General features: G+C 43.0%; 1 protein-coding gene and 1 non-coding gene across 3 annotated transcripts; one reads left to right on the top strand and one right to left on the bottom strand.

Moving 5' to 3' along the window:
* Positions 1-29,892: 29,892 nt before the first annotated feature.
* plod2 (procollagen-lysine, 2-oxoglutarate 5-dioxygenase 2) lies at positions 29,893-201,240 on the top strand. Of its 2 annotated transcripts, XM_072572006.1 has the most exons (20): positions 29,893-30,045; positions 93,946-94,037; positions 99,267-99,403; positions 119,031-119,194; positions 123,350-123,462; positions 123,644-123,707; positions 128,285-128,382; positions 131,578-131,679; positions 151,573-151,698; positions 154,558-154,676; positions 156,916-157,020; positions 167,853-167,978; positions 171,586-171,727; positions 173,478-173,540; positions 178,562-178,675; positions 185,556-185,621; positions 187,579-187,683; positions 188,202-188,348; positions 190,743-190,868; positions 199,378-201,240. In XM_072572006.1, exons 1-20 carry the CDS (start codon positions 29,940-29,942, stop codon positions 199,531-199,533), a joined length of 2,271 nt encoding a protein of 756 aa, XP_072428107.1. In that variant the 5' UTR covers positions 29,893-29,939; the 3' UTR covers positions 199,534-201,240. The 2 variants fall into 2 exon arrangements, with proteins under 2 accessions (XP_072428107.1, XP_072428108.1); XM_072572007.1 differs by lacking the exon at positions 173,478-173,540 and having other exon boundaries at positions 29,894-30,045.
* On the bottom strand, positions 188,673-188,746 carry trnat-agu (transfer RNA threonine (anticodon AGU)). Its single transcript has one exon. It is a non-coding gene; the product is annotated as a tRNA-Thr (tRNA).
* Positions 201,241-272,018: the final 70,778 nt, after the last annotated feature.

Raw genomic sequence — 272,018 nt, 5'->3', positions numbered from 1 at the left:
CTGTGTTCTGACACATCTTTGAAAGTGCAAACCAAGCTGAGAAACTGGGATTGTTCTCCATGGAGCAAAGAAGTGAGATTTGATGGCAGTGTCCAGGATTATGAGGTTTCTGTGATAGAATAAATAATGACAAAATGTTTGCACTAGAGTTGAGGGGATATGCTTTCTCACGCTAATCCCCACTCCCAGATGGTGCAAATTGCAGAACTAATACTTTGGAGTTGCATTTAACTTAAAAAATGTCCTGGTATATTTTACCTGAAATTGTGACAAAAGAACTAGGAAGAGATTTGAAGGTCAAGGGTTTTTGTGTGTTGGGAAGCTCTAGAATGTATTGCCTGAAGGGTTGGGCAGTAGATTCGATAGTGACTCTCCAAAAAATAGACAATGCATACTACAATACCAAATATACTTTTTGGTTGTGGAGTAGATATGTTTAATCAACCTGCTCAGAGATGTTTTTGCATTCTTCTGTAGAAGGTGGGACTTGAACCAGGACTTCTTAGCTCAGAGGTAGGGACATTACCACTGCGCTACATTCATTTCACAATATAACCACCCTGATAACAATATTGTTGGACACTTACAGGCATTGGATTTCATCTCATACTTTTAGCACATATCCCGAATATTTTGATATCTGTGAAACATGCTTTGTTTTTCAAAAGAAGAACTATTTCTCCTCTGCTGATATTATCTTTGAATATAAAACCCACTCTCAGTAATCCAATATATAGCTGATCTGTGTGCGATACCATTCCCTTTACAGTCATTTCAGAAACTGCCTTTAGCTCCATGAAAGCTGTTGCCTCAAAGTTCTCCATGAAATCTGGCGATCAATGACTGTCACTTTTGAAATTCTTGCTGTCTGCTTCCAACTATTTTCCCTTTCTTTAGACTTTTACAGAGGAAATAAAACTCTGCTGCAAATCGACCTCAGAGGCTTCCAGACATGGGATTCAAATTACATGTTGAGCAGAAAATGTCAACGGCTGGTGTGGTGTGGGTGTAGGTGGTTGCCATTTTGAAACGTGGAAAAGAAATACTAGTCAATGTGGCACATTTTAAAGAATGAATTAATGTATATTGAAGAAAATCAATGTGTTTTAAAATGGTCAAGTTCACTATAAAGGGCTCTGCAATGGTGAAGCATGAGCATTTCCACTTGTTGGAAGTGTCATATGTGTTTATATATACATATTCAGCCTAAACATTCAAACCTTGCTTTCGTCATGAATTCGAGGGGAGCTCAGAAACTTATGGCTTCCTACTTCTGTCTCCTTGGCATGCCTTAGCCAATCAATGTCGGTTTACCAACTAATCAGCACCCTTTGCTGCCGCAGTATAAATTTTATGAACATTTGAAATTTGGCTTTCATGCATTAATCCTGGTGAATGCAAGACACAAAATTTGTTGATGTCTCTGTTTTCAGAAATATTCAGGTTCTGTACTGCAAAGTGTTTGATTAATTAATAAATTTAATTAATGAATAAATCTGGAATTGAAAGCTAGTCTCAGTACTGATGATTATGAAACTAACACTGAGTGTTTTTAAAAATCCATCTGGTTCACTAATGTCCTTCAGTGAAGGTACTCTTTCATCCTTACCTGATCTAACCTGAACATAATTCCAAGCCCATGATAATGTGCTGCTCTTAACTATCCTCTGAAATATTCTAGCATGCTACCCACTGTGTCAGTCATGGATGGCCAACAAATGCTGGCCTTGTTGGTTACTGACCATGCTCACACCCCATGGAAGAATATTACAAAGTAGACATGAATTTATAGGATTACCGAGGTGCAGTGCAATTATATGTGATAAACCTTTGTTCAAGAGGCACAGGATGGATATAAAGACATTGCCAATTTCAAATTATACTATTTAAGAAAATTAAAGTGGTGTTCAAGCCAAAATTAGTTGGCTCACATTCAAATAAGTAAAGAAGTTAATTTTCACTACATTATTACGTAACAGGACTGATAACTGAAGTCACATTTCAGAGTCACAATGCAAGGTCAGGAACCTATTAGAGAAAACAAAACTTCCCGTTTATCAGATTAGATTTATCAGTGTTCATAAAAATGTTAGACCTGAGGATGTTATGTCAGTCTGGACACTATCAACCCAGCCACACTCACATACTTAGTTGATATATTTGAAGATAAATAAAGTTTAAAAGCTTCAAATCACTATCACAATAATTAAAGTTAATTTTCTTTTGGGAGGCTTTATTTTGTCTCCAAATTACAGTATTTAAATTCGGAGACATCCAGCTATTATAAGAGTGAAACCTACAATTTGTAACGACCAGAAACCTGAGACATAAAGAAATTATTCTCATTCTTCAGGGGCAATTACAATCAGAAGAATTCCTTCACAGAACTTGACTTCTTGCAAAATGTTTTGTGCAGAGAAATTGTACATTACCCAACTACTTTCTGTCATAACATGCAACAGTGAAAGAAAATACATCAGTTCATGAGCTAGATGACAATAAATCTGACTTTGTTGTCAATTATATAAAACTAGTAACAGCCAGGATTTAGCAATTGCAAATGACAACAGAATGGTCTTCACCATTACTTCTTGTCTGTAACCAATGGAAATATCTGCATATATGTGACTATTTTGTGCACTCACCATACGCGATGGATCATGTCCTTTTTGAGATTTTAACGTCGCTTGTCGACGAATGAATACCCCTATCTAGCAAAACCACAGCCAGATGATCTTAAGGGGATGGTATAAAACAACGTGAATCAGAATTTCAGTGAAGCGAGGGATGAGCTGGGTTTTTCAACCGTTAGACTATGTTACCGCTCATCACCTGTCGTGTGTAGCGTGTACTTTAATTATTTATCACCACTACTACCCATCACCATGACTATATTATTATTAAAGTATATAATATTTAAAATACTAGTTAAAATCAAACCTGTTTAAAATGACTAATTAAAATTGTTAAAATATTTAAAATTTAACGCTAAAAAGTTATTACATTTTGTCAATAGAGAATATTAAGAGTCCATAAAGATCCGTGGCAACTCGAGAGTCAAAAATAAAACAAGATTTGTGATATTCTGAGCGAAAGATTTAAATTTCGTGATACCGAGGTCTTTCATTAATTCAGTGTTCTTTTCGAGCCACTTCCCTCGGGATCCTATCACAAAACCGTAAAAAGATATATTTCCTCCTCCAGTGAGATCCATTATCTCTTTTTCTAGATGTTTATATTTGCCTTTCTTTTCTTCCCAAGCCGACTCAAGAGAGTTGATCTGTAGGCCCGTTCTAATGGTAACGTCCACCACGACAATCTGATGGTCTTTCTTAAAAATTAAATCCAGTATCCAAAGTTTTCCGGTAGCATCTTTGATTCGCGGTTCTATATATATAATCCACCCATTCTTCCGAACAAACTTGACTAATTCCTCTACTATCCTATTATGTCTTTTAATTCTCATGTTTTTGATGTATGGGCACCATCCAGAAATATGCGCAAACGTCTCCGAAGTACCATTCCACCTCCTGCAATTCTTGATATTGAATGGCCTTCCGTACGACAACGACGCCCGTGGAATTTGTTCTTAACAAAATTGAATTAATAACTTTGGACGTCTTCATAAATTGCAATTTTGTCAACCAATTGTTAGATATATTATCGTTTTTATAATAATGGACACTGGCCCCTTGACAGGGGAGGGCCATCCACCTGTGTAATTCAATGGATCTCCAATTTGCATAGTTTGTACTGCTAAATTCTTCCATCTCATCCTCACTATCTTCTACAATAATACTGTCTTCACCCAACTGCCGATTTAAATTTGGTTCCAGATCTTTTCCAGCACTTTTAATTTACTAAATTTATACATTTTCACAGCCACACTATCACCCTCGAACCGAAATGAGGCATGCAAAATTTCGTCCTCGGATTTATGTAGCGTTCCATACTTCCTCAAAATCGAAATTGGGATGAAGGTGGACAATCTGTTTAATGCAAGGCCACCATCATGGGACATAACATATAACACTCCATCCATGATGGATTACGGGAGGTGTAAAACTTCTTTAACTGTGCTTTTAATTATGTTGTCTAGTTTATTAAGATAATTAATTGAAACTTCTGGTAAAATTAGATAATAATACAGCCTATGAATAAAATACGTTTTTAGAAGTTCTAATTTTTGCACAGGTTTTAACGGGGTTCTTTTTAAATTTCCTATCCATATGTCTAATTGACTTTCCCAGTCTGATTGGCTTACGCCAATCTATCTTAGCTCCTAAGTATTTATCCATGTTTCCCGGGTCTATAAACTGTATATTCCCTTCATTTAGCTTCCAATTTGCTTTATCATTATATATGAATGTCTTATTCTTATAAGTAAAGTAGAATCCTTCTGTTTTATTTATATTAACCTCCATTCCTGTATTGTTACAAAAGTTTTCCACAAGTTTTAGATTGTAAACCATACCATCATACGATTGACTAATTAGAGCTATATCATCTGTGAACGCTAATGGTGCGCAGTGATAACTATCCCTATCTAATCCTAAAAATATTCCTTTCTTCATCTCTTCGATGGTACTTATCAAGGGGTCCATTATTATATTAAAAAGAATTGGTGACAGTGCATCCCCTTGCTTGACACCTCTTAAAATTTTAATTTTACCAGTTTATCATATAAGTTTGTAATCAATTTAATAAATATTAAGGGGAGCTGGAGTCTTTTAAGGGCAGTTATAATTAGTTTATGGCCGACTCTAACAAAGGCTTTTGCTAAATCCACAAAAACCACCGCTAAATCTCTTTTATTCTTTTTAGCCCCATTAATAATATTTTCCAGGATTTTAATGTTTTCCTCACATCCTGCTACACCAGCCATAAAACCTTTCTGTCTTTTGTTTAAATTTATCACTTTACTTAATCTATTCGCTATAATTTTTGTGAATAACCGAAGCATAATTGGACCTATCATAATTGGCCTCCAATTATTAATGTCTCTTAATCCTTCTTCCTCACTGACTTTAGGAATCAATACTGTCCTACTCATCTTCATTTGATCTGGGATTTTGCCTGTTTTTATCCAAATAGTATATAATCTAGGAAATAACGTGTTATCTTTATTGAATATCTTAATTATCTCTTTCAGCGTTATCCTATCTGGTCCTGCAGCGGTTTTCATGTCCATCGCCTTTACGGCTTGATTCACGTCCTCCACCGTTACAGGACCGGTCAGAATTCCACCTACTGATCCCTCACCTTGACTTTTATATTTAGCAAAATCTCTCAAGTTATTTTTATCATTAGGGTTAGATAATCTCTCTTTGTAATAATCCTCTAACTCTTCCTTACTAAGGGGGCATTCGCACTTGGCTGGGGCCCCCATTAGGGTTCTCACTAGGTATTGCCTCTTAGTTTTGTATAAAACCTGTATTTCTTTAAATTTGCCCTTCTTTCTACTATGTCTTCTTTTAGCTTTATTTTCCTTCCTATTTCTTCTTTGTCCACTATCCTTTTGCTTAAAACCTACTCGTTTAACATAGTTCACTTTCTTAGACTTATCATCTTCACTATTCTTTTTTAATTTACCCATTATCCTACCTATGATATTGTCGTAGTCCTTCATAGTACCTTTATTCCTCCCCATGTCACCTTCTATTATTTTAACTAATTCTGTTAGTGACCTACTATTATAACCTAACTTTTCAGTAGTATTATTATTATCCTGATGACTCTTCTCATCTGTTCCTCTTTGCTCCACCAACCTATCTACCTCCTGGTAACTAGCCTTCATTTCATTATTATCACTAATATTAAGGACCACTTCTTGATCTATACCCTTGTCATTATCGCGATTTTTACTCTTTTTGTTTAGTAACCTCCTTTTCTCAGAGATTTGTTCAGCTGTTTTAGTTCCTATTTTCTCTACAATGACTTTATTAATATTTTTACAGCTACTAAGTTCTAATTCTAATTGTTGCAACTTTTCAATTTCATCACTAGACCATATTCCTCTCTTATTTCTTTCTCCAATTTCCAGCTTATCCCTACTCTCTATTTTCCCTCTTTTCCTCTTCTCATTCCTTAAATTGGGATGTGCATGCCTCTCATGTTGCCCCAATCCTCTGGCTGTCATAAATTTTAATGGGCATATTTCACACTGGTGTGATTTTTCAACCTCCCCTTCTTCATTATTATTATTGTTACCGTTTTTAGTACACTTAGGATAGTGGCACGCTACTGCATGATAATTCCCTTCCCATTCACAGTTACTACATCTAATTCTCACTGATTTAATCCCCTTGCATACCTTTAAATGCTTCCTAAACATCCCCGTGGTGTTGTAAATATTATTACAATAATTACATTTAAAATTTTCTATCGGGTATTTTATTATTATCTCTAATTTATCCGTTTCCCTAATTACCGGGTGAATAATCCTACCTTCATGCCTCTCCTCATTGCTCTCTGATTCTCCATATTGACTAAAATCAAAAGGCCCCTTAAAATTCGAATGAAAAATCGTCCGGCTGTTAAATGAACCCGACTGTAGAGGGACCTTCTCTACTCGTCTTTCTATTCGAATTATGTCCTGATTACTCTGGATAATATTAACGACTTCCTCGTGCCTGCCAGAGGACAACCTTGCCAGAGTAATTCTTAAGGTCTCATCCGTCTGTGTCGAGATGGACTGTCCAGTCCGTTTTTGGCCATACGCTTAGCGCAAGGTGCTGCCGTTAACAGCTGTGCGGGGCAGTTATTTTCCCGGTCTCCCACCCAACCGGAAATTTTGGAATTGGCCATAATCACCGCTGCCAAGTTTGGTTTCTACTTTTGACCGAACGGTCACCAGCCGTCTCGTATCTTTTCTGAGGTCGTATTCGCCGGCCTGGTTCAGGTACTGCTCAAACAACGGATGAGAACAATAAAATTGCCAGTGGCCCATAACACCGGCCAAAACCAAGGTAAAACCAAAGATAAAATCAATGATAAAACCAATGATAAAATCGGACTAATACAACTTCTAAACAACTTAAAATTGCCTCTCCGTTTAAAGCTTCCTCTTCCAGGCCGTTACCGGGGGGAACCACGAGGAGGTTCGACCTTACCTTGTAATCGATAAAATACGTACAAGCGATCACAAAGGTGACTACGCAGGCACCGGTCGGAGACCAACAACCTTAAAAACACTGTAGTCACACTCCCCCCCACCCCCCCCCACCCCCCCAAAGTGTAATAGTTAGTCTCAGGTAAAGAGATAAGTTTTAGTCAAAAATCCAAACTCTTTTCTCCTCACCATTTTCTCTCCACTGATGACAAAATCATACTGGTGCCTAGAATCATAAAATAAATAAATTGCCCCAGTCCCAGAGAACCTCTGTGCTCTCTCATTGGAGAGAGGTGACTGGAAATGAGTTTAAACCTGAGAGATGGAGGCTGTCAGATGGAGAGATGACAGTTCCTCTTGTCTGATCGAGTCAACAAGTGATGTCAAGGTTACCAACTCATTGTATGTGCTGTGTTCCTGTCAATTCTGCCATCTATAACGATAATATGGAATCAAAGAAGAAGCTGCAGATGTACAGCCCAGTTCTATCTGAAATTCCATAATATCCCAAAGTGTGTAGACTGCCTTCTTAAACTGCTGAAGTCCATAAGGTGTATGCACACATTCAATGCTCTTAGGAAGGGAATTCCAAGATTGTGAACCAACAGTTAAATGAAAATGGTGATGTATAAGAACCTAAGAACTAGGCTCAGAAGTAGGCCGTCCGGCCCTTCGAGCCTGCTCCACCACTCATGGCTGATCTTTTCGTGGTCTCAGCTCCACTCACCATAACCCTTAATTCCTTTACTATTCAAAAATCAATCTATTTTTGCCCTAAAAATATTCAATGAGATAGCATCAACTGCTTCACTGGACAAGGGATTCCACAGATTCACAATCCTCTGGGTGACAAAATTCTTCTTCAACTCAGTCCTAAATCTATTCTCCCTTATTTTGAGGCTATGCCCTCTTGTCCTAGTTTCACCCGCCAGTGAAAACATCTTCTCTACTCCTATCTTATCCATTCCCTTCATAATGTTATATTTCTGGAAGATTTCCCCCCCCCCACTTCATTCTTCTAAATTCCAGTGAGTATAATCCTAGTCTATTCTATCTCTCCTCATAAACCAATGCTATCAATTCCGGAATCAACAGAGTGAACCTTCTCTGCACCTCCTCCAGTGTCAGTACATCCTTTCTCAAGTAAGGAGACCAAACCTATACACAGTACTCCAGGTGTGGCCTCACCAGTAGCCTATGCAGCTACAGCATAGCCTCCCTATTTTTAAACCCCACCTCTCTAGCAATTAATGACAACATTCTATTTGCTTTCTTAATTGCCTGCTATAACCAACTTTTTATGATTCATTCACAAGGATACCCAGGCCCCTCTGCACAGCAGCATTTTGCAATTTTTCACCATTTAAATAATGGGCGGCACGGTGGCACAGTGGTTAGCACTGCTGCCTCACAGCGCCAGAAACCCGGGTTCAATTCCCACCTCAGGCGACTGACTGTGTGGAGTTTGCACATTCTCCCCGTGTCTGCGTGGGTTTCCTCCGGGTGCTTCGGTTTCCTCCCACAGTCCAAAGATGTGCAGGTCAGGTGAATTGGCCATGCTAAATTGCCCGTAGTGTTAGGTAGGGGTAGATGTAGGGGTATGGGTGGGTTGCGCTTCGGCGGGGCGGTGTGGACTTGTTGGGCCGAAGGGCCTTTTTGCACACTGTAAGTAATCTAATAGTCCATGTTGCTGTTATTCCTACTAAAATGGGTGACCTCATGTTTACCAACACTTGTGAATTGAATTCAAACATCACCATCTGCCATGGTGCAATTTGAACCCACTCCATAAGGTTGGTGGATTATTTGCTCAGTGACATTATCACTACGCCATTATCTCCCTTAGAAAAAAGGAAGCAAGTTGAATTGTGGGTTTGCCAACCTTTCCCCCCCCACCCCCCCACCCCCCCATAATGTTAAAAACCTAAAGGCAAAGCTGCCCTGGACTTAGCAGACCATAGGGTTGCTCTCTTACTAGAGAATGATGTCTGAGGTTGGTTTAATTTGAGTGCCACTATGCCTCAGATAAGGAGAGATGTTGAGAAGGAGAATCTTTCATGGTAACCTCAGCTAGCGTGGGAATTGTATCCACACTGTTGGCCTCACTCAGTGTTGCAAAGTGAACTGAGCTAGCTGTTCCCTTTAGTATCATAGAAGCCCTACAGTGTAGAGTCAGGCCCTTTGGCCCAACAAGTCCACACCGGCCCTCTGAATAGTAACCCACCCAGACCCATTCCCCTACCCTATTACTCTACATATTCCCCAGATTAATGCACCTAACCTACACATCCCTGAACATCATGGGCAATTTAGCACCTCCAATTCACCTGACCTGCACATGTTTGGACTGTGGGAGGAAACCGGAGCACCCAGAGGAAACCTCACGCAGACAAGGGGAGAATGTGCAAACTACACACAGTCAGTCGCCCAAGGCAAGAGTCGAACTTGGTCCTTGGCACTGTGAGGCAACAGTACTAACCTTTCGACTTTTTTTTTTAATAGCCATTCACAGGATGTGGATGTCATTGGGTGGCAAGCATTTATTACTCATCTGTAATTGCCCGGAGGACAATGTATTTCTGAATGAAGATGGTGCCTAACCTGAAGGTGTGGGATCTCTTGTATCCACTGCCTTTGTTTCTCTAGATGATGGTTGTCACAGGTTTGGATAGAGCTGGTCAAGCTGTTATGTGAATCTCTGAAGTACATCAGCAGCCATATTGCACCTATGGTACAGGGAGTGAGTCTTCAGGATGATGAGGAAGGTGATGTTCAATGGTGTGCCTTGTTCTAGATGGTGCTCAGCTTCTTATGTGTTGTTGAATCTGCACTCACCCAGGAAATGAAGAATGGAATTGTGAGAATGATAGCATCAATAAAGAAGGGGCATGAGGCGATTGTAAAGGCAGCTGTTGCAATAATTATTGGAAATGCAAGTAATGACAAGAAATTGATCATAGCAAGAGAAGGTTGGTGGGGAAAGCAGCGGCAGGGAGAGCAGAACACCGAAGGCTACAGACAGTAATTCGGAGAAAGTGAGGACAGCAGATGCTGGAGATCAGAGTCGAGAGTGTGGTGCTGCAACCGAGGAACAGGAGAATCGACTTTTCGGGCATAAACCCTGGTGAAGGGATTATGCCCGAAACGTTGATTCCCCTGCTCCTTGGATGCTGCCTGACTGACTGTGCTTTTCCAATACTGACTGTAATTCAGCATGAATGAGCAAAGTCATTGAGGAAGTTGATACATAGTGAAGGCTGTGAAACTCAAGAGTGACTTCTGTAAATCTGTGGTAGCCATCTTAATTTGGATTGACATATAATCCATTGACTACAACTTTGAATCTAAAAACTGTTGTTCTGTAGAGAGTCTGGATAGTGGCTGGAAACATTCCAAAATGGTCAGCAATCTTGCAACCTGTTCTGCAGGATTTGTAACAAGTAGATTAGTGACTCTGTTAAAATAGCAAGAGAGGGTGTTTAGTCCAATGCATGTCAATATAATCAGAACTTGCATGATTATTTCTCACTTAGATGTTGTACTGCATATTTCTGCACTTGATTGCTTATTTATAATTTGGATTGGGGATTAAGAGGATAAGAGTAATTTGTAAATGAAAATGAAAGAGTTAAAAATCACACAACACCAGGTTATGGTCCAACAGGTTTACTTGGAAGCACTGGCTTTCAAAGCGCTGCTCCTTCATCAGGTGGTTGTGTGATTTTTAACTTTGTACACCCCAGTCCAACACCGGCATCCCCAAATCATGAAAATAAAATAAGCCATGACTCAAGAAGATGGATACCATGAAGTCAAGGCTGCCTCCTTAACTTGTACCCCATTCATTCCCTTTGGTACTGACGGACAATGGCAGTTGTGTGTACCATCTGCAAGATTCATTACAGCAACCCATTAAGATTCCTTTGACAGCATCTTTCAAACCTGACGCATCTACCACCCAGGAGGATAAGGGCAGAAGATACAGGTGAACACCATCACCAACAGGTCAGGCAGCATCCAAGGAACAGGAGAATCGACGTTTCGGGCATAAGCCCTTCTTCAGGAAGGGCTTATGCCCGAAACGTCGATTCTCCTGTTCCTTGGATGCTGCCTGACCTGCTGCACTTTTCCAGCAACACATTTTTCAGCTCTGATCTCCAGCATCTGCAGTCCTCACTTTCTCCTCCAACACCATCACCAATGCAAGCCATACTCCAACACCATCACCAATGCAAGCCATACTCCAAGCCATACTCCATCCTGGTTTGGGACTGGATCACTGTTCCGACAATGGCACTGGGTTAAAGTCGTGGAACACCCTCCCCAACAGCGCTTCACCATAAGGACTGCAGTGGTTTAACGGCACTCACCACCTACTTGTGGGCTGGCCAGGATGGAGAATAAAGGCAATGACATCACATCCCATGAAAGAACAAAGGAAAGTGAAATATAATGGCTGGGGTCAGAAAAAGATGGGAATAAAACAAAGAAATCAGTGGCATATAGAGCCTCTGAATTCAGATTGTCAGAGACGGATAATCATTATCTTTTTCACTGCCAACTCCGTAAAAGTGTTGGGCTGATTTGTGTTCTGTTGGCAATCGATGCTTAATTCTGTCTCGAATTTCATCCTGTTCCCATTCTATTTCAAAACAAAGCAAATAGGCATCAAGAAAAGCACCAAATGCAAGAGAGGGCCGCATGTTTGCTCTGCAGCAAAAAGTATAAAAATGAACTCTATTATCCTAATAAATAAGCATGCATATATTTGTGCTGTTTTAGTAATGTGCATTCAAATATAAATGCAGAATGCTGGTTACTAGTCGCTGACTCTACAAGCAATATTCATTGACCAAAACTGCAGGCAAAATATTCAACAATATATGAATCGCAGTGAAATCGGCTTTATTTTTGACTTAATGTCCTATGACACAGTGCATCATTGCCACTCAGGCAAGCTCAGTTCACACAGTGCATTTGCTCATTTCTGTATTAAATATGTTTAACACTGGGCCGCTCACCAAGAGGATGCTGTATTGATGCCAGAATTGCCCCATAAAAATAACACAAGTGCTGATAAATTGAAAACGAAAGGAAAAGATGGCTTCAGGCTTAGTTTTGTTTTGGTGGTAAGTGATTATTATTATGGATGAGGAGTGTGGGGTGGGGGGGCTGGTATCAGTAGGAATCATAGATTCCCTTGTGTTTGGAAGCAGGCCATTCAGCCCATTGTGTCCTCACCAACCTTCTGAAGAGCATCCCACCCAGGCTCACACCCGTAGCCAATCCTTGTAACCTTGCATTTACCATGGTGTGTATATCCCTGGGCACTATGGGCAGTTTAGCATAGCCAATCCACCTAAACTGACATCTTTGGTCAAAAGGTCTCTTGCCTTCCATAGTTTATTGCAAACATATCAGACAAATACATTTTTTTTATTGACTCACAGGACAGTGTCATCACTGGTTTGACCATCATTATTGCTCAATCATAATTACCCAGAGAACAGTTAAGAGTCAACCATATTGCTGTGGGTTTGAAGTCACATGTAGTCCAGGATAATAGTTACCTTATAAACCGACATTTTCCCAGCTAGCCTCAATTCTGAGGGTCACTGAACCTGAAACATTAACTCTGATTTTTTTCCTCAAGTGCTGTCAAACTTGCTGAACTATTTTCAGTAATCTCCATCTTTGTTTCTGATAGACAGTATCTGCAGTTCTTTCTGTTTTTATTATAGTTACCCTCCCTAGAGGTCATTAATGCTTTTTTTGAACAATAATTAATCGTGACTTCATGGTCAGTATTAGACTCTCAATTACCAATCGTGAGTTTCATGCTTATTATTAGACTCCTTGTTCACTGTTCACTCTAGGTTAGTATTGAATTCAAATATTACTGTTTACCAAAGTGGGATTTCACTCCAGAGCAATAGCTGGGTTTTTGGATTGCTAGTCTGGTATTAGGAGAAAGTGAGGACTGCAGATGCTGGTGATCAGAGCTGAAACTGTGTTGCTGGAAAAGCGCAGCAGGTCAGGCAGCATCCAAGGAGCAGGAGAATCGATATTTCGGACATGAGCCCTTCTTCAGGAAGAAGGCATTCCTGAAGAAGGGCTGATGCCTGAAACGTCGATTCTCCTGCTCCTTGATGCTGTCTAGTCTGGTATTAGTACCACTTTGCTTTCATTTATACAATATTACCAAATGCTAATGTTCACTCCATGGAAAATGACCTACTGCAGCATAATGGTTCAGTGTTTAACACCGCTGCCTCACAGTGCTAGAGAGTGGGCTCATATTCCAGCCTCGGGCGACTCTCTGTGTGGAGTTTGTGCATTCTCCCCGTGTCTGCGTGGGCTTCCTCCGGGTGCTCCGGTTTCCTCACACAGTTCAAAGATGTGCAGGTTAGTGAATTGGCCATGCCACACTATCCATAATGTTCAGGGGTATGCAGGCTGGGTGTGCCAGCCAGGGGAAATGCAGGGTTACAGGGATGCGGTTGGGCCTTCAAAGAGTCAGGGTGGGCTTGATAGGCTGAGTGGCCTGTTTCCACACTGTAGGGATTCTATCTATTGCCTCAAGGCTAAAGGTTTGTCTACTTTACTCAAAAGTCTTTGGTTTTTATATTTGTGTTTATCTTGAATGTATGCCTTTATTCATAAAAGCAATTCCTAGAATAAAGGCACATCTTCAAGATAAGCACAAAAACTAAATCTAAAAGGGCTGCAGCAGATTGATGGTGAGAAAGTGTGATTTAATGCAGTAGGCGGCTATACAAATAAACCAGAGTTCCAGCATTTGGAAGCTCTCTGCCCCAGCCCCTACATGCACTGTCATTATAAAACAAAAAGCAGGTGCTGTCTTTCCTCAGTGGGGAGACAGAAAGACTATTTGGGTGTGTGCATGAGAGAGTGAGAGTATGCGTGAGAAAGTGTGTGAGAGAGAGAGCGTGAGTGTGTGTGAGAGTCTGTGAGAGAGTATACGTGTGAGAGAGTGTCTGAGAGAGAGTGGGTGTCCATGAGCGAGAGAGTGTGTCTGTGTGAGAGACTGAGAGAGAGACTGTGTCTGTAAGAGAGAGTGTGTGTGTAAGAGAGATTGCCTGTGTGAGATAGAGAGTATCTGTGAGAGACAGAGAGTGTCTTTGTGATAGAGGAAGAGAGATAGTGTGAGAGAGAGTGTGCATGTGAGAGAGAGAGAGAGACAGACAGACAGACAGTGAGTGTGTGAGAGAGAAAGAGTGTGAGAGGGTGTGTGTGTGAGAGAGATTATGTCTGTGATAGAGAGAGAAATTGAGTATATCTGTGTGTACGTTTGTGAGAGACAGAGTGTGTCTGTATGTCTGTGAGAGGTTGAGCATGTATGTCTGTGAGAGAGATTGATGTGTCGATGTGTATGTCTGTGTGAGAGGGAGATTATGTGTCTATATGTACGTCTGTGAGAGAGAGGGATTGAGTGTGTCTGTGTATGTCTGTGAGAAAGATTAAGTGTGTCTATGTGCATGTCTGTGTGAGAGAGATATTGAGTGTGTCTGTGTGTATGTCTGAGAGTGGGTTTGAGTCTGTCTGTGTATGTCTGTGAGAGAGAGATTGAGTGTGTCCATGTTTATGTCTGTGTGAGAGAGAAATTGAGTGTGTCTGTGTAAGAGAGGGATTGAGTGTGTCTGTCTCTGACAGAGAGATTGAGTGTGTCTATGTGTATGTCTATGTGAGAGAGGGATTGAGTGTGTCTGTGTGTATGTCTGTGAGAGAGGGATTGAGTCTGTCTGTGTATGTTTGCTAGAGTGAGATTGAGTGTGTCTGTGTGTATGTCTGTGTGAGAGAGGGATTGAGTGTGTCATCTCTGAGAGAGGGATTGAGTCTGCCTGTGAGAGAGAGATTGTGTGTGTATGTGTGTATGTCTGTTGGAGTGAGATTCAGTGTGTCTATGTTTATGTCTGTGTAAGAGAGAAATTGAGTGTGACTATGTGTATGTCTGTGAGAGAGAGATTGTGTGTGTATGTGTGTGAGAGAGGGATTGAGTGTGTCTGTGAGAGAGAGATTGAGTGTGGCTGTGTATGTCTGTGAGAGAGAGGTTGAGTGTGTCTATGTGTATGTCTGTGGGAGAGAGATTGAGTGTGTCTGCATGTATGTCTGTGTGAGAGAGGGATTCAGTTTGTCTGTGAGAGAGAGATTGAGTGTGTCTGTGTGTATGTCTGTGTGAGAGTGAGATTGAGAGTGTCCACATTCATGTCTGTGTGAGAGGGGGATTGAATGTGTCTATGTGTATGTCGGTAAGAGAGGGATAGAGTGTGTCTGTGTATGTCTGTGAGAGAGAGATTGAGTGTGTGTATGTTTATGTCTGTGTGAGAGGGATTGAGTGTCTTTGTGTATATGTCTGTGTGAGAGAGGGATTGAGTATGTCTGTGCATATGTCTGTGTGAGTGAGAGATTGAGTGTGTCTATGTGTATGTCTGTGTGGGAGAGGGATTGAGTGTGTGTGTATGTCTGTGTGAAAGAGGGATTGAGTGTGTCTGTCTCTGAGAGAGAGATTGAGCGTGTCTATGTGTATGTCTGTGAGAGAGAGATTGAGTGTGTCTGTGTATCTCTGACAGAGAGAGATTGAGTGTGTATGTGTGTATGTCTGTGTGAGAGAGGGATTGAGTGTGTCTGTGTGTATTCCTGTGTGGGAGAGAGATTGAGTGTGTCTGGCTGTGAGAGAGAGATTGAGTGTGTCAAAGTGTATGTCTGTGTGAGGGAGGGATAGAGTATGTCTGTGTGTATGTCTGTGTGAGAAAGGGATTGAGTGTGACTGTCTCTGAGAGAGAGATTTAGTGTGTCTGTGTATGTCTGTGAGAGAGAGATTGAGTGTGTCTGTGTGTATGTCTGTGTGAGAGGAGATTGAGTGTGTCTGTGTGTATGTCTGTGTGAGAGGAGATTGAGAGTGTCTACGTTCATGACTGTGTGAGAGACGGATTGAGTGCGTCTGTGTGTATGTCGGTAGGAGAGAGATTCAGTGTGTCTATGTTTATATCTGTGTAAGAGAGAAAATGAGTGTGTCTATGTGTATGTCTGAGAGAGAGATTATGTGTGTCTGTGTGGGAGAGGGTATGAGTGTGTCTGTGTATGTCTGTGAGAGAGAGATTGAGTGTGTCTGTGTGTATGTCTGTGTGGGAGAGAGAATGAGTGTGTGTATGTGTATGTCATTGTGAGAGGGATTGAGTGTCTCTGTGTATATGTCTGTGTGAGAGAGATTGATTGTGTCTGTGTGTATGTCTTTTGGAGAGAGATTCAGTGTATCTATGTTTATGTCTGTGTGAGAGAGAAATTGAGTGTGTCTGTGTGATTGTCTGTGTGAGAGAGAGAGATTGAATGTGTCTATGTGTATGTCTGTGTGAGAAAGGGATTGAGTGTGTCTGTGTGATTGTCTGTGTGAGAGAGAGAGATTGAATGTGTCTATGTGTATGTCTGTGTGAGAGAGGGATTGAGTGTGTCTGTGTGTATGTCTGTGTGAGAGAGAGTTTGAGTGTGTCTTTGTGTATGTCTGTGTGAGAGAGAGATTGAGTGTGTCTGTGTGTATGTCTGTTGGAGAGAGATTGAGTGTGTCTATGTGTATGTCTGTGAGAGAGAAATTGAGTGTGTCTATGTGAATGCCATTGTGAGAGAGGGATTGAGTGTGTCTGTGTGTATGTCTGTTAGAGAGACATTGATTGTGTCTATGTGTGTGTGTCTGTGTGGGAGAAGGATTGAGTGTGCCTGCGAGTATGTGTGTTAGAGAGATTGAGTGTGTCTGTGTGTATGTCTGTGTGGGAGAGATTGAGTGCGTCTGTGTGTATGTCTGTGAGAGAGGGATTGAGTGTGTTTGTTTGTAAGTCTGTGTGAGAGAGAGTGTGTGTCTGTATGTAATGTGTGAGAGAGAGATTGAGTGTGTCTGTATATTTCTGTGTGAGAGAGGGATTGAGTGTGTCTATGTATGTCTGTGTGAGAGACGGATTAAGTGTGTCTGTGTGTATGTTTGTTAGAGGGAGAGAGATTGAGTGTATCTGCGTATGTCTGTGTGAGAGAGAGAGATTGAGTGTGTCTGTGTATGTCTGTGTGAGAGAGAGAGATTGAGTGTGTCTGTGTATGTCTGTGTGTGAGGGAAAGATTGAGTGTTTCTGTGTGTATGTCTATTAGAGAGAGAGATTGAGTGTGTCTGTGTATGTCTGTGTGAGATCGGGATTTAGTGTGCCTGTGTGTATGTCTGCGTGAGAGAGATTGAGTGTCTGTGTGTAAGTCTGTGAGAGAGAGATGGAGTGTGTCTGTGTGAGAGAGAGATTGAGCTTGTCTGTGTGTACATCTGAGAGAGTGATTGAGTGGGTCTGTGTGTGTCTGTGTGAGAGTGGGATTGAGTGTGTCTGTGTATGTCTGTGGGAGAGTGATTGAGTGTGCCTGTGTGTGTCTGTGTGAGAGAGAGATTGAGTGTGTCTGTGTGTGTCTGTGAGAGTGGGATTGAGTTTTTGTGTGTGTATGTCAGTGTGTGAGAGGGATTGAGTGTGTCTGTGTGATTGTCTGTGTGAGAGAGAGAGATTGAGTGTGTCTGTGTGTATGTCTGTGAGAGAGGGATTGAGTGTGTCTGTGTATGTCTGTGGGAGAGTGATTGAGTGTGCCTGTGTGTGTCTGTGTGAGAGAGAGAGATTGAGTGTGTCTGTGTGTATGTCTGTGAGAGAGGGATTGAGTGTGTCTGTGTGTATATCTGTGATCGAGAGATTGAGTTTGTCTGTGTGTATGTCTGTGTGAGAGAGAGAATGAGTGAGTCTGTGCGTATATCTATGTGAGAGAGGGATTGAGTGTGTCTGTCTCTGAGAGAGAGATTGAGTGTGTCTGTGTACATCTGTGAGAGAGGGATTGACTGTGTCTATGTATGTCTGTGAGAGAGAGATTGAGTGTGTCTGTGTGTATGTCTGAGTGAGTGATTGTGTCTGTGTATGTCTGTGTGAGAGAGGGATTGAGTGTGTCTGTGTGTATTTCTGAGAGAGAGATTGAGTGTGTCTGTGTGTATGTCTGTGTGAGAGAGGGATTGAGTGTGTCTGTGTGTGTCTGTGGGAGAGAGAATGAGTGTGTCTGTGTGTATGTCTGTGAGAGTGGGATTGAGTTTTTCTGTGTGTATGTCTGTTAGAGAGAGATTGAGTGTGTCTATGTTTATATCTGTGTGAGAGAGAAATTGAGTGTGTCTATGTGTATGTCTGTGAGAGAGGGATTGAGTGTGTCTGTGTGTGTGTGTCTGTGTGGGAGAAGGATTAAGTGTGCCTGCGTGTATGTGTGTTAGAGAGATTGAGTGTGTCTGTGTGCATGTCTGTGTGGGAGAGATTGAGTGCGTCTGTTTGTACGTCTGTGAGAGAGGGATTGAGTATGTTTGTTTGTAAGTCTGTGTGAGAGAGAGTGTGTGTCTGTATGTAATGTGTGAGAGAGAGATTGAGTGTGTCTGTGTATGTCTGTGTGAGATCGGGATTTAGTGTGCCTGTGTGTATGTCTGCGTGAGAGAGAAATTGAGTGTATCTGTGTGTATATCTGTCAGAGAGAGATTGAGTGTGTCTGTGTGTAAGTCTGAGTGCGAGAGATTGAGTGTCTGTGTGTAAGTCTGTGAGAGAGAGATGGAGTGTGTCTGTATGAGAGAGAGATTGAGCATGTCTGTGTGTACGTCTGAGAGAGTGATTGAGTGGGTCTGTGTGTGTCTGTGTGAGAGAGGGATTGAGTGTGTCTGTGTATGTCTGTGGGAGAGTGATTGAGTGTGCCTGTGTGTGTCTGTGTGAGAGAGAGATTGAGTGTGTCTGTGTGTGTCTGTGAGAGTGGGATTGAGTTTTTGTGCGTGTATGTCAGTGTGTGAGAGAGGGATTGAGTGTGTCTGTGTATGTCTGTGGGAGAGTGATTGAGTGTGCCTGTGTGTGTCTGTGTGAGAGAGAGATTGAGTGTGTCTGTGTGTGTCTGTGAGAGTGGGATTGAGTTTTTGTGTGTGTATGTCAGTGTGTGAGAGGGATTGAGTGTGTCTGTGTGATTGTCTGTGTGAGAGAGAGAGATTGAGTGTGTCTGAGTGTATGTCTGTGAGAGAGGGATTGAGTGTGTCTGTGTATGTCTGTGGGAGAGTGATTGAGTGTGCCTGTGTGTGTCTGTGTGAGAGAGAGAGATTGAGTGTGTCTGTGTGTATGTCTGTGAGAGAGGGATTGAGTGTGTCTGTGTGTATATCTGTGATCGAGAGATTGAGTTTGTCTGTGTGTATGTCTGTGTGAGAGAGAGAATGAGTGAGTCTGTGCGTATATCTATGTGAGAGAGGGATTGAGTGTGTCTGTCTCTGAGAGAGAGATTGAGTGTGTCTGTGTACATCTGTGAGAGAGGGATTGACTGTGTCTATGTATGTCTGTGAGAGAGAGATTGAGTGTGTCTGTGTGTATGTCTGAGTGAGTGATTGTGTCTGTGTATGTCTGTGTGAGAGAGGGATTGAGTGTGTCTGTGTGTATTTCTGAGAGAGAGATTGAGTGTGTCTGTGTGTATGTCTGTGTGAGAGAGGGATTGAGTGTGTCTGTGTGTGTCTGTGGGAGAGAGAATGAGTGTGTCTGTGTGTATGTCTGTGAGAGTGGGATTGAGTTTTTCTGTGTGTATGTCTGTTAGAGAGAGATTGAGTGTGTCTATGTTTATATCTGTGTGAGAGAGAAATTGAGTGTGTCTATGTGTATGTCTGTGAGAGAGGGATTGAGTGTGTCTATGTGAATGCCTGTGTGAGAGAGGGATTGAGTGTGTCTGTGTGTATGTCTGTTAGAGAGACATTGATTGTGTCTGTGTGTGTGTGTCTGTGTGGGAGAAGGATTAAGTGTGCCTGCGTGTATGTGTGTTAGAGAGATTGAGTGTGTCTGTGTGTATGTCTGTGTGGGAGAGATTGAGTGCGTCTGTGTGTACGTCTGTGAGAGAGGGATTGAGTGTGTTTGTTTGTAAGTCTGTGTGAGAGAGAGTGTGTGTCTGTATGTAATGTGTGAGAGAGAGATTGAGTGTGTCTGTATATTTCTGTGTGAGAGAGAGATTGAGTGTGTCTATGTATGTCTGTGTGAGAGACGGATTAAGTTTGTCTGTGTGTATGTTTGTTAGAGGGAGAGAGATTGAGGGTGTCTGTGTATGTCTGTGTGAGAGAGGGATTGAGTGTGTCTGTGTATGTCTGTGTGTGAGAGAGAGATTGAGTGTTTCTGTGTGTATGTCGATTAGAGAGAGAGATTGAGTGTGTCTGTGTATGTCTGTGTGAGATCGGGATTTAGTGTGCCTGTGTGTATGTCTGCGTGAGAGAGAAATTGAGTGTATCTGTGTGTATATCTGTCGGAGAGAGATTGAGTGTGTCTGTGTATGTCTGTGGGAGAGTGATTGAGTGTGCCTGTGTGTGTCTGTGTGAGAGAGGGATTGAGTGTTTCTTTCTCTGAGAGAGAGATTGAGTGTGTCTATGTGTAACTCTGTGTGAGAGAGGGATTGAGTGTGTCTGTCTCTGAGAGAGAGATTGAGTGTGTCTGTGTACATCTGTGAGAGAGGGATTGACTGTGTCTATGTATGTCTGTGAGAGAGAGATTGAGTGTATCTGTGTGTATGTCTGAGTGAGTGATTGTGTCTGTGTATGTCTGTGTGAGAGAGGGATTGAGTGTGTCTGTGTGTATGTCTGAGAGAGAGATTGAGTGTGTCTGTGTGTATGTCTGTGTGAGAGAGGGATTGAGTGTGTCTGTGTGTGTCTGTGGGAGAGAGAATAAGTGTATCTGTGTGTATGTCTGTGAGAGTGGGATTGAGTTTTTCTGTGTGTATGTCTGTTAGAGAGGGATTGAGTGTGTCTATGTGAATGCCTGTGTGAGAGAGGGATTGAGTGTGTCTGTGTGTATGTCTGTGAGAGAGGGATTGAGTGTGTCTGTGTGTGTGTGTCTGTGTGGGAGAAGGATTAAGTGTGCCTGCGTGTATGTGTGTTAGAGAGATTGAGTGTGTCTGTGTGCATGTCTGTGTGGGAGAGATTGAGTGCGTCTGTTTGTACGTCTGTGAGAGAGGGATTGAGTATGTTTGTTTGTAAGTCTGTGTGAGAGAGAGTGTGTGTCTGTATGTAATGTGTGAGAGAGAGATTGAGTGTGTCTGTATATTTCTGTGTGAGAGAGAGATTGAGTGTGTCTATGTATGTCTGTGTGAGAGACGGATTAAGTGTGTCTGTGTGTATGTTTGTTAGAGGGAGAGAGATTGAGTGTGTCTGTGTATGTCTGTGTGAGAGAGGGATTGAGTGTGTCTGTGTATGTCTGTGTGTGAGAGAGAGATTGAGTGTTTCTGTGTGTATGTCTATTAGAGAGAGAGATTGAGTGTGTCTGTGTATGTCTGTGTGAGATCGGGATTTAGTGTGCCTGTGTGTATGTCTGCGTGAGAGAGAAATTGAGTGTATCTGTGTGTATATCTGTCAGAGAGAGATTGAGTGTGTCTGTGTGTAAGTCTGAGTGCGAGAGATTGAGTGTCTGTGTGTAAGTCTGTGAGAGAGAGATGGAGTGTGTCTGTATGAGAGAGAGATTGAGCATGTCTGTGTGTACGTCTGAGAGAGTGATTGAGTGGGTCTGTGTGTGTCTGTGTGAGAGAGGGATTGAGTGTGTCTGTGTATGTCTGTGGGAGAGTGATTGAGTGTGCCTGTGTGTGTCTGTGTGAGAGAGAGATTGAGTGTGTCTGTGTGTGTCTGTGAGAGTGGGATTGAGTTTTTGTGCGTGTATGTCAGTGTGTGAGAGAGGGATTGAGTGTGTCTGTGTATGTCTGTGGGAGAGTGATTGAGTGTGCCTGTGTGTGTCTGTGTGAGAGAGAGATTGAGTGTGTCTGTGTGTGTCTGTGAGAGTGGGATTGAGTTTTTGTGCGTGTATGTCAGTGTGTGAGAGAGGGATTGAGTGTGTCTGTGTATGTCTGTGGGAGAGTGATTGAGTGTGCCTGTGTGTGTCTGTGTGAGAGAGAGATTGAGTGTGTCTGTGTGTGTCTGTGAGAGTGGGATTGAGTTTTTGTGTGTGTATGTCAGTGTGTGAGAGGGATTGAGTGTGTCTGTGTGATTGTCTGTGTGAGAGAGAGAGATTGAGTGTGTCTGAGTGTATGTCTGTGAGAGAGGGATTGAGTGTGTCTGTGTATGTCTGTGGGAGAGTGATTGAGTGTGCCTGTGTGTGTCTGTGTGAGAGAGAGAGATTGAGTGTGTCTGTGTGTATGTCTGTGAGAGAGGGATTGAGTGTGTCTGTGTGTATATCTGTGATCGAGAGATTGAGTTTGTCTGTGTGTATGTCTGTGTGAGAGAGAGAATGAGTGAGTCTGTGCGTATATCTATGTGAGAGAGGGATTGAGTGTGTCTGTCTCTGAGAGAGAGATTGAGTGTGTCTGTGTACATCTGTGAGAGAGGGATTGACTGTGTCTATGTATGTCTGTGAGAGAGAGATTGAGTGTGTCTGTGTGTATGTCTGAGTGAGTGATTGTGTCTGTGTATGTCTGTGTGAGAGAGGGATTGAGTGTGTCTGTGTGTATTTCTGAGAGAGAGATTGAGTGTGTCTGTGTGTATGTCTGTGTGAGAGAGGGATTGAGTGTGTCTGTGTGTGTCTGTGGGAGAGAGAATGAGTGTGTCTGTGTGTATGTCTGTGAGAGTGGGATTGAGTTTTTCTGTGTGTATGTCTGTTAGAGAGAGATTGAGTGTGTCTATGTTTATATCTGTGTGAGAGAGAAATTGAGTGTGTCTATGTGTATGTCTGTGAGAGAGGGATTGAGTGTGTCTATGTGAATGCCTGTGTGAGAGAGGGATTGAGTGTGTCTGTGTGTATGTCTGTTAGAGAGACATTGATTGTGTCTGTGTGTGTGTGTCTGTGTGGGAGAAGGATTAAGTGTGCCTGCGTGTATGTGTGTTAGAGAGATTGAGTGTGTCTGTGTGTATGTCTGTGTGGGAGAGATTGAGTGCGTCTGTGTGTACGTCTGTGAGAGAGGGATTGAGTGTGTTTGTTTGTAAGTCTGTGTGAGAGAGAGTGTGTGTCTGTATGTAATGTGTGAGAGAGAGATTGAGTGTGTCTGTATATTTCTGTGTGAGAGAGAGATTGAGTGTGTCTATGTATGTCTGTGTGAGAGACGGATTAAGTTTGTCTGTGTGTATGTTTGTTAGAGGGAGAGAGATTGAGGGTGTCTGTGTATGTCTGTGTGAGAGAGGGATTGAGTGTGTCTGTGTATGTCTGTGTGTGAGAGAGAGATTGAGTGTTTCTGTGTGTATGTCGATTAGAGAGAGAGATTGAGTGTGTCTGTGTATGTCTGTGTGAGATCGGGATTTAGTGTGCCTGTGTGTATGTCTGCGTGAGAGAGAAATTGAGTGTATCTGTGTGTATATCTGTCGGAGAGAGATTGAGTGTGTCTGTGTATGTCTGTGGGAGAGTGATTGAGTGTGCCTGTGTGTGTCTGTGTGAGAGAGGGATTGAGTGTTTCTTTCTCTGAGAGAGAGATTGAGTGTGTCTATGTGTAACTCTGTGTGAGAGAGGGATTGAGTGTGTCTGTCTCTGAGAGAGAGATTGAGTGTGTCTGTGTACATCTGTGAGAGAGGGATTGACTGTGTCTATGTATGTCTGTGAGAGAGAGATTGAGTGTATCTGTGTGTATGTCTGAGTGAGTGATTGTGTCTGTGTATGTCTGTGTGAGAGAGGGATTGAGTGTGTCTGTGTGTATGTCTGAGAGAGAGATTGAGTGTGTCTGTGTGTATGTCTGTGTGAGAGAGGGATTGAGTGTGTCTGTGTGTGTCTGTGGGAGAGAGAATAAGTGTATCTGTGTGTATGTCTGTGAGAGTGGGATTGAGTTTTTCTGTGTGTATGTCTGTTAGAGAGGGATTGAGTGTGTCTATGTGAATGCCTGTGTGAGAGAGGGATTGAGTGTGTCTGTGTGTATGTCTGTGAGAGAGGGATTGAGTGTGTCTGTGTGTGTGTGTCTGTGTGGGAGAAGGATTAAGTGTGCCTGCGTGTATGTGTGTTAGAGAGATTGAGTGTGTCTGTGTGCATGTCTGTGTGGGAGAGATTGAGTGCGTCTGTTTGTACGTCTGTGAGAGAGGGATTGAGTATGTTTGTTTGTAAGTCTGTGTGAGAGAGAGTGTGTGTCTGTATGTAATGTGTGAGAGAGAGATTGAGTGTGTCTGTATATTTCTGTGTGAGAGAGAGATTGAGTGTGTCTATGTATGTCTGTGTGAGAGACGGATTAAGTGTGTCTGTGTGTATGTTTGTTAGAGGGAGAGAGATTGAGTGTGTCTGTGTATGTCTGTGTGAGAGAGGGATTGAGTGTGTCTGTGTATGTCTGTGTGTGAGAGAGAGATTGAGTGTTTCTGTGTGTATGTCTATTAGAGAGAGAGATTGAGTGTGTCTGTGTATGTCTGTGTGAGATCGGGATTTAGTGTGCCTGTGTGTATGTCTGCGTGAGAGAGAAATTGAGTGTATCTGTGTGTATATCTGTCAGAGAGAGATTGAGTGTGTCTGTGTGTAAGTCTGAGTGCGAGAGATTGAGTGTCTGTGTGTAAGTCTGTGAGAGAGAGATGGAGTGTGTCTGTATGAGAGAGAGATTGAGCATGTCTGTGTGTACGTCTGAGAGAGTGATTGAGTGGGTCTGTGTGTGTCTGTGTGAGAGAGGGATTGAGTGTGTCTGTGTATGTCTGTGGGAGAGTGATTGAGTGTGCCTGTGTGTGTCTGTGTGAGAGAGAGATTGAGTGTGTCTGTGTGTGTCTGTGAGAGTGGGATTGAGTTTTTGTGCGTGTATGTCAGTGTGTGAGAGAGGGATTGAGTGTGTCTGTGTATGTCTGTGGGAGAGTGATTGAGTGTGCCTGTGTGTGTCTGTGTGAGAGAGAGATTGAGTGTGTCTGTGTGTGTCTGTGAGAGTGGGATTGAGTTTTTGTGTGTGTATGTCAGTGTGTGAGAGGGATTGAGTGTGTCTGTGTGATTGTCTGTGTGAGAGAGAGAGATTGAGTGTGTCTGAGTGTATGTCTGTGAGAGAGGGATTGAGTGTGTCTGTGTATGTCTGTGGGAGAGTGATTGAGTGTGCCTGTGTGTGTCTGTGTGAGAGAGAGAGATTGAGTGTGTCTGTGTGTATGTCTGTGAGAGAGGGATTGAGTGTGTCTGTGTGTATATCTGTGATCGAGAGATTGAGTTTGTCTGTGTGTATGTCTGTGTGAGAGAGAGAATGAGTGAGTCTGTGCGTATATCTATGTGAGAGAGGGATTGAGTGTGTCTGTCTCTGAGAGAGAGATTGAGTGTGTCTGTGTGTAAGTCTGAGTGCGAGAGATTGAGTGTCTGTGTGCAAGTCTGTGAGAGAGAGATGGAGTGTGTCTGTATGAGAGAGAGATTGAGCATGTCTGTGTGTACGTCTGAGAGAGTGATTGAGTGGGTCTGTGTGTGTCTGTGTGAGAGAGGGATTGAGTGTGTCTGTGTATGTCTGTGGGAGAGTGATTGAGTGTGCCTGTGTGTGTCTGTGTGAGAGAGAGATTGAGTGTGTCTGTGTGTGTCTGTGAGAGTGGGATTGAGTTTTTGTGCGTGTATGTCAGTGTGTGAGAGAGGGATTGAGTGTGTCTGTGTATGTCTGTGGGAGAGTGATTGAGTGTGCCTGTGTGTGTCTGTGTGAGAGAGAGATTGAGTGTGTCTGTGTGTGTCTGTGAGAGTGGGATTGAGTTTTTGTGCGTGTATGTCAGTGTGTGAGAGAGATTGAGTGTGTCTGTGTGATTGTCTGTGTGGGAGAGGGATTGAGTGTGTCTGTGCGTATGTCTGTGTGAGAGAGTGATTGACTGTATCTGTGTATGTCTGTGAGAGAGAGATTGTGTGTGTCTGTCTGTGAGAGAGAGATTGAGTGTGTCAAAGTGTATGTCTGTGTGAGAGAGGGATAGAGTATGTCTGTGTGGGAGAGGGATTGAGTGTGTCTGTGTGTATGTCTGTGTGGGAGAGGGATTGAGTGTGTCTGTGTGTCTGTCTGTTGGAGAGAGATTGAGTGTGTCTATGTTTATGTCTGTGTGAGAGAGAAATTGAGTGTGTCTATGTGGTTGTCTCTGAGAGAGCGATTGAGTGTGTCTGTGTGTACATCTGTGTGTGAGAGATTGAGTGTCTGTGCGTAAGTCTGTGAGAGAGAGAGATGGAGTGTGTCTGTGCGTATATCTATGTGAGAGAGGGATTGAGTGTTTCTTTCTCTGAGAGAGAGATTGAGTGTGTCTATGTGTAACTCTGTATGAGAGAGGGATTGAGTGTGTCTGTCTCTGAGAGAGAGATTGAGTGTGTCTGTGTACATCTGTGAGAGAGGGATTGACTGTGTCTATGTATGTCTGTGAGAGAGAGATTGAGTGTGTCTGTGTGTATGTCTGAGTGAGTGATTGTGTCTGTGTATGTCTGTGTGAGAGAGGGATTGAGTGTGTCTGTGTGTATGTCTGAGAGAGAGATTGAGTGTGTCTGTGTGTATGTCTGTGTGAGAGAGGGATTGAGTGTGTCTGTGTGTGTCTGTGGGAGAGAGAATAAGTGTATCTGTGTGTGTGTCTGTGAGAGTGGGATTGAGTTTTTCTGTGTGTATGTCTGTTAGAGAGGGATTGAGTGTGTCTATGTACATCTGTGAGAGAGGGATTGACTGTGTCTATGTATGTCTGTGAGAGAGAGATTGAGTGTGTCTGTGTGTATGTCTGAGTGAGTGATTGTGTCTGTGTATGTCTGTGTGAGAGAGGGATTGAGTGTGTCTGTGTGTATGTCTGAGAGAGAGATTGAGTGTGTCTGTGTGTATGTCTGTGTGAGAGAGGGATTGAGTGTGTCTGTGTGTGTCTGTGGGAGAGAGAATAAGTGTATCTGTGTGTATGTCTGTGAGAGTGGGATTGAGTTTTTCTGTGTGTATGTCTGTTAGAGAGGGATTGAGTGTGTCTATGTGAATGCCTGTGTGAGAGAGGGATTGAGTGTGTCTGTGTGTATGTCTGTTAGAGAGACATTGATTGTGTCTGTGTGTGTGTGTCTGTGTGGGAGAAGGATTAAGTGTGCCTGCGTGTATGTGTGTTAGAGAGATTGAGTGTGTCTGTGTGCATGTCTGTGTGGGAGAGATTGAGTGCGTCTGTTTGTACGTCTGTGAGAGAGGGATTGAGTATGTTTGTTTGTAAGTCTGTGTGAGAGAGAGTGTGTGTCTGTATGTAATGTGTGAGAGAGAGATTGAGTGTGTCTGTATATTTCTGTGTGAGAGAGAGATTGAGTGTGTCTATGTATGTCTGTGTGAGAGACGGATTAAGTGTGTCTGTGTGTATGTTTGTTAGAGGGAGAGAGATTGAGTGTGTCTGTGTATGTCTGTGTGAGAGAGGGATTGAGTGTGTCTGTGTATGTCTGTGTGTGAGAGAGAGATTGAGTGTTTCTGTGTGTATGTCTATTAGAGAGAGAGATTGAGTGTGTCTGTGTATGTCTGTGTGAGATCGGGATTTAGTGTGCCTGTGTGTATGTCTGCGTGAGAGAGAAATTGAGTGTATCTGTGTGTATATCTGTCAGAGAGAGATTGAGTGTGTCTGTGTGTAAGTCTGAGTGCGAGAGATTGAGTGTCTGTGTGTAAGTCTGTGAGAGAGAGATGGAGTGTGTCTGTATGAGAGAGAGATTGAGCATGTCTGTGTGTACGTCTGAGAGAGTGATTGAGTGGGTCTGTGTGTGTCTGTGTGAGAGAGGGATTGAGTGTGTCTGTGTATGTCTGTGAGAGTGGGATTGAGTTTTTGTGCGTGTATGTCAGTGTGTGAGAGAGGGATTGAGTGTGTCTGTGTATGTCTGTGGGAGAGTGATTGAGTGTGCCTGTGTGTGTCTGTGTGAGAGAGAGATTGAGTGTGTCTGTGTGTGTCTGTGAGAGTGGGATTGAGTTTTTGTGTGTGTATGTCAGTGTGTGAGAGGGATTGAGTGTGTCTGTGTGATTGTCTGTGTGAGAGAGAGAGATTGAGTGTGTCTGAGTGTATGTCTGTGAGAGAGGGATTGAGTGTGTCTGTGTATGTCTGTGGGAGAGTGATTGAGTGTGCCTGTGTGTGTCTGTGTGAGAGAGAGAGATTGAGTGTGTCTGTGTGTATGTCTGTGAGAGAGGGATTGAGTGTGTCTGTGTGTATATCTGTGATCGAGAGATTGAGTTTGTCTGTGTGTATGTCTGTGTGAGAGAGAGAATGAGTGAGTCTGTGCGTATATCTATGTGAGAGAGGGATTGAGTGTGTCTGTCTCTGAGAGAGAGATTGAGTGTGTCTGTGTGTAAGTCTGAGTGCGAGAGATTGAGTGTCTGTGTGTAAGTCTGTGAGAGAGAGATGGAGTGTGTCTGTATGAGAGAGAGATTGAGCATGTCTGTGTGTACGTCTGAGAGAGTGATTGAGTGGGTCTGTGTGTGTCTGTGTGAGAGAGGGATTGAGTGTGTCTGTGTATGTCTGTGGGAGAGTGATTGAGTGTGCCTGTGTGTGTCTGTGTGAGAGAGAGATTGAGTGTGTCTGTGTGTGTCTGTGAGAGTGGGATTGAGTTTTTGTGCGTGTATGTCAGTGTGTGAGAGAGATTGAGTGTGTCTGTGTGATTGTCTGTGTGGGAGAGGGATTGAGTGTGTCTGTGCGTATGTCTGTGTGAGAGAGTGATTGACTGTATCTGTGTATGTCTGTGAGAGAGAGATTGTGTGTGTCTGTCTGTGAGAGAGAGATTGAGTGTGTCAAAGTGTATGTCTGTGTGAGAGAGGGATAGAGTATGTCTGTGTGTATGTCTGTGTGGGAGAGGGATTGAGTGTGTCTGTGTGTATGTCTGTGTGGGAGAGGGATTGAGTGTGTCTGTGTGTCTGTCTGTTGGAGAGAGATTGAGTGTGTCTATGTTTATGTCTGTGTGAGAGAGAAATTGAGTGTGTCTATGTGGTTGTCTCTGAGAGAGGGATTGAGTGTGTCTGTGTGTACATCTGTGTGTGAGAGATTGAGTGTCTGTGCGTAAGTCTGTGAGAGAGAGATGGAGTGTGTCTGTGTGAGAGAGAGATTGAGTGTGTCCTTGTGTATGTCTGTGTGAGAGAGAGATTGAGTGTGTCTGTGTGAGAGAGAGTTTGTGCCTCTGTATGTCTGTGAGAGAGAGATTGAATGTGTCTGTGTGTATGTCTGAGAGAGTGAATGAGTGTGTCTGTGTATGTCTGTGCAAGAGAGGGATTGAGTGTGTCTGTGTATGTCTGTGAGAGAAAGATTGTGTCTGTGTATGTATCTGAGAGATTGAGTGTGTCTGTGTATGTCTGTGTGAGAGAGGGATTGAGTGTGTCTGTGTATGTCTGTCAGAGAGAGATTGAGTGTGTCTGTCTGTATGTGTGTAAATCTGTGTATGTCTGTGTGTATGAATCTGAGAGATTGAGTGTGTCTGTGTATGTGTGTGAGAGAGGGATTGAGTGTGTCTGTGTGTAAGTCTGTGTGCGAGAGATTGAGTGTCTGTGTGTAAATCTGTGAGAGATTGAGTGTGTCTGTGTGAGAGAGAGATTGTGTGTCTGTGTGAGAGGGATTGAGTGTGTCTGTGTATGTCTCTGAGAGAGAGATTTTGTGTGTCTGTAAGAGTGTGTGTGTATATATATGTATGTGTTGGGGCGGGGGGAGGGCTGTGTGGCCAGTTGAGGAGATGGACCTCTCCAGTCACTGTCACACCCCTTCCCCTCCCTCATGGTCCTGCGAAGACCCTGGAGCATTGACACTGGCAGTTACACAAACTTCTCGCGTCCCGGGAAACTTACTTCTCTCCGTTTCGGTCTCTCTCTCTCTCTGTGGGGGGTGGGGACGGGCGCGCGTGCCCGTGGCCTCTCGCGAGAGCGCGCGCCGCTCGGGCTGAGCCGCGGGTCTCGCCCTCGGGAGGTCACTGAGTCGCTGGAGCTGGTGGAGATGGCAGTGCGGCGCTTTCCTGTCTCTTTGCCCACTGTGCTGTTGCTCCTGGCCAGCCTGACTCTCCTCATCTCCTCAGCCTCAGAGCAGCAGCCCATTCCTAACGGTGAGCTACACTCTCTTGCTCGGTAAAAGGCAAGACTAAAAACTTTCTCTTTTTGGTTCTTCCGCCCTCCTCTCTAAAGTTGAAATGTTCCTGTGTATTGGAGTTACTTAATTTCTCTATGCAAGGATTTTTCTTTATATAAGTAATGCTCCACAATAAATTATTAATTTCCTTAAGTCATAGTATTAATTCTAATTTTCTGAAGTTTTCATTGCCAAAATTGATTTGAGAGTTTTAAAAGTTTTGATTGCAGTGTTATTTATTAGCTTCTCTTGTCAGTACGAAGTTTAAATGTAGCTGTTATTGCCAAAGTTTTATTTTGATTCGTTAAAGGGGTTCCACTCCCTTCTGTTCTTCACTAACTTCAGTTACTGTCCATCTGTTGAAAATCAGAAAATAAAATTGTTCATTTAAAGACTCGGCTTTCTCACTGCTGGGGGTCAAGTAACGCTGTACTGGAAATCCCTCTGACATACCTGAAACAAATGTTTCTTGTGGGCAGTGGCAAAATCTGCACTGCTCATTAATCCTCATCAAGAGTGTCTGTTTTGTTTGGACCCAAATAACTGTCCTGGCTTCCTCATGATCATTAGCGCTGTCTGCGTGCAGACCAGCATGTAGTTCATCCACGTAAATGATTTTAGGGGAATCTGTAAATGTTCGTTTGTGTATCATCTATACAAACTATGCTCGTAGTTTATTTACTGTAATATCAGTCTAGCAAGTTTTCCTGTTTTGTGAAAAACGCATCTTTAAATGTGCCCAGCCAACTTGTTGACTTAAATGTAATCCTTCGACTGGCAATCTCAAACCTCCCAAGGATGTCCTTTGCAGTTGTTTGCTTGGGTAAAAATGTCGTCGTTGTGTTTACATTGTGTGTATATTTTAGAACATTACCTAAACTGTTACTTGTAACCTAGTCTTTTCAATTGCTTTCACCACCATGACTTTAAAAGATCTGTAGTACATCATCCAGCACCCTGAAACCGAAATGGATGTGATACCTTCCTTATCCAAAGTGATGTATTTATTTGATGGATAATAGGAGGTGGATTTATGTCCACCATTTCTTGCATATATTTGACCCATTGCCTTGGGATAGATGATGAACAAAAGTGCACTCTTCTGTTGCTTTTGTAGTTGTCCTCACGTCTTTTTTTTTACGCTGTGAAAATGCATTACAGTCACAGATTTAGTGGTTGCTTTTGACCCTCTATCTACAATATGTCATTGTTGTAAGTGATTTCAAGCATAATTTGCTTTTATTGATATGAATAAATAAAACTTTTATATGGGCCTTTTATATCCTCCATTCAGCTGTTTGAGCAGTCACCCGGCAAAGCAGCATACAATTACGCTCTTAATTGTCAAATATTTATTTTAAATCTATTTTGAAAACCTTTTGCTGTCTTTAATTGTACCAATAAAACAATGCTTTCTGCTCTTTTAGCAAGAGCTTAAGTCTCTTTAAGTATATGTAATAGAATTTCATTGTGACTAATGGTATATTTGAAACTGTAGTTAGTTTTAATTAAGACAAATATCATAGGTGATTTGTGTACAGTACAATAGGGAGTTGGTGGTGTAATGTCACCAGACTATTAATCCAGCACCCAAGACTAATGTTCTGGGGACATTAATTTGAATCCCACTGAATTCCACAAAAATATGGAATTAAAGCTAATTTGGTTGTGATGAGGTAACCACTTGTCGATTGCTATAAAAACCCATCTGATTCATTAATGTCCTTTAAGGGAAGTGTATGATTGGAACAAGGGCAGAGTGGGTCACATTCACTGAGATCCTTATTTGGGGCTGCTAACTTGGGCCAGCCAGGGACCCCTGGTTGACAGGTATAAACAGGAGTGTCAGAAGTTATCCTAACTGTAGGGCCGGGCTCTGAGCTGGCTGGTCAGGGTCCATGTACTGTGCACATGTAAATGAAGGGTGATTGGTGACAGAATACCAACCTCTGTGCAGTTATTCCAGCAAGGAAATCTGCCACCTTGACCTGGTTTGACCCACATTTCAACTCAGACCCACAGTAATGTGATTGACTCTTACCAGCCCTCTGAAATGGTGAAGTAAGCCACTCAGTTCAAGGGCAGATTTGGCGATTCTATGAACAAATAAAAAGCAAGGGCATACAAGTAGAATTTTTGAAATTTTGTTTGATGGTTATCTGTGAATTGGAATGTAATGAGTATCTGAAAGCTGAAGGAAGGGGTGAAGAGACAGGGATATGGATGCTGATGAAGGGGTTTTGTGCAGATATTCATTAGAAGGGTTGATGAGGAAAAGGTTACCATCAGCAGCTGAAGAGCAAGTGGTGTGGAACCAGAAGGAAAGTGTCCTGTTTTTCTCTTGTACTCATCATCTAATAAATCCTACTCTTGTCTTCAGAGCTTTCTTCATGTCTTCTTAAGTTCAAGTCTTGTTTTTGGTCTGGTTGAGTTGTCCACAATGTTCCACTAGATCAGAGTGGTGCTGGAAAAGCACAGCAGGTCAGGCAGCATCCGAGGAGCAGGAAAGTCGACGTTTCGGGCAAAAGCCCTTCATCAGGAATTCACCATTCCTGATGAAGGGCTTTTGCCCGAAATGTTGATTTCCCTGCTCCTCGGATGCTGCCTGACCTGCTGTGCTTTTCCAGCACCACTCTGTTCTAGACTCTGATCTCCAGCATCTGCAGTCCTCACTTTCGCCATAATGTTCCACTGTTCAGGATGGACACTAAAGAGTGCAGTGTCTTGTTTTTGTTCTGCTTCAAAGCAGTAATTTGCTATTTAGGCAAGCTGTATAAATAGCTGAGAGTTTGAACATTGTTACGATTTTATATTTAGTCCAGGATAACAGGATGGATATATTTATGTTTATACTTGCAAACCAACGTCCGTATCTTTCATGTATAAAGAACTGAGGGTGCTGGCGATACTCCACAGGTCAGGACTCATCTGTGGAGAGAGAAACAGATTTAATGTTTAAAGTTCTATATCGGAATCCTTGTCGTCTATCTTGAGCCATCTAGCCCTTGTTTCAGAGGTAAGGATGATACCACTGAACTACATGAGCCTCAGCTCATTGGGGTGGTATTGAATTCTTGGTTGGAAGTCAATAGGATTGACCAGGTGGAGATTGAACTAATGACCTTGGCATTATTAAACCAAGTTCTAACCACAATCAGTACATCAGGGTATGTCTGATTCCTAAAATCTCCAGATGCTCCATCAATGACATTCCTTTTCACCTTAAGATCGGAAATTGTGTAAACAACAACAGATATCACCATGTTCTGCACTGTTCGTAATTTCTCAGATACTGAAGCAGTCCCTGTCCACACGCAACAAGACCTGGTATAGCATCCAGGCCTGGATTGATGAGCTGCAAGCAACATTTGTCTGACACAAGTGTTAGGAAATGACCATCTCCAATAAGAAGGAATCCTGCCACATCCCGTTGACATTCAGTGACATTAGCATTGCTATCAACATCCTGGGGATTACCATTGATCAGAAACTGAAATTGACCAGCCATTTAAATACTATGGCTACAAGATGTGAGCACTTTTGTAGCTAGTAACTCACCTCCTGTCTTTAGTACCTGTTCGCCATCTTTTAGACACAAATCAGGAGTAGGATGGAACACCCTACAACTTGCTTGGATGAGTGCAACTCCACCAACACTGGAGACACTCAACACCATTCTGCACAAAAATGCTTATTTGATCGGCGCCTAATTAACCACTTGCAGTATTCACTCTCTTCATTATCAATGCAAAAAGGCAACCGTGTGTACCATCTACAAGATCTATGTCAGCAGTTTACAAAGGGACCTCGAGCAGCATCTTCCACATCTGCAACCTCTACCACAGAGAAGGAAAAGAGAGAGAGAGAGTAACTTTTATTTGTCATTTCTACCAAATACAACTGATACAGTGAAAAACAGAGACAGCAACAGGTACATGGGAATACCACGCCGACATGTTCCCCTCTAAGCCACCCGCTTCCTGATTTAGAAATATACCATTACCCCTTTATTACCACTGAGCTAAAATCCTGGAACTCACTCCCTAACAATATTGTGGATCTAATATAGGATGTCCACTGTAGCAGTTCAAGAAAGCAACTCACCACCACATTCTTGAGGGCAGCTAGAGATAAGTGATTAATGTTGGACTGGCCAGTGCTGCCCTCGTCCCACAAGCGGATTTAAAAAAAAATTTCCCTGGGCTTATAGCCTGGAGGGTAGTGGCAATTGCATTCAAGTGGGGTAAATTATTCAGGGTGATATAAAGCTTATCAAAGGCTTGTCCAAAGATGTGGGAATTAGGTGAATTGGCAATGCTAAATTGCCCATAGTGTTCATAGGTGTGTAGGTTAGGTGCCTGAGTCAGGTGAACTGTAGAGTGATAGGGTAAGGGAATGGGTCTTGGTGGGTTACTCTTCGGAGGGTTGGTGTGGACTTGATGGGCCTAATGGTGTGTTTCCGCATTGGTAGTCAGGTGGTTGTCCTGATGAAGGAGCAGCGCTCCAAACGCTAGTGCTTCCAAATAAACCTGTTGGTCTATAAACTTCATATTTTGTGATTTTTAATTCTGTTTCCACACTGTCGGGATACTGTGAAGATTTGTGAAAGGAGGAGAGAATGGGTAGGCGTTGAGTCTTGATCAATCGGGGAATCGAGGGCTTCAGGGAAAGGGCAGGAAAGTGAATGTGAAGAATGTTGAATGGCAGAGCAGACTCAAGGAGGCGAGTGGCCTACTCCTGTTCCTATTTCCTGTGGCCTTAGAGATGTAGAAAGAGAACTCCACAAGCTGCATTTCCCCTAGCTGATATCCTAGCTACTAATGGTGCGTTCTCTTCCAAGAGAAGCAGGAGTTGGAGTGGAGAGTTTTGGGAACTGTCAGACTGGAGGGAGATGACCATGACTGGAATTAAACATCAGGATTTTAAATTTGAGTTGTGGAATTGGGAGACAATTTAGATTGCAAACAAGACGCGTGGGATTTTGGCAGATACTTCAGAGAATGTCAGCAGAGGCCCAAAGTATACGTGTTGACTTTATTCAAGGAGGAGTGCAGTCTGGGGTTTTGGCAGAGAGGGTAGGAAGATGGGAGTAATGATGACCAGTAGACAACACTTTCCATCTTGTGTGCCAGTCAGTAATGCACTGTCAGTTGCTGGTTTGTTTATTACCTGTAATTCGGTTCCTCAGTTCAACCTCGTTCCTACTGAAGCAAAACAGTAACAAGTCTAGGAATGTTGTTCACAAAAGTGCAGCTGATGTGTAATTTAATCCACAATCCACATTTAACACTGATGGAGCTGTTAATGGAAATCAGGTCATAAAAGAAGCAGAGTTTTATTCCAGACTCTCTCTCTTGCAGTTAACAGAGCTAAACAAAACATAACATAGTCCAATACAACATGTGTCGCTGTGCAGTGAATAGAAAGTGGGGAAAGCCCACTCATTTGTTTCATGTAATGCAGTCAGGACAAATGAGGTCACAGCTCTTGTGTTTTACCGATTTATGGGATTCAGATGTGAAGTCTACCAGATGTGTCTGCGCTAAAATATAGATGGGGGTGTGAGGTGAGTCAGATGACATCACTGTAGAAGCATGAAGACAGGAAACAAAATCTTGTGGCAGACAACTGGGTAACAAGTTGAAGCAGTGACTGCGGTTACATTACAGTTTTACATTAGGTAGATGTATTATTCCTTTGTCATTGCAAAAAACCTTCCAGAAACAGTACCTCTTATTATCACTAGATTTACATGGTACTCTTAAAAGGAGCATTTATGTGGGTTAGCCACGTTACTTTGGATGGTATGCCATTCGGGGAAACTTAAATTTGACATGTCTAACTGTTTCACTGTTGCATTTTGAAAAGTAAGTCTTCATTTATTCAGCAAACTATAAACCTGAAGTGAGATCAATGCACAAAGTTAACAGCATGGTGGCTCAATGGTTAGCACTGCTGCTTTTCAGGGCCAGGGACCTGGGCTTGATATCACTCTCAGGCAATTGTCTGTGTGGCGTTTGCATATTCTTTCCGTGTCTGCATGGACTTTCCCCAGGTGCTCTGGTTTCCTCTCTCAGTCCAAAGATGTGCAGATCAGTAGGGTAAAGGAAGCGATTGGATGGGATGCTGTTTGGAGGGGGTGGTATGGACTCGATGGACTGAATGGCCTGCTTCTGTACTCTCAGGATTCTATGAATATTGATATATTTTTTAAACCCACAAACTTTTTTAAAAATAATTTAAAACAACAGTCATAGCAATTGTTAGGAAGGATGGACATACAAACCATGGTAAATATTCAGCCTGGAGCCCAGTTACAAGTGGAGTTCCACAGGGTTCAGTTCTGGGTCCTCTGCTGTTTGTAATTTTTATTAATGACTTCGATGAGGGAGTCGAAGGGTGGGTCAGTAAATTTGCAGATGATACGAAGATAGGTGGAGTTGTGGACAGTGAGGAGGGCTGTTGTCGGCTGCAGAGGGACTTAGATATGATGCAGAGCTGGGCTGAGGAGTGGCAGATGGAGTTAAACCCTGCCAAGTGTGAAGTTGTCCATTTTGGAAGAACAAATAAGAATGCGGAATACAGGGTTAATGGTAGGGTTCTTAGTCAGGTGGAGGAACAGAGGGATCTTGGGGTCTATGTACATAGATCTTTGAAGGTTGCCACTCAGGTGGATAGAGTTTGTAAGAAGGCCTATGGAGTATTATCGTTCATTAGCAGAGGGATTGAATTCAAGAGTCGTGAAGTGATGTTGCAGCTGTACAGGACTTTGGTTAGGCCACAGTTGGAGTACTGTGTGCAGTTCTGGTCGCCTTACTTTAGGAAAGATGTGGAAGCTTTGGAGAGGGTGCAGAGAAGATTTACCAGGATGTTGTCTGGAATGGAGAGTAGGTCGTAGGAGGATAGGTTGAGAGTTCTCGGCCTTTTCTCGTTGGAACGGCGAAGGATGAGGGGTGACTTGATAGAGGTTTATAAGATGATCAGAGGAATAGATAGAGTAGACAGTCAGAAACTTTTTCCCCGGGTACATCAGAGTGTTACAAGGGGACATAAATTTAAGGTGAAGGGTGGAAGGTATAGGGGAGATGTCAGGGGTGGGTTCTTTACCCAGAGAGTGGTGGGGGCATGGAATGCGCTGCCCGTGGGAGTGGTAGAGTCAGAATCATTGGCGACCTTTAAGCGGCATTTGGATAGGTACATGGATGGGTGCTTAATCTCGGTTAGAAGTTCGGCACAACATCGTGGGCCGAAGGGCCTGTTCTGTGCTGTATTGTTCTATGTTCTATGTTCTAAACACAGGCCATTCATCCACATGGGTCTGTTCTGCCACTTATTAAGTTTATGGCTGATCTGATCTGAACCTTAAATCCACAGTCATGCCAATCCCTGACCATCTTTCCCTCTTTTCTTCCCAATGATCTCTCCAGTTCTGCCTCAAAAATATTCAAAGACTCTGCTCAGACCGCCTTTTTCAGGAAAACTCATGACCCTCTCTAAAACAAACATTACCTCATCTCTGATTCAAATGGGCGATCCCTTATTTTTAAACAGTGACCCCTAGTTCTAGATTCTGCCTTATTAGGGAACATCTCTCCATGCCTACCTTGTTAGGATGCATCAGGACCTTTTACAGAAATCTTCTAATCAGCCAGTGCAGGGAAATTATTACACAAGGCAATGTTTTCATGTGGTGCGTGTATGGAATGAGCTGCTAGAGGAAGTGGTGGAGGCTGGTACAATTACAACATTTAAAAGGCATTTGGATGGGTTTATGAATAGGAAGGGTTTGGAGGGATATGGGCCGGGTGCTGGCAGGTGGGACTAGATTGGGTTGGGGTATCTGGTCGGCATGGATGAGTTGGACCGAAGGGTCTGTTTCCGTGCTGTACATCTCTATGACTCTATGACCTCTGGAGGTGATGGGACTTGAACCCAGGCCTCATACCTCAGAGGTAAGAAGCCGACCACTGTGCCAATGAAGTCTTCAGGATCTTGTATGTTTCAATCTGTTAAAAGTAAGCAAGAATATGTGTCGTAAATAATTTTGAGCACTATAATTGTGTTTTTTTTGTGGTAATTCAAGATTTAAATGTTAAATGCCCTTTGTGACTTTAGATACACCTCTTGTGAGTGAGCCATTACCTTTGATTACCGACAGCAGAGAAAAGAGTAAGAATGATATTTACAGGTAAAGGTGATAAGTTGGGTATGACTGTGTGGAGTAGCTCAACATTTTTACATAAATGTAGCCTTTGCTATCTTTGCTGAGTGCTTGAAATCCCCCATTTCTGGCTGTGAGAAGAGTCTAACTGCAGCAATCTTTTTTGAGGTACCTGAAGGAATTTTACTGGAATTGTAGTCTACAAAGCAGAAATGAACGATTCACTATCTGAAGAACAGAAGCCAATGTTCATTTCCCTGGACTCTCAAACCCATGATTACCCAACAGTACTTGTGTATGATTGCAGGTTTCCAAATTGGTAGACTTCGATATAAAGACCAGGAAAACTGTCTTTTAGATTTGCTTTGGCTCCATTGCCCATTATATTGAATAAAAGAAAGAGAAGGTTCCTGCATTTTAGTGCAGTATAATCTTGCTCATGTCCAGGATGCCCTAAGTCAGATAATTTGCTGACCGAGGTGACATCATACCAAATGCCAGCCCAATTTGGGAAAACAATCTGATCATTTCCTTTCCCAGACACTTGGATGATTGGAATTAGCTCTAAAGTCTAACTACGCTGAAGTTGATTTTCGTATGAGAGAATCTTATTCCTGGTGCAAGATTATCTCTGGCTCATCCATAAACTGATCCAGCTGTCACCAAACTGCGAGTCACCTTTCACCACGTGAGTCTATAAACTGTTCACTCAATCCAGTATTCTTTGGGGATTTAAAACAAAAAATCCCACCTCACACCCATACTATAGAGCTATAGAGATGTACAGCACAGAAACAGACCCTTCAGTCCATCTCATCGATGCTGACCAGATATCCTAAATTAATCTAGTCCCATTTGCCAGCATTTGGCCCATATTCCTCTAAACCCTTCCTATTTTTACACCCATCCAGATGCCGTTTAAATGTTGTAATTGTACCAGCCTCCACCACTTCCTCTGGTAGTTCATTCTGTACATGCAGCACCCTCTGTGTGAAAAAGTTGCCCCTCAGCTCGCTTTTAAATCTTTCCCCTCTTACCTGAAACCTAAACCCTCTAGTCCTGGACTCCCATACTCTGGGGAAGAAGACCTTGTCTATTTAACCAATCTATGCCCCTCATGATTTAATCAACCTCTAGATGGTCACCCCTCAGCCTCGACACTCCAGGGAAAACAGTTGGGACTGTCTATATCATTCATGTGCCATATCCTGCTTGTCACTTTCCCACTGAATTCCACATGTTTGAAGTGTCTGTGTCTTTGTGACTTATAAAAGATGTCGGCTGACTTTATTTTCTTCTTGCATTGCCTTAGGGAATTCTTACACATCTGTGTTTGTACAGGACCTCAGCATGTCCTTGTAGGGGAATCCAAAGAGTCTTACAACCAGTAGATTGCTTTTGATGCATCGTGTAACAACTGACAGCCAGCTTGTTGTGGAGGTGATGGTGTTGGACTGGGATGGGCAAATTTAAAAATCACACAACACCAGGTTATAGTCCAACAGGTTTGTTTGGAAACACTAGCTTTTGGAGCTAGCTACCTGATGAAGGAGCAGCGCTCCGAAAGCTTGTATTTCCAAGTAAACCTGTTGGATCATAACCTGGTGTTGTGAGATTTTTAACTTTAGGCAACTTGTTCACAGCAAGGGCTGGTGAACATTAATTAAATGACACCCTTGTTACTATGATTTGGAGGTGCCGGTGTTAGACTGGGATGTACAAAGTATGAAGGAGCAGTGTTTTGAAAGTTAGTGCTTCCAAATAAACCTGTTGGACTATAACCTGGTGTTGTGTGATTTTTAACTTGACACTATGGGAGTTTTCTCAGTGATTTTGACAGAAAAATGTCAGCCAGGATATCGGGAAACCGTCCGTTCTTCTGATTGTGCCTGGAATATTTTATGTGAATGTGAGAACTGCAGATGCTGGAGCTCAGAGTCAAGATTAGAGGGGTGATGGAAAAGCACAGCAGATCAGGCAGCATCTATGTTCACAAATTAACCTGGATCATATGCTAAGCATTAATCTTTCCTTTCCCTATCTGTGGACTCTCCCTAAGATATTTGTGAATTTTTGTCTCCCCCTACCTTTTTGACCATTTGTGCATTTTGGATTTCCTTCACCCCATCGTTGGTGACTGCACTGTTAGTTGTCCAAACTTCATGCATTGGAGTTCCCTCCCTAAATCTCTCCAGCATTGTATTTCTCTTTGCACTGACAACACGTATAGAGTTGTAGAATCATGGAGTCATACACCACGGAAACAGACCCTTCGGTCCAACTCTTCGACACCGACCAGACAATCTAGTCCCATTTGTCAACACTTGGCCCATATCCCTCTAAACTCTTCCTATTCATGTACCCAACCAGATGTCTTTCAAATTGAACCCACCTGCACCACTACTTCTGGCATGCACACACCACCATCTGCGAGAAAAAAATACCCTTGGGTCCCTTTTAAATCTTTCCCCTCTCACCTTAACCCTGTGTCCTCTAGTTTTGGAGTCCCCTACTCTGGGGAAAAGATCTTGGCTATTCACCCTAACCATGCTTCTCCTTATAAACCTCTATAAGGTCACCCCTCAGCCTCTGACACTCTAGGGGGAAAAAAGGAACCAGCTTACTCAGCCTCTCTTTAAAACTCAAACCTGAAGTCCTGGGAACATGCTTGTAAATGTTTTCTGCGCATTCTCAAGTTTAGCAACCTCTTTCCGGTAGAAGGGTGACTAGATTCTTAAAGTATCTCAAAAGTGGCCTCACTAATGTCCTGTATAGCTCAACATGCCATCCCAACTCCTATAAACATTGTTCTGACCAGTGAAAGGAAGCATATCAAACACCTCCCTCACCATCCTGTCTACCTGCGGTTCCACTTTCAAGGAACTACTAACCTGTACTCTAAGCCTCTTTGTTTGGCAGGACCTTACCATGATAGCGTCTCCAGTATATGCATCCAAATAATTTATATAAATAACGAACATTTGTGGACCCAGCACTGGTCCTTGTGGCACAGTGCTAGGCACAGGCTTTTTAAAAATGTTTCTCTTTGACCAAGCATGTGGACATCTTTTACACATCTTTTACATGGCTCTTGGTTTAAGGTTGTTTGATAACAGTCCCGTGAAGCATCAGATGGTGCATTGTAAATGGAAGCTGTTTTTAGGACTAATTATGGTGCAGATTGAAAGCTTAGAGACCTAATCCTAAAAACAAGTTTTCACTTTATAGAAAAAGAAAAGAATGGATGATGAAAATCAGAGGTTTAAAAAAAACACAGGAATTGGTGGAAGAGATGCTGGACCCGAAAAATTAACTCTACTTTCTCTCTTCACAGATGCTGCCAGACTTGCTGAGCTTCTGCAGCAATTTCTGTTTTTGTTTTGCCACTATAGATTGGATTTGTTAGAATAATGTCAGAAATGTGTTGAGATAATGGGAAAGCTTTCACTACCGTAGAGAAGATTAGGAAGAAACGTAATTGTTTTGAAAGTCCAGAATGCTGTTGATAGAATGTTTTGGGAATAAAATTATCTTCTCTGCTAAAGCGTATCTACAGTTATGTCTCCATGAGCTTAATTTTAGGTTGCTATAGCAAACAGCTGGTGGCCTTTAATGCTGTAACTATCAATGGACATATGGTCTGGCATGGAACTTGAACTCCTAGCATGCTTAGTGATGCTGTTAAAACAAAAGACTGAATTTGTTCTGGCAACTGAGGGCAGCATGGTGGTTCAGTGGTTAGCACCGCTGTCTCACAGTGACAGGGAGTTGGGTTCAATTCCAGCCTCGGGTGACTATGTGTGGAGTTTGCACATTCTCCCCAAGTCTGCGTGAGTTTCCTCTGGGTGCTCTGGTTTCCTCCCACAGCCCGAGGATTTGCTGGTTAAGGTGTATTAGCCATGCTAAATTGCCTACAGCATCCAGGAATACAGAGGGAAAGTGAATTAGTTATAGGGGATGGGGACAGGGAATGATGCTATTCAGAGGGTCAATGCAAACTTGATGAGCTGAATGACCTCTATCTGCACTTTAGGAACTCTATGACTTTGACAATTTAAATTCCAGTGTCCTTTTGAAAAACTGACTCTGTAATGGATGTATTTTTAGCATGGTCAAGAGCATCCTGAACATAGGAATGTTTAATGATCAAAAATATCTTGATTTAAATGTCAGTATGGAAGAATATTGAACTGGTGTCTAATTAATCCTCTTCTCAGATTTGGAAATACTATAGACTCTGACAGCAGATCATGAAATCCTTTATACCATTTTTGCTTCTTGCACAAATTGACAGTATGTTCCTCAGCAGTGAAAGGAGTTAAGTGAAAGTGTATGTGTCCCCAGAACAAGGCTCTCCCATACCTTAGCTGCTGTAAACCTCCAACTCCTGACTCACATTCTTGGTGATTATAGAAAATGCTGTGCGCAGTGCTAAGGAACTGAGGTCACAGTATTCCAAAGTATTTCTTCTCTCTTTCCACTCCCCCCAACCAGCCACAATAAAAGATATTTGCTTGGCTCACTTGCCATGACCCTTCTATGGCTGACCAATCTTTACACTGGGTTTGTGTATTTATATTACAAGTAAAACATTTGTTTAAACGTTTGATACAATTGCTGAATACTTGGTATTCATGAGTGTTTAAACAGAGCTTTCTGTTGTGTTGATCCTTGAGTTGATTTGTCAAATTGCTCTGAGTTTCAGAAAATAGTCAATGTTTTCAAAACCTTTAACAAAACAGAAACTGTGAGTGAATTCCACAGATCTGAGACATTGTTAGTAAGTTTGCAGATGGCACCAAAATTGATGGTGAAGAAAGTCATCCAAGATTACAAAGAGATCTTAATCAATTGGGTCAGTGGTCCGAGAATTGGCAGATGGAGATAAATTTGGAAAAAATAGGAGGTATTGCATTGTGGTAAAACAACAAGGGCAGTCCTCATACAGTTACCGGTAGGGTCCTGGATAGTGTTGTATAATGGGGAGACCCAAGGGTTCAAAGAACAATCCAGCACAGGAACAGGCTCTTCGGCCCTCCAAGTCTGCGCTGCCACATTTTGCCCTTCCGTACTAAAACTGTCTTCACTTATAGGATCCATATCCCTCTATTCCCTTTCTATTCACGTATTCGTCCAGGTGAGTCTTCAATGCTGCTGTTGTGTCTGCTTCCACCACCTCCATTGGCAGCACATTCCAGGCACTCACCACCCTTTGTGTGAAAAACCTGCCTTGCACATCTCTTTTAAACTTACCATCACCCCTGCACTTTGAACTTGTGAACCTTGTAAATGACCCCTCCACCTTGGGAGAAAGCATCGTTCTTTTCACTCAATCCATGCCATTCGCAATCTTACGAACTTCTATCAGGTCACCCATCAATCTCCTGCATTCCAGTGAAAACAAGTCCAGTCTATCCAGCCTTTCTTCATAGCTTAAATCCTCCATACCAGGCAACATCCTGGTAAACGTTTTCTGTACCCTCTCCAATGCATCTACATCCTTCTGGTAGTATGGGGACCAGAACCCTGTGCAGTATTCCAATTGTGGCCTAACTAAAGCTCTATAAAGCTGCAGCACAACTTATTTATCCTCATACTCAATGTCCCTTCCAATGATGGTGCAAGCTTATCTCCCTGTGCTGCCAACTTCAGTGATCTGTGGAACTGCACACCCAGATACCTCTGCATATCAATACTCTGAAGGTTACTGCCACTCACTGTATAATTTCCACCTTTACTTGACCTTCCAAAATGCATCACCCCATATTTGTCCAGATTAAACTCCATCTGCCATTTTTCTGCCCATGCCTCCAACTGATCTATATCATGCTGTATTCTCTGACAATCCTCCTCACTATCTACAACTCCAACAATCCTGCAAACTTATTAATTAGACCGGCCACGTGTTCCTCCAAATCATTTATGAAGATCACAAACAGCAGAGGTCCCAGCACTGATCCCTGCAGAACACCACTAGTCACAGCCCTCCATTCTGAAAAGCATCTGTCCACCTCTACCCTCTGTCTGCTATGACTAAGCCTGTTCTGTACCCATCTTGCCAGCTCACTCCTGATACCATGTGACTTCACCTCTTGTACCAGTCTGCCATGAGGGATCTTGTCAAAGGCTTTACTGAAGTCCATGTAGAGAACATCACCCGCTTTTCCCTCATCACTCATCTTCTTCACCTCATAGAATCAAAGAGATGTACGGCACTGAAACAGGCCCTTCGGTCCAACCCGTCCATGTCGACCAGATATCCCAACCCAATCCAGTCTCACCTGCCAGCACCCGGTCCATATCCCTCCAAGCTCTTCCTATTCATATGCCCATCCAAATGCCTTTTACATGTTGCAATTGGCAGTTCATTCCATACACATACCGCCCTCTGCGTGAAACTATGAAGTTAGTGAGGCACAAAACCATGCTATGTATTGTGAATAAGTCCATTTGCTTCTAAATCTGTATAGATCTCTTCCCTGAGAATCTTTTCTGATAATATCCATACCACCGACATGAAACACTGAGGCCTGTAATTTCCAGGATGATTCCTGCTATCTTTCTTAAACAATAGGATAACGCTGGCTATTCTCCAGTCCTCTGGGACCTCACCTGTGGCCAAAGAGGATACAAAGATGTCTGTCAATGCTCAAGCAATTTTTTACTCTTGCCTCCCTCAATATTCTGGGATAGATCCCAACAGGACCCGAGGATATATCTACCTTAATACTCCTGGTCCATAATTCTTTGAAATTTGTGTTCACGTGTAGGCAGGATGTTAAAGAAGGTGTTTGCCTTCATTGCTCAGACTTTTTCTGTATAGAAGTTGGGACATCATGCTGAGGTCATACATGACATTGGTGAGGCCTCTTTTGGAGTACTGAAGGAAAGATATTATTAAACTGGAGAGGGTTCAGAAATGGTTTAAGATATAAAAATAGGCTGGAAAGGCTGGGACTTCTTCCAGTGGAACATAGGAGGCTGAGGGGTGACCTTATTGAGATTTTAGAATCATAAGGGGCATGGATACGCTAAATTGCAAAGGTTTTAGCTCAAAGTTCAAAACTACAGGGCATATTTTTAAGGTGGGAGGAAGAACATTTGAAAAGGATCCAAGGGACATCTTCTTTACACAGAGTGTGGTTCATGTGTGGAATGAACTGCCAGTGGTGGATACAGGTACAGTTACAACATTTAAAAGATATTTGGATAAGTTCATGAATAAGAAAGATTTGGAGTGATATGGGCCAAATGAAGGCAGGTGGGACTAGTTTGGTTTGGGATTATGTTCAGCATGGACTGAAGTTTTCATGCAGTGTGACTCTGACTCCATGTCTGTGGCAGCATCTGTGGAATGGAATCAAAGTTAACGTTTCAAGTCTGATGACTTCATCAAACTGATCAGAACAGAGTCTGATGAAGAGTCACTGGACTCAAAACATTAACTCTGCTTACTTCCTCCAGACCTGATGAACTTCTCCAGCAACTTCAGTTTTAGTTTCAGATCTCCATCGGCTGTAGTTTGGTAATTCTGGTTTCCAGCATCTGCAGTCATTGTTTTTACCTAGTTGATTTTAACCTTACTGCGAATCCTCTCGCAAGGATGCCTGCCTTGAAGAAGTTTTCCTCCTCTCTCTACAAGAATCTCAGGGAGTCCCTCTCCCACTGTAACTCCCAGGTCATTTCCTCTGCCCTGAAGCTCTTCAACCATGTCCTGAAACAGACTCAACTCTATGCTACTTTCTCCCCAACCCCACCCTCCTCTCATTTATCTTTCCACCCTTCAGGCACTCTGCCTGTATTCCTAATGAAGGGCGTTTGCCCGAAACGTCGATTTTACTGCTTTATGAACTGCAGTGCTTTTCCAGCACCACTCTACTCCAGAATTGTTTAGTTTCAAAGCCTTCACCTTGGTGGACCAGAGTATTTCCTCTCCTGTAGTGTCATTTTGATAAAGATACGTATCTTTCAACTATTGTTAAGTGCAATGCTTTCAATTTCAGTCTGTTAGAAACTAAGTCAAAGGAATCCATTTATTTTTGCAATATTTTCTCTCAATCTCCCAATCCATACACCATCCCAGACTAAGGAGATGCAGAGTGTGAATTGAAATTCATCAGAGGAGTGCAAATTATGCAGTGCGTTCCAGGGGTAATATCCTCTAAGTTCTTTTTCCACTTTGGCGGTGTTGTAACTGCTATTATGGGGATTGGTTAGCTCAGTTAACTGGACAGCTGGTTTGAGATGCAGGGTGATGACAGCAGTGTGGGTTCAGTTTCTGCACTGGCTAAGGTGAAACCTGAAGGACCCTCATTCTCAACCTCTCCTTTCGCCTGAGGCATTGTGCAGCCTGTAATCTGCTGAAACTGTGGCAATCTTACCTTCATCCTGATGCTCTAATGCAGAAGAGGGACTAATTGTTTGGCTGTACTGCTCAGTCAAGTGCCTTTCCATTGTCCCTATGATTGTTTGGGGTGTTGTACCTTATTGCCCTTGTTAGCAAAGTTTGGAAAAGTTACAGCCGTAAAGTGTTATTCTCCTTTTAGCAACAGGTTAAGTGACTGTGAGATTTGAGACAATAATTAGTTCCATTCTGGTCCTGGGATCTGTTTTAATTTGGATCCTAGAGGGCTGGCAGAAAGTCAGAAGGCATAGTGTGTGCACATTAATTTTGGGTGGTTCATTGTTCAAATAGTGAAGGCTGGAATATTTGCAATTCAAACTTGTCTTGCTTAATAAGCATGAACCGGATTATTCTTTGGCTTTTCATAGAGAGTAGTTCTCTCCAGTCCGTGCACAACCTAATGAGGTGGAAATCTGTAATGGAATATAATGGAATTACTTATTCTTCTTTTAAACATATATTTACCTTCGGAGCCCAAAGGAAATGGTATCTGTTCACAAGAGGTGCTGTTGTTGATGTTAGTACATTAACACGTGATGCAGTACTTTTGGAGTGCTGCACTACCAAAGCAAAGCCAGCAACAATTTAACTCCTTGCATGTGGTATTCAATTTGGTTCCCATAACCCACAACTGGGATACTGGTGTATCTATTATCATTTCCATTGCCAAGTGTCAGACTCCAGTTTTGAACATTTCGTAAAAGGTCATGTACACCAGTTCGGAGATATGTGAACTTAGTCTCCTAAACAACATTTATCCCTAACACAGCCCCATTTGAAAACAGGATGTCAACTCATGTCATTTTTTTTGTTATTAGATTAGTTTAGATTCTCTACAGTGTGGAAACAGGCCCTTCGGCCCAACCAGTCTGCACCGACCCTCCAAAGACCAATCCACTCATACCCATTTCCCTCTGATTAATGCACCTAACACTATGGGCAATTTAGCATGGCCAATTCACCTGACCTGCACATCTTTAGACTGTGCGAGGAAACCGGAGCACCCGGAGGAAACCCACGCAGACACGGGGAGAATGTGCAAACTCCACACAGACAGTTGCCCGAGGCTGGAATCGAACCCGGGACCCTGGTGCTGTGAGGCAGCAGTGCTAACCACTGAGCCACCATGCCACCCCTTGGGCACACATTGTCTGAAGAAGTGCAGGATCGGCTGGATTGACCAGACTAATTTGTCATGATGACTAGGTACGTGTGCAGGCTAGGTCGATTAGCTATGGTAAGTGTGGGGTTACGGGAATAGGGTAGGGGATTGAGTCTGGATAGGATGGTCTTGGAGTCAAAAGGTGTGGTGCTGGAAAAGCACAGCCAGACAGGCAGTATCCAAGGAGCAGGAGAGTCGATGTTTTGATCATAAGCTTGATTGGTAGAGATTTGAATGTCCTCTTTCTGCACTGTAGGGATTCTATGGGGTCACTATTTCATTTCTATCCATGTAACAGTAATAGTTGCTCTTCCAAAAGAGTTATTACAAAATGACTTAAAGACAAACCCAGGAAGCATTGAGTAAGGCTGGTTTTTGGGTACTGGAATATCCAAAGTTGGAGGTCTTGTTTTTAACCAGATTTTCCCTGGCTTCCAGCCTGAACAAATGTCAGCAAGTTTATTAATGGGTTGAAAATAGCTTTGTAAAACCCACATGTCTAGCAGGACTTTGCACAATCTAAATGCTGCCCTGATAATATAATTACCAAACAGTAACTCATTTTATTCAGTTGGAAGAATCTTGGTGCATGATCACAGAATGCAGTTAGTGTTCAGTCAGAGGGAAAAGTGATTAGACTTTGTGGAAGTTATAAAGGATTTCCGAATTTTACTCGAGTGGGTCTTTTTTTCTTGAAATGGCGTGGCTCTGAAGGAAATGGCCTGATTACACAAAGATGTCACTGTGATGATTGGAATTTGGTGTAACTTTCTCTTAGCCATAAATAGTGCATCCGTCAACTTGAACTGAGGAATGTTGTAGATTATTGACTAGAATGTAAAACTATTTTGACAGTGAAGTTTGCATATTTGAGTCCTTTTAAAATATTTTTACTGGTAGCTTCAAACAGTGCCACTTGAAAAGCAATTTTTAATCAATGTGATACTTTTACTTAAAAAAAAAGGTTTCAAATCCAAAATACCCCTGTCAATATTTCATCATGAAAAGTAATATATCAACATATACTCTAGAACAGCAGTTGGTCAGCTGCTCCTCAAGCCTGTTCCAACATTCAATGAGATCATGGCTGATCTGATCGCAACCTCAAATCGATATTCACTCCCCTAGCTTAAAAAGAGTCTGCCTGAAAAATGTTGCAGGTTGAGTCCGTGATTAAGAAAGCGAATGCAATGTTGTCAATTATCTCAAGAGGGTTGGAATATAAAAGCACCTGGTGTGCTACTGAGACTTTATAAAGCTCTGGTTAGGCCCCATTTGGAGTACTGTGTCCAGTTTTGGTCCCCACACCTCAGGAAGGACATACTGGCACTGGAGCGTGTCCAGCGGAGATTCACATGGATGATCCCTGGAATGGTAGGTCTAACGTATGGGGAATGGCTGAGGATCCTGGGATTGTATTCATTGGAGTTTAGAAGATTAAGGGGAGATCTAATAGAAACTTGCAAGATAATACATGGCTTGGAGAGGGTGGACGCTAGGAAATTGTTTCCGTTAGGCGAGGAGACTAGGACCCGTGGACACAGCCTTAGAATTAGAGAGGGCAAATTCAGAACAGAAATACGGAAACATTTCTTCAGCCAGAGAGTGGTGGGCTTGTGGAATTCATTGCCGCAGAGTGCAGTGGAGGCTGGGACACTAAATGTCTTCAAGGCAGAAATTGATAAATTCTTGATGTCACAAGGAATTAAGGGCTACGGGGAGAATGCGGGTAAGTGGAGTTGAAATGCCCATCAGCCATAATTGAATGGCGGAGTGGACTCGATGGGCCGAATGGCCTTACTTCCACTCCTATGTTTTATGTCTTATGTTCAAAGATTCTACATTGACCGTCTTTTCAGAAAGACGGTTCCAAAGACTCGTGCACTTAGACAGCAAGGATTTCACTTTCTCCACATGTCCCTGTCAAGGTTTTGTGTTTCAGTCAAGTTGTATCTTACTCCTGTAAGCTTTAATGAATACAAACCTGACCTGTCCAACTCTTTCAGCATAGAGTAACCCACTCAGTTCTGGTAAACTTTCTCTGAACTTGTTTTTCATTCATTCACAGGATGATGGTGTCACTGGCCAGCATTTATTGCCCATCTGTGTGTGGAGTTTGCACATTCTCCCCCAGTCTGCTCTGGGTGCTGGTTTCCTCCCACAATCCAAAGGTGTGCAGGTTAGGTGAATTGGCCATATTAAATAGCCCATAGTGTTAGGTGCATTAGTCAGGGGTAAATGTAGGGTAGGGGAATGGATAGGGGTGGGTTACTCTTCTGCAGGTCGGTTTGGATGTGTTGGGCCAAAGGCACTGTTTCCACACTGTAGGGAATCTAATCTAATTGGGCAAAAGTGAGGACTACAGATGCTGGAGATCAGAGTCTAGATTAGAGTGGTGCTGGAAAAGCACAGCAGGTCAGGCAGCATCCGAGGAGCAGGAAAATCAACGTTTCTGGCAAAAGCCCTTACTGATGAAGAATGAATTCATTCCTGATGAAGGGCTTTTGCCAGAAACGTTGATTTTCCTGCTCCTCGGATGCTGCTTGACCTGTTGTGCTTTTCCAGCACCATTCTGATCTAATCACCCAGAGTGGGGGCTTAAGAGAGTCTGGAGTCGCATGTAGGCCAGACCAGGTAAGGATGGCAGCTTCTGTCCCTAAAGGGCATTATTGATGGTATTTCCAACAATTGATTCATGGTTATTATCAGACTCTTAATTCTAGATATTTATTGAATTCAAATTCCACCATCTGCCACAGTGGGATTCGAACCCAAGTCCCCAAAGCATTACCTGGGTCTCTGGATTCACAGTCCAGTGATGATTCCATTAGGCCATTGCCTCATTTACACCTTTAAGGTGACCAATGCTCTGCATAATACCCCAGAAGTGGCTCAAACAGTGTCCAGTATAACTGAGCATAACCTCCCCACATTTGTATTCAGTTCCTCTTGTGATAAAAGATAACATTATGGTAGCATTCCTAGTTACTTTGTGTCTACATGCTAACATTTCACAACTCATGTACTTGGAAACCCAGATCCATCTGTATCTCAGATCACTGAAACATGTCAGCATTCAGATAATATGATTGTTAATTATTCTTGTCTGAAAATGGGCAGATCCATGTTTTCCCAACTATATTCTGTTTTGCCTGCAGTTTAACCTATTGATATATTTTTGTAACCTCTCTATATCCTCTTCATAACCTACTTTCCTGCCTATCATCATGTAAGCATGTTTTGCACCCGTTCCTTCTGTTCCTTCATCTAGGTCATTTTTGTAGGTTGCAAACGATAGTGGTTCCCAACACTGGTCCCTGTGGCACACCACTCATTACATCCTCCCAACCTGAAATAGACACATTTCCACTGACTTCCTGTTTGACAGCTAATTGTCATCTATCCATGCCAATGTGCTATACCCAGTACCATGAGCTTTTATATTTGCAATACCCTTTTGAGCCACTTTCTCAAATGCCTTCTGGAACTCAAAGTACAGTACATCAGTTGGTTCCCCTCACTTTCCCACTCCTTGGATGCTGTCTGACCTGCTGTGCTTTTCCAGCTTCACATCTATTGATTCTGGTTTCCCTTTATCCACAGCACATGCTATTTGATTAAAGAACTTAATAGATTGTTTAAATATGACTTCCTTTCCACAAAGGAGAAAGTGAGGACTGCAGATGCTGGAGACCAGAGTTGAAAAATGTGATGCTGGAAAAACACAGCAGGCCAAGCAGCATCCGAGGAGCAGGAGAATCGAAGTTTCGGGCATAAGCCCTTCTTCAGGATAAGTTCAAAGTAATTAGGCAGAGAGTCAATATGGTTTAAGAGTCATAGAAATGTACAGTACAGAAACAGACCCTTTGGTCCAACTCGCCCTGAAGAAGGGCTTATGCCCGAAACGTCGATTCTCCTGCTTCTCAGATGCTGCCTGGCCTGCTGTGTTTTTCCAGCATCACATTTTTCAATTCCTTTCCACAAAATCATACATCTCTTAGGGCAGCACAGTGACTCATTGGTTCGCATGATTGCTTCACAGCGCCAGGGACCTGGGTTCAGTTCTGTACTCTGGTGGCATGGAAGGATAAGTAGACAAAGTTTTTTTCCCCTGGGGTGGGGGAGTCCAGAACTAGAGGGCATAAGTTTAGGGTAGGAGGGGCAAGATATAAAAGAGACCTAAGGGGCAACCTTTTCACTCAGGGTGGTATGTGTATGGAATGGGTTGCCAGAGGAAGTGGAGGCTGGTACAATTGCAATATTTTAGGTTAGATTCCCTACAGTGTGGAAACAAGCCCTTCAGCCTAACCTGTCCGCCGACCCTCCGAAGAGTAACCCCCACCCAGACCCACTGACTAATGCGCCTATTGCTATGGGCAATTTTAGCATGGCCAATTCACCTAACCGTCACATCTTTGGACTGTGGGAGGAAACCCACACAGACACTGGGAGAAACTGAACTGAAAATGTGTTGCTGGAAAAGCGCAGCAGGTCAGGCAGCATCATCGACGTTTCGGGCATGAGCCCTTTGCCCGAAACATCAATTCTCCTGCTCCTTGGATGTTTCAGCTCTGATCTCCAGCATCTGCAGTCCTCATTTTCTACTAGGAGAATGTGCAGACTCCACACAGACAGTTGTCCGAGGCTGGAATTGAACCTGGGACCCTGGTGCTGTGTGGCAGCAGTGCTAACCACTGACCCAACGTGCTCAGGCATTTGGATGGGTATATGAATAGGAAGGGTTTGGAAGGATATGGGCTGGGTGCTGGCAGGTGGGACTAGATTGGGTTGGGATATCTGGCTGGTATGGGCGAGTTGGACCGAAGGGTCTGTTTCTGTACTGTACGTTTCTATGACTCTTGAACTATATTGATACTCTGCCTAATTACTTTGAACTTATCCAAGTGCCCTGTTACAATTTCTTTCATAATTGCTTCCAAAATTTTCCCTGTGACAGGTAATAACTTAACTGGCCTGTTGTTTCCTGTTTTCTGTCTGTCTCCCTTTTTGAATAAAGGGGTTATATTTTCTATCTTCCAATCTGACTGAATCTGACTTCGGGGGGGGTTTGGAAAATTAAAAACGATGTAAGAGCAACTGATTGGACACTGGAATCTGTACTGAAAACAAAGACTGCTGGAAATTACAATGGGTCAAGCAACATCCTCCATGCAGAGAAAACAAGCTAATGGTTCAAGCTCTGCTGAAAAGTAATCTAGACTCAAAATGTTAGCTTGCTGTCTCTCCACGGATACTGCCTGATCCGCTGTGATCTCCAGCAATTTTTCTTTTCAGCAAAACGAGCTCAACAGTGTGCATATTTGGTGGGCTGTGTGAGGATTTACTTGTGAAACTTTGCTGACCAAGCATTATTGTTGTAAAGTGCCTGCCACGTTTATTGAAATAAATCATTGTACTGTAAAAGTAATTGATTGTATGATGTGGTTTCGATTAGGTAACATGATGATGTGTGAAAGTCAGTACTAGAATTCTATTTTACCTTTTGAAATGTTGTAGTAGAAGGAAGCAATGTAACAAATTTGTACATTATGTGTGAGTGGCAAATAGACCAGTTAATTAGATTTTACCAGTTGAGGCAGGATGTTAGTCTGGACACCGCGTGAACTCCTTGTTCTCCACCAAATTGTGGTTTGGCAGAGTTTGTAATAACCTAACATCTTGCCTGCCCTTCCACGTGGAACGTTTGAGCAGACAGTTCCAGCAATGTCACACCCCTCTGTTCATTACCTTCCAGGGTGATGGAAGACCCTTTGTGAAGATGAAGGAATGATTTGTTTTGAGAGAGACCATCAATTCTGGAAAGGCGATGCTGCCATTTCTTACACATGTTTTCACATGTTAGCACCTTCTGTGGTCAAGCCAACCAGGAGAAAGTGTACACTTTAATTTGTCACTTTGGTCTCTCCATAAAATCAAAATGTTTGACTGTTGTGTCTGAGGACTTAAAAAATTGCAAATGTTGCATCTTTTTTTGAAAAGTGTAAACATCAGCCCTTGGAGATCAGTTAGCTCAGTTGGCTGGAAGTCTGGTTTATGATGCAGAATGACACTAACCGTGTGGGTTCAATTCCTGCACCAGCTGAGGTTACCATTAAGCACCTCTTCTCAACCTCATCCCCCTTCACTCACTCACCTTCTCTGTAATGCAAGAGCAGCCCCATAGTCTGGTGAGACAATTTTACTAAAGATCTGCTCAGCAAACATGGAGCTGTCAGTGGTGGGAATCCTTTTGAGAAGTTATAATTCTTGACAAAATTAATAGTTGCTTGGCAAATGCAGGTTAAGTAATGCTTTGTTAACTAATTTGTTTCAGTTTTGTGAGGTAACGTGGACAGTCCTGTGCGAAAGGTTTGAGTTCATGCAGTAAAAGGGACTGTGGCAGTGTGAATAAGAGATTAGCCGAGTGATAGGAAATTAGTGAAAATGTTCTGCGGAAGTAGTGTGTGTGTTGCTGGAAAACCACAGCAGGTCATGCAGCATCTGAGGAACAGGAGAATCGACATTTCAAGCATAAGCCCTTCATCAGGAAGATGAAGAGGTTCCTGATGAAGAGCTTATGCTCGATACATTGATTCTCCTGCTCCTCGGATGCTGCCTGACCTGCTGTGGTTTTCCAGCATCACACTCGACGCTGATCTCCAGCATCTGCAGTCCTCTCTTTCTCCCTGTTCTGAGGAAGGGTTACTCGACCCAAAACGTAACTCATGTGGGGTGTGGATAGAGTAAGCAGTTGGAAAGCTGTTCCTCAGGTCTGAGGATTGACAATTAGGGGCCACAAGGTTTTAGATAATGGGCAGGATAAGCACGAACATTCGCAAAGAAGCATTAAAAGTGCAGGTGGAGACCATTCAATCCATTTTGTCTGCACCAGCTCTCTGAATGAACACTATGACTTGATACCATTGTCTTGGCCTTTCCCAGTGATTCTGCACATTATTTCAACTTAAATAACATAAAGCTTTTTGTCATGCTACATTTGCTCCTTTAGCAAATTATTTAAAATCTTTGCCCTCTAATTCTTGATCCTTTCATGAGAAGGAACACCTTCTCCCAGTCTACTCTGTCTGGAACCCTGAGGATTTTGAAATCTTCAAGTAAATCTGTTCCTACCCTTCTTTCCAAGAAAAACATCCCAACTTCTCAAATCTTTCCTCCTAACTGAATGAGTCACGTCTGGAATCATTCTCATAAGCCACCCTATGTTCTCTCCAATGTGTTCACATTCTTCCTAAAGTATTCAGCCCAGAACTATACGCAGTACTCCAGCTGAGATGTATCTAACTAGTATCTTGTATAGGTTCAATATGCCCCCATCATTAATAAAGCCGAGGATACTATATACTTTATTAACTGCATTTTCCACCTATTCTGGTATCTTTCAATGACTTAAACACACATGCACTCAGGTCTTTCTGTTTCTGCACATCAGTGTCCTCTAATTTACACTGCCTCCTCATGGTCAAATGGATCACCTCACACTTCTCCATGTTCAACTTTAACTGCACCTATATGCTCATTGCCATCACCTATCAATGTACTTTTGAGGTTTTATACTGCCCTGCTTCTAGGTATGTGTTATTTGTCAACGTTGAAGTTGTCCCTTGCATTCCAAGATTTAGATAATTAATATAAATCAGGAAAAGCAAAGGTTCAAATACTGACCCCAAGAGAACTCCAGCTCAGAAGAAATCCATTAACCATTAGTGCCAGTTTCCTGTGACTTATGGGTAATGAACCAGGCCAGCTGTTGGATTTTGAGATAGGTGAGCATTTTGATGATAATGACCACAGTTTGGTTACATTTACTTTAGTTATGGCAAGGGGTCGGTAGGTGCAGCAGGGCAAGAGTTATAGCTGGGGGAAAGGCAATTATGATTCGATTAAGTAAGATTTAGGGTCCACAGGATGAAGAAGGAAACTGCAGGGCATGGGTGCCATTGAAATGTGGAGCTTGTTCAAGGAACAGCTACTGCGTGTCCCTCATAAGTATGTACCCATCAGGGAGGGAAGAAGTGGTTGAGTGAGGGCACTGTGGTTTACTAAAGAAGTTGAATCTTTTGTCAAGAGGAAGAAGGAGGCTTATATAAAGCTGAGACGGGAAGGCCAGTTAGGGCGCTTGAGAGTTATAAATTAGCCAGGAAAGACCTAAAGAGAGAACTAAGAAGAACCAGGAGGGAAAATGAGAAGTCTTTAGCAGGTAGGAACAAGGAAATCCTGAAAGCTCTCTATAGATATGTTAGGAATAAAAGAATAACTAAGGTAAGATTAGGGCCAGTAGTGGGAGGTTGTGCGTGGAGTCCAAAGAGATAGGAGAGGCACTAAAAGAATGAATATTTTTCATCAGTATTCACACAGGAAAAAGACAATGTTGTCAAGGAGAATATGGAGATACAGGCTGTTAGACTAGAAGGGATTGAGGTTCTGATTCAGTATGTGGATGTACCTATTAGAGAAGGTGCAAAACTTGACCTACTCTTGGGAAATAAGGCAGGGCAGGGGACTGAGGTGTCAGTGGGGGAGCACTTGGGGGCCAGCGATCATAATTCTATTTGTTTTAAAATAGTGATGGAAAAGGATAGACCAGATCTAAAAGTTGAAGTTCTAAATTGAAGAAAGACCAATTTTGATGGTATTAGGCAAGAACTTTTGAAAGCTGATTGGAGGCAGATGTTCGCAGGTAAAGGGACGGCTGGAAAATGGGAAGCCTTCAGAAATGGGGTAACGAGAATCCAGAGAAAGTATATTCCTGTCAGGGTGAAAGGGAAGGCTGGTAGGTATAGGGAATGCTGGATGACTAAAGAAATTGAGGGTTTGGTTAAGAACAAGAAGGAAGCATATGTCAGGTATAGACAGGATAGATCAAGTGAATCCTTCGAAGAGTATAAAGGAAGTAGGAGTATACTTAAGAGGGAAATCAGGAGGGCAAAACGGGGACATGAAATAGCTTTGGCAAATAGACTTAAGGAGAATCCCAAGGGTTTTTACAAATATATTAAGGCAAAAGGGTAACTAGGGAGAGAATAGGACCCCTCAAAGATCAGCAAGGCAGCCTTTGTGTAGAGCCACAGAAAATGGGGGAGATACTAAATGAATATTTTGCGTCAGTATTTATTGTGGAAAAGGATATGGAAGATATAGACTGTAGGGAAATAGATGGTGACGTCTTGCAAAATGTCCAGATTACAGAGGAGGAAATGCTGGATGTTTTGAAAGGTGGATAAATCCCCAGGACCTGATCAGGTATACCCGAGAACTCATTGGGAAGCTGGAGAAGTGATTGCTGGGCCTCTTGCTGAGATATTTGTATCATCTATAGTCACAGGTAAGGTGCTAGAAGACTGGAAGTTGGCAAATGTGGTGCCACTGTTTAAGAAGGGCGGTAAAGACAAGCCAGGGAACTATAGACCAATGAGCCTGAAGTCAGTGGTGGGCAAGTTGTTGGAGGGAATCCTGAGGGACAGGATGTACATGTATTTGGAAAGGCAAGGACTGATTCGGGATAGTCAACATGGCTTTGTGTGTGGGAAATCATGTCTCACAAACTTGATTGAGTTTTTTGAAGAAGTAACAAAGATGATTGATGAGGGCAGAGCAGTAGATGTGATCTATATGGACTTCAGTAAGGCATTTGACAAGGTTCCCCATGGGAGACTGGTGAGCAAGGTTTGATCTCATGGAATACAGGGAGAACTAGCCATTTGGATACAGAACTGGCTCAAAGGTAGAAGAAAGAGGGTGGTGGTGGAGGGTTGTTTTTCAGACTGGAGGCCTGTAACCAGTTGAGTGCCACAAGGATCGGTGCTGGGCCTTCTACTTTTTGTCATTTACATAAATGATTTGGATGCGAGCAGAAGACGTACAGTTAGTAAGTTTGCAGATGACACCAAGATTGGAGGTGGAGTGGACAGCGAAGAGGGTTACCTCAGGTTACAACAGGATCTGGACCAGATGGGCCAATGGACTGAGAAGTGGCAGATGGAGTTTAATTCAGATAAATGCGAGGTGCTGCATTTTGGGAAAGTAAATCTTAGCAGGACTTAGACACTAAATGGTAAGGTCCTAGGGAGTGTTGCTGAGCAAAGAGACCTTGGAGTGCACGTTCATAGCTCCTTGAAAGTGGAGTCGCAGGTATGGATGAGCAGAGACATCTCTGTTTCCATGTCCCTGAAAGTTGCCAGCCAGGTTGATAGGGCTGTTAAGAAGGCGTACAGTGTATTGGCTTTTATTGGTACAGTGATTGAGTTTTGGAGCCATGAGGTCATGTTTTAGCTGTACAAAACTCTGATCCAGCTGCACCTGGAGTATTGCGTACAGTTCTGGTCACCGCATTATAGGAAGGATGTGGAAGCATTGGAAATGCTGCAGAAGAGATTACTAGGATGTTGCCTGGTATGGGGTGAAGGTCTAATGAGGTAAGGCTGAGGGACTTGAGGCTGTTTTTGTTACTAGAGGCATACAAGTTGATCAGAGGATTGGAAAGGGTGTATAGTGAGAGCCTTTTTCTTTGGATGGTGATAGGTACCATGAGGGGACATAGCTTTAAATTGAGGGGTGATAGATATAGGACAGATGTCAGAGGTACTTTCTTTACTCAGAGTAGTAGGGGTGTGGAATGCCCTACCTGCAACAGTAGTGGACTCGCCATCATTAAGGGCAGTTAAATGGTCATTGGATAAACATATGGATGATGTTGGAATAGTGTAGGTTAGGTGGGCTTAGATTGGTTTCACAGGTCAGCGCAACATCAAGAGCCAAAGGGCCTGTACTGTACTGTCATGTTCTATGATCAAGGCCATGTGATATTCACATTGCTACTGTCCCATTTACTCCATAACCTGTAACTTTTCTCTAGTCTGGTATATGACACTGCATCAAGTATTGCTTTGGAAGTCCATGTAATCAATCCTTTCTATTACTTTTTCAAATAATCTATGGGAGAAGGCAAAGGAGTGGCTCTGAGTTCCATCTTCCGAGATGTGACCGACCTTGTACCCATTGTCCAAGTCCATAAGTTGAACACACACTGACTACTCTGCATTTGGCCTAGAATTCACCCCTCTGTATTTCATGCTTGAACACTTCTGAAAGTCATGATGGATATATTTCCTTCATGGAGATGGTGCAGACTGTAAAACAAAATTGTAAATATAGAGCACTTTCCCTGGTTGTCTTAGTTTGAAATAGCCAACAAAATGATTTTGAAGTGTAGTTACCATTATGGAGAAATTGCAGTGGTCAGTTTTGGTAAACAGTGGACTCCTACAACACAGTGCAGTCAAGACCAGATCATCTCTTTTTGTCATGATGATTAATTCTTGAGCGTGAATCCAGGGTAAACTCTCAGGTGCTTCTTTCGAATTGTGCTTTGGGGTTGTTTGTGTTCACTTGCAGGCTGAAGGGGACGTTAGCTGCTGTCTTTTAGTGAGACTTTAAGCCATGGGGAAACTGTGACTTACTGATAATGTCACCAAATTAACCATGCTAATACTCTGGGTATTCCCTTTGAAGTCCCACGATACGAGTTGGTGGAAGTTAAATTCTACTAATAAATCTGGTGTCCATGATGGTAATCACAAAATTACCATCGAAAGTCATAAAAACCCTTGTTACCTTTTAGAGAAGGGAATCTGCCATCCTTGACGAATACCGAGAATGCTGGAGAAATTCAACAGGTCTGGTGACACCTGTGGGGAGAGCCACAGAGTTCTGTTTGACTCTCTTCAGAACTTTGCTATCCATACTTAGACTGTGACTCCACAGTGAGCAGTCCACTCATAACTGCCTTCTGACAAGGTATTGCGAATCCACCCAGTTCCAGAGCAGTTAGAGATGAGCAACATTTTCTGGCCTTGTCAGCAATGTTCAACATCCCATGAAAGAATAAGTTAAAAACCAGTGAACCGTGCAATGCTCCCTGGGTGCGGGGCTGGCTGTCAGTCCTGATTTTTCATACGTGGAGCTCACACTTGAACCTGAAAGATGTAAGTCAGATGCTCCCAACTAATCCACAGCCCATACGGCGGAGAGGTGAGTAGAGATGGTATGTACGGGGAAGAAGAAGCAGACAAAAGGATTGAGAAGATCAGAAGCAGTAGTCTGGTCACTTCTCAGTAAATTGTCAAAATGGCAAGTCTTCAATTATGAGCTCAGCACAAGAGGCAGAAAGATACTGAATGGTGGAGGGCATTGTAGTTAAATTGAGTTCAGTTCACAGGCAGTATCTCTGCATTTGCGCTCTTCAGTAGAAGGAGAATGTAACACAAATCTTGTCTTCCCCTCAGCACAGTTGGCTGCAAGACACAGGAAGGAATTTTATTAAAATGGTCGTCTTTGTTCCACTGCATCAGGGAATGTCAACGTTAGATAAAGGGAAGAAGACATCAGAAAGGGAGCTGGACATGAGGCAAGGTTAAAACCATGGGCCAACACTTCTCTTGACATAATTAAGATTGCAAAACATGATGAAGGAGAAAAGTAACATCAACATCTATTCTCTGCCTATGAAAGGACATCAGTCTCTATCCTTGGACCTTTGAACCAGTCCATGTTGACAATAATGCATCACTGATTCCACTGCAGGTTGTTCTCTCTGCAAAGAATCATAAACGTTAATGCAGAGGATCCAGAACTGTGGGTCCCAGGGTGACACTTTGACGTCACAAGCTCTGAGGCAGTATGGCCAGCAATGGTGTTTGTTCTGGATTTTGACAGCTACAAGGCCCCCTTTATTTTTAGTTGTTGGGAATGGATTAACCATCTGTTCCCTGGGGCTGCATTTGTGGCTGTGTGTACAACCACATAGAATCCTTACCATGTGGAAGCAGTCCATTCGGGCCATCAAATCTATAGGCACTACTCCAGATGTTCCTGACTCATCAGAGTTCCCTATTCCTGTCTCGTCCATCGTAAGACAGATAGTGTGGAAGAATAAAACTAACTGGCTAGCAATGAAAGATGGAATAGTTTAATGATTACATAAGGACAAAGCAGTTTAAGGATTAAAATGTATTATTATTAACAATAAATGTATTTAACTAAAATTGGAGAGGACTCTGAGAGATAGCGTTTATGATTACTTGGAAAACCATAGTTTGATTAGAGATAGTCAGCATGGCTTTGTGAGGGGCAGGTCATGCCTCACAAAACTTATTGAATTCTTGGAATTTGTGACAAAACGCATTGATGAAGGTAGAGCAGTGCATGTGGTGTACATAGATTTTAGCAAGGCATTTGATAAGGTTTCCCTGTTTTAGGCTCATTCAGAAAGTAAGGAGGCCTGGGATACTGGAAAGTCTGGCTGTCAATTCAATATAGAATTGGCTGGCCCATAGAAGACAGAGGGTAGTGGTAGGTGGAAAGTATTCAGCCAGGAGCTCAGTGACCAGTGGTGTTCTGCAGGGATCGGTTCTGGGACCACTGCTCTTTGTGATTTTTATAAATATTACTTGGATGAGGAAGTGGAAGGTTGGTTTAGAAAGTTTGCCGATGACACGAAGGTTGGTGGAATTGTGGATAGTGTGGAGGGCTCTTGCAAGGGGTCATTGACAGGATGCAGAACTGGGATAAAGTGAGGACTGCAGATGCTGGAGAGCAGAGTTGAAAAATGTGATGCTGGAAAAACACAGCAGGTCAGGCAGCATCCGAGGAGCAGGAGAATCCTGCTCCAAGGTTGCAGAAGTGGCAGTTGAAGTTCAACCTGGAAAAGTGTGAAGTGATTCATTTTGGAAGGTCGAATTTGAATACAGAATAAATGGTTAAAAGCAGAATGCTTAGCAGTTTGGAAGAACAGAGGGATTTGTGGTCAATGTCCATTTATCCCTCAAAGTTGCCACATAAGTTGATAGGGTTGTTAAGAAGGCTTCCATTAGCAGGGTATTGAGTTTAAGATCCATGAGGTCATACTGCAGCTCTGTAAAGCCTTGGTTAGACCACACTTGGAATATTGTATTCAGTTCTGGTTGCTTCATTATAGGAAGAATGTGGAAGCTTTAGAGAGGGTGCAGAGGAGATTTACCAGGATGCTGCCTGGCCTGGAGGGCATGTCTTATGAAAAAAGTTTGAGAAAGCTAGGGCTTTTCTCAATGGACTGAAGAAGGATGAGAGGTGACTTGACAGAGGTGTACAAAATGTTGAAAGGCAGAAATAGTGGATAACCAGAGATGTTTTCCCAGGGTGGAAATGCCTATCACTAGGGGGCATCATTTTACGGTGATTGGAAGAAGGTTTAAGGGGAGATGTCAGAGGTAGGTTCTTTACACAGAGAGTGGTGAGTGTGTGGAATGCACTGCCAGCAGGGGTCAGATACATTAGGGACATTTAAGCGACTCTTGGATAGGCACATGGAAGATGGTAAAATTAGTGTGATCTGAGAGTAGGATAAAAGGCTGGGACAACATCAAGGGCCTATGTTCTAAAAGCATAAAGCAATAACCATTTTAAAGCAGACAACTTGTTGGTCAAGCAGATATTTTGTGGTCATAATGTAAGACCCTTAGCAAGAATAGGTCTTTCTGGCTAGAACCCCTGATAAGGTCCACACAGTTTCTATGACCTGAACAAGCTATAACCTTACTATACTAACTGTGTATCTGTATAACTGTAGCTCCACTCATTCCTTACCAGCATGGCATTTCATCATAACTGTGCTTGTTACTAAAATAAATAAGTCATAGATAGACTTGCCCATGATTTGGTGATATGGCTCTTGATCAGATGGGCCAATGGGCTGAGAAATGGCAGATGGAGTTTAATTTAGATAAATATGAGGTGCTGCATTTTGGGAAAGCAAATCTTAGCAGGACTTATCCACTTAATGGTAAGGTCCTAGGGAGTGTTGCTGAACGAAAGAGACCTTGGAGTGCAGGTTCATAGCTCCTTGAAAGTGGAGTCGCAGGTAGATAGGAGAGTGAAGAAGGCATTTGGTATGCTTTCCTTTATTGGTCAGAGTATTGAGTACAGGAGTTGGAAAAGGTCATGTTGCGGCTGTACAGGACATCGGTTAGGCCACTGTTGGAATATTGCGTGCAGTTCTGGTTACCTTCCTATCAGAAAGATGTTGTGAAACTTGAAAGGGTTCAGAAAAGATTTACAAGGATGTTGCCAAGATTGGAGGATCTGAGCTACAGGGAGAGGCTGAACAGGCTGGGGCTGTTTTCTCTGGAGCGTCAGAGGCTGACGGGTGACCTTATAGAGGTTTACAAAATTGTGAGGGGCATGGATAGGATAAATAGACAAAGTATTTTCCCTTTGATGGGCAAGTCCAGAATGAGAGGGCATATGATTAGGGTGAGAGGAGAAAGATATAAAAGAGACCTAAGGGACAACTTTTTCATGCAGAGGGTGGTACATGTATGGAATGAACTGCCAGAGGAAGTGGTGGAGGCTGGTACAATTGCAACATTTAAGAGGCATTTGGATGGGTAAATGAATAGGAAGGGTTTGGAGGGATATGGGCCAGGTGCTGGCAGGTGGGACTAGATTGGGTTGGGATATCTAGTCGGTATGGACGAATTGGACTGAAGGGTCTGTTTCTGTGCTGTACATCTCTGACTCGATGAATCTATATGCATTTTGAATCGGTTTTTGTAGTTATTACCTATAGCAATTAATGTGTGTGGGTAATTTCTCCCCTTGTATACAGGTAAAATAAAAGATTGGTTTTGGACAATTCAAATACTTGTCTGAGCCTTCTTTTGGGTCACTAAAAATTTCGACAGTTATTTTGGAGGTTCCACCGAGATCACTTGCGAGAAACAACAGTGGGGAGTGCTATCATCTTCCAACGTGGAGGAGCTGGCAAGCAGCAACCCTTGATCACCAAGTGGGTTCCATCCTTAGATACCGCAGCATAGCTGTCTGTCTGCCTCTGCAAAGGTACAGCGATAAACAAGGCTCATGCCCGTGCTTCATTTACTATCTCTTCCCCCAACTGGTCCCACAGACCTGGTCTGGTGAGATTTTGATTCCAAAACAAACCAGGTACAGTTGACATTGATAAAGAATGAGTTAAGTCTTGAAGAATTGGTAATGGCAACAGTGCACACTGGAAGAGTCAGCAGGAGCGATTAACCGGGGGTTTTGAAAAATATGTAAAGAATTACTGAGCATTGGTGGAGAGGGGCATAAACCAGTAGCTGAGTCAGTGGAGGGACAGCAATGAAGAGTTACTGACAGATTTTTTTCCTTATACATATACTTGAGCATGATAGGTGGCTGTTGAACATATACGGACCAATGTTAATTGTTTAACAATGTGAATTCGTGAGCCGAGTCAATGGCTGTCAAATATGTACCATTACTATTAAGTGTCGGTATTATAATTGTCAGTTTTTGTTTTAAAGTGTGTTATGTCAGGAATTTCAAATACTAGATCACATTGAGTACTCAATGAACCCAGCCAGCAACAAAACAGCCATTATTTTCTGCGACTGCTATTTGTCTGATTTATTTTTTGTCTGATTTATTTATTGTCTGTTAGTTAAGCAACATTGGGGAACTCAGACTGTTGGTGGGGTGGGGAGGAAAGAAAGCAATCTGAGAATGATTGGATTTATTAGACTAAAGAATTTGTCTTCATGTTATTAAAATGTCTGTGTGCTTTTTTTGTGACATTTAGGAAAATAACTTTTTTTTAAAAAAAAAATCAACAGAGGGAGTTGGGCCACTTAAATTGGTTCAGTTAAAACCTTAAAAGTTGAGAGTGTGGTGCTGAAAAAGTGCAGCTGGTCAGGCAGCATTCGAGGAGCAGGAGAGTCAATGTTTCAGGGTTCATCAGGAATATTGTGTTTTTACATCTGCACTTTTCCAGCACCACACTCTCAACTCTGATTGCCAGCATCTACAGTCCTCACTTTCTCCGAGTTAAAACCTTAAAAACCCAGTCAGTCAAAGTGAGCTGGCCGTGTCCAATACAGTTCTCAAACACCCTGACTGAGCCTGAGTGAAGAGTCCCGATAGATCAGGTGACAGCCAGGAAATGTGGGCACAGAGACCACTGGTTGGAGCGAAAAGAAAGGAATTGAGTGACTGAGAAAATGTTAAAACTACTCAGCCAAGGTAAGGATGTATAGGACAAAAATTGGATGGGTGCCAGAGCTAGCAAAATCCCACCTATTGGCGGCACAGTGGCTCACTGGTTAGCACTGCTCCCTCACAGCACCAGGGTCCCAGGTTCGATTCCAGCCTCGAGTGACTGTCAGTGTGGAGTTTGCACATTCTCCCAGTGTCTGTGTGGGTTCCCTCCGGGTGCTCCAGTTTCCTCCCACAGTCCAAAGATGTGCATGTCATGTGAATTGGCCATGCTAAATTGCCGGTAGTGTTAAGTGCATTAGTCAGAGGGAAATGGGTCTGGGTGGGTTATTCTTCGGAGGGTTGGTGTTGACTTGTTGGGCCGAAGGGCCTGTTTCCACACTCTAGGGAATCTAATCACCTCAAGGTACCCCAGCTTATTTCATGTTACGAAACTGCAGCCAGACATTAATTGATCATTTTAAAAAATTGGGTAAAGTGGGCTGAAGATAGCCACCAGTCACTTCCACTTGATGCTCCTTTAACATGTGAAGAATATTCTGTAAGAAGAGGGCCTATTAGATAGAGATCCATTTAGAGGTAAGAAAAAGGTAAACTGGGCAGCTTTTGGAGATTGGAAAAGGGAAGCCAAGAGGAGAGGAGAGAAAAGTATCAAAGCAAGTTATGTAGGGAAGGGACAAAGGGAGAAATGCCACAGCAAGTTGGTAGATGGGAAGCAACAAGTGGAAAACCACAAACAAAATGATAATTAAACAGCCTGTACACCAGATGCCGTTTCCCTCCCATAGCAGGATGAGGACACTCTAAACCAAGAATTAGACAATTATTATTATACGGCGATGTTAAATCATTACTCAGATGCCTCCACTAGCCCCCTGATGACAACATTAGGTTAAAGACAGACCTTAAACATCAACAGGAAGATATACAGAAACAAGCTGAAATATATAGTCATAGAAAACAAGCACAATCTCAGGGCCAGACAAAAGGTGAACCCAGTGCAGTGACAGCCATGACACTTACTAACCCTGCCCCAGTATGTTCCCTATAGATATTTCCCTCCTCCTCAGAGGATAACCTGTGTTGGTTCACTGACCCTGGACCCTGTCAGAACTCAGAACTATTATTGACAGCTTCCTCGGATCTACCATTCAACCAGAGATGGATATTAACGAATTACATACCATAATCATTTGACCATAAGACCATAAGACATAGGAGTGGAAGTAAAGCCAATTGGCCCATCGAGTCCACTCCGCCATTCAATCATGGCTGATGCGCACTTCAGCTCCACTTGCCAGCGTTCTCCCCGTAGCCCTTAATTCCTCTAGACAACAAGAACCTATCAATCTCGGCCTTGAAGACATTTAGCGTCCCGGCTTCCACTGCACTCCGTGGCAATGAATTCCACAGGCCCACCACTCTCTGGCTGAAGAAATGTCTCCGCATTTCCGTTCTGAAATGACCCCCTCTAATTCTAAGGCTGTGTCCACGGGTCCTAGTCTCCTCGCCTAACAGAAACAATTTTCTAGCATCCACCTTTTCAACGCCATGTATTATTTTGTACGTCTCTATTAGATCTCCCCTTAATCTTCTAAACTCCAACGAATACAATCCCAGTATCCTCAGCCGTTCCTCATATGCTAGACCTGTCATTCCAGGGATCATCCGTGTGAATCTCCGTGTGAATTTGCCGTGATCCGAACAAAATGGGCATGGATACCTTCCTCAAAGGATGTCTTAAAGAGGAAAGTCCTTCCCTGGAGGTAATGGGCAGTTTGTGTCTGCAAGAGACTTGGAGCCCAGGCCCCTCAGTGAGGGGATGCAAGACCCATAGACTGTTTGGCTTATATTTTCCTTAAATCCAATCAGCAAGGATGTTGCCAGGGTTGGCGGGTTTGAGCTATAGGGAGAGGCTGAATAGACTGAGGCTGTTTTCCTTGCAGCATCAGAGGCTGAGGAGTGACCTTATAGAGGTTTATAAAATCATGAGGGGTGTGGATTGGATGAATAGACAAGGTATTTTCCCTGGGGTGGAGGGTGTTGGGGGTGGGGGGGGGGGGGGGGGGGGGGGATGTCCAGAACTAAAAAGCACAGGTTTAGGGTGAGAGGGGAAAAATTTAAAAGGGGCCTAAGGGGTAACGTTTTCACACAGAGGGTGGTACATGAATGGAATGAGCTGCCAGAGCATTTGGTGGAGACTAGTACAAATACAACATTTACATTGCATCTGGATGGGTATATGAATAGGAAGGGTTTGGTGGGATATGGGTCAAGTGTTGGCAAATGGAACTAGATTGGGTTGGGATATCTGGTCGGCATGGACGAGTTGGACCGAAGGGTCTGTTTCCGTGCTGTACATCTCTATGACTCTAAGTCCACACTGAGCCTCTGAAGAATACACAGACCCAGACCCAAACCCTCTACCTGTGTAACCCTGCATTTCCCATCGCTAATCCACCCAACCTGCATGTCTCTGAACATTCTGGGCAATTTAGCATGGCCAATCCACCTAACCACATCTTTGGCCAGAGAACCCGGAACAAACCCACACAGGTACAGGGTGACTGTGTAAATTCCAAACACAGTAGCTCAAGAGTGGAATCGAACCTGGGTTCCTGGTACTGAGAGGTGGGGGTGCTAACCACTGAGCCACTGTGCCACCCCACCCTTCAACCCAGTAGCTTGAACTTCCCTCTGACCCATGGCCCCAGCACATATTCTCCCCAGACCCTCCAACCCACCCACCTCCATTTTTAAAAAAAATCCTCTCCCGTAGTTTTTTTTCTCTGGTGTCTGATAGAGTCTGAGGTATTGAAATGTAGTCACATAGGGACCAGGTTTGTGAATCACTGGATTATGATATAATGCAGCCAGCCAATCCAGTCAGATCTGTACTGATTATTTTCTCCACATGAGCTGTGCAATGTGCTTTTTCTGCACGTGCTTCGCCTTCCTCGTCTTCAATCAACAATGTAATTCACATTTAGGTGGAACCAACTTACTTTGGACAGTAGCTTTATGGCAGAGAATCCTAATAAAGTGTCAGAAGATCTCATGAAATAAGTATTTATTGTTTTCGTTTTAAAGTTGTTGCTGCCTATTGTCACACTGCACAAAAACAGTCTGTCTATTAATTTTATCATCGCCTTTCATAATCTTGAGGACTTTTATTTGGTCAATCGTGAACTTTCTTAGCTGTAATAAAGAAACACTGTTACTTATCAAATTTATCTTCAAACTCATAACTTCTCATGTCTGATAACCTAATGAATTGTGATCTGAGATGGAAGGGGTGAGATATATAAATATATTACTTTAGTTTACAGTTCAGACTTTGAAGTCATAGCAAGGGGGTTTTGGTTTGTAGGGGTTTATATGAAAGAGTTAGTGATTAAGTTGTCAGTGTTTCTATATCTTTTTTTTAAATCAGTACAAGAGAGTGAATTTCTGGGTGGTGATAGGAATTTGTTTGCTTTGGGAGAGTGTTAAGAGCTGACCAAGTAAACATTGAAAACCTTAACTTGTTTTGAGTTAAAAGAATCAATTTTTCTCTTGCTGAGGGGAACCCATCTCTTGGGCAGTTTTTTTTCTCCATTTAATAGAAGACTTGCTTGAAATTCAACGTATGGAACAGTTTCTCCTGAAGAATGGTGACAGTTTTGGACTGTTATGAAATAGGCTATCTTGGTATGAGGGTTTTAATGTGAATGTTCTGGACCAGAAGTGTTTGATTAGAACTCAAAGGTTTATTTGAAGCTTAGAAAGTCAAAGTTCAGTTGTGTGACTAATCGAGGAAGAGGTTAGCAAACTCTTAAGACCAGGAATCAAAGGAAACCATGAAATTCAACTTGTAGAGAGGGGATAAAGAGAATTATCTGTGGTGTTTGAGCATTGTAATGTGATGATATTGGGTGAGATGGGATTGAATTTTGTTTTGTGTTTTGAAATTTTTCAAATTTACGTTTTATGTAAATAGTTCAGTTCATTCTATTTTATTTTATTTTAATTTGTTTTGTTTTGTGTAATAATTACCTGTTTTATTGTTAAAACTGACACTCCAGCATTGAGGGCTCATGTTTTAGTGAAAGACCATCACCTTAAATAAAAATAAAACAGAATATGATCTATCAAGCTCGATCTGAATCTGGGAACTGACCTGTTCAGTTAGAATCAGGTAAAAAAGTCTTATGATGATGAGAGGAGAGAGAGTGCAAACATTTCTAACTGTGATACAATCTAGTACAAACCCAAAAATTATCTCTTTGTATTCTTTCTCTCTTTATTATTGACTAGTGATTTTTACTTACTGTTATTGTCACAAAACTGGTCCCTTTTTGTCTAAAAGCTGTTCCTTGGGTCAAGGATACTCTGTCCTTGACTTTTTTCAGAGGGTTAATAAACCAGGCCGGGCTCCAATCGGTCTGGTTTGGTACAGAGATGAAAAGGATTTTCAGAGGCCTCTTGTTTATATATAAACAGGTGAGACTTCAGGCCAAAGTGGTCATTATTTAGAAGTGACCTGTATAATGAAAGGGGAGTGGTCAGCTCTCTAGCTGAGCAGTTTAGATTAGATTAGATTCCCTACTGTGTGGAAACAGGTCCTTCAGCCCAACAAGTCCACACTGACCCTCCGAAGTGTAACCCACCCAGTCCCATTTCCCTCTGGCTAATGCATCTAACACTACGGGCAATTTAGCATGGCCAATTCAGCTGACCTGCACATTTTTGGACTGTGGGAGGAAACCGGAGCACCCGGAGGAAATCCACACAGACACTGGGAGAATGTGCAAACTCCACACAGACAGTCGCCTAAGGCTGGAATCGATCCCAGGACCCTGGTGCTGTAAGGCAGCGATGCAAAACCACTGAGCCACCATGCTGCCCTAGTTCAGTCCAGGACTGGTGAGGAGTTCAACAGGGAGCTGTATGGAATCTCTCTCTCTCTCTCTCTCTCTCTCTCACTCTCTCTCTCTCTCTCACTCTCACTCTCACTCTCACTCTCACTCTCTCTCTCTCTCACACTCTCTCTCACACTCTTTCTCTCTCACACACTCTCTCTCTCACACTCTCTCTCTCACTCTCACTCTCTCTGCCCTTCAACTTCAGCCTGTCAGCATGTGTTTCATTTATACTGGTTTTTAAAGGGAGTTTTCTTATTGGGACTGTTGTGTATATTTGGAACAGCATAATTAAGTCTAGTTTGGATAGACTTGAGTTCTGTAGGGGTTCTTTATGTTTCATTGTATAAGTTTGTGAATAAGTTTTTGTCTGTTTTAAAACCTAGCTAACTTCGGGTAATTTTCACTCTACACTTACCAAACAAATTGCAGTTAGTCTGGGCTGCCTGCTTAAGAATGTCTTGAGTGGTCTGGCCAAGTCCATAACATTGTCCTCTACATTCTATTTTCGGCACATTCAACTGCTTCCACAATTCATTCCCTCTTACTTCAAAAAGTCACCTTGGTATTGAACTACTTTATTAGTCCATGTGCTCCTTACAGTTTCTGAAGATTAACATCTCCCTTAGTAATATCTGCTCAATTTGTATCATCAAATTTTGATCTTCCATCAACTCTTAAGCTTTGTTTTTGTAAAGAATGTTCTAAGCTTATATTGGATCTTTTGTGAGCTTTGAATTTAAGTCATGGAAGTACTTTTCAAGTGTGGTCACTGTTATAACATAGGACACGTGATGGCCATTATGTGTAAAGCAAGTTGGCACAACGAAATGAGTAACCAGATAATAACCTGTTTTGTGGTGTTCAAAGGATAGTTCTTGGTCTGGATACTGAAGAAATCCCACTTCTTCTTCAAGTAGTTCTGTAGGATCTTCTACATTCACCTGAAATGCTAATTGAGATCTGTGTTCTGAGGAAAGATCACTAGCATAAGAGGAGTGTTTGAGGACTCTGGGATTATACTCGATGGAGTTCAGAATGATGAGGGAGGGATCTAATTGACACATGCAGTGGCCTGGTCAGAGTGGATGTTAGGAAGATGTTTCCATTGGTAGGAGAGACTAGGTCCTGAGGGCACAGCCTTACAGTAAAGGGAAGACCTTTTAGAATGGAGATAAAGAGAAACTTCTTCAGCGAGAGGGTGGGGAATCTATGGAGTTCATTGTCACAGAAGGCTGTGGAGGGCAGATCAGTGAGTATATTTAAGACTGAGACAGATAGATTCTTGAGTATCAAAGGAATTAAGGGTTAAGGGAAGAAAGTGGGGAAAAGGGGTTGAGAAATTGATTAGCCATGGTGGAGCAGACTCAATGGGCTGAATGGCCTGATTTCTGCACCTTGTGGTCTCACTTGACCCAAAACGTTAACTCTGATTTCTCTCCACCGATGATGCCAGACCTGCTGAGCTTTTCCAGCTACTTCTTGTTTTGTTTCTGATAAATGGCATCTGCAATTGTTTCGATTTTTCTCTGTTTAATATCCTGATTTGAGAAAATGCACCTTCTGGCAGCACTTTCTCTGTACTATGCAATCGCGAAGACATAGACTATGTGCTAAAGTACCCTGAATTGGAATTTGAACATTAGCCTTCTGCCTTTATTTTCATAGAATCCCTACAGTGTGAAAACAGGCCCTTCAGCCCAACAAGTCCATACTGATCCTCCGAAGAGTATTCCCCTATATTTACCCCTAGCGAACACATTCCTGAACACAATGGGCAATTTAGCATGGCCAATTCACCCTGACTTGCACATATTTGGATTGTGGGAGGGAACTGGAACACCTAGAGGAGTGCAGATATATGGGGAGAATGTGCAAACTCCACACAGTCGCCTGAGGCTGGGATCGAACCCAGATCCCTGGCACAGTGAGGTAACAGTGCTAATCATTGAGCCACTGTGCCTCTCTGGTGAGGTGTTGGGGGAGTGGACAGGGAAGGTATGTTTGAGAGAGAGAGCGATACTAAAGCATAATAAATTAACATGTGGAAGTGTCAGTGTTGGACTGGGGTGGACAAAGTTAAAAATCACACAACACCAGGTTATAGTCCAACAGGTTTAAGTGGAAGCTGTAGCTTTCGGAGCACTGCTCCTTCATCAGAGTAGGGCTTCCACGTAAATCTGTTGGACTACAGTCTGGTGTTGTGTGATTTTTAACATAAGTTAATGCAGCCCCAACACACACCCTGCTATCATTTATCATGTTTGCTTGTTTGTTCTCCTGTGACCATATAACCTTAATGTCATCTACCTTTATTTTTGCTTCCATTTTAATGTGTTATCTTGGTAAACTTCTGTTAGCAGATAGGGTCACAGAGTCATAGAAGAGGCTCTTAAGCCCATCAAGTCTGCACCAACCTCTTGACATTAATCTTACTTCAGCTAAATGAAAAAAATTGACTTGACTACAGTTGGTATTAAAAAGATTAATCCAGAATTGATTTTGAGTAACATGAGAGATATTGTGATTGTTAAAAGAACTTTAGATAAACCAAGCTTAGGAAAGACATGGAGTCAGAGTCTGATAAACTACAATTTTGAATCTTGAAGGAGTTCGAAGAGGAAATTGCAGAGGCGCTAAAGGTTATACTTATGGTTTCAATATAGTGTGGGCGTGTACCTGAATACTGGAGCGTGGCCAATACAGTGGCTATTTTTGACAAAGGAGACAAAACTAATCTGGTAATTACAGACCAGTAAACTTAACATCTGCAATAGGAAACATCTTGAAGTCTAATTAGATCTGAACTTGCCACGTAACTAGATGAAAAGAAAATCATTAGAAGTAGCAAACATCGATTTCAGAAGTACCAGTTCTGCTGGCTGATCTCTGAATTTGAAGAAAGAAACAGCTGTGAGAGAAATTACACGGTGAATGTCATGATAGGACACCAAATCTAAACCCAGATTAAGCACTCAGCGATTGTTGGAGTAGAAGAATGGAATTAGTAGTGGTAATGATCTGGGTTTTAAAACATGGTTAAAAAGGAAAGAACAGAAAGTAGGAGGTTTTTTTTCACCCGAGTGGTTGGAAATGGATGATCGTGTCACACCATATTCGATTCTGGAGCCACCTTTTGTTGTTTTGCCAATATCAATGATTGGATATGGGTATTGAACTTTAAAGATGACAACAAAACAGCTATTTCTACAGAAGAGTGAAGAACACTGCAAAAAAAGCACTGCAGCAGACATTACATTGGACAGACAGGCAGAAAACTAGCTACCAGGATACATGAACATCAATTAACCACAAAAAGACATGACCCAATCTCACTAGTATCCTGACATACAGATGAGAAAGGACACCACTTCTACTGGGATAACACATCCATCCTAGGACAAGCCAAACAGACATACATGAGAATTCCTAGAAGCATGGTATTTCAATCAGAACTCTATCAACAAACATATTGACTTGGACCCCATTTACCACCCCCTGAGAAAAAGAACAGGAAATGACATCACCACAGGAAATGATGTCATCACAGGAAATGTATCACTAACCCGAGGAAACTCAAACATATAAATAGAAAGTGGGGCTACACTGCCAGTGCTTCATTTAGAGGCTCAGTGAAAATGTTACCTAGTATGGTGACCAGCTCAGCAAGGAACCCTACATCCAGAACTGCAAATAAATATTGAAATGTTGGTAAAACGTGCTAAAAGATGGCAAATGGAATTCTATATTGCTATTTTTAAAGAGTTATAAAGATGTACAGCACGGAAACAGATGCTTCAGCCCAACTTGTCCATGCCAAGCAGATAGCCTAAATTAATCTAGTCCTATTTGCCAGCACTTGGCTTCCTTCCTTCTTAACCCTTCCTATTCATATACCCATCCAGATGCCTTTTAAATGCTGTAATTTTATCTGCCTCCACCACTTCCCCTGGCAGCTCATTCCATACATGCACCACCCTCTGCATCAAAAAGTTGCCCCTTAGGACTCTTATGCCCTCTAGTTCTGGACTTCCCCAACCCAGGCAAAAGACTTTGTCTGTTTATCCTATCCATGGCCCTCATGATTTTGTAAACCTCTATAAGATCACCCCTCAGCCTCCAAAGCTCCAGGGAAATCAGCCCAGCCTGTTCAGCCTCTCCCTGTAGCTCAAGCCCTCCAACCTTGGCAACATCCTTGTAAATCTTTTCTGAACCATTTCAAGTTTCACAACATCATTTCTGTAGCAAGGAGACCGACATTGCAAGCAATATTCCAAAAGTGGTCTAACCAACATCCTGTATATCCTCAAATTGACCTCTCAACTCCTATACTCAATGCTCTGACCAATAAAGGAAAGCATACCAAACGCTGCCTTCACTGTCCTACCTACCTGCGACTCCACTTTCAAGAAGCTATGAACCTGCACTTCAAGATCTCTTTGTTCAGCAACACTCTCCAGGACCTTACCATTAAATGTATAAGTCCTGCCATGATTTGCCTTTTCAAAATGCAACCTCACATTTATCTAAGTTAGACACCATCTGCCACTTTTCGGCCCATTGGCCCATCTGATCAGGATCCCATTATAGTCTGCGGTAACCTTCTTCGTTATCCACCATACCTCCAATTTCGGGGTCAGCTGTCATCTGTCAACTTACTAGCTATACCTCCTGTGTTCACATCCAAATCATTTATATGCATGATGAAAAGCAGTGGACCCAGCACCGATCCTTGTGGCACACTACTGATCACAGGCCTCCAGTCTGATAAGCAACCCTCCACCACCACCCTGCGTCTTCTACCTTCGAGGCAGTTCTGAATTCAAGTATTTTGTTCACCCTGTATTCCATGTGATATAACATTGCTACTGAGTCTAACAATGAGGAAGTGATGATTTATTTTTAAAAGGCATTCAGTGTACCCCAAATAGAATCAAATTCAGCATTGCAGATGCGCAGAGAGACCATTGTTAACTGGGGGTCTCAGTCTAAGAATAAGGAAGAATTTCTTCACTCATAGTTGTGAGCCTGTGGAATTCTCTCCCACAGAAAGCTGTTTGGGTCTTATTTATACCTTCTTGAATATACCTTCATTAGGGACGTGGCCCCTACAGCTAAAGGGATCAAGGAATATGGAGAGAAAGCAGGAATGGGATACTAAGATTGCATGATCATATTGAGTGGTGGTGCATGCTCGAAGGGCCGAATGGCCCAATCAGGCACCTATTTTCTATGTTTCTTTGTTCTTACAGGTTCTCAGGAGATGAACAGACATTAAATTATGTTGATAATGTGTTTTTGAAATTCTTCTTCCCTTTCAAAATGATAAAGTCCGAGAGATAATTATTAATATCCTGGATCTGATTGAAATGTCACTCAGGTGCTGATTCCTTTCATCCTCATTGTCAAAAGTCCAATTTATATCTTCCACCATGTCCTCCTCCAATGGCCATTATTGCCATGTCTCAAATAAAGGCACAATGCTGCAGATTATGGAGATCTGAAACAAGCTGGAGAGACTCAGCAGGTCTGTCAGCATCCATGGAGAGAGAGAGAGAGACTGAATTAACGTTTCGAGTCTGGTATGACTGTTTAGTTCTGTTCTCCATGAAACAGTCTTCATAATTTCATGAAATCATAGTTTATTAGTATTCAGTACTCAATTGGCTTAACACGTTTGTTGGTGGAAGTGTGTTTTTATTGACTCCTGAAGATCTTGTTTACATGATGTATGTGAACACCAAGATAACAAAATAAACCAGGAGCATTTTAGCACAAGTGACACCATTTCCTGAGTTTAAAAAAACCCAACGTTTATCTGATTTCAAATTTAGATTTCAGCTTTCTTCTTGAAGACTTGGCAAGTATGAGAGCCCAGAAAACTCGTCGTTTTCAGAAAGAATTAACTGATGGAGGGTTTGACCAGCCAGCAGCTTTGATCATAGTGTGGCTGGATTCTGCTTCGTCTGTGCACAGCTCAAAAGTTTATACTTGTGTGAATTTGTTTTGGACTGTGTATCTTCCTTCAATTCCTCTGGTAGGTCAGTATAGTGTAGGGAGTGGGGATGGGATTTTTTTATTGTTGGGAATGCTTGTTGATACTTAATGGGGCCAAAGGAGTGAGCAGAACTGTCTCATATCTACACCGCTGTTTGTGTCAAAATGCCATTGTTTCATCATTGTGGGGAAGAAATTTAGCAACACACACCACCTTCCAGTTTGGGAAAAGGACCACCTTTTTTTTTTAAGATAACAGCTACACAGTCACCACTTTCCTTTTACAAAGAACTGCGTACCCTGGAAGTCTGAAACAAAGACAGACATAGGTGTGCGGGTTAGGTGGATTGGCCATGCAACATTGCCCTGTTTTAGTGTTCAGGGATATGCAGGCTGGGTGGTAATGTGGAGTTCTGGGGATAGGATAGGATGCTGTTCAGAGGGTGTATGCAGACTCTATGGGCCAAATGGCCTCTATCTGCACTGTTGGGATTCTATAGCTGGAGAACCTCAGCAGGTCTTGCAACATCTGTGAAGAGAGAAACAGAGTTAACTAGGGCAGAACGGTGGACGCGATCTATAAATGGACTTCAGTAAGGCATTCGACAAGGTTCCCCATGGGAGACTGGTCAACAAGGTTGGGTCTCATCAAATACAGGGAGAACTAGCTATTTGGTACAGAAAAGGCTCAAAGGTAGAAGACAGAAGATGGTAGTGGCGGGTTGCTTTTCAGACTGGAGGCCTGTGGAGTGGAACACTAGAGTGCTGAAGGATCAATGCTGGATCCACTGCTTTTCGTCGTTTGTATAAATGATTTGAATGTGAGCATAAGAGATATAGTTGGTAAGTTTGTACATGACACCAAAATTGGATGTGTAGTAGACAATGAAGAAGGTTACCTCAGATTACAATGGGATCTTGAGCAGATGGGCCAATGGGCTGAGAAGTGGCAGATGGAGTTTAATTTAGATACATGTGAGGCGCTGCATTTTGAGAAAGTAAATCTTAGCAGGACTAATAAACTTAATGGTATGGTCCTGGGGAGCATTGTTGAACAGAGACCTTGGAGTGCAGGTTCATAGCACCTTGAAAGTGGAGTCGCAGGTCGACAGGATGGTGAAAAAGGCATTTTGTATGCTTTCCTTTGTTGGTCAGTGGATTGAGTATAGGAGTTGGGAGGTCATGTTGTGGCTATACAGGACATTGGTTAGACTACTATTGACATACAGTGTGCAGTTTCAGTCTCCCTGCTATAAGAAAGATGTTGTGAAATGTGAAAGGGTTCAGAAAAGATTTACAAGGATGTTGCCAGGGTTGGAGTGTTTGAGCTATCGAGAGAAGTTGAATAGGCTGGGGCTGTTTTCCCTGGAGCATCGGAGGCTGAGCGGTGACCTTATAGAGGTTTACAAAATCATGAGGGGCATGGATAGGACAAATAGACAAAGTATTTTCCTTGGGGTGGGGGAGTCCAGAACTAGCGGGCATAGGTTTAGGGTGAGAGGGGAAAGATATAAAAGAGATCTTAGGGGAAACATTTACATGCAGAGGGTGGTGCGTGTATGGAATGAGCTGCCAAAGGAAGTGGTGGAGGCTGGTACAATTGCAACATTTAAAAGGCATTTGGATGGGTATATGAATAGGAAGGGTTTGGAGGGATATGGGCCAAGTGCTGGCAGGTGAAACTAATTAGGTTGGGATATCTGGTCGGCATGGACAAGTTAGACTGAACGGTCTGTTTCTGTGCTATATATCACTATGACTCTGTGGTACAATTACAACACTTAAAAGGCATCTGGATGAGTAGGAAGGGTTTGGAGAGAAATGGGCCAAGTGCTGGCAAATGGGACTAGATTAATTTAGGATATCTGGTTGGAATGGGCACGTTTGTCTGAAGGGTCTCTGATTTGATTTTAATCATTGTCACGTGTACCGAAGTACAGTGAAAAGCTTTGTTAACAAGCAGTACAAGCAGATCATAATAAGCAAGGATGTACAGATCAAAAGGACTGAGACAGATGTGTGTAGGTTATATTGCACGGGGTCTGCACCAGGTGAGATTAACTTTATGCCATGCTATAGGTCTCTTGACTCTGTGACAAAGTCCAAAGAGGTGCCATGCCTTTCCAAAGATAATGCCTGGTTATCCAAGTGAGATTCCATTCTGCTGTGAGCAAGTCTAATGTACACAGTTTGATTTTCACACTAAATGGGTGCCAAGAGCCGATGTGAGAGGAGGCTGCTGATGGTTTTCCCAGCCATAGGTGTACAGGTTAGGTGGATTAACCATGTGAAATTGTCCCATTTTAGTGTTCAGGGATATGCAGGCGAGGTGGTAATGTGGAGTTCTGGGGATAGGATGGGATGCTGTTCAGAGGGTGCGTACAGACTCTGTGGGCCAAATGGCCTCTATCTGCACTGTTGGGATTCTACAGCTGGAGATCAATGAAGTGTGCCTGCAAAACCTTGCCAACTCCCTTCGAAGATACGAAATGCCACTTCCAGGAGTTGGGGTTTCTGATCGCTCGTGCCGTTTTCACCACTTTGGAGAGGTTGTCTGACATGTTGGAAATCTGGGCTGCCTTGTGACAGAAGCAAGGACGCGCCAGGGAGGTTGGCTGCGCTGGCTGCGAGCTTGTGCTGAACGCAGTTTGGTCGGATTCATCTTGGCAGAATACTGGATACTGGGGACTGTGGTCTGTCTAAAACTTACATATTATTTACTGGGCGGGGGAAAGAGAATTCACTGCTGTCTGGAATTGAAGCTTTTCTCAATAGGCCATCTGTAACCAGTTCAGAGGCAGCGAAATGCTGCCGGGCTGCTGCACAGTTATGTTTGTATGTCAGAACATAATGAAAACATTTAGGTCTTGAAAGTTATACATTTCTTCTAAAAGCTGAGGCTTGTTGACTTGTGTACTCTGTTAATGGACTCAGCTGTGATATGCCTGATATATGTTATATTGTGGTAGCATTCCAGAATGGGAGGCAAATCTCTTTCTTCCCTGAGGAATTTTGGAGGTGGCCAGTTGTTTGGCCCAGTGTGCACTGCTGGAATTTTCGTCAATTGAAGAAAAGTTAATGGTGTGTATAGGAATGAAAGCCATTACTCAGGCTAAAATGTTTCACCTCCGTGTCAAATTCAACATATGGAGCTTTTGACTGTTGTTTACTGGGGAAGGAGGACTGCTATGTGTTACTATAGTATCACCAAAAATGCTGCAGACCACCAACGCAGTGACAGATTTGAAAATAGTTTAGGCCTTCCTATTTGCAACCTTTGAGCCAAAAGAACTTTCAGTGAATTGAATCTGGGTTGTAATAAATCCTACCTAAATGCTTGCAAAATTCTTCTGGAAAACCTTTTTTGTATTTTAGCTTGTAGTTGCTAAGTAAGTGAATTTCTTGAAAATACTAGTTAAGATAACAGGTTTTGCTGGCACATGCTTGATTTCTCGCAGCAAATTATTTTCGAAGGATGCAGTTTGACTTTGATTACAGACAATATAAAAGCACCTATTAAAATAGAATGGAAAATGTATAGAGTAGAAAAGAAAAACAATACACAGGAGAAGGGTCACTGGAACAGAATTGTTAACTTTGGTTTCTTTTCACAGATGCTGAACTTTTCCAGCAATTTCTGGTTTTGTTTCTGATTTCCAGCATCTGCAGTTCTTTTGGTTTTTATATAGATTAACTCTTTGGACCACCTTCTGAAAAATTTTGGAATCAGGATGATTTTAAACTGCTGTTTTAAATTTGCACTGACTGCATAATATTAACATGTATTCACACCTTTGTTTTTAAACAAACCAATATATGGATGTTTAACGGGAGGCAATGGCCAAGTGATGTTATCACAGTACTCTTAATCCCGAGACCCAGGTAATTTTCTGGGGACCCGGGTTTGAATCCCACCAAGGCAGATGGTGTAATTTGAACTCGGTCATATCTGGAAGTAAGGGTCAAATGGTGACCATGAATCCATTGACAGAAAAACCCATCGGGTTCACTAATGTCGTTTAGGGAAGGAAACTGCCATCCTTACCTGGTCTGGGCCTACACATGACTCCAGACCCACAGTAATGTGGTTGACTTTTAACTGCCCTCTGGGCAATTAGGAATGGGCAACAAGTGCTGGCTTGGCCAGACATGCCCTCAACCTGTAAATGAATTACAAGTCTTATTGAATTCTTCGAGGAGGTGACCAAGCATGTGGATGAGGGTAGAGCAGTGGATGTAGTGTACATGGATTTTAGTAAGGCATTTGATAAGGTTCCCCATGGTAGGCTTATGCGGAAAGTCAGGAGGCATGGGATAGAGGGAAATTTGGCCAATTGGATAGAAAACTGGCTAACCGGTCGAAGTCAGAGAGTGGTGGTAGATGGTAAATATTCAGCATGGAGTCCAGTTACAAGTGGAGTTCCGCAGGGATCAGTTCTGGGCCCTCTGCTGTTTGTAATTTTTATTAATGACTTAGATGAGGGAGTCGAAGGGTGGGTCAGTAAATTTGCAGATGATACAAAGATAGGTGGAGTTGTGGACAGTGAGGAGGGCTGTTGTCGGCTGCAGAGGGACTTAGATATGATGCAGAGCTGGGCTGAGGAGTGGCAGATGGAGTTCAACCCTGCCAAGTGTGAAGTTGTCCATTTTGGAAGAACAAATAAGAATGCGGAATACAGGGTTAATGGTAGGGTTCTTGGTCAGGTGGAGGAACAGAGGGATCTTGGGGTCTATGTACATAGATCTTTGAAGGTTGCCACTCAGGTGGATAGAGTTTGTAAGAAGGCCTATGGAGTATTATCGTTCATTAGCAGAGGGATTGAATTCAAGAGTCGTGAGGTGATGTTGCAGCTGTACAGGACTTTGGTTAGGCCACATTTGGAGTACTGTGTGCAGTTCTGGTCGCCTCACTTTAGGAAAGATGTGGAAGCTTTGGAGAGGGTGCAGAGAAGATTTACCAGGATGTTGCCTGGAATGGAGAGTAGGTCATACGAGGATAGGTTGAGAGTTCTCGGCCTTTTCTCGTTGGAACGGCGAAGGATGAGGGGTGACTTGATAGAGGTTTATAAGATGGTCAGAGGAATAGATAGAGTAGACAGTCAGAAACTTTTTCCACGGGTACAACAGAGTGTTACAAGGGGACATAAATTTAAGGTGAAGGGTGGAAGGTATAGGGGAGATGTCAGGGGTGGGTTCTTCACCCAGAGAGTGGTGGGGGCATGGAATGCGCTGCCCGTGGGAGTGGTAGAGTCAGATTCATTGGCGACCTTTAAGCGGCATTTGGATAGGTACATGGATGGGTGCTTAATCTAGGATAGAAGTTCGGCACAACATCGTGGGCCGAAGGGCCTGTTCTGTGCTGTATTGTTCTATGTTCTATAATCCTTAGAGCTGGGCTTGTCAAAGTGGAAATTGGGGTTCCAAAAGGAGTCACATGTTGAAATTTTGGTGTCATGAGCTCTGAGGAAGCAATGTTCAGTGTGCAGTTCTGAAGAAGTTCTAACCGTTGTCCAACTGTGTTCCAGCTCTTAATGTTTCTCACTGAAGGGCTATCTCAATTTTCAAGCCTCAAAACACAGTTGCAGAGGGACAAAGTTTGGGAAGCACTGTCTCAGTGCAATGAAGAAAGATTTTTTGCTGTTCCTTCCTGTTTCATTTATTGGCATGCAGAAGAAACTTGCGAAATGTCCCTCCCTCTCTTTCTGCTCCCACCCCCGCTTTTGCTTTCTGACAAAAGGTTCAGTACTTTGCCAAATAAGTGATATCAGTGTTTGGGAATGGCATCTTGTATCATTGCGATGTTTTATGATTCTGGCTAAAGTGCATACTTGCAAGCGCACACTTCTGTGAAAGGTTGAGTGTAGGTGGATCCTGCCTTAAATAGACCAGCAGTTTTTTTCTTAAGACATGCAATGCGTACAACAGTAAAGAGAAGAATGATATATTTGTTTAAAAAGTAAGCATTCCTTAGCCTACAATGTGAAAACACACTGCACGCGTTTCTAGGCACTCTACAACAGGCAAATTATTTAAACTTTGGAAATATAGAACAGATTCATGTGGTTGGAAAGTGAAAACTTGTAATTGTGATGAGAGGTTTGAGATTTTGGACAATTGGACCAGTAAAAGTTCAGAGAGTATTACACCAATGTTTTTTAAAACTATGAAATGTTTTTGAGGAGTGAATAGGCCAGTACTATTTCTTTAAGGTTGTCAGTAACCAGTACATCAATCTAAAGTAATGAGAGTTGTATAGTTATTCAGATATTGCAGGGCAAGAGACCCTTCCATCCAACTCATCCATGCTGACCAGATATCCTAAGCTAATCTAGCCCCATTTATCTGCGTTGACCCATATCCCTTTAAACCTTCTGGATGTAGGTTTGCTCGCTGAGCTGGAAGGTTCGGTTTCAGACATTTCGTCACCACACTAGGTAACATCATCAATGAGCCTCTGGATGAAGCACTGGTGGTATAGCCCGCTTTTTATTTGTGTTTAGGTTTTGTGTTAGCGATATAATTTCCTGTTCTTTTTCTCAGGGTGTGATAAATGGGATCCAACTCAATGTGTTTGATGGCATTCCAATCGGAAGTCTATGCTTCTAGGAATTCTCAAGCATGTCTCTGTTTGGCTTGTCCTAGGATGGATGTGTTGTCCCCGTAAAAGTGGTGTCCTTCCTCATCTGTATGTAAATATACTAATGAGAGTGGGTCAAGTCTTTTTGTGGCTAGCATCCAAACCCTTCCTATTCATATACCCATCCAGATGCCTTTTAGATGTTGCAATTGTACCAGCCTCCACTACTTCCTCTTGTAGTTCATTCTATACACATACCATCCTCTGCATGAAAAGATTGTGCCTTAGGTCTCTCTTAATTTTTTTCCCTCTCACCCTAAACCCATGCCCTCTAGTTTTGGATTCCCCCACCCCAGAGAAAAGACTTTGTCTATTTACTCTATCCATGCGCCTCATAATTTTGTAAACCTCTATAAGGTCACCCCTCAGCCTCCGACGCTCCAGGGAAAACAGACCCAGCCTGTTCAGCCTCTCCTGGTAGCTCAAATCTTCCAACCCTGGCAACATCCTTGTAAATCTTTTCTGAACCCTTCCAAATTTCACAACATCCTTCTGATAGGAAGGTGACCAGAATTGCATGCAATATTTGAAACGTGGCCTTACCAATGTCCTGTACAGCCACAATGTGACCTCCCAACTCCTGTACTCAATGCACTGACCAATAAAAGCAAGCGTACCAAATGCCGCCTTCACTATCCTATCTACCTGTGACTCCACTTTCAAGGAACTATGAACCTTGGGTCTCTTTGTTTGGCAACGGTCCCCAAGACCTTACCATTAAGTGTACAAGTCTTGCCCTGATTTACCTTTCCAAAATGCAACAACTTGCATTTATCTAAATTGCCCTCTGGTCTGAGTCTCTTCTACCAATGGATACGTCCTCCCAGCATCCACTCTATCCAGGCTATTCAGAATTCTGTATGTCTCAATTAGATCCCCCCCTCATCCTTCTAAACTCCAAGGAGTATAAGCCCAGAGTCCTGAAATGTTCCTTAAACATTAAGCTTTTCATTCCTGGGACCATACTCGTGAACCTCCACTGAATACATTGCAGAGCCAGGACCTCCTTCCTGAGATATGGGGCCCAAAACTGCAAACAATACTCCAAATACTCTCTGTCGACTGTTTCTGTTGTTGAAATCAGGCATCTATATGGTTTCCATGAATGTGAGGTATTATTGCTCAGTTACTGGAAATTTAGTCCTGTTGACCTGACACTGTAAAACAGCAGAGACGTGCTTTGGTCTTGTCTGGATTGGAACACGTTATAGCTGTAGGTTCCAATGCTAGCCAGTTCACTGAATACACCCTTCTAGGCTGAAGCAGAAAAGATGAGTGTTATCGACCTTGAGAACTAGGAAATTGGGCCACATAGTCCCTGTTTCCCAGGCTTTTTGCAATTTTCTTAGTTCCTACAATGGTAGCTGGGAAGCATACCAAGACTTTTGACCTTTAACCTTGGTAAGATTACATTTTCCACAGAAAGAAATCTCCTGAATTTCTAGGACCATGCGTTTTGAATCAATGATGTGTTGATTGTTTGAACTATTACAGTGCACTTCGGGGCCTAAAATCTACAACTCTTCAGAATAAAACCAAGGAGGTTTTTTTTTTCTTTTTAGAGTTGTACTTGAGTAAGTCAAGGATCGGAAGTGAACAATGATAACCATGTTTTACTGAAGCTGAGGTTGTCGTTTACAATTCTTTTTTGATTTGGAATTTTTAAAATTCTGGCACAGGATACATGAGGAGAAAGTGAAGACTGTAAATGCTGGAGATCAGAGCTGAAAAATGCATTGCTGGAAAAGCGCAGCAGGTCAGGCAGCATCCAAGGAGCAGGAGAATCGACGTTTCGGGCATAAGCCCTTCTTCAGGAAATTCCTGAAGAAGGGCTTATGCCCGAAATGTCGATTCTCCTCCTTGGATGCTGCCTGACCTGCTGCGCTTTTCCAGCAATGCATTTTTCGGCACAGGATACATGAGATAGAGTCTCAGGATTGGGGTGAGCTGTCTATTTGGATACAAAACTGGCTTGGTCAATGAAGACAGAGAAGGTTGTTTTTCAGAATGGAGATCAATAACTAGTGGTGCTTTCAGGGATCAGTGCTGGGACCTTTTATAAATATATATGTGAGGAAAATGTAGTTGGCCTGTTTAATTTGTCAAAGGATACAGCAGGATATAAATAGATTGCAGATTTGGGCGGAGAATAGCAGATGGAGTTTAATCCAGACAAATGCAAGATGATGCATTTTGGAAGATCAAAGTCAGATGTGGATTATATAATAAATGGCAGAACCTTGAGGAGCATTGGTATACAGAGGGAAATGGGCACACAAGTCTCCAGATCCCTGAAATTGGCACCACAAGTGGATAAAGTGATCAAGGAGGCAGACCGCACACTCGCCTTCATCGGCTGGGTCATTGAAGATAAATGTTAGAGTGTTAGGTTACAGCTGTATAAAACTTTAGTTCGGTCACATTTTGGAATGTTGTGTGCAGTTCTGGCCGCCACATTACCAGAAAGCCGTATATACATTGGAGAGGGTGCAGAGGATTTTGCCTGTTCTGGGGGTTTCAGTTATGATAAGAGATTGGGGAAACTTGGATCATTTTCACCGGAAATGTGGAGGCTGAGGAGTGACCTGATAGAGATCCTCTAAGGTGTTGAGAGGGATAGGTAGGGTGGATAGTCGGAGGCTTTTGCCCAGGGTGGAAAGGTCAATGACAAGAGAGCACAGGTTCAGGGTGAGAAGGTGAAAGCTTCCCCCTACAGAGGGTGATGGGTGTCTGGAACATACTGCCAATGGAAGTGATGGAAGCAGGCACATTAGCAACATTTAAGGCATATCTTAATAAATGCATGAACATGAGGTGAACAAGAGATAGATCTGCACATGGTCAATAGGTAGCATGTCTAAATAAGCATCAGAAATCGGAGCAGGATGGGTGGGTCAAAGGATCTGTTCCTATGCTGTATTTGTTGTATAATCACTAAGCACTGAGGAACTCAGGAAGGTGGAAATTAGTTGTGCATTAATCTTTCAGTTTTAATAAAAGATCACATGCCTCTGGTTTATTTCATTAATTCTGTAGATTTATTCCTCTGCAGTTTGGGGTTTCAGAGGAAAACATGCAGCCCCACAAAACTTTTTTGCGTTTTGATTAGATCATGGCTGATTTGCACCTCAAATCCATTTACCCGTTATTACCACTACACTTGGTGTGAAAGATTTCACGAGGTAAAAACAAGGACTGCAGATGCTGAAAACCAAATACTGGATTAGTGATGCTGGAAGAGCACAGCAGTTCAGGCAGCATCCAACGAGCTGCTTGTTGGATGCTGCCTGAACTGCTGTGCTCTTCCAGCACCACTAATCCAGTGAAAGATTTCACTCCTAGTTCTCATTAATGTTATGTTCTCTAGTTATGTATTCCCCATCAGAGAAAAAGTTGTAACAATGGCATCGACACCCTTGATAATTTTAAAGTTTTCAGTTATTTATCAGTTGTGTTCTGTAACAGCTGAATGAGTATTTTGTAAATGGAATAATCTGTCTGTCGCTCCTGTTGGGAAATGAAATCCACATCTGCCTCCTTCCATTCCTTTGTCAGGCTGTACTCACTTGAGCTGAACGCTAAATTAAACATCACCTCAACAATTTTCTGAACTTATCTTCAAATAGCAGATGTCATCACATGACCCAAAGAAAACAATATACTCATTTGCAGTTGAATTCTAAGAAGCACAAAAAGGCGCATATTTAAAAACTACAACCTGGCTTTCAAATGCAATGAAAAACTCTGTAACTGGCCTACTAACTAACTGTCTTTTATTAGACTGTGTTTGTTTATAAAATCTGCAGTCCGGAAGTGTACATTGCAAAGTCTATTTGTTTAGTCTTCAAAAGCATTCTGTGTCAGAAAATCCTCCCCTTGAGCAGGATTTCAACAACAGTTTATTCAGATCAAGCCCCATGTTGAAGGTACCCTCTGACCATACTTGCTTTGGTCTTTTGTTTTAACTCATTGGGTGTGTAGTTCAGCATTTTTGTTGACTCCTTTTGATGGAGATTGTTAAATTTCTTTGACAATGCTTCATATATACTGGAATGTGCAATATAAATCCAGTCATTCATGTCTTTCGATGCACGATCCCATGCTTCAGTACATGATCGCTATCAGTTTGGGATGGCACGGTGGCTTAGTGGTTAGCACTGCTGCCTCACAGCACCAGGGACCCAGGTTCGATTCCAGCCTCTGGCGACTGTCTGTATAGAGTTTGTACATTCTCCCCGTGTTGTGTGGGTTTCCTCCGGGTGCTCCAGTTTCCTCACACAGTTTAAAGATGTGCAGGTCAGGTGAATTGGCCATGCTAAATTGCCCATAGTGTTAGGTGCATTAGTCAGAGGGAAATGGGCCTGGGTGGGTTACTATTCAGAGGGTCGGTGTGGACATGTTGGGCCGAAGGGCCTGTTTCCACACTGTAGGGATTATAATCTAATTCTAATCTAAGAAGTTTGCTCCAATTATGTAAAACCATATTTGTGATGTGTACTTTCATATCACAGGAACAAGGTCAAAGGATTGTTGTCATTGTCAAAGAAACTGCCTCTGGGCAATAAATGCTGGCCTAGCCAGAGATGCTGACATCTTGTGAATGAATAAAACAAAAATTGGGTCAAATTGGATTTCATGAGACTGATTCTGTCTGTGCCATCAGGCAGCTTTGAACCACTGGTTCAGTCATGACAGTTGAATATATGAAAAGCAGAGTGCTATGGACTTTGGAAATCTGAAATAAAAACAAAAAAGTATGGAAATACTCAGCAGATCAAGCAGAACTTATGGAGGGAAGGGACAGATGGAAAGCAAAGTTCATTTTTTCAAGTCAAGGACCTTTCAACAAGGTTGGAAAGATTTACAGATTTATTTGTTGTGGATGGGACACCGTAAACAGGAAGGTCTGTGATAGGATGGAAGTGCAGAAAGATTAATCAAAATAGATTTAGTCTGATGGTCAACTGAAGTAGTAATGGGGCAGGGGAGAAAAAAATACAAGATGCACTTGAAATGTGCTACATCTGACTTCTCTCAGTTCTGATGAAAGGTCCTTACCAGAATAATTGACAGTGTCCTCTCTCTGCACAGGTACTGCCTGATTCACTGAATATTTCCTTACTTTCTGTTTTATAACTCATGGCTTTAAAAGATTTTTGCAAAACCTTTCAGTTTCTCACATATAATATTTTAACATTGTCTTCAATCATTACATTATGTAAGTATCTGATTTAAGTATTTCTGAAAGATACTGGCTTTTCAGACCACACGATGCACAGTGATCCCTGCAGAATGTTTCTCCTGCAACATTATAATCGGTGATAATGCAGTAAATTTTCATAGAGTTTTCCTTAAAAATAGCGCATGAGGTCTGGATATTAAAATCTGGGCCCTGTTTCTAAAAGGTCTCCCTTTTGGTAGTAATGGGAAAACCTCTGTGACAAACCTGTAAAAAGAGCTTTACTATGACTTGTCATAGAGACACTCAGCATGGAGACAGACCCTTCTAATCTAGTCCCATTTGCCAGCATTTGGCACATATCCCTCCAAACCCACCCTATTCATATACCCATCCAAATGCCTTTTAAATCTGTAATGGTACCAGCCTCCACCGCTTCCCCTCGCAGCCCATTCCCTCTACATGAAAAAGTTGGCCGCTTAGGTCCCTTTTGAATCTTTCCCCTCTCACCTTAAACCTATGCCCTCTAGTTTTGGACTCCCCCATGTTGGGAAAAAGACTTGTGCTGAGGAATAGGAAAGAAAAAGTGTTGAAAGCATAATGAGGAAAGGGAAATACGAATATAAATATTGCAAATTGTGATAAATAGCATAGCAAGATGGCCCAGTGTTATTATCAGGTGAGTGAGTACTACAGATGCTGGAGATCAGAGTCTAAAAGTGTGGCACCGGAAAAGTGCAGCCAGTCAGGCAGCATCTGAGGAGCAGGAGAGTCAACATTTCAGGCATAATATTCCTGATGAAGGGCTTATGGCCGAAACATTGATTCTCCTGCTCTTCGGATGCTGCCTGACCAGCTGTGCTTTTCCAGCACCACACTTTTACATCGTGTTACTATCATGAGCGTGGTAATCCAGAGCCCCATTAATGTTTTAGGAGCTAGAGTTTGAATCATTCCATGGCAGGTAGTGAATTGAATCTGAATTCAGTGAAAAATCTGGAATCAAGTCTAATGATGACCATGAAACTACTGTCAGCTGCTGGAAAAACTCAACTGACTCACTAACGTCCTTTACGGAAGGAACTTGTCCCCCATACCTGGTCAGGCCTTTATGATTTCAGACTTAGAGCAATGTGGTTGACTTCCAACTAACTCTGGGGAAGAGGGATGGGCAATCAATGCTGATCTTGCCAGTGACACCCTGTGGCTCAATAAAAAGAAAGATAACACTGTGGATGTACTGACAGCACATGGACGGCAACGGTTCAAGAAGGCAGGTCATCAGCACCTTCTCAAGGGCATCTGAAGACGGGCAATAAACCCTGTCAAAGACGCCCTTGTCCTATTAGTGAATAGAGAAAAGACAAGTGCAAAAATGTGATAAAAAGACAAATTGTGTTTTCATGGGAAATGTGTGTCCCAGGAGTTCCAGACATGAAACCTGATCATGAGGAATCCTTGAGGAATCTCTGTTTCACAACTGAACAATTATTGACTTCCTTCTTGTATGAGTCAAGGTGTGGAGCTGGAAAAGCACAGCAGGTATCTGAGGAGCAGGAGAGTTGACATTCCAGGCATAAGCCCTTCATCAGGAATGTGGAGAGGTCTGGGAGATAAATAGCAGGTGGGCTGGGGTTGGCGGGAAGGTAGGTGTCCCTAATGTATCTGATTCTAAAACCACTGCTGGCAGTGCATTCCATGCACCCACCACTCTCTCTGTGAAGAACCTACCTCTGACATCTCCCCTAAACCTTCCTCCAATCACTTTAAAATTGTGTCTCCTTGCGATAGTGATTTCCATCCTGGGAAAATGTCTCTGGCTATCCACTCTATCTATGCCTCTCATGGTGGATGCAGGTGGAGGGTAATTGTGACATAGGTCAGTGGGGAGAGGTAGAGCGGAGAAGTGGGAAGGAAGATGAACAGGTAGGACAGGTCAAGAGGGTTGGATCTGGGATGAGGTGGAGGGAGGGGAGATTTAAAAACTGATGGAGTCAATATTGCCGTGTGGTTGAAGGGTCCCGAGGTGGAAGATGAGGCATTCTTTCTCTCGTTGGTTTTGATTTGACAGTGGAGAAGGCCCAGGACTTGCATGTCATTGGGCGAGTGGGAGGGGGAGTTGAAGTGGTCGGCCACGGGATAGTGGGATTGTTTGATGCTTGTGTCCCAGACATGTTCCCTGAAACACTCCGCAAGTTGGCATCCTGTCTCCCTGATGTAGAGGAAACCACACCAAGAGCAACGGACACAGTAGATGAGGTGGGTGAGTGTGCTGGACAATCTCTACCAGTTGTGGAAGGATCCTTTGGAGCCTTGAAGGAGGTGTGGACACAGGTTTTACACCTCATGCTATTGCAAGGGAAGGTGCCAGGTGTGGGGGGGGCATGGACTTAACAAGGAAGTCACAAAGGAAGTGGTCTCTGTGGAATGCCGATAGGGGTGGAGAAAGAAATACATCTTTCGTGATGAATGTGGTGGAAGGTGAGGACTAAAGGGATTCTATCCTTGTTGTAGTTGTAGGGTTCAAGGGCAGAGGTGCAGGAAGTGGAGGAGATGCACTGCAGAGCATTGTTGATCATGTGGGAGGGGAAATTGTGGTCCTTGAACTAGGAGGCCATCTGGGATGTCCTGGAGTGGAATTGCTCCTCCTGGGACCAGATATGATTGAGGCAGAGGAATTGGGAATAAGAGATTATGTTTTTACAGGAGGCAGAGTGGGAGAGGGTATAGTCCAGGTAGTTTTGGAAGTCGGTGGGTTTGAAATAGATGTTGATGTTGAATCAGTCACTGGAGGTAGAGACAGAGAGGTCCAGGAAGGGGAGGGAAGTATCAGAGGTGGTCTGTGTGAATTTAAGGTTAGGGTGGAAAGTGTTTGTAAAGTTGGTGAATTGTTCAACCTCGCGCCATTGCAGTCATCAGTGGAGTGGAGGAAAAGGTGGGGGATAGTGCCGGTGTCACTGCCGAAGATGGGCTGTTCTACGTACCCGTTGAAGAGGCAGGTATAGCTGGGGCCCGTGGCTATCCCTTTGGTCTGAAGGAAGTGGGAGGATTTGAGGACCAGTTCCGCCAAAGGACTGAATGTGTTAGTGGAATGATACTGTTGGGTCAACATTCCTATGCAGGGATTATGTCCGAAACGTTGACTCCTCTGCTCCTCGGATGCTGCCTGACCTGCTGTGCTTTTTCAGCACCACACTTTTTGACTCTGATTCTCCAGCATCTGCCGTCCTCACTTTCTCCTCCTTTCTTCGTGCATGAAATACTACATCTCTAACAATCTTCTGGTGCTGATTGTAATTCTCACGGAGAGTATCAAATGAAAACAGTTTAATCTCTCTCTTATTGATGCTGACTTGATGAAATACAGAAATTTCTGGAGAAACTCAGCGAGCCTGGCAGGACCAGTAAAAAGAGAAACAGAGTTAATATTTTGAACAAAGAACAGTACAACACAGTACAAGCCGTTCGGCCCTCAGTGTTGTGTCAACCCCTTATTCTACTTGTAAGATCAGACTAATTTACATACCATTAATTTTACTATCTTCCATATGCCTATCCAAGAATCACCTTAAATGTCCCTAATATATCTGATCTACTATCACTGCTGCCACTGCATTGCATGCACCCTCCACTCTATATAAGGAACCTACCTCTGATAGCTCCACTAAACGATCCTCCAATCACCTTAAAATCATGGCCCCTCATGATAGCGATTTCCACCCTGGGAAAAAGTCTCTGGCTATCCACTCTATCTATGCCTCTCATCTTGTTCACCTCTATCAAGCCACCTCTCATCCTCCTTCACTCCAATGAGGAAAGCCTGAGCTCCCACAACCTTTCTTCATCAGACATGTCCTCCAGTCTAGGCAACTTCCTGGTAAATCTCCTCTGCATCCTCTCTAAAGCTTCCACATATTTCCTGTAATTAGGTGACCAGAACTGAACACAATATTTAAAGTGTGGTCTAACCAGCGCTTTATAGAGCTGCAGCGTAACCTTGTAGCTCTTGGACTCAATTCCCCTGCTAATGGAAGCTGAAAATGTGTTGCTGGAAAAGCACAGCAGGTCAGGCAGCATCCAAGGAGCAGGAGAATCGACGTTTTGGGCATGAGCCCTTCTTCAGGCCCGAAACGTCGATACTCCTGCTCCTTGGATGCTGCCTGACCTGCTGCGCTTTTCCAGCAACACATTTTCAGCTCTGATCTCCAGCATCTGCAGTCCTCACTTTCTCTCTGCTAATGAAAGCCAACATACCATATGCCTTCCTAACAACCCTATCAACTTAGGTTACAACTTTGAGGGATTTATGGATGTGGACTCCAAGATCGCTCTGTTCCCCCACACTGCCAAGAATCCTGCCTTTAATCCTGTAGTCTGCATTCAAATTCAGTCTTCAAAAATGAATCACTTCACACTTTTCCAGGTTCAACTCCATCTGCCACTTCTCAGTCCAGCTCTGCATCCTGTCAATGTCCCATTGCAACCTATAACAGCCCTCCTCACTATCCACAACTCCACTGACCTTCGTGTCATCAGCAATCTTGCTAACCCATCCATCCATTTCCTCATCCAAGTCACTTATAAAAATTGCAAAGAACAGAGGTCTCAGAACAGATGCCTGCGAATATCACTGGTCACCGAGCTCCAGGCTGAATACTTCTCCTCTACTACCACCCTCTGTCTTCTATGGGCCAGTCAATTCTGTATCCAGACAGCCAGATTTCCCGTATCCCATATCCCTTACTTTCTGAAAGAGCCTAAAATGGGAAACCTTAATAAAAAGCCTTGCTACAATCTATGTACACCACATGCACTGCTTTACCTTCATCAATGTGTTTTGTTACATCCTCAAAGGATTCGATAAGGTTTGTGAGGTATGACCTGACCCTCTCAAAGCCATGCTGACTATCTCTAAACAAGCTATGCTTTTCCAAAATAATCATAAATCCTGTCTCTCAGAATCCTCTCCAATAACTTGCCCTCCACAAACATAAGACTGACTGGTTGTAATTCCCTTTCTTGAACAAAGGAATAACATTTGCCACCCTACAATCATCTGGTGGTACGCCAGTGGACAATGAGGGTGCAAAGATCATTGCCAAAGGTGCAGCAATCTCTTCCCTCGTTTCCCGTAGAAACCTTGGGTGTATCCCATATGACCCAGGTGATTTATCTATTGTATGTGTTTCAAACTTTCCTGCACATGCCCCTTCTTAACTTCAACCTGTTTGAGTATATCAGCCTGTTTTACTGTGTCCTCATATAGGACAAGGTCTCTCTCACTGGTGAATACTGAGGCAAAGTATTCATCAAGGACCTCCCCTACCTCCTCCAACTCCAAGTTTGAGTTCAATAACCTTGCTTCAGATCACTCACTGGACTCAATGCTAATTCTGCTTTCTCTCCACAGATGCTACCTGACCTGTGAAGTTTCTTCAGCTGTTTCTGTTTTTGTTTCAAATGTTCAGCATCTTTGTTTTGATGCATTTTGGGAAATCTAATTCTCGAGCAAATTATACAGTAAACGGAAAAGCCTTGGGAAAAGTAGATGAGCAGAGAGATCTGGGAATGCAGGTCCATTGTAACCTGAAGGTTGCTGCACAGGTGGATAGAGCGGTCAAGAAGGCATTTAGTACGCTTGCCTTCATCGGACAGGGTATTGAGTATAAGAGTTGGCAGGTCATGTTAAAATTATACAAGACATTGTTTCGGCCGCATTTAGAATACTGTGTACAGTTCTGGTCGCCACATTACCAAAAGGATGTGGATGCTTTGGAGAAGGTGCAGAGAAGGTTTACGAGGATGTTGCCTGGTATGGAAGGTGCTATCTATGAAGAGAGGTTGAGTAGATTAGGATTGTTTTCATTAGAAAAAAAGAGATTGAGGGGCGGACCTGAATGAGGTTTACAAAATCATGAAGGGTATAGACAGGGTGGATAGAGATAAGCTTTTTTCCCAGGGCGAGGGATTCAATAATGAGGGGTCACGCTTTCAAGGTGAGAGGTGAAAAGTTTAAGGGGGATACACGCGGCAAGTACTTCACACAGAGGGTGGTGGGCATCTGGAACGCGTTGCCAGCAGAGGTGGTAGAGGCAGGCACGGTAGATTCATTTAAGATGTGTCTGAACAGATGCATGAGTAGGTGGGGAGCAGAGGGATTCAAATGATTAGGAATTGACCGACAGGTTTAGACAGTAGATTTGGATCGGTTCAGGCTTGGAGGGCCGAAGGGCCTGTTCCTGATCTGTAAATTTTCTTTGTTCTTCGTTTTATTTTAGTGACTAGATCGATGTTCGTTGCCTGAACGTGTTGTTTCGTTTGTGTGAACACATTGCAGATGCTCCTCCTTGTAGCAATTTTCTCATCTTTTAAATATCTTCATTTCAGAAAATCTGTTGGTGCTTACGGTAGCGACCAAAGAAACAGATGGCTTCAAACGTTTCATGCAGACAGCTCAACATCTCAACTATACAGTCAAGGTAGGCACTTTCAATGTAGCTCAAAGAATGTTTCAAGATCTAAAGGTTCAAATAATTTGTTGGCGTGTATTCATAGTGCCTTCATTTATCTTTCTTCCTGACATAGATTTTTACTCTCATTGTAACCATCATGGATAAAGATATCACTGATTACCTTCTTGAAGAACTCACTCCCCAGACTACCATCTTCATATATATAAATATTTATAAATGAAATATTTCCAATTCACTTACTACACATTCTGTATTCCCAAAGGTCGTCCTTGAACCTCCATATATTACAATATTTTTGCAGTTGTTGATTTGTTGAACCACTACTTTTCATCTGCCTTAGTTCCTAGGGAAACCAATATTCTCTCTCACTATGGTGCAGCACTAATCTTCCCTTCCTTAATTGTAAGGGATGCAAACTTAAAAACTATGACACAGAGCTGCTCATTATCAGAATGGGTTGCACCACAGATATATAGAGAGGAGAGTAGGCTATTTGGTTCTTCAAGCCTGCTCTCCCATTAAATTTAAACATGGCTGACCATCCAACTCAGTACCCTGTTCATAAAGCTCAAACAAGTCCTGCTCTCATACAGTCATTGAGCAATAGTCATACAGCACAAAAGCAGACCCTTTGATCCAATCAATCCATGTTGAACATAATCCCAAACTAAACTAGTTGCACCTTTTTAAAAAGGTGGAACTTTTTTAAAAAAAAGGTTTTGTGATGTACACATGAAAGAAGTGAAACTATCATGATATTCTAACAGATGAAACGCTTAAGAGACAATCAATGTTTCAATGTATAATTTCAGTTACATCACACTGTAAATTTTTGCTATAAATTCTGTGTGTTGGATTGAGCCCTCCACTACCACCTGATGAAGGAGCGTCGCTCCGAAAGCTTGTGTGCTTCCAATTAAACCTGTTGGACTATAACCTGGTGTTGTGTGATTTTTAACTTTGTCCACCCCAGTCCAACATCGGCATCTCCAAATCATGTTTCTATCTGACTACATTTGGCCCAGGTCCCTCTAAACCTTTCCTACTCATGTACTTACCTAAGTGTCTTTTAAATGTTGGAATCGTGCCCCATCCTCCACTTCCTCTGGTAGTTCATTCCATGCATGAACCACTCCTTATGTAAAAGATTTGCCCCTCATTTTTAAATCTGTCTCATCTCACCTTTGATAAATGCCACCTAGTTTTTTACCTTACCCATCCTAGTGAAAATCTACCTGTTAAATCTATCTGTACCCATCATGATTTTTCTTCTAAATCTGCTCAGTGTTTCAGGATTATCCCAGAGTGCAAAGATAGAGTTCAGCAACATTTCTCTCCACTAAGTTGCTTCCTTAAACCTGTTTCCCTGTCACCTTCCACTTTAACCTCTAACAATAAGAATGAGAGATCATAGATCATGCATGTACACGTGTCATGTTCTCTCTGTCTTCATACATTTAATTGGACTTTCTTCAGAATTATTATTTGAAAATTGAGGGGTTATTTTTGGGAAGGAAGGGAGGGAAAACAGGATTTCAACTCACCGACTACACAGTGTTTAGTTTTGTCTTTGACCATTTGGCTAAGGATAGTTAGTGGATCTGAAGGGAAAGGAGGTTAAACAGGAATAACTTCTATAAGCCGTATTCTTTTATCCGAATCTCATAGTGCGCCAGTCTTTTAAATGGCGATTCCGGTGGGTTTATTTTCTTGACAGTTTGGGACAGATTTTCAGTCTTAATTTTCAGAACTGAACATACCTCAGTAGTTGTGGCACCCAAACCTCCCCAGAATGCTGTAGGCACACCCACCTGAAGCTTTCAGAGCTGTAGCTAAATAAAGAGCAGGGAGTGGATTCATTGTCCAATCAGAATGTCAGTTCGACTGGGACAATGCATCCATCCTGGGACAGGCCAAACAGAGACATGTGCGGGAATTCCTGGAGGCCAGGCATTCAAACCGGAACTCCATTTACAAACATATCGATTTGGACCCCATTTACCAACCACTCGGTATCATTTCTGGTTCTGTTTCTATCAGCCATGACCAACCCAGACAGGTAAATAAAAAGCGAGACAGAACCCCAGCGCTTCACCGGAGGCTCACTGATGATGTTACGTAGTATGGTGATGAAATGTTTGAAAGCAAACACACTGGCCCAACGTGCAAACCAACAAACTGGTCCACAATCTAAGCTCCAAGTCTTCTCCAACATCTCAGGGTGTTGTTGCTGTGCTGCACAACTCTGTGACTGTAATAACTGTAATTGGACTCCTGGTGTTGAAGGGCTAGTAGGAGAGAAAGAGGGACAGTTCTCTTGCTGTTTAAAAAGACATGGCCAGACCATGATCTAGAGTGCCAACACTTCCACAGAATGGCTGGAGATGTCTCATAACAAATCAAAACAGAATGATTAAAAACATGTCCAAATGTAAACGTTGGGAGCAGGATTGATCCAATCACCTCCTTAAGCATGCTTTGCCATTAAGTAAGATCACGGCTGATTTGATTTCTTCACATTGCCCATACTCCAGACAGCCCAAAGTAATAAAAAGGTAATTAGAATTCTTGTGGTATGGTGCTAGTGTCCTTGTTTCTGAGCCAGGAGGCTTGTGTTCAAGACTCACCTGTCCACAGGCACGTCGTAACATCTCTGGACAGATGAATGAGGAAGTAACAATTGATGAGTGATAAACCACTCACTGATGCATGGTTTGGGATGCACCTCTGTTCCTGAAGCTTGTTATGTTCCTGTGGTTAAAATTTCATGCTTTCACCTCTCTGACCAAGGTTAGATTCCTGGTCAGGGAAGGAAGTTTTAGTGGACCTGATGACATGGTAGTAATTGTGATGATGCTGCCTCTTCAAAAAGGTTATTTTATCCTTTTATTTTGAAGAGAGGTTGGAAAAGCCGAGGTGCCTAGGGTTTCAAAAAGTTTAACAATGGAAGGTGATTGGCCAATTCTGTCAGTTCAGATTTTCTTTCTAGTATGTTTTAGCTGTTGCAGTCACAAGATGTGAGTCCAGGGGAGTTGTAAGCTTCAGTAAAGAAAACCTTTCAATTTCTCTAAAATCTCTCGCTGCAAGTTGTTCCCTCTGCCCTATAAGAATCTGTATTTGAGTTTATTTTTTTGCCAAGGGGTGTGTTTATGGGATGTTACTGGGCTGGAACAGTTCATTAGTTAAGTTGCTGTATTGAGTTGGTTAAGTTTTCCAATACACAGGAACTTTGATTATCCAAATGTGATTGGCGGGCACTATTTCGTTCAGATAATCGATTTTATCTTAAATGAGGAAAGACACACTGATCTAACGCTGTCCTACTGGAGAATTTGTTTAAATTCTATAACTTTAATGAGTCTGCCATTTAAACAAACTAATCCTTGCAGTCTGCAAATCACAGGTTAAAATGAAAAGGGCACCATCACACAAATACTGTATATGCAATCCCAGCATTAAACAAGGTCCCGAACAGCTTCTATGATCGCAAGAGCACTTATTTGTTTCTGGGAACTCAGTCTCGCAATAGAAAGACAGAAGTACTACCCCATGCACGCGTTTACATTCTCAGCCTTTTTTTTTAATGAACAGCCCAATGAAGTGATGGGAATACTCTAAAATACTTATTTTTGTAAAGGGCTGTGTAACAACCCATGCCTAAAAAAAAAATCCATCGCTGATGCTTAAGTTGCTTGTGTTTCTTTGATTTTGCCAGCGTTTTCACATGTTCTTCAAGACAGGTAAATCGAATACACTTACCTCTTTGATGTAACATTTTTGTGGGACTTTGAAATCTTTGGATAATCTGAAATTTGGAATTGATATTTGGATAATCGAGGTTCCTCTGTAGCTAAGATTCTAAATTCCGCTTGCTTTTATTCATGTTTCAATTATGTTGTTTAAATAAATTCTGTTTTTCTCAAAAATGAGTGGTTTGACCAGCTGCATCGCTTTTGGAATATCCACTTCACATCTGTGTTTAAGAAAAAGTTAGGGTTAGGGTCCTGAAATATTTTGAGGGGATCTGGCCTTGTTCATACCAATAACATAATTAATCCCAGAATGCTGGGTGTAACGCTCTGGAGATGTGGGTTCAAATCCCACCTTTTGAAATATGAGAAAGGTTGTTATAGTGCAGTGATAGTCTCCTTACTGAGGCAAACAAAGGGGTAGCTGATGATAAGCCTGGAGGGTGGCAAATGCTGAATGGGTGCTAACAGGAAGTGTAAATAGTTGAAAATGAGACAGCTGTAATTCGTACAGAACTGGACCAATTAGTGTGGGGATGGGTTTAATGCATTTCAGAATCATGACAACTGGCCAGACTGATTGCTTGTCTGATCGGTGGGATTGGAAACATAGCAGAAGGAGCCTATGGCTTGTGATTTAAAAGGATGACTGGAAACAAAGGTGGGTTTCCTTAATCAGGAAACTCTCCCCTCACCTGCCCAAAGCCACTCTTTCCCTCAGCACCTCCGACACCTACCCATAGTCACTCTTTCCCACCCCCCACCCATAGTCACTCTTACTTCCCACCTCTGACCCCTCATAGTCGCTCCTCCCCCCCCCCCACTATCAACCTCTACCCAACAGTTACTCTTTCCTCTCACCTCCGACCCCTACCAATAGTCACTCTTTCTCCCCCCCCACCTCCGACCCCTACCCATAGTCACACTTTCCCCTTGCCTTAATCCTCTAACCGCAGTCGCTCTTATCCCTCACCTCTGACCTCTACCCATAGACACTTTTAGCCTTCACCTCTGACCTTTCCAGGCCATCAGGAATGTTCACACCAAAGCTTGGAGCAGCTGCTGTCCAGGCACAATGTGGAAGGACCACTGTCTGAGATCTTTCTGTCAAAGTTAAATGGATGTCTGTTCAGTTTCTGGACCCTCCCAGTGCCTCAGATGTATGTAAATATAATTCTGCACAAGTAAGAAATTCCTTGGGTTTGTTTGTTGGATAGAGTCAAACTCCAATATTTGTTTGTCCCTTTAAATGCTACTCTACGGAACTGACTGTGTATATAAAGATATTTTTTAAAGTATATTTTTGAATTAAAAGAAGTGTTACAACAAGAAGCAGGGATGCTAGAGAAATTCAGCAGGTCTGGCAGCGTATATGGAGAAAGAAACCGAGTTAACGTTTCGACTCTGCGTGACCCTTCGTTGGAAGGAATGCTGCAGTTTTGGCTTCCTCGTGTGAATGGGGTTTCTGCTTTGTTCCTCTGTGCAGGTACTTGGTACAGAGGAGGAGTGGCGTGGGGGAAACATACCTCACACAATTGGTGGAGGACAGAAAGTGCGACTGTTGAAGGAAGAGATGCAAAATCACGCTGACCGCGATGATCTTGTGGTGCTGTTCACTGACAGGTACAGTGTGTGCTTGAAACGGTGATCTCATATTTCAGTTTCCTGGAAAACTGCACTGCTCAGTGACATTTGGGTGGACAATTTTGTGGAACCTTGATCTATTGAATCCAAACATTTGCTGTGTTTTGGTGCATGGAATTAATAACACCTTTTTAATGCCATGTCTAACTGAAGGGAACGTAGGTGAACTGCTGTGTCTGAGGTGATAGAGCCTGAAGGGTGAGTTCTATTTGCGCATCATCTGACCAATAGAGGAAGGAAATTTTCATCCTGTCTGTGGTTGACTGCTTTCAACACTTTTTAAATACTCTTCAAACCAATTCTTAAGTTTAGAAATAACTTTCTGTGGCTTTGACTATCATTGAACAACACAGTGAACGGTCTAAATTCTTGCCAGCCACTTTAAGCTTTAATTAACATCTTTGTGCCTCTTTCTCAGTACTATTTTTGTAACATTCTCTTTCCATAGACATGAACATTAACTCCCAGATGTTGATTATTTATTCACTGGGTACTATTTCCTCACCCAATTTTCTCTTTTAGCACAGGGCTCTTGTAGCACACTGGTAATGTCCATACATCTGGACCAGGAGATCCCTACTCATACTTGTGTCATAAGGTTGATTTAGAAGGTAAACACCATCATGGACCTTCTCCTGAAAATTATTTTTTTTAAATCAATACGCAACTTTTGGTACAGCAGCTGTTGACTGTCATTTGCTTAACCTTTGACTTCTACTGCTTTAGGGAATGAGAGTAAGAATTTAATGACGGCACGGTGGCACAGTGGTTAGTACTGCTGCCTCACTGCACCAACGACCTGGGTTCGATTCCAGCCTCAGGTGACTGTGCGGAGTTTGCACATTCTCCACGTGTCTGTGTGAGTTTCCTCCCACAGACCAAAGATGTGCAGGTTGGATGGTAGTCATGATATGGAGATGTCGGAGTTGGATTGGGGTATACAAAGTTTAAAAAAATCACACAACACCGAGGTTATAGTCCAACAGGTTTAATTGGAAGCACTAGCCTTCGGAGCGCTGCTCCTTCATCAGGTGGTTGTGGAGTATAAGATTGTAAGACACAGAATTTATAGCAAAAGTAACTGAAATTATATATTGATAAAGACCCTGGATTGTTTGTTAAGTCTCTCGTCCGTTAGAATGACCATGATCGTTTCACTTCTTTTCCATGTAAATCGCAAAACGTTTTTAAAAAGTTACATTCTCAAGTGAACTTTAACAATTGGTGTCAGCCCAGACAATGTACTGTATTGGGTATTAGCACCGCTCTGTGCTGCTGTCTGTGCCATAATGTTTAGACTGATTCTAATCTAAAAAATGAATTAATAGAATCTTACATGGATTCATGCAGTTTTTGAGCAAAGTACAATGTAACTCTGCAAGTACAAGTTCACCCCACAAACATATATGTGTATGCGTGTGTTTGTGTGTGTGTGTGGGGGGGGAGGAGGAGGTCGTGGGGTTGTGTCTGAGAGTGTGTGTGGGTGTGTGATACACTCACACTCTCACACACACACGCACAATCCCATGACTGCGCTCTCTCCCCTCCAGATCATGGTCATTCTAACAGATGAGAGACTTAACAAACAATCAAGGTATTTTTCAATGTATAATTTCAGTTACATCACACTGTAAGCTTTTGCTTAAATTCTGTGTCTTACAATCTTATACTTGACAACCACCCGATGAAGGAGCAGTGCTCCTAAAGCTAGTGCTTCCAATTGAACCTGTTGGATTATAAGGTAAAAACAATGACTGCAGATGCTGAAAACCAAATACTGGATTAGTGGTGTTGGAAGAGCACAGCAGTTCAGGCAGCATCCAACGAGCAGCGAAATCGACGTTTCGGGCAAAAGCCCTTCATCAGGATGAAGGGCTTTTGCCCGAAACGTCGATTTCGCTGCTCGTTGGATGCTGCCTGAACTGCTGTGCTCTTCCAGCACCACTAATCCAGTATCCTGTTGGATTATAACCTTGGTGTTGTGTGATTTTTAGCCTGGTTAGATGGGTTGGCCATACTTAATGTAGGGTCATGAAGATAAGATGCAGAGGGGACCGCTCTGGGTGGGATTCTCTATAGAGAATCGACGCAGTCTCAATGGGCCGAAAGGCTCCTGTACTCACTGTAGGAATTCTATGAATTTATCACTGGAATTAATATCAGAACTGAAAGTGCCTGGATGTTGGCGTATCCACAATGCAAACTCAAACAGTTAATATCTGGGGCTAATCCCTGCTGTTAGCACAATGACAGAGAAAAGCTGTCTCAAGAAAGTAAAAATTGTTAAGCCAAGAGATATCTTTGCAGTTGAAGGGGGTTTGCTGCTTTCAGGTTTTGACATCACTTACAGCATAAATCCTCTAGAGGATTTGTACTCAAAAAAAAATGTTGTGTGGTACAGTACACCACAGAAATCAGAAAGTTGTAGGCTTTTTATCCATCGCTTAGGTTTATTTATAAAATAAAATGACGAACTGCAGACGCTGCATATCTGAAACAAAAGCAGAAATTACTGGAAAACAGCAGGTCTGACAGCGTCTGTGGGAAGAAAGCAGAGTTAATGCTTTGAGTCCAGTGACTCTTCATCAGAATAATTACATTTATTTGATCACAGTCAGGTAGAATTAAGAGCGTTATGAGTGACCACGGTGGTTTGTGTGCAAAGAAGGAATAAAATCAGGCGAGGTTGCAGTTCTGGAACTAGTCGCTGGTTCCTCTGCCCCCACCTCCCACTCCGTTGCTCGCGTCTGGTCAGAAAGTATTCAGGCCTGGCTGCATTGCTTTCCATTCTGATGTCTCCCACTAGCTCCTGATCAGCCCACGATGATAGCTGTTTGAATGAAGCAGCAGAGGGTTGGTGGCTGTCTAATTCTTTTCCACAGCAAGACTGAAAACACTAGATGCATGTTATACCAATAGGATAGGTACTATATTGACAAATTTAGGGTGAGAAGGGAAAGATTTAAAAGGAACCTATGGGGCAACATTTTCACGTAAAGGGTGGTACGTGTATGGAATGAGCTGCCAGAGGAAGTGGTGGAGGCTGGTACAATTACAACATTTAAAAGGCATTTGGATGGGTATATGAATAGGAAGGGTTTGGAGGGATATGGAAGAAAGTGAGGACTGCAGATGCTGGAGAGTCAGAGTTGAAAAGTGTGGCGCTGGAAAAGCACAGCAGGTCAAGCAGCATCCGGGGAATAGGAGAGTCGACATTTCGGGCATACGCTCTTTATCAGGAATGGGTTTAATCCCAAAGCATCGATTCTCCCACTCCACAGATGCTGCCTGACCTGCTGAACTTTTCCAGCACCACACCTTTGATTTAGAGGGATATGGGCCAAGTGCTGGCAAATGGGAGTAGATTAGGTTGGGGTGTATCTGATCAGTATGAACGAGTTGGACTGAAGGGTCTGTTTCTGTGCTGTACATCTCTGTGACTCTAAGATTCTGCACCTAGGTACCTTGGTGCCATAAGTTGTGATTTGCAAACTTCTCACTGTACTCCTGTGAGTACATATGACAAAAAACTTAATTCAATTGAAAAGAGCACCTCTATAGTTCAGTTTTCCAGTTCTCTAATCTTGATTGAGATTAGTTAAGTGGTGTTTCAGCAGGGAAAGAGGAGATGGGGAGAGCTCCCTGGTCTTTGAGAGACCTTCCTGGGGTCAGGAGCTGGAAGCAAATCACCCTTTAATTAACCCTAGATTGAAGGAGCATGAACCACTGCCAATAAAAAGGGCCTGCTCTTTAATGAGCTTGTCCTTTTTTTTTGAAAAACTAATCCACAGGATGTGGTATAGGCCAGCATTTCTTGACCATCCCCTAGGAGATAGTAACATGGTTGACTCTAAACTATGGGAAGGAGTCACCTGTAGACCAGATCAGGTAAAGACCCTTCCTTCCCTAAAGGATGTGATTGAACTAGATGGATTTATCCTGATAGTCATCTATGGTCAACATGAGATTGTTAATTCCGGATTATTTTGTAATGAATTGAAATATCACCATCTGTCGTGGTGGGACTTGAACCCTAGTCCCCCAGAACATTACCTGGGGTCTCTACATCAGTTGCCTAGTGATAATACCACTAGGCCATCGTCTTCCCACTTGAGGTGGACTTCCCACTAACTTATTAAGTTGGTGACCCCACCTTCTCTGCAAGGAGGTACTTCATTCAGTCTAAATTCACACTTTACCCTGAACATGTACTTTTTCTGTCTTGACATTTTCAGCAGGGCTAAAATATTGTTTCATGTTTCCTTTAGGAATCTTTCTTGCCACAACAAGATCCTCTTATCTGATCATTCCTCATCTCTGTTCCCTCAGATCCCTGAGATGAACTTTAAGTTGCTGTCCACTGTACTTGCAAAGTGAAAGAATATAATGGAGAAAATGTAATTTTAACACTTTGCATTAAACTAATTTTTAAAAACTGTCTGTAATGTAAAAAATGTTTTCCAGTAATTTTCACAGGAGTTGGCCCTATTTCCCTCCATTATTTTTCCACTCATCTTTGCCAGAGTTACAGCAGGAGATCAAGAAATCTCTGCAGGAATTTTGCCCTGTTAACTTTACCCTTAATTAATTCATTCTGCTCTGTGCATTTTGAGCTGAAAGCCATACAATAAAGGTCTGACAGATCTCTTCACCAAGAAAAATTAATTGGCTTAACTAAGAATGTTCAAAGTGCTGCTTTCACTTCAAATATGCTTTTCTAATTCTGAAGAAATTTGACAGCTACAATGGACTGTAAACTGAATGTACACAAAATAGCTCCAGATGTACAGAATGCTCTTGGTAATGGTTCCATTAAATGCAAGTTTGGCTACCCTGGTAGTAATCTCCAATTCTTGTCTTTACTTCAGAATGATCAACTTACTCCCTCCTTACGTGTCAGTGTAGTATTCCAAATTTGTCTTAATTATAACATGCCAGAGTATGTAAATCACTGGGTCCACAGCAGGATATGAGCTGTAATTTGGCACATTCACTCGCCAGTGCAGGGCGGGCCATAACAATGACTTTGGGAAATGTAAAACGTTATTCTGCTGTGATGTTTGGAGCATAATACGTCAGGACAGTTCGAGCTTTATTTTGCTTTTATCCTGCTGCAACTGACGTGGTTGTGCTTCATTTGTGGTGGCAATGGTTTTAAAAAGTGGTGCAGGGCTCCAGTCTCTAGCTCAGAGTTTGTTGTTTTTAATCGAGGACAAATATTCATGGCTGAATCCAACTGCCTACGCACGTAGCTCCTGGAAGAGTTAGTCTGACACTTTGGCTGCTGAATAATCTGCTGAATAATTTGTGAAATCTATCCTTCTGAGATCAACGAAGACTGGGATCTGGGTCTGATGCACACCAGAGAGAACTTTCATCAAATTTACCAGGGAAACAATTGAAGCTAAGGTGCATTTGGCACTGTGTTGCTGAATGAGGAAGAAATGGCCCTAGTGGTATTATCGCTTGACAATTAATCAAGACACCTAGGTAATGTACTGGAAAGCAAAAACAAAAATTGTTGGAGAAACTCAGCAGGTCTGACAGCTTCTGTGGAGAGAAAGCAGAGTTAACGTCTCTGGTCCAGTGACCACTCTTCAGAACTGTTGTGGAGATCCATGGCAGATGGTGGAATTTGAATTCAATTTAAAAAAAAGGAAATAGAATTCAGTAAAAATCTGGAATTAAGAGTCTGATGATGACTATGAAGCCATTGTCTGATTGTTATAAAAATCCATCAGGTTCATAATGTCCTTTAGGGAAGGAAATCTGCCATCCTTGCCTGGCGTACATATGACTACAGACCCCCACATCATTGTGGTTGACTCTCAACTGCCCTCAGAGCAATTAGGGATGATAAGTCAAAGTTGGCCTACCCAGTGATGCCCATTTCCTATAAATACATACCCAAAGACAAATCCTTATTGAGTTTTCCAAGATTATCTGGCCTAGTTCCCTTGGTTACCAGAAAGATTGAGCATATGACATTTGGCTCTGTTAACTTGAGTGGACATGGCTCAAATTTGATTCTTCTTTGTTTCATCAACCTTTCATCCTGTCCCTGCACCTACCCCCAATTATCCACTTTTTAGTTAAAAGGGGGATCGATTTGGTTTAACATAGACCACACCCACAAGACAAAAAAAGTCTCCCTGCACCAACGTTTGTGCTGATGTTCATGCATGACATTTCAGAAATATTTTATGGTTCATCGTCCGTGTCCTAAATGGTTTCTTTCTGTGCTGTAGTTTGTCTGTGGGTCCCTAGTACTAAATGTCATGAGTATACTGAGGAACTGTACCACTAAAGATTGATACAGTGAGCAACAGAGGATATAATTGGCTGGTTCTATCGGCTTATGCCTGAAACGTTGATTTTTCTGCTCCTCGGATGCTACCTGACCTGCTGTGCTTTTCCAACACCACACCCTTGACTCCAATCTCCAGCATCTGCAGTGCTCACTTTTGCCTGGTTCTAATTAGATATTTGTAAATTGTTCTTGCTGCATTAGTGGCAGTCTCCAAAAACCTTTTTCTTCTTTCACTTTATCTTGCAGTTTTAAGAATTCCTGGGAAATGGTAGGTTTATTTTTATTGCACCTTATCTACATCCTAATCGTACCCGAGTTATGTTAGTGCACTGGATCGATAGAATCTCCGGTGAGAGAAAGAGTTAATGTTTCAATTCAATGACCTTTTCAGCAGAACATGCTCATAAACTGTGTCGTTGACCTGAAATGTTAACTCTGCTTCTCTCTCAAAGCTGCTGTCTGATCTCTTTCGTCTTTATAGAACATTCTGATTTGGTCGATCAGATTTCCAACATTGGCAGCATGTTGTTTTTCGGGGAACACAACTGCAAATTCTGGAAGCAAATTGCAAATGAAAATAAAGCTGCAGATTGTGGGCAAAGATTAGTTCCTTAATGTTCTTTTAAAAAAGGTAGTTAGTTGCCTATGGCTAATCCAGTTTGCATATATCATTGGTCCAATGTCAGTACGATGCAGAATCTCTGGATCAAAATATTAGTGCTGATATCAGGAAGGGCTGATGAAGGGCTTTTGCCCGATTTCAAAGCTCCTTGGATGCTGCCTGAACTGCTGTGCTCTTCCAGCACCACTAATCCAGAACCTGAGTTTCTCCAGCAATTTCTGTTTTTGTTTCCGATTTCCAGCATCCACTGTTCTTTTGTTTTTTGTTCAATGTGGTTGATTAACTGTCTACTGATTGTTTCCTTGCAAACCATTATCAAGATTGCCACATGAACTGTGGTATGTTGTTGGGAACTGGCCAAGTACACTATTAAACAGAAGCAACGTAATCCAAACGCTGTAGATGAGAACAAAAACACAAAATGCCAGCAAAGTTAGGTTGCTCTGCTACGCTGTTGCATTTCAATGTTTTTTTTACTGCATACTTCATGTCACTTTTTCTGAAGCGAGTTGCTCAGACAGGAGAAAATAAGCAACTGGTGTCGACATCACTGAAGAAATATCTGCTGAGATTGCCAAAAAAATGCTTTTGCCACATGGTGAAGAATCTCTGGTTGATGCAGCAGAACCCTGGAAAGTTTGCATTTTGTAAATGGAACTTGGAATAATTCTGACTCCTTTGTGCGACCTCTGTGTATGCATAATCAGTCTGATTTCTGAGGACCGAGAAAGTTAAAATGTCTTGCTAACCAGTTGTAAGAAATTACCCTCCACCCTATCTCAACAGCTGTTTCATTTCAGTTTTGCAGTTCTTTCCATTGAAGGCTTGATGTATGCCAGAAGAGAGTTTATCAACTGCCCGATGACTTGTACGTCAGCTGCTTCTCGTGACTTTTTCACCTGATAAGTCCCAACAAGTTGCATAGTTTGGTTGGAGGAGCGGAGAGGTAGACTAATAGTTGATGTAGAATTCTTTTTGTTCAGCTAGGGGAGGTGATGGTCTAGTGGTAATATCACTGGACCGTTAATCCAGACACCTGGGTGATGTTCTGGTGACCAAGGTTTGAACCCTGCCACAGCAGACAGTTGGATTTGAATTCAAATTTTAAACAAATCTGGGATTAGAGGTCGAATGATGATATTTAAACCATTGCTGTCTGTCAGGGGGACAAACCCTAATGTTTTCACTAATGTCCTTTTAGGGAAGGAAACTGCCATCCTTACCTGGTCTGGCTGACATGTGACTCCAGACCCACAGCAACATGATTGACTTTTAACTGCCCTCTGGGCAATTAAGGTTGGGCAATAAATACTGACACAGCCAGTGACACCTTTGTCCTGTGAACAAAAAGTAATTTTGCAGAGTATAGCATTGCTGTGTAGCAATCGGTTACCGATTCCAAATTGTCCTTGCAAAGGTGCAGGTGAGTCATAGCCTTGAACAGCTGAAGTCTCTGGGGATGTGTAGATACCCACAGGATGTTCCAGGATTTTGACCCATTGACAGTGAAAGAACATAGTTACAAGTCAGGACAATGTGCAACTTGGAATCAAACCGAATTGTAACGTGCACATGAATGAATGCAGTGCAACATTTGTAATTTCACCTCTCAGTGCTATCTTAGGTATAGGGTATCTAGGTATAGATGCTTTGCATTGTTACAGAATTGAAATAGTAAAAAAAAAGACTAATATGGGAATACGGAGTTTAAGTAATTCAGAATGATAATAAAACTGTATCTTTAAAGTACTCTAGTTACAGTCCTTCCTCACTGAGTCTGTGCCCACCACTCTTCAGGCACTAACTGTTGGTGGCCAGTTGCACCTCTCCAAAACCTCCAACAATGCGGTGTCCCATGCTGAACCCACACTCGCCCCGCAACCAGGAGTCCCTAGCTCCTGGACATACCACACTGCCGCCATTACAGCTGCCATCTTGCCAACTCTGGAGTCCCCTGCTCCAGCCTGCAGCATCCAGGAGCCCCATCCACTTGATTCCTGAAGAAGGGCTCGTGCCCGAAACGTCGATTCTCCTGCCCCTTGGATGCTGCCTGACCTGCTGCTTTTCCAGCAACACACTCTCTTGACTCTGATCTCCAGCATCTGCAGTCCTCACTTTCTCCTAGAAGATTTCAGCCTACTGCGAATCCTCTTGCAAGGATGCCTTCCTTGAAGAAGCTCTCTTCCTCCCTCTACAAGGATCTCAGTGAGTCCCTCTCTCACTGCCCCCCCCCCCCCCCCCAGGTCATCTCCTCTGCCGGGAAGCTCTTCAGCCATGTTCTCAAACAGCCTCGCTCCCACAGCCACATCTCCTTCCTCAGCACCTGTCTACGGAACTGACTGACCCCGCACGGACCCCGGTCTCCGTTCAGATCAACAAAATTTGGACCCAACCGGGACAACCAGTACCTACAACAAATCCGAAGCCTCCAGCAACAGACCTCCCTCCAGATCCCCCATTCCTGAAGAAAGGATCATGCCCGAAACGTCGATTCTCCTGTTCCTTGGATGCTGCCTGACCTGCTGCGCTTTTCCAGCAACACATTTTCAGCCCCATCCACTTACCCTTCTCAGAGTTGCTGTCTTCTCCGACAGGGAGAAGATGAAAAAAGGAAGAAGACAGGAAAGAAGGAAGATGGAAAGAATAAGAAAGAGAGAAGGAAGTAGCTGGTCTGGAGCAGACAGGCTTAGAAGCCCGAACATGCCTGTCATGCTTGTGCCACCATCTTGGAACTAACCTTTGTCAGCTCAGGCTGGTGTTATCTTCCATCGCATTCCTACAGCCCTTCCATTGAGCTTCTTGGTGCCTCTTATTTGAAAACATTGATTCTGTAGAAAAACGGTGGTCAGGTTCCCAAAAAAAAAAAGAAAAGAAAATACCCCATATTCCATTCACACTGTTTTGTTTTTTTAACATCATGCACAAAATTTTTTAAAAATAGCTAAAGGGAGGGAATTATTTGCAAATTTGTACCAAGAGAGCAAGGAGCTAGAGAACACCGTTTGGCCTTCTCCACCATTTAGTAAGAACATAGTGACTCTGTTATGGACTTACTTTCCTGTCTGCCCACCATCATCTTTGATTTTCTCATCTATCAAAGCTCTAGCTAACTTTCCCTTGAATAAATTCAATAATCCTGCATCCACTGCTTCCTGGGGAGATCGGTCCACAGGCTAGTGATCTTCTGAGAGAAAACATTTCTCCTTCTCTGTGTCTAAAAGGGAGACTTCCGCTTTTTAAATTGTTCAAGTCTCCCACACAAGAGGAAACGTCTTCCTGTGTCCTTCAGATCTTATGCGTTTCAATAAGGTTCATCTAAACATTCTTCTAAGCTGCAATTTTTCAAAACATTAACTCTTTATTCCAGAAATGAGCCCAGTTGCCTTTCTCTAATCTGTTTCTAATGCAATTACATCCATTTTCAAAGAGGGAGACCCCAACTGTACTCCATATGCCAGACATGATCTCACTGGCTTTGTATGCTGACAGTAAAACCTGCATATTCTCATGTATTTCATTCCCCTCTCATACAATACCAACATTCCATTTGCTGTGGGATTGTAACAATTTGTGATGTATATGCCCTTTGCTGTGTAATCCCTCTCCAGGAATTGGTTTAAATCAGTTGGCTGGATCATTGGTTTATAGAGCAGTGTGATGCCAACAGCAGGGTTCAGTACCCATCACCAGTTTGAGATTACCATGAAGAACTCTCTCAACCTCTTGCCTCGCTCGAGATCTGGTGGCCCTTGGGTTAAACCAACACCAGTTGCTTCTCTCTCTAATGAGAGTATCTCCTATGGTCTGGTAAGACTATGGGAACAAAACAACAACAGTCCCTCTCCATTTAAAGACTTTACTGCTTTTCTGTTCTTCCTCCCAAAGTAGACACTTGCTTAGTTTCCATGTTATATTTGATAAATATTTAGCTATTCACTTTACCTGTCAATATCTCTCTGCTGCCTCCTCCTGACAACTTACTTTCCTACCATCTTAGCTGAAGGGATGGAAGCAGAGGGCTATCATTCAGCGGAACTATTTTCAAATTTGTACCAAAGACAATGGAGACATAGGACCTGGAGAACATTGTTTGGCTGTTCCACCATTTAATAAGAACAAGCCAACTCTGGTTATAGACTCAACTCCATTTTCCTTGTTGCATCGTAAAACTCAGCAGCCACAGTGAAGTATAAACAACAGAAATGTTTCCACCACAATCCATACGTTTATGGCTTTGGCACATCCCTCATTCCACCATTACCATCAAATGGCAGGGGAGTGGAGAGAGATCAATCCTCATTCAGGGAGGTGTATGGAAGGTGCCATCTGAAGTACCAAGTAGAATTTAAGAAGAGCTGCCACTCTGATGAAGGTATAACACAGGACTGTGTGCCAGCTAAACAGTCTAATCCCGCACATCTTTGGACTGTGGGAGGAAACCCACGCAGATACAGGAAAAACAGGCAAACTCCACACAGCCAGTCGCCCAACAGCGAAGCAGCATTTCTTTCCCTCTCTTTCTATCTCAACATCTTCACCGTCGTCAATAAATGGAGCTGGCATACACATGTTCCCTTTGTCCAACTCATCCATATAGATTGTTAAGGAGTTGAGACTCCAGTATGGATCCCGAGGGCACTCTACTAGTTAAAACCACCAACAAGACTCATTATCCCTACTTTTTGCTTCCTAGAATCATAGAATTTCTGCATCATCAAGTCCACACCGACCCTCTGAATAGCATGCCATCCTGATCCACTCTTCCTACCCTATTCCTGTAACCCTGCGTTTCCTATGTCTAATCCAACTAGCCTGCACACTATGGGCAATTTAGCATGGCCAATCCAGCCTAACCCCACACATCTTTGGACTGTGGGAGGAAACAGGAAGAAACCCATGCAGACATGGTGAGAATGTGCAAACTCCACACAGCCAGTCACCCGAGGATGGAATTGAACCCGGGTCCCTTGTGCTGTGAGGCAGTAGTGCTAACCACTGAGTCACCATTCTGCCCCAGGTTGCTATTAAGTAACAAATCCTTTATCCATGCTAATATGTTGCCTCCAGACCATGTGCTCTTATCTTGTGTAATAACTTTGCTGCAGCATCTTATCAAATGCCATTTGGAAGTCCAAGTACACCACATCCCTTTATCTCAAACATGAATTAATTAGTTAACAATAAGTTCCCTTTCATAAAGTCATGTTGACTCTGCCTGATCATACACTCATTCAAGTGTTGTACTCTAAGCTTCTTAATAATGGATTTTAGCAATTTCCCCCGACAGGTATTGAGTCAACTGGCCTATAGGTTCCTGTTTTCTATTTTGTTTCTTCCTTGTGTAAATGCCTAACGTTAGCAATTTTCAAGTCTATTGGCCTCCTTTCAGAATGTAATGGATTGTTGAAAATTATAATCAAAGCATCATCTATCTCTGCCAAAGAGTGTGGTGCTGGAAAAGCACAGCCGGTCAGGCAACATCCGAGGAGCAGTAGAGTCGATGTTTCAGGCATAAGCTCTTCATCTGCAGTGCCCTGGTGAACAGCTTATGCTCAAAATATCGACTCTCCTGCTCCTCGGATGCTGCCTGACCGGCTGTGCTTTTCCAGCACCACACTTTTTGACTCTGATCTCCAGCATCTGCAGCCCTCCCGTTCACCCACATCTCCTATCTCTGTTCACACTTCTGTTGAGACCCTAAAATGCAGGCTGCCATATCCTGGTGATTTGTTAGCCTTCAGGTTGAATAGTTTTCTTAGCACCTTTTACCTGTTGATTTATGATTGATTGATTGTTTTAGCTCCTCACCTCTGTTCGCCTGTTGATTTTTCACTATCTTTGGAAAGTTTTCGAAATGGTTCGTGAAGACAGCCACAAAATGACTATTAAATGCCTCTGCTATTTCCTTGATTTCCATAGTTAAAAATCACACATCATCAGGTTATTGTCCAACTGGTTTATTTTGAGGCACTAGCTTTCGGAGCACTGCTCCTTCATTTCCAAGATAATTTCTCCCTGCTCACTCTGTTGAGGACTGGAACTCACTTTAGTTCCTCTTATGATTTTTAAATACTTGCATAAACTGATACTATCTGTTTGTACACGACTGGTTAGCTTTACTCAAACTGTTATTTTTTTAAGCTATTCTTTGCTGGTTCTTAAAATCTTGGTTAGAGACAAAAAACTGCAGATGCTGGAATCCAAGGTGGACAGGCAGGAGGTTGGAAGAACACAGCAAGACAGGCAGCATCAGGAGGTGGAGAAGTCAATGATTCAGGTATAACCCTGCTTCAGGACTGGAGGTTGGGGCTAGGGGGAGTTGCAGATAAGGGGGAGTGGGGGGAAGGGTTATGGGTGGGGAGAGTAGTGGAGTGGCGAGGTGGGGACAGGTGAGTACAGGTGATAGGTCGATAGGAGAAAGCTTTTGACATATCATTAACTTTTATGGTATTCTTGTTTTGCCTTCATTCTTTTTTAAATCTTTAAGTTTTTAATTCAGCCACTAATAATTCATACTCCTCAATGAGACGCTGTCATTCTCTTGGATAAACCTTTTGCAGAATTACATGTATAGTCAAGTCACCTGAGTTCACCTTTTATGTTTTGTTAATGCCCTGAATCCCATATCCTTCAGTGTTGCTGTTATTAAGGGGCATATGAACTACTCCCACAAGTGACCTCTTAGTTTTTCTCCTTGTTTCTCCCAAATTGATTCCACATCTGGTTTCTACGAGTTAAGGTCTTCTCTCTGCATTGTACTAATCAAAATCTTAATTCACACAGCTACCACACCACCGTTTCAATCCAGTACTGAGTGAAGTGCTGAACATGGTGCCTCCATAGAGAAGGGATCCAAAATTTCAATGCCACATGGTCAAGTTTGTAAAATGTTACCAAACTAATAGGAATTGTATGTCTAGAAGAGGTTTACCTTCACGAAGAACCAAGATACACGGCCACTGAAATGTTGAACTGCACAGGTGAAACAGTATGAGCCACGTCAGTCAATATGGTCATCAAACTGAATGGTACTCTGGTCAGAATCCATCTTGAATGCAGTGTCGAAAAAATAAAGGATGATCTTTGATTATTGGAGTCAGTGAAGAGAACAATGATGAGGATCGTGCCTTGTGTCAAAGGCTGGGTTCCAAGGAAACACAATAGCTGTCGTGATTGTCACCAGGTCAGCCAGATGGACCTCACAGAATATGAGTTCCCTGACTGGGGCTGTTAACCTGGTCCAATCAGGGAGTCGTAGCTGACAGATAAAAAGGGAGTGTCTGGAGGGATGGGGGATTCTTGCTGTGGGTCTGTATATTATGCACTTGTTAATGAAATTGGACTGTCTTATATGTACTTGTCATTGTTACGGTTTTGTGGAGATTGAAAGTGGGATTTGAGGTTTGTCCTCATTTCCCTGAAAACTGGTTGGCTGGTAGGGTTTGGGGTCTGGCCTTGCTCCCCGCCATTGTATACAGCTGTTAATGTTCACTGTTTTGTAAACTGTATCATTTAATAAAATAAGAGTATCAGAAATACTGACTCTGAGAGCTGCCTCTGAAGAGGCAATATTCAATTCAAGGACTGTTGCCTGACGTGCTGTGCTTTTCCAGTGGCACACTTTTCAACTCTGATCTCCAGCACTTTCTCCTAAGGACTGTTCATGTGTATATAAAAGGTGACCTGGTGATGGAATGCTGGCCTCTGTAGAGTTATTTCAAAAGCAGTTTGGATGTTTTTTTATTCTTAATCGTGGAAGGAGGCCATCAATGGCGTGCTTTTCTGGAGGTAAATAAGATCAGCCACTGGGGAGAAAAATACTGGAACATTATATTAAATCACATTATGTTTCATTAAAGAGTACAAAGGAAGATAGGCTTCAGAGAGTGAAAGATAAAGAAGAGATGTTTCTTTGTACAGGAGGACAGTACACAGAATACCTTTCAGATGAAAGGGAAACCCAGATCTTATTCAAGATATAATTGGATGTTATATTAGGGATCTTTGCATGAATCTTATGGGATAGATAATAATTGGTCAAATGGCCTTCTTTGTCACAACTTTTGTGTGATATCTATAGATAATTAACTTAGCCTTATATATAATTATATATCCAAGGCAGGATTAAGAGTGGCTGGCAGTGTTCCCATCTGTCTGCTACCCTTGTCTCTCTACAGGATGTGGGTTTGGAAGGTGCTGTTGCAGGATCCTTAGTGAATTTCTTCAGTGCATTTTGTAGATGGTTTACTCTGCTGTGACTGAACATCAGTGGACAATTAAATAGGGACGACAAAATGAGGATGAGGCCCTATTAAAATAACTTTATTTACAAAATAAAACTGAATGAACCACGGATGCTGTAAATCAGAAACAAAAACAGATATTGCTGCACATACTCTGCAGATCTGGCAGCAACTGTGGAGAGAAATCGGTGTTAGCATTTCAGGTTGATTGACCCTTTCTCGTAACTGAGAAACCCAAAACATTTCTGAGGCAGTATCACTTGACCCAAAATATTAACTCTGATTTCTCTCCAGACTTCTGCTGCCAGACCTGCTGAGCTTTTGCAGAAATTTCTGTTTTTGTACCTTGACTTACACTTCCCCAACAGAGAGGCAGCAGAGACAACAAAATATACAGATCTTTCAAAACACTGCAATAGCGTCATTCCCATGAACAATTAGGGAAGACCAATTAATATTGATTTTACCAACCTAAAAACATCCCACTTGTGCATGCTGAAGTTGCAAGTAAGCAATAAACATCTGCAGAGTCTGGCTTAAATGGCTTTTTTATATCCTGCAGTAGAATTGCAAAATAGTTCTTTAATCTGTTTTGGTTTTGCGACTTGTAAACTTGCAGGGTGTTTGTAATGCAGAAACAAACTAATTTAAATAATGAAATTAGTGTGGCGTGGTGGCTCAGTGGTTAGCTCTGTTGCCTCACAGCGCCGGGTTCAATTCCAGCCTCGGGCAACTGTCTGAGTGGAGTTTGCACATTCTCCCAGTGTCTGCGTGGGTTTCCTCCGGGTGCTCCAGTTTCCTCCCACAGTCCAAAGATGTGCATTTTAGGGCGAATTGGCCATGCTAAATTGCCCATACTGTTCAGGGATGTGTAGGATAAGTGCAGTAGTCAGGGGTAAATATTGGGTAGGGGAATGGGTCTGGGTGGGTTACTCTTCGGAGGGTCGGTGTGGACTGGTTGGGCTGAAGGGCCTGTTTCCACACTGTCTGGAATCTAATCTACTGACGTCACCAGGCTACAATTATTTGGAGATGAATCGCACAAAAATCCTGTGTGTTTTGGAGTTTGTGAGAAGGACTTTAAGGAATGTGCATCTATCATATCATATGCCATTTTAGTAAGTGCTGCAGGACTGCAGCATATTTACTGATTTACAGTAAGTAATTAAGGAATGATCAAGATGATTTGTTATCTGTAACCAGATTTTATCCAAGTCTGCTGCTGGTGTCAGAAGTACAGATATTGTACTGTTTGACTGTATAAGACTGCTCCTGAGAACTGATTGTATTTTTAAACAAACAACATAATCCTTTTGGTTTGCGGTGAAAGCGGTAAATGGAGTTACATGTTAATCTTATCTGATGTTTGACAGATGTTCCAGTTGTACGAACATCTGGATTATGAGGGCTGTAAAACTGCAGTATTTCAGACATCCCTTCTGTTGTTATTTTCAAAAAGTAGCAAAGATCCCATGTGGGAAGTAAAAACAGAAGTTGCTGGCAAAGCTTAGCAGGTCTGGCAGCATCTGTGGAGAGAAATCAAAGTTAACGTTTCGGGTTGAGTGACCCTTCCTCAGAACTCGACGTGGGAAGTGTCTAATTATTCTCCTTTTGAACCTTCCTTATTCATATTTGCATACATGGAGAGCCCCTTCAGGGCTTTTGCCCGAAACGTCGATTTCGCTGCTCGTTGGATGCTGCCTGAACTGCTGTGCTCTTCCAGCACCACTAATCCATCATTCAGCACCTCAAGCCTGCCCAATAAGATCACATTAAACTGTTTGTAACTTTAGTGATAACGTCATTCCTGCCTACCCACAATAAGATTTCAGTGGCAATGACAGTCCTTGAGAAGATGGTGGTGCTCTGCCTATTCACGCTGAGGCGAGAAGGAAATGGAAAAGAAAACATAACTGTCCCTGTCTGGACACCAGTCTCTGATGCTATTCTGTAAAAATAATTCTTCATTGGCTACTATGCAGTTCCTCAAATGTATAAGGTTTTTTTCAAAAATGGAAAATGCTAAAAATACATATCAGCTACATTTCATGAACAGTTTGTATTTCCAGCATGTTTAGTTTTTCTTTCTTTTAAATGTTGTGCTGCAAGTTTTGAGAATGTGACAGCAGTGATCAGTGCCACTCGTGGGACAGCTGTTGATAGGTGCGTGGCACTGAGCCACAGAGAGCAGCCCCTGGTTTATTCACTCTTTTCACACTGAGTTGTGTTGCTTTCAGAACCCCTGGTAAGTTAAGGAGGATACAGTTCTGCAATGTACAGCTGGCCTTCCTGTGAACTGGAAGTACTGCAAGGAAAGCTTAACCCCTTCTGTACACGACACTGACCCAGCTAGCTCAAAGCCTGTTTCGATACCAGAAACCCGGCTGTTCGTACTACATTCTCCTGAGAGTCCATCACCCCCCTACCTTTTCCAAAGCAGCATACTTGTTAGAAATGGGGATAGCCACAGAAAACACCTGCACTACCTGACTCACCTTTCCTGGAGTTAACCCATCTTTGTGACTGTATCTATGGCTTTTCTCCTTTCCTATAACTGCCATCCATCACATCCCCTAGCTCTTGTAAATTCCTCATTGCCTGTAACTGCCACTCCGATCGATCTATGCGATCTAATAGGATCCTCAGCCAATGATACTTCCTGCTAACATGGTACAATCATCAGTAACATGGAAACTCTCCCTAAAGAGCATATCACTCTACTAAAGGCCAGCTTTTCTCCTTCACAATCTACAGACCAGAAACTAGCACCATCCTTTTGCTCTTTAAAAAAAATGGTGCTCCAGGTTACCTTAGTACTTATGGTTTATATTTCAAAAATTTAATCAAGGGACAGATTTTAGTAAAACATATAATTAAGAAAGAGCCGATTCTACACACACTGCAGACTTACAACAAGGTTACACATTAAAAACTATGCACTTACCTGTTCCTGTGCTGTGAACTCTCCCACACAGGTACCTCGAGGGGCAGCTATGAATTTTGCTGTTTGCTAATTTTTCCTAGGCATACTCCAATGTCCAGAGATACATGGGCTCAAACTGCAAAGGCAGTAACTGTGCAGATTCACTGCTGTGTCAGTTAGCAGTGTCGGTTTCTTTCTGTCTCTCCCTCACTGACCATGTGTTTGCTACCTTTCGTCTGTTTTCCTCCTTTTTAAAAGTGCCATTGTTTTGACGTTTCCCCCCAAAATTCCAAAACAGTGCAACAGCATATAAAACAGTAATTGCTGTTCCTGGAATTTGAGGAAATCCCTTCCAACACCTAAAATACCTCTTTAAAAGGAGCAGCTCTTGCAGCCACGTTTTTCTGTCCTCCATTTTGGATTACCCAGAATCCCTCAGGGTTTTGGGTTGCCACTTAACTATCCAATGAAATGGCAAAGCAAACTATTAGATTGGCAAGAATGTGCCCACCACCATCCCCTCCTTAAAAATGATCAGCAATACATATTAGCTTTGCTTGTCGGATAAGTTATTGTTCTCTTAGAAATTTTGGATTCTTGCATCAATCCTGATGGGCGAAAGGCTTCAAAACAAATCTCTCTTCAGCAATAAACTGGGGGATAATCAAAACTGTTGTCACCAGATCTTGGGAGTTGTTGAATCGTTGTCACCCCAGTAGGCCTGTGTACTATTCATCTCTACATCAGGTCTTCATCTTCCATTCCTTTTCCTCATTCCTCAATAAATGAAACATTGCCCTTTTATGACTAGACTATAGATCTAACTGGATAAGTCCTGATGCTCAGAGCACATCTCCTTTTCTCTGTGTCTTTAATGGGTGTGTGTTGGTGAGAATGAGCAAGACCACTTCAGTGAAGGCTAAAGCATTGTCAGAGAAATATGAACTGTAAAGATAACAGTGTAGTAGTTGGCAAGGGAACATTCAAGAATGGATCTGCAAATGACACACATGATGCTGCATACCCTGTTTAGGCAAGGGTTTATGCTCGAAACGTCGACTCTCCTGCTCCTTGGCTGTTGCCTGACCAGTTGTGCTTTTCTCGCACCACAGTTTTCTATCCTGTTTCGGCAGAGTATGTTCATTGATCTGGAGTTTTATTTTAGTGCTCAAAGTTTCCTTTTTACATTAAACCTGTTACAGTGACCTTTACTTTGGCAGTTCATAGAAGGTTTGAACATCACAGAATTCTACTTCCTGAATAAGTGAGAGTTAGACACCCTGGATGTGCTGAAAATTATTTTTGCTCCTCTTTCATGTATCTGTGCTTGGAAGTTAATTTTCTTCTTTGCAAATTAAACAAATATGAAGAGGAACATTTGAGATTTTCCATCTTTGTGTTTATAATTTGAGGATAAGATACTACATGGAGGTGAGTGGCTCTTGTTAAGATGTGATTATTTGGGAATATATTATGTTCAAAAGAATTTGGTTTATTTTTGTTTGCAGTTATGATGTTCTCTTTGCGAGTGGACCTGAGGAGCTACTGAACAAGTTCCAGCAGTTCAACCACAAGGTGGTATTCGCTGCTGAAGGGCTGATCTGGCCAGATAACAGGCTTGCAGACAAATATCCCAAGGTTCGCAGTGGAAAGAGATTTCTTAATTCAGGAGGTAAGAGTTGCTCGAATGTGAATGCATTGTTATTCCATTTCCGATTTTGTAAAGACCGAACCAGTTTATCTGAGGTGAAACTTGAACACTATAGTGGATAGGGTGAATAGCCAAGGCCTTTTCCCAGGATAGGGGAGTCCAAAACTAGAGGCCATAGGTTTAAGGTGAGAGGAGAAAGATTTAAAAGGGACCTAAGGGGCAACCTTTTCACACAGAGGACTGTGCGTGCATGGAGTGAGCTGCCAGAGGAAGTGGTGGAGGCTGGTACAATTACAACATTTAAAAGGCATCTGGATGGGTATATGAATGGGAAGGGTTTGGAGGGATGTGGGCCAGTTGCTGGTAAATTAGACTAGATTATTTTAGGATATCTGCTCGGTGTGGACAAGTTGGACCAAAGGGTCTGTTTCCGTGCTGGATAACTCTATGACACAACAGCAGTTAACTGGGCAGATGATGATGGCGGAGAACGGAACAGCAAGATAAAAACTCAGGAAGGCAAATAGCCCCTTCACCAACCATGGACAGACCAGGTCACTGTTAACTGCCTGCCAATGCAGGGTTTGGATTCATTTCCCCCTTCTTCATTCTGTTGCTCCTGTAGCCTTTTCTTCCTCTTACCTTGCAATGACTTCACTGTTAAAGCCTTTCTCACTTTCTTTCCTTCCTTTTTTCTCTCTATCTCTTTCTCTCTGCCCTCGCGCTCTATGGCACACATCTGAGGGACCACCATTGGTATAATTATTTGCTCTCATTGGTACAAATCTCAGTGACCTTGGGTTATATCGCAGCCTCGGGCGACTGTCTGAGTGGAGTTTGCTATATCCGCGTGGGTTTCCTCCGGATGCTCTGGTTTTCTCCCACAGTTCACAGATGTGCAGGTCAGGTGGATTGGCCATGCTAAATTGCCCTGTGGTGTCCAGGGACATGCAGGCTAAGTGGGTTAATCATAGGAAAGGCAGAGTTGCAGGATTGGTTGGGGGGGGGGGAGGTGGAGGGGAACGTCTGTGTGGGATGCTCATTGGTGGGTTGGTATGGACTCGATGGGTCCAATGGCCTACTTCCACACAATAGGGATTCTATGATTCTTTGCTTTAACTCAATAAAACAAAAGGAATACAGGATCCATTTGATAACTTCTACTCTTCTCCAGTTTTGAAAGTAAATGTTTGCTGTTGAGTAGGATAATGGCTGTGAAAGAACTGATGTTGAAGCTGAATTAAACTCCAAACAATCTGCTGGTGTCACAGGCTCTGGGAAGAGAGAAAGCTGTCTAACATGAAAGTTCCCAGACTGGTGCATCATCTCTGGGTCCTGATAGCCTTTGTAATGACACCTAACTAGCCAATGTAATTTATATTTGTAATAAACTACATATTGGCATTAAGACAAGTGCTGCTTGCTCAGACTCTATGGTATCACTGCTAGTTGGAGAAGTCTTTAGATAGGAAAGAGGATTGAGGGTGCTTGTGGTGTGCTGATAGTGTCCTTACCTCTAAGACAGGAGGCCCATTTTCCACTCCATCCCCCCCCCACCTCCAGATCTGTGTCATAACATATCTAAATACTTTGATTAAACTATTAGGATGATTTTGTTATAACATCATGACTGGTAACAATATTTTGAAAGGTTTTGCTTTGTAAGTTTCCACCGACTTTTTTTGGGCACATTGCCCCACTATTAACGACTATGATCCATTTAAAAAGACTATCAAGTAAAATTAGTGGTGGGGTGAACTAATCTCAAGCCACCAGTGGTTGGTACCATAATATATGATAGATGTGTCTTTGTTCCGAGCTATTGTTAGAAATTACAGCACACATGTACCGCATCACATACTCTACAGGATTCCACACTAGAACTGAGAACTTTGAGGTAGCAGGAAGATCACATTCCTAAGCAGAAAGCAGAGGGCTTGGATTTGGCTTCAGACTGTCCAGGAATTGAGGATTCAGACCCGAGCAACGGAGTTCTCATTTTAAGTAAAGCCACGGAGAATCTAGGAGATAATAAGCAGCAATTGCTGCATTCACCATTTTCCAAATAGGGTGCTGTGTATCTTTCGTGATCCTTCAGAATGATTTCCTTTCCGACCACTTGTCTGTACTGTATCTCACAACTTTGACAAAGTTCCCAAGAGCCTGAGCTTCAAGTCTCCACCCTGTTTTCTCAAAAGGTAAACACTCAGAGTGAAGTGATTGCAGACATTCCTGATTCTCTGGTGATGTCAGCAATTTACAAAAGAAACTGTTTAAATCCTTTGGCCCAAGGCAACTCATCACAGTGTAAAACAGCCTCATTATATTTCAGAGATACCGTGTCAGATTATTTTGATTGCTAGTGCTTTAATATCAGTTATACAAGGTAATAGAATGCTTGCATTTATTAATCTAACATCTTTGACCCCTCAATATTTCCCCATTCTAACTGAATGACGAGGCATTTTGAAAAGCTGCAAGTCAGTAGCCTCAATTTCTGACTGAGACAAGAAAATGCACAATTTGGCTCTGTAAACGTGGCAGACTGCTGACAGCATGCTCTGTCTGCTGCAATAAAACTAATTGTTATAGCCTGCAGGATAAGATGTCAATATTCCACAACAGAATTTAGCAGCCATTGGGTAGGTTTTTGATCAGTACAATGTAATATATCATACCAGCAATAAATTGTCTGAAACACTCCTCCTGTCAGTCTGATTGATTATGTTCACAGCTTGTGTATAGTTAGTATGCTGGGCTCCTGGAGTAACGTTTGAATCAATAGCTTTCTGGTACAAAGGCAAAAGTGCTAGTTATCTTCCCTCAATAGCACTTTCCAAACTAAGACCACTATAGGTCATTCTGCTATAATACATGTTTCGTTAATGCGAATTCTCTGTAACGTGATTGACAAATTGGGGACACTGTTTCTATAGCATAAACTTTTAAAGTGTGTATTGGTTATGACGCCATTCTGACCCCGTTATATGGTGCTGCTGTGACTCTATTTTCTCATAACACGGGATTGCATGAGAACGGAACTACCATGTTATAGCAGAACTGGCTATACAATCTCAAAGGGCAGCAGATACATTGAAACACCACCACCACTACCTGCAAGTTCCCCTCCAAGTCTCCACCATCCTGACTTGGAAATCTTTCGCTGTTGCTGGGTCAAAATGCTAGAATACCCTCCCTTATAGCATTTTGGCTTCACCTACACTACATGGACTGCAGTGGTTCAAGAAAGCAGCTCACCACCACGATCTGAAGGGCAACTAGGGATGGGGAATAAATGTCGGCCCCATCCAGGGACACCCACATCCCATGAGTGAATGAAACAAGTCTTCAAAAAAAGCTGACATCCATGTTCATTTGTAGTGGTTGTGATCACTCAGTCATTTGTACTCTGAATAGGAATAATGATATCTGTATATAAAACCACAAAATTGAGGGTATGTTTAGTTTTTAAAGATACAAGACCGTACAGTAAACCGAGCCAGGAGTGCACCAGTTAGTCAAATATTCCGGATAATTAAGAATACCACATAATCGATGTAAAAGCGCACACTAAGTAATAAATATGGAATGCAGGGGGTGAACACATCATTGTTATACTTTATTTACAGCATAAATCACTTAAATAATAACACAACTTTTCCTTAAATAAAACTTACAATTAGAGAGCCTTCTCAATCACACCCTCAACTGACTACTCGCATATCATGGCATTTGAGAATTTGACTTGAAATCGAATCAATTGTAGATATTTCAGGTGGCTGTTTGAGTAACAAGCATATTTGTATTCACTTTAATAAATTAAAAAAGTAGAATAATTGGACAGAATAATGCAGTAAATGTTGTGATATTTGAGGTCTATCATTTTTGCTGGTTTATTAAGAGTGCTAGTTCATAAGGTGCTGATTAAAACAAAGTTCGCTGTAGTATATTTTTGACAGTACAGATTCGATGGTTTGAGGGGTCTCTTCTGTACTGTGTCGTTCTATGATTCACCTCTGAGTGGGACAGTTTTAACAATGATGTTCTTTCACTTTGCACCATGTAAACTCTCAGCTTTTAGATTAAAACTACAGGCTCCTTTTGATGTCTTTTGATTTTGCAACTGATGCAGTTTGGCAGATAATTTTGTTCTGCAATCCTTGTCTCTTCTTTCAGGAATCATTGGATATGCTTCTTCTATAAATCGCATTGTAGAGAAATGGAAACTTCAAGATAATGATGATGATCAGCTGTTCTATACCAAAACTTACGTGGATGCTTTAAAGCGAGTAAGTAAATTCTGGAAAGAAGATAATAACTATTGTTATTTAGTATTAATTATAGTCTGTAATGGCTGGCTACTTTTCTCTTGATTTTCCGGACACAGAATAGCATTTGCAATAACTTCTCAGAACTGTAATGGTGCATGATTCTTTTGGAGGATTAATTTCTGTCTCTCTCCTCTTCTAGCTTTCTCTCAACATAACTTTGGATCACAAAAGCAAAATTTTTCAAACCTTGAATGGAGCTGTAGGTAAGTTCTGAACCTCTGCTTACAGTATCATCAGCGTGACATGATAATGAGATGCAAGTATCAGGCAGCTGGTACATCTCCATTAACTTTCCACAATTTATTTTTTATGACACACTTTTATTTTCCAATCTCAATCATCAAGAGAAGTGACTGAAGTGATGCAGAGCTTGTGTTTGTAAATTGTATTTTACTTCAGAATTGATAATGTTATGCACACAATTCCTTTTCAAGTGTCACTGTAATATTCTTAATTTGTGGATGATTTTATTTGGACCTTTTTAACTTGATGTTTTGAGCAAATTTTGACGCAGATGGGCTCAATTTCTATTTAAAACGGAGCTAACTCTGATTACATTTAATGCTAAAAGAGATATAACATCACTCTTGTTCTGCTATCAATCGAGGCTATAAACTGAGATAGAAAGCCAGGCTGCATCACCTTCAACATTTAATAGTTTTAGCCTTTGTATTGTCACTTAGTGAAGTTGAGTGTGAAATTGAGCAGACCTATTAATGGGTTTCTGCCCTGATCACTCAGTGAGATTTAGCATATGAGGGAGGGATAGGGTTGGAACAGAAAAGCAGCATCGCTTTAAAAATCAAAAAATCCAATCACGTTGTGAAACTGTTTCTGCAAACTAAAAATTTAGACATCAACATTTTGCACTGTGCATGTTTTACAAGCTAGTCAGATTTGTATTGGTGACAAAAAGCAGGGCATAGCCAATCTGAGCAAAGTAATGAACGATGTCTTTAGCAGTGTGGTCCAGTGGCGTTCAGCAATAATCTGCAGAGCAATGACTCAATTTGGCTCATGCCAGAGCCACCTAGTCTCGTATCCGCCCAGCGTTGGTCAAAACATCGGCTGGTTTTTCATTCACTCCCACCCTTCCCATGCCATCTCCGGTAGCCGCTGACAAGCTCGGGCAAGACGGTGGGGGTAAAACCAGTGTGTGGGTCGCACTGCCTATTCCACTCCCCACCTGGTAGGATTCCCCTACTATGACACATTCCTGATGAAGAGCTTATACTTGAAACATCGACTCTTGTCCTCAGTGGATGCTGCCTGATCGGCTGTGCTTTTCCAGCACCACACTTTTTGACTCTGATCTGTAGTCCTCACTTTTTCCCATACTATAGGGCAAGGCCAAACCCAACCCCAGTCACTGTGACCACCCAAGATTATCATACTGTATGGCAACATGAGCAAGTGGAAACCCCTGGTGGATCAGCTACAGGCCGAAGAGCAAGGGTGTCCTCCTGTACCTGGCAGAGGCCCGCTCCAGTCGACCTGACTGGCCCCCATGACGTGGCTTTATCTAACTTCAAACATCACCTGCTCCATGGCTCCTTGTTGGTGATTCTCAGCCACCCTAGTAGTGCTCCCAGATGTCTGGTTGGTTGCTGGTAAAAGGCCTATCCTTCCACATGACCTTGGGCTTCCCCATTGCCTGATGGTCATAAATTCACTCAGTATTTCCCAGTCACGTATGTTCCCAACTTGACAGCCAACAGGCAGGTCCACCATCTCTCCTAAAATTCAGCCCAGGCTCAAAAGAATAGAGGTCAAGTTGAGCTTGATGCCCTGGACACCATTTGACTCGACCATATCATCTTGGGGCCTCCTCAAACTCGGATGAGGGAGGACGCTGCCTTGGCTGGAGTTACCTAGCACAATGCAAGATGGTGGTGGCGTTCAGAAGCTGCATGAGATTGCAGCAAACATTCCTCAGGACAATGTCCTCCGTCCATGTTTCATGAGTGACTTTCTTCCCATCATACAGTCAGAAGTGTTTGCTAATGATTATACAATGTTCGGTTCCATTCGGGGTAACTCAGATAGTGTAGTGGTCTGCGCCTACATGCAGCAAAACCTGGGAGAACTTTGGATTAGTCCTGATAAGTAGCAATTGACATTCATACCACACCAACAGCCATTGCCAGACAACAGAATTTGGCCATCATTCAAAGCCATTTCCATCACTGAGTCCCAACCTTCAACATGCTACTGGTTGCTATTGATCAGGAATGTAACTGCAGCAGCCACTTAAATACTGTGACTATTGGTCAGCCTCCCAACTCTCCAATCCTTGTTGACCAACCACAAATCACAAGTCAGGAGTCTGATGGGATATTCCCTATTTGTCTGGATGAATACAGCTCCAATACTCAGGAAGATTGGCACCATCCTGGAAAGAGGCCTGATGAAGGGCTTTTGCCCGAAACATCGATTTTCCTGCTCCTCGGATGCTGCCTGACCTGCTGTGCTTTTCCAGCACCACTCTAATCTTGACTCTGATCTCCAGCATCTGCAGAACTCACTTTCGCCTTCCATTCTGGAAAGGCCAACTGATCGTCACTTACTTGACCATTTAGACATTCATTCCCACCACCACAGTGGCACTAGTGTGTGCCAGCTGTAAGATGCATTGTAGCAAATCTCCTTTGCTAGCATCTTCCACACCCCAGAACTTACTATCATTTAAAAGGACAAGGGCAGCAGATGGATTGGGATGCTACCACCTGCCAGTTCCTCCTAAAGTCACAGAGCATTCAAAATCCTCAAACCCCTTTTCTAAGAGAATTGGGTGTCCCTACTCCATATGAACCCGTCAGTTCAAAGCGATTCCTCTTCGCTATCTTCTCAAATGGATTTTAATACAGGACACATGTTGTTAGCCTCACTAGGAATCCTCACGTCCCTCAAAATGTGAAAACTATATGTCAAAGGTAATTCCATAGAAACACTAGATCTGTTTCTGGTAAGTTGATTTGATTTGGTTTGATTTACTAGTTGTCACTTATATTGAAGTTCACAAGCAGTACAGGCAGATTATAGTGAGCAAGTATGTACAGAACAAAAGATTTAGACGGAGGCGCACAGCTAACATTGCACAGGATGTACAAGAGAGATCAATGTTAGCAAGATCCACATTATTTGAGGCTAGACTCCATTCAGCAGTCTAATAACAGCCAGGAAGAAGCTGTTCCTGAAACTCCTGGAGTGTGTGTTCAGGCTTCTGTACCTTCTGCCTGATGGAAGAGGTTGTGAGAGATGGATATTGGTGCGGGATGGACCTTTGATGATGTTCGCCGCCTTACTGCAGCGGCAAGCCATGTAAATATAATCCATGGATGGGAGGCTGGCTTCCGTGATGGTCTGGGCTGTGCACACCACCTTCAGTAGTTTGTTACCATCTTGAATAGATCAGTTGCCATACCAGGTTGTTATGCACCATACTGTTAAGACAGTATGTTCCCAATTACGTTAGTTATTCATTTACAAGGCATGTCTCTCTAACTGAGCGAAGAAACCCCTGTGACATGTCTTGTTTGGCGTGCTAAACTACAAACATGATTTTCAAAGTTCTTCTGTTTAGCTTTTTCTTTGACAACATTTAATTGAAAAAAGCACATTTTGCCAATCCATATGGTTCCCTGAATCCTTGAGAGTTTTGTTCATCTTGCCTGATTTGATTTTATGCAGTGTTTTCTGTTACATATGGTGTAATGTTATATTCGAGGAAGGGTTGGTTTGTAAGATCTAAGGTCTAAAACATTCTCACTGACTTGTGAAAAGTTAATGGAATAAAATTATTTCCACAAGTCTCCAGGGGATTCTTAAAAAGTCATGATTTTCTGGATGATAAATCTGATATAATGCTTGACTCATCGCAAATTCTGCGAATGGATTATCACCAGGGTTTTTAAACTGCTAGTATTGTCTGGCACTTGAATTTCATCAGTAAGCGAGGTGGGAATTTGTAAAAATATGTCAATAGTGTGGAGCAGTTTTGTGTTAAATCAGAAGCCTGAGGGATGATCTAGAATGCATTTCTGGAAGGTCTGTTGGGAGCAAATTGAATAGCAGGTATCAACAGGGAATTAGATCTGTGCTCTAAATGGGCACATTGGGAAGCTGTGGAGAGAAGAATTAAAGGGTGAGACTAATTGTATCAGGGAGCAGGAACTGGCAGAATGGGCCAAATGGCCTCTGCATATAGATTAGATTCCCTACAGTGTGGAAACAGGCCCTTCGGCCCAACTAGTCTACACCGACCCTCCGACGAGTAACCCACCCAGACACATTCCCCTAACTAATGCACCTAACACTACAAGCAATTTAGCACGGCCAATTCACCTGACCTGCACATCTTTGCACTGTGGGAGAAGGTAAAATCGCCATTGTCCAAGTGGACAAGAGCACAGCCCTCTCATTAGAGAGAGAGGGAGGGAGGACTGGGGGGATCTGAACCTGAGGGTCACTGTGCCTCAGGTAAGGGAGAGGTCAAGAAGGAGAGTCCTTCATGATAGCCTCAGCCAGTGCAGGAGTTATTGGCGTCAATTACGGGAATTGAACCCACGTTGTTGTCCACAATGTGCACGATTGTACCAAGGGAAGGCTGGATTAAGGACCTTAAGGACCTAAATGACCAACTCTGTCTCCGTTTCAGAAGGTTTCATGGTTACTGTAATATCATAACCTTTCTGATCATGTATTGAAAATGTTTGTGGGTTGCAATAAAACAAGCCTGCTACAGTGGTTTTTAAAAGAAAAATCTTTTTTTTATTTCCAGATGAAATAGAATTGCAGTTCGAGCCAACAAGGGTCAGAGCCAGGAATATAATATTCGAAACATTACCCATCCTCATCCATGGCAACAGACAAACTAAAGTACGGGAGTTACACTTTAAGTGTTCACATTGAAGCATGTGACCTATATCATAGAATCCCTACAGTGTAGAAACAGGCCATTTAGCCCATCAAGTTGACACCAACCCTCCAAAGAGTAACCCACCCAGACTCATTCCCTACCCTAAAATTCTATATTTACCCCGACTAATGCACCTACCCTACACATCCCTGAACTCTATGGGCAATATAGCATGGCCAATCCACTTAACCTGCGCATGTTTGGTCAGGGAGGAAACCGGAACACCCAAAGGAAACATGCACAGATGTGGAGAGAACATGCAAACTCCACACAGACAAGACCCTGGCTCTGTGAGGCAGCAGTGCTAACCACTGAGCCAACATGCCAACCATAATTTATAGTGTAGTGTAATTTATAGTGTCCTATTGTATAGTGTAATGTTTGGTATAGTGTAGTGTAATTTATAGTTAGCAAGTTTTGAGCAGATTTGTAGCTCAGGTTGAGGTTCTAGATGTAGGTTTGCTCGCTGAGCTGGAAGGTTCATTTTCAGATGTTTCGTCACCATACTAGGTAACATCGGTGAGCCTTCAGTGAAGCACTGGTGTTATGACCAGCTTTCTCTTTGTGCATATGTTACCTACATTACTTCTGTAGTTCAGTCGTTAGAAACCAGTGTCTACAGGAAAACAATACATTCCGACCAAATACTGAATTGCAGAAACAATCGTCCCAACACCCACAAACGAAGCTGCATCAGAACATTATTTCAATGAGCCATCACACACTGCAGCACAGAGGAATTGCGCAGATCAGAGGAAAATCACCTATATCCTGTATTCAAAAAGAACGGTTACCCAATGAACACAGTCCACCGATTTTCTCAGCAACAAACCCAAACAAACAGACAAAACACATCCAGAAACCCTAGCCACTCTCCCATACATCAAAGACATCTCAGAAATGACTGCCAGACTACTCAGATCTCTTGGTATCATGGTAGCCCGCAAACCCACCAACACACTATAACAGCAGCTAATGAATTTGAAAGACCTTATACAGACAACAAGCAGAACAAATGTCATTTACAAAATATCTTGCAATAAATGTGACAAACAGGCAGAAAACTAGCCACAAAATGAAAGACCCACTATCACTAGTATCTTTACATACAGATGAGGAAGGACACCACTTTGACTTGGACAACACATCCATCCTAGGACAAGCCAAACAGACACACGTGGTAATTCCTAGAAGCATGGCATTCCACCAGAACTCTATCAACAAACACATTGACATGGACCCCATTTACCACCCTCTGAGAAAAAGAACAGGAAATGACATCACTGTCAGAAGTGACATCACCACAGGAAATGGCATCACCAACCTGAGGAAACCTAAACACACAATTAGAAAGTGGGTCACAACACCAGTGATTCACTGGAGGCTTACTGATGATGTTATCCAGTACGGTGACAAAACATCTGAAAGCAAGCCTTCCAGCTCAGTGAGCAAACTTACATCCATAATTTTTATTGTAGTGTATAGTGTTTTCCCAGTTTCCTGTTTTAACTCAATAGGATTTGAATCGCAGAAGTGAGCTCATTTAGCTCATTGTGCCTACACTGGCTCATTTAATGTGCATTGTTACCTAGTGCCAATCTCCTAGTTCTTCTCAAACACATTTACACTATTTTTATTCAAATGATCATCCAGTGGCTCTCTTGAGAGCCTCAATCAAGGTAATTGCCCTCTTTTTTTTTTAGTATTAATCCTGTTTCTGTGGATGTTCTGATTAGAACCTGAATTTTATTTGCATGCCCCCATCCCTCAACTTTAGAAATTTCAAGCAAGGGATTGATTAAATGCATCCTAATGTCCTTATAGGAGTATATTACTGATACTACACATAATGTCAATATTCAGGTAAGTGAATTAGATTTTTTTTCCCAGAAAGTTTTCCCATTTTGTGTTGACAACGTGCTAGGTTTTAGTTCGTCAAGTGGTGAAGGCCAATTTTAGCCTCCCAACAGTGCCAATTCTTTGAGTATTAGTACACATATTAAATGTTATAACAGTGAAGAAGAGGGACCATCGGAGCTGCTAAGCTGAACCTCTCTCTCGTTGGCATCCACAGAAAAAGGGCAGGAGTGGTTGGGCAGTGGTTAGCACCTAAAATCTGCAGCAGATTCCTTCTCTCCTGGAGAGTTTAAGTATGATGCCGTCAGTAAGGGAAATAAGTGCTGACACAAGTACAGAGTTTGTTTTTCTCCTAGGGGCCAACTGAACCATCCAAACAGGTGTGGTTTGGATATAAATGCTAAATTAACAGCCAGTGTTTGTGCATACAATGCACCAGAATACCATAGAATCAAGTGATTTCAAAAATGCAAACAGTAGGACCAAGAGTATACTAGCTGACCAGTCACATTCAGTATAACCATAGGCTTAAATTCAGCCTTCCTGTCTGCTTCCCATATCCCTTAATTTCATTGTTAATTTCTCAATCAGTAGAAACACAGAACATCTGAGCAGGAGTAGGCCATTCGGCCTGATAAGCCTGCACCACTACTCAATATGATCATGGCTGATCATGCGATCTCAGTCTCCCACTCCCACTTTCTCCCCATACCCCTTGATCCCTTTGGCCATAAGGGTCACGTCCAGCTCCCTCTTGAATATATCTAATGAACTGGCCCCAACAGCTTCCAGTGGGAGAGAAGGAATTCTTCCTCATCTCAGCCCTGAGTGGCTTACTCTTTATCCTTAGACTGTGACCCTTAGTTCTAGACTTCCCAACATCGGGAACATTCTTCTGCATCCAACCTGTCCAGTCCCATCAGGATTTTATATGTTTCTATGGGATCCCCCTTCACTGTACCAACCAAAACAAGCCCAATCGGTCCAGTTGTTCTTCTTATGTCAGTCCTGCCATCCCGGGGGAATAAGTCTGGTGAACCGTCACTGTTCTCCCTCAATAGTGAGAATGTCCTTCCTCAGACTAGGAGACCAAAATTGCTCACAGTACTCAAGGTGCGACCCTCAACACAGCCCTATATAACTGCAGCAAGATATCCTCACTCTGATGCTCAAGTAGATAGAAATTTAATTTTACATTGTGGTTTATTCACTGTTTCTTTCTGTTGAGGATTTTTTTTAAAAAAAATGTTCAAATGTCCTGATTCTTGTATTTCTGTTTCTTTGTGCCACTTGCTTAGCACCTGCTGAACTATCTTGGTAACTATGTCCCTGATGCCTGGACCTCAGATTTAGGCTGCACAGTTTGTAATGAAGATTTGTTGGACCTATCTACGTTGGATGTGAGTTTTTGTTTGTTTTTGTGTTTAGTTTGATGCGTCAGGAACCAAAGTACAGGTCGTTCTGCTATAACGAACATTTCATCAGCGGGAATCAGCCAGAATGGGATTGATGAATTATGGACGTTGTTTATTTAATGCAAACTTACTGCTGAACGGGTCTACTGAGTTCTTCTTAGCACGATCTTCTCCAGCGCGATTTCTATATAGCATGAGATTGCAGAGGAGTGCAACTGTGGATTTACAGCAGAGTGACCTGTACAGAAACATGCAGCGTTAAAGTTGAGAAATAAACAACTTCATGAAGGTGAAACATAAGCAAAATAGCACAGATGTGCGGGAGATCTGAAATAAAAACAATGCCGTGGAGAAACTCTGCAAGTCTCTCTGTAGAGAGAAAAACAGCTAACATTTTGAGTTCATATTTGTCTTGAGGGAAAAAAATGATGTTTATTTTATGGCAAAACAATTCTCAGCTGTCAAGCAGCACAAGTAAAAATATTTTTTGAGCGCCAAGATTTTCTTCAACAACAAGAATAAGCACAGGGTGCTGTCATGTCCCTTTGTGGAATTATTTCACATTATTTTAAATCCACCAGAAAAAAAATCTTGGAAAGGTGCAATTTTATCCATAATTTCCAAAAGGATTATGCATGAGGGAATTGGACAAGAAGGATAGGGTTGTTTGTGCACTGGGCCATTAAAAACTGGGTGTCAAAAAAAGTTCAGGCCAGGAGGGAACCATTCACCCACTCGACACTAGTCGCTTAGATTGGGTCAGTAGACTGGTCAAGTCTACTTACCCAACTTCGTTCCCTAACCACTAAGATAAAACCAGAAAATGCAGATGCTGGAAATCTGAGACTAAAACAGAAATTTCTGGACAAACTCAGTATGTCTGGGAGAGTCTGTGGAGAGAGAGAGGAGTCAACATTGAGTCCAGTGTCCTAGTGCCAGTTCTGAAGAAGTCAGTGGATTTGAAACATTAACTCTGCTTTCTGTCCACAGATGCTGGCGATCATTTTCAGGTATTCCTGGTGCTGCTCCTGGCATGCCCTCTGCACTCTCCATTGAACCAGGGTTGAGCCCCTGGCTTGGTGGTAATGATTGAGCAATGGCAAAGGGAAATATGCCGGGTCATGAGGTTGAAGATTGTGCTGGAGTACAATTCTGCTGCTGTTCAATAAACAACTTCATGAAGGTGATACATAAGCAAAATAGCACAGATGCGGGAGGTGCCCACAGCACCTCATGGATGCTCAGTCTTGAGTTGCTAGATCTATTTGAAGTGTGTCCCATTTAGCATGGTGATAGTGCCATACAATGTGATGGAGGTTATTCTCAATGTGAAGGTGAGACTTTGTCTCCATAAGGACTGTGCAGTGGTCACTCTTACCAATACTGACACGGACAGATGCATCTGCTGCTGCAGATTAGTAAGGATGTGTCAAGTATGTTTTTCCCTCTTGGTTCCCTCACTACATGCAGCAGATCCAGTCTTTAGGAGCTGACCAACTCAATCAGTAGTACTGCTCCCGAGCCACTCTTGGTGATGGACATTGAAATCCCCCACCCAGAGTATATTTTATGCCCTTGTCATCCTCAGTGCTTCCTCTTGGTGTTGTTCAACTTGGAGGAGTACTGCTTCATCAGCTGAGGCAGGATGGTACGTGGTAATCAGCAGGAGATTTCCTTGCCTGAGTCATGAGACTTCATGGGGTCTGCAGTCAACGATGAGGACTCCCAGAGCAACTCCCTCTCAACTGTATACCACTGTGTCTCCACCTCTGTCGGGTCTGTCCTGCCAGTGGAATGGTGGTGTCTGGGACGTTGCCTGTCAGGTATGAGTCCGCCAGTATGACTGCATCAGACTGTTATTTGACTAGTCTGTGAGACAGCTCTCCCAATGTTGACACTAGCCCCCAGAGGTTAGTCAGGAGGACCTTGCAGGATCGGCAAGGCTGTTTCTGCCATAATCTTTTCCAGTGCGTAGATCACTGCCAGGTGATCCGTCCGACTTCAATTCTTTCTTGTGTCAAACACTATAACATCTCAACAAAGTGGCTTGCTGGTCCATTCCAGAGGGCAGTTGAAACTCAACCCCTTTGCTGTGGCTCTGGAGTCACATTTAGGCCGGACCAGGTGAGGATGGCAGATTTCTTCCTCTAAAGGACATGAGTGAACCAGATGGGTTTTTCTGATAATCAACAATAGTTTTGCTGTCATCAGTAGATTCTTAATTCTCGACACTTTAATTGAATTTGAATTTGAATTCCACCATCTGCTGTGGCAGGAATCAAACCCGCGTCCCCAGAACATGAGCTGAGATTCTGGATTCAAAGTCTCGCGAAAATGTTACTCTGCTATCACTTCCATATTTTTAAAAATTGACTTTGGGGCTGTTTTTCTTTGAGAGGAGGCAGCTGAGAGGAGAGTTGATGCAGGTTTTCAAGTCCATGAGTGGAGCTGGATAGAAGAGATGGGGAGAATCTGTCCCTGCTCTTAAAAGGAAAAAAAAACAAGAGGACATGGATTTAAGGTGATGTGCAAACAAAGCAAGGGTGATGTAATAAAAAAACGTTTTCACCCAGCGAGCAGTTAGGGTATGGAATGCACCACCTGGAATTTTAATGGAGGCAACTTCCAATGAAATATTCAAGAAGGCCTTTTACATTAGGATTAAATCTTGGCACAACATCGTGGGCCAAAGGGCCTGTTCTGTGCTGTACTTTTCTATGTTCTAAGGCCGTTGGTTGGTTATTCAGATAGAAATAGTGGGCAGGGATGTGGAGAGAAACGGCAGGAGGTTGGCACTAGGGGATAAACCAGAGCAGAGAGTGTGTTGCTGGAAAAGTACAGCAGGTCAGGCAGCATTCTGGATTAGTGGTGCTGGAAGAGCGCAGCAGCATCCAAGGAGCAGGAAAATCAGAGCAGATGTGAATGGGCTGAAAGGCATCCTGTGCTGTTACAGTTCCGTGATCTGTATTGTTCTGCAGGTGTCATGAGAACCGTCAGTTTTGTCCTTAAGAGGCGGTCACTGCAGGAGAGCCATATGACCCTCAGTCCTCCTGCTCTGCTGTTTCCTCTTGAGTACATAGACTGGAGGCTCAGTGGGGGCCCGATGCAGCACTGGCTAAAGTTCCGAACATTCTCACTACCTCCTCCAGAATTAACTGGTAATTTGGGAAGCGGTTACTGTAACTACAGCCAACTATGTATATGCGCTATTTCAGAAAAGTGCACAGTTCCAGCCACTAGGTCATCATGTAGAAAACATCACAGGCAAGTACTGTCATAGGTGTACCGAGCTGCAAATGTGCATTGAAGTGGGGTCCAGTGGTGGACAAGGGGGGAGAGGGGCAACGGAATTGAAGGAGTAGAACAGGCAGAGCAGGAACGGGCAGAGCAGATCAGTGGAACAGAGCCCCTCTAGCGAGCCCTTCGCTCTCCCAAACTTCCCTCTCTCCTGGTTTCTCCACCCCCTCCTTCCACACTCTCTCTCAACGACAAACCAGTCAGAAATAACAGCTGCAATTGCTGTGTGCAATTATTATAGTAGCTTATAAACAGCAGTCTATAAATGTGTCTGTGAAAGAGGGGAATCAGGGCAACCTTTCATATAAGGTAGATCGTTGTTTGGAAGTGAATGCCGCTTATAATGCTTATATCATTTGAAAAATGAAGGTAATTGCTTTTAAATCTGTATTTTGGGTATTCTACCAAATCTATCTGCTGAAAAAATTGCAGTCAGTTGATCCTGAGGGATTGGTGTAAATATAAATTAGTACCTAGTAAAGATGCAGGAATTAGAAAAACAGTTGTTGAGTGTGTAATATAGATTTTGCTATTTATAAACCATTGATCGAAAAACATGGATCGCTTTGGCCATTCAGCAGAGGAATGTAAATCTGAACATATGTTCGATATTGTCCCAATGTGACATTTTTGGTTTGCAATGAATGCTTTGTGTATAAAGTGTGTTATAGTGAGGGTGCTTATGTTTGATTATTCATTTGCTCAAAAAATATCATTTTGTCTTCAGTTTATGTTTGATGTTGGTTGGAGGACTTCAGATTTGAAAGTTGTGGAAAAGGGATTTATTAAAGTTTTGTGGACATAGCTGGATTGGTTTCTTTAAAAATGTTCATTCAAAGTTCACCGTGGATATTGTTTCTTCTAATACACCTTCTAGATGTCACAAGGATGGTAATAACTGTATGGGCAGCATGGTAGCTGAGTGGTTAGCACTGCTGCCTTACAGTGCCAGGGACCTGGATTCGATTCCAGCCTTGGACGATGCTCTCCCCATGTCTGCGTAGGTTTCCTCCCACATTCCAAAGACGTGCAGGTTAGGTGAATTGGCCATGCTAAATTGCCCATGGTGTTCAGGGCTGTGTAGATTAGGTGCATTAGTCAGGGGTAAATGTAGAGTAATAGGGTAGGGGAATAGATCTGGGTGGGTTACTCTTTGGAAGGTGGTGTGGACCTATAGTCAGAGAGAGATGTACAGCATGGAAATAGACCCTTCGGTCCAATTCATCCATGTTGACTAGTTGTCCTAATTTAATCTAGTCCCATTTGCCAGCACCCGGCCCATATCTCTCCAAATCTTTCCTATTCATATTCCCATCCAGATTTCTTTTAAGTGTTGTAATTGTACCAGCCTCCACCACTTCCTCTGGCAGCTCATTCCATACACGCACCACCCTCTGAGTGAAAAAGTTGCCCCTTAAGTTCTTTTATTTCTTTCCCCTCTCACCCTAAATCTATGCCCTCTCGTTCTGGACCCCCCACCCCAGGGAAAAGACTTCCTCTGTTTATCATATTCATGCCCCTCATGATCTTATAAACTTCTATGTGGTCACCCCTCAGCCTCCGACTCCAGGGAAAACAGCCCCAGCCTATTCAGCCTCTCCCTATAGCTCAAACCCTCTAACTGTGGTGAATCTTTTCTGAACCCTTTCAAGTTTTACAATATCTTTCCGATAGGAAGGAGATCAGAACTGCATGCAGTATTCCAACAGTGGCCTAACCAATATCCTGTACAGCTGCAACATGACCTCCCAACTTCTATACTCAATACTCTGACCAATAAAGGAAAGCATACCAAATGCCTTCTTCACTATCCTGACCCTATTGGGTCAAATAGCCTATTTCCACACTGTAGGGATTCTATGATTCTATTTCCGTATATTCGGCTACTTTGACCAATGACTGGCTTGGAGAGGTTTTTCTTTTATCTAGTTGGAGAAAAGCCTGCTAAGAGCAAACTGCTTAGTTGATCTTCTCATTTCTGAAAAAAATACCCTCTACATAGTTCTCAGCATCACTTCAGCATGGAACCTTTTTGTTCTTTTAGATTAGATTCCCTACAGTGTGGAAACAGGCCCTTTGGCACAACAAGTCCACACCGACCCGCCAAAGCGCAACCCACCCAGACCCGTTCCCCTACATTTACCCCTTCACCCAACACTATGGGTAATTTAGCATGGCCGATTCACCTAATGTGCACATGTTTGGATTGTGAGAGGAAACTGGAGCACCCGGAGGAAACCCATGCAGACACAGGGAGAATGTGCAAACTCCACAGAGAGTCAAGTGAGGCGGGAATTGAACCCGGGTCTCTGGCATAGTGAGGCAGCAGTGCTAACCACTGTGCCACCGTGCTGCCCAAAAGAATGATTGAAGGAACATCTCCAGATTGTATTTCATGAGCAAGTTTTTAATGTATTTTAGATTCCCCTACAGTATGGGAACAGGCCCTTCAGCCCAACAAGTCCACACAAACCCTCCGAAGAGTGACCCACCCAGACCCATTTCCCTCTTACTAATGCTATGGGCAGTTTAGCATGGCCAATTCACCGAACCTGCACATCTTTGGACTGTGGGAGGAAACCAGAGCACCTGGAGGAAACCCATGCAGACACGGGGACAGTGTGCAAACTCCACACAGACAGTTGCCCAAGGCTGGAATCGAAACTGGGTCCCAGACGCTGTGAGGCAGCAGTGCTAACCACCGAGCCACCGTGTCGTGACTATAAGAAATCAGAGGCAGTGATGCATGATTAGTGACTTGACCACACATGCCAGAACATCAGAGCAACAGTATCCAGAGCATCCTACGTTGCTTCCTTTCTCATGACAAGTAACCCATTGGTTTTTGATTTAAAATTTTAAAAACTAGTCATTTTAGATTTCTTTTCCTGACAAGGCTGTGTGTGTGTGTGTGTGTGTGTGTGTGTGTGTGTGGTAATTCTCTGTTAATGACTGTATGTTGACCAATCAGTTTGTTTCAATTGAATATGTTTTGTTTTGACATGAAAGCCATAATTGCATTTATTAAGAAACCTGGTTGATGGATCTAGTTGATTAAGACCCAACGTAGGTGAGGTATCTTGGTAACCAGAAAAAAAGTTTTTTTTTAGTTTTGTGACCCATGGAGTTAGTGGGGTTAGAGAGAAAGTAGACATAATACTTGAAATGGGTAAACCTCATCTAAGGTGCAAACTAGACCCTTGCTAACTTTTATAAAGTGAGTATTGATAGTCTAGAATTTAAATATTTAAAATTTTCTATTTTAAATTCCATTGATTTGGTGCTAGACAGTGAATGAATATGGGAATAGTGTATTCATTTGAGGTCTGCATTATATTTTGGATTTTAAGGTATAATTTGTGATCAACAACTAAGCTTTTGAGGAAGTTCCCCCCTTAAGAGGAGGAATTTCATCATGTTGTGATGGACCAGGTCAGACCCTCTCAAAACATTTCAAGAAAGTAGCCCAGACCCTAACTTTGCTTGTTGTTTTAAGCAGGTGTAAAGTGGATATTCCAGGAGAGAATCAGCTGGTCAAATCACTTAGTTTTAGGCAAACCAGAATTTATTTACAAGAATACCCAATGAAACGCAAACAAAAGAGAACAGAATACTGAATAACTCAACCTATTCGAAAATCCAACAGATTATCCCAATTTACTGATGCTCTTCCCAATACTTGCAACAATCCCTATAAACAACCCTTGGCACAAAAGGTAAAATCAAACACAGGGTCTTACACCTGGACATGCTTCTTTGGGTCCAGCAGCTTTCTTCACACTATGTGCTAAAACCAAACCAAACCAGAGAAAAGCTGATCTGGGAGAACTGGCTACTCCCCTTTCATTGTACCAAACTTTTAAAACTTGAAAGTATTTTGCCTGTGGCAATATCTGTTAGCTATAATCAAACTGGCCCTAAAACCCTTCAACCCCAGACTTTTCAGAGTCTGTGTCTTTTCTAACCACCTGGAAATAAAAAAGCCAAGGACAACATAACCTTGTTAAAGGAGCAACATTGCCACATGCTAACATTATTAATTGTTAGTGCTTTAGGAAGGCAGAGACACATCTGGAGTAGAAAGTAAGTAAATGCATTTGGATAAATTGTTATCTAAATTTCTTGTGAGAAGTGGAGAAATAACAGCACCTACACCTCTGCTTTCACTCCTGTTGTGGGGTACTTGACTCTTTGGATACAGTTGTAGTTCCTGGAGCATCCAAAAGCTATACTTTCTAATCTCAATGGTGTAGCTTACCCTCCAGTCACCATCATTTTATTGCAGCTGATGAGTTGTTTACCACATCCTCGCGTCCATCTTGGTGACCCATTTCCTCAGCAAAGTCTTTGCTTTTTCCCTGACGTCCAATGAGCTACTCCAGGGTGTAATTGATTCACCATCAGTCACCGCATTTGTCTGGATCAAATCAAGCCTTTTCCCGCTTTTCCAAAATCACGCCATGTGCAAGGATCACACTGGAGAAGAACAGCTGCAAACTTAACAGTGTGTTTTCCCCCGCTGTCTCAGACCTTCTCTACTACATTCTCCGTCATCACTTCCAACAATGAGGAGGTCTCCGTTGAACCTGTACTGTCAGTGGGAGCGAAGGTCCTGACTCAGTGCACCCCCCCCCCCGTGTCTATCAAGGTAGATTTGGGTTAGTTACAACTTCCATTTATCTACCACCTTCAGTTTAGTAAAACATCACAAGGCACTTCACAGGAATGTTATCGGACAAAGGTTAACACCATACTATATGAGCTGTTAGGGCAGATGACCCAGATCTTGGTCAAAGAGTAGGCCTTCAGACATTGCAAAAGTCAATACAATGTCTACACAGACCATAAAAATGGGGCAGATTCAACAATTGATTGTTTTAAACTCCAATGAAATATCTACAAAACAAGACTACCCAATGCAACTGTGTTAAATGGAGTGGTAATTGACAGCATCTGGCTGGGTAACAGCTTCCTGGACCCAAATGTTTGACTTATAGTCATAGAGTCACACAGCACAGAAACAGACCCTTTGGTCCAACCAGTCCATGCTGAACATAATCCCAAACTAAACTAGTCCCACCTGCCTGCTCTTAGCCCATATCCCTCCAAACCTTTCCTATTGATGTATCCATCCAAATGTCTTTTAAACATTGTAATTATACTGGTGCTCACCACTTCCTCAGTAAGTTCATTCCACGTGCAAACCACCCTCTGTGTAAATCTCACTTCCAAACACGGCAATTCCCATTTCCACAGGGGTGGGCTGGATTCACTCCAGGCTTTGCATGTGGGTTTTTATGGAGCTGACTAGGATTCGTATCACCAGCTGCCTACGCTGAAGTGGGATTTTGGAATCCTTGACCAGTGGACCCTGGAATGTGCACTTGGGTCCCGCCAGCTAGGAGAGGGTCAGAGCTTTGTGGCTTTGTTCTAGTTTTAGACTACATTTAATTTCAGACATAAAGCAAGCTTTCTGCCCTGCCTGTCTTGGAATTCAAAGTACAAGTTAAAATTGTACATTGCTGCCTATGCAGTTTGTGTGGCCATGTATGTGCATGTAAGGGAAAGGGAAAAATGGAATTTAATGGTAGCCTTCATCACCTCAAACTTCAGATTCCTCTGCTTCCTTCATGTTCACAGAAACAAAGATTTTCACAGGTGCCAGGAATGAGTGAATTCTTGGCTCCATTCTGCTTCGGTCTGTTCCTTATATTTGTTCAGCTAGAGAATTGTAGACATTGGATCTTGCCACTGAGATTCAAAGATACAAAAACAAAGAATTTATCACACATGGGAGGAGATGGTTTCGTGGCATTATTGCGAGACGATTAGTCCGGAAACCCAGATAATGTTCTGAGGACTGTCTTAAATGCCACTGTGGCAAATGGTAAAATTTGTATTCGATTTAAAAAAGATCTGGAATTAAAAGTCTAATTGTTCACTAACGTTCTTTCAGACAGGAAACTGTTGACCTTAATTGTCCTCTGGGCAATTAGGGATGTCCAATATATGCTGGCCCAGCCAGTGACACCTACTTGCCATGAAAGAATGAAGGAAAATAAATGATAAAGAATTTCTGTATGCCCGATACATCAATAAGTAATAAGATTCTTTTATACCCCTCCTGGAGACCCGGGTGCCATTTCAAAGGCAGTTAAGCATCAACTACCTTGCTGTGGGCCTGGAGTCATGTTTAATCCAGACCGGATAAGGATGGCAGTTTCCTTCCCTAAATGATATTAGTGAACCAGATGGGTTTTTAAAACAATTAACATTAAGCTCTTAAATTCAGATGTATTTTAATGAATAAAATAATTCCACTGCCCAGGATTCGAACTTGAGTTCCCAGGAACATGAACTGGGTTTCTGGATTATTAGTCTTGCCATCACACAACTGCTCCATTACCTCTCCATAAAGTTACCTTAGTGTAGCATCTTTCAACACCTCTGGACCTCTCATTGTGTTTCACAACTAAGTAAATATAGTCATTATTATAATGTAGGAAGTTGAGGAAACTCGTTGCATGCAGTGAGAAATCAAATCATGAGATAAATAATGAAGCACTCTGTTGTAACAGTATTGGGTGAGAGGATTAGTATCAAAAAGGTCTTGAGTATACTCCCTGGTCGTCATCAAATTATGCCATGTGGTATTTTACATTGATCTGAGGAGGGAGGTAGACAGCATATTGGCTTAATGTTTTGAAACAGGGCACCTGTGGCAGTGCAGCACTCCCTGGCGTGTCAACCAACATTGTGTTTTTCAGATTTATGTTTAAGCATGTGACCTTTTTAACTCGATGGGTAAGGAATATGCTGTTGTGCAGAGGGACCTAGGTGTCCTTGCACATGAATCACAGAAGGCTGGTCTGTAGGTACAACAGGTAATTAAGAAGGCAAATGGAATTTTGTCCTTCATTGCTAAAGGGTTGAGTTAAAAAGCAGGGAGGTTATGTAGATGCTTTATCGGATGCTGGTGAGGCCACCCCTGGAGAACTGTGTGCAGTTTTAATCTCCTTACTTGAGAAAGGGTGTACTGGCACTGGAGGGGGTGCAGAGGAGGTTCGCTAGGTTGATTGTGGAGTTGAGGGGGTTGGCTTATGAGGAGAGACTGAGTAGACTGGGTTTGTATTCATTGGAATTCAGAGGAATGGTTGCGGGGGCAGGGGGTGAAGAGAAGGGAAATGTTATGGAAACATATAAAATTACGAAGGGAATTGATAAGATAGAAGTAGGGAGGATGTTTCCAATGGTGAGTGAAACTAAGACAGGAGGGCACAGCCTCAATGTTAGGGGGAGCAGATTTAGGACTGAATTGAGAAGGAACTTCTTCACCCAGAGGGTTGTGAATCTATGGAATTCTCTGCCCAGTGAAGCAGTTGAGGCTTCCTCAGTAAATGTTTTTAAAGCTAAGAGAATTTTTGAACAATGAAGGGATTAAAGGTTATGGTGAGAGGGTGGGTAAGTGGAGCTGAGGTTACCAAAAGATCAATCATGATCTTATTGAATAGTGGAGCAGGCTCTCGGGGTCAGATAAGGCCCCAGAGGAGCCTTCCACATCCATCAAAGTTTTACCTGCACATCCACTAATATCATTTATTGTATCCGTTGCTCCCGATGTGGTCTCCTCTACATTGGGGAGACTGGGCGTCTCCTAGCAGAGCGCTTTAGGGAACATCTCCGGGACACCCGCACCAATCAACCAAACCGCCCTGTGGCCCAACATTTCAACTCCCCCTCCCACTCTGCCGAGGACATGGAGGTCCTGGGCCTCCTTCACCGCCACTCCCTCACCACCAGACGCCTGGAGGAAGAACGCCTCATCTTCCGCCTCGGAACACTTCAACCCCAGGGCATCAATGTGGACTTCAACAGTTTCCTCATTTCCCCTTCCCCCACCTCACCCTAGTTCTAAACTTCCAGCTCAGCACTGTCCCCATGACTTGTCCGGACTTGTCCGACCTGCCTATCTCCTTTTCCACCTATCCACTCCACCCTCTCCTCCTTGATCTATCACCTTCATCCCCTCCCCCACTCACCCATTATACTCTATGCTACTTTCTCCCCACCCCCACCCTCCTCTAGCTTATCTCTCCATGCTTCAGGCTCACTGCCTTTATTCCTGATGAAGGGCTTTTGCCCGAAACGTCGATTTCGAAGCTACTTGGATGCTGCCTGAACTGTGCTCTTCCAGCACCACTAATCCAGAATCTCTGGGTCAGATAGCCTACTCCCTGCTCCTGTTCCTAGTTCTTATGAGCTAACTTCAAGTCAAGAGTCCTAACTAAGCCGGAGTTAGCCATGACACAAGTAACTAATTTATTTAAAGTGTTAGTACACCAAAGATCTCACTTGTAAGCCTCGGTTTGAGTGTGCGAGAGTTAAGTGTGTGTGGTTATCAAGGCTCAAGCTACAAGTATTATCCAATGCCTTGGCAAGATTTAACAATGAATGTATTGCAGATTTTGGTTTTGTACCTGGCATGTAAATCCGTTCTACTGTGTCAGACCTCCTTGTTAGTGATCTTTTGAGGTCTGGTGTCATTGAGTTGTAGAAAGATTCCAGCATAATCAAAGTCCAGATTAGCCAATATCGCCATGGTGATGGTACTGCTTATCTCATTAATTGCATTATGAAGGACGTGGCACATCCTGATGTGAAGGGTGGATGTGTTATAGTTTTTATTTCTTGAAGTGTTTCTAAGGTCTATGAATGATGAGCGCAGTTTTGGTTCCAGCCATAATGAAGCGTGCTCCCGTGCTCTGCTTTAGACAGGGTGGCCTTGGAAAGTGACTCTTTGTGCCAAATGGGGTTTTGGGTTCTTCATCACTCACCAATCAGTTGCTGATTCTTTATCCTGCCCATGAAAATTTGTGCTGTCCACATAACTGTGCCTTGCTGCTGCCACTTTCTGATCAATTAAAACGAAAACCGAAATTGCTGGAGAAACTCCAGTAGAAGCTGTGGAGAGAAAACAGAGTTAATGTCTTCAATCCAGTAATCCTTAACTATGCTTTTTCTCTCTCCAGAAGTGCTGAGTTTCTCTGGCAATTGCTGTTTTTATTTCAGATTTTCCAGCATCTGCAGTCTTCTGCTTTGTTCTTTCTAATTGAAGTTACAGCTGTTCTATGTTTGGATGTATATTCCATTCACTCTACTTGGGAAGCATGAAGCTAAATCCAGACTTCAGAGTTTGCAGCTTGCATGTAACTTGAGCAGTTTTCAGTGGGATAGCAGGCTGGAGGAGGTCGGCCATTGTTATCCATACTTGTTTCATGCAAGTGCAAAGCAGGTATCCAGGTCACTCAATCCTCCCCTTGGTCATGTAATCAGGTGAACAATATCAGAATGTCTGAACCAGGATGTAAGTGTTTGCTTTGATGTGTCAACAGTGTTGCTGCATATGAGCTCACTCAAGGCTTGCTAAAAAAAAGTGGTGTGATTGTTGTTAAGATGTTAATATTTCTGCTGGGGTTGAAACACTGGCCAAAATGTGCAGAGAACTGAACGTTGGAGTAGATTGTGGACAGTGCTGTGAAGCAACCAGAGGAAATGCAGCTGAAACACTGGGATGTCTGTCATTCTTGACCAGTTGATGTAAGTTTTGAAAAACACGCCTCCTTTTCATACATGGGGCGTAGGAAATTCTCGCTCCTTAAAGCCGATTTGTGAAGTGACCCCTTGCAGCGCAAAGCTTCACATTAGCTTTTAATCAACGAAAACAGATTTCAAATACATCAGGAATATTATCTGGAAATCTGTGCATATTTTTTACTGGGGAGAGAAGCTCACTTCTTGGAAAAACCAAATGGGATGCCTGTGAGTGTTCGTCTTTTGTTTGTTGGAGACCTTACACACTGCAGTGAGGTCAGCCAAGCTCAATGACAGAGTGTAAAACAAACAGCTGTTTGACGCATGTCGAATATGCATTGACTTTTCTTCATTTGGCAAACGTTATAATGGCATCAGGGAAGCTGTCAGATTTAACCCTATGAAGGTGGCAATGTAAAATGTCCATCCAGATGGAAAACATTAAGAGCTATTGTTAAATTTGTTCGATTGCAGTCACTACTTTGACACGCTACAGCTGAACTCAACCTTGTAAATCATGGAACTTTATAAAGATGGAGCTAATGGAAGCCAAGGTTCATCCTGTGTTAATTTTGAAACATTTTTGCTTGAGGATTTTATGTTCATACTAATCATAGTGAAATGTTTGTACTAAACTAAAACAGAAGCTGGCCAGGAAATGACTTATTGGCATCAGGCATAGGGAGGGAGATGAAGCTCAGACCAGTGTGAGCATCTAGAACATAGAACATAGAAGAATACTGCGCAGTACAGGCCCTTCGGCCCTCGATGTTGCGCCGATCAAAGCCCACCTAACCTACACTAACCCACTATCCTCCATATACATATCCAATGCCATCAGTCTGCACATCAGTCTATACATCAGTGTCTTCACTGATCCACAGAACCTGACTGTCGTTGTCTTTTTCCAGAGGCCTCTTGGTCAGGGATATCGAAACACTATTCAGCCCTTTGAGTCTGTTCCCACCATTCAATATGACCATGGCTGGTCATCGAACCCAGTTTTCTCCCCTGCCTTTTAATCCCTTCAGCCCTGAGAGTTACATCTAACTCCGTCTTCAAAAGATTCAATGTTTTGTTCTCAGCCATTTGCTGTGGCAGAGAATTCCACAAGCTCCCCACTCTGAGTGATGACATTCCTCCTCATCTCAGTCCTAAATGACCTACCCTGTATCCTTAGACTGTGACCTGCTCTATCCCATATCTGTCATTCAGCTTTGGTCCTTTCTGAAAGGTTTTCAGATATAAGAACACCACCTCATCCTAAACAAAAGCATTGATATAAAGTTGTTGGAACTAGTAGGGTTAGTTTTTCCACTGTGATGCATTTGGGCAAATGAGATGAGAGACCACACACCATTGCATGTTATCCTAATGTGGAGTGGAAGGCTGAAGTTATTTATTCAGCAAGATAATGTTGCACGTGGAAGAGAATGTGGCATTAGAGGTAATGTCACTGGTGTATTAACCTGGAAGCCCAGTCTAATGCTGTGAGAACTCTGGTTCAATTCCCACCACCGCTGAGAATTCAAATTTAATGACTAAATCTGGAATCGAGAGCTGTTCTTAGTGATGGTCCCCACAAAATCATATGAGCCAACAAATGAGGGACAGAAGCTAGGCTGTTCAAGGCTTCAAGCCTTCTCCACCATTCAGTAAGATTGTGACATATCTGTTTGTATTCTGAACATTTGTTATTTAAAAACTCCTCAGTCCTTTCAGAAAGAAAGTTGCTGGAGGTCTGGCCTATGCAAGTTCAGATCCACCGCAATGTGGGAGACACTCAACAGCCTTTTGAAATGGCCTGAGTAAGCCACCCCACTTTAGGGGCAATTAAGGATGGGTAACAAATGCTGGCCTTATCAATGATACCCACTTCACATAAAAGGATAAAAACTATACACCAAGCAATTAGGAGTTCAACCTAAGGAACCCTTTAAGACTTAAAAGTCCCCCTCAAAAAGGAGTGTAAAGTAGTTATCAGAATTGCTTCCAGGTTTTAGGTGATTTCAAAAGTCCCACAGAAAATCCACGCAAAGAGACTTACTCATAGCGGAGAGAGAGCAGCACCCATGATCATTTCCATCTAGAAGGACAAGGGCAGCTGATACATGGGAACACCACCACTTGCAAGTTCCCCTCCAAGCCACTCACCATCCTGACTAGGAAGTATTTTTTTTTAGAATCCCTACAGTGTGGAAACAGGCCCTTCAGCCCAACACGTCCACACCAATCCTCCGAAGAGTAACCCACCCAGACCCATCCCCTACGTTATATTTACCCCTGACTAATGCACCTAGCTTACACATCCCTGAATACCATGGGCAATTTAGCATGGCCAACTCACCTGATTTACACACCCTTGGACCGTGGGAGGAAACCAGAGCACCCAGAGGAAACCCACGCAGACATGGGGAGAATGTGTAAACTCCACACAGTCGCCTGAGGCTGGAGTCGAACCTGAGTCCCTGGCATTGTGAGGCAGCAGTGCTAACCACTGTGCCAATATATCACCATTCCTACACTCTCGCTGGGACAAAATGCTGGAATGCCCTCCTGGTATTGTGTCTACCTACAGCACGTGGATTACAATGGTTGATTAAGGTAGCTCAGCAGCACCTTCTCAAGGGCAATTATGGATAGGTAATAAATGCCACATGTCATCACTGAATTTTTTGTTTTAAAACCGGATTCTGCTTCTTCCCCCAAACACATGGTTCCTCATCCGAGAATTGAGGAGGATCCAAATGCCTTGACAGCTGCAATGGGTGACCAGTACACAGTGTTTACCTGCTGCCACTCACCAAGGGCATACCATGATATCACTATGGGGTAAGTCAAGAGGGGCTAGGGAGACCCAAGATTGAGCTCCACAGGGATAACAGTTGAACCTGCCTGTTGGTGTTATGCTGCACCCTCTCTTCATCAAATAAACTAACTGGACCCTTCCAACTTAACCTGATACCAGCTTATGATGCCAACTGAACAGTTCTGCAAACTGCTGCCTGCTGAGCATATGGATTATGATCATGGGTGGCATGGTGTCTCAATGGTTAGCACTATGGCTTCAAGGGAGCAGGGTTCGGTTCCACCTTAGAGAGACTATCTGTCTGTGTGGGGTTTGCATGTTCTCCCCGTGTCTTTGTGGGTTTCTTCCGTCTGCTCCCATTTCCTCCAAAGTTGCCGAGGTAATGCTGATCCACACTAAAATCCACTTGGGTTATATTGGTGACTTCTGACTGCTCCCATTTCCTCCCACAGTCCACATTTGTGCAAGTTAGGTGGATTGGCCATGCCAAATTGCCCCAGAGTGTCCAGGGGTGTGCAGGCTAAGTGGGTTAGCCATGGGGAATGCAAGGTTACAGGCAAAGGGTAGGGGGTTCGGGTCTGGGTGGGGTGCTTTTCAGAGGGTCGGTGTAGATTTGATGGGCCAAATGGCCTGCCTCCACACTGTAGGGATTCTGTGATCAGGTTGCAGAGGTAATGCTGATCCACAATAAAATCCTCTTGGGTTATCTTGGTGACTTCTGCCACCTGTTTCAATGTGTTTATAAGATCAGTGCTGCTTTCTGGCAGGAAGGTTAGTTGCTTGAATTGAAATATGCCAAAATCAGTGTGGCAAGGCTTCGGTAGTAGTGTACTGAAACTTTAAGGAACATTTACACATTTCCCTAAGGTGTGACAGAATCACAAAGGAGAGCTCCAGAGTATAGAAGGTTGTTCAACAATAAACGAACTGGATGAGAACAGATTCTAAGCTGTTTGAATCAGGAAATGATTGCTGTATTATTAATGTGGGACCAGTTAGCTCAGCTGGCTGGATGGCTGGTTCAATTCCCACACTAGCTGAGGTCACCATGAAAGACCCTCCTTCCCAACCTCACCCCTCAACTGAGGCAGGGTGACCCATGTGTTAAACCACCACCAGTCATCTTTCTCTCTAATGAGAGAGCTGCCCTATGGTCCTCTGGGGCTAAGGTAACTTTACCTAGAGCACGATCTAGCTCTCCTCCACTCTTAGACACATTTCTAGGCAGCTTCATTCTTCAATTTTATTTTAAAGCTCCCATTATATTTTCACGGTATTACCGTTGTGACATTGTTATGATCTTAAGTTCATAGAGTCATAGAAATGTACAATACAGAAACAGACCTTTGGTACAACTCGTCCATGCCGACTAGATATCCCAACCCAATCTAATCCCATCTGCCAGCAATCGGCCAATTTCCCTCCACACCCTTCCTATTCATATATCCATCCAGATGCCTTTTAAATGTTGTAATTGTACCAGCCTTCACCACTTCCTCTGGCAGCTCATTCCATACACGTACCACCCTCTGTGTGAAAAGGTTCCCCCCTCACCCTGTACCTATGCCCTCTAGTTCTGGACTCCCCTGCCCCAGGGGAAAGACTTTGTCTATTTATCCTATCTATTTATCCTCATGATTTATAAACCTCTATAAGGTCACGCCTCAGCCTCCGACCCTCCAAGGAAAACAGCCCCAGCTTATTCAACCTCTCCCTATAGCTCAAATCCTCCAACCCTGCCAACATCCTTGTAAATATTTTCTGAACCCTTTCAAGTTTCACAACATCTTTCCAATAGGAAGGAGACCAGAATTGCACACAGTATTCCAACAGTGGCCTAACCAATGTCCTGTACAGCCGCATCATGACCTCCCAACTCCTGTACTCAATACTCTGACCAATAAAGGAAAGCATACCGAACACCTTCTTCACTATCCTATCTACCTGCGGCTCCACTTTCAAGGAGCTATGAACCTGCCCTCCAAGGTCTCTTTGTTCAGCAACACTCCCCAGGACTTACCATTAAGTGTATAAGTCCTGCGAAGATTTGCTTTCCAAAAATGCCACACCTCACATTTATCTGAATTAAACTCCATCTGCCACTTCTCAGCCCATTGGCCCATCTGATCAAGATCCCGTTGTAATCTGAGGTAACCTTCTTCACTGTCCACTACACCTCCAATTTTGGTGTCATCTGCAAACTTACTAACTATACCTCCTTTTAGTCGCATCCAAATAATTTATGTAAATGACAAAAAGTAGAGAACCCAGCACCGATCCTTGTGGCACCCCACTGGTCACAGGCCTCTAATCTGAAAAATAACCCTCCACAACCTTTGAGGCAGTTCTGTATCCAAATGGCTAGTTCTCCCTGTATTCCATGAGATCTAACCTTGCTAATCAGTCTCCTATTGGGAACCTTGTTGAGCGCCTTACTGAAGGTCACGTCTGCCACTCTGCCCTCATCAATCCTCTCTATTACTTCTTCCAAAAACTCAGTCAAGTTTGTGAGACATGATTTACCACGCACAAAGCCATGTTGACTATCCCGAATCAGTCCTTGCCTTTCCAAATACATGTACATCCTGTCCCTCAGGATTCCCTCCAACAACTTGCCCACCACCGAGGTCAGGCTCACTGGTCTATAGTTCCCTGGCTTGTCCTTACTGCCTTTCTTAAACCGTGGCACCACATTAGCCAACCTCCAGTCTTCCGGCACCTCACCTGTGACTATCGATGATACAAATATCTTAGCATGAGGCCCAGCAATCACTTCCCTAGCTTCCCACAGAGTTCTGTGGTACACCTGATCAGGTGCCGGGATTTATCCAGTTTTAGTTTTGGTGATGAGTGGCAAGGCTGCATTTATTGTCAATCCCTAGTTGATGACCTGAAAAAGTGAGGGTGTTTTGTCAGTCCAAGTCATGATTTTACATGTCTGTGGCTTTTAATCCATATTTTACTTGTATGAGTGGTTTTTATGAGATTATAAACATGTGCAAATCATTTGATCCAGGTGTGATTGTGGAGCAGACTGGTTAATGAACAATTGTAACTTTGTAAGTCTGCTCCACCTTTTATGAACTCCTATCTCAAATCCCTTCAGTGGCTGGATTTAATGTCTAGTGAGCAGGTGCCCTTAATCGATGCAAAAGCAGATTTGGCCTTTCTGCTTTAATGTGCGTTTCATCAACGCAAATTCACTCTAACGCAGTTCACAAATTGAGGACACTATTTCTAAAGTGCAAACTTTTAAAACCACGTGTTGGCTGTAATGCAATTACATCGCCAACACTCTAAGTGCTGTTTTGAAAGCACAATTTTTCTATCATGAGGGTTTGCACAAGAATGAAACCATACAAGACCTACCTGTATATCTTTTGCTCCTGTTCAGCGTCATCACTGCAATTCATTACCCATTGTGATTATTTTGAGATCACAGAACTATTACAGGGCAGGAGGAGGCCATTTGGCACATCATGCCTGCCCTCGTTCTATCCTCCAGTGTCAATCTCTTACCTTTTCTTTGAACACTATTTCTAGACAAATAGTCATCCAGTGAATGCCTCTGTTGAACCTGCGTCCATCACAGTAACAGGCAGTACATTTCATCCCCTAACTGTGCACTGTGTGAAAACACTTTTGTACTCTCGTCACCCTTGTTTCATTTGCACATCACTTTAAATCTATGCTCTCTTGTTCATTTCTCTTTTACTTGCAGGATCAGCTACTCCCTAATTACTGTGTCCAGCCCACACATGAGATTTGATAGTGGTGTTCAAAATCCTATCAGTCATCTTCTTTCCAAGAAAAATGATCCCAACCTTAATCAATTCGCATGATTAGTTCCTCATAACTGGAACCATTCTTTGTAAACTTGAGATTCTAATATTCAGTGGACAGTTGTAGCAAGGAAGGAAAAACGGTGTTAATTTCATCAACACTTCCCATAAATATCAGTAGAAACTTTCACAACCTTTTAATCAATTCACTCCATTTCATGGTATGCAAAACTGAATAATATCTGTCTGATTAAACGTTCAGCTAGGTTAAAAATTCCTCTGTGACATTGTCATTGAAAGTAATCTGATTAGTACCTGTTTGAGTACCTTGAGTTTAACTTATAATTGGTAACAGTGATGTTACAATAATTAATCAGATTTAATGTCTTTCTTATTTAGGAATACCCCAGCGTGACTGTTGGCATATTCATTGAACAGCCATCACCTTTTCTTCCGGAGTTTTTGGAAAGACTTCTGACCATCAATTATCCAAGGGAGAAGCTTAAATTCTTCATTCACAATAAAGTAAGTGTTCCATTAATGGACGTGCAATTCTCTGATACTGTTAACTGAGTGGGAATTACAATTGTAAACACCTCGTAGTTCAATATAAGCCAACACTTTTCGGTAAAACATAATCAAGGTAAAGATGTGAAAGTTGACTTTCTACCCTTGGTAGTATTTTTTGCCTGTGTTTGATGCACAGTTCTAGTTCTGATATTGGTCAGATTTTGAGGTGAAAATGACATGGAGACTATCATGGAAGGGGCACAGACTTTTCTCTCTGGAGAGGAGAAGGAAGAGAGGAGACCTGATCGAGGTGTACAAAATAATGAGTGGCATAGATAGAGTCAATAGCCAGAGACTTTTCCCCAGGCCAGGATTGACTGGTACGAGGGGTCATAGTTTGAAGATATTTGGAGGAAGGTATAAAGGAGACGTCAGAGGTAGGTTCTTTATGCAGAGAGTTGTGAATGCATTGCCAGCGGTGGTGGTGGAAGCAGAGTCATTAGGGACATTTAAGTGACTGCTGGACATGCACATGGAGAGCAGTGAGTTGAGGGGTGTGTAGGTAAAGTTCCTATATTTTACATTAGGATTAAACCTCGGCACAACATCGTGAGCCAGAGAGCCTGTTCTGTGCTGTACTTTTCTATGTTCTGTTACCTGCCATCTTTTATGGAGTAAATCGGTAACAAGTCCCAAATCCACAAATGCATAACAAATCAGAGAAACCATGAAGTCATTGTCTATTATTTGCTCTGTTCGTCCATGAGCTTTGCTTTACCTGCACCTCACTAGGTGTATGGACATTAAGGTACATGACAGTGGGAAGAGCTATCTGTTCCAACAGCCCCTGGGATGTGACGAAGTTCCATTCTGGAGTCTGTTCACAGTCAGTTTGTACACCAGTCAGGACAATATAAAACAGCTGTTTGTAAATACAGGAATTTCTAATATATCAAATATTTAAAATTATACCCCTGTATGGGATTACATTTGTAGGTGCGAATGTTTGTAAATGCAGGACACCCTGTACATGATTTTACAATGAATTAAACATTCTAATTGGCACTTCCATGCTTATACTCCATAGACTGAATCTTCCCATCTTAGTTACGGTATCTGGAGAGAAACCTGTTTTGGGTTTACTAACCCAATTACCACAGTAGGAGGACAGTTGCTACAATGCACAATCTTCTGGGTGCTTCCCAATAACAAGGTGCAACTGTATGATCACCGAGTTTAGGGTGATGGGTGGGTTTTAAAATAGATTCCCTAGAATATGGAAACAGGCTATTTGGCCCAACAAGTCCACACTGACCCTCCGAAGAGTAATCCACCCAGACCCATTCCCTTACCCTATATTTACCCCTGACTAATGTACCTAACACTTTGGGCAATTTAACATGGCCAATCCACCTAACCTGCACATCTTTGGATTGTGAGAGGAAACCGGAGCACCCAGAGGAAACCCACGCAGACACAGGGAGAATGTGCAAACTCCACACAGACAGTTACCCAAGGCAGGGATAGAACCCGGGTCCCTGGCGCTGTGAGGCACCGTGCCGCCCTGAGGGTTGAGGCGATGCAGTACAGGAGGCGAGTGGATTCTGAGTGTGGATTACATGGGCAGTCTTTATTGTGTCATCAGTGAGAGTGTGGCTGAAATAAATGGGACAGAGAGGGAGGGTCAGAATGGAAGCACTGTATAGGTTGAAGGAAATGTCAACATCTTCCTGACCACCAGTGACTACGTCTGTGGGAAATAATCTATATGATTGCGGATGTTCTCAGGCTAACCCACCTCGTGCCTTTATGCTGCAGATTGCATGTTGCTCCTGAAACCTTCTGTTGTGCACTTACTTCCCTATGAGTTGATAAATTGCAGACACTGGGAGGGATGGATCCCATGCTCTACTGGTGAAATTCCATTGCACGCAAAATTCCTGCTCATTGAATGAATGAAAAAATCAAACAAAGGATTTGAAAATCACTGGCTAGACTAGCATTTAATACCCATCCCAAATTGCCCAGGAGACACTTCAATGTCAACCATATCCCTGTGGGACTGGAGTTACATGTAGGCCAGACCAGGTAAGGATGACAGTTTCCTTCCCTAATAGACACTAATGAACTGGACATTCTCCACCAGGTTTTCCTGACCATCTCCAACGTCGATCTCTATTGTCATCATTAGACTTTTAATTCTGAATTAAATCAATGACCTCAAATGGCTTTTCCCAGCTGTATTAACATCAGAGAGCTCAGAAACCACCTCACAAAAAAGGGGTGGGGATGGAACATGTTAACATTCCTGTTTGAAGTTAAAAAATCAGCTTTGAAAAAAAAAATGTTTTAATTATATATAAAAGAAATCCAGGTTTTTTTCAATATATAATTTCAGTTAAATCACATTGTAAACTTTTGCTATAAATTCTATGTCTTACAATCTTATTCTCCACAACCCCCTGATGAAGGAGCAGCGCTCCAAAAGCCAGTTCTTCCAATTAAACCTGTTGGACTATAACCTGGTGTTGTGTGATTTTTAACTTTGTACACCCCAGTCCAACACCAGCATTTCCAAATCATTCTGGTTTGATGTCCTGTTCCAAATGTTCCTTCACCATCTCCACACCCACCTCCATAGACCTGGTAAAGTTTCGTGGACAATGCAATTCTTCATTCTGTCGTGTTCACCCAGGTGCCTCTCTGCTACCCGTACAGAGGGCATCGTACAGGAGTAACTTTCTAATGAGCTTTAATTTTTGAACAGAAGCTCATTTGATGTCTGAGTGCAGTCCGAAGCGTTCAAAGTGCCATTTGTTCACCATGGACTGGTAAATGCAGGCCATTAATTCTGTTTCTCAAACTCTGTTCTAGGAGGTTTACCATGAGAGACACATACACAAGTTCTGGGAGAAACACAAAGGTGAACTTGACGTGAAATTTGTGGGTCCTGAGGAGATCCTGAGTGAAGGAGATGCCAGGAATATGGGAATGTGAGTTTCTGCTGTAACTGTGGCTGAAAAGAACAGTGTGATACGTTAGGGTCGTTTATTTGGCTTCTGCAATCACTCAGTACGACTGATAGGCTCATGTTGAAATGCCCAGGAGCTGGACCAGGTGACAAGGTCAGCACAGACAAGTTGGGCCGAAGGGTCAGTTTCCATGCTGTATGACCAATTTCCTATATTCCTATGACACCATTAGATTAGTTGCTACTGCCTAGAAGGGAATTTATTTTTGATTCACTCCTGAGATATGGTGTTACTGGTTGGACCAACGTTTATTACCCATCTCTGGTTGCCTCTTGAGAAGGTGGTGGTGAGCTGCCTTCTTGAACTGCTGCAGTCCACCTGTTGTATATAGACCCACAGTGCCATCAGAGAGGAAATTCCAGGCATTTGAGCCAGTGACACTGAAGGAATGATGATATATTTCCAAGTCAGAATGATGAGTGGTTTGGAGGGGAACTTGCAGGGGGTGTTGTTTCTATGTATTTGCTGCCATTGAGCTTCTAGATAGAAGTGATTGTGGGTTTGGAAGGTGCTGTCTAAAAAGCTGTGGTTAATTTCTGCAGTGCATCTTATAGATAGTATACAGTGCTGCAACTGAACATCAGTGGTGGGAGGAGTGGATGTTTGTGGATGTGGTGCCAATGAAGCGGGCTGCTTTGTCTTGGGTGGTTGAGAGTGGGGTGCTGGAAAAGCACAGCAAGTCAGGCAGCATCCCAGGAGCAGGAGAATCGACATTTCAGGCAAGAGCCCTTCATCAGGATGAAAGGTTCTTGCCCGAAATGTCGATGTTGCCTGACCTGCTGTGGTTTTCCAGCACCACGTTCTCGACTCTGATCTCCAGCACCTGCGGTCCGTACTTTCTCCTTGTCCCGGGTGGTGGCAGGCTACATGAGTATTGTTGGAGCTGCACTCATTCAGGCAAGCAGGGAGTATTCCATTACAGTCCTGACCTGTGCCTTGGAGATGGTAGACAGGCTTTGGGAAGTCGGGAGGTAAGTTAGGCGCTGCAGTATTCCTAGCCTCTGACCTTCTCTTGTAGCCACAGTATTTATATGACTAGGAGAAACTGAGGACTGCAGATGCTGGAGATCAGAGTCGAAAGATGTGGTGCTGAAAAAGTGCAGCTGGTCAGGCAGCATCAGAGGATTAGAAGAGTCGATGTTTCGGGCATCAGGAATTCCTGATGAAGGGCTAATGTCTGAAATGTCGACTCTCCTGCTCTTCGAATGCTGCCTGACCTCCTGTGCTTTTCCAGCGCCACAGGTTTTGACAGTATTTATATGGCACCTCCAGTTCAGGTACTGGTCAATGGCAATCTGCAGGGTGTTGATAGTGAGATGATGATGCAGATCTGTGTTTTTTTTGTTTTTGTTAATGTGAATCACACCTTTGGAAGTCACCTGAGTTCTGAAGGGATAGGATTGTAGGTTGTAGCTTGAGGATAAGAGGTGGCAAATTTAAAACACAAACGAGGAGGAATTACTTCTCTCAAAGCATTGTAAATCCATGGAATTCACTGCCCCAGAGTGCTGGGATACTGAGTTAACCAAAGGAAGAGAGATTTATAATTAGTCATGGTTTTTCTTAGTCGTATGGAGAGTGTGCAGGAAAGTGGAGTTGAGGTCAGGATGAGATTGGCCATGATTATGTTAAATGGCGGAGCAGGCTCGAAGGGCTGAATGGCCTCCTCCTCTTAGTTTTTACATTCTTATGATTTAAGATGGTGCAAGGTTGTCATGAGTTGTTTGGCATTCTCCACAGCAGTAGAGAGACAGCACATTGAAATGGTGCAAAATCGATGCTAACCTTTGGCCTTGGCATTGTGAAGCAGAGCTGCCTTCAATAGCTGAGTAACTCCGATAGATTGGGAGCATAGAGATTGTCAAGTTTACCGACACGGCCTTTAAATATTTTCACCTGGTTTTGCATCAGGCAGCTGGCGTGATTGAAAGTTGACCGACTGACCAGTTATAAAAAAAAAATCACAAAGGCATCAAAAGAACAAATTTCCTTTAAAAGTTTTTGTTGGAAGTTTATAATTTTTTTCTATTTTTAAATCTGCCAACTAATCATAATGTCTTCAGCGAATCCTAAATGGCAAAAGGGTACTTTGTGATTACTTCCGTTACTAAAGACAGTGATTTTGAATAGGTCAGCCCTGTGGGTTTGAGGGAAGTTTAATTAGCCATTGATTACCACCCTCTTCCTTTTCCCAATATAGGGATTACTGTCGCCAGGATCCAGAATGTGATTATTACTTCAATCTCGATTCCGATGTTGTCTTGACAAACCCAGATACGCTGAAAATATTAATTGAGCAAAACAGGTAAGAAAGTAATGCACAACTTGGTGCTGACTGAAGTGGATTTTGCAACCTTTTAAAAATAATGTGGATGAACACTTCAAATATCATAACACTCTCGGCTTTGGGCCAAGTGATGGACGGTGAGATTAATGCAGATAGGTTAGCATGGACTCGATTGGTTGAAGGGCCTCTCTGTGCTATATGACTCTATCATTCAGTGCATCAACTGTATATGTTTCATGGTCTAGATTAGAGTGGCGCTGGAAAAGCACAGCAAGTCAGGCAGCATCCGAGGAGCAGGGAAATCGACGTTTTGGCAAAAGCCATTTCTGATGAAGGGTTTTTGCCTGAAATGTTGATTTTCCTGCTCCTCGGATGCTGACCGACCTGCTGTGCTTTTCCAGCACCACTCTGATCGAGACTCTGATTTCCAGCATCTGCAGTCCTCATTTTTGCCTGTATATGTTTCATGTGTTCTTAAGTCTAACTAGAAACAGGACAATACGCTCACCATCCTAACTTCAAAAAGCCTTTACTTGTAGCCAATACCATAAAGTTATGATTCTACACCTGGAATGGTTGAGTCAAGAATGATCCGAAGATGTCAGTGGTTTAGCATAGTGATAAATCTCTAATTACAGAAAATGCATTGATGGTAATTAGTGGAGTTTGATCAAACATGGAGAAGCTGATTTTAATTTGCCCGAAATTTCCAGCCTACCCCAGTTCCCGTCAGGATGTAAGTGAAGGCTGCCTCACTGAAATCAGTGCTCTGATATTGATCTGATCTGATCTGATTTGATTTGATTTGTTACTGTCACATGAGCCAAGTTACAGTGAAGAGTGTTGTCTTCCAAGCTTTACAGGAAGAATGTACTATACCTCAGGGTAACAGAACAGAATGCATGGTACAATGTTACAGCAGCTGAGAAGATGCAGAGAGAGATCAACATTAACAGTAAAGAGGTCCATTCAAAAGTCTGATAACAGCAGGGAAGAAGCTGTTCTTGAATCTGTTTGTACATGTATGCAAACTTGTCTATCTTCTGCCCAACGCAAGAGAGTTTAACCGGGATGGGAAGGGTCTTTAGTTATATTAGCTGCTTTCCTGGTGTAGCAGAAATGAAGAATTCAATGGATGGGAGGCTGGTTTGTGTGATGGACTGGGCTGTGCTCACCACTCTCGGTAGTTTCTTTCAGTCATGGGAAGACCAATTTCCATACTATGCTGGGATGCATCCAGACAGGATGCTTTCTGTGGTGCATCTCCACGTATTTATCTGCATCTTTATGGACATTTCCTTAGTCTCCTGAGGCTAAGGAAATTGTATCCATGTTCTAATATTTGAGCAACATTCAGCATCCTGTTTAGATATGAAGATCTGGTTCTGAGCACACCAAGTCCACGGTGGCATAGTGGTTAGCACTGCTGCCTCACAGCGCCAGAGACCCGGGTTCAATTCCCGCCTCAGGCAACAGTCTGTGTGGAGTTTGCACATTCTCCCTGTGTCTGCGTGGGTTTCCTCCGGGTGCTCCAGTTTCCTCCCACAGTCCAAAAATGTGCAGGGTAGGTGAATTGGCCATGCTAAAATTGCCCATAGTGTTAGGTGAAGGAGTAAATGTAGGGAATGGGTCTGGGTGGGTTACGCTTCGGTGGGTCAGTGTGGACTTGTTGGGCCGAAGGGCCTGTTTCCACACTGTAATGTAATGTAATCTAATCTAATCTAAATCCAGATTTTCCATTTTAGTTGATGGCCTACACGTGGGAGCAGTAGTACGGGATTGAATTTGTCATGAGAGAAATTGTGGACAAGAAGTCAAATCTGCAAACCAGAAAGAGATCAATTGGCCTGATGTACCCATACCAGCTCTAGGCAGAACAATTTGCCAATTCCCCACTTCCCTGTCATTGTATTAGAACATAGAACATTACAGCACAATATAGGAATTTTGGCCCTCGATGTTGTGGCAACCTGTGGAATCAAACTGAACTCTATCTATCCTGCACTATTCCATTTTCATCCATATGTTCATTCAATGACCATTTAAATGCTCTTAAAATTGGTGAGTCTACTACTGTTGCAGGCAGGGCGATCCATACCCCTGCTACTCTGAGTAAAGAAACTACCCCCTCGTGCTAGCCATCACCATCTGAGGAAAAAGGTTCTCCCTGTCCACCCTATCTAACCCCCTCATTACCTTATATGTCTCAATTAAGTCACCTCTCAACCTTCTCTGTAACAAAAACAGCCTCAAGTCCCTCAAACTTCCCTCATGAGACCTTCTCTCCATACCAGGCAATATCCTAGTAAATCTCCTCTGAACCCTTTCCAAAGCTTCCTCATTCTTCCTATAATGCGGTGGCCAGAACTGCAAACAATACTCCGAGTGCGGCCGTACCAGAGTTTTGTACAGCTACAGCATGACCTCATAGCTCCGAAACTCAATCCCTTTACCAATAAAAAGCTAACACACCATATGCCTTCTTAACAACCCTATCAACCTGGGTGGCAACTTTCAGGGATCTGTGTACATGGACACTGAGATCGCTCTGCTCATCCACACTACCAAGAATCTTACCATTAGCCCAGTACTCTACATTCCTGTTGCTCCTTTCAAAGTGAATTATCTCACAGAGCATTAAACTCCATTTGCCACCCCTCAGCCCAGCTCTGCAGCTTATCTATGTCCCTCTGCAACCTGCAAATTCCTTTGGCACTATCCACAACTCCACTGACTTCAGTGTCATCTGAACATCTTCTAACCCATCCTTCTATGCCCTCATCCAGGTCATTTGTAAAAATGACAAACAGCCGTGGCCCTAACACCAATCCTTGCGGTACTCCACTAGTAACTGAACTCCAGGATGAACATTTCCCATCAACCACCACCCTCTGTCGTCTTTCAACTTGCCAATTACTGATCCAAACCGCTAAATCACCCTCAATCCCAAGCCTCCGTATTTTGTGCAATAGCCTACCATGGGAAACCTTATCGAACGCCTTACTGAAATCCATGTACACATCAAACCCCTTTACCATCATCCACCTGTTTGGTCACCTTCTCAAAGAACTCAATATAGATTGCAAGTATTACCTCCCCTTCACAAAACCGTGCTGACTATCCCTAATCAACTTATTCCTTTCTAGATAATTATAAATCCTATCTCTTATAACCTTTTCCAACACTTTACCTGCAACTGAATTAAGGCTCACTGGTCTATAATTACCAGGGTTGTCTCTACTCCCCTTCTTGAGCAAGCGGGGCAACATTTGCTGTCCTCCAGTCTTCTGGCACTATTCCTATAGACAATGACGACAAAGATCAAAGCCAAAGGCTCTGCAATCTCCTCCCTGGCTTCCCAGAGAATCTAGGATAAATCCCATCCGGCCCAGGGGACTTACCTATTTTCACATTTCCCAAAATTGCTAACACCTCCTCCATGTGAACCTCAATCCCATTGAGTCTAGTAACCTGTATCTCAGTACTCTCCTTGACAATTTGTCTTTTTCCAATGTGAATACTGACAAAAAATTTATTTAATGCTTGTCCTATCTCATCGGACTCCATGCACAATTTCCCACTACTGTCCTTGATTGGCCCTAATCTTTCTTGTCATTCTTTTATCCATGATATACCTATAGAAAGCTTTAGGGTTTCCCTTATTCCTATCTGCCAACGACTTCTCATTTCCCCTCCTGGCTCTTCTTAGCTCTCTCTTTAGGTCTTTCCTGGCTACCTTGTAATTCTCAAGTGCCCTAAGTGAGCCCTCATGCCTCATCCTAACATAAGCCTCCTTCTTCCTCTTGACAAGGGATTCAACTCCTTTAGTAAACCACAGCTCCCTCACTAGACCACTTCCTCCCTGCACGATAGGTACATACATATCAGGGACACGCAGTAAATAAGCTCCACATTTCAATTGTTACCATCCCCTGCAGTCTCCTTCCCCCATCTTACGCATTCTAAATCTTGCCTGATCGGATCATAATTGCCTTTCCCCCATTTACTCATGCCTTGCAGTATATAACCTATCCCTTTCCATTGTTAAAGTGAACACAACCAAATTGTGGTCACTATCACCAAAGTGCTCACCCACCTCCAGACCTAACACGGGGCCAGGTTCATTACCCAGTACCAAATCCAATGTGGTCTCGTCCCTTTTTGGCCTGTCTTCGTACTGTGTCAGAAAACCCTCCTGCATCCATTGGACAAAGTACTCAAACTATAGTATTTCCAGTCAATATTTGGAAAGTTAAACTCCCCCTAACAGTTATGTGTTACTGTCATTCCTATACAGAATTATCTTTGCTATCCTTTCCTCTACATCCCTGGAACTATTCGGAGGCCTATAGAAAACTTCCAACAGGGTGACCTCTCCTTTCCTGTTTCTAACCTCAGCCCGTACTACCTCAGTAGGCGAGTTTTCAAACATCCTTTCTGTCACCATAATACTGTCCTCAACTAACAATGCCACACCTCCCCCTCTTTTACCATTTTCTCTGTTCTTACTGAAACATCTAAATCCAGAACCTGCTCTATCCATGTCTCTGAAATGGCTGCAACATGGAAGACCCAGATACAAACCCATGCTGCAAGTTCACCCACTGTGTTCCAGCTGCTCCTGGCATTCAAGGAGACACACTTCAAACCACCTTCCTGCTTGCCGATGCACTCTTGAGACCTTGAAACCATATTTCTGATCTCACTCTCTCAACCTCCGGGACACTGGAACTACAATTTAGGTTCCCATCCCCCTGCCGAATTAGTTTAAATCCTCCCGAAGAGCATTAGCAATTATTGTGTAGGTTCCAGACCAGACAGCCACAGTACCATTAAGGCAGTTAGATGATATTGCAGTGTGATATTCTAGAATAAGAGTATGCTCCTCACAATAGGTGGCCTTTGTTGCTGTTGTAATTGAAACAGTAATCAATGTTGCAGCAATAAGCACAGTACCCAGACAGTATGTAAATCTGAGATCTTAATAGCCTTATCTATAGTGTTAATGAACTTCAAGAGACCTGCCTCAACAAGAACCAAGTCTTTGTGGTATGTGATAAGAGCCACCATATAAGGAATACCCAGTCTATACCATACTAACAGTAGTGTTTTACTCAAGAAATCATGTCAAAAGATTTAAAAGGGACCTAAGGGGCAACTTTTTCATGCAGAGGGTGGTGCGTGTATGGGATGAGCCATACATGAGGAAATGGTGGAGGCTGGTACAATCACAACATTTAAAAGGCATCTGGATGGGTATATGAATAGGAAGGGTTTAGAGGGAAGTGGGACAAATGCGACTAGATTTATTTAGGATATCTGGTCGGCATGGATGTATTGGACTGAAGGGTCTGTTTCTGCGTTGTCCATCTCTGTGACTCTATGCCTCACAATCTTGCAAACATTTATGTTGATGTAATTTTCTTCGGTCTCAGTTGTGTCTTCGTCCACCAGAATTCCAGGGATCTACTTCCCAGATTCTGATTCACCACCAGATTGACCTTATTCTGAATTTTTCGGTTGGCCAGGTTTACCATAACTTCCCTTCTATTGTACTCTATACTTCTGTTATTAAAATGCAGAGATCTGTTATTCATTGTGAGCTGTTCTCTCACTCCGTCAAGGCGTTGCTGTTCTCTGGCATTTTGCTTTGTATAGCGAATACGTTCTTTATACTGAGTTTACACATTACACAAAATCAAGAGGCAGCAGCAAGATGCAAAATGATATTCACAAACTAAATTGGGGTGGGGGAGAAACAATAGGTGATGTCCCTGTCGTGGGGAAATGGGAGATCATTCAGGTTTGCATTGGAAAGACAACTCAGAACAGGTAAGAGTCAAGCACCAGTGGAAGAACAAAGAGATTTGGATTGACATTGTTGATGGATGACCTAACAGCCCTGTTTAAAATTTGTAGGTTTCAGGAATTATGATGAAAAGAAACTATTTTCTCTCATTGAGGAATCTAGTGTGAGGCAGTGCATAACCGAGGACAGGAAGAGAGTCAGAAAACACTTTTTTCAAAGAATGGGCAGTGGAAAATTGATCCAGGTGGAAATCAATGGATTTTTGCTAAAGAGGGTATTTAAAAAAAAATTATTCAGTATCATGATGAAAGCATCACTGGCTAGGCCAGCATTTATTGCCAATCCTTAATTTGCCAAGAGGGCAGTTAAAAGTCAACCACATTGTGTTTGGAGTCACATGTCCCCTAAAGGACATTAGTGAACCAGATGGAATTTAAAACAATCAATGGTTATCATTAATTCCAGATTTACGTTGAAATAAAATTCCAGCATCTGCCATGGTGGGATTCAAACCATGGGTCCTCAGAACATTACCTGGGCCTTTGGGTTACCAGTCTGGTGACAATACCACTAGGCCGTCACCACCACCTCAAAGGAAAGGAAATTAATATGCACACAGATGATTGGGGTACATAGAGCAGCAGAACAGATTCTTGGGACTGAATTCTTGTCGCTATGTTCTTCCTGGGTTCTATTCCAGAAAGCTCTTTTGAAACAAACTTCCGTTTTGTTTTGTTAATTCCCCTTTCTGATGGCTCACTTTCCAGATTATTTATACATGTTTATGTAGCCTGTAACTATTTACTTATTCCAACTATTTTGGCAGAAAAGAACTTTAGTTTATCTTAGACCCAATTTAACTTGTGTAAACATTTTTGTTTTCGTCCCTGATCAAAGAAGCAGGAAGAAACTCTAAGGAACTATTTTCAGTGAGTTGCATTCTCCGCCTGCAGAAATCTTCTTTACCATGTTACTTCAACATTTAAAACACATCTTCCTGCTCCACCCTGTGGAGACCAAGCACTTTGGGTTCCACTTGCTGCTATTGTAGCTTTGTTGAATTAATTAAAAGTCAGCGCTTCAGTGGATGTTCCCCAGATGTCTGAACTGCAGAAAGCTATTACCAGTTTGGCTCGACTTATTCAAATGTGCAGCACTTTCCCGGCAGCTCCATCAGCCTAAAGTGCTAACCTCTGGATAATTAAGTAGATCAGTAGGGCACAGCAATAGGTGTGATTGCAGATTGAATAGGGAATGCATTAAATCGCAGTTGTACATGCAAGGTAAGAGATGTGTCTTTTAATTAAACTAATCACTCCACTAAAATGCAATGAACATTTGAAAAAAGCTTAAGGAGAGCAACTTGGCATTTTAAGCATTGATTTAATTTGCACCACCTGAGGTACAATAAACTTGTATTTAAAAGCACTCATAAAATTACAAGCAGAATATTGGGATCTTGAATGGGGAGCACTATATTGCCTTGTACATAGGATGTTTTGAATTAGTCACTCAAAGTCAATACTATCAGGGTTTCTGTGAAGTATAAATAGTCATTTTACCAAAGTCAGTGAGTTGTAATCGAATACATATATCTGTCATATTATGGAACCAAATAAGAAATGAATGCAGATTTCATTAATTCTTTGCCTCCATAAATCACACCAAAGTTGAAAATAAAAAGTCTTAGAAGTCACTTACAGCCATTCAGCCCATTGAGATCATGCAAGCTAACCAATGTGTTAATGTTCCAATAGGAGATACGTTTATATATCACCTTTGACGTCAACAAATGTCCCATGTTGCTTCACAACAGACACAGGGAAGCAGTGGATTAGAAGCCAAAGAAATATTAGGAGAGGGCAAAAACTTGGTGCAAGTCATGGATTATATGGAAGGCCTTCAGCTTGAAGGTGAATGTGTTCCTTAAGCATGCCAATTCCAAACTATTTATCACCTTTCTTGTTATCCAGGTGTTGCAATTAGTACATAGAAAGCACACACAATCAGCAGAGCTAAATAACTAGGGAACACCATTTTAGTAGCTTTTAGTTAATGAATTAAATCCAGGCAAGGACGTTGGGCAGTTGAGTTGTTAAGCTTTTAACTAGAGCCATGGGATCTTGCACATTTGTTGAGAGTCCCTCAGCAGATGGAATGTCAGATTAGAATCTCACTCAAAAGACAATCCTTCAACATGAGGAAACACCCTCAAAACTGCACCCAAGAGCTACCACAACTGAAGTGCTCAAGTATTTTGAGTGGGACTTGAACCCATGATCGTTGAACTCCATTGGAAGTGTTACCGTTGACCCAGCATACATGTCAAAACAGTCTCAGACACCTACTGCTGTTGCTCCCCCTCAATCTCCTGACACTGCTCACCATACATACAACACAGACGCAGATGTAGCCCACTCGACCCTTTTGAGCTTGCTCTGCCTTTCAAAAAGGTCACATCTGATCGGTGTGTGGTTTGAACTTCACATTCCCATCTCCCTCTAGTAATCTTTGACCACGTTGCCAACAAGAATCCATCTAATTTCACATTTAAAATATTCAGTGACCCCACCTTCACCATCTTCAGAGGCAACCTCTTCTATCCTCATAAATCAGCCCATTCATTGCCGGTGTCAGCTTGGGAAACCTCCTTTAGGCCACCTCCAATCTATTTGCAAGCTTCCTTAGATAAGAAAACCAAAAATGAATACAGTGTTTGTGTTGTGGTCTCACTAATGCCCTGTATAACTAAAGCATAATATCTTTGCTTTTCCATTCATTTTCTCTAATAACGTAGAACAGCATCTCATTACTTGCTGCACCCACAAACTAACCTCTTGTGGCTCATACATTAAACACCTAGATTCCACAGTTATTCATTATTCAAGTAATGCTTTGCTTTTTTTATTCTTCCTGCCAAAATGGACGACTTTATATTTTCTCACATTGTACTCTATCTGCCAGATATTTTGCCCAATCACATACAGATATCTATCTGCAAATTCCTTATGTCCTTTTCACCACAGGCTTTCCTACCCATCTTAGTGTTGTCTATGAATCCCACTAATCACAATCCTACCACTTGGATAAAGATCCATTTATGCACACTCTGTTTTCTGCCAATCAGCCAATTTTCCATCCACGTTGAAATGTTATCCACTCAACCATAAGCTTGTACTTTCAGAATTAACTTTTGATGTGGCACTTTGGCAAATGCCTTCTGGAAATCTGCTCCCTGACTCTGCTCAGATCTCTCTTCATTTGCATTGCTGCCCAGCTCCTTCTCCCCTTTCCTTCACTCACTCAGCTACTCCATTCCATTGATTGGACTAAAGTTCTTGGGCCGTACCCTGGCTTAGAGAGTTGTTTCCAATTAGATAGCAGGAATTTTATTTCAACGATCCATTCATGGAATGTGAGCATTGCTGGCTCATACCTACTCCGAAGTTCCCTGGAGAAGGTGGTGGTGAGCTGACTCCTTGAACAATTGCAGCATTTGGGGTAAAGGGTCCCCCATGGTCCTGTTAGGATTAGAGTTCCAGGAGTTAGACCCAGCGACAACAAGGGAATGGTGATATGTTTCCAGGGCAGAATTGAAGGTAATGCTATCAGCCTTGATCAAATGGCACAGCAGACTTGATGGGCCAAATGACCTCATTCTGCTGCTTCATCTTATGGTTTTATGATATGGCTGCGGATATCTCGGAAGAGGCAAGGGAGCTCAGTGTGGGGGGGCAAGCAGAGCCCAGGAGTGAAGGGTTGGAGTTTAAAACAGACCAGAGTGGAAGGTTATCATGGGATGGTGTTGGGATTTAAAATTAGAATTAGATTTCCATTAAAGATAGCAATTCAAATTGTTATGTAGCAGATCAATCCCCTCAAAAGATCATGGAGATAGCATAGACCCAAACTTTTGTCTTGTTCAAAGGCAAGTATAAGGCACTGTGTTCCAGATATGATTTGATTGATAAACACAGGCAAAGGCAAATTCAGCAGAACAGAGATATGCAGAGAACAGAGAACTTGCTATATCATCCAGTCCAGGAGCAGGCACTCAGAATCTAGCAGCAATGAGAAAATTCAAGTTATTTGCAGCAGCAGAGAGAGAGAGAGAGCTGTATCTAGCAGCTTCAAATCCATAACCCCAACTTCAACAACTGAAAGCATAACTTCAAACCCTGGGTCTATGTGAGTCTGACTCCACCCACTCATGCTTCTGTTGTCTACCTTTTTAAAAAAATTCCAAAGCTGTTTGCTCTGTTCTCCATGGCAAAGACACCTCTATCGAGCGTGTGGTGCTAGAAAAGCACAACAGGTCAGGCAGTATCCGAGGAGCAGGAGAATCGAAGTTTCAGGCAAAAGCCCTTCATCAGGAATGATGGACTGAAGGGTTTATGCCTGAAATGTCGATTCTCCTCCTCGGATGCTGCCTGATCTGTGCTTTTCCAGCACCACACTCTTGACTCTGATCTCCAGCATTTGCAGTGCTCACTTTCTCCTCAGCAGACACCTCAGTGCTAGGTTTGCAGCAACCCTCTTGAAGAGAAACTGGAAGACCAACTTCCTGTCAAAGGAACAAAGTTACAAAATCATTGAAAACACTAACTTTTCATCGAGCTGAAAGTAACTTGTTGACTAGAGCTGTAACATAGTCCTTGCCTTTCCTACTCACCTCATCATCAGACCCACACTCGTAGTCAGAAGGACACCTTCCCTCTGCACTCTTAGGGAAGACTCCATTTGAGACACAGTCAGGAATACGTGCCTTAACCTCACAGCTAACCTTGAGCTTCAGCCTACAGTTTTGCTGCTCCTTCTGCCAATTGTGGCTCTACAAATTTGAAGAGAATTTCTGTGGATTTATTTTGATGGAAGGTAGTTAAACTAGCACTTAAAGCTTTTCCATTCACAAAGAGAATGAATAAATCTGCAAGAAAGAAAAGTCAATTTCTTAAAATGTTGGCAAGTGTCAAATTTATCATTAAATTAATTGCAAAGTGTTTTTTTTTTGCTGAGTCATTACTTGTCTCTTGTCCAACAGGAGGATAATCGCACCAATGGTCACCCAGTATAAAAAACTGTGGTCCAACTTCTGGGGTGCTCTGAGTCCCGATGGTTACTATGCCCGCTCTGAGGATTATGTTGATATTGTCGAAGGAAATAGAATGTGAGTTGGATTCACTGTCATTCTGTACGAAGAATTGTCTAAAGATAAAGTCGCAGGAGAACCTTGGGGAGAAACAATGAGTGGTGGTTTGACCTGAGGGTTACCACACCTCAGGTGTGGGGAGAGGTTGAGAAGATGATTCCTTCATGATAACCTCCACTTGTGCAGGAACTGAACCCATGCTGTGAGTGTCGCTCTACATCACATACCAGCCGTCCAATCAATTGAGCTGACCAAACGCCAACTCGCGGAGGTGTTCAGGGAACATCTCTAGGGCACACGCACCATACAACCCCACCACCCTGTGGTTGACAACTTCAACTCCCCTTCCCACTACCCCAAGGACATGCAAGTCCTGGGCCGCCTCCACCAGCAAATCCTAGCCACCAGGCGCCTGAAGGATGGACACCTCATCTTCCGCCTTGAGACCTTTCAACCACACAGCATCAATGCCGACTTCACTAGTTTCCAAATCTCCCCCTCCGATCCAACCCTCCAACTTGGCACCGCCCTGTTGAACTGTCCTATTTGTCCATCCTCCTTCCCACCTATCTGCTCCATCCTCCCTACCGACCTATCAAAATTACCCCCCACCCACATCCACCTATCGCCTTCCCAGCTACCATGCCTCTCAACCCCACCCCACACCCCATTCCTGATGAAGGACTTATGCCCAAAATGTTGATTGTGCTCCTCAAAAGCCTATAGTGCTTTTCTAGCACTGCTCTTTTTGACTCTGACTCTCCAGCATCCGCAGTCCTTACTCTTTCCTGAGAGTTGTCTGTAGTGTTAATCATGATCAGCTGTTGATATAGAGAGTGGGAGTAATATAAAGAAAGCATAAGAGTGAATATCTTGAAGTTGGTGCAGGGGGAGGTGAATCCGACCATGATCCTGATGATTTCCTTGTCAGGCTTCAACACTTGAACTGCATCAAGTGATTCGAGATGAGAAATTCTCTAGATGCCTCAGCAGTAGGTCTTGCCTCACAGATATAATGGCCACAGCAGCTCTACTGTCTCAGTAACACAAGGAGTGATGGTCAGATCTGGAACTTTTTATATTCCTTCAAGGATATGGGTGTGACAGACCAAGCTAGCACTTTTGGCCCATTCCTAATTTCCCAGCGGGCAGTTAAGAGTCTGCCACAGAATCCCTACAGTATGCAAGCAGGCCAGTCGGCCCATTGAGTCCACACTAACCCTCCGAAGAGCGACCCATCCCCTACAGTATCTCTGCAACCCTACATTTTCCCCGGCCAATCCACCTACCCTGCACATCTTTGGATTGTGGAAGGAAACCGGACCGCATAGGGGAAGTCCACGCAGACACGGGGTAACTCCACACAGTCGCCCGAGGGTAGATTCGAACCCAGGTCCCTGTCGCTGTGAAGCAACAGCGCTAACCACTGAGCCACCATGCCGCCCCCATTGCTGTGGAGCCACGTCTATGCCAGACTAGGTATCCTTCCCTAAAGGGCATGTGTGACCCAGATGTGTTTTTTTTTCTGATGGTGGTTTCACAATCTTCATTAATTCCTGCTCTGGCAAGATTTGAACCTGGGTCTCCAGAACATTACCTGAGTCTCTGAATTAAAAATCTAGTGATAATATCACTAAGCCATCACTTCCCCTCTACAGGCAGTCTGCTGAGGAGTCTGTATAACTGAATCATTGAGAGTCTGAATCCTCAGTAAGTGTTGAGACTCAATTCAAAAGACACGTGTATGATAACATTTGCTGCTTCTCCCAAATAAAGTAGTAATTTCAAAATTCTTTCAACTTTTATGATGCTATATTCTTGTCACCATCATGTAGCACAAGATAATGATTTTATCATAAAAGGAAGGTATTACAAATGTTAGAAATCTGAGTCAAAGCAGTAAATACTGGAAATGCTCAGCAGGTCAAGTAGCATCTGGTATAAATGGTAAAAACAGGACCAATGCTAACGACTGTCACTGAAACCAAAAACCATAAAAACAAAGCAGCAGAGATTCCCATCTGAGATTGTTGAACTCTGTGTTGAGTGCAGAATTTGTGAAGTGCATAATTGTGGGTGAGGTGCAGTTCATTGATCCATTGAGCTTCACCTCATCTTTCAAGTGGGCATTTTATAGCCTTCCAGATGCAGCAGCAAGTTCGATAATTTCTGGTCATAAACTGATCTGTCTGGTTTTTTTTGTCTGCTTTTGTGTTTGTTTTGTTTTTAGTTGGATGCATTATCAGGAGTTTGTCATGTCGGGAGTTTGAGCCTGATTTAGCTAGTTGTTATATCAATGTTGGCAGAACATAGAACAATGCTGTGCCACCCTGTGAAACCAACCTGAAGTCTGTCTAACCCACACTATTCCATTCTCATCCATATGTTTATCCAATGACCATTTAAATGCCTGGAAAGTTGGCGAGTCTGCCACTGTTACAGGCAGTGCATTCTACGCCCCTGCCATTCTCTGAGTAAAGAAACTACCTCTGACATCTGTCCTATATCTATCACCCCTCAATTTGAAGCTATGCCTCCTCTTGCTATCCAACACCATCTTCGGAAAAAGGCTCTCATTGTCCACCCGATCTAACCCTCTGATTATCTTAAATGTTTCAAGTTGCATGTATCGTGTTGTGTCAATGTAGCTAAATGAGGAGGTGGAGGAGGAAATTATTGCAGTGATTTTGTCTTTCTATTTAAATGGTTTGGTTTTTTATTTGTGCTATTATCATCTCCTTTGTCTTTTTCTATCACCCCTTTTTATAATTTAAACTATCTGACTTTCCACACTACCCCACACACCACCTCCCTCTCCCTGCTCCTTCTATATTCACTTAATACATGTCAAACCAAACTGTTTAGTCAAGCTGCAATGTTAACTCAGTGTTTCTCTCTCCACAGACACTGCCTGACCTACTGATTACTGACTTTATTTCTGTGTTTAAAGAAAAGTTGTATGGTTTAATGCTGACACATAAACAGATAGAAAATATGTCTGAGCTTCCAAGCAACAGACACGTGGTGCTATTGTTACAAGTTTATTCTGGAGCCAGCAATCCTCAGAGTATCCATTCATAATGCAGCACACTTCACAGCATGGGTATGCTTTGGACAGATGGACAAAAAATTCTGGCCCAACCACTGACACACATTCCCAATGAATGAGGGAGAAAAAGCGTGTATAAACTACTGCGGACATTCACATACATTAGACTATACATTTTCCTTCAAATTAGGATATATACAATTCTCGTAATGGAACATTTTGGTCAAATGGCTTTCTGTGTTTTAAGACCATTTTAAATTTAAGCATACAGTTGGTTCTACTATAACACTGTACTTCTGTGCTCATGCAATCCCATGCTATAAGAAAATCATGTAATAGCAGCACCGTTTAAACTAGTGGGGCCAGAATCCTGTTACAACCAATACACGCTTTAAAAGTTCGCATTTTGGAAACAGTGTCCCCAATTAGACAATCATATGATAGTGAATTTGCATTAACGAAACACCGTTATAACAGAACGACCTATACTGTTTTTCAGTATGTATGTATGACTTTAGGATATTTGCGTTAAAAAGGTAATAACATACTTGCATTTCCTTGTGATGTTCCTTGTAGAGGTATCTGGAACGTTCCCTACATAGCACATGTGTACCTTATCAAAGGAACTGCCTTGAGAACAGATTTAAAAGAGAAAAATTATTTTAACCAGGACATGATGGACTCTGATATGTCACTTTGCAGAAATATCAGGGAACAGGTAAGAGGTTGGGTGTGTTCTATTTTTGCAAGAATTTTTTAATAGTATTCATCTTGGTAAGTCTTTTGTCAGAGATTCTATCTCAAATAGCCTTATCCAATTATAACAATATTATAAATGATTCATAAGTGAAACTCTCCTTATAAAATCAACCAAAGGATACTGCTTAAATATCTTAATTAAATTAGTAATTTAACCTTATTGATAATTTGCTACAATAATTTTGATTGTCAATTGCAGCAATGTAAGTTAGGTAAATAACCATTCAGTGAAATGGGCTCTTTAATTATTCTTGAATGAGCCTCATACTGCATGTTTCACTGAGGGGATCACTTGTATCAAAATTGCATGTGACCTACCTAACTATCATATGAAAATAAAATTTCAAAACTGTTCTTAATATTATAAAGTGGTATTCGAAAAAGACCTGCTGAATAATTTATTTTTAAATGTTGTAATTTGCTTATTATTGTTATATTGTTTCTACATTTCAAAAGTGATAAAGAATCATTCTTTCTTGTAAAACTTGCCAACTTTCCTATTTGAGTCCGTCAATTAGGGGCTCTACACCATTGTGAATGGTGAATAAATGCAAGTAAATTATCTTTAAGGAAACAAAATAATTTTAAGATTCTTTTTAGTTCATTGACCTGAGAGTTTACATTTGCGTCCCAATTAATTATTTCAGGCAGTTGCCTCATTCAGAAGTAAGGGGTTGATGTAATATTCAATGCCAGTGAATATAAAAGAAGGTATTGCAGTTGCTCGATATCTAAAACACACAGAAACAGAAAGTGCTGCAGAAACTGAGCAGATTCTGAGGAAGGGTTTCTGAAGTCAAAATGTTTACTCTGTTTTCTCTACAGACGTTATCAGACCTGTTGAGTCTCTCCAGCAACTTCTGTTTTTGTGTGTAACAAAGGAGCTAATATGTTCAAAGTCCTGAGTTTTCTGTAAGAAAGTTATCAAAGTTTTGCTTTAAGGACAGTTTTCTCTTTTTTTACCCATGTTTTCTACTGGCTAAGTAGGCAATAACTATGACAGGGATTTTTTAAACTTTTACTGTAGCTGTTTTATAATTGCTTAAATTAGAGCCAAAATGTGCAGTTTTCACCATTTCTATTCATAAACAAATAAGTAGGAGAAAAACCTACTGACCTCAAATCAGAGAGTTGGCAAGTATTGTACTCTCCTTGACGTGGCACTGGCTCCATGTGCACATGCTGTTCCTAAAGAGACATGATGTTCCTGTCTCGATTTGATATATTTGTCATCTCTTTGGTCACCTGTTTGCCAATTTATCTTTTGCCTTCTCGGTTTTGACCCCACAACTGGAAGTGATTGTTTTTTGTATTGTTCGTTTGCACCATGTTCCTGAATCAATTGGATCACGTGGCTGGTGTTGCACTGCACTACCTTTTTATTAACCCCTCTCTGCCTGAATTGACCACCATTAACCATGTTCCTGTATCACTAACCAACTGAGTTTATATTGTAATGATGGGTCGAAGGGGCTGGGCTGTGGTTCTGTCTCATGTCAATGTTGGATAAGGGGGTTGTTGTCTTTCACTTGTTTTCTGTAGCTTTGTTATGCAATTGCCTGTTGGATGTGAGCCAGGCACAGCTTTGTTGGCGACTCGTGCTCTATACTGGCTCTCTGGTGCCTGCTCTTGTCTACCTTCTCGGACGTGTTCCCGGTTTTGTGTAAACAAGATGATGAATCTTACCCAGTGCTTCTCCTTTGTTTTAGAAAATAGAAAAGAAAACACGCTCCCCTACTCCGGAAAGTTTCCATATGTTCAAGCCCCCAAAGGTTTTTGTTTGTTTCTACATTTTTTTTCTAAAAATGCTTCGTAATTTTGCATTTTTCCAACTAGATATTTTTCTAGTTGTGTTAAGCATTTGTTTAAATTCTGTACTTGTGTGTGCATATATATCCTGTCTGTTGTCCATTGCTTATCATAATTTTTCTCATGAAATATTTGTTCCGTTTATTGCTTGAAGAATTGGTTTGACGAGCTCAGAGGATAAGGATATCATTTTAATAGGATAACTGTTTTACAAAACTGACTCGAGCAAAAATCCAAGTTGGGAGGAGTTGGCTTCTTTTGTGAGAGATCAAATGTCTTTTTTAGAAAGCTTTTATCCCTTTGTGTAGAAATTTTAATAATCAGAGAAGCTAAGTTGTCTTGTTTGTGTGTGCATGTGTATCTGTTTGTTTGTGTGTGTGTGTGTGTGTGTAGTAAGTTGAACATACACTGAAGAGCATTGAAATCTGGTCAGTCATTAAGGGAATGACCTTGATGCACAGTGGAGCATAATGGAACAATTCTTTGTGATGAAAAATTGCATAACTGGTGTTATTGAGAGAGTGCCTATCCTTAAGAACCTTTCTTCAGAACTTCATTCTTGGAATATGGGTGTAAGCGAGCCAGCGTTTGTTACTCATCCATTGTGGCTTTGGAAAAGGATGTCAGAGAACAATCTCCTTGAACAATTGTGATATACATGCTAAAAATACTTCTGCTGGCTAGGACTTCAAGGATTTTGATCCCGTCATAGTGAAAGAATGAGGATAAACATCAAATGAGGAGAATGTCTGCTTCAGGGAAAACTTGATTGTGGTTACATAAAAACATTTTAAAAAAAGAAGAACTTGATTGTTCTTTGGCGTCTACTCTGCTGTCTACTCCAATCAAGACTGGCTTCACCTTTCCTTTCCCTCTTGATGCCTTTATCTTTTAATTCCCTGAGAGACCAGGGGTACACAAGACTTAAATCTATGTGATGATGGAGGATCAGTGACTCTTTTTGGTGTATTCCCACCTGGCTCCTGTCCTTCCCTTTTAGGTGGCAAAGTTTGGGGGTGTTCTGGTGGGTTTCTGCTGTAGATGGTGCATATTAGTCTCATGGTAGAAAACCTGGCCATTTTCAGGGGTCAGATGAGCTGCTTTGTCCTGGCTGGTGTCAAGCTTCTCGAGTTTTATTGCTGTGAAAATGAAAGGAAGAATATTCTGGAATGTTGGAACTGATTTCCATCAGAAGGACCTTTTTGATACTACGAATCCGATAAGGAAGATTCTGAAGCATTTGAGGAACTCCAGAGTCCTATGCTGCTTTTTCATTGGAGATTGTAAAAGAGGGCTGAAGCAAACTGAGATAATATGCATATTATTGAAAATAATGACGATTTTGAAGATTATGGAGAACACTTGGATATTGTGTCTTATTCAATAACCAAGACAGAATCTGAATACTTCAAAACTGGTTCCCTGGAGGTTACAGAATATAGAACAGTAAGAATATTACTGGTTATCTTATTTTTTGAAAATCATATGAGTTGGAAAGCTTTAGATAAATATTTGGGTTTATCTCACAGGCATGAAAAGCACATTTCCACAGTAAACCATTCTAAATCTGTGTTGGATTTGAAATAGGAAATGCTATGCTACCTTATTTATTTTGTAAATATATAATCGTCTGGGATATGGATGATAATACAGCTGTATCACAGCTGTGTGTGCAAACTCGATTGCTTCATGAATCTGGAAGTAGAGTTTTGATTACAAAGAGCACCAACATTTTAATATAAGCTATTTTAAATTTGCCTTTTGCATGTAAATTTGACCTCTACATTAGAAACAGTTTGGCAAATTTAAAAGACTTATTGTTTCACACATATCCTGCAGATACTGGTTAACCAGAGATGTCTTGTCACATTCATTTATTGCTGCTTCCCATTGTAAATGATATATAATGAGGAAACTAGGATCACAGGTACTAAATTATTTAGGAGCTAATTACTGCAGATGCTGGAACCTGTACTGAAAACAAATTGCTGGAGCAAGTCAGATAGAATTAATGTAGAGAAAGCAAGCTAATGTTTCAAGTCTCAAATTTACCAATTCTAAAGTTTACTAATCTGGAATCCCATTAAATAACAGGGATAGTCACATAGCAGAACTCTAATACAGGTTGTTCTGCTGTAACATGCTTTTCGTCAATGCGAATGGACTATAACGTGATTGACGAATTATGGATGCTGTTTGGATAATGTGAACGGATATAGCGATCCTCTACAGCGTGATTTTCTGTGGCGGTTTTCCATAGTGTGATTTTCTATAGCGTGAGGTTGCAGAGCAACACTACTGTCTCATTATAAGAATGCCTTGTATAGCATAGCTGTTATTTTTCCAATTAATTGAATATTGAGATTAACTGGAGGTTTCCAGGGAATAAAAAACATTGATTTACTGAAAACCAGAAAGTGAAGGGTATCATTGTTGAAAGGCAACCTCACTATTATGTCCTGCATGCAGTTGTGAATAAGGTTTTACATCATAGTCGTGTCAAACAATACACTAAACGATATTTATTTTCAGATTTTTGCAAATATGAGTGATTCAACAAGAAATACCCCCATCCCCCATGTTCCCTGCTGCTAATGTTTATATGCCTTTTTAATCATTATTGTTGAATCTCCATAGCATAACATTGAATCAAAAACTGGTTTGGTTATATGCTACCTATTTAGTGCACAGTTTCATTAAATTTATTGTTGTTATCAAATGAAGTGTTGCAAAAAATAAACCAGTGAATTGGTGAAATATGTTCTTTTATGTTTATAATTTTTTGGTGTTCTGGTGCTTCCTGTGACAGATATTGCATTTGGATATAAAGCAAATTGATACAATTATCTGCAGCTGAGACCAGTGCAAACTGTGCTTTATGTGGGTAGGATATTGAACTGTTGACCATGTAGTATTAAAATGCGTCTCCTTTTGATTATTTTTCTCTCATGAAGAATGCAAAGAGTTCTCTAGAACCTTGCATCATGCCAAAAAAATGTGCAACACTTGGGTTTTGGAAATGATCTCATCTTTGTAATTAGACTTTGTATTTCAATTTCATTTGTGATTTCTGCTCCCCCACTCTGCCCAGAGTTTGATTGAATGGACGTAAAGTCAACAGCATGCAGGTAAGAATGAGGTGTGCTGGATTTAATGACCATCAACTGAATCATTGTAAATGTGTCAGACGTTGCCTGACCATTGCTGAAAAGGTGACTTTGATCTTCTTTTATGGAATTGAGGTCAATATTACCCCCCTCGATTCTTTCATTTCCAAAATGACAGTGGGATGGAAGCTGCTTATTTTCATCCACTTCAGAGTCTTGTCATCTGCAGTACCCTTCTACTCAGAGGAATAAGACTCTGAGAAATAAATAACAACTGTCAACAATGTTGTACAGTCCATGGATAGAAAGTGCGACTACGTCAGTTATGGGATGTCTACCCTGGGAAGTTTACCCAACAGAAACAGGCAGGTCTAAACAAACCGCATCTGAAATTTAACCCTGCAATCTCCTTCTGTGCAGGTGGGTGGAAGTTGTATTAATTTGTTATCCAGATGTAATAAATTGAATGTATGTGCAGACAAAAGATATGTATAACAGTTTTTAACCTCATGGGATATTCTGGATTCTCTGTGCTTTTAGATTTTAATATTTTCATCTTGCTTTTAAGAAAGATACCAATTTTTTAAAAAATATTTATCTGGTTTAAGTTGCTCTTAAGGTGTTGGTAATATGATTGTTTTAGTTTACACTTGGCTTCTGTTTTCTGTGACAAAACCATTCAAAAGTTCATAACCTAGCCACTTTTAAAAATGAATTATGAATTACACTTGAGCTTTATTTCATTGTCTAATTATTGTGCCACTGTTACTTTTTAGAATTGTTTTAAAACAAGTTAAATAACATTGTTTATTTCCAAGTATTCGAACAGGAGTTTTCTGTATAAAGGCAATACCCCAGAAACTAGTTCCCTCAAATGTTCAGAGTTTGTTTTACGTGAAATTACACCTAGTGCACAAATAATTATTTCCTATACATTAAATAATATTTGGAGTGAAACACTGGCTGGGCATTCTCAGCAAGCACCAGCCTTTTCTTAAACATTACATCAAACCTCTCAATCGATGGAGTAATGAAGTTCTTTATCAAAGGCCAAATTTCTTAACGTCTTACCTGGTCTACATCATTCTTCTCCCCCCCGCCCCGCCCGCCCACCCACCCACCCACCCACCCAGCTCGAGAAGTGGTTTGTAATGCAACCTTGGGAGATGGTCATGTTAGAGTGCGACTGCAGTCTCTTCTCAGAATTCTGTTGATCAAACTTGCAAAAATGTTAAGTTGTCTGGGAAATGATTAGAAAATACAAGGAATCTTTCCCGCGAGACACTCATATTGAGACAGAGCTATACGATGCATCTCTTTGCACAGAAGGTGATCACCAATTTAATAAATTGGCAGAAATTTATGTGAAATGAGGTGGCAATGGCAGAACAGTATTGTCACCACGAGACTATTAATCCAGAGAGTCGAGAGGGTGGTGCTGGAAAAACACAGCAGGTCAGGCAGCATCCGAGGAGCACGAAAATCGATGTTTTGGGCAAAAGCCCTTCATCAGGAATGAGAACCAGGTAAAGTCCTATGGGCGCACCATGACAAAGGGTGCAATTTGAATTCTGTAAAAATCTGGAATGAAGAGTCTAACGATGACCATTGTCCATCTGGCTCACTAATGTCCTTTAAGGAAGAAATCTGACCTTACCCGATATGGCCTACACGTGACTCCAGACGCACAACCAATGTGGTTAACTCTCAAAAGATCTCTGGGCAATTAGGAGTGGGCAATAAATACTGTGACGTCCATGGCCCATAAACGAATAATTAGAAAACACTGATTCAAGCAATCATGCCAAAGTTTGTTTATGTATGTGTTTGTCATCACAGTAATTTCAAGTAGTAATTTTTATAATTTTAATATACAGGGCATTTTCATGTATATTACTAATCTGTATGAATTTGGACGGCTCCTTTCAACTGAAAATTATAATGCCTCACATGTGCACGGTGATCTGTGGGAAATATTTTCCAACCCATTGGTGAGTATTAGCAATTTGTTGACCAGGTTTTGAATTTGAAATGCACATATTAAAGCCCATTGTTAAGTGATGTTTTTCATGTAACTCTTTGTTAATATCCACACTTACTTCTCCTCCGTTAACCAACTATGCTTTACTGTCAATATACATAAGAACTCCGCGCAGGAGTAGGCTATTCAGCCCCTCAAGCCTGCTCCCCCATTTAATACGATCATGGCTTAACTTATCTCTGCCTCAACTCCATTTTCTTGCACGCTCTCCATAACCCTCCAACTCATTACTAATTAAAAATATGTTCATTTTCTCCTCAAATTTACTTAATGTCCTGGATCCACTGCACTCTAAGGTAGTGAATTGCACAGAGTCACAGCCCTTTGAGAGAGGTGGATTTCTCCTCATCTCTGTTTTTAAATGTGCTACCTCCTATCCTAAAACTATGGAAAAATAAACTTCAAAGTCAAAATTTCCAAAAGTGTGAAGATGTAATTTTTTCAGTAATATGAGATGATATTACAGTCAAAATTACTAAAATGACATTTATAACATCTGTGTGTTACAAACATTACCTCTATATATCATATATCATGTGTAATAAGACAGTAAGTGGGCGGCACGGTGGCACAGTGGTTAGCATTGCTGCCTCGCAGCGCCGGAGACCCGGGTTCAATTCCCGCCTCAGGCGACTGACTGTGTGGAGTTTGCACGTTCTCCCCGTGTCTGCGTGGGTTTCCTCCGGGTGCTCCGGTTTCCTCCCACAGTCCAAAGATGTGCAGGTCAGGTGAATTGGCCATGCTAAATTGCCCGTAGTGTTAGGTAAGGGGTAGATGTAGATGTAGGGGTATGGGTGGGTTACGCTTCGGCGGGGCGGTGTGGACTTGTTGGGCCGAAGGGCCTGTTTCCACATTGTAAGTAATCTAATCTAATCTAATCTAAAGTAAGCTTGATACATTCTGTACTAATCAAGTGGCATTGAGAACAGAGCCTGAACAATTTAGAGTACATTAATGCCTTGCAGTAGTCCTTTTTGATCAAAGTTCCAACACACAACTGTTTACCTTAAATCGTGGCTTGGGTAGTTGATTATTTACTGTTTATAAATCTTGCTGCAATTGTGGAATCTTCCTGCATCGTTTAATGGCAGTCTTCTGAAGAAATTAAGATTGTTATGAGATTAGATTCCTTTGGTGCCTTATACTTTCCTAAGGTAGGAATGATCAATGATAATGGATGTTTTGTCATTTGCAGTAATTCTCCAGGCTGTTTGTCCACCGTATTATGTGTGACAGACTAAGCAATAGTTCAATGAATTTATTTTATCTTTTGCCATACAGACACATTGAGATCTAGAATGCACGTCTCTTGTATTACAAAAAGTCGGAAATATCATCTTGCAGAATCATGCTCATTGCCACTATCTATAGTATAGGAGCATTTAAGAATCAACATTTAGTATGCAAATAAAATCTATATTTTACTCATTGCTCAACACATTTTTCGCTCCTGTTTTTCTGATCAGCTGACTAAAAGACATTTGCTTTGCTGTAATCTAATGATATTTATGATACAGTGTGAGACGTGTTTTATGGTTCAGTGGGGGTTTTTTTGTTGACTATTGTAAATTTTATACACTTAAATAAACGCTGCAATCTGCCAACCAGCTGTGAATGAAAGGGATAAGGTGGTGACAAAATGAAAGGGAAGCGTGCATCATGTTAACAGCTAAGCTTTCAGAACAAACAAGAGAAACATTCACTGCAATGATCATCATCCAGTAGATGAAAGTCAATGGCTAATGTGGTGACCATAGTTACATTTTTTAATGAAATAGAATCTGGTAATTGTCGTTGTGAAAAAGAGAAAATAGTTTTAACATGTGCATTACACAAGGGATGCTGATTTAAGGCAATTGACAAAATAAGCAAGGGGAGATTTCTTTTATGTTGCACATTCTTATCATCTAGAATGTACTGCTTGGAAGTGTAGTGAAAGCAGATTCAATAGATGGTTTCAAAAGAAAATTGAATAAACACGTAAAGGGGAGAAAATTGCAAGGTGTTGGCATAGGGGCAGGACTAATTTGAAAGTGGACACAGCTGTAATGTGTTGAAAGCCAGTCTTCTGTGTTTTAAGATTTTTGATCATGGAGCTACTGACAAACTGTTAAAGGATATTTCTGAGGAGAACATTGGAAACTTGGGCTCCTTGCCTGATGTCTACATTTTAAATATGGCGTAGAACACATATGCAATGTCACACAACAGAATCCTGAGGATATATATAGGTCATGGTATCAACAGTATGGTAGCTATGTGGAGACATTGACTCCCTGATAGGAAAGAGAGTGATGGTCAATCAATATTTTCCGGGCTGCTGGGAGGCATCAGTGGAGTTCCTGAGGGAGATCCCTCTTGTTAATGATCTGGATCTTGGTGTGCACGGGACAGTTTCCAAGTTTGCAGTTGGTACTGAATGTGAAACAACTAAAAACTGAGAAACGGACAGTGTAGAACTCCACAAGGACATTGACAAGTTGGTGGAGTGGACAGAAGGGTGGCAGATGAGGTTCATTGCAGAGAACCATAGGGATGATGTTGTGAAACTTGGAAGGGTTCAGAAAAGATTTACAAGGATGTTGCCAGGGTTGGAGGGTTTGAGCGATAGGGAGAGGCTGAACAGGTTGGGGCTATTTCCCCTGGAGCATCAGAGGCTGAGGGGTGACCTTATGGAGGTTTATAAAATCATGAGGGGCATGGATAGGGTGAAGAGACAAGTTCTTTTTCCCACGGTAGGGGAGTCCAAAACTGGAGGGCAGGGGTTGAAGATGAGAGGGAAAAGATCTGCAGGAGACTTGAGCAACTTTTCTCATGCGGAGGGTGGTGCGTGTATGGAATGAGCTGCCAGAGGATGTGGTGGTGGTCGGTACAATTATAACATTGAAAAGGCACCTGGATGGATATGTGAATACAAAGAACTTCAAAAGATATGGACCAAATACTGGCAAATGGAACTTGATTTATTTAGGAATCTGGTCAGCATGGACAAGTTGGACCGAAGGGTCTGTTTCTATGCTGTACATCTCTGATTCTGTGTGACTTAAACTGTGAGGTGATGCACTTTGGTCGGAAGAACATTGAAAGACGATTAAAAAGGGGTGTAATTCTAAAGGGGGGAGCAGGAGCAGAGGGACCTGAATGTCTCTGTGCACAGATCATCGAAGGTAACAAGACAGGTAGAGAGACCAGTTAATAAAGTGTAGAGTGTTGTCAATTTTATTCATGGGGGAATAGAGTATAAGAACATGTCCAGTGATATTGAATTCCTACAAGGCATTTTTTAGAGAATTGGAGCTCGGAGTATTCTGTATAGTTGTAGGAGTGCCACATTGTTGGAAAGGTGTGAATATATTGGTGAGAGTGCAGAATCAGTTTGCAGAGTGGTTTTGGGAATGAGAAACTTCAGTGATGAGAGCAGATTGAATAAGTTGGGACTGTTAGATTAGATTACTTACAATGTGGAAACAGGCCCTTCGGCCCAACAAGTCCACACCGCCCCGCCGAAGCGTAACCCACCCATACCCCTACATCTACATCTACATCTACCCCTTACCTAACACTACGGGCAATTTAGCATGGCCAATTCACCTGACCTGCACATCTTTGGACTGTGGGAGGAAACCGGAGCACCCGGAGGAAACCCACGCAGACACGGGGAGAACGTGCAAACTCCACACAGTCAGTCGCCTGAGGCAGGAATTGAACCCGGGTCTCCGGCGCTGCGAGGCAGCAGTGCTAACCACTGTGCCACCGTGCCGCTCCTTGGAGAGAGGAGACTGAGAGGAGATTTGACAGAAACGTTCAAAATCATGAGTGGGATGGATAGAATAGATAGGAAGAAGCTGTTCCTGCTGCTAAAAAAGAACAAGAGGGAATAGATTTAAAGTAATGTGCAAAACATGCAGAGGGCAACGTGAGAAAAATGTGTGAAGTGGTTTATTTCGATTATAACTTGTACATGTCATGAACTTGCCCTTCATTTTAGGAAAATATTTCTTTATTTCTCTTTTTTTTTGTGTGGTACTGGTTGTAATTTACAGTAATCACTTTTTAATAGAAACAGTCTTGGTTTGATGCACTGCATTTAATCAGCCTTTGAGGGAGTGCAGAACAGAGAGGAAAGATGTCTTAATAATGAGAGAATGGGAAGACCAGATAAGAAGCTGTAATGTTAAAATTTGTGGGATCCGCAACCAATTAATTCGCTGCCCTATGGGGTCTTGCTGGGAGAGAAAAATTGTAAAATTGTGAGAAGCAATTCATTTTAAAATACTCTAGTTTCAAGCCACACATTATATTTTATTTGCATGCATGTTTTGAGACCGATATTGAATCCTTTGGGAAATATGTTTCTAATGCAAAACATTGACTTGCATTTATATACCTGGAAGTGTAGTGCATATCAATAGGGAAACATTAATTGCATTTGACGCTATGGGTACCTTATCCACCTCACATGGAGTATTGTGGAATGTGAATAATTCAAATGTCTGTGTCCTGGAGACACCCAGATGACACTTTCTCCTCAACCAGAATCATCTGTGAGTCTCAAAGAATGAGGAGGGATCTCATGGAAATCTGTCAAATCCTAAGAGTACGAGACAAGGTAAATGCAGGGAGGATATTCCCAATGAACAGGGCATCAATATTCAGGGGTCAAATTCTAAGGATTGAGATGGGGAGAAAAGTCTTCACCCATAGATAAAAATCACACAACACCAGGTTATAGTCCAATAGATTTATTTGGATGTACTAGCTTTCAGAGCGCTGCTCCTTCATCAGAGAGGCAGAATTTTTAGCAAAAGATCACAGTCTCATGCAATTAAAATGATATGTTGAACAAACCTAGATTGCTTTTGCTATAAATTCTGTGTCTTATGATCCTGCCCCACTAGTTACCTAATGAAGGAGCGGCGCTCCAAAAGCTAGTAGTGTACTTCCAATTAAACCTCTTGGACTATAACCTGGTGTTGTGTGATTTTTAACTTTGTCCATCCCAGTCCAACACCAGCTCCTCCACATAATGTTCACCCAGAGAGTGGTGAGCCAGTGGAACTCTCTGCCATTAAAAGCCGTTGAGGCCAAAACATTAATTGCTTTCAGGAAAGAGTTAGGTATACCTTTTGGAGTTAAAGCGATTAAAGGGAATGGGGAAGCAGAAAGAGGCGTGGAGTTCAATGATCAACCATTTTTAAAAAATCTTTTGTGGAATGTGGGTGGGGCGTCATTTATTGTGCATCCCTAGTTGCCCTTGAGTCGGTGTTGGTGAGCTTGCTGTCTTGAACTGCTGCAGTCCACCTGATCATATTGAATGGTGAAGCAGGCTTGAAGGGCTGAATGGCCTATTCCTGCTCCTATTCTCGAGGTTTCTGATGTGTTTCCTAAGCAGGGACTGGATCCTACTTTCTCTCTTTTTTTCTTAAATCAAACTGCTGGACATGTCAGACACACCTCTGTGACAGGTGGGATTTGGAACTTCCAGCCCAGAGGTAGTGGCTCTACTACTGAACCACAGGCTTCCAAACAATGTTTGTAATGCACATGGGGTATCCAGGTGTTATAATTGAGTTCAGATTGTAAATGTGGGCAAGAAAGGTGCTGTGAAATCCCTGCAGACATGAGCCATTGAGATGTACAGCACAGAAACAGACTCTTTGGACTCCACAGAAGTCTGGACAGCACAGAACCAGAAACATGGACTCCAACGTGTTCATGCCAACCAGATATCCAAAATCAATCTAGTCTTATTTGCAAGCATTTGGTCCATATCTCTCTCAACCCTTCCTTTTCATATGCCCACCCCAAATACCCGTCCATGCCGACCAGATATCCCAACCCAATCTAATCCCACCTGCCAGCACCCAGCCCATATCCTTCCAAACCCTTCCTATTCAAATACCCATCCACATGCCTTTTAAATGTTGCAATTGTACCAGCCTCCACCACTTCTTCTGGCAGCTCATTCCATACACTTACCACCCTCTGCATGAAACAGTTGCCCTTTAGGTCCCTTTTAAATCTTTCCCCTCTCACTTTCAACCTATGCCCTCTAGTTTTGGACTCCCCCACCCTGGGGAAAGGACTTATATGCCCGTATGATTTTATAAACCTCTGTAAGGTCACCCTTCAGCTTCCGACGCTTTGGGGTCAAGTCCAAAAGAAGTTAGAATGAAAGAACTGTTTCTCATTCTTATTTTGGGAGGGTGTGGTGGTGTAGAGGGAGAGCATAGATACTTCATGCCCGCAAAGAAAACTAGTACCACCCAAGTCCCAAGTTAATCGCTCCACCCAAGATATGGTTTCCTTCATTCTTGGTACCTGGGCATGATTGGCAAAGCTGCGAGCAGGTTGGGTTTTCGAGTCAGGAGCGGGCTGGTTAGAGTAGATGTGGAGAAATTGTCCCCACTTGTATAAGGAACAGGAGGGTATAAAGTTAAATTAATTGCAAATGAAGCAAGGATGAAGTGAGAAAATTCTTTTTGACACGGTGAATAATTATTTCTACTGCCTGGAAATGTGTGGCGACAGGTTCAATAGCGGCATTCAAGAGGGCATTAGATGGTTATTTGGTGTATAGGGATATGGGTGAAAGGCAGATCCAGTACTGGTTCCATGGGCTGAATGGCCTTCTGCACTGTACCAATACTGTGATCCAGATCACCTGCCTGTATAATAAACTGTGTTGCATGGCAGGTCTGACTGAACTTAAAGCGTATTGGTGCCACTTTGCAGATACACACTCATTTTGTCTGCTGTGTAACTCTGCCTCTTCAAAGCTTCATCTTTTACTGTAACCTCCAGACTTATCACAGTTTTATGTTTTGCAGGATTGGAGGGATAAATACATTCATCCAAGCTACACAGAAATATTCACGGGGAATGTGGTTGAAGAGGTATGTAGTGGTTTGCTGAGAGTAATCAAAGCACTTGTCCACTCATTTATTTGCTAGTCCTTACAGATAATCATCGAGAACTGTTTCAGTAGCTGCTGTTGTAATTATCTCTGAAGCACATGGTCCTCCCAGCAGCATACAAAATATTACAGGCACGTGCACAACCCATCTTTTTATCTACAGAGCACACTATAAAGGTTTTCCAAGGGGGTCAGTCAGCTCAGTAGGCTGGACCCTTACGTTAAAACATCATCAGTTATCTGTCTGTCTCTGTCTTATGAGAGAGCAGTCGTGCTGTTCGGTGTCGACTTTACCTTTATAAATGTTTTCCATTGTGATGCTCAACTCTTCATAAATTCTAACCCTGTTATCTAAACATTCCTGTGAATCACTTCTCATGGCTTAGTGTCTCATATCCATTGTTACAATTCGATTTTATTGTCACATGTACTCAAGTACAAAATGCAGGAATACAGTATAATATGCACAATGTCATCACACATGATACCGTCTACCTAAGTACAAACCTTATTGACTGAAATAGATTAGGTACAAACACAGAGAAATAAAGAGAAAAGCTAGAAGTTCTACATTATAGTTCTTCATAGTATAAGTTAGGAAGATAAAGAAATAAAGTTAAAAGATAAATCTCGTGCTGCAATTAAAATCTTATGGCTAGGATTGAACACCACAGTGCTCCTGATGCATGGCTGGATTGCGTGGTTTAAAATCCCGTACACTGCGTAATCCAAGAGGTTTTGGACGCACAGTCTCATTATCCATGTTTCCAAAAGGTAGCAGGACAACCGAAATGAAACATTCCACCTCACAAATCCATTGATGTTCACTATAACCCTGTAGCATAGCTGGTGCTAATTTATAGTATCAGTTAAATATTCAGTAAAGGGAAATGTCCATGATTAGGGGGTGGTGTCGGATGGCTTGGGAAGAGGCAAGAATAAAACCTGTATTTATTAGACAGATGAACTTGTGATTTCTGTGTCTGCCCCACAATGCCATAGATCTTAAAATGACATAACACTGTCCTTTCTATTATCTTACCATTGCCCAAGTTGTCTCATATGCTTCCAACCCTCATCAGGATTTCAGTAAGGAAACTGAAACTGTTTTAGAATAACCTCCAAATATTACAGCAGTGTGTAAACAGCAAGGCCAACAGTAAGCTTAGTTAGTAATTCATTCTCATAGAATCACAGAAATCAACAGCATTTGGTCCATTGAGTCTGTGTCAGTCAAAAATAGCCACCTAACTGTTCTAATCCCTTTTTCCAGCACTTGGCCCTTAACCTTGTATGTCATTATCAGAAGTCACATGACACCAGGTTATAGTCCAACCGGTTTATTTGAAGTCACAAGCTTTCGGAGCGATGCTCCTTTTTCAGCCTTCATCTGATGAAGGAGCAGTGCTCCGAAGGCTTGTGATTTCAAATATACCTATTGGATTAGAACCTGGTGTCATGTGACTTCTGACCTTGTCCACCCCAGTCCAGCACTGGCACCTCCACATCATTGTATGTCATTGTCATCGCAAATGGACAAGTAAATACTTTCTAAATTTGGTGAGGATTTCTGCCTCTCCCAACCTAACAGGCAGCAAGTTCCAGATTCCCCCCACCCTCTGGATGAAAATGTTTATTCTCACATCTTCTCTAAACTTCTTGCTCCTTACCTTAAATCTATGACCCTTGAACTATTGGGTCCTCCACCAAGGGTAAATGTTTCTTCCTGTCTACCTTACCCCAAGCCCCTCGTCATTGTATACATCTCAATCATGTTCCACCCCCATCTCCTCTTGAAAGTCTGATTATAAAGTAATTGATTTCAAATCCCATGTAATTTTGATCAGTTCCTTAAAATTTTTAGCTTTCTCCATACAGTGAGAAATACAACTGCAGCGATTTAATACAGACTTTGTTTCTTCTTTTGTGCCTGGTAGCCATGCCCAGATGTCTTCTGGTTCCCGATATTTTCGGAGACAACGTGTGATGAACTCGTGGCGGAAGTGGAAAACTATGGCGTTTGGTCTGGTGGGAAAAATGAGGTGAAATCTTGGATTTTTATGCCTTAGTTCCATGATCTGACACTTTCTCCTCTCTCAGTCTTACTTTGTTTATATGTTTTGTGACCCTCGTATCGGAGTAGACAAGTTTTGCTTCTAGTCTCTAACAACTGCATTTTAAAGACGTTTTCAATGTTTTACCTTTTCCTCATTTGCTACCTCTTTGAATCTTGCTCACATTACAGTACAGTCACTAATTCACGTGAACACTGCATAGAGATTTCGCCTACAAAGTTCTTTTGTTACTCTGCATCTCTCTCCATCTTGAAGCCTAGCTTTTGCTTTTGTTCACAATATCATTTCATTTGACTGGGGGCCAAATTTTGTTTGAGTATAGACTCCTGTAAAGTGCAGATTGATACAGTCACAAAAACCAAGGATTTTTAACTCTAAAGTTGGTCAGGAACGCTAGACCATAGTGTGTTAACTTCTGCAACTGCTCTTTTAGCTTGTGTGAATCTAGAAGATGCCAGCCCAGTAACCCATCTGTTCTATCTTAGGATAAGCGTCTTGTTGGTGGATATGAGAATGTTCCTACTGATGACATTCACATGACCCAGGTTGGACTGGATCAGGTGTGGCTCCACTTCATTCGGGAGTATATTGCACCAGTGGCACTCAAACTTTTCTCTGGCTATCACACCAAGGTATGACCCGTCTTGTTCTAGTTTTTAATGTTGAAAGATAAAAATAAAATCCCATGTCCCGTCTTTTAGATTAGATTCCCTACAGTGTGGAAACAGGCCCTTCGGCCCAACCAGTCCACACTGACCCTCCGAAGAGTAACCCACCCAGAACCATTTCCCTCCTAACACTAACACTAGTGGGCAATTTAGCATGAATGAACAGTGACTGCTGGAATGAGATCAGGATCGCCAAATCATAACAGGCTGCAACAGAACATTGAGCTGTTTGACCAGCAACACAACTCTGGTAGGAAGATGCAAGTGCGCACTTTTGACACAGCAAGCAGGCACCACTGGGATTCGAACCCAGGATCTCCTGTTTACTAGACAGGCACTTTAACCATCTAAGCCATGGCGCCAATTCACCCGACCTCCACGTCTTTGGATTTTGGGAGGAAACCGGAGGAAAGCCACACAGACACGGGGAGACTGTGCAAACTCCTCACAGACAGTCGCCTGAGACCCTGGTGCTGTGAGGCAGCAGTGCTAATCACTGAGCCACCATGCTTCCCTAAGTTGCTCATCAGTTGCACTAAGCATAATGGAAATCTTGCCACTTTAGCCTTCCTGTCACGCAATGAACTCTTGAGCTGAGGTGATTGAAATAAAATGTTCTCTTGGGTTTGTACATGTTCTTCAATGTGATTTCTTACCAACTTCCTACCATTTAGTCAGGTATTAATTCATGTTTGACATGATATATAACTTGAGTCACTCTTGACTGGTGATGTTTTGTCATTCCAAATGATAAGTCAAATCTGGCAGCTTTAATGCTCATTCAGAAATCCCATCAGAGCTTAACATGCTGGAGCAGGGGAATCTGCACTAACTGATCACAATCCAAATTTGATTTCCAAAAATCACAGAAATGTCATTGTTTGTTCAGTGGTATTTAAAGGTGTTGATCATACCTGGTATTATGGACCACACCAGATCCCCTCAAAATATTTTCAGAAGGTAGCCTCCATCCTAACTTTATCTTTATTTTAAAGGTAAATGTAAAATGTCTCAGATGCAATGTGACGGGTCAAACTCCTTGATGTTAAGCAACAGTCAATTTATTTAAATACTGTAGGTATTATACCACAAAAGAAAGAAGAACTTAAAATAATTTCACTCTATTGGAAAACTAAACTGAATAATGGATACAGTAACTATTGCTAATTATAACAATAATTAATAACTATACTGTTCCAGTATAGTAACATCTCATAAACAAACCCCTTGGCAAAAGGCAAATTCAGAAAACAGATTTTGTCTCACGTTGAATCCAACAGCCCAGGAAGAAAACTCGCAGCTTTTGGCTGTAACCAAGAGCCGGGGAAGGGGGGGGGGGGTGAAAGTCTTCCACTTCTTCAAGACCCCAACAGTAACTGCTGAAAGCTAACCAAAAATCCATGATTACATTAGATTCCCTACAGTATGGATACAGGCCTTTTGACCCAACAAGTCCACACTGACCCTCCGAAGAGTAACCCACCCAGACCCATTCCTGTACCCTATATTTACCCCTGACTAATGCACCTAACATTATAGGCAATTTAGCATGGCCAATTCACCTGACCCGCATATCTTTGGATTGCGGGAGGAAACCGAAGCACACGGAGGAAACCTGCGCACACATGTGGCGAATGGTGCAAACTCCACACAGACAATCCCCCGTGGCAAGGATCCAACCTGGGTCCCTGGCGCTGTGAGGCTGCATTGCTAACCACTGAGCCACCATGCCACCCCAATCTGTGAGAGCTTGACCACACTCACTCAGGCTGGTTCTATTGTTGAGCTTTTTAAAAAAAAATCTCCAAGGCTTTACAAGTTGTTTATCTTCTCATAGACTACTCATTGCCTTTCCTCCAATCTCCTTCAGTCAAAAAAAAACAGGGAGAAAAAACAAACCTCTTCAAGCCACAGTGTCATCACACTGGGTGATCCCACTCCTCAAAAAAACTATTCCTTCTCTTACAACTTTGCTAATCTGCTCCAGTTACTGGATCAATAATGACCCTGAGATTGACACTCTGTAATGATGCTTATTTAACAAGTTGGTCCTGGCACTAATGAGCTGAATGGCTGCCTCGCACCTCAAAACAATTCTGAGATTTTAGTTGATATTAGTTTGTTTCTGAAGTAACTTTTTGAAATTACAAGTGATGTTGAATGTTTCGGTCATCAGACAATCTAGACTGCGTTCTTAATATTTAATGCATTAATGTCTGGGTTTTGATAGCCTTTTTCAAATGTATTTTCATATTAATGAGCAAGATGAAGGTTATTAATGTGTAGTCGATGAGTACACCAACACCACCACAGCATCCCAAACATGATTTCAATATTGCTGGTTTATTTTTGTTGCAGGGCTTTGCCATGCTGAACTTTGTTGTAAAGTATACACCAGAGAGACAGGCTTATCTAAGGCCTCACCATGATTCCTCCACGTTCACTATAAACATCGCCTTAAATAATAAAGGAATAGACTATCAGGTGGGTTGTACATGTCCCTTGTATTACTTTGTTCTGTTTTGGAGAGGCGGTGGCCTAGTGGTATTATCATAGGACTGTTAATCCAGATACCCAGGTTCAAATCCCACCATGGCAGAATATGGAATTTGAATTCAGTAACTATCTGGAATTAAGAATCTAATGACTACTATGAATCCATTGCCAATTTTGTCTGTGAAACCCACCTGGTTCACTAATGTCCTTTAGGGAAGGAAACTTCCATCCTTACCTGGTCTGGCCTACATGTGACTTCAGGCCCTCAACAATGTGGTTGACTCTCAACCCTCCTCTGGGCAATTAGGAATAAGCAATAAATGCTGGCCCGGCCAGTGACGACCTCACCCTGTTACAGAATCAAGAATAAATGTCAGTGTCTTCTCAATTTCACCTTCAGTTGTGTCCTTCCTTGTAAATACATTTAAGATTTTACTTTTTACTCACAAGAAAATAGCCAGAGGAGGAAGTGCATTCAGGTTTTTAACTGATTATTCTGTTTCTCCTTGAAAGAGATCTGGGAACTCTGTGAGTTGTAACATTTGTTAGCCCTGGGGTTCCTCTTTCATTCATGTCTCCTCTACCTCGGTTATTGCCCACCATCTTCCTCATCACTTAGCCCCCCCCCCTCCTCCTTCCCCCACTTCTCCCCATCCCCCAGAACATACACCAACTCCCTGCCATCTTAATTTCCAGAGGCCCTAACCTTTAGGACAGTGTGCGCTTGTCGAGGAGGTGCTGGCCTAGTTTTATTTGGCCTGTTAATCCAGGTCCAAATCCCACTATGGCAGATGGTATTTGAATTCAATAAAAAATTAGACTTGAGGGTCTACTGATGACTATGAAACTGTTTCCCAACTGTGGGGAAAACCTATCTGGTTTATTAATGTCCTTACTTGGCCTAGCCTACATGTGACTTATGGCCTAGAGCAATGTGGTTGACTCTTAACTGCTTTCTGGGCAATTGGGAATGGGTAATAAATGCTGATAACCCATATCCCATGATTGACATATGTATGTAGAAAAATGATTCTTCTTCAGAACACGTTTTCATTCTGACACTAGCCCATTGTGGGGCGGAATGCCGACATGAGTCACAGGACGCCCAGGTCCAATTCCAGCATCAAAGAGTTTCTTGTTTTACACCAGGGAAGAGAGAGCGCCTCTGGACTGTCCATGGACTTGCCCCTGAACAAGGGGAAATGTGCACCATTTTATACAGTTGGTTTCAACCCACCTTAGCTGTTGCAAATCAATCATGTTCTTAATTGGTTCCATACACATCCAATCAGATTAATCATGTGACTACATGATCAGTTCATGGACAGCTCAGATCTCCCATGATCTTGTGATGTTTACCAGATCCCTTTATCACCTGTCCCTGGGCCTTCACAATACATCCTAGTCAACCACATTCCTGTCCCAGTTATTCAGTACTCCCCTGTTAATTGCAAGGGGGTTTCCTACTATTTGTCTTAGACTGAACATCCATAGGAATACAGTCAAGTCCCTTAAAGCCTGTTTATTTAAAGGTGCATTTTGTATGTCCAACCTGTGGCTGTGATTACCTGGGTCTCTGAATTGAGATGGGACAGACCCTTCCTTTCAGTAACAGCCTGGTATGGAGGCTTCCATCAGCTTTTCTCAAGGCCGTTCCTCATCAAATTATCTGGAAAGAAGCAGCTGCTGCATTTTGACTTCTGATTTAAACAGGATTCTTTTGAATGTAGTTCACAAGACCCTTGAGGGCTATCTTAATCTTGTTACCTTGCATGCACTCCTTTTATGAAATGCTATAATTGCTCTTGCTTATAGTTTGCCAAGAAGCACTAGGCTATAGAAGCTGCTGTTGTCAGCTAAAAATGGTCCCCAGCTATTTTATGTCAAACTGTGAACCATTTTCAGCTATTTTATGCTGCTTGCAACCATAGGCAATGCTAACACCTACCTTTGTGTTCCTTGTGTGGAATCTGCTGGCCAAATAATAACATGGAAGAAGGATATTATTAAGCTGGAGAGGGTTCAGCAGGCATTTACCAGGATGTTGCCAGGTGTGAAAGGTGTGAGTTATAAAGAAAGGCTGGGATGTTTTTCACTGGAGCGTAGGAGGTTGAGAGGTGACCTTATGGAGGTTTATAAAATCATGAGAGGTATGAGCAGAGTCATTATAGTTGTCTTCCCCCTAGGATGGGGGATCTCAAGACTAGGGGCACGGTTTTAAGGTTAGAGGAGAGAGATTTTAAAAAGACTTGAGAGGAATTTTGTTTTTACACGGCGGGTGGTTTGTGTGTGGAATGAAGTTCATGAGGAAGTGGTGCAGCATTTAATTACAGCATTTAAAAGACTTTTTGATAGACACATGAATAGGAAAGATTTAGAGGGATATGGGCCAGGAGCAAGCAGGTGAGATTAAAGTTTGGGAGAAGATTTGTAGCTCGGGTGCTCGTTGTTGTGGTTCTCTTCGCCAAGCTGGGAATTTGTCTTGCAAACATTTCGTCCCCTGTCTAGGTGACATCCTCAGTGCTTGGGAGCCTCCTGTGAAGCGCTTCTGTGCTGTTTCCTTCGGCATTTAGAGTGGCCTGTCTCTGCCGCTTCCGGTTGTCAGTTCGAGCTGTCCGCTGTAGTGGCCGGTATATTGGGTCCAGGTCAATGTGTTTGTTGACAGCTCGAACTGACAACCGGAAGCGGCAGAGACAGGCCACTATAAATGCCGGAGGAAAGATCACAGAAGCGCTTCACAGGAGGCTCCCAAGCACTGAGGATGTCACCTAGACAGGGGACGAAACGTTTGCAAGACAAATTCCCAGCTCGGCGAACAGAACCACAACAGGTGAGATTAATTTAGTTTGGGATTATGTTTGGTATGGATTGGTTGAAGGTCTGTTTGTTAAGACCTGAAATATCCAAGTGTTTTGTTTACTTAGGAACAGCTACATTGTCCTGCATTATGTTCCAATTTGAGTCTAAATCACCCTGAGAATGCGCTCCAGAACAGAATATGCTCACAATCGAGGGGCTGCCTCAAGGATAATTCAGAACACGCTGGTTAAGTAAAAAGCAAAATTTCCTGAGAAAGGAAATGTTATAATTTGACAACATTATACTGACATTAACCTTTTAAGGCCTTTCACTTGGCGTGTGTCACAGACTGTGGGCACCAGTTGAGGGAGATAAGAGATGCGTGTACTTGAAGACAGAACTTTGAAAGCAGGAAGAAACTGGATTAAAACGATGGTGTCTTTTCCCTATTAGGGTTGTGCTGGTGAATTGAGCAGGGGTGCTCAGTGCTCCTCTTGGGTGGATTTTCCAATCTACTGGCTCCAGAAGGCGCAGCCTGTAAAGGGAGAGGAGGGTGGGAAGAGATGGGGATGGGGTGGGTGGGGGGGAGGGTGGTTGGAAAGTGAGGGGGAAAACAATGACAGCTAATCATTCGATCATTGTCAAGTGTTGAGTTTGCAAAATGCCGCAGGGGAAATAACATAAATAAATGAATTAATAAATAAGTAAAGCATGTAAGACAGCACTTTTCACTTTACCTTGGTACATTTGACAATAATAAATCAAGTCAAAACTTGCACCAGCTGAATTTTTCCAGTGTTTTTTTTTTAAATTCTGATCCCCAACAATCTTTTGCTGTTGTCAAAACGAAGGCCTCACTTTAAGGAAAAACATATTCAGGTTTATTGTGTCAATGCATTATCAAATCCAGTCATGGTCCAAATGTCTTGATTAAATTTCATTATAAGACTTGTTACTGCATGGTTAGAAAGATTTTTCATCTTGTCTGTTGTTTTGATTTGACTTTTCCCTGCACCATCCATGGTCCCAGATGACAGCTCACATTAAAGTAACCGAGCTGAACCCCTTAATGAGATATGCATCATCATTATTGTAAAATCTGGTTATAGTCAATCAGACTCGCCTCATTTCACATTGCTATTTGAGAGAGATTTTAGCTCTGTCTCCATTCCGACAGAGGACCTACCATGTGGGGTGATACCTGACACAATCTGATTTATAATCCTATTTTCAGTGATATCACTTGCATTATTGCAAGTTTCAAATCTGCCTCAGACATTCTTTCAGATGGTGTGATTGTGATCACTACTGAAGGACATCTGAACATTCTATGTGACTGTACTAGCCTGGTGCCAAACATTTAGTTCTACAGCAGCATAGTCAAGAAGGTGAAATAATAGCAACCTCACCCCACTGTGTAATGTGAACTGGACATTGTGTTTTTAAGGCCTGGTTTCTCTTCAGTCTTTGCAAAATCAGTTTTTCCAGAACCAGGGGTCACCCTCTAAGAATATGACACAAGGCATTTTGAACTGAGCTGAAGAGAAATGTCTTCATCCAGAGATTGGGGACCCTGTGGAATTCTCTGCCGCAAAAAGCAATTGAGGCCAAAACATTGAATGATTTCCGGAAGGATTTAGACGTAATTTTTCAGGCTAAAGGGATCAAAGGGTATGGGCAGAAAGCAGGAACAGGGGACAGAGTTAGATGGTCTGACAGCATCATATGGCTTGAAGATCATATTTTTTATGTTGAATTGAATTGAATTTATTGTCACGTGTACCGAGTCACAGTGAAAAGCTTTGTCTTGCGAGCAATACAGACAGATCACAGAGTTAAGTAGCATAGATAGTAAATAATAGGTAAACAGTGGCAAAAACAAAAACACAGGTGCAAGTGAATGTTAAGAGAAAGCAAAAGAAACAGAGTGTAAAACAAGACCATATTACCTGACATAGTTATTATGAGCGTATTTTCCTTACTAGCCAATTCATAATGCAAAACCTGTGCCATTAGTTACTAAGTGAAGGTGAGGACTGCAGATGATGGAGATTAGAGTTGCGAGTGTGGTGCTGGAAAAGCACTGCTGGTCAGGCAGCATCTGAGGAGCAGGAGAGTCGATGTCTTGATGAAGATCTTATGCTTGAAATGTCGATTCTCCTGCTCCTTGGATGCTGTCTGACCTGCTGTGCTTTTCCAGTATCACACTCTCAACTGATCTCCAGCATCTGCAGTCCTCACTTTCTCCTAGGTATTTTTGGAATATTACATGCAATTCTGGTCTCCTTTCTATTGGAAGAATGTTGTGAAACTTGAAAGGGTTCAGAAAAGGTTTACAAGGATGTTGCCAGGGTTGGAGGATTTGAGCTATAGGGAAAGGTTGAACAGGCTGGGGCTGTTTTCCCTGGAGGGTCGGAGGCTGGGATGGCCTTATGGATAGGGTAAATAGACCAAGTCTTTTCCCTGGGGTGGGGGAGTCCCGAACTGAAGGGCATAGGTTTAGGGTGGGAGGGGAAAGATATAAAAAGGACCTAATGGGCAACGTTTTCATGCAGAGGGTGGTGCGTGAATGGAATGAATGAGTTGCCGGGGGACGTGGTAGAGGCTGGTACAATGACAGCACTTAAAAGGCATCTGGATGGATACATGGATTTAGATGGATATGGGCCAAGTGCTGGCAAATGGGACTAGATTAGGTTAGGATATCTGGTCAGCATGGATGAGTTGGACCGAAGGGTCTGGTTCCGTGCCGTACTTCTCTATGACTCTATTTTTTAAGGGAAAGTTATGTTTGATAAATTTGATCAGTTTTATTTTTGAGGTGGCAATTGGGAATATTGATGAGGTACTACAGTTCTAGTCACCAAATGATAGGAAGAATGTGATTACACTAGATGATGAGAAGACATTCACCGTGATGCTGCCTGGACTAGAGCAATTCTGCGACTAGGACAAAGTGAGGACTGCAGATGCTGGAGAGTCAGAGTCAAAGGTGTGGTGCTGGAAAAGTACAGCCGGTCAGGCAGGATCTGAGGTGCAGGAGAGTTCACGTTTCGGGCATAGGCCGTTCATTAGGAATGTGGAGGGGTAAAGGGGCTCAGAGATAAATAGGAGGTGGGCCTTGGGGAGAAGGTAGCTGGTGGGCGTGAAAGTGATAGGTCGGTGGGGAGGGTGGAGTGGATAGGTGGGAAGGAAGGTGGACAGGTAGGACAGTTCAAGAGGGCGTTGCTGAGTTGGAGGGTTGGGTCTGGGATGAGGTGGGGGAAGGGGAGATTTGGAAACTGGTGAAATCGATGTTGATGATCAGAGTGGTGCTGGAAAAGCACAGCAGGTCAGGCAGCATCCAAGGAGCAGGAAATCAACGTTTCGAGCATGAACTCTTCATCAGGAATGAGGGGGGTGGCCCAAGGGGGCTGAGAGATAAATGGGAGGGGGTGGGGCTGGAGGGAAGGTAGCTGGGATTGTGATAGGTTATTGATAGGATAAACAGACATGATGAGCCAAAGAGTCTCTTTTTGTGATGTTAGAAACTCTGACTCTAAACTCTATGACATCAACTGACAGGGCAAGTGGGCAAATCACTGCCAATTGGTATTCAACGCAGAAATGTATGAGGTAATGCACTTATTGAAGGTGAACAAGGTCAGGGGATTAATGAACAACTGGACCCTGGAAAGTTCTGAAAATCGGAGGGATCTTGCTTTGCGTATGTAGAGATCCTTGAGGCAGCTGGGCAGATAGATAAGGTGGTTCAGGAGGCTTATTGGATACTTGCTTTTATTAGCTGAGGTGCAGAACGTCCGAGTAGAGAAATTATGCAGGAACTGTGTAAAACGTTGGTTAGGCCACAATGGAGAACTGAGCAAAGTTCTGGAAGGATGCAATTATGTTGGAGAAGATACAGCTGAGATTGAGCATGACGGCGAGAGCTATAAGGGAAGGTTAGGCTGGGATTGTTTTCCTCAGAACAGCAAACATCGCGAAGGTACCTCCTCGAGGTGGTACCTATTATGAGGGGCATAGACAAGGTGGATAGGAAGATACTTTTTTTTGCCATGAGTAGAGTGGTCAATAAACACTTGTCCAACATCACTAATGATCCAAAACAATCATAACTTAGGTGTTAGAATCAAAAGCCATCAAGTTCACACACCGAAGGACATTCCACACAGACTCTGTAACGCTGCATTTCCCATGGCTAATCCACATAACCTATACATCCCTGAACACTACGGGCAATTTAGCATGACCAATCCACCTAACCTGCACATCTTTGGATTGTGGAAGGAAACCGGAGCACCCGGAGGAAAACCACGCTGACACAGGGAGAATGTGCAAACTCCACACAGACAGTCGTCTGAGGGTGGAATCAAACCCAGGTCCCTGGCGCTGTGAGATAGCAGTGCTAACCTCTGAGCCACCGGACAACCCAAGGTTTTAATAATGTATCTTGCTACAAAAAACAGCATAAAACAAAAAACTCAAGAGTTTTGAGCAGACCTCTTAAATGTTAATGTTGATCTCTCAATCTCTTTCTCTCTGTCTCTCTGTCTCTCTCTCTGCGGCTGTAATACTGCATTCTGCACTCTGTTCTGCCACCCTGGAGCACTTTGTATAGTGCAATCTGTCTGTAGAGTGTGTGAAACCACACTTTTCACTGTATGTTGGTACGTTACAACAAGAAATCAATCAATCCGCCATCATTGGCCAGCTTCTAATTCCCATTTCGTCCTGGTTTGGTTTTGAAAACCAAAAGAATTATGGATGCTGTAAATCAGAAACAAGAACAGAAGTTGCTAGAAGAGCTCAGCAGGTCTGGCAGCAGCTGTGGAGAGAAATTAGAGTTAATGTTTTGGGTGCAGTGACCGTTCCTCAGAGCTGCTGTGCTTTTCCAGTAATTTCTGGTTTTGTTTCTGGTTTAGTTTTGACTGCAATAGGATCAAAGTTGATCTTCATAGTTATCCTTCACCATTAAGGATTTATTTCTGTGATGGATAGATTGTAGAACCCTTCAGTGTGGAAACAGGCCCCACAAGTCCACACCAACCCTCCAAAGAGTAATCCATTCAAACCCCTTCCCCTACCCTATTACTCTACATTTACCCCTTACTAATGCCCCTACCCTTCACATCCCTGAATACTATGAGCAGTTTACCATGGGCAATTCACCTGACCTGCATATCTTTGGATTGTGGGAGGAAACCAGAGCACCCGGAGGAAACCCACACAGACACAGGGAGAACGTGCAAACTCCACACAGACAGTCGCCTGAGGCTGGAATCGAGCCAGGTCCCTGGTGCTGTGAGGCAGCAGTGCTAACCACTGAGCCACCGTGCCGCCCCGAAATAGATTTCATGTACTATATCCACTGCAGAAATTATCACATTTTGCTGCCAATGTAAAACGATCAAAGAAGTTGAAGAATGTCATAGCGAGTTTTGCGAAGATTTGTAGCTCAGGTTGAGGTTCTGGATGTAGGTTTACTCACTGAGCTGGAATGATCCATCTGGAAATGAACCTTGCAGCTGAGCGAGCAAACCGACATCCTGAAGAATGTCATGTTTTGCCTTTGAGAGAGTGTGTGTATATGTGACATTCAACATGTGATCAGGTGGTAATCAGTCATCAGCACTGCGCAATGGAATACATTTGAGGTATTTAAAAATGTAGAAAGTTTACATTTGTTTTCTCATTCCAGGGTGGAGGTTGCAAATTCCATCGATATAACTGTGCTGTCGAGTCCCCCAGGAAAGGCTGGAGTTTTATGCATCCGGGAAGACTCACTCATCTTCACGAAGGGCTTCCAACTACAAATGGAACGCGATACATTGCCGTGTCTTTTGTTGATCCATAGACCTTTAATGTCCTTGCATTTGCGAGAACACTCTAAATATGATTAAGAGGCTTGAGTTCCTAAACACCCAATTCCTCAATCCATGATGTAATGGGATAGAAATTTGTCTCTGACGGTGAGGCAGAGTGGCTGATACTGGATTAGCAGCTCACTATGCAGGGGCTGATATTGAGTTCTGTTGAGCTAAGTATCTCATGTCCTGAGTAATACAGGCTGCTGATCCAATATTGCTAATTTTCGCTCTTTCAGTGGAGATGAATTTCTACCCCAAAATATTAGAAACAAATGCTGAACTTTCCTTGCGATTGAAAAATGTATCATTTTTAAAAATCACATTTCTATTCAACTTAATTGATTTATAGAGTCATAAGTCTTAGAGGCGTACGGCATGGAAACAGACCCTTCGATCCAACCTGTCCATGCTGACCAGATATCCCAACCCAATCTAGTCCCACCTGCCAGCACCCAGCCCATATCCCTCTAAATGCTTCCTATTCATATACCCATTCATATACCCATTCAAATGCCTTTTAAATGTTGCATTTGTACCAGCCTCCACCACTTCCTCTGGCAGCTCATTCCATACCCGTACCACCCTCTGCATGAAAAAGTTGCCCCTGTTTTATATCTTTCCCCTCTCACCCTAAACCTATGCCCTCTAGTTCTGAACTCCCCAAACCCAGGGAAAAAACTTTGTCTATTTACCCTATCCATGCCCCTCATAATTTTGTTAACCTCTATAAGGTCACCCCTCAGCCTCCGACGCTCCAGGGAATACAGCCCCAGCGTGTTTAGCCTAGGTATTTTGGATTTAAAGGAAGTGAGAAGAGATAGCAGGCAAAAATGTTCCATCATGACAATTAAGAAACTGCCTTTCGCTATTGAATAGTTACCACTTCAGTCCTTTTGAAGCCCAGTGATACTGAGTGGTATTACCTCATGTTATACAAGTACAGGGGACAGTCCTCCTGATAAGCATACAGTTAGTCTGCTTACAGACCAAATTGGAGTGTTTTCTGTCTTTTACACCCTAGTTTATATAGTCTGTTAAAAACAGCTACACTTGTTCATGAGAAATGCAACAAGTGAGTGAAGCTTTCAGTAGTTACTTATAAAGCAGGAACTATGTGCTATTCAGGAGTAATAGATCAGTCCCTTAGTGCCATGATCAGAGAAGCAGATTGACCTAAATCAAATATCAATCTGCATAGGATTGCTCTTATGTAGAGCAAGTTGCTCACAATGACTATGCGCTCTCAGAAGAGATGAATGCCTGAAAATGAACTGCTTCCCGAGTTCATTTTAGTTGCTTTAATTGTCTTTCTCGTCTCAAAACCTACTTTGTTTTTTATTTGAAATCAAAAAAAACTTTGCACAGCGGGTTTAATGTCATCAAACTGAAATGCTGTTTGTAGAAGATGGTCCAGTGCCCCATGTATTGTGCAAAGGATTTCCTTTGGTCTTGCTTGTTTACTGTGCACACAACTCAAATGTTGCTGTTTGAAGAATTAAATCTCTGGGCAGTTTATATTCTGTCGTAGTGTTAGACCAGTGATACTTAACCAGCCCAAGTATCCTCAGTGAAACTACAAAAACACACAACAGTGGCCACAGTACAGTGTACTGTGCACAACCTGCCTGTGGAGGGCAAAGTTAACTTATTCTGCCAAGTGTTCTAAAATTAAAATAAAAATAATATGAAAATTATATTTGGTGTTTATTTGTTGATGAATTGAAACCATTTGAGCATAAAGTGCTTGTGCACCTATTGTTGCCAAATATAATGAAGGCTGTAAAAGGTACAGAAAATGAGTGATTAGATTGAAAATTTTGCACGTTGTCAGTATCATGCTTTTAATTCATGGGAATACATTATTTTTTTTAAAATTGAAGCCTTAACTATTTGATTAACTTAGTTAAGGAGAAGTTACATTAGAAACGTGATGGATTTACAAAATGTTATTTAATTTCTGGGATTGAATTTCAGACTAACCCTAATTGAAGTGTCTATGGTTCTCCAGGGCAGGCTGAGGAAACCCTGCACAGTGTATTTCTATCATGCCTCTATTACACCTGATCTTTCCAAAACACTTTCATACTCATTAGGTACTTTGTGAATGTATTCACTGTGATAAACGGTAAAGTTGCCATGGTGCCAGAGGACAATAGAGCAGCTGTCTCATTAGAAAGTAACAAGAAACTGGAGGTGGTTTACTCAAAGGGTCACCACACCTCGCGTGAGGGGAAAGGTTGAGAAGGAGAGGGCTTCATGGTAACCTCAGCCAGTGCGGGAATTGAACCCATGCTGATGACATCACTCTACATCACAAACCAGCTGTCCAGCCAACTAAGGAAGCCTGACTGTCCATCTGCACACAGCCAACTCCCACAGGCAGCAAGGTGAAAATAACTAGGTAATCCTTAACACCATTAGATAAAGAAGCCAAATTAGGCTATTTGGCCTTGCAATTCTGTTCCATAATTCAATCATGGTTGACATGTTTCACAACCCCATTCTCTTGCCTTTTCCCCGTAACTTTTGATTCTTTTACTAATCAAGAACCTAACTGTCTCTGTCTTAAAGACACTCAATGACTTGGCCTCTACAGCCCTCTGTGGGAGTCAGTTCCACAGAATACCCCCCACCCCTCCCCCCCCGAAACCCAGTTGAAGAAATTCCTCCTCATCTCTGTTCTATAGGACATGCCTTCACTCTGAGGCTGTGCCCTCGGGTCCTAGTCTCTCCTATTAGTGGAAGCATCTTCAGTCCCACTCTATCCAGGCCTCTCAGTATTCTATAAGTTTCAATTAGAGTCCCCCCTCATCCTTCTAAACTCCATAGAGTACGGACCAAGAGTTCTCCGCCTCTCCTCATATGACAAGTCTTCATTGCCTGACATCATTCTTGTAAATCTTCGGTGAATCCCCTCCAAAGTTGCCTTAGGTATGAGTGGTATTATCTATAGACTATTAATCCAGAGATCCATTATGAGGACCTGGGTTCAAATCCTACCACAGCAGATAGCAATTGAATTCAATAAAAGTTTGGAATTAAGAATCTAATGATGACCATGAATCCATTGTCTGTAAAAAAACGATCTAATGTCCTTTAGGGAAGGAAACTACCATCTTTACTTGGCCTGACCTACGTGTGACTCCAGACCCACAGCAACGTGGTTGACTCTTAACTGCCCCCTGGGCAATTAGGGATGGGCAATAAATCGCTGCCTAGCCAGCGACACCCTCATTCCATGAATGAATAATAGGGAAAACAAAACAATATTCCAATTGTGGTCTGATCAGAACCTTAGACTGCTTCCGCATTACATCTCTGTTCTTGTATTCTAGCTCTCTTGAAATAAATGATATCATTGCAATTATCTTCCTAACTGCCAACTGAACCTGCATGTTAACCTCAAGAGAATCCTGAACTAGGACACTCAAGTCCCTTTCTTGCTCAGATTTCGTAAACTTTTCCCCATTTAGAAAATAGTCTATGCCTTTATTCTTCCTAGCAAAGTGCAGAACCATTTTTGGGATGTTAATTGGAGGGACAAATATTGGTCAGCATGCCAGGAACAACTCCCCTGTTCTGCTTCAACAGCATGTCGGGATCTTTTGTACATCCTCCATCGAAAAGATACCCAAACCCAGTAAGTGTCAAGTATGAGTCTAAAGCAAAAGATTAGATTTCCTACAATATGGAAAACAGGCCCTTCAGCCCAACAACAAAGGGATTCTGGGTAATCCAAGATGGAGGACGGGAAAAATTTCTGGCTGTCACAGCTGCTCCTTTTTTGAGGTATTTTAGCCACTGGAGATGATTTCCTCGAATTCCAAGAGCAGCAATTACTGCTTTATATGCCGTTGCATTGTCATGGAACTTTGGAGAAAAAAGTCAAAACAACAGCAGTTTTAAAAGGGAGAAGAAGACAAAGGAAGCACATGGTGAGGACAGTGCAGGAGAGAGAGAGAGAAATAAACTGACACCACTGTGATCCTGTACAGTTACTGCCTTTGCTGTTTGAATTCATTATTCGCTGAATATTGAAGTGCGTCTGGGAAAATTGCAAATAGTGAAATTCACAACTGATCTTGGAGGAACTGTTTGGGTGAAGTTACAGCACAGAAACAGATAAGTTGATCGTTGTTTTAAGTGTGGCTGACAGAAAGTCTACAGTAGTGAGTAGAATGGTTCTTTCTTGATTATATATTTTTTGAGATATGTCTCTTGATTAAAATATAAGCCTTAACCATTAATTTAACCTAGACCAGTGTTTGTAGAGGAATAATAGTGTTATTTTCTGGGTCTGTAGATTGTGAAGGAGCAAACATGGCCTTTAGTAGAGTGATAGGCGCTTCTTGTCAGATGTGGGAGTTTAAGGAGAGTTTACAGGTGACCGAGGATTATATCTGCCATAAATGCTCTTGGTTGTGAGTCCTATCAGATCAAATGAATTGGTTGGAGAGAGAGTTAGAAGCAATGAGGAATTTGCAACAGCAACTGTATGGGATAGATGGCAGTTATAGGAAGGGGGGATATCTCACATACAGTTATATAGATGGGTTAACTTCAGGAAAGGTAAGAGAGGTAGGCAGCTAGTGCAGGAGTCTTCTGCCGCTATCCCCATTTCAAACAATTATGCTGTTTTGGAAAATGTAGGCAGTAATTGACTCACAGGGGAACAGCCAAGTTTCTGGTATTGAGACTGGCTCTAATGCAATGAGGGGAACGTTGGGTTCCAAGAGATCGATTGTGTTAGGGGACTCTCTAGTCTGAGGTACAGACATTTCTGTGGCCAGTAGCAAAAAATCAGAATGGTGTGTTGCTTCTCTGATGCCAGGATCAAGGATGTCTCAGAGAGGGTGCAGAATGTTCTCATGGGAGAGAGGGGCCAGCAAGAGGTCATTGTCCATATTGGAACCAATGACGTAGGAAGGGAAAAGGTTGAAATTCTGAAGGGAGCTTACAGAGATTTAGGCAGGAATTTAAAAAGGAGGTCCTCGAGAGTAGTAATATCTGGATTACTCCCGGTGCTACGAGCTAGTGAGGGCAGGAATAGGAGGATAGAGCAGATGAATGCATGGCTGAGGAGCTGGTGTATGGGAGAAGGATTCACATTTTTGGATCATTGGAATCTCTTTTGAGTTGGAAGTGACCTGTACAAGAAGGACAGATTGCACCTAAATTGGAAGGGGAATAATATACTGGCAGGGAAACTTGCTAGAGCTGCTCGGGAGGATTTAAACTTGTAAGGTGGGGGTGGGACCCAGAGAGATAGTGAGGAAAGAGATCAATCTGAGACTGGTACAGTTGAGGACAGAAGCGAGTCATACAATCAGGGCAGGCAGGGACAAGGTAGGATTAATAAACTACATTTATTTCAATGCAAGGATCCTAACAGGGAAGGCAGAAGAACTCAGGGCATGGTTAGGAACATGGGACTGGGATATCATAGCAATTACAGAAACGTGGCTCAGGGATGGGCAAGACTGGCAACCTAATGTTCCAGGATACAAATGCTACAGGAAGGATAGAAAGGGAGCCAAGAGAGGAGGGGGAGTGGCATTTTTGATAATGGATAGCATTACAGCTGTGCTCAGTGAGGATATTCCTGGAAATATATCCAGGGAAGTTATTTGGGTGGAACTCAGAAATAAGAAAGGGATGATCGCCTTGTTAGGATTGTATTATAGACCCCCTAATAGTCAGAGGGAAATTGAGAAACAAATTTGTAAGGAGGTCTCAGCCATCTGTAAGAATAATAGGGTGGTTATGGTAGGGGATTTTAACTTTCCAAACATAGACTGGGACTGCCATAGTGTTAAGGGCTTAGATGGAGAGGAATTTCTTAAGTGTATACAAGAAAATTTTCTGGTTCAGTATGTGGATGTACCTACTAGAGAAGGTGCAAAATTTGACCTACTCTTGGGAAATAAGGCAGGGCAGGTGACTGAGGTGTCAGTGGGGGAGTACTTTGGGGCCAGCGACCAGAATTCTATTAGATTTAAAATAGTGATGGAAAAGGATAGACCAGATCTAAATGTTGAAGTTCTAAACCGGAGAAAGGCCAATTTTGACGGTATTAGGCAAGAACTTTCGAAAGCTGATTGGGAGCAGATGTTCGCAAGTAAAGGGACGGCTGGAAAATGGGAAGCCTTCAGAAATGAGATAACGAGAATCCAGAGAAAGTATATCCCTGTCATGGTGAAAGGAAAGGCTGGTAGGTATAGGGAATGCTGATGACTAAAGAATTTGAGCGTTTGGTTAAGAAAAAGAAGGAAGCATATGTAAGGTAGAACATAGAACATAGAACAATACAGCACAGAACAGGCCCTTCGGCCCACGATGTTGTGCCGAACTTCTATCCTAGATTAAGCACCCATCCATGTACCTATCCAAATGCCGCTTAAAGGTCGCCAATGAATCTGACTCTACCACTCCCTCGGGCAGCGCATCCCATGCCCCCACCACTCTCTGGGTAAAGAACCCACCCCTGACATCTCCCCTATACCTTCCACCCTTCACCTTAAATTTATGTCCCCTTGTAACACTCTGTTGTACCCGGGGAAAAAGTTTCTGACTGTCTACTCTATCTATTCCTCTGATCATCTTATAAACCTCTATCAAGTCACCCCTCATCCTTCGCCGTTCCAATGAGAAAAGGCCGAGAACTCTCAACCTATCCTCGTACGACCTACTCTCCATTCCAGGCAACATCCTGGTAAATCTTCTCTGCACCCTCTCCAAAGCTTCCACATCTTTCCTAAAGTGAGGCGACCAGAACTGCACACAGTACTCCAAATGTGGCCTAACCAAAGTCCTGTACAGCTACAACATCACCTCACGACTCTTGAATTCAATCCCTCTGCTAATGAACGATAATACTCCATAGGCCTTCTTACAAACTCTATCCACCTGAGTGGCAACCTTCAAAGATCTATGTACATAGACCCCAAGATCCCTCTGTTCCTCCACCTGACCAAGAACCCTACCATTAACCCTGTATTCCGCATTCTTATTTGTTCTTCCAAAATGGACAAACTCACACTTGGCAGGGTTGAACTCCATCTGCCACTCCTCAGCCCAGCTCTGCATCATATCTAAGTCCCTCTGCAGCCGACAACAGCCCTCCTCACTGTCCACAACTCCACCTATCTTTGTATCATCTGCAAATTTACTGACCCACCCTTCAACTCCCTCATCTAAGTCATTAATAAAAATTACAAACAGCAGAGGACCCAGAACTGATCCCTGCGGAACTCCACTTGTAACTGGACTCCATGCTGAATATTTACCATCTACCACCACTCTCTGACTTCGACCGGTTAGCCAGTTTTCTATCCAATTGGCCAAATTTCCCTCGATCCCATGCCTCCTGACTTTCCGCATAAGCCTACCATGGGGAACCTTATCAAATGCCTTACTAAAATCCATGTACACTACATCCACTGCTCTACCCTCATCCACATGCTTGGTCACCTCCTCGAAGAATTCAATAAGACTTGTAAGGCAAGACCTACCCTTCACAAATCCGTGATGGCTGTCCCTAATCAAGCAGTGTCTTTCCAGATACTCGTAAATCCTATCCCTCAGTACCCTTTCCATTACTTTGCCTACCACAGAAGTAAGACTAACTGGCCTGTAATTCCCGGGGTTATCCCTATTCCCTTTTTTGAACAGGGGCACAACATTCGCTACTCTCCAGTCCCCTGGTACCACCCCAGTTGCCAGTGAAGACGAGAAGATCATTGCCAACGGTACTGCAATTTCCTCTCTTGCTTCCCACATAATCCTAGGATATATCCCGTCAGGCCCGGGGGACTTGTCTATCCTCAAGTTGTTCAAAATGTCCAACACATCTTCCTTCCTAACAGGTATCTCTTCTAGCTTATCAGTCCATTTCACACTCTCCTCTTCAACAATACGGTCCCTCTCGTTCGTAAATACTGAAGAGAAGTACTTGTTCAAGACCTCTCCTATCTCTTCCGACTCAATACACAGTCTCCCACCACTGTCCTTGATCGGACCTACCCTCGTTCTCGTCATTATAGACAGGATAGATCAAGTGAATCCTTAGAAGACTATAGAGGAAGTAAGAGTATACTTAAGAGGGAAATCAGGAGGGCAAAAAGGGAACATGAGATAGCTTTAGCAAATAGAACTAAGGAAAATCCAAAGGGTTTTTGCAAATACATTAAGGACAAAAGGGTAACTAGGGAGAAAATACAGTCCCTCAAAGATCAGCAAGGCAGCCTTTGTGTGGAGCAGCAGAAAATGGGGGAGATACTAAATGAATATTTTGCATCAGTATTTACTGTGGTAAAGGACATGGAAGATATAGAATGTAGGGAAATAGATGGTGACATCTTGAAAAATGTCCAGATTACAGAGGAGGAAGTGCTGGATATCTTAAAATGCATAAAGCTGGATAAATTCCCAGGACCTGATCAGGTGTACCCGAGAACTCTGTGGGAAGCTAGAGAAGTGATTGCTGGGCCTCTTGCTGAGATATTTGTATCATCGATAGTCACAGGTGATGTGCTGGAAGACTGGAGGTTGGAAAACGTGCCACTGTTTAAGAAGGATGGTCAGGGCAAGCCAGGGAACTATAGATCCGTGAGCCTAACATCGGTGGTGGGTAAGTTGTTGGAGGGAATATTGAGGGACAGGATGTACATGTATTTGGAAACGCAAGGACTGATCCGGGATAGTAAACATAGCTTTGTGTGTGAGGAATCAAGTCTCACAAACTTGATTGAGCTTTTGAAGAAGTAACAAAGAGGATTGATGAGGGCGGAGCGGTAGATGTGATCTATACGGACTTCAGTAAGTGGTTCGACAAGGTTCCCCATGGGAGACTGGTGAGCAAGGTTAGATCTCACGGAATACAGGGAGGACTAGCCATTTGGATACAGAACTAGCTCAAAGAGTGGTGGCGGAGGGTTGTTTTTCAGACTGGAGGTCTGTGACCAGTGGAGTGCCACAAGGATCAGTGCTGGGCCCTCTACTTTTCATCATTTATATTAATGATTTGGATGTGAACATAAGAGGTATAGTTAGCAAGTATGTAGATGACACCAAAATTGGAGGTGTAGTGGACAACGAAGAAGGTTACCTCAGCTTACAATGGGATCTTGATCTGATTGGCCAATGGACTGAGAAGTGGCAGATTCAGTATAACATAGAACATAGAACATTACAGCACAGTACAGACCCTTCGGCCCTCGATGTTGCACTGACCTGTCATACCAATCTGAAGCCTATCTACCTACACTATTCCATGTACGTCCATATGCTTGTTCAACGACGACTTAAATGCACTTAAAGTTGGCAAATCTACTACCGTTGCAGGCAAAGCATTCCATACCCTTACTACTCTCTGAGTAAAGAAACTACCTCTGACATCTGTCCTATATCTATCACCCCTCAATTTAAAGCTATGCCTCCTCGTGCTCGCTGTTACCATACTTGGAAAAAGGCTCTCCCTGTCCACCCTATCTAACTCTCTGATTATCTTATATGTCTCTATTAAGTCACCTCTAAACCTTCTTCTCTTCAACGAGAACAGCCTCAGGTCCCTCAGCCTTTCCTTGTAAGACTTTCCCTCCATACCAGGCAACATCCTAGTAAATCTCCTCTGCACCCTTTCCAAAGCTTCCACATCCTTCTTATAATGCGGTGACCAGAACTGTACACAATTCTCCAAGTGTGGCCACACCAGAGTTTTGTACAGCTGTAGCATAACCTCATGGTTCTGGAACTCGATCCCTCTATTAATGAAAGCTAAAACACTGTATGCCTTCTTAACAACCCTGTCAATCTGGGTGCCAACTTTTAAGGATCTGTGTACCCGGACACTGAGATCTCTCTGCTCATCTGCACTATCAAGAATCTTACCAGTAGCCCAGTACTTTGCATTCCGGTTACTCCGACCAAAGTGAATCACCTCATACTTGTCCACATTAAACTCCATTTGCCACCTCTCAGCCCAGCTCTGCAGCTTATCTATATCTCTCTATAACCTACAACATCTTTCGTCACTATTCACAACGCCACCGACCTTAGTGTCGTCTGCAAATTTACTAACCCACCCTTCTACGCCCTCACTCAGGTCGTTTATAAAAATGACGAACAGCAGTGGACCCAACACCGACCCTTGCGGTACACCACTAGTAACTGGACTCCAGGATTAACATTTCCCATCAACCACCACCCTCTGTCTTCTTTCAGCAAGCCGATTGCTGATCCAAACTGCTATATCTCCCACAATCCCATTCCTCTGCATTTTGTACAATAACCTACTGTGGGGAACCTTATCGAATACCTTGCTGAAATCCATATACACCACATCAACCAGTTTACTCTCACCTATCTGTTTGGTCACCTTCTCAAAGAACTCAATATGGTTTGTGAGGCACGACCTACCCTTCACAAAACCGTGCTGACTATCCCTAATCAAATTATTCTTTTCTAGATGATTATAAATCCTATCTCTTATAACCTTATCCAACACTTTACCAACAACTGAAGTAAGGCTTACTGGTCTATAATTACCAGGGTTGTCTCTACTCCCCTTCTTGAACAGGGGAACCACATTTGCTATCCTCCAATCTTCTGGCACTATTCCTGTAGACAATGACGATTTAAAGATCAATGCCAAAGGCTCGGCAATCTCCTCCCTGGCTTCCCAGAGGAACCTAGGATAAATCCCATCCGGCCCAGGGGACTTATCTATTTTCACACTCTGCAGGATTTCTAATGCCTCTTCCTTGTGAACCTCAATCCCACCGAGTCTAGTAGCCTGTATCTCAATATTCTCCTTGACAAGATTGTGGTTTTCTAGAGTGAATACTGTCGAAAAATATTCATATAGTGCTTCCCCTATCTCCTCTGACTCCATACACAACTTCCCACTACTATCCTCGATTGGCCCTAATCTTACTCTCTTCATTCTTTTATTCCTGAAATACCTATAGAAAGCCTTGGGGGTTTACCCTGATCCTATCCACCAACAACTTCTCATGCCTCCTCCTGGCTTTTCTGAGCTCTCTCTTTAGGTCTTTCCTGGCTACCTTGTAACCCTCAAGCACCCTAACTGAGCCTTCACATCTCATCCTAACATAAGCCTCCTTCCTCCTCTTGACCAGAGATTCCACTTCCTTCGTAAACCTCAGCTCCCGCACTGTACAGCTTCCTCCCTGCCTGACAGGTACATACTTATCTAGGACACACAGGAGCTTTTCCTTGAATAAGCTCCACATTTCTAATGTGCCCATCCCCTGCAGTTTCCTTCCCCATCCTATGCTTCCTAAATCTTGCCTAACCGCATCGTAATTGCCTTTCCCCCAGCTGTAACTCTTGCCCAGTGATATACACCTATCACTTTCTATCACTAAAGTAAACATAACAGAATTGTGATCGCTATCACCAAAGTGTTCACATACTTCCAAGCCTAATACCTGGCCGGGCTCATTACCGAGTATCAAATCTAATGTGGCTTCGCCCCTTGTAGGCCTACATACATACTGTGTCAGGAAGCCCTCCTGCACACACTGGACAAAAACTGACCCATCTATAGTACTTGTACTATAGTGTTCCCAATCAATATTTGGAAAGTTGTAGTCCCCCATGACAGCTACCCTGTCTCTCTCACTCCTATCGAGAATCATCTTTGCTATCCTTTCCTCTACATCTCTGGAGCTGTTCGGAGACCTATAGAAAACTCCTAGCAGGGTGACCTCTCCTTTTCTGTTTCTAACCTCAGCCCATACTACCGCAATTGACGAGTCCCCAAACATCCTTTCTGCAACTGTAATACTGTCCTTTACCAACAATGCCACACCTCCCCCTCTTTTACCATCTTCTCTGTTCTTACTGAAACATCTAAATCCTGCAACAACCATTCGTGTCCCTGCTCTATTCAATTTAGAGTTTAATTTAGATAAATGCAAGGTGCTGCATTTTGGGAAAGCAAATCTTAGCAGGACTTATATATTTAATGGTAATGTCCAAGGGAGTGTTGCTGAACAAAGAGACCTTGGAGTGCAGGTTCATAGCTCCTTGAAAATAGAGTGTCAGATAGATAGGATAGTGAAGAAGGTGTTTGGTATGCTTTCATTTATTGGTCAGAGTATTGAGTACAGGGGTTGGGAGGTCATGTTGCGGCTGTACAGGACATTGGTTAGGCCGCTGTTGGAATATTGCGTGCAATTCTGGTCTCCTTCCTATCGGAAAGATGTTATGAAACTCAAAAGGGTTCAGAAAAGATTTCCAAGAATGTTGGCAGGGTTGGAGGATTTGAGTTATAGGGAGAGGCTGAACAGGCTGAGGCTGTTTTCCCTGGAGCATTGGAGGCTGTGGGGTGACCTTATAGAGGTTTACAAAATTATGAGGGGCATGGATAGGGCAAATAGACCGTCTCTTCCCTGGGTTGGGGGAGTCCAGAACTTGAGGGCATAGGTTTAGGGTGAGAGAGGAAAGATATAAAAGAGACCTAAGGGGCAACATTTTCACACAGAGGGTGGTACGTGTATGGAATGAGCTGCCAGAGGAAGTGGTGGAGGCTGGTACAATTGCGACATTTAAGAGGCATTTGGAAGGGTATATAAATAGGAAGCGTTTGGAGGGATATGGGTCGGGCACTGGCAGGTGGGACTAGATTGGGTTGGGATATCTGGTCGGCATGGACGGGTTGGACCGAAGGGTCTGTTTCCATGCTGTACATCTCTATGACTCTATGCTAAGTCCACACTGACCCTCCGAAGACCCAGATCCATTCTCCTAATCTATCTTTACCCCGACTGATGCACCTAACACTATCGGCCATTTAGCATGGCCAATCCACCCTGACCTGCACATCTTTGGACTGTGGGAGGAAACCACAGGGAGAATGTACAAAGTCCACACAGACAGTCAGTCGAGATGGGAATCGAACCCAGGTCCCTGGTGCTGTGAGGCAGCAGTGCTAACCATTGAGCCGCTGTGTCGCCCAAGTGAGATACAATTAATGACCATTACATCATATGGATAACTGGGCTAAAAAGGGTGGCATAGAATGAAAATGTAAAGTCAGTGCATTCCTATGGTCCATTGGAGAGACATGACTGTGGTGGTTCAACCTGAGGGTCATCATGCCTTAGATGAGGGGAGAGGTTGACAAGGAGGCCCCTTCATGGTAACTTCAGCTGATGTGGGTTTTGAACTCCTCCTGTTGGCATCAGTCTGCATCTCAAACCAGCTATCTGAGCCCTGAACAAAAAAATAGAAGTACTCTTTGCAGATTGGTTATTGGTGAACTCTGCATCCCTGACTTGTCTTATACAAGCATATTGAAAGCAGTTGACGTTGAACCCAGTCGATGAGTGTGGAAACATGTGGCCGTTTGATACCATGTATTTTATGTCTTTACTGACAGTGGAAATTCCACCCATTGTCCTTTCCACAGGGAGAGCCTGTTCCACCCGTTGGTGAGTACTGAACTACCCCTTCAATCAGTATTCTATTCAGAACCGCACAATAAATTTTGACAGATCACCCATCTTAGGCTAGAAACTGAAAACTTTGTTGCTTGGTATAGGACAAGTATACACAGGACTACGTTGTGCACTGGAGCCAGTATTTATCATGCTGTTTGAAAAATAGATTTCATTTGAGGATAAAACTTTGCGAGGCTATACTGATGGCACTGTATCCAAGCTGGAACACATGTATAAATGTAAGCCATTGTCCAGTTTACAGAAGTTCTGTCGGTCCATGTGACTTGACCGTGTCTACATGTGTCAGTCCAGGTATTTCTGAAAGACACATTCAGAGCAGTGAAAGAATCTTTGTTCGTAGACGGTATGTGTGTTCAGTAAGATTGGCAACACAACAAGCGCCGTTTGTCCATTGAATACCAAGACAAACATTTAGGTTGGTAGCAGTGTAACTTCAGTTTAATCTTCAATGTAACTTCAGCCCAATCTTCAGTTTTTTAAAAAACGATTGAAAGACCCATCTGATAATGAGTAAAAGATTAATGTTCACCGCTTCATTATCATCACTTGCAAGCTTATCACTGAGATGTTATTTTGACTGCAGGCTGGAAATGACTGATTTCTAGCAATGATCTGGGAGAACAGAGAAGACTTGTGATGAGAGTTGATGTTTTTGGGACAACGCTTTTTTTTTAAAATACCTTCTGCTGACCAGGCAGGGGGAGGGATGGCTTAGTTATTTCTTGGTGAAACACCATTGACCTCCTGAAACATTGACTCTTGTTTCTTTCTCCCCTGTTACAATGAAAGCCAGCCTTCACTCCTTCAAGGGGATATGTGTTTTAATTAAGTATGGATCTGAAGCTTCTGGCATTGCAGGGTCAGTGAGGGTGAGCTGTTGGTGTGATGCTTGGTAGAGGTTTTATGACTGGTAGACGTTCTGAGACCAGTGAGTGAAGATTCCTTCAACAGTTTGTGAGGTGACGGGTGCAGTTGGTGAGGTTTGGCATTTGCTACAAGAATAGTGATTGCTGAAAAAGCTCAGCAGGTCTGGCAGTATCTATGGAGAGAAAACAAGGCTAATGCTTCAGGGGAGGGTCCACTGATCCTTCCTCAACACGTTTGATGCACTCACTCACCATGGGACTTTTATGTGAGATAGAGTCATAGAGATGTAAAGCACGGAAACAGACCCTTCAGTCCAACCCGTCCATGCCGACCAGATATCCCAACCCAATCTAACCCCACCTGCCAGCACCTGGCTCAAATTCCCTCCAAACCCTTCCTATTCATATACCCATCCAAATGCCTCTTAAATTTTGCAATTGTACCAGCCTCCACCACTTCCTCTGGCAGCTCATTCCATACATGCACCACCCTCTGTGTGAAAAAGTTGCCCCTTAGGTCTCTTTTATATCTTTCCCCTCTCACCCTACACCCATGCCCTCTAGTTCTGGACTCCCCAATCCCAGGGAAAAGACTTTGTCTATTTATCCTATCCATGGCCCTCATGATTTTATAAACCTCTATAAGACCACCCCTCAGCCTCCGACCCTCCAGGGAAAACAGCCCCAGCCTGTTCAGCCTCTCCCTTTTGCTCAAATCCTCCAACTCTGCCAACATCCTTGTAAATCATGTTTTGGGTTTTTTTTTGTGACACTTCTCATTTAAACTCCTGCCAGTAACTTCCTGGTTACCTGGACCCAAAGCCATTGCAAAGTTAGTGCAGAGGGCTGCCCAAGCACCCCCTGTGGATGGATGACAATTTCTTTGCCCTCCAACTGTCTAAGGGTCTTGAGCATAGCATTAGAAAATTTTGGAATCTGCTCTTTCCTTTAATGTGCCATTCGTATGTCTTTTCAACAGCAAAATCTCTTTTAGAATGACTTCCAATGTCAAATCTAATTAAAATACATATCTCCTCTAGGGGGTGAAGGCTGGTTTTATGTAGCATAGCAAAACTCAAACACTTGCGCCATCACCCAATTTTGCACCCTCTACACAGACACACAGCCTAATCACTTCTTGTGTGTACCAGAAGCAAGCATCATGACCCCCTTGCCATTCTTCAGGCTTATTGTATTATGTAACCTGTACCATTGCTAACTTTGATGCAAAAAGCAAAATTAGTGCTTCAAATTCCGTAAAACTGCAACATGGCTTCCTCATTTTCATTTTCCAAATTTTTAAAATCATTCACTTTCCAGACCAGCACTGATAGCACCAGGTGGAGGCAGGTACAGCAGGTAGTGAAGAAGGCTAATAGCATGCTGGCCTTCATAACAAGAGGGATTGAGTATAGAAGCAAATAGGTGCTTCTGCAGCTGTACAGGGCCCTAGTGAGACCATACCTGGAGTATTGTGTGCAGTTCTGGTCTCCAAATTTGAGGAAAGACATTCTGGCTATTGAGGGAGTGCAGCGTAGGTTCACAAGGTCAATTCCTGGAATGGCGGGATTACCTTACACTGAAAGACTGAAGCAGCTGGGCTTGTATACCCTTGAGTTTAGAAGACTGAGAGGGGATCTAATTGAGACATATAAGATTATGAAAGGATTGGACACTCTGGCAGCAGGAAACATGTTTCCGCTGATGGGTGAGTGCCGAACCAGAGGACACAGCTTAAAAATACAGGGTAGACCATTTAGGACAGAGATGAGGAGAAACATCTTCACCCAGAGAGTGGTGGCTGTGTGGAATGCTCTGCCCCAGAGGGCAGTGGAGGCCCAGTCTCTGGATTCATTTAAGAAAGAGTTGGATAGAGCTCTCAAGGATTGTGGAATCAAGGGTTATGGAGATAAGGCAGGAAGAGGATACTGATTAAGGATGATCAGCCATGATCATATTGAATGGCGGTACAGGCTCGAAGGGCAGAATGGCCTACTCCTGCACCTATCGTCTATTGTCTATTTTCTGTTGTCTAATTACCCCAGAGGGCAGTTTAACAGTCAATCTCATTGCTGTGGGTTTGGATTCACATGTTGACCAAACCAGACCAGGTAAGGACAGCAGTTTTTCTAAAGGACATTGGTGAATCAGATGGGCTTCTCCGATTATCAACAGTGGTTTCATGGTCACCACCAGACTCTTTAATTCAAGTTTTTTTTAAATTGAATTCAAATTCCATCTACAATGGTGGGATTTGAACTCAGGTCCCCAGAACATTACTTGGTTATTTATGTTCATACCACCAGTATTATTCCCTTGAGATAAAAGTCAACATTCTGTTTTGTTATTCAATTATCTTTAGGACCTATGTAATAGCTTTCAGTGGTCTGTACATGTGGATGCCTGAATCCCTTAGTTCCCCCACAGTTCCTAGTCTCTCACCATTAAGAAATTATTCTGATTGGTCTTTCTTCATACCTCATACTTCCCCCACAATGAACCTTTCTCTCCAGTAGTTTCTTTTACCCCCTCTTTATCCATTACGCTGCCAATTATACAATATAGAAACAAACTAATTTGGTAAAGGAGTAGGCCATTCGGCCCTTCAAGCCTGTTCCACCATTCAATGTGATTGTGCAATGTCAGTGTCCCATTCCCATTTTCTCTCCAATGTCCCAATTCCTTCAGCTTCAAGGGCCACGTCAAGCTCCCTCTTGGACTTTTCTAATGAACCGGCCTGAATAACTTCCTGTGGGAGAGAATTCCACATGTTGACAATGCTGAGTGAAGAAGTTTTTAAAATTAGATTCCCTACAGTGTGGAAACAGGCCTTTCGGTCCAACAAGTCCACATTGACCCTCTGAAGAGTAACCCACCTATACCCATTTCCCTCTCATTAACACTACGGGTAATTTAGCCTGGCCAATTCACCTGACCTGCGCATCTTTGGACTGTGGGAGGAAACCAGAGCACCCAGAGGAAATCCATGCAGACATGGGGAGAATGTGCAAACTCCACACAGACAGTCACCCGAGGCTGGAATTGAACCTGGGATTCCTGGGGCTGTGAGGCAGCAGTGCTGACCACTGACCCACCGTGCCACCTCATCTCAGTTCTTCCTCATCTCAGTTCTGAATGGCTTACCCCTGATTGTTAGACTGTGACCTCTAGTTCTACACTTCCCCAACATTGGGAACATTCTTCCCGCATCTAGCCTGTCCAGTCCCATCCGGATTTTATATGTTTCCATGGGATCCATCCTCATTCTTCTAAGTTCCGGTGAGTACAAGCCCAGTCGATCCAGTTGTTCCTCATATGGTCAGTCCTGCCATCCCGGGAATCAGGCTGGTGAACCTTCCCTAGACTCCCTCAATAGCAAGAATGTCCTTCCTCAGACTAGCAGACTAAAACTGCACACAATACTCAAGGTGTGACCTCACCAAGGCCATGTATAACTGCATTCTGATTCTTGATGAAAGGCTTATGCCCCAAATGTCTCCTCTCCTGCTCCTCGGATGCTGCTTGAAACAGTTGAAAGGGTTCAGAAAAGATTTACAAGGATGTTGCCAGAGTTGGATGGTTTGAGCTATAGGGAGAGGTTGAATAGGCTGGGGCTGTTATCCCTGGAGCGTCAGATGCTGAGGGATGACCTTATTGAGGTTTATAAAATCATGAGGGGCATGGATAAAGACTTTTCTCCAGGATAGCGGATTCCAAAACTAGACGACACAGATTTAAGGTGAAATGGGAAAGATTTAAAAGAGACCTAAGGGGCAGCATTTTCTAACACAGGGTGGTGCGTGTATGGAATAAGCTGCAGAGAAAGTGGTGGAGCTGAAAATGTGTTGCTGGAAAAACGCAGCAGGTCAGGCAGCATCCAAGGAACAGGAGAATCGACGTTTCGGGCATAGGCTATCTGGTTGGCATGGACGAGTTGTACCGAAGAGTCTGTTTCCATGCTGTACATTTCTGTGACTCTATGGATTCACACCTATATTTCTCCATCTAAGTCAGTTTACCTATCTGAATTTAAATTACTTTATTTGGTCATTTTATTATTGTGGGGTGATGCCAAAATAGCATGTTTATGATGTCGACATTATCTCTGTTTGGCTTGTTTCCTGAGATGATGTACTGTCTAAGATGTTTCTGAAAAATTAAGAGAGGTTTTGACAGTTCAACATGTATCAGAAAGCATGTTCTATTTATTCACTCAAGAGTGGCTCAATGGTTAGCACTGTTACCTCACAGCGCCAGAGTCCTGGGTTCAATTCCAGCCTCAGGCCACTGACTGTGTGGAGTTTGCACATTCTCCCATGTCTGTGTGTGTTTCCTCTAGGTGCTCTGGTTTCCTCCCACAGTCCAACGGTGTGCGGATTAGATGGATTGGCCATGCTCAATTGCCATCCCTAGTATCCAGGAATGTGCAGACTTGTTGGGTAAGCCATGGGAAATGCAGGGATAGGGAAGTAAGGTGGGTCTGGTGAGATGTTCTTCGGAGGGTCGGTGTGGACTCGATGGGCCAGATGGCCTGCTTTCAGACTGTAGAGACATGATGTAGGATTATTGCTCATCCCTAGTTGCCCTCAAACACAGTTGTTTCCTTGGACTGCTGCTGTCCATTTTATGTGGATATGCCCACAATGCCATTAGACCATAAGACCATAAGACATAGGAGTGGAAGTAAGGCCATTCGGCCCATCGAGTCCACTCCGCCATTCAATCATGGCTGATGGGCACTTCAACTCCACTTACCCACATTCTCCCCGTAGCCCTTAATTCCCCGAGACAACAAGAATCTATCAATCTCTGCCTTGAAGACATTTAGCGTCCCGGCCTCCACTGCACTCTGCAACAATGAATTCCACAGGCCCACCACTCTTTGGCTGAAGAAATGTCTCCGCATTTCTGTTCTGAATTTACCCCCTCTAATCCTAAGGCTGTGTCCACGGGTCCTAGTCTCCTCACCTAATGGAAACAATTTCCTAGCGTCAACCCTTTCCAAGCCATGTATTATCTTGTACGTCTCTATTAAGTCTCCCCTTAATTAGGGAGAGAGTTCCAGGATTTTGACCCAGTAAGACTGAAGAAACAGTGGCATATTTCCAAGCTCGGATGGTGAACAGCATGAGAGTGGAATTTGCAGGTGATGGTGTTTCTATGTATCTGTTGCCCTTGCCCCAGTGGAAAAACATCTGCCCGTCTTTGAATCCAATGTAATTAAATAATATGTTGGCTCAGGCAGTGTGTCCAATGAGTCAGAAGGGTACATGGCAGAAGTTAGGAGAATATTGAAACTTCAGAACTGATGTCAAAGAGTTAAAGTCAGATGGAAAGGATGAAAAGTGTCTGGGTTAATCTTGCCCAGCAGTACCTCAGCAGTAGCTGTTAAAGTAGAATCTAGGCTCTCTTCAGGCCAGTGAGGGAGTGAGGGAAGACAGAACTCAAAAATAAATAGTTTTGTCTGTAGCTAATGCTAATACTATGGAAATGAAAGAAAGAATGCAGATTCTGTAATTTATAAAGTCTTTGCTCTTCTGAGAAAGGAATTAAGCAAGGATTTTACTTTTAACATTCATTTAAAACATGAGCTGGTTAGGAAAGATTATGAACATGATCAATTATCAAGATATTTTAAGCCATGATCCTGATTTTAAACAGGGTGAGGGAGGATGGTTCAGCTTTTTTGATTGACTGAGACTTGCCTTATAAACTTGGACTTAGACCAACAGTGATGAAAGAGAATGGTGATCCAGGGTTAAAACCTGACAAGGTGATTAAAAAGTACACAACACCAGGTTATAGTCCAACAGGTTTATTTTGGAGGCACTAGCTTTCAGAGCGCTGCTCCTTCATCAGGTAAATAGTGGGCAGAATCATGAGACACAGAATTTATAGCAAAAGATTACAGTGATAAAATAATATACTTAGCAAACCTAGATTGTTAAGTCTTTCATCTTTTAGAATGGGTTATAGGCTTCAGTTCATTAATATGTAAATCCCAGAACTTTTTAAAGTCATCTTCTCGAGATAACTTAAGGTTTTTTAAAAAAAGGTGACATCTCAGCTCAGACAATGTGTTAAAGTGTGAGGTTAGAGTCTGTCTGTATCCCAACCTTGATTCAGACTGGTTCTATTTCCAAAGTGGAATTTGCAAAATATTACATGGATTGACTGCCTGCATTGACTGTCTCCAGGTTATTCAGTTTTTGAGCAAAATAGAATGTATCTACAAATATAATTCTGCAAATACAAATTCACTCCACAGACTTATATGTGTGTGTGCATGCAGGAGAGAGAGAGAGAGACTCTGTGTACATGTGAATGTGTGTTTGCATGTAAGCTTGGTAAAGTGTCTGAGTGTGATGGGGTATAAGCCTGTGAATGGGTGCGTGCATGGGTGTGAATGTGGAGGATGTATTTGTGTGTGTATGAGGGAGAGCGTGTGTGTGACAGAGGCTCTGCATGAGTGTGAAAGTATGTAAGAATGTGTGTGTGTGTGTGTGTGTGCAAGAGTGAGTGTGTGAGAGAGAGTGTATAGTGCAGTGGGGTCACCTGTAGTGTGACATGAACCTGATTGAGGCCATCCTCATGGCTACCGAACTTGGCTATCAACCTCTGCTTGGCCACTCTGCGTTGTTGCCTGTCCCAGAATCCACCTTGGAGAATGGTCACCCAAAGGTCCAAGGCCTGACTGCTGAAGTGTTCCCTGACTGGGAGGGAACACTCCTGTCTGGTGATTGTTGTGTGGTGTCCACTCATCCGTTATTGTAGCGTCTGCATGATCTTGCCAATGTACCATGCCTCAGGGCATCCTTGCCTGCAGCGTATGAGATAGGCAGCGTTGGCCGAGTGCAGGGTCTGACTGCAGCTATATAACAAGAATTGTGACAGACATTTGTCCTCATTTATGTTTACATCTAACAGATTCTGAAAACATAGGGTTTTTTCGCCAGTAACAGTGTGTGCCTTGTTAACATTATATAGGCTGAATACGTCCTTCGTTTTTTTTTAAAAGCAGAGGCTTGTCCACCCTGCACAATCTGTGTAGAGTGAGAATGGTGAAGAATAGCGACATTGCATGACATACAGCAGAATGTGAGGTGGCATGGTGGTACAGTGGTTAGCACAGCTGCCTCACAGTGCCAGGGACCTGAGTTTGATTCCACCCTCAGGCAGTTTGCACATTCTCCTTGTCTTTGCGTTGATTTCTTCTCGCAGTCCAAAGACGTGCAGGTTAGCGTGGAAAGGCCATGCTAAATTACCCCATAGTTTCCAGGGATGTGTAGGCTAGGTCACAGAGATGTACAGCACAGAAACAGACCCTTCAGTCTAACACATCCATGCCGACCGGATATCCTAACCTAATCTAGTCCCAGCACCCGGTCCATATCCCTCCAAACCCTTCCCATTCATATATCCATCCAGATGCCTTTTAAATGTTGCAATTGTACCAGCCTCCACCACTTCCTCTGGCAGCTCATTCCATACACGTACCACCCTCTGCATGAAAATTTTGCCCCTCAGATCTCTTTTATATCTTTCCCTTCTCACCCTAAACCTAGGCCCTCTAATTCTGGACTTCCCCACCCCAGGGAAAAGACCTTGCCTATTTACCCTATCCATGCCCCGTCATGATTTTATAAACCTCAGCCTCCGACGCTCCAGGGAAAACAGCTGTAGCCTATACAACCTCTCAAATCCTCCAGCCCTGGCAACATCCTTGTAAATATTGTTTGAACCCTTGAACTATTCATGGGAAATAGAGGGACGGGGTGGGTCTGGGTGGAATGCCCTTTGGAGGGTCAGTGTGCACTTGATGGGTCAAATGGGTTCAACACTGTAGGGATTCTGTGAGGTGATTCGCAGTAAAGCTAATTCTCACTTGTATGAGAGAAACTTTCTAAAAGCCAAACTTTAAATCATTTTTGTGACATTGATTTAGTGATAATACACCAATGGATTAAAGCATCTTGTTGTAGGCAAGAGGAACTTGGAGAGTGAGGAAAGGAACCATAGTTATCCACATTGATGGTAATGATATTTGTCGGACTAGAAAGGAGGTTCTGCTGAAATATTTTGAACAGTTAGGAGCTAAATTAGCAGAAGCTCCAACGTAATTATCTTTTGCTTCCTAAACCACAAGCAAGCTAGCGTAGGGTAAATAAAGCTAAGGTGTTTATTATGTGGTTCAAAGATTGGTGTAGCTTTCTGTTTGTGGGGCAATGATATTGTAATTGGGGTGGAGGGGCTGGGAATGGGCTTCACTTGAACTGTGCTAGGATCACTGTCCTGGTGAATTGATTAACCAGGACTGTAAGGAATGCTTTAAACTAATTGGGAAGAGGTGGGGAAGAGGGTTTGGAAGAGGGGAAACCGCGGCTTATGTAGAAAGGAAATATGGTCACATTACTGGGCCACTATCTGGATAGTGGTACTCAGAGTGGAACAGGGTATACAAGATAGAAAAAAAGCAGTAGATCAGGTCAAAGGTGGAAAAATTGGCAAAGAGGCAAAATTAATGGCTCCACTTGAATGCACGTAGTATTTAGAACAAGGTAAATTAATTAACAGCACAAGTAGAGGTTAATGGATATGATCTTTTAGTCATTACTGAAACATGGTCACTAAGGAAATCAAAGCTGGGCGCAAAATATTTAAGTGACTTTTCAAATGGAAGGAAAGAATGGCGGGGTAGTTTTGTAAATAAGGGAAGGAATAACAAGAAGTGACCTGGGATCAGAAAATGTAAAATCCATAGCAGGGAAGGTACAAAATAATAACGGGAAGAATACATAAAATAAAGGTATAATCTAAAGGGACTACAACAGGAGCAGAGAGACTTGGGTATGTATGTGCACAGATCATTACAGCTGGCAGGACAGGTGGAGAATGCATTAAGCAAAATGTACGGTATCCTCCACTTTATTATTACAGTACAAGAGCAAGACGATACATAGAACAGTACAGCACAGTACAGGCCATTTGGCCCTCGATGTTGTGCTGGCCTTTTATCCTACTCTAAGATCAAATTAACCTATATATCCTTCATTTTACTATCATCCATGTGCCTATTCAAGAGTTGTTTAAATGTCCCTAATGTACCTGACTCTAGTACCAATGTGGCAGTACATTCCACGCACCTACCACTCTCTGTGTAAAGAACCTACCTCTGACATCTCCCCTAAACCTTCCTTCAAATCACCTTAAAATTATGCCCCTCATGACAGCCATATCCACCCAGGGAAATCTCTGGCTACCCACTCTATCTATGCCTCTCAACATCTTATACACCTCTATCAAGTCACCTCTCATCCTTCTTCGCTCCAATGAGAAAAGCCCCAGCTTCCTCAACCTTTCTTAATAAGAAACACCCTCCAGTCCAGGCAGCATCCTGGTAAATCTCCTCTGCACTCTCTCTAAAGCTTCCACATCCCTCCTATAATGAGACGACGAGAACTGAATACAATATTCCAAGTGTGGTCTAACACCCGCACCAATCAACCCCACCGCCCCATGGCCCAACATTTCAACTCCCCCTCCCACTCTGCTGAGGACATGGAGGTTCTGGGCCTCCTCTACCACCACTCCCTCACCACCCGATGCCTGGAAGAAGAACACCTCATCTTCCACCTCAGAACACTTCAACCCCACGGCATCAATGTGGATTTCACCAGTTTCCTCATTTCCCCTCCCCCCACCTTACCCCAGTTCCAACCTTCCAGCTCAGCACTGTCCTCATGACCTGTCCTACCTGCCAATCTCCCTTCACACCGATCTGCTCCACCCTCCTCTCTGACCTATCACCTCCATCTCCACCCCCATTCACCTATTGTACTCTTTGCTACCTTCCCCCACCTTCCTCTCTGACCTATCACCTCCATCCCCACCCCCATTCACCTATTGTACTCTTTGCTACCTTCCCCCACCTTCCTCTCTGACCTATCACCTCCATCCCCACCCCCAATCACCTATTGTACTCTTTGCTACCTTCCCCCACCTTCCTCTCTGACCTATCACCTCCATCCCCACCCCCATTCACCTATTGTACTCTTTGCTACCTTCCCCCAGTCTCCCCTCTCACCTATCTCCTCCAACCCCACCCCCGTTACCCATTGTACTCTTTGCTACCTTCTCCCCTGCTCCCCCCCATTTATCTCTCCACCTTGGAGGCTTCCTGCCTCTATTCCTGATGAAGGGCTTTTGCCCAAAATGTCAATTTTCCTGCTCCTTGGATTCTGCCTGACCTGTTGTGCTTTTCCAGCACCACTCTGATCTAAACTTTCTAGAGCTGCAGCATAACCTCACAGCTCTTAAACTCAATTTCCCTGCTCATGAAAGTGGTATTGAACCTGTGCAAGACACTGTTTAGACTTCAACTGCAATATTGTGTGAAGTTATGAGAGTCACATCATAGGGAGGGTGTGATTTTATTGGAGAGGGCAGAAGAGATTTACGAGAACAGTTCCAGGGATGAGTAACTTCAGTTACGATGATAGATTGAAGTAGTTGGGACTGTTCTCTTTGAGGAGAAGAAAGATGTGAGGGAGATTTGAGCAAATTTTCGAAATCGTGAGCGGACAGGACAGAGTAGACAGGGAGAAACTGATCCTGCTCATGAACGAAACAAGAATGAGAGGGCATCGTCTCAAAGTGATGCAAGCAAATGAAGAAAGGATGATGTGAGATAAAGTAAATCACACAGCAAGTGGTTAGGGTCTGAAATGCATTGCCTGGAAATGTGGTGGAGGCAGATTCAGTTGAGGCACTCAAGGGGGGACATGGGTAATTATTTGGATGGAAATGTTGTGAAGGGAGATGGAGAAAAGGAAGGAAATTAGGAAAGAGGACCAGTACAGTGGTGATGGACTGAGTGGCAGGTGGTTCAAGAACAGTGGAGCAAACTGGTTGGGCTGAATGGCCTACTTCTCTTCTTACATCTTGTGGTACTGTGTTCCTCATAAATCTGTCAAACACAGCCTTCCTTTAGCAATTAAATGCTGACTGTCTCTTGATTAATCCCTCATCTGTCTAAATGTCTATATATTCTGTCCTTCAGCATTTTTGTAATAACTTGGCCACCTCTGAGATCAGAGAGATTCCAGTGCAAGGACAGTCAGTGAAATACTTCACAATCACCATTACTGGTGCAATTTCAAGGGAATGTGCACATTTACTGCCATAATTAGATTTTTTTTTACAATGGTCAATGGTGTGACGAGCCTCAATTCAAGAGCATTTTTTTTTCAGAAGTAAAAGATATTATTCCCAATCCTCTCCTGACTCCATTCAAAACATTGGAAGAAAGTTTAGTTTCTGTAGATGGGGAACTCTACTCTCAGTATTGTCGGATCTCTAGGTTGATAACTGCTTAACAAAATAAATTAGAGACAAAAAAAACTGCAGATGCTGGAATTCTGAGTAGACAAGCAGGAGGCTGGAAGAACACAGCCCAGAGGACTCAACATTGAGTTTCCAAAATTCAAATAACCTTCCCACCCATCCCCCGACTCCATTTCCAGCCTCTCCCCCTCCTTTCTATTCCATCTATCAACCCTTCCTTCTGGATTCAGCCATCCCATTGACCAATCAGGTCATACCCACCACTTGTATTCACCTATCACTACCTCACCACTCCACCCCTCCCCAACCAAAACCCTCCCCCCACCTCCATCTCCTCCTTCCTCTGCAACTCCCTCTACCCCCACCTCCAGTCCTGAAGAAGGGTTACACCTCCTGCTGCTGCCTGGCTCGCTGGGTTCTTCCAGCCTCCTGCCTGCCTACGAACAAAATAAGTGTCGACCTGATTTGTATGTAACACAATCTCTAGCTTCTGACAACTACAAAGGCTGCCACAGCAGAACAGTCACTGCTCGATTGAATTACACTCCACAAACACTGCCAGCTAGCCATTATTCTCTGGAATATATCACCAGAATTTTTCTTAGACAGAGCTATGTGACAGCAATTTAATTTCCACTCCTGAGTTTGGCTATAACTCACTTATATAGTGCAGTTTCCTCACTTGTGGAAATAAATGAATAAATAAATAAAACTTAACTCACAGGCTGCTCTGAACAACCTTCCATCGTTGTGCTGTAAAAATGAACCCTTTGGAAATAACAATGGAAGTAATTTAAAATCATAATATTGAATATCAATTTGATTCAAATATATCTGTGTCGATTCAAAGAAACTTTATTGTGACTATTAAAAGATAAAGAAAGCATTGTTAATGAATAATCACAGTCATTTCTTACGATGTCTGTTGTATGTTATATGCTTGTATGTCCCTTGTGAGAAAAAACATGAAAATCCCTCAAATTAGACCATTCGACGAAGGGACAGAAGCAGGCCATTCAGCCCATAGGGTTTTCCCAGCCAGTTAACAACCCAATCTTGACAGCACACTGCAGTAAAGTATTCCTCTCTCTCCATTTGGAAAAAAAAGCATTTGGTCAAGACATCAGAACATTTGCATACGAGCCTGTGGCCCAAGTTGTTTGGTGATTCAAAGTTTGGGAGAAGATTTGTAGCTCGGGTGCTCGTTGTTGTGGTTCTGTTCGCCGAGCTGGGAATTTGTGTTGCAGACATTTCGTCCCCTGTCTCGGTGACATCCTCAGGGCTTGGGAGCCTCCTGCGAAGCGCTTCAATCAATAAGCACATTGACCTGGACCCAATATACCGACCACTGCAACGGACAGCTGGAACTGACAACCGGAAGCGGCAGATTCAAACCACTATAAATGCCGGAAGAAACATCACAGAAGCGCTTCACAGGAGGCTCCCTGAGGATGTCACCTAGACCGGGGACGAAACGTCTGCAACACAAGTTCCCAGCTCGGCGAACAGAACCACAACACGTTTGGTGATTGTTTTTGATTGGCACAGACTCGGTAGGTTGAAGGGTTTTTTGCTGTGTTGTAGACATCGATGACTCAAATACCAATGTTAAGGGAATGATGTTATGCAGTTATTTTATTCAGTTGATATTTTACACTTTCTAACAAGAGCAGACCTACAGTCCTCTGGGACAGTGGTGGTTTTACTTTATACTATATGAGAAATAAAGTATGTGAGCCCGGAACAGCCTGTGGGAAAGTAGCCCCTGAGCATCATGTACACAGTGAGTCCCAGACAGAGACCGGTGCATGGGGGAGGCAATCCTGGCAATGCGGTTGGAGCAGCTGAGTGCCGGTACAGAACGGTCTGGGGCTTGGAGTGGAGCAGAGACTACTGTTGGACTGGGGTCTGATGGGGGATTGTCAGACCATGTGCAGAGACCCTGTGCTGAGCTGCTACACTTTAATGTTTAATTTGAAATTTCCTACCTTACTATAATGGTGTTCAATTTAAACTTATTTTTGAACTCTGTAACGTAATGCAACCATCTTTTATTCCTCTTTTGTGTCCAAGAATTGTATTCGGTACTTGTATATAAGATGGCGCCATAGGAGGCAGACATTGTGAAAGCTTTACTCTGTACTCCTACAATGGAATACCCATGACAATAAAAAAGGATATTCTGTTATTCTTAGCAGGCTCACAATTATTTAACAAATGGTTTCCAATTGTGGAATCGCATCACATTTTGCAGTGCAACGGCTGGTAACTAGAAAGCTGCAACAAGATATCTTTTTCAGCAATATTCGAATAAATGGATTGCATTACTGCCTTGGCCACTAAACCTGCCCCAGAGAAATGTGAAAATTATAGGTCTATTGTTGTGGAATTTTTAAATGATTCCACCAAAGTATACATTTTGTTGGTGTTTCCATTTTATGAGTTATTGCTCAGGGGCAGTCAGAAGTCTTCCTCCTAGACTGTTAAAATGTTCAAATTAATAATTAAAAATAACTTTCTGTCAGTGGCTCCACTGATGGACAACAGATTGTGATTTGAAGCAGCAGTAATTAACATTCAAACAGCAAGAAGTCATATTTTTTAGTTACTGAATAATGATGTGTGCATACAAAACAATCCCACTGTTGTGTAATGATGTCAGTGTGAAAAATATTCAAGTTTTACAACCACTTGAAAGCATTTTACGTATTTTCCCAGTGTGTTTAACTATCACTACAATGTACTATGTACGTTGTATTGACACTATAGTACAACTCCAGACCCTCGTCCAGACTTCAGAGTGGAACAGTGTTAAAACTCATGAATTAATCAGTCGCACCATTGAACAATGCAGCTGTCCTCTGTCAAAGTGGGCTTGAACATATCGTGTGCACTCTAGCCAGAGGTCAGAGAGCAGAATGCCAAAGAGTTGTATTCTCTTTGACGTTTTCACATTTGAATTCTGTCTCTTTTAAAAATGAACAACCTTGCTAGACTCAAACTGGCTGAAGCTGATCACATGATCATATTCCAGAAGTTTCCAAAAACATTGTGTAGAAATTCTGGCCAAAGCCATCACAAAGGTGCTGCTCTCATATAGCTCTACTCAAAGGAAAACCCAATCGTTAATGTGGATGCTTTATGCTTTTACAAGTTACCTCTTCACCTCATACTGGAAACGCTGAGACTGGGAGAGGTAAAGCTACACTGTTAGCTTGATGACCTTCCAATTATCTCCCTGAGATGAGCGTTCAGCACCTGAAACGCCTGTTCCTGTCCAATGACTGAGATGGCAGGTTGTTGGCTTCGTTCAGGGGTTCCCAAGTCAGTTGTTGTTTGATCTCCACAAGGACAGCAGGACTCCCGGGTGATTTTAATATTCACCTCACACCTTCCTCTGACTCCAAGGTGCCTGCCTGGAAAGAAATCTCATTTTCTTTCCACAGGGAGGAATAATTATTTTGCACATCTCACTATTATTGGACAGTGGAACCTGAGAAGCTGTAACTCACAAGAGCTACGTGTTAATAACTCAGGTTATAAGTAGAATCATAGAATCCCTGCAGTGTGGAAGCAGGCTATTCAACCCATCAAGTCTGCACTGACCCTCAGAAGAGCAGCCCACCGAGACCCAACCCCCCTAACTTATCTCTGTAACCCTGCATTTCCCCATGCCAAATCCACCTAACCTACACATCCCTGGACACCACGGGTCGATTTAGCACGGCCAATCCACCCTAACCTGCTCATCGTTGGGCTGTGGGAGGACACTGGAGCATCTGGAGGAAACCTGCACAGACACGGGGAGAATGTGCAAACTCCGCACAGACAGTTACTTGAGGCTGGAATCGAACCCAGGTCCCTGGCGCTAATCATTGCTCAAATTCCTAGTTTTGGTAAATTCTCTTTTCTTAGCAGAGTAGCTTTTACTTGTCGTTTCTCCCATAAACAACTGATACAGTAAAAACAAGACAGTGTTCCTCCAGGACTGAAGCTGCTACATGGACAACACAAACTACACAATCATACACAGGGCAGCATAAAGTGCATAAAAAGTGCAAAACACCCACGTTACAGTGTAATAGAAGAATGTTAAGTAAGTGAATGCTTGGAGACAGGCAATTCCCATGCCCATTTTGAATACTTTGTTAATAAATCTCTAGCTTGAAGAAGAAATCGAAGGATTTTGATGTCAGTTTATTCCCAAAATTGGAATTTAAAGACTAGGATTTGGGGGAGCATAAATGTTTCAAAGCAGTCGTATCTAACTCAACAATAGCACAGTTTCTTTCTCCACAGATGCTACCAGACTTGCTGAGATTCTCCAACGGTGTCTGTTTTTATTTCAGATCTCCAGCTCGTTGTTTTAATTTTAGGGAGCGCCCTTTGGCCTTCCTCGGGAAGGGAAGGGAGTGAAAAGGGACAGAACTCAATCAGCTGGTACCTCACCACCTCGAGCTTGAGAGGGCTAAAGAAACTGTTATCAAATTCATTTTGGTTTGCCCCATTGTCCATGATCTGTGGCATCACCCTTGGGGACTAACTCTTCTGTGCAGGCAGTCTCTGGGGGATGAACACATTCCATTCCACACTCCAATCACAAACCGATTTGTACGCAGGTCACAACACAATGAAGGACAATGTAAAACAGCTGTTCATAAATACAGGCAATGTCCATGAAAGAACTCCACAGCGGTTGGTATCCTGTCACTAAGTCATGCTTTATTTAATCATGAAAAGTCCTTGACTTTATTGAATCTGTACAGTGTGGAAGCAGGCCATTCAGTCCACACCGAACCTCTGAAAAGCATCCCACCTAGACCCACCCCTATACCCATAACCCTGCATTTCCCATGGCTAACCCACCTAGCCTGCACATCCTTGGACATTATGAGCAATTTAGCCTGGCCAGTTCACCTAACCTGCACATCCCTGAACACTGTGGATAATTTAGCGTGGCCAATTCACCTAACCTACACATCTTTGGACTGTGGGAGGAAACCGGAGCATCTGGAGGAAACCAGCACAGACACAGGGACAACGTGCAAACTCCAAACAGGCAGTTGCTCGAGGTGGAAATGACACTGGATCCCTGGCGCTGTGAGGCAGCAGTGCTAACCATTGAGCCACCATGGACTGCCTCATTCAGAGTCAGGTACAAGGAAGTCAGTATCTCTGATACATCCACTTTTTATCTGTCAGCCAGGGCTCCCTGATGGGACTAGATTAACAGTGTCAATCAGGGGACCCATATTCCATGGGGACCAGCAGGCTGACCTCATTATAATCAGTACAGTTCATAAGTTGTGTCTTTAAATTTGATCCCCGTACATGGGATTGTGTTCGTGTGTGGGAGTGTTTAAGTCAGAACTTTCATAAACTGGGGATGTTGTCATATCTCTAGATTTTTTGTTGGTCACTTTGCCATCTCATTGATATATATAAACCAGGGAGGGGGAAAGTGTCCTGGTGTTGGTAAGGGAGGAGTGTAACGTTGTGGGGGAGGATGCCAGAGTGTCCCAGTGTGTATGTGTGGGGGGAGTGTCCTGGTGTGGGTGGGGAGGGAGTCTCCCGATGTGGAGGAGGGAAGAGAGTCCCAGTGTGTGTGTGGGGGAGTGTCCCGTTGTGGGGGATGGGGGAGTGTCCCAGTTTGTGTGTGGGAGGGGGGGAGTGTCCCGGTGTGTGTGGGGGGGAGTGTCCCAGTGTGGGGGGAGGGGCGAGTGTCCTGGTGTGTGTTTGGGGAGGGGGTGGAGTGTCCTGGTGTGTGTGTGTGGGGGGGGAGGGGGGAGGGGGGAGTGTCCCGGTGTGTGTGTGGAAGGCGGGGAGTATAAGAGTATAATGGTGTGGGGGAAGGGAGAGTGTCCCAGTGTGGGGGGAGGGGCGAGTGTCCTGGTGTGTGTGGAGGAGGGCGAGTGTCCTGGTGTGGGGGAAGGGCGAGTGTCCCGGTGTGGAGTGGGGGGAGTGTGCCAGTGTGGGCGAAGGTGGAGTGTGCCTGTGTGGGAGGGGGGGGAGTGTGTCGGTGTGGGGGATGGGACAAGTGTCCCGGTGTGGGAGGGGGGGGTGTCCCAGTGTGGAGGAGTGGGGAGTGTCCAGGTATGTGTGTGGGTAAGGGGGGGGAGTGTCCCGGTGTGTGTGTGGGTAAGGGGGGGAGTGTCCCAGTGTGGGGGAGTGGGGACTGTCCCGGTGTGTTTGTGGGGGGTGGGGGGAGCGGGAGTGTACCAGTGTGTGTGTGGGGAGGGATGGGAATGTCCCGGTGTGTTCGTGGAAGAGGGAGAGTGTAATGGTGTGGGGGTTGGGGGAGTGTCCCGGTGTGTGTGGATGGAGGGGAGTGTCCTGGTGTGGGGGAAGGGGGAGTGTCCTGGTGTGGGGGAAGGGCGAGTGTCCCGGTGGGGAGTGGGGGGAGTGTGCCAGTGTGGGCGAAGGGGGAGTGTGCCGATGTGGAAGGGAGGAGTGTCCCGGTGTGTGTGTGGGGGTGGGGGGGAAATGTCCCGGTGTGGGGTGTGGGGGGGGGTGGGTGGGGGGGCGGGAGTGTCCCGGTGGGGGGGAGTGGGGAGTGTCCAGGTGTGTGTGGGGTGGGGGGAGTGTCCCGGTGTGGGGAGTGTGGAGTGTCCAGGTGTGTGTGTGTGTGTGGGGGGGAGTGTCCAGGTGTGGGGGTGTGGGGGGGCAGGAGTGTCCCGGTGGGGGGGAGTGGGGAGTGTTCAGGTGTGTGTGGGGTGGGGGGAGTGTCCAGGTGTGTGTGTGTGTGGGGAAGGAGTGTCCAGGTGTGGGTGGGGGGGAGTTTCCCAGTGTGGGGGATTGGGGAGTGTCCTGGTGTCGGGGGGGAGTGTCCCAGTGTGGGGGATTGGGCAGTGTCCAGGTGTGGGTGGGGGGAGTGTCCTGGTGTTGGGGGGAGAGTCTCCCAGTGTGTGTGGAGGGGGGGAGTGTCCCGGTGTGGGGGAAGGGGAGGTGTGCTGGTGTAGGTGGGGGGGGGGGGGGGGGGGGGGGTGAGTGTCCCGGTGTGTGTGTGTGGGGTGAGTGTCCTGGTGTGGGAGGGGGAAAGTGTCCTGGTATGTGTGTGGGGAGGGGGAGTGTCCTGGTGTGGGTGGGGGTAGGTGGGAGTGTCCAGGTGTAGGGGATTGGGAGTGTCCAGTGTGGGGGAAGGGGGAGTGTCCAGGTGTGGGGGATTGGGGAGTGACCGGTATTGGGGAGTGGGGAGTGTCCAGGTGTGTATGTGGGGCGAGGGGGAGTGTCCTGTTGTGGTGGGGGGGAGTGTCCCAGTGTGGGGGAGTGGGGAGTGACCAGGTGTGGGGGATTGGAAGTATCCGGTGTGGGGGAAGTGGGAGTGTCCAGGTGTGGGGTAAGGGGGAGTGTCCTGGTGTGGGTATGGGGGGAGTGTCCTGGTGTGGGTGAGGGGGGAGTGTCCCAGTGTGGGTGAGTGGGGATTGTCCAGCTGTGGGGGACTGGGGAGTGTCCCGGTGTGTGGTAAGGGGGAGTGTCCTGGTGTGGGTGGGGGGGAGTGTCCTTGTGTGGGTGGAGGGTTTCCGTAGGAAGAGCCCTTTGAGAGAGATTGTGATGGTTTCGATTAAACATCTTGTCTTTCTGACCGTTACACTGTGATCTATGGCTACATTGTTACCTATGATTATGTTGTTTCCTGTAGTTACATTGTTACTTACGGTTACATTATTATACACGGTTACATTGTTACCTTTAGTTATATAGTTACCTAAAGTTACATTATTTCCTGTGGTTACATTACTAGCCACGGTTACATTGTTACCTAATGTTACATTGTTACCTATGGTTACATTGGTTCCTGTGGTTACATGATTATCTATAGTTACATTGTTACCTAGAGTTTGTTTCCTATGGTTACATTGCTACCTAGAGTTAAACTGTTTCCTGTGGTTACACTGTTACCTACAGTTACATTGTTTCCTGTGGTTACATTGTTACCTATAGTTACACTGTTTCATGTAGCTACATTGTTTCCTGTGGTTACATTGTTACGTATAGTTACATTGTTATCTAAGGCTACATTGTTACCTATGGTTACATTGTTACCTATAGTTACATTGTTTCCTGTAGTTACATTGTTTCCTGTGGTTACATTGTTACCTATAGTTACATTGTTTCCTATGGTTACATTGTTACCTATAGTTACATGGTTACCTAAGGCTACATTGTTACCTATGGTTAAATTGTTAACTACAGTTACATTGTTTCCTATAGTTACATTGTTTCCTATAATTACATTGTTTCCTGTGTTTAGATTGTTTCCTGTGGTTACATTGTTTCCTACGGTTACATTGTTACCTGTAGTTACATTGTTTGCTATAATTACATTGTTTCCTGTAGTTACATTGTTACCTATAGTTACATTGTTTCCTATAGTTATATTGTTAACTATAGTTACATTGTTTCCTGTGGCTACATTGTTACCTATAGTTACATTGTTACCTTTAGTTACATTGTTTCCTATCTTTACATTGTTACCTATAGTTACATTGTTTCCTATAGTTACATTGTTAACTATAGTTACATTGTTTCCTGTGTTTACATTGTTACCTATAGTTACATTGTTACCTATAGTTACACTGTTTCCTGTGGTTACATTGTTTCCTATGGTTACATTGTTACCTATAATTATGTTGTTTCCTTCAGTTACATTATTACCTGTAGTTACATTGTTTCTTATGGTTACATTGTTACCTATAGTTACATTGTTCCCTATAGTTACATTGTTTCCTATAGTTACATTGTTTCCTGTGTTTACATTGTTTCCTATAGTTACATTGTTTCCTGTGTTTACATTGTTACCTATAGTTACATGTTTCCCAAGGTTACATTCTTACCTATAGTTACATTGTTACTATAGTTACACTGTTTCCTGTGGTTACATTGTTTCCTATGGTTACATTGTTACCTATAATTATGTTGTTTCTTTCAGTTACATTATTACCTGTAGTTACATAGTTTCTTATGGATACATTGTTACCTATAGTTACATTGTTTCCTATAGTTACATTGTTACCTATAGTTACATTGTTTCCTGTGTTTACATTGTTACCTATAGTTACATTTTTTCCTGTGGTTACATTGTTTCCTATGGTTACATTGTTATCTATAATTACATTGTTTCCTGTAGTTACATTGTTTCCTATAGTTACATTGTGTCCTGGGATTACATTGTTTCCTATAGTTACATTGTTTCCTGTAGTTACATTGTTTCCTGTGGTCACATTGTTTCCTACATTTACGTTGTTACCTATCGTTACATTGTTTCCTATAGTTACATTGTTTCCTGTGGTTACATTGTTACCTGTAGTTATATTGTTTCCTGTAGTTATATTGTTTCCTGGGGTTACATTATTTCCTATAGTTACATTGTTTCCTGTGGTTACATTGTTACCTGTAGTTACATTGTTTTCTATAGTTACATTGTTTCCTACGGTTACATTGTTTCCTGGGGTTACATTGTTTCCTGTGGTTACATTGTTTCCTATAGTTACATTACTCCCAGTTACATTGTTACCTACTGTTACATTGTTACCTACAGTTACATTGTTTCATATAATTACATTGTTTCCTACAGTTACATTGTTTCCTGTGGTTACATTGTTACCTATTCTTACATTGTTTCCTGTAGTTACATTGTTACCTATAGTTACATTGTTTCCTATGGTTATATTGTTACCTGTAGTTACATTGTTTCCTATAGTTGCCTTGTTTCCTATAGATGCCTTGTTTCCTATGGTTATATTGCTACCTATATTTACATTGTTACCTATAGTTACATTGTTTCCTATAGTTAAATTATTTCCTGTGGTTACATTGTTACCTATTCTTACATTGTTTCCTGTAGTTACATTGTTACCTATAGTTACATTGTTTCCTATGGTTATATTGTTACCTGTAGTTACATTGTTTCCTATAGTTGCCTTGTTTCCTATAGATGCCTTGTTTCCTATGGTTATATTGCTACCTATATTTACATTGTTACCTATAGTTACATTGTTTCCTATAGTTAAATTATTTCCTGTGGTTACATTGTTACCTATTCTTACATTGTTTCCTGTAGTTACATTGTTACCTATAGTTACATTGTTTCCTATGGTTATATTGTTACCTGTAGTTACATTGTTACCTATAGTTACATTGTTTCCTGTGGTTACTTTGTTTCCTGTAGTTACATTGTTTCTTGGGATTACATTGTTTCCTATAATGACATTGTTTCCTTTGGTTACATTGTTACCTATAGTTACATTATTTACAGTTACATTGTAACCTACAGTTACATTGCTACCTATGGTTGCCATGTGTAAAGCTTAATTGTAACTTCTATCTTCATTGCTCATTTAATTCATTGAATTCTAATATTACGACTGTGATAACACGGATTTCAGAACTAAATATGAGAGACCTCCATCTAGTTATGCAACATCTTAATTTACAGAATAAGACAGCATTACCCTTCAGTAATGTCAAAGAGTAAGGAAAGCAGTTCTGCCAATCATCAGAAGCTCCCTTTTCTACACCAATTTCCTCCATTACCCGAGAATTTGTTTCAGCAAAGCTGAGCAGCACCAGATCTCATCAAACTGATCACATTATGAGTAGGTCAGTCTGTCTAGGGGACCGGGTTATTTGGTATAAATGTCCTTGTGTGGAAGATAACAGGGCAGAGACCTTAATTTTTCTTCCACATGCTTAAAGGTAATTGTTTTCTGTTTTTCCTGCAGACCTGGCTGAACTGGGAAATTAGCAGATCGGTTAGCGATGTATTACAATGTGCAAAGGCACTCTGTTCTCTGATAGTAAATTTCAGCTCATTGAAACCTGAATTTTAATCACAGTAATTTTTCAAAGCTGCCATCAGGTGGCCAGACAGGGTATAACAGAGTGAGGGACAGGGCCTCATTTTTCAACTGGACATTTTTATAGTCACCTGGACTAATATGTTCAACAATTTAGTGTCTGCCACCTTCCCCCACCCCCTTCCAATGTTGCAATTCCCTCTTGTTTCTCTCTCATTCCCTTTGCTTTTGAACACCAGCTATTCAGCATTTTGCCCTTCACACCTTAACGACACATATCTTCTGTTTATTTTATTTCCCAATAAATATGCTTGGAGATGTTATGACACACTCTGAAGTAGGTGGGATTTAAACCCAGCCCTCCCAGTGCAGAGGTAGGAACATTCTTACCACAAGACCCCCAGATTGTCCCACCACTCCTCCATTTTGGTCCTTCAACACAAAGTGTTTTGTTGTGTGATTTATCCTTCCCCTCCACCTGATCACCAACCTGCCCTTTCCTTCCTCTTCCCACGTATTGTATTCCTAACCTTCCCACTTCTTTCAGTTCCGTGACATTTAATCACATTAACTCTGCATCATACTTGTCAAATGCAGCCAGACCTGCTGTGTGTTTCCAACATTGTCCATTTTTATTTAATGCGAATTGTGATGAATAAGTAACGTGATCTCACGCTTACACAGAAATAGGAGCAGGTGTGCGCCTTTGAGCATGTTCCACCATTCAATATGATCATGACTGATCATCCAACTCAGCTAGAGACAAAAACAATTGCAGATACTGGAATCCAAAGGAGACAGACAGGAGGCTGGAAGAACACAGCAAGCCAGGCAGCACCAGGAGGTGGAAAAGTCAATGTTTCGGGTGTAACCCTTCTTCAGGATTATCCAACTCAATCCCCTGTACTCATGTCATCCCCCATACCCTTTAATCCTTTTCGTCCTAAGAACTGTCATTAACTCCTTCTTGAAAACATTCAATATTTTGTGCTAAGACATTTTCTGTGACAGAGAGTGCCACAGAGTCCTCACTCTCTGGGTGAAGACATTTCTCCTCATCTCAGTCCGACAGGGCCTACCCTGTATCCGTAGACTGGGACTCATGAATCTAAGCCCCCCAGTTGTCAGGATCATCCTTCCTACCATTTATCCAGTCTAGTCCTGTTAAATGTTCAAAGTTTTCTTCAAAGTGGAGTTTCAGGTAGACAATAGAACATAGAATGTTACAGTGCAGTCCAGGCCCTTCGGCCCTGGATGTCGTGCCGACCTATGAAATTAATCTGATGCCCACCTAACCTACACCGTTCCATTATTATCCATATATATGTCCAATGCATATTTAAATGGCCTTAAACTTGGCAAGTCTACTACTGATGCAGGCAGTGCGTTCTATGCCTCTGCTACTCTCTGAGTGGTACAGTGGCACAGTGGTTAGCACTGCTGCCTCATAGTGCCAGAGACCCGGGTTCAATTCCCACCTCAGGCGACTGACTGTGTGGAGTTTGCACTTTCTCCCCGTGTCTGCGTGGGTTTCCTCCGGGTGCTCCGGTTTCCTCCCACAGTCCAAAGATGTGCAGGGTCAGGTGAATTGGCCATGGTAAATTGCCCGCAGTGTTAGGTAAGGGGTAAATGTAGGAGTATGGGTGGGTTGTGCTTCGGCGGGTCGGTGTGGATTTGTTGGGCCAAAGGGCCTGTTTCCACACTGTAATGTAAAGTAATCTAAAAAAAAACTACCTCTGATATCTGTCCTATATCTACCACCCCTCAATTTAAAGCTATGTCCCCTTGTGTTAGCCTTCACCATCCGAGGAAAAAGGCTCACACTGTCCATCCTATCTAATCCTCTGATTATCTTATATGTCTCAATTAAGTCATCTCTCAACCTTCTTCTCTCCAACAAAAACAGCCTCAGTTCCCTCAGCCTTTCCTTGTAAGACCTTCCTTCCATACCAGGTAACATCCCAGTAAATCTTCACTGAACCCTTTCCAAAGCTTCCACATCCTCCCAATAATGTGGTGACCAGAACTGCAGGCAATACTCCAGGTGTGACCTTACCAGTGTCTTGTATAGCTGAAGCATGACCTCACGGCTCCGAAACTCAATCCCCCTACCAATAAACGTCAACACACCATGTGCCATCTTAACACCCCTATCAACCTGGGTGGCAACTTCCAGAGATTTATGCACCAGGACACCGAGATCTCTCTGTTCATCTACACTGCCAAGAATTTTACCATAAGCCCAGTACTCTGCATGCCTGTTATTTTTTCTGAAGTGAACTACAACATCTTTCTGATAGGAAGGAGACCAGAATTGCACACAATATTCCAACCAATGTCCTGTACAGCCACAACATGACCTCCCAACCCCTGTACTCAATACTCTGACCAATAAAGGAAAGCATACCAAATGCCTTCTTCACTATCCTATCTGCCTCCATATCAAGGAGCTATGAACCTGCACTCCAAGGTCTCTTTGTTCAGCAACACTCCCTAGGACCTTACCATTAAGTCCTGCTAAGATTTGCTTTCCCAAAATGCAGCACCTCGCATTTATCAAATTAAACTCCATTTGCCAATTCTCAGCCCATTGGCCCATCTGATCAAGATCCTGTTGTAATCTGAGGTAACTCTCTTCGCTGTCCACTACATCTCCAAGTTTGGTGTCATCTGCAAACTTACCTCTTATGCTCACATCCAAATCATTTATGTAAATGACAAAAAGTAGAGGACCCAGCACCGATCCTTGTGGCACTCCACTGGTCACAGGCCTCCAGTCTGAAAGACAACCCTTCACCACCACCCTCTGTCTTCTACCTTTGAACCCGTTCTGTATCCAAATGGCTAGTTCTCCCTGTATTCCATGAGATCTAACCTTGCTAACCAGTCTCCCATGGGAAACCTTGTCGAACGCCTTACTGAAATCCATATAGATCAGATCTACTGCTCTGCCCTCATCAATCATCTTTGTTACTTCTTCAAAAAACTCAATCAAGTTTGTGAGACATGATTTCCCACACACAAAGCCATGTTGACTATCCCTAATCAGTCCTTGCATTTCCAAATACATGTACATCCTGTCCCTCAGGATTCCCTCCAACAACTTGCCCACCACCCACGTCAGGCTCACTGGTCTATAGTTCCCTGACTTGTCCTTACCACCCTTCTTAAACAGTGGCACCATGTTTGGCAACCTCCAGTCTTCCGGCACCTCACCTGTGACTATCGATGATACAAATATCTCAGCAAGAGGCCCAGCAATCACTTCTCTAGCTTCCCACAGAGTTCTCGGGTACACCTGATCAGTTCCTGGGGATTTATCCACCTTTAACTGTTTCAAGACATCCAGCACTTCCTCCTCTGTAATCTGGACATTTTGCAAGATGTCACCATCTATTTCCCTATAGTCTATATCTTCCATATACTTTTACACAGTAACTACTGGAGTGTTGCTGAACAAAGAGACCTTGGAGTGCAGGTTCATAGCTCCTTGAAAGTGGAGTTGCAGGTAGATAGGATAGTGAAGAAGGTGTTTGGTATGCTTTCCTTTATTGGTCAGAGTATTGAGTATAGGAGTTGGGAGGTCATGTTGTGGCTGTACAGGACATTGGTTAGGCCACTGTTGGAATATTGCCTGCAATTCTGGTCTCCTTCCTATCGGAAAGATGTTGTGAAACTTGAAAGGGTTCAGAAAAGATTTACAAGAATGTTGCCGGGGTTGAAGGATCTGAGCTACAGGGAAAGGCTGAACAGGCTGGGACTGTTTTCCCTGGAGTGTTGGAGGCTGAGGGGTGACCTTATAGAGGTTTACAAAATTATGAGGGACATGGATAGGATAAATAGACAAAGTCTTTTCCCTGGGATCGGAAAGTCCAGAACTAGAGGGCATAGGTTTAGGGTGAGAGGGGAAAGATATAAAAGAGACCTTTTCACGCAGAGGGTGGTACGTGTATGGAATGAGCTGCCAGAGGAAGTGGTGGAGGCTGGTGCAATTGCAACATTTAAGAGGCATTTGGATGGGTATATGAATAGGAAGGGTTTGGAGGGATATGGGCCGGGTGCTGGCAGGTGGGACTAGATTGGGCTGGAATATCTGGTCGGCATGGATGGGTTGGACTGAAGGGTCTGTTTCCATGCTATACATCTCTATGACTCTAAAATATTCATTTAGTATTTCCCCCATGTTCTGCAGCTCCACACAAAGGCCGCCTTGCTGATCCTATTCTCTCCCTAGTTACCCTTTTGTCCTTAATGTATTTGTAAAAACCCTTTGGATTTTCCTTAATTCTATTTGCCAAAGCTATCTCAGGTCCCCTTTTTGCCTTCCTGATTTCTCTGTTAAGTATACTCCTACTTCCTTTATACTTTTCTAAGGATTCACTCGATCTATCCTGTCAATACCTGACATATGCTTCCTTCTTTTTCTTAATCAAACCCTCAATTTCTTTAGTCATCCAGCATTCCCTATACCTACCAGCCTTTTCTTTCACCTTAACAGGAATACACTTTCTCTGAATTCTCATTATCTCATTTCCGAAAGATTCCCATTTTCCAGCTGTCCCTTTACCTGCGAACATCTGCCCCCTATCAGCTTTCAAAAGTTCTTGCCTAATACCGTCAAAATTGGCCTTTCTCCAATTTAGAACTTCAACTTTTAGATCTGGTCTATCCTTTTCCATCACTATTTTAAATCTAATAGAATTATGCTCGCTGGCCCCAAAATGCTCCTCCACTGACGCCTCAGTCACCTGCCCTGCCTTATTTCCCAAGAGTAGGTCAAGTTTTGCATCTTCTCTAGTAGGTAATCCACATGCTGTATCAGAAAATTGTCTTGTACGCACTTAACAAATTCCTCTCCATCTAAATCCTTAACACTATGGCACAATGGCAGTCCCATTCTATGTTTGGAAAGTTAAAATCCTCTACCTTAATCATCCTATTATTCTTACAGATAGCTGAGATCTCCTTACAAGTTTGTTTCTCAATTTCCCTCAGAATATTATGGGGTCTATAATACAATCCTAATAAGATGATCATCCCTTTCTTATCGCTCAGTTCCACCCAAATAACTTCCCTGGATGTATTTCCGGGAATATCCTCCCTCAGCACAGCTGTAATGCTATCCCTTATCAAAAATGCCACTCCCCCTCCTCTCTTGCCTCCCTTCCTATCATAGATCATAGAACATCGAACATTACAGCGCAGTACAGGCCCTTCGGCCCTTGATGTTGGGCCGACCTGTCATACCAATCTGAAGCCCATCTAACCTACACTATTTCATGTACGGTCATATGTTTGTCCAATGACGACTTAAATGTACTTAACGTTGGCATTCCATACCCTTACTACTCTCTGAGTAAAGAATCAGAATGCTATCCTTCCTGGAACATTATATGTCAGTCCTGCCCATCCCTGAGCCATGTTTTTGTAATTGCTATGATATCCCAGTCCCATGTTCCTAACCATGCCCTGATGATGCAGGTTTGGAGGATCTGAGCTACAGGGAGAGGCTGAACATGCTGTGCCTGTTTTCCCTGGAGCGTCGGAGGCTGAGGGGTGACCTTATAGAGGTTTACAAAATTATGAACGGCATGGATAGGGTAAATAGGCAAAGTCTTTTCCCTGGGATCGGGGAGTCCAGAACTAGAGGGCATAGGTGTAGGGTGAGAGGGGAAAAATATAAAAGAGCCCTAAGGGGCAACTTTTTCACACAGAGTGTGGTACATGTATGGAATGAGCTGCCAGAGGAAGTTGTGGAGGCTGGTACAATTACAACATTTAAGAGGCATTTGGATGGGTATATGAATAGGAAGGGTTTGGAGGGATATGGGACGGGTGTTGGCAGGTGTGACTAGATTGGGATATCTGGTCCGCACGGACGGGTTGGACCAAAGGGTCTGTTTCCATGCTGTACATCTCTATGACTCTATGACCTCACATTTTTCTGCATTAAACTCCATTTCCCTCTTCTCAGCCCGATTCTGCATCTTATTCATGTTCCTCCGTAACCCACAACATCCTTTGGCACTGTCCACAATTCTGCCTACCTTAGTGTCTTCTGCAAATTTACTAACCCATCCTTCTAAGCCCACTTCCAAATCATTTATAAAGATGACAAACAGCAGTGACCCCAAAACAGATCCTTGCGGCACTCCACGGGTAACTGAGCTCCAGGATGAACGTTTCCCATCCACCATCACTTTCTGTCTTCTTTCAGCTAGCCAATCTCTGATCCAAACATGCTAAATCATCCTAGATAAGATAGTGAAGAAGGTGTTTGGTATGCTTTCCTTTATTAGTCAGAGTATTGAGTACAGGAGTTGGGAGGTCATGTTGTGGCTGTGCAGGACATTAATGAGGCCACTTTTGGAATATTGCATTCAGTTCTGGTCTCCCTGATATAGGAAGGATGTTGTGAAACTTGGAAGGGTTCAGAAAAGATTTATAAGGATATTGCTAGGGTTGGAAGGTTTGAACTATATGGAGAGGCTGAATAGGCTGGGGCTGTTTTCCCTGGAGCGTCGGAGGCTGAGGGGTGACCTTATGGAGGTTTATAAAATTATGAGGGGCGTGGCTGTGTAAGAAGGCAAAGTCTTTTCCCTGGAGTTGGGGTGTCCAGAACTAGAGGGCATAGGTTTAGGTTGAGAGGGGAAAGATTTAAAAGGGACCTGAGGGGCAACTTTTTCATAGTGAGGGTGGTGCGTGTATGGAATGAACTGCCAGAGAAAGTGGTGGAGGCTGGTACAATTACAATATTTAAAAGACATCACAATGGGTACATGAATAGGAAGGGTTTAGAGTGAAATGGGCAGTACTGGCAAACGGGGCCAGGTTTATTTAGGATGGCATGGACTAGTTGGACCGAAGGGTTTGTTTCCATGATATTCAACTCAATGACTGTATGACTCTCAGTAACAATTGAGTACCCACTCCCTCTGCATCAGTATAAAATGTGCACAATCTAGACGATGCGTTGCAATGTCTCAACTTTGACTTCTTCAACAGAGCTTCCAGCTCAAAGGAGAAGGGCATTGGAACATCATTAGCCTCCAAATTCCACTCCGTTATCTCACACTGTCATGACAGAAAAGAAATCACTCACTGTCCTTCATTGTTACAGCATTAAATTATTGAATGCTTTATCTCTCAGCATTATCAAACAAACTGTGTTAACAAACAGCAGTCAGTTAGACTGATGGTGACTTCCTATCAGCTTCTCAAGGAGAGCTACAGTTCAGCAAGAAACAAAGTCTTGCTAGTGGCTGCCATCTGACCTTCCATCAATGCTAGGGAAATTAGTGGAAAAGATCCTTAAGGACAGGATTTAGTCACATCTGGAAAAATGTGGATTTATTAGCAATAGGTCGCATAGCTTTGTGCAGGGCAGTTCATGTCTCACAATCTTGATTGAGTTTTTTTGAGGAACTGTAAAAGATGATTGATGAGGGCAGGGTGGTAGATATTGTCTACGTGGGCTTTAGCAAGGCTTTTGACAAGATCCCTCATGGCAGGATGATACAGAAGGTTGAAGCAGAGCATGGTGTGGTGGGATTGTTGACTTAATTTATAGAGAATGCTGGGATAGTTCAGTAATGATTGCTAAAAGCGCTGACCATCCTGACTTTGCAGGAGCAGGCGAGATAAGCTTTTGGCCTTTACCAAGAAAGCTACCAACTCAAGATGCGCAGAACTCTGAACCGTTGTTACAATATCAGATGACAGCACCTGCCTGGCTCATAGGAATGTGTAACTGTGTGTATGTGACAAGGAAACTGTAAACAAGGGTGTAAAAGGAAGCTGCACCATGGAGGAGCTGGTTTGACCCTGTTGAGGTTGCATGGTCCTACTAAAGCCTTCGCTCAATAAACTGTGTCTGAATCACTGTTAAATTCGTACCTGGTCATTTTTACCTACAACAAGGTGAAGTCACACGGGATTCACATTGAGCTGGTAAGATGGATAGAGAATCAGCTTAGTCATAAAAGACGCAGAGTAGCGCTGGAAGGTTATTTTTCTGACTGGAGATCTGAGATCAGTGGTGTTCCATGGGGATCAGTGCTGTCTGTAACATAACAAAATGATTAGCAGGAGAATGTAGGTTGCCTGATTAGTAAGTTTTTTATATGGTATAAAGTTTGGGGGAGCTGTGGATAGTGACGATTGCCCCTTAGTCTCCGATGTTCCAGGGAAAACAGCCCCAGCCTATTCAGCCTCTCCCTATAGCTCAAACCCTCCAACCCTGGCAACATCCTCATTTCTGCACCCTTTTAAGTTTAACAACACCCTACCTATAGCAGGGAGACCAGAATTGAGTGCCATATCCCAAAAGTGGCCTAACCAATGTCCTGTATAGCCACAACATGATCTCCCAAGTCCTATACTCAATGATTTGACAATAAAAGAAAGCATACCAAATATCTTCTTCACTATCCTTTCTACCTGCAACTCTACTTTCAAGGAGCTATGAACCTGCACTCCAAGGTCTCTTTGTTCAGCAACACTCCCTAGGACCTTACCATTTGTATAAGTCCTGCCCTGATTTGTTTGAAGAGTTTTATATTGTAATTGAGTGAAAAGTTAGAAAATGAGAGAGTTAGAGATTATTGGTGTCACAAAACAAAAAGCAAAGGGAGTGGTAATAGTTTTAGAGAAGAGAGCGAGGTCCATCGTGGGTATTTACTTGTATCTCTCTCAATCTAGTTTACTGTATTTTCTGGTCAGAATGCAGTCTCTTCTCTACTGGAGAGACTGAATACTGGCTGAACAGCTGCTTTGTATGGCACCTCTGCTCAGTCTGCGTGACCCTGACCTTCCAGTGCCTTACCATTTCAATGCACCACTGCTGTCAAACTCACAACTTCTGTCCAAACCCTGCAGCAGTGTTCCAGCAATGAGTTGGAAGAAGGACATCTCATGTCAGGCTTTTCAGCCTTTGGGAGTCAACGTGGAATTGAACAAGTTCAGACCATGAACTCCAATGTCCACCTTGAGCCCCCAACCTCCAACTTGAGGATTTTCTTGAGGGGTTTTGCTTTCAACAGAACTGAGTTACATTTCACTATGAATGCCTCCTCTGGACTTTGCTGTCATCCTTACATCTATGACCACTCCCTTTGCTTCATTCTGCTACATCTGTGATCTCTAACATAAGAACTAGGAGCAAGCGAAGACCATTCAGCCCCTCATGACTGCACTGCCATTTAATATGATCATGGCTGATCTCATCTCTGCCTCAGCTCCACTTTCTGGTCCACCCTGAAAAACCTCCGGGTATTTAATTAGGACTTCACTCGGGCAGATATTTTCTAAATGTTGAGCCAATCAAGGAGTATCTCTCTCACCAATTTCTCCCTATCAGGCTTGGGCCTGAACCTTTTACTACACTCAGTGGGAACTGAACCAGCTGCTTTTCAGAAGAGTCCAGAACCGAAATTGTCCCTTTAATCTGTAAAGGAACCCCAGTATAGTTTCTCAGTCTAGCCGAGGTCTTACACAAACTTCAAGGTTAGATTTTATTAAAGACTGGTTCTGTGATCATTGAAACAAACGCACTAGTATCAACCCCCATTAGAACCAGGTGACCACTTGACCAGATGTTTATTTTGATTAGTTTTGATTTGAGTGTTGCTAAGCAACTTAACTGTTCCAAACCAGATGTACATCGATTTTCCAGGGTGGACACGCTCCTGGATAATGGTCGATGATTTCTCTCAGTAGCGCTGGAAAAGCACAGTAGGTCAGGCAGCATCCGAGGAGTAGGAGAGTCAATGTTTCACGCCCTTTATCAGGAGTGTTGGAGGGTTTGGGGGAGTGGGGAGGAGGGGCATGTGTGTGCTAAGCGATAAATAGGAGGGGGGTGGGGCTGAGAGGAAGATTTCTGTCCGATTTCTCTTACTCAATTGAGATCTAATGGGACTCTTTTGTTGCCTTGAATCCACATACTGGCAGCAACTACAATGGTTTGCCAGCCTGGATACTGAAGAAAGTTTTAACAGTTTGATCGAGGTTTGGTTTTGTTTTGGGGGTTTTGCTGTGGGTTGGCCTAGAGTCCCTCAAGAGGTGTTCCTCTAGCTCAGTTGGACTGGCAAGGGTATCCATTTCTATCGGAATACCCTGTAACCCATATGTTTCACTTGCCACATTTTCCAAGGAAAAAGCCAGTTGTAGTGCCTGTTTGAAGTCCATTTGAACTTCAGCTATAGGCACTTTTGCATGGTTAAATTATTAATCCCACATACCACAGTGGGATCTCAGCATCTCATTAAGTATTAAACTAAAGTCACATGCCTTTGCCAATCATATGAACCTCGTCAAAAATTCTGATGTAGATTTCCCTGGTTTTCAAGTTAAACCAATTGCATCTCAGAATTACAGGGGGCTTGGGGTCATAATATTCCTTAACTAAATCCGTAAACACTTGAAAGGTTTAAGTATCTGGTACCTCAGGAAAAATGAGGCTCCTAATAACTGAAAAAGCCATGAGTCCACAAGCTATCAGGAGATTTACTCATTGCTTTTCATCTGTCCCAATATCATTTGCCAAGAAATGAAATTTTCCACACACTGAGCCCAGACTTCGATGGCAGGATCAAATGAGTCAAGCTTTTCAAATAACACCGTGATGCCAGAAATGCTTACCTCATTTAGCACTGCTGCCTCACAGCGCCAAAGACCCGGGTTCAATTCCCGCCTCAGGCAATTCTCTGTGTGGAGTTTGCACATTCTCCCCGTGTCTGCGTGGGTTTTCTCCGGGTGCTCCGGTTTCCTCCCACAATCCAAAGATGTGCAGGTCAGGTGAATTGGCCATGCTAAATTGCCTGTAGTTTTAGGTAAGGGGTAGATGTAGGGGTAGGGGTATGGGTGGGTTGCGCTTCCGAGGGGCAGTGTGGACTTGTTGGGCCGAAGGGCCTGTTTCCACACTGTAAGTAATCTAATCTAATCTATTCTAAACTCAAAGACAACTGTTGCAAGCTAATTTTTTCAGGAGCATTCTTTGCTCTCATCGCCACTGAAATAACTCCACAGAGTCTGGTATCCCATCACCAAGGCACCCTTTATTTACAGTTGAAAAGCCCTTGACACTGATCCAGCTCTCAGAGTGAAGCAGGCCCTCTGGCACTCTGTTAATACCTGTCAGCCAGGACTCCCTGATTGGACTAGATAATCAACCCCAATCAGAGATCTCATAATCTATGAGTCAAAAAGTGTGTTGCTAGGAAAGCACAGCCGGTCAGGCAGCATCTGAGGAGCAGAAGAGTCAACCATCATCAAGCATTCATCACCATTGATGCAAGGTTTATGGCCGAAACTTTGATTTTTCTGCTCCTCGGATGCTGCCTGACCGGCTGTGCTTTTCCAGCACCACACATTTTGACTCTGATCTCCAGCACCTGTAGTCCTGACTTTCTCCTTATATTCTATGAGGTCCACCTGGCTGACCTTGATCCAATCCTTACACTTACAGGGATAAGTTCTAAAGCATTGCTTCTCTCCCACAATCTCAGCAAAGTTGATTGTCTTAATTTGTTAACCAGGGAATAAAAGGCTTAGATTTTCCTGCACTATGACAGATCAATTAAGTCACATAATGATTGTGGAACATGGAAAGTGGAGACAGAAATTCTTCAGCTAGAGTGTGGTGAATCTATTGAATTCATTGTTGCAGAGAGGCATATGAAGGCCTCTGAGTGTATAGCCTCTGAGGCCATTGAGTGTATTTAAGACAGAGATAGAAAGGATCTTGATTAGAAGGCAATCAAAGGTTACGGGGAGAAGGCAGGAAACTGGACCTGAAAAACATATCAACCATGATTGAATGAACTTGATGGGCCAAATGGCCTGATTCTGTTCCCATACCTTATGGCCTGCTGGCCTAATGGTAAATAAAGACAGCAACATCGAGATCCGAAGGGCCTGTTCTGTGCTGTATTGTTCTATGTTCTATGTTCTATAAATAAAGTGCATCCTTACATCTGTTTCCATAGTTAAAGCTACCATTCCGGAAAATATTTCCCATTTTCTCACTCTCCATTTCATTATAGGCCTGCCCCTTCATTAAAGATAAAACTGACATCTTAACACAAAATATGCAGAAGAAAATTGTTTTATCCTCTTTTGCGGTTCTTGTTCATTTTTACTGCTACTTCCTTTCAACGTGTATGAATCGTTATTGTGAGTGTAATACTGTCCTTCCCATTTTTCTCTGGAAAGTGACATTTATTTTATCTGCTGGAGCTTAGCCAATGTTGATGTTGCTCTTGGCTGTTGCAACTTGAGAAATAATTAATTCAATCACAATCCTTCTGTCCCAGATCACTTGTTAGCTCTCTTGTTTCCCCCAAACCACCCCGCACCGTTAGCCTGTCTTTTTTATAATTCAGCTTAATGTTGTTCCTGTCCAACTGTGTCATTCCATTCACATCTTACAGTTTCTGGACTTGCATTGTATTTTCTTCTTGAGTAACTCTCACCCAATCCCCCCAATGAGAACATGATGGGATTGGATCACTCTCCTATTTTATATGTGTCCTGTGTTACCTAGAATTGACATTGCAGAATCAGGCCATTCAGCCCAATCAGTATGTGCTGTCCTTTATGCTCCACTCTATTCTCTCCAGTCTTTACTCACCATCGTCATCAATCCCCTCTTCCCTTCTCCTTTTATAGCCTTGCCCATCGATGCCTCTCTGGCACTTACCTTGAGTACTGCCTATGGTAGTGAAAGTTACCTCAGCTGATTTGGCTTGACAGCAAGGATGTTGCCAGGGTTGGAGGATTTGAGCTATAGGGAGAGACTGAACAGGCTGGAGCTGTTTTCCCTGGAGTGTCGGAGGCTGAGGGGTGACCTTATAGAGGTTTACAAAATTATGAGGGGCATGGATAAGATAAATAGGCAAAGTCTTTTCCCTGGGATCGCGGAGTCCAGAACTAGAGGGTGAGAGGGGAAAGATATAAAAGAGACCTACGGGGCAACGTTTTCACGCAGAGAGTGGTACATGTATGGAATGAGCTGCCAGAGGAAGTGGTGGAGGCTGATACAATTGCAACATTTAAGAGGCATTTGGATGGGTATATGAATAGGAAGGGTTTAGAGGGATATGGGCCGGATGCTGGCAGGTGGGACTAGATTGGGTTGGGATATCTGGTCAGCATGGACGGGTTGGACTGAAGGGTCTGTTTCCATGCTGTACGTCTCTATGTCTCTATGACTCTATGACCCTATGACAATACAGAGTGACACCAACAGTGTTGGGTTCCATTCCTGCACTGGCTGAGGTAACCATATAGGATTCTCCTTTCCCCTCAGGTTAAACCATCACCAGTCATCTCTGTCTCTCTAATGAGAGAGCAGTCCTATGGGACTATGGTAACAAGGTTTGTTTTGAATTCCCAATTTGTTTAGTTTACCATCTTCAAATTAAATTTTACCCCACTGCCACAATGATACTCTTCCTTATTTGACGTATAATCTCACATTGGTATGCTCAGTCCACTGCTGTACACCCTGCTGACACACTACTGTGAAGCGATGTACTGCTTGAATCACATCATTAAGTTCACTGATGACACGATTGGAGTGGGTCTCGTCCGCAGGAACGATGAGCCAGCATACAGAGAGGAGATGCAGCTTCTAATGGACGGGTGCAGAGCCAACAACCTGTCTCTGAACATGAACAAGATGAAAGAGATGGTTGTTGACTTCAGGAGACCACTGGACATCGACGGCTCCCTCATGGAGATCGTGAAGAGCATAAAATTTCTTGGTGTACACCTGGACCCTCAACACCAGCTCCACATCCCAGGAAGCCAAGCAGTGTCTCTACTTTCTGCACAGACTGAGGAAATCCCACCTCCCCCCTCCCCCATCAATACCACATTCTACAGAGGGTTCATTGAGAGTACCCTGAGTAACAGCGTCACTGCCTGGTTTGGGAATTGCACTGTCTTGGATCGTAAGACCCTCCAACAGATAGTGAGGACATCTGAGAAGATCATCGGGGTCTCCCTCCATTACAGATGTTTACACCACATGCTGCATCCGAAAGGCTAAGAGTATTGTGGAAGACCCCACACACCCCTCACTCAAACTCTTCTCCCTCCTGCCACTTGGCAGAAGATACCAGAGCATTCAGTCTCTCACGGCCAGACTGTGCAATAGTTTCTTCCCCTGGGCCATCAGGCTGTTTAACACTGTGTGATCACACTCTATTCCATTTGCAATTTTCAGACAATTTTTTGAGTGGTTGCTAAAACAATGTTTTAGTCATTGTTACAGTGTAATTAGTCCACCACTGTGCCTATTGTCTTGTCTTGTCAGGAATTACTGTGCCATCTTGCATGTTTTGCACTTCTCTATGTACTTTGTGCTGCTCTGTGTATGACTGTACTCGCATGTAGTCTGTGTATTCATATAGCACCTTGGTCCCGGAGGAATGCTGTCTCGTTTTTACTCTAATAGCTGTATACAGTAAAAACAACAAAGGAAGTTAATCTACTCCACTCTACATTTATTCTATCACCATTATAAATCCTTTACGCTCCCTCATCAATGCTACTGTGGCTCTTATACAACACGGTGAGCAGAACCATATACAATATCCCAAGTCTGGTCTATTCAAAAAAAATTTGGTTTAACATCTTTACTTTCAATTTTATCTCTCTAAGATAAACCCTGCTCTGCTTTCACTTTCCAGTTTTATGAACAAATGTTAACATTTTTGGGTTTTGGTGTATTTATGCTCCCAGGTTCCTTGGTTTCCATTTAGATTCTTATTTTCCAAGAAACTGTGACCTCTTTGTTGGTATCATCCACATAGTTCAAAATTGTGCATTTAATTCCAATGTCTGAATCATTAATAGAAATTGTAGACAACAGTGGTATTTAAGACCATAAGAAATAGGAACAAGAGTAGTTCATTTCATTACATTCCCCACAGTATGGTAACAGGCCCTTCGGCCCAACAAGTTGGCACCGACCCTCCAAAGAGTAACCCACCCAGACCCATTCCCCTATGTTTACCCCTGACAAACATACCTAACACTATGGGTAATTTAGCATGGTCAATTCACCTGACCTACCACATCTTTTTGGATTGTGGAAGGAAATCCACACAGACATGGGGAGAACGTACAAACTCCACACAGGCAGCTGCCTGAGGTGGGAATTGAACTCGGGTCCCTGGTGCTAGAGGAAGCAGTTTTAACCACTGAGCCATGGTGCCACCCTAAACCTTGGCTCCACTACTCATAGGATCGTGGCTGATCCAACATTCCTCACATCCACTTTCCTGACCTTTCCCTGATTCCCTGACTGTTCAAGAATCTATCTCAGCCTTAAACATACACGAGGACTCTGATCCCGCAGCACTCTGTGGCAAGGAGTTCTCAAGACTCTCAACCCTCTGAGAGATGAAAACCCTCCTCATCTCAGTCTTAAACCGTTGCCCATTTATTCTGAGACTGTACCCTCTGATCCAAGTCCCTCCCATGAGGGGAGACATCCTTTCAGCATTGACCCTGTCAAGTCCCTTCAGAATCCGATATGTTTCAATGAGATCACCTCTCATTCTCCTAAACTCCAGTGAGTACAGTCTCAAAATGTTTAGCCTTTGTTTATTGAATAGCCCCTCCATACCAAGGAGCATCTTTGTGCATCTTTGAACTGCCTCCAATGAAATAATATCTTTCATTAAATAAGGGGACCAAAACTGCTCTCACTACTCCAGATATACAAAGTTAGAAAATCACACAACACCAGGTTATAGTCCAACAGGTTTAATTGGAATCACACTTGCTTTCGGAGTGTTGCTCCTACAACCACCTAATGAAGAAGCGATGCTCCGAAAGCTCGTGCTTCCAATTAAACCTGTTGGACTATAACCTGGTATTGTATGATTTTTAACTTTGTACACCCCAGTCCAACACCAGCATCTCCAAATCATGACTACTCCAGATGTGATCTCACCAGCATCTTGTATAATTACACTAAGACTTCCCACTTCTTATACTCGAACCTCTTGAAATAAGGACCCACATTCCATTAGCTGCCTGATTCCTTGCTGCACCTGGGTGCTAGCTTTCTGCGTTTGTGCAGACATTCCCTAAATTCTTTGTCTTTCAGGTTTCTGCAGCTTTTCTCTATTTAAATAATACTTTGTTTTCCCTACCCAAAATGAACAATTCCGCATTGTCCCACATTTACAGTCTTCTGTTTCTCAATTAGTGACAGATCACTGATCTTTTGGGTTCCATTTCCCACCAGTGAGCAACTATTCTTTATCCTTTATGCTTAGTTTGCTTATTTGCTGTCTATTCTGCCCCTAGTCCCCTTACTCACTGATTGCCTTCTCCACAACATTGGGCAGATGATCCCATTTCCAATCATTCTTAAATTGAAGCCCTCTTTTCTTAAGGCTGTCTTCAAAAGGAGCATTTTTCTAATGTAGAGGTGTCACATCTGCTGCAGCGCGTGAATGGTGATGCAGAGGGCTGAGATATCACTAAGCCAGGCACAGCTGTACTTTCACAGATGGCACAACAGCTGTTTGGACAGAATTCAGGGGCTGCTGTTGCCAAGAGTATTACACTTGCCAAAGTGAGCACAATCAGCACAGAGGGCACACCAGGCCATGCTGATAATAGTAACATGATTGACACAGGCAAGCCCATGAAGTCAGTTTTGTATGTCTAGGCAAGGCAACAGACACAGTGCAGCAAAGTTGGAAGGGAGAGTAAATCTTTCATTTTGTTCAGTGGAAAACGAAGTCTGGTTTAATCTTACTCGGAGAAAGTGAGGGCGGCAGATGCTGGAGATCAGAGTCAAAAGTGTGGTGCTGGAAAAGCGCAGCAGGTCAGGCAGCAACCGAGGGGCAGGAGAATCGACATTTCAGGTGTAAGCCCTGATGAAGGGCTTATACCTGAAATGTCGCTTCTCCTGCTCCTCGGATGCTGCCTGACCTGCTGTGCTTTTCCAGCACCACACTCTCGACTTTAACCTTATTACTCCCGTGTCTAACCACAGTCTAATGCTGGAAGAAGAGAAAGCAGGCTCATAGAGAAAAAAAATTCATAAGAGTAGTTTGAAAAAAAAAATCATTTTCTCACAGCAATGGTTAAGGTACAGGATGCACAATCCAGGTAGTTTTTCTATAACACCACAGTTGCTCTCTTAACGCAACCCACATTATAGAACAATCGCACTTTAGAAACCGTGCTTAAAGCCTTGGCGTTGTTATCACATTACAGCCAATGTAATTTTAAAAGTTCGCACTTTAGAAACAGTTTTCCCAATACATCAATCGCATTGCAGCGAATTCAGGTTAACAAAATGTATGTTATAGCAGAACAACTTGTAGGCGTTGGTTGATTTAATTGAGGCACTCAAAAGGGGTTTAGATTGTTTCTTGATTAAAAAAAACACTGTGCAGGACTACAGTGGGACATAAGGTGAAATGCCTTTTGGGCAGCTAGATACAGGCGATGGGCTAAGTGGTCTTGTTATGTTCAGTAACTGTTCTGTAATTCTGTGAACTCTCTTTATTCCTTCTCAGGATGTGACCATCACAGGCTGGGCCAGCATTTTTTGCCCATCCCTAATTGCCCAGGGGGTAGTTAAGTGTCAACCACATTGCTGTATCTCAGTCGTGGAATCACATGCAGGCCAGGCCAGGTAAGGATGGCAGATTTCCTTCTCTGAACAGCATTAGTGAACTAGATGAGTTTTTCCTGACAATTGACAATGGATTCAATGTTATCAGATTATTATTGAATTCACATTCCACTATCTGCTATGGCAGGATTTGAGTCTGGCTCCCCAGAACATTACCTGGGCCTCTGGATTAATAATCCAGGGATAATACCATTAGGCCATCACCTCACTGTGGAGAAGACAGTTTTCACCCAAAGGGTGGGGGGAGGGGTGTAGCTGTGATAGGGTTAGGGTTAGGCTTAGAATTTCACTGTCTAAAAAGGTGATATGGGCAAGAACATTAATAATATTTGGATAAGCACTTGTAACATCAGAGCATACTAGACTAAGAGCCAAGTGCTGGACGATGAGATTAGAGTAGCCAGGTGCTTGGTGCCTGACATGAACACAAGGGGCTGAAGGGCCTCTTTCTGTGCTATAAAAGCTCTATCACTCTCGGAGATGATTGAGTTCAATAGAAACAAACTGATCTGGTCATATGTAGTTACACGATTCACTAAAATGGACGATTCCTTTCATTTTAGGAAACTTTCATTCTAAAGTTGAACTCTTTGGATCGTGGTCTGTACTGTTTGATTATTCCACGTTGGATTATGAAAGCCTAGTAGCAGATCCATACTCACTGAGCTCAATTACTTAAGCCTGGGTTTTGACTCAGAGAGACAAGTGAACAGATGCCATAGAAAGGAAAGACATTGTTTCATTTGAAACATGTTGGATTCTGAAGGGGCTTGACAGGGTCAATGCTGAGAGGATGGTTCCTCTCATGGTTGATAGGGAATGTTCATCCTGGAGTTCAGTTACCAGTGGTGTGCCAAAAGGATCTGTTTTGGGGCCACTGCTGTTTGTCATTTTTATAAATGATCTGGAGGTGGGCATAGAAGGATGGGTTAGTAACTTTGTGGATGACACTAACGTAGGCAGAGTTGTGGATAGTGCCGAAGGATGTTGTGGGTTACAGAGGGGCATAGATAAGATGCAGAGCTGGGCTGAGAAGTGGCAAATGGAGTTTAATGCAGAAAAGTGTGAGGTAGTTCACTTTGGAAGAAATAACAGGAATGCAGAGTAGTGGGCTAATGGTAAAATTCTTGGCAGTGTAGATGAACAGAGAGATCTCTGTATCCGGGTTCATTAATCCCAGAAAGTTGCCACCCAGGTTGATAGGATTGTTAAGAAGGCAAATGGTGTGTTGGCATTTATTGAGAGGGGGATTGAGTTTCGGAGCCACGAGGTCATGCTTCCACTGTACAAGACACTGGTAAGGCTGCACCTGGAGTATTGCCTGCAGTTCTGGTCACCGCATTATAGGGAGGATGTCGAAGCTTTGGAAAAGGTTCAGAGGAGATTTACGAGGATGTTGCCTGGAAGGAAGGTCTTACGAGGAAAGGCTGAGGGAACTGAGGATGTTTTCATTGGAGAGAAGAAGGTTGAGAGGTGACTCAATCAAGACGTATAAGATAATCAGAGGGTTAGATAGGGTGGACAGGGAGAGCCTTTTTCCTCAGATGGTGAAGGCTAACATGAGGGGACATAGCTTTAAATTGAGGGGTGATAGATTTAAGACAGATATCAGGGGTAGTTTCTTTACTCAGAGAGTAGAAGGGGCATGGAACAGCCTAACTGCAACAGTAGTAGACTCGCTGACGCAAAGGGCATTTAAATTGGCAGTGGACAAACATATGGATAATAATGGAGCAGTGTCGGTTAGATTGGCATCGGATTATTTTCACAGGGCGGTGCAACACTGAGGGTTGAAGGACCTGTACTGCACTGTAACGTTCTATGTTCGGTGTTCGATGTTAACTCTATCATAACCATTCTCATATGATCAAGTAAAACACAGGGCCCCTTCCAGTTACATCTCACTCCGGAAAGGATACTTGAAGGTGACGAAAATATAAAATGCTGGAAATCACAACAGTTAGAGACAAACATAATTGCAGATGCTGGAATCCAGAACAAACAGGCAGGAGGCTGGAAAGACACAGCAAGCCAGGCAGCATCAGGTGGTGCAGAAGTCAACGTTTCAGGTGTAAGCTTTGAACAGAAAGCAAGTTAACATTTCAAGACCTTCTGGTGACAACGGTCTCAAGAATGTGCAGTAGTTGGGAACATCGCTGTAAAGTTGAGACAGTGAGCTGCAATTCCGTCAGGAATGTCTGTCAAACACAGAATGTGACCACACCACCTCCAGAATCTGAGAGAGATAATGAGAAAGCTGCAAAAGTTTCCACCACTGGAGTAACTGGCACATTGAAGTGTGTGTCTCTTAGATAAAGTGGATTAAATTGTCAGCACAAGATCAATTCTGTGCTCGAACCTGCATTTATGTAGGCGAGTAAGAGCAGCCCAAGCCCTCAGGGCTCCAGGTAATGATTTTCTGTGAAGAGAGCTTAAATTGGTGCACAAGGAGTAAATCTCCTTTCAAATTCGCCAGCTTTATTACCCTTCCACACTTGTTCAATTACAGACATTGGGTAGTACGCATTGAAGGTAAAACTTACTAATATAGAGCAGTCTAAAACAACACAACTAACCAAGAAGAAATAAATAATTTGTTTAATTAGTTTATCTTGATGATTCGCTATCATTTTACAAACCTGCCCCCCCCCCCATACTCTGGAGGGGTACAGTCAACTTTGACATAGAAGACGTCATAAATCTGGCATTCTGTGACCACTCACAGTTAGAGCTGCAGGTTAATTCAATCTTGACCCCTCTTCCTTTACAAACTGCAATTCATCTTTATCCTGTCCAACTGCATTGTGGCTCAATTTGGAGGTCATTGTACAGGACATTGGTGAGGCTACCTTTGGAATATTGTGTTCAATTCCGGTCTCCATGCTATCGAAAGGTTGTTGTAAAACTTGAAAGGGTTCAGAAAAGATTTACAAAGGTGTTGCCAGGGTTGGGGGGGGGGGGGGGTGGTTTGAACTGGAGGGAGAGGTTGAATGGGCTGGGGCTGTTTTCTCTGGAGTGTCGGTGGCTGAGGGGTGACCTTATAGAGGTTTATAAAATCATGAGGGACATGGATCGGGTGAATAGATAAGGTCTTTTCCCTGGGATGGGGGAGTCCAGAACTAGAGGACAGAAGTTTAAGGTGAGAGGAGAAAGATATAAAAGGGACCTAAGGGTAACTTTTTCATACAGAGTGTGGTGCATGTATGGAATGAGCTGCCAGAAGAAGTGGTAGAGGCTGGTACAATTGCAACATTTAAAAGGCATCTAGATGGGTATATAAATAGGGAGGGTTTGGAGGGATATGAGCCAAATATTGGCAACACAGACCAGGTAATTTTAGGATACCTGGTTGGCATGGACGAGTTGGATTGAAGGGTCTGTTTCTGTGCTGTACATCTCTAGGACTCCATGACTCTTCATTCAGGTTTCCATCCAGCTCAACTCTTGGGGTCCCACCTCTGGGAATAAATTGTTCTAATCCCAGTCAGCTGTCCCGATCCTATATTTGTCCACCTCTTTTCCTTCACCTTTTCTCCATTTCCCAACGGCCCGCAGTTTACCACTGCACCCGCCCAACTTACTTCCTTTGGTCCAGTCAGGGGGACAAACTTCGCCTTCTCTATCTCAGCGGGTCTGAAACTCGGGGAGGGATGACTCCAAGTCGAGTGGGACTTGAGTTCCACCTCACTGAGTCACGGACCATCTTCTTCACAGGGTTAAAGCTCACACAACACCACGTGATAGTCCAGCTGGTTTGTGTGGAAGCACTAGCTTTCGGAGTGCTGCTCCTTCATCAGGCCACCCCAGTTTAACACCTGGCTTCTTTAAATCGGGGTGTTCCTGAATTTATTTTTTCACTTGATCAGCACTTTTGGACATTACCAGCTGGGCCAAGATTTCTTGCTCATCTCGAAACACCGTTGAGAAAAAATGGTGGTGACTGAGTCACTGTGCTTCCTGATGGAGGAAAGGGTGCTGTCAGGATGTGTGCTGTGAAGGAGTTTTTTGCAGGATTTTGACACAGTGCCTGTCATTTGGGCAGTTTGTATCCATTCTTAAATCAGTCAGTTTTTGCTTGTTTTTCTGAGTTGGTGTTCATGCCAGAGAGTATTTAAAAATCAGTTAGAGGAATGAAATGAAGCATATTGGACTCTTGAGATGTTCTGGTTTCTCCCTGCGTAAGGCATCCATGACATGAATGAACCAACATGGAGAATATCACAGAGGAGGCCATTCAGTCCATTGTTCCTGCACTAGCCCGTTTAACAAGCATCATTACCTTGTGCCAACCTCCTGCTTTTAACCCATGCCCTCACATGCTATTTTTATCCCAGTAATCATACATTGCTCTCTTGAATGCCTCAGTTGAATGTTAAAAATCCCACAACACCCGGTTATAGTCCAACAGGTTTATTTGCAAGCACTAGCTTTCAGAGCACCTGATGAAGAAGCAGCACTCCAAAAGCGAGTGCTCCCAATTAAACCTGTTGGACTATAACCTGGTGTTGTGAGATTTTGAACTTTGTCCACCCCAGTCCAACACCGGCATCTCCAAATCAGTTGAATGTGCTCCCAGCAGATAACTTCCAAAAGACTGCAAGAAATAACCAGGAACCCAGAATAGTTCCAAACAAATAAAGGGCTTCCTGCATTCAGCAATAACATGGATAAATGTTGTTTAGTGGCAATAAATACAAAGGGGAGATATGCTGATTTTAATTATTCGACCCCCCTGCTACCATGTGCTGTGCTTTTGCCATAAGGTGGCAGCAGTGTGCTGTTCCTGTTCCAGTCTCCTCCAGGATTAGATTTCCCTGCAGCAGCCTCAGAGTCAGGAAGTAAATAACTGCAAACTCTTACCTTCAACTTTTATTTTCTCCTGGTGAGGTTGCAAGTAAACCAGGGGTTCTGATTGGACGAGTGGTGTTGCAAAGCCCCAACTGTCTGCACTTTCTTCCCAGTGCACAGCGTCTATGGCTGACATCCAGGATTTTGCAAAATTGAACATGTCAATCAGTTGACAACACAATACTTTAGAATTTTTTGGTGCTTCTTTATTTTTAAAAGTCATTTTTTTTTTCCAGGCTTTGAAAAGGGAAGGCCAACTGTATTCAACTACTGACAGTGCCCAGGTCGTGAACATATTTCATTCTAGAGTCAGCTGGTAAGTCAATAAATAAGCTTCATGCAGCCAGGAAGAAGAGATCGCACCCAAAGTGAGACGCAGAGACCATAGAGTTTGGGCAATGTGAAGGAATTTGGGACAGAGGAGAAGAGGTGACTTTGTTGCTTGTTCTTCGTTGGTTCATAGTTTATAAGGTATTACTTCAAAGGATAAATTGAAGCCCAGGATCAGGGATCCAACACCAAAGAGTGATATCATGAGTAAATCATAAGTTTATTGGTTGGTCATAGAGTCATGGAGATTTACAGCACGGAAAGAGACCCTACGATCCAACTCATCCATGCCGACCAGATATCCGAAATGAATCTAGTCCCATTTGCCAGCACCCAGCCCATATCCCTCTAGGCGGCATGGTGGTCAGTGGTTAGTACTGATGGCCCACAGCATCAGGGTCCCACGTTCGATTCCAGCCTCGAGCGACTGTCTGTGTGGAGTTTGCACATTCTCCCTGTATCTGTGTGGGTTTCCTCCGGGTGCTCCGGTTTCCTCCCACAATCCAAAGATGTGCAGATCAGGTAAATTGGCCGTGCTAAATTGCCCATAGTGTTAGGTGCATTAGTCAGAGGGAAATGGGTCTGGGTGGGTTGCTCTTCGGAGGGTGGATTGGTTGGGCCGAAGGGCCTGTTCCCACACTGTAGGGAATCTAATCTAAACCCTCCCAATCATACACCCATCCAGATGCCTTTTAAATGTTGTAAAGGACCCCTCTCACCCTAAACTTATGCCCTCTAGTTCTGAACTCTTCCACCCCAGGGAAAAGACCTTGTCTATTTACCCTATCCATGTCCCTCGTGATTTTATAAACCTCTATAAGGTCACCCCTCAGCCTCTGACGCTCCAGGGAAAAATGTCCATTGAGCCTGCTCCACCATTCAGTATGATCGTGGTCGATCATTAAACTCAGCACCTTGTTCCTGCTTTGAAGAAGAGTTATATTGTACTCGAAATGTTAACTCTGTTTCTTTATAGAGTCATCGCGTTGTGGGGAATGGAAACAGACCCTTGCAACTTGTCCATGCTGACCAGATATCCTAACCTAATCTAGTCCTATTCGCTAGCACTTGGCCCATATCCCTCCAAACCCTTCCTATTTATATACCCATCCAGATGCCTTTCAAATGCTGTAATTGTACCAGCCCCCACCACTTCTTCTGGCATCTCATTCCATACACGCACCACCTTCTGCATGAAAATGTTGCCCCTCAGGCCTCTTTATGTCTCTCCCCTCTCACCCTAAACCTAGGCCCTCTCGTTCTGGACTCTTAGCTCTTCACCCTATGCAAGCCCCTCATGATTTTATAAACCTTAATAAGGTCACCCCTCAGGCTCCAATACTCCAGGGAAAACAGCCCCAGCCTATTCTGCATCTCCCTGCAGCTCAAACCCTCCAACCCTGGTAACATTCTTGTAAATCTTTTATGAATCCTTCCAAGTTCACAACATCCTTCCACTAGGAGGGAGACCAGAATTGCACACAATATTCCAAAAGTGGCCTAACCAATGTCCTGTACAGTTGCAACATGACCTCCCAACTCTGATAGTAATTTGACTATCTATTATAGGTTACTTTCCAATTGAAGGTAAACCAAAGAAATATTTACAGGCTACAAACTAAAAGGCGGTTACGAAATATTTAAAACTCAATTAAGTATTAAGTAATGAAAGCAGATATGCCAAACTAGGTGATATGTTCTGCCTGCCTGATGCGGGAATTGGTGGGCCCCATTGTGGTTCGTAAGCCAGTCTTGGTTGCTGAAGGAACTCCAGCTCAGAGTTGCCTCATCTCTTGAGCTTCTCTAATAGATTTGAGCTGCTTGTTGCCTATGTGGATGAAAGTAGGGGCTGTGGGGAGGATTAGCAAACTGAGAATTGCACCATAGTACAGGGAGAGTTGATGAACTGGCATCTAGAGTCATAGAGATGTACAGCATGGAAACAGACCCTTCGGTCCAACCTGTCCATGCCAACCAGATATCTCAACCCAATCTAGTCCCACCTGCCAGTACCCAGCCCATATTCCTGCAAACTCTTCCTATTCACATATCCATCCAAATGCCTCTTAAATGTTGCAATTGCACCAGCCTCCACCACTTCCTCTGGCAGCTCATTCCATACACGTACCACCCTCTGCGTGAAAAAGTTGCCCCTTAGGTCTCTTTTATATCTTTCCCCTCTCACCCTAAACCTATGCCCTCTAGTCCTGGACTCCCCGACCCCAGAGAAAAGACTTTGTCTATTTACCCTATCCATGCCTCTCATAATTTTGTAAACCTCTATAAGGTCACCCCTCAGCCTCCGATGCTCCAGGGAAAACAGCCCCAGCCTGTTCAGCCCCTCCCTATAGCTCAAATCCTCCAACCCTGCCAATATCTTTGTAAATCTTTTCTGAACCCTTTCACATTTCACAACATCGTTCTGATAGAAAGGAGACCAGAAATGCATGCAATGTTCCAACAGTGGCCTAACCAACGCCCTGTACCCCTGCAACATGACCTCCCAACTCCTGGACGCAATACTCTGACCAATAAAGGAAAGCATACCAAATGCCTTCTTCACTATCCTATCTACCTGTGACTCCCCTTTCAAGGAGCTATGAGCCTGCACTCCAAGGTCTCTTTGTTCAGCAACATTCCCTAGGACTTTACCATTCAGTGTATAAGTCCTGCTAAGATTTGCTTTCCCAAAATGCAGCACCTCGCATTTATCTGAATTAAGCTCCATCTGCCACTTCTCAGCCCATTTGCCCATCTGGTCAAGATCCTGTTGTAATCTGAGGAAACCCTCTCTGCTGTCCACTACACCTCCAATTTTGGTGTCATCTGCAAACTTACGAAATGTACCTCTTATGCTCGCATCCAAATTATTTATGTAAATGACAAAAAGTAGAGGACCCAGCACCGATCCTTGTGGCACTCCACAAGCTCTAAACACTACGATACATCAGGGACAGGGAGAGTTATCTAGGCACTGTTTCAGGAGGCAGTTGCACCTTTTCGATTAACAGGAGGGCGTGACTTTGTGTGAGGTAGGTGGAGGGATTCAAGAGCTATTGCCTCATCTCTTGAGCTTCTCTAATAGATTTAAGCTGCTTGTTGCCTATGTGGATGAAAGTAGGGGCTGTGGGGAGGATTAGCAAACTGAGAATTGCACCATAGTACAGGGAGCCATACAAGAGAGGGGAGAAAAGAGGAATGTAGCACAGGTACACAATCCTTTATTCGTAACCCTTGGGACCAGCTGGTTTTCGGAATTTGGAATTTTTCGGATTTCGGAATAAGTGACAGTTTCTTGGTGAAATAAAAATAACATACCAAACAGCAAATGCCCTGAGGTCAGGGACCCAGGTTCAATTCTCACCTCGGGCGACTGTCTGTGTGGAGTTTGCACATTCTCCCGGTATCTGCGTTTGTTTCCTCCGGGTGCTCCGGTTTCTTCCCACAGTCCAAAGATGTACAGGTCAGGTGAATTGGCCATGCTAAATTGCCCATAGTGTTAGGTGCATTAGTCAGGGGTAAATTTAGTGGACTGGGTGTGGGTGGGTTACTCTTTGGAGGGTCAGTGTGGACTTGTTGGGCCAAAGGGCCTGTTTCCATACTGTAGGGACTCTAATCTGATCTAATCTGAGACAGACTTGACACCTGCCATGTCATATCTGAGTGTCGTGGGGCGAGTGGGTGTGGAGTTGGGTTAACTGTTTACACACCAAACAACCTGGTTAAGGAGAAAAAAACTTCACATTTTAGAGCTGTTGGGATTTTGGGATTTCGGATAAAGGACTGTGTATCTGTAAAAATCAGGGATAGTATAGTCAGGGGAATAGTCACTGTTGCCTAGGTCAAAAGTCCCAAAGGTTGTGTTGTTTGCCAGGTTCAGGAACTGCAGAGGAACGTGGAATGGGAGGGGAATGATCTAGTTGTTGCGGTCCTCGTAGATACCAGTGAAATGGGTAGAAAGAGGAAAGAGGTTCTGCTGAGGGAATATGAGCAGCTAGGGGCTCAATTAAAAAGAAAACCCAAAAAGGTAATACTGGATTACTCTCCGACCCAGGAGTAAATCGGCACAGGGTCAACAAGATTGGTGTGGGAGAAACAGGTTCAAATTCATGGGACATTGACAGCAGTACTGGGGAAGGAGGGAGCTGTTCCTATGGGACAGGCTCCACCTGAATCATTGCTGGGCCCACAGTCCTGGCGAATCGAGTGTGTGAGTGTGTGAGTGTGTGTGTGTGTGTGTGTGTGTGTACGTGTCTGTTGTGTGTTGTGTTGTGTGTATGTGTGTTGTATCTATGCATACGTGTGTTGTGTTGCATGTGAGGGTTGTATATGTGTTGTGTGGGTTGTGTGTATGTGTGTGTTGTGCATGCGTGTGTGTTGTGTGTGTATTGCATGTGTGTGTTGTATGTGTGTGTAGCTTGTGTGTGTTGTGCATGTATATGTTGTTTGTGGGTGTGTTGTGTGTTGCGTGTGTGTGTGTTGTGTGTGTGACTTATGTACGTGTTATGTGTGTGTTGAATGTATGTGTGTTTATTGTGTATGTGTGTTGTGTGTGTGAGAGATGAGAGTGAGGGGGGTGTTGTATGGTTGAGTTCCATGAAAAATTATCAAATAAGTCAAAGGCTTAAAAGTTGAAGAAAGGGCTCAACAGAGATTATTCAAATGTCCAGAGCAAGTAACAGGACAGAGAGGATGGCAGGGTCAGGAATCTAACTTGCAGCACAGCAGACATGAGGATAACTGGGAGAAGGGGAGCAGTCCACAGCAGTCCAGAGGACTGAGAGTGTTGTACTTAAATGCATACAGTATATGAAACAAGGTAAATAAGTTTGTCACGTTTATTGAAATGGGAAGGCACTATGTTGTGGGTATCACAGAAACGTGGCTGCAAGGGCATCAGGGCTGTGAACTAAATATTCAAGGATTCATGGCCTATTGAAAGGACAGGCAGAAGGGCAGGGGCTTGGGATTATGTTGTTAGTAAGAAATGAAATTAACAAACTGATACAAAGTCAGAAGATGAGGAATGACAAAGGACTGAAAAACCTGATGGGAGTTGTGTACAGGTCTTCTGGCAGTAGTCAGGATGTGGGGAAGAAAATACATCAGGAGATAGAGAAAACAGGTAAGAAAGGTACTGATACAATAACCATGGAGCAGTTCAATATGCAGGTGGACTGGGAAAATCAGCTTGGTAGCTGACCTCCAACAAAGGAATTTGTAGGATGTCTACAAGGTGTTCTTTTTGGAGCAGCTTGTGGTGGACCTCATTAAGGAACAGGCAGTTCTGGACTTGGTGATGTGTCATGAGGCAGAGTTGATTAGGGAGCTTGAGGTGAAGAAACCAATAGGGGGCAGTGACCTTTAAATGATAGAATTCACCCCGCAATTTGAGAGGGGGGAAGCTGGAATCAGATGGAACTGTATTACAATTGAGTAAAAGTAGCTACAAAGACATGAGGGAGGAGCTGGCCAGATCTGATTGGAAGGGGACTCTGGCAGGAAGATGGTGGAACAGCAATGGCAGGGGTTTCTAGGGGTAATTCGGGAGGCTCAGCAGAAGTTCATCCCAAGGAAGAAGAAACACACTAAGGGGAGAACAAGGCAACCGTGGATGACAAGGGAAGTCAGGGACAGAATAAAAGCAAAACAGAAAATATATATTTGATGAAGTTTAGTGGGAAGCCTTTAAAAACCAGCAAAGCGTCACCAAAGAAAGCAATAATTGGGGGGACAAGATTAAATGTAAAGGTTAGCCAAATAGTTATATCAAAGAAGATTGCAATAGTAATAGGGAACAAAGAAATGGCTGAGGAACTGGGTAGGTACTTTGCATCAATCTTCACTGTGGAAGACACCAGCAGCATACTAGAACTACAGGAGAGTCAGGGGTCAGAGATGAGTGTAGTGCCCATCACTCAGGAGAAGGCATCAGGGAAGCTGAAAGGTCTGAAGGTGGATAAATCACCCAGGTCGGATGGACTACACCCCAGAGTTCTGAAGGAGATAGCTGAGGAGATTGTTAAGGCTTTGGTGGTGATGTTTCAGGCATCACTAGAGTCAGGAAGGGTCCCAGAGGAAAATAACTACTGTAACCCCCCTGATTAAGAAGGGACAGAGGAAGAAGACAAGAAGTTCTAGGCTGGTTGGCCTGACCTTGGTCATTGGTAAGATTTTACAGTCCAGTATCAAGGATGAGATTCTTGATATGGTAAAATAGGGCTGAGTCAGCACAGCTTCTTCAAGAGAGGTCATGCCTGACAAATCTGTTAGAATTCGTTGAGGAGCTAATGAGACAAAGAAGGGCTGGTGGACGTGAACTATTTGGATTTCCAGAAGGCCTTAGACAAGGTGCTGCCCAAGAGGATGCTAAATAAGAGCCCGTGGTGTTATTGGTAAGTTAGTGGCCTGGATAAAGGATTGGCTGTGTGGCAGAAAGCAGAGAGTGGGGATATAGGGCTCTTTTTCAGGATGGCAGCTGGTGACTTGTGGAGTTCCTCAGGGGTCAGTGTCAGTGTTATTAACGTTATATATATAGTATCTCCATGAAAAAACTGAGATCATTGTTGCTGAGTATGCAGAGGATACAAAGATAAGTAGAGGGACAAACATAGCGTTGAGGAAGTGGAGAGGCTGCAGAAGGTCTTGGATAGGCTGAGAGAGTAGGCAAAGACGTGGTAGATGATATTCAATGTGGGAAACTGTGAGGTCATGCTCTTTGGTAGGAAGAAGAGGCGCAGACTAAATCCCAAGCACAAAAGAACTTGGGAGTCCTGGTTCAGGATTCTTTTAAGGTAAACGTGCAGGTTCAGTTGGCAGTCAGGAAGACAAATATAACGTTAGCATTCATTTCAAGATGGCTGGAATACAAGAGCAGGGATGGACTGCTGAGGCTGTGTAAGGCTCTGGTGAGACTGCGTTTGGAATATTGTAAGAAGTTTTGGGCCCCACATCAAAGGATGGATGTTCTGGCTTTGGAGGGGGTGCAGAGAAAGTTTATAAGAAAGATGCCAGGGATGAAGGAGTCGTCATATGAGGAGCTGCTGGTGGAATCCAAGTCTGTCCTTCATGAAGTTTAGAAGGATGAGGGGGATCTGATTGAAGCTTACAGAATACTGGGAGGCCTGGATAGAGTGGACAAGGTGGTTCCATGAGTAGGAGAGATCAGGAAAAGCACAGCCTCAGAGTGAAGGGACACCCCTTTAGAACTGAGGTGAGGACGAATTTCTTCAGTCAGAGGGTGGGGAATCTGTGGAACTCATTCCCACAGAGAGCTGTGGAGACCAAGTCACTGAGTGTATTTAAGATAGAGATACATAAATTCTTGATCAGTAAGGGGATCCAGGGTTAGAGGGAGAAGGCAGGAGAATGGGATTGAGCAACATATCAGCCATGACCGAATAGTGGAGTACATTCAATGAGTTGAATGGCCAAAATATGCTCCAATATCTGATAGTCTTCCAGTACGCAAATTGGAACACAGTGCAGGACAATATAAAGAAGCTGTTTGTAAGTACAGGAAATACTTCTGTGTTGGGTTTTGAAAACTATAACCACGTTTGTAAGTACGAGTGTTTGGAAGTCAACATTCGTAAATTGGGGTTACCCCATGCATGAATAATGAAGAGAAAAGGTCAGTATGAAAGAATAAGTCAGTTAACAGCAGATGTATGGATTTGTGATTCTAATAAGGTACTTTAGGGATAGTAGGTTGGAAGGCTGGATTGTGACATCATGATACCAATGCCATGTGTTTAACTTAACCAGCCAAGGTTACCACGAAGGACACTCCTGCCCGCTCTCGCCTGAGCTTAATTCTCAGGTTAAACCACCTCCAGTGATCTGTCTTTTACAAGAGTGGCCCTATCATCTGACAGGAGGATGGAAGCTTTACCAATTACTTCATCGACTCACACCACAGGTCTGAATGTGTGGAGTCAGGGTACAAACAGCAGAGATTTTTAAAAATTCACTTGTGGGCATGGTCGTCACTGGCCAGGCCAGCGTTCATTGCCCATCCCAAGTTGCCCCTTGATGAGATGGTATTGAGCTGCCTTCTTGAATCGCTGCTGTCCATGTGCAATCAGATTTCATTTCTGTTTTGAGACTTTGTAGCGATCGAATCATTTCAGAGGGTTGATGACATCAGCCACATTGCACTGGGTCAGTAGATTTATTTCCCTAAAGGGCATTAGTAAACCAGATGGGATTTTCCCAAAAATCAACGATGACTTTGTTAGACTTTTAATTCCATATATCTATTGAATACAAATTCCACCATCTGCTCCAGTGGATTTGAACTTGGGATCCCCAGAGCATTAGGAGAAAGTGAGGATTGATGAACGTTCCTGATGAAGGGCTTTTGCCCAAAACGTCGAATTCTCCTGCTCCTCGGATGCTGCCTGACCTGCTGCGCTTTTCCAGCACCACTGTATTGACTCTAATCTCCAGCATCTGCAGCCCTCACTTTCTCCTGTGCAGGGTAGAGGCAGAGTGTGATGCTGGAAAAGCACAGCAGGTCATGCAGCATCCGAGAAGCAGGAAAATCGGTGTTTCGGGCAAAAGCCCTTCATCAGGAATGAGGCTGGGAGCCTTGGGTGTGGACAGATAAATAGGAGGGGGTTGGGGCTGGAGGGAAGGTAGCTGAGAGTGCAATTGGTAAAGATGATAGGTTGGAGGGGAGGGTGGGGCAGACAGGTGGGAGGAAGATGGACAAATGGGACGGATCATGAGGGCGGTGCTGAGCTGGAAAGTTGGAACTGGGATAAGGTGGGGGGAGGGGAAATGAGAAAACTAGTGAAGTCCACATTGATGCCGTGGGGTTGGAAGGTCCCAAGGCAGAAGATGAGGCATTCTTCCTCTAGGCATTGGGTGGTTAGGGTTTGGTGATGGAGGAGGCCCAGAATCTGCATGTCCTTGGCAGTGGGAGGGGGAGTTGAATTGTTCGGCCAAAGGGTGGAGGAGTTGATTGGTGTGGGTGTCCCGGAGATGTTCTCTGAAGTGCTCTGTGTGTTGGCATCCTGTCTCCCCAATGTAGAGGAGACTGCTTTGGGAGCAATGGATACAATAAATGACATGTGGAAATGCAGGTAAAATTTTGATGGATGTGGAAGGCTCCTTTGGGGCCTTAGACAGAGATGAGGTGGGATGGTGTGGGCACAGGTTTTGCAATCCCTGCGGTGGCAGGGAAGGTGCCAGGAGGGGACAGTGGGTTGTTCGGGGGCGTGAACCTAATGAGGGAGTTGCGGAGAGAACGGTCTTTGCAGAAACTGGATAGAGGTGGCGAGGGAAACATATCTCTGGTGGTGGGGTCCGTTTGTATGTGGCGGAAGTGGCGGAGGATGATACGATGTATAGGGATGTTGGTGGGGTGGAAGGTGAGGACCTGGGATGTTCTGTCCTTGTTGCGGTAGGAGGGGTGGAGTTTGAGGGCCCTCCCCCTTATCCCAACCCCCCCTCCCATTTAACGCCACCACGAGCCTCCCAGCCTCATTCCTGATGAAGGGCTTTTGCCTGAAACATCGATTCTCCTGCTTCTCAGATGCTGCCTGACCTGCTGTGCCTTTTCAGCAACACAGTCTCGACTCTGATCTCCAGCATCTGCCGCCCTCAATTTCACGTAGAGGCAGAGATGATCACTCCGAGTGGAGGCAACATTAAGGGTAGAATTTGGTGGTTCCCTCGGTAGCAGGTTAGCAGGGGACAGGGGAGGTCTGTGAAATACCCATGGTTACTCTGCCTTCCTGCTGCAGTTCTGCCCCCTCCATCCCCAAGCCAGAACTGTCCTCAATTTTACAAGAGCATTTGGGTTGGCGGGGGAGGGGGGTTCAGAGGAAACAGGGGTGTTACAGCCTCCTATCAAATTTAAGTCAAATAGCCAGCTCATGACCAACGTCCCAGGCCAGCCCCAAACCCAATGCCATGCTTGGCACTCCTCCCTCACTGGGGGGGGGGTTACAATCCATCTGATTTAAATTGATAAAGGGTGTCTGCCATTGGTAAGGATACATTCACTGGTTACTCATCGCCAGGCAGGAAGGGAACCATGCCACCCAATAAATTGTCCCCCGGTAAAGAGGAGGCAGTATACATAAGATGCTCACAAATAAATTCAAAAAGGAAGTCTTAAAATCAGTTTTTGGCAGGAAAGCTCAGAAAGTGAAATGTGTCACAACTTGGAGTGTATCGCATTTCTACATTCAAGGAGCAACTAGAGGAACACAGGAGCAAGTAATGAAGAGAGGGACACATTGACAGGGTTAGATGGAAAGAGGTGAAGCAGGCTTTGAGAGCGTAATTAGCAGCAGTAGGCGGTGACACTGAAAGGGCTGTTTCTTTCTATGCTGCAAATGTTGTTTAATATCATTCAATATATTGCCACAAGTGCTTTAAATCTGACAGTTAGGCCACTGTTGGAATATTGCGTGCAATTCTGACCTCCTTGCTACAGGAAGAATGTTGTGAAACTTGGAAGGGTTCAGAAAAGATCAACAAGGACGTTGCCAGGGTTGGAGGATTTGAGCTACAGGGAGAGGCTGAACAGGCTGGGGCTGTTTTCCCTGGAGCGTCGGAGGCTGAGGGGTGACCACATAGAGGTTTGTAAAGTCACGAGGGGCATGGATAGGGCAAATAGGCAAAGTCCTTTCCCCAGGGTGGGGGAGTCCAAAGCTAGCGGGCATAGGTTTAAGGTGAGAGGGGAAAGATTTAAAAGGGACCTGAGGTGTAATTGTTCCACACAGAGGGTGATACGTGTATGGAGTGAGCTGCCAGAGGAAGTGATGGAGGCTGGTACAATTACAGCATTTAGATTCATAGACTCATAGAGATGTACAGTACAGAAACAGTCCCTTCAGTCCAGCTCATCCATGCCACCCAGATAGCCTAAATTAATCCAGTCCCTTTTACCCACATTTGGCCCATATCTCTCTAAACCCATCCTATTTATATACTCATCCAGATGCCATATAAATGCTGTAATTGTACCAGCCTCCACCACTTCCTCTGGCAGCTCATTCCATACACGTACTACTACCCCCTGCATGAAAATGTTGCCCCTTAGGTCCCTTTTAAATCTTTCCCCTCTCACCCTAATCTATGCCCTCTGGTTCTGGACTCATCTGGGTGGGTATATGAATAGAAATGGTTTAGAGGGATAGGGACCAAATGCTGGCAAATGGGACGAGATCTTAGGACCTCTGGTCGGCATGAACGAGTTGGATCGAAGGGTTTGTCTCTGTGCCGCACAGCTCTGTGACTGTAAAGAGCGACACCATCGAGATGTGCAGTTCCAGAGTGTCTGAGAAGTGAGGCTTGTCCATAACCTTTCTGACTCAGAGGAAGAGCCTGAACCCAGGCCCCAGGCTGTTACCAAGTGACCCTGCAAAACTATTGACATTATTCAGGCCTTTGAGGAAGTCATTGACTTAATTCACACATTGGAGTGGGAAGGGCTGCCTCTAGTATTCCAGGACACTAGTTCATGTTGATCAGTACTTGTTCTCAGAAACTTAGAGATTAGGAGCAGGAGTTGGTCATTCTACCCTTCAAGCCTGCTCCATTATTCACTGTGATCATGGGCTGATCATCCAACTCAGTCTCCTGTTCCTGCTTCTCCTCATATCCTTAGATCCTCTTCACTCTATGAAAAATATCTCACTCCTTCTGGTAGGGTTCAGTGTTTTGGCCTCAGCCGCTTTCTGGAATTTAGCCGAATTTCACAGGGGCCTACTCTCTGGCTGAAGACAAGTCAGGCACATTGCTATGGCTCTGGGAAACCATATAAGCCAGATTGGGCAGCCAAGGGTTCTGAAGGAGGATCACTAGGCCCGAAACATTGTCTCTGCACAGATGCCGCTGAGTCTGTCCAGCATTCCCAGCATCCTCTGTTCCCCTTGTGTCATTATTACTAAGGAAGGCTTATTACTCCCATAAAGTGGAATTGTGAACCAGACGGGAGTTTACAATAATTTGATCATTTTCATGTTCTCCATTATTGAGCCTACCATTGCCTCAACATGGTGAATTTGAGGACTGCAGATGCTGGAGATCAGAGTCTCGATTAGAATGATACTGGAAAAGCACAGCAGGTCAGGCGGCATCCGAGGAGCAGGAAAATCAACGCCTACCATTTTATGTCCAATTTATGATGGTGAGGTTTGAAATGTATTCTCTCGGTGTTAGCCTCTGCCTCTCCTCCAGAATTAGAATCAGAATGACGTTTTATTGTCACACGAACTCAAGTTCAAGGATACAGGAGCGTGAAAAAAGTGTTTTACATCAACATTTCTGGCACCGTCTTAGGTTCAAAGGTAACTGGATACAAAAATAGAAAAATAAGTAAGTTAAAAAGTTCATCATTACAGTACTTTTTAGTACCACATAGAAAAATAAGTAAGGTTACAAGTTAGACATTACAGTCGTTTCGGCTGTAACGTCTGTTTCTTCAACTTGAGTTGGTTACAATGAGATTGAAGAATTTAGACTATGATTTGTAGACTGTGAACATTTCTTACCTGTAATGGCAATAATGCGATTCCAGCTCAATGAGTTTAAAACGCACGGCTGTTGTGCTATTTTCTTACAATATGATACCGCACGAGAACATAACTATCATGTTTTATCAGAACCATCAGTACACTCCTGTCTTTAGCCATAGATCTGCAATACTCTACAATGGACTTTCCCCACCAATGTGTGCTCTCCCCCTGTGCTGGGCTCGATCTCTCTCCCCACGCGCTGGCCTCAATCTCTCTCTCCCCACACACTGGGCTCGATCTCTCTCTCCCCCACACTCGGCTCAATCTCTCTCACCGTCCCCCACACTGAGCTTGATCTCTCTCTCCCCCCACAGAGCTTGTTCTCTCCCTCCCCCCGCACTGGGCTCGATCTCTCTCTCTCTCCCCTCCGCACTGGGCTCAGACTCTCTCCTTCACTGAGCTCAGTCTCCCCTGCGATGTGCTCCATCGCTCTCCCATGCTGGGTATAATCCCGCCTGGTTTCACCAGTTGTTATGCTGCCACCTTCCGTGTTGATGATGCTCCGAAAGATAGTGTGTTTCCAATTAAACCTGTTGGACTATAACCCGGTGTTGTGTGATTTTTAACTTTGTACACTGCAGTCCAACACCGGCATCTC

The sequence above is a fragment of the Chiloscyllium punctatum genome, chromosome 6, assembly GCF_047496795.1.
Source record: "Chiloscyllium punctatum isolate Juve2018m chromosome 6, sChiPun1.3, whole genome shotgun sequence".
NCBI lineage: Eukaryota > Metazoa > Chordata > Chondrichthyes > Orectolobiformes > Hemiscylliidae > Chiloscyllium > Chiloscyllium punctatum.
This window is presented reverse-complemented; position numbering and strand designations above follow the sequence as displayed.

Excerpts from the sequence above, each read along its gene's own strand:
- plod2 (XM_072572006.1), top strand. The coding sequence starts at position 29,940 with ATGGCAGTGCGGCGCTTTCCTGTCTCTTTGCCCACTGTGCTGTTGCTC. Across the intron at positions 30,046-93,945 it reads GCAGCAGCCCATTCCTAACG|AAAATCTGTTGGTGCTTACG; the intron begins GTGAGCTACACT and ends TCTTCATTTCAG. Across the intron at positions 154,677-156,915 it reads GATGCCAGGAATATGGGAAT|GGATTACTGTCGCCAGGATC; the intron begins GTGAGTTTCTGC and ends TTCCCAATATAG.